Source organism: Festucalex cinctus, chromosome 11, assembly GCF_051991245.1.
Source record: "Festucalex cinctus isolate MCC-2025b chromosome 11, RoL_Fcin_1.0, whole genome shotgun sequence".
In the NCBI taxonomy this organism is placed as follows: Eukaryota; Metazoa; Chordata; class Actinopteri; order Syngnathiformes; family Syngnathidae; genus Festucalex; species Festucalex cinctus.
This window is the reverse complement of record NC_135421.1, coordinates 23,372,834-23,648,714: the sequence shown is the minus strand read 5'-3', so window position 1 is coordinate 23,648,714 and position 275,881 is coordinate 23,372,834. Positions and strand designations below refer to the sequence as shown.

Below are 275,881 nucleotides of genomic sequence, written 5' to 3'. Positions count from 1 at the left end.
TCGGCTCTTCGTCACTTTTGGGGCTCCGAATTAGAGTGATCATAACTCAGAAAAGTACATTTAAAGCTCGAAAAATTAAATGTACACAAAAAGTACATTTAAATCTCTGAAAATTAAACAAGAGTATAAAATTCATTGATTATACCTTTTATTATGTTTACATCTTTATATTAAGCACGGTTAGCTCATTTTTACACTTGTATGACAGGTAAGAATGTTTCTTACAAATTGCTTGCAAATGTTAAAGAGGGAAAAAAAGTTGAAGGTAAACATTAAAGATGGCAATTGTTCATTGAAGTTTTTCACTTTTATTGTTTTATAATTAAGGCACAGATGTGTTTTGTTTATACACATATTTACTGCGATTATGACATTATTTTTTGAGAATTTGGGTTTTCCGAGACTCCGTATATATTTTATAAGGTTTCCGCCAAGGAACAGAATTCAGAGTACCTCCTGTATTTTTTTTTTCTCCATTATTTGGAATCAGAAAATGTGACCCCACTATATCCTGGAACGTTCTCTTATAGCAGGTTGCGATAACTCCTACTGTTTTACAGAGCACAACGCAACAACACTTAGAACTGATCTTGACATCTTAAATGTGGATCCAAGAATTTGAGAGCCAGACAACAACACATAAAGCGCACAGCAACAGTCACAAAAGCTCCCATAAAAGGAGGTCATTAACAAGTTGACTCATCCAGGTCAGTTTGGGTCTCATATGTTGTGTTGAGCCCGGTTTTACTCCCCCTGCGTTGCGCTTTGATTTTCGACCTCGTCTGACCTGTTTTGATGTGAAGGCCAATGCGCGAGCGCATGTCAAAAGACGGAATTGTAAGAATATTGACAGAAGTGAGAGTTGATGATGAAAAACAAAGGAGTGCCATACAATGAAAGAACACACATACACGCACGGCGCACACACGGTTGTCATTTTGTCAAAATGAGATCTTTTGATCCTGTTTTCCACCTCACCGCTTTTCTGGCCCTCCATCAAATTCATGCAGTCGCTTTCCTGTCCCTCTGCTTCAGATTGAGGTTGATTTTAAAAAAGTATGACGATAATCTGCCCTTATATGTGTGCTATTTCACCATCTTTCACATGGATGACGCTCAAGCATCAACTTACAGTGGCACAATATGAAAAAAATAATAATAAAAATAAAATTGCAGCTAAATAAAGGTTACAAATTCCATGCAAATGTATTGAACTTTAACGTTAGATAAACTAAATGTATGAATCTCTTCCTGTATGGTCAGCTCGGATTGGCCAAGCTGACCTGCAGCCCCGATGAGGCCAAACGTAAATTAAACGACATGGTTAATTTAATGTAAGCAAATCTGCATTTGATTTTATTGACAATGCATTCTTCTTCTCAAACAGAACATTCCCACTTTTGTTTGTTTACAAAGCATCTGCCTCTCTTGTCACTCCAGATTCAGTTCAATTTGGTCTGCTTTATTGGCATGAATGTTAGCTGAACCGTGTCCCCGAAGATGTGGTACACAACGGAATACAAATCATGCAATAATAAATAATAATGGCGACATACCTGCGAGCATCTGTTGCGCTCCACTGACTTTATTTGTCCATTTGTGAGTGATTTCCTACCATTTTAATTACAGTTGTGTGTCTTGATGGTGCAGTGGCTCTAAGTAATTCTGTGCTCTCTCCCAAGGCTGCAGCGGGGCATTAGCCAAGCAGTGCACGTCGGCCTACCCTGAGTGCGCAGTGACGATCTTTGACCTCCCCAAGGTGGTGCAGACATCCAGGGAACATTTTGTCAAGGAGGCTGACCACAAGATAAGCTTCATTGAAGGTAACTTCATTATCACTCCGGCGAAGTACTTCTCGCTGAATGCACACGGCACTACTCGCAGGCACACGCGTCTCCATAACCTGTATTCATTTTGGATTTTTCGCTTCAACGCTCGATCCCTAATCATTTTCCAAACCGTGATATGAAATTGTCCCACCATCTCTTTGAAATGAAGCACATCTCATGCCTTGGGCTTCACTTCATTACCAGAAATATTATGGTAGCAACGTGGATCACAGGGAATATACATACCCCCCCCCCCCCCCCCCCCCCAGCTAATTTGCTTTATGTATAAATGTTAGGGGTGTCAAAATCAGCACGTTAGTTTGGAGTTCATTTTCAGTTCCTTTAACGCCACTAATTTTTTTAACGCGCGATTAATCGATTAATGAGCGCCCGTTACTTGCAAAGCCTGCATTGGGGGAATTCTATGCGCAAACAGCAGACACATCCACGTCCAAATTTGGCAGTAATAAATTTAATAATAATGCATATATTTGTTTAGACTGGGGTCTAAGTTGGATTTTACAATTTTAAAAATGTGCAGAATTTCACAAGTTACTTCATGTTAAAAGAAATGAAAAATGCAGAGTTGTCACCAATGTCTTATAAATGCAATTATGCCGTCTAGTGGCAGAAAAATGACCAACACAATATCACACATTTTTTTACAGTACATCTTTTCAATTTTAACTCAGTTTTATGAATTATGAAAGTACTGCATCATTAATGAAAAGATGCAGCCATATTTCTATTAGTTTAAAGTTTTTTCCTCTTTTATGTTAACAAGAGTATGAAAACTTCGCATTATGCATATAAATCTAGGTTTTGTTTTAGTTAAACGTGTATCCGTTTAGGGGACTTTTTCAAAGACCCCTTGCTAGAGGCGGACCTGTACATCCTCGCCAGAATCCTCCACGACTGGACGGACGAACGTTGTGTCGAACTGCTCAGTAAAGTGCACAGGGCCTGCAAACCAGGTTGGTAAATATCAGCCGATATGATGCCGGAGATTTGTTTGCTGCCTCGACATTAGATTGAAACCAAGCTTGAAACATTTGTCACCTGTGAAATCATTCAGGACCTGTCGGATCTTAGTTGCTAAAACTATTCAGGAGCACATATTTAATAGGATCCCTCGTTAGGAAACATTCCATCCATGGACAGAATGTAGGCCTAATCCACATACAGAAAAACGTTACATCTCATGACATCACAAACCTGCCATCCTTGATTGCTCCTGCAGGAGGCGCTGTATTGGTAGTGGAGGCCTTGCTCTACGAAGACGGCTCCGGCCCGCTCACGGCGCAGCTTTACTCCCTGAACATGCTGGTGCAGACGGAGGGTCGCGAAAGAACAGGGGCCCAGTACAGCGCCCTGCTGGCTGCCGCCGGGTTCACAGACATCCAGTTCCGTCTCACAGGCAAAATCTATGATGCGGTTATGGGCCTTAAAAAAGCATGAGGTAGGGGGTGTGGTGGGGGAAAAAAATACAGTGAAGATTCGATTAAAACATTCATTAAACAAAAACAGTTTTTGATCATGAATATGGAATGCTTTTCTGTTTAACAACTGGTTTCAGTCATTCAACATAATAAATCACAAACTGTCACTGTGTTCATGGATAATCATTCCAAAATTTGTGTTGCTGTTATATAATTTGTTTGTAGTTTGAGGCTAGAATCTGTATGCAGTACAGTACATCGTTCCACTTCATTTTATAAATGTATGGTTCAACCACCAGGAAATGCAAGCCTCCACACATCAGTGACTGATGCCCATCCAAAAATGTGTTGCACTAATCCTTTCCCACACGTTTGAATAATTATAACCACACACAAATCAACAGGAATAAACTGGAGTCAATTTTTTTTTTTCAATCATCTCATTTTTAATTGGACTCAGGAAGTGCAAACACACAATATTTGATGAGAAAGCAAATAATCAAACTCTCCTCTAGTACGCTTGAGAAGTGATGCTGGTCAGGAAGTAAAAGTTTGCACACGTGATGGCCCAACATGAACCATATCTATTTGTGTGTGTGATCAGAAAATGAAGCTTCATGAAGCCTCAAGAGGCATTTGAGGTATTTTTTTTTTTTAACTCTTCTAGATGATGCTCTTGGTTTAAAGATAAAAGCTAGTGCAATGGATATGGGAACCAAGAGTGCCATCTAGAGGAGTCAAAAAATATCGCAACTGCTTCACGAAGCTTCATTCGTCCACCACTGATGATGCGTTGCTTGTTCCATGTCAACCAATCATCTCCCTCCCTGGCCTTGCGTTCTACCCAGCTGTGTCTATTCTGTGTTATGAGAGTATTTAGTTCACCTCTTACTCACGCCCGAGGAACCTCTAATGTACTTGAGTGTTTTTCCCCCCCCTCCTTTTAATTAATGTCACTTGTTCTTGCATTTCCGTTGGGATTTTGAGGTGTAAAATAATTGCTACTACAGCGCCTGCATACCTGGTTTATTACGCTCTCTCTAATTTGGTTCCCCATATGTGACCACACACCAAGAATACAAATATAGTTAATACTGTCGCCAACGTTCTAGACCCTATCTAGGCCACGGTACACGCATTAGTTTAAGCAACTTTCAGAAGAGAGAAAGCTAAATCGTTGAATGATTGACTATTGAGTTACTGGTAACTATAAAATTCAATTGGCTCTTCTGCAGTCGTATACATTTTTCCCCCCACTAAGTTGATGAACTCGCTTGGATGTCAGGTTTTATCTCTCAATCCTAAAATCCTGTCTGAACCTCTTATACCAATCTCAGATTATAGATGAGGCAATTTCTGGAATCGTTTGGCTCATTTTTGGTTTCAGCCGCACAACAGAAAGGGAGGCTAATCAGCATATCGACAATGAAACTTGGACATTGTGACATGAAGTTGGATCATCCATAAGTGATGAGTTGTTTTAATGTGACAGTCTGCGGGGTGGTTGGCTTCGCTGTCTGGGTTTTCAATCGTCCAGATCCAGAGAAGAATTCCTAATAAGTTATAAATATTTCACAGTAACACTGAGTGCTACGGTTGTTCATGCAATTTAATCTTGCTAACACTTTCTTTGTATTCTTGAAGTACAATTCGTTAAAACTGATCAAAAGAGATTGCAATAACAGACTTTTTTTTTTTTCTTTTTTCGTTCCTGTCTTCCTTTGATCAAAAACTTTGTGTTGCGTGATTCACTCATTTTAGCTGATGTTCAGCTCAAGGTCAGGGTTCGAGTAACCTAACTTTTTTTTTTTTTTTTTTAGGTCTAATGATTGTTTGATTTTTATTTCAGTGGCACACCTACTCAGGGTTTCACAGTTGGGGAACCATGAGACACACCACAGTTGTCAAACATAATACGAGATGATGAAATTAGCATCCCGGCTTGAGGAAGTACAGACAGTACCTGCAAATAATATGCCATATTGATAGCGGCTGTTTCTGACTGACTGAATAATGATGGCTGCAATAATAATAATAATAAAAAAAAAATAGCGATTTGATTGACAGATTCCCATTTCCATAAAGTAGTAAGAGGAATAGAACAGGGGAAACGTGACAACACAGATTGCATTGCAGGTTTGAGAGAGAGAGAGAGAGAGAGAGAGAGAGAGAGAGAGAGAGAGAGATTGTGAGAAAGAGATTGTGAGAGAGACCTTGGCCCAACACATGTCAAATTTCACATGTATGTGTTTTTTATTTACATAGCAACATATCATGCGTTGCTAGAAAGTGGTGGCCCTTCTTTGGCCAGTACCTATTTTGTCACTTTACTAACATTTTGGGCCAAAATGAAGAAAATCCATTTGACTTTAACAACACACATAGCATGATCAGTTGTACAGCAGAATGTCATATATATTTACATTTGCTCAACATGTACTAGTACCAAAACCGTTTTTTTGTTTTTGTTTTTTTTTCTTAACCAAGAGAAACAGATCTGACAGAATGATTTCAACGTAGTGACACCCAGTCCCTCCACCAAAGTGAACAGAATTACCTCTGTGTCACAGGAGAAGCGTGACATTTTGTCATGTGCAGTAAAAACATCAACTATCCTGCAATACAATTAAATATCCTATTAATGTATTCAGGCATGAAAAGGGATATCAAATGTGAGAATGTTTGACTTAAATTGATTAGAATCAACCTTCAGAGTTCATTGTTGAGAAGGATCTTTGCTCTGTATTCAGTCGACTGCAAATTTTGCCTCTCATTCCCTTTCTCACGATAATTATGAATTAATCAGACCTCCAAGCGCCGCAAATGAGAATGATGTCAAATCCGCGAGGGCAGCTTTACAAAGAGTCAACGTAATGAGCGAGGATGAAGTTCTGAGGCTGGCGACTCTTTGACCTGTGTAGAGACTCACTGATAGAACAAATTGACACTAATGGCTGCATATGCATGTCTTACATTAAACTTGGATTTAATTTTATTCTATTTTTAGGGTCTTTGTGGAACCTTTCCCGAGATTTATAGAAGTTGTTTCAAATCTGATCTTGAAGTAATCCCCATCTGAATTTTTTAACTTAATACCTTATCATGTCTAAGTATTCATTCACATTGAAAGCAGATTAAAAAATGTAAGACTTTCACTCCAAAAAGTTGACATCCTCAAACTGACAGCTTCCTTGCTTTGGTTGTAAAAAGAATCGTTTTATGCAGTAAGTCAACATCCATTTTATATATAGTGCTTGTTATTAGGGTGATGAGCTGAAGCCAATCACACTAACTTAGGGCTCGGCGATATATCGTTGCATCGGTATCTAGATATGAACATTCAAGATGTCAAAAATTATATCTGTCAACTAGAAACTCAAGCACTTAATTCCTTAATTCATCTCAGTTTTAGCTTAGCAATTAGCATGGCTTCTCCTTCTATTTACGTCTCATCATGCGTTTGTGAAAACAATACTTATCAAAAGTGCATCATATTTGCTGCTAGGGAGGTGGAGATTACTGACTTAGGAGCATTCTCAGTAATGCATTAAACCACATTAGCTAGCCAGCTGAGCAGAACTTTGTTGCTAGCTAGCTAGCTAGCTAGCTAGTGTGGCGTTAGTAGCAATGAGCTTGCATACATAGTACCCAAACTGCGGAAAACAGTGAGGATGGGCGCACTGTTGTTTTTAACAGTACTATGTTGATTTCATTTGTATTTATTTATGAAATTGGCATCCAGCACAGTCTGCGGATCGGAAAAATATCAAATCTTTCATTCTCAGTATTGCTGTTCAATGTGTTTAAATGCAAAATGTGAATTTCGACTCACAAATTGCGTTGCGAGCCCTAGAAAGCCCGTCTTGCTATTATTTTCATTGCCGTGACTCGTGAGATGAGAGAGCAGCCCTTCAAGTACTGACCCACTGCTTTTGTGCCACTTTCGTCAATGATTTAGATCCAGGTCCATGTCTTCTCCTTCACTGGAGATGAGATGAAGACGCGTACATTCCCCCCCCCTCCGCCCTACATCGCTTCCATTTACGTCGTCATCTCATGAAGCTATTATTGCTGCAGCCTCAGGTTGAAACCGGGCAGGTTTCATGGTTGCTTGTGTAAAGCTAGCACTATATAAAAATAGGGAAGTGTGACAGAGAGAGGGGATGCATATACTGTAGGTGAGCTGAGGACGTCTAGACTCCTTCATTCTCCCTGAAGTGAACCCAGAGAAACATACAATCCCAAAATAACTGATGGCTCGGGGTCAGCTCAAGCGGGCGACCCCTGATGCATTTTTAAGCCATTTCGCCTGTTTTTTTTTTTTTCTGTCTGGATGCGACGCGGAGAGGAATTCGTAAATGTATTATTAAATGGAAAACCATCTTGTGTAATTGGTACGCCTCCACATGGTTATTTATCCTACATGCATGTATCCTCCAGGAAGAAGATGAAAAGTTGAGAACAACAAGTCTCATGAGTATTATGACACACTAACACATACGCTGACTTGAGGCCATGTGCGTAACAGTGTGTATTTTGTGTGAGTGAAAGTACTGAAAATGCAGTCACCTGTCTGCATTCACTTGAGTATGTGTGAGAGTACAACACTCTTTGGGGACACGCTAAATCTGTTCCGGAAGTCACGCACCCTCACACCCTCCAGCTTCAGGATGCCACTTTAAGATAACAACTTTGAGCCATTTCAGGGAACATTCTCTGTTTGTGGGAGTGTGTGTGCGCGTGTTGTCACACTTATTAAAGCTCTCAGGTCTTTGGAATGAAAATCTAGCAAATTTACATCACACAAAGTTTTCACTGAAAGTTAGTACCCGTTACTTGGGCCACAATCACTGCAGGCAACATCTTGACCAAAAGTTCAGTAAGCTTGGTGTACTGAAATTCTGGTCAAATTCTCAAATTTAGACATCTCTATCTAGTCATCTATTTAGATATATTATACAGATGCTGATGTGGTAATCAAATCCATTTTAAATAACACCATCACATCATAAAATAATGTACAAACATACTATAGCAAACACAGTTACCTTTAGCTTCTAATACATCGTCTCCGAACAACTACAACACTTTTCACTACAACGTAGCATTTCACAATCAATATTTATCAATATAAAAACATTAAATAAAATATGTTGAACTCACCAGAGATGCAGATGTAGACTTTGTTTGCGCATGCCTCTGTGTGTAAGCTAGCTGTAGCGCTCTGACATGCTACTTTGAAAGTGCCCTCCAAGAAACTTTCTAGGTTTGAAACAAGCCAGCCAGCAATGTTGTTGACCTAGCATCACAGCATCCAGTTTTTATTGAAAAGGATTTTTTTAATACGATACGCTTTGTCACTTTTTAATGTAATGCGATAAAAGCAACATCTCCTGGTGCTGTGTTAGCTAGTTGACACTTTGGTTTAATTAAAGGGATACTTGACTCATTGAGATATTTTCAGCAGTAAAAATTTAATTTAATTAATTTTAATTTTGTACAGAATTAATATGATAACTTCATTATTTTTCATGAACAATTAATACCTTTAAATGCTAATTTTCCCATTTGCTGTCAACTGAAGATGACACCAACTGTGCTGAGGAAATAGGTAACGACCAATCACGGCTCACCCGTTTTCTGTGTTTGGTCAACACACTGAGCCATGATTGCTCGTTAACCGTTTTTAAACATATTAATTGTTCATGAAATAATAAAGTTATCACATTGATTATAGACAAAATATTATCTTCTTACTGTTGAAAATGGCTCAATGAGTCAAGGAAAGACTGCTGTGTGGAGCCCAGCATCATGTGGAGGTTTTCTGGGCAAAATATCACACAACAGTTCCTCCGTCACGTTGACGGATAGCCCACAAGCCTTGCCAATATTGTTTAAAAGCTACTTGCGATCATTGAATATAAAACATCTTCATTAGAGCACAGGAGGACCCGCTGCGGTGTGACGGTGAGGTTGCTCTGTGTCTTTTTATTGAAACAGTGGCTGACATGACCTCACGCAAACACACACAAACACACCCCACAAAACTCAATAAAAGTGTCTCTTGGCTGTAAGCCGCGCTTTGTCACTTTCAGACACTTCCATAATTCATGGCCTTGTGACAGCAGTATTGAACGGAGGACAATGATGTCTGCCCTGTAGGCTGCACACACACACTGACGCGCACACGTATGTTCGTTGTTGGTGTGCACGAGCTGACACAATACAAAATGTATGTTGCTTGAAGACCTATGGCAATGTTTGGTCAGTTTATGTGTGCGTGGGTCTGTGTAAGAGTGAGTGCAGGATACACTTCACTACTTATTAACAACTTTTTGCCCTTCCTCCTCTCTGTCACTTGCAATCGATTCTGTTTTTGTATCTTTGTCCTGCCCCTTAGCATGGCTAAATACAGTGCCTCTCTCTTTATCACACGCACGCACATACAAAGACACGCGCGCGCACACCAGGGGGGTGTAGCTCTCCGGCAGACATATTTCAGCCAAAATGTTGTCAAGTCTCCACTCACATGCACACTCCCCCCCGAAAAAAAAGGGAGAAAACACGCCGGGTTTGACGTCATGCGCAACTGTTAGGCATGCCCTAGGGAACGAATCCAGCTTCGCTTTATTAAAGTGATTTTTCACAACGTTGATGCTGCTAACGAGTAGCTGTTGAAGGCTCGCACACACCAGCCACACTGAAGGTGACATCTAAATTGTGTTTACCAAAAAGCCCCCCAACATGGCCTTTGAACCAGCAGCGGGCAAATAAAAAGATTGTCTCTTGGCAGTTGTCAATGGAAATCATTCAAAAGATCTCCTTGACACAGTTACAAAATAAGCTAGCAGTAAACAAACATCGCGGTTAGCCTCGCGTAGCTTTAGCTTCGGCCATTTCGAGTCCCTCGAGGCGAATAATGTACTTAGCAAAATAAGCTAGCAGTAAAGGAATATCGCGGTTAGCCTCACGTTGCTATAGGTTCGGCTAGTTCGAGTCCCTCGAGGCGAATAAGGTACTTAGCAAAATAAGCTAGCAGTAAAGGAATATCGCGGTTAGCCTCGCGTTGCTTTAGCTTCGGCTATTTCGAGTCCCTCGAGGCGAATAATGTACTTAGCAAAATAAGCTAGCAGTAAACAAACATCACGGGTAGCCTCGCGTTGCTATAGGTTCGGCTAGTTCGAGTCCCTCGAGGCGAATAAGGTACTCAGCAGGACAGAGACTTTAAGCAGAGCAAAATGAAGCTTCATCTCTATCGCCAAATATTATGCCGAATAGTGAGCACTGAGCAGACAACTAATTTGTGCTATTAGTGGGAACTTTAGCCATCATTAACACAACGCAACATTTGACACAGTGTGACATATGGCAAACACATGGAAATTTTCAATGAGACTGATAACAGCGAACATGCTAATCAGTGCGCCACCATACCGCTCTATCGAATTTATACAGCACTAAAAATTATTCAACTGGACATTATTTACAGTTGCAATGTGAAGAAACTTGATAAATTACATTCCAAAAGTAATGACTGTTTGTAATATTTTCATGAATACTTACGCTGTTTTTGTTGGCGTATTGAAAACCACTGTACTATTTTAACCTTTCCATATGCAGTGGTCCCTCGCTACATCGCAGTTCGCTTATTACGGATTACATCTTTCAACAAAATATCGAATATTTTTTTAATTAAGAAACATGTACCTTGATAAGTTTAAAAAAAAAAAGTATTTCTTCTTTTCTTCTTAGATAATCAGTGTCAGTTAAAAGTGAGGGAACACTGCAATAAAATTTGCAAAATGTAACATCACAGAAGCGCAATGAGTGTATGCTTTGTAGTGAAAACAGCTAACAAAGCGCAATATTATTTTATTCATAATCGCAAGTATATTCCCCATTAAAATACATTTGACTTGTAAAATGTGTAATTTGCCATTTAGTGCATCTCATTTGCAGTGTATTTCTGTACACTGTGGTTACTGCATGACTAACCTTTCCCGCACATTCAGTATCAGCATGAATCCAGCAACCATGTTGGATACACTTGAATTGTTCCACTCATTTACGTAATAATTAGCTCAGGTTTAGTCTACAGTGGCCTGGGGTATATCACTTTTTGTTTCAGATTTGACAGAATTCTTAGCGAATGTTAATGTAGTTGTACCTGTGTGCTTATCATGCATAATCTGTACTCAGTTGCGCATAAACAGCTTTGCGTGAAGGGGTCAACTACAGCACCTTAATGGGGAAATGATTCATCTGCTGCAGGTTATTACTCACAGGAGCATCTGGCCTTTTTTAAAGATCACAGTTTATTTCAGAAAACCGCAGCGGGCGCATTAACATATTTCCCATGATTGTTTTCATTACTGCATAAATGCCAAGGTCACCCCACTGACTGTCCCGCAAGGAATTGTGCAAAGCCCACAAGCTGTTCGGGATGATCAGAAGACGGCCAGGGTTGGGTAATTTAGAAGATATCAGTATTTATTCACAGCAGACATGTTGTCATAGTAAAACAGAAAATTTAAATAGAGAAATTTAACAGGGAGTGGTTCCAGCAACTTTACATTCGGTTGCATTTGTCGTAATTCTAGCTTTGACTCAGTTAAAATATAATGATTATTTTTGTGCTGCATGTATAGCGTGAGTTGGCTGGTCTCCCTGGCAACAGCCTGACCTGTCTCCTTGACTCCACAGGACTGGCAAATGGAGAATTGCCCAACCTTTCGGTCGCACCTTTCATCCCGGCGAGACAGGACGGCTCAACGGTGCTCAAGTGCGAAACTCTTTCACTGAAGAAGTCTCTGAGGCGATGAAAAATAAGTTCACGTACCCGTGAACTCTCAAGAGAACCTGCCTTTCAGCGTTGACAGACACTTTTTTTTTTTCTCTCTCTCTGCATTCCACGGCCAAAGAAAATTTGCCCATTTGGGTGTTTATTTGTCATATGCATAGTAAAAACAAGAGTAGCAAGGAAATTTCTACTTTGCTCGTCTCCCTCCTTTTCAAATAATGATTAAATAATGATAAATTTAAAAAATGAAGAATTTTAAATAATGAAATACTGATAAAAAGGGGGGGCGTAGGCAAAAGAACAATAAAAAAAAAAAGAATGACAAAAAATATGCACATATGCAAAAGATGCAGGCATTCGAGCATTCAAATATTACAGGTTGCAGAGATACGAGTCCTTCCAGTTTCTTTTCTTGCCCTGTTGACGTATCGTCATCACTGTTATTCATTCGTCCTTTATTTCCATTTTCTTTCAGGACAGCTCACTGAAAGAGGATCTGAGGTAAAGACCACTTCCACCTTCACAACCCTTGAATGTTGATCGATTTTGTTACCCAGGCTCACATTGTTCATTCTCAGACCGCCTCATTTTGAGACAAACAGCAAATAGTGTCGGCATGTTTATTTTAAGGAGGCGTCTATTTCAGTTGAGGTTTGTATTTGTACAAACGCTTGCGTCAGCGTGAACAGAGCAGCCAAAGCAGACAGGTGCGGGCGCTCTGGTGATGTTATGAGACGAGATTATGTCTCTGAAGTGGTGAGCAATTCACATGACATGTTTCAGGCTATTTTATAAGGTACTGGTACAAGGCCCAATATACACAGAAAGGTAATTGGGATGATTCTGAGCCTGATTCCACACAACAAAAGTTTCTGAGGGATTATCTTGTATACTTATTTAATACGTGCAGCATATCCTATCCAGCCTTTTCCAGCTGACATGGGGTGAAAGGGGTTGCTTTGATGGCATCTTGGTACGAAAGGAACGATGTGGAAGGAGCTTTATTTAGATGAAAAAAAAAGTGTTTTGTTGCCATCTTATGGCATCTTTGTGCCAGGGAAATATGTTCAAGTGAGTTGAAGATCTTCCTTTAGACAAAATTTGTGCTTTGCTGCTATCTTAATGCCTAGGAACTATGTTGACGTGAGTGTAGGAGTTCCATTTAGACAGAAATAGTGCTTTGTTGACATCTTGTAGTAACCTAGTGCCAATGAACAATGTTGAAGTGAGTTGAGAAGCCTTGTTTTGACAAACGTGCTTTAAGGCCATCTTGGTGTCTACAGGACTGTCTCAGAAAAATGGAATATTGTGATAAAGTCCATTATTTTCTGTAATGCAATTAAATCAGCAAAAATGCAAAACATTGTGGATTCATTACAAATCAACTGAAATATTGCAAGCCTTTTATCGTTTTAATATTGCTGATTATGGCTTTTTTCTTTACTTGGTCTGAGGAAATATTCTAATATTTTGACATAGGATATTTGAGTTTTCTTAAGCTGTAAGCCATAATCAATCAAATAATGGACTTTATCACAATATTCTAATTTTCTGAGACAGTCCTGTATAGGAACTACGTTAACGTGAGTGTAGGAGGTTCATTAAGACAAAAATAGTGCTTTGATGCCATTTCATGGTATTAGTGCCACAGAATGTTTAAATGAGTTAAGGATCTTCATTTGGGAAAAAGCTGTGCTTTAACGCCATCTTGGTGCCGAGATACCATATTGACCTAAGTGTAGGAGCTTCATTTAGACAAAAATAGTGCTTTGTTGCCATTTTGTGGTATCTACGTGCCAAGGAACTACATTAATGTGAGTTGAGGATCTTCATTTTGACAAAAGAAATGGCTTGCCGAAATTTTGTGGCATCTATAAGCAATTATAAACGTTTTTAGGGGGTCAATTGGAATACCAAACTTATTATTGGCACCAATTGTATAAATCGGCTTGCATGAGAAAATGGCGTCCTCCTCAACGTGCTGACAGACGTTTCAGGGTCTGCTGTAACACTCCTTTTTTTTCCCCGTGTCTTTTCCCGTTCCTCGCTCTTATCACTCGCGTTATCCGGTCAAACAGTTACGCTAAACTGCATCGGCCCCTCCCCCACCCTCTAACACTGAAATGACCTTCACCACAGCACCAGAAGATGGAAAAATAGGGAATGGTGTGAAGGGAAAATTGGGTCAAGTTTAAAAAAAAATGTGTGTAAGGGAAAAGAGGTGAATAGGAAAAATACAAAAACAAGATGCCATCAATCTGTCTCACCTTCCCCTTCTGCTCAAGTCAAATTTCGTGATCAAATGGAAGACACGGCATATTCCACTTAGACAAATAATTGAGTGCGCCCTGCGGGGACATTGTCTCACACGGCCAGAATGACAGCAGAACGATTAAGTGAGTCCATCTTTGTTTGACCTTCTCTTTAACCTTGTTTAGCCCTCACTGCACCACAGAGCAAAGGGATGGGTTGGGGGTTTACATCCTCCCAACGCTGCAGGCTTCGCCATCTAAACTCCCTCTTTTCCTCGCTCTGAGTCATTGCAAAGTCATAAATACCAAAGCGGGTAAAGAGAGATTATTTGAAAACTATCTCATACGTTCAGTGGGAAAGCGTGACTGTCAGCTACGGCAAAAAAAAAAAAAAAAAAAGAGCAAGCGAGATACAGAGGAGCACTCGCTCGCTCGCTTTGCTTTTAGCGTCAAGCTCACTCTTCCTTGCTCGACCTCGCTCTTCACGCTGTATAATCTTCAGTTCATTAGCATTTAAAAAAATAATATCGTTTATGAGTCATGCACAGAGGGCGCTCTGGTGAGTTTGTCATTACTTGGTTATGAAAGCAGAGTCACTGCGTCTCCTTGCTGCAGAATCCTCTTCGGGGTTGCTGCCAAAACAAAAACAAAGAGGGAACGCACGGTTGAAAGTTGGGGAGAACCCGTCATTGTTTACACTAGACGTTTTTTTTTTTCCTCTCTCATATTTCGCCACTGTGGAGTAGCGCAAGCAGATTATTAAAACAAGATGGACACATTGCACAACTGACTTCCAAATTTCAAAAATGTATTTTAGGTTTCTTGAAAAGTGTATGGGATGAGAATCTGGAAACATTTTGTTCCTCATGCTTTGGGCCATAGAACTACAAACAGTTAGAAATAGGAGTCGGACTTGGCATAAAAACTTCAGTGCTACAATGAGAGAGGAGAATATGAACCAAAGAGGGCAAAAAACGATGAGGACAGCAGTTAAAAATGTAAATGACCATCATTTTTATTCTTTACTCTATTCTTTGTTTTTTACATTATGAGCAACTCTCATTTATTGTGCAATAATCTAATTGTAACATGTATTTGTTACATGTTTTGATGCATTTTTATGCTTTATAAAACATTTATGTCTGAATTTTGGGAGGCTTGGAACGGATTAGGGCATTTACATGGAAAATGCGTCTTTACTTACAAAATTTTCTACTTAAGAACTTTCTTCCAGAACCAATTAATTTCGTAAGTAGAGGTACTACTGTAATTAAAAAAAATAAACTAAAATTCATAAAAAAATAAAATTAATAAAAACTGGCAAACACGCACTTCAAACTAATTAAAACTACCTAAATTTAAAAACCAAAACAAAAGAAATAAAAACTAGCTATAATGAACATTCCAAAACTATTATAAACACACTTTATTTCAGTTGTTAATTTTTACTTCTTGTACACTATATAGGTCACATTAATAGAATCAAGGGTGGGTAGACTTTTTAGATCCACTATATCGGCTGAAATTGTACAACTTGGAATTCTGCCAACATTTGGGACTCACATAAAACCTGTCACCAACCTCCATCATCATGCATGATGCCACACAAGTTCTCATTGATCAGTCAATCAGAGATCGATCAGAACCCTGGAACGCATCTTTTTCCGACTACAGCATAGAACTACAGTGAACTGGGAATTGGTCTCATGTTATTATGCACAATCTTCCTCCCATCTGCTGCTTGAGCAACATCATCGAGCACATGGCGCACATGGTGCTGCTGTACCTGTGCTGTGCATGCAAATGAGTGATTGGAATTTATTCAGCGAATAAAAGCATGCAGACCTGATGACATGCAGCAGATAATAGAATATTTGCAAATGGCAGCTACAGATTAACACGGAAAACAAAATTGCTCCTCATGACCAGAAAACTCGTTCCTAACATATTGATCAAGTTGCTCGATTCAGATTTTAAACATGTTAAGCTGAGTATGCGTCCTACACTTGAAATGAATACGTTTTTAAATTCAATAGATAATGCTGTTGCAAGTAAAACAATATCCTGCAGAGGAATGGAAAAAAAGAAAAAAAAGAAAAAAGTAAACCTCGCCCTCATGTTGCATACACGTAATAGTTGTGAAATTATATTTCCTGTGAGGGGTCATTAAAAATAATGACATAGAAAGAAGCAAACATCCATCCATCCCATTTTAATGAGCATCGAGTTAATCAACCTTTTTTTTATCTGTTTTCTTTGCCTTTATAAAACCATCACGGTCCTGCTTGGACTGCAGCCGCCTGATTCGAGAAAGTATCATTATTTATTTTTATCTTAAATACTTGCTTTTTTCCAGAGCCTTTAAAATCAATTCACCTTGCTTAAGTTCAAATCACAGAGGATTAATTTCTATGCAAGCAGATAACAGTTATCGCTGGTTCCAATCTACAAGTTCCATTGTTGTCTTTTGTCTGCCAAAAATAGTCTGAGCACCATCCAATTGGCAACTTTTTTCATAAAAGACCAACTGAAAGCATGTGTGTGAATTACATAATTTTATTTTACACGTTTATTTGTATTAAAAAAAAATCAGTGCATAAATTAAAACTGTAAACATTCCAGGCTTCAAAAAAAAAAGAAGTAATTTTGCTATTTTTGGGGGTGAAACATTAACACCAAATGGGGAACAATCGTAAAGTGGAACAGAATTGATACGATATATTAAACATTTTTTTACAAATAAAAACGTGAAAGTAAGGCATGCGAAATTATTCACCCCCTTTTCTCTCAGTACAGCCAACTGACTCCAGTTCCCTGATCATTTCTGAATGATTCAATGTTGATGAGTCCACCAGTGTGTAATCTAGGTTCAATGTGGCAAAAGGTCAAAAAAGTTCAAGTGAGCTAGTACTTTTGCAAGTTACTGTAAATACATTTCACAAAATACGAAGCTGAACTACCATCATTCATCAAGGTCAACAAAACCCAAAATGGATTTGAACTTTACTGCCATCACGAAGAATTCCCCTCAAATGTGAAGGTGTCCATCATGTGCTGTCATACGAGGTGACAGACAAAACCATGAAGCCCCCAGCAGAAAAGCCGAGGCCATAGAACAGACATGAGATAAAATGACCTTGGAAATGCAACTTCCTTTTATGCACTTGCAGTGTGTTTGAGTTGGACAAAATCACAACAGCAGTCATTCCGGAGTAGTTTTCAGACTGTGCTGCTTATATACTCAACAACAAAATAAACAGTACTACAAGTAAACAGAAAATCTATATGCACCAAATCATTATCACGTCAAAGAAACACATTATGGTCAAATTGACTGTCCCGGTTTTTAATTTTGAAAATCTGGTCATCCTCAGTTAGCGGTTAGCTACACTGTTAAAGAGAAAAAAAGAAAGAAACAAAATATATATATATATATATATATTTAAATATATATATATATATATATATATCTTATATTAGTTATTCATTGTATTTTTCAGGCGCCCCAGCTGCCGGGAAATTACCGCTCTTTTTTTTTAAGATTTTTTTTTTTTTTACAGTGTATATCTCATTAGATGTCCTTTCAAAATAAATGTTAATACAATGAATGCTATCAGCTATAAGATGTTACAGAAATTGTAATTATTTTCACTTTTAATTCTCAATTCACAAAGAAATAATGGTAAAGTTACAATTTTTTACGGTTTATTTGTCAGTAAATATAAATGTTTTTTTTTCCTCTTTTATAGGGTTAACAGACAAATATTTGTGAAATTATGATACATTTGTGCATGTATTTTAACAATCAATACATGTATTTCTAATGGAGTTTTTTGTAGAAGAACAGAAATATTGTGTTTTTACAGTTAGTGATTTCATGTTATTTTAGATTTGAAAAATCACACTATTTTCGCAAATTACATTTTTTTTTTAAATACAGAAAAAAATTGTAAAATAAAAAGTAAAATTCAGTTATATTACAGTTTTGTTTTTGTTTTTTTGATTTGTTTTAACAGTGAAACCTCATATCTATGTGCCCCGTGATTGGATGGTGACCAGCCCAGGGTGTGCTCCAACCAAAGTCCAAAAGTCAGTTAGGACAAGCTGGAGGTCACCTACGATCCTAATGGGGACACATTGATGGACAGATTTTCTTTAGTGCATTCAGTGAAAAACAACAACAAAGTGCTGATTTAACCTCAGCTCCAGTACATCGCGCATGATATTCAAAACTAATCTGACTCTTGATTGAAAGAAGGCCAACATTATTGTTAGCAGTTACGCAGGAGGTTCGCTTCACTTGCTCCGGCGGATTCCATTTCAGACCTCTTTGTTCGGGGAAACAAAAGGTGAACACTTGGCTGGACTAGGGCGACTTTCACTCCACATTAATCACAGCGTCTGCAGGAGGGCCCTCGTCCCATTAACACTATGACAGCCTCCCCACAGAACTCGGCCCTCATGGATTTATCAGCCTGGCACCGATAGCTGAGTGGCAGCTGTGCTATCTGACATTGATTCCGCAGCTGGAAGGAGACTGCTAATGCAGTGGTGCAAGCCCCCACCTCCTGATTTTTTTCATCATGCGGCATGAAAATCGGTTATAGTGAACAACACAACCAGTTGCTCTTCTGTTGGGTCCGGCAGAACTTTTGCCCATTTCCGTTTCAACTCCAAATATGTTTCCACTCTGATTTCATCGCGTGTGTGTGAACTGAAGCGCACGTGCTAAAATTAAAAGCACTCAGTCAAAGGTGCGCGCACTCAACCGCCTCGAGAGAGCTCCTCACGCAGAGAGCCATCTCGGCACCGCAGGGTCTCGACAAACACTCAAATCAACACCAATTTTATTGTTTGCACTCTAACAGCCTGTCTGTTGAGGTTAAGCCGCCCCTGCGACGCTTTGCTAACTACCTTGACATTGGAGAGCCTCTGATGTTTTCATGACAAGGGTCAGACAGTTTGACGGGAATGGGCTCCCTGGGTGTCTCATCAAAAACCACCTGAGAATCAGCGGGAATTAATTTCAATAGCTTGAGTAGTTTTATGTCATCACTATAACTTTGTGGCCAGAAAAGACAGTTAATGAACTCATATTCAGCATTATAGGCTGTGGTTGCTAACTTGCTAACAGCCACATGCTAACGACTCTGTAAATACCAGAAATCTTTGTTCTTCTGTTGTTTGTTAGCATCTTAGCATTAATTAATTAATGTGCGATCATTGCCAAAAGGACAACACGATACAGGCAACACAGTGGTAGCAAGTCTGTCTCACAGTTCTGAGGTTCAGGGTTCAATACTACTATTTTTCAGGAAATTAAATACAAACAAAACAAAAAAACAGAATCCTGCTTGAGGTATTAAACACTTCATCGTTTAAGTTGGTGTTATACCTTATATTACCTCAACAAAACACCATTCAAAAATCATATCCAATCGACTAATACACTTGAAAATAGATAATTTATTATACTGTCATTGATTTAAATTGGAGGAAACGACGCCTCAGCTGGCTGTTCACTTCAAAGCCTGTACTCACGCCGACCAGACAAAAAGTCTTTCACACTTCACAAAAGCAAACTACGGTGGTTCCATCATCTTCTCAAAAACTTTTTCAAAGGTCTTAGAGCCATGAGTGATGCAATTGATAAAACGATGAGCTGACTAATGAATTTGTATACACTTTCCTTGGTGGCATTATCCATTTTTAATTCAAACAAAAAACAAAACAAAAACAAAATACAAAAAAAAACGTCTTACTCAAATGTATCTCATGTAAATTACTGGCAAATTTGCAAGTTTTTTTCTCGGAATACTGCCGCCCTCTACACCTAATACACCGTATTACAATTCACATGGAATTTCAGGTTGTTGTTGTTGTTGTTTTTAATGTTTAATTCCATGTAAAACAAGGTCACTGCGAGCAGTTGAATTCTGCAATTCCAGTGGCCGTAGGTCACCTGTGTTGCCCTCCCACGCAGATCGTCCATTTGACAGCTACTTCATGTTTTGAATCATGAGGGTGACAACGACTAAAATGAAGTACGGTCGACAGCCTTCCCCTCATTTTGGAGGCGTCGACGATGGATTGATTGCCGTTATCAAAGATATTCCTCTCGCGCGCATCTCCTCCTCATGCACTGCTTCCTCGCGCAGGTCATTACGGGATGATACTTGACGACTATGCTAATTCCGTGCAGATTTATTCTGATTTGTGATTAGGAGCTCAGAGTCATACGACTCACATCTTCTTTCCTCCTCAATGCCTCCGTTTAACATGACCTTCCCGAGGCTCTGTCATGACAATATGCCTCATTACTGCACTATAGGGGTGCTTACACAGAGCGCAAGAGGCAGGGAATATCAGAAACGCTCAAAAATTACTGACAGGCACACAAAGAGATGAAATGTGTGGAAAGGGGGGGAAAAAAGGAGCAAAGTTGCTTGCTTGTTCAAACACGCATGCACAAGCATACACAGAATATGAGCAGAGCATTGTTGACTGACAGGAAAACTCAAGAAAGGCAAAATAAGAGCAAAAAATAGGTCTAAGGAAGAAATGATGGAACACACACACCTGCTCCAGATGTCAGGAAAAACGAACAGAAATAAAGTTTGCATTTGTGTGCTGCCTTAGCTTGGGAGTGTCAACATAAAAAGTGTAAATTCTATTCCAAAGCACTGCAGAGAGTTAAGCAAATCTAAATCCGAGCGAGAATTTGACTTCTTTTAGAGATCGTGACGTTCCTTTCATCACACATGAGCTGCATCAAACGGGTTCTTCTTTGGCTCATGTCTCACCCCTCTGCAAAGTTTTGCGGGAATATGACTCTTATCCAGTATTTGCTTGCAAACAAGTGGCAAAATGTGAGGTGATCATTTCAGTCAAGTGATGTCTCAGGACTGAGATAAGTATGTGAAAGTAGATTTCAATATTGAGGACAGGGATGGACTGGGAACCAAATTCAGCCCGGGAAAATATTTGTAAACTGGGAGGAGGGTTCGCTGCATGCCAATTCATATTGATCCAAGTGGGTGTATTAAACACAAGTAAACGCAAAATAAATATGAAAATTTGTCACATAGTATTGTCTATACTCTATACAATTTATATATTTATAAATATGATTAAATATAAATATATTATATTTATATCATCGCTGCTATGTGAACATGTCCATTATCATTATTATTTATTTATTTATTTACATTTTTGGGATGTCTGCATTTCAGTTTCTTCTGAAAAACATAATGTAAAGGAAATAAAATAAAATAAAAAAGGACAAAAATTGACACTTTTTTTTACATGTAATCTTATATAATATACAAGTGCATGTTAGTCTCAATAAATTATGGTAATGAATTAAAAATGCAAAGAATAGAAAGTGAAGGAAAACATTTTTGTAACTTTTTTCTGAAGCTGAACTTATTATTTTAGTTATAAACTTTGCATGGCTGGAAAAGCTCTACATAAGAATACTATCCACATCCTATAGCATTGCAGGCTGTGTGCAATTTAATATGCCGCGGGCCGCTAAAAGTTGGACGGTGGGCCGCAAATGCCACCCGGGCCCTATTTTGAACACCCTGGTGTATAACTTATTGGCCCTAGATGCTGTATTATGTTCTCTAGTGCATACTTGCATATTTTTAGGCACAAAGACGATCAAATAAGTTTCTTCCCCTTCCAAAATAAGCATTAGCCTTAGAAGACACTCAATTTCCCTTCAAATAGAGCGTGTCAAGTGCGTGGCTGCACGTGTGTGTTTTGGATAATGTTTGAGGGGGCCAAAGATACCTGAATGTGCTTTCGACTTTAATTCGTCGCCTCCATTCTGAGGAGGAGCGAGCGATTAGACACAGAGAGATAGACGAGATTAAGAAGTGGAAGGAGGATCAAGAGGAGGGATGAGAGTGGGAGATATTGGGGGATCTCGAGCAACGTTCCTTTTCATGTCGTCTTGTGACCTCCTTGGTGGGCCTGTCGCCTACAAAGCCATTACATGGTACCAACACAAAAACAAAGCTTGAATGTGTGTGTGTGTGATACACACATCCATCCATCCATCCATTTTCTTGACCGCTTATTCCTCACAAGGGTCGCAGGGGCTGCTGGCGCCTATCTCAGCTGGCTCTGGGCAGTAGGCGGGGGACACCCTGGACTGGTTGCCAGCCAATCGCAGGGCACACAGAGACGAACAACCATCCACACTCACACGCACACCGAGGGACAATTCGGAGCGCCCAATTAACCTGCCATGCATGTCTTTGGAATGTGGGAGGAGACCGGAGTACCCGGAGAAGACCCACGCGGGCACGGGGAGAACATGCAAACTCCACCCAGGAAGGTCCGAGCCTGGACTCGAACCGGAGACCTCAGAACTGGGAAGCGGACGTGCTAACCACTCGACTACCGTGCCGCCCGTGATACACACAACGGTTTTATTTACAACTATTTTTTAGATATATAAGATTGATTTATTTCAGTAGTTCAATTCAAAAAGTGAAACTAAACCAACTAAAGTTGCCAAAAAAAAAAAAAAGAGAGATTATTATTACATTTTAGTCTTGGTAAAAGTCTCTCTGTGCATTCACTAGGGATGTAACAATATCCAAATATCACAATAAGATATGATCACGATATGAAGCTCACAATATGATAATTATCACGTTATTGTGGGGTGGTTGGCGATATTTAAAAAAGGGTACAATATTGTAAAAAAACCAAAAAAAAACAAACAAACTCACATAAAAAAAAAGCACACTATTGTGCTTTTGTACATAACATCAATGTTATTATTATTGTTTTATTCTTATTATTATGTTATCATTATTATGTTATGTTATTACTGCATGCACACATTGAGTTCCTCCACATGTTGACTTGCTTCACAGGCATGTTACGTTCCCCTTCATCTGACAATTAGTGAAGATTTTAAACATAGATACATTCAGACACCGTAGCACTGCAATTTGCCAGTGACAAATGCATGAATCCAAATAGCAACATTATGGCAAGTTTGTATTTATGAAAGTTCTTATGGTGTCAACAGCCTCCTTTATCCTCCTATTTTCATATCAAATCCGACCGGCTTCATTTCCAATTCCCCCGTCATTTGTTACGTTTCTTTCTCTGCCTCCAACAGCTCAAGCATTTTCGAGTCGTGAGCGCGCCCGACAGGTGGAACCGTACCATAATTTGATTGGTGGCTTGTCCAAGGTCTCTCGAGTTGTCTCATCACCACGGGCGTCAAATCGTACCACGAGAGAGAAGAAAAAACAGCAATCTGTCATATTAACAGCTTGCTTATTATTCAGCACGAGGTGTAAATCACTAAAGCCCTTTTGTGCCAGTCATTTTCTGTCAAGTGTCAGCCGCACGATGAGCGGAAGCTGCTAGAATCACTTTTGCAATCCACCCTGGTTTGCCTTGATAGGTGAATTGTTTCTGCGCGGATCGGTGATCGTCTTAAGCTCGGAAGCAAAAGGTCAGCACATTGTTAGGCGAGACGTGATTTGTATTTTGTTTATTAGCCTGCCATTGTTCCAATCTGGTTATACACACGACCGTCCAACAAATTTGTGTACGCCGAAATGGGACTTTTTAGTTGGATGTACGTGTGCGACAAATGAATAGAACGGCAATAAAACGAGCTGGAACAAATGTGATTTTCTTTAGAAGTCATTACAAGCGTTAAGGTCAGCCTAAATGATTCATCTTCTATACTGATTGATTGGGCTGGTGATTGATTGCACATCACAACTGATAGAATTGATGGAAAGGAGAAGGAACGAAAAACGACTGCGCTCAGTGGTGCAATAAAGGTGGAGGAGGGGCAGTGGAAGTACAAACACGTCATTACTGGACTACTTAAGTACATTTGTTAGGTATCTATACCTTATGTATGTATTTATTTTTATCACCGCTTTTAATCAAAAGCCGATACCGATATTTTTTTGTTTATTTACTTTGAGAAGTTTTGTTACTATTTTAGTTAGTAAATACTTTCCCCAACCATCCCAACTTTTATATATAAAAAAAATAATAATGCTAAAAACCTTGCCAAATATTATTTTGAGTATATTTTGCGGGCCACTAAAAAATGTAAGGCAGACAACAAATGGCCCCCGGGCCGTAGCTTTGACACCCCTCACCTACAAGAACCAATACAAAAATTACTGTTATTAGGATTTATCACATTATTTTTGAGGGCATTGAAAGTAAAACTATGATGATTTGTTGTCACGACTGGCTATGTGAATGATGCATGAATTAAAAACAGGATGACGAAAGACAGCTGTATTTTTATCTGAGAGGATGTTACTTAAGACCTTCCCTGTACAGTTAATAGAAAAAAAAAAAAAAACTATGGTGGCGATCCTATTGGTTCGGGCGTGACGTTTCTCTACTTTTCCATTGATAGGGCCACCAATGGCTAACAGCGATCGCCGTCTTCTTTGTGGCATTTCGGCTAAACGTATCTCGGCCCTAATAGAGAATGAACCGACATTGATTGCCTCAAAGGGTTGGTCTGACGTCAAACAACAACTGATTTTCCAAAATGTCACACCGGCGCTCTAACGACGCCTGCAAGACACAGCGGGGCGGTTTATAATGTTAATGCTCATTTGTTGCCTTTTGACTCACTGGTAGCTATTTAGAAATTGCACTTAGTTCCAGGAAAGCAGGCGGGGTGACTCAAGTGGTGGATCGCACAGGGAGCAGGAAAGCAGTGGCTTCAGTCAGAGGCGAATGCGCTTGGAAGTAGCAGCGCAACAAATGGGCCAAACCGGTAGGAGTACATTAAATTTCACTTTTCGAGCATGATATCAATTCATAAAACCATGAATCGTTTAAGATTTTTTTTCACCCCCAGAAATGAACAAGAAAATACAAATTTAAAGGCTGGATTTTTTTTTTTTTTGGTATCATACTCTTCTTGAAATTTGCTGTTTACATGAAAGTATTTTCTTACATTTATGAAAGACTTGTTTTTTTGCAATTTATGACAATTCAGAATCTTTTTTTAATTTTAATTTACATAGTTCCAGAATTAATATCAGATTGAACTGAAATGAATCGAATCGGAAAAAAATCGAATCAAACTGAGTTCTTGTGAATCGGAATCAAATCGATTGAGGAAATTTGAATCGATACTCAGCCCTACTGTTTTCTTAAAGGATCATTGTGCAGTTTGTCACTTTTTTACTCACGACTGCCACCTCTGGCCCAAAGTGTAACTGCAGCGTCTGTGTTACCCTCGTTCATTGTGCGCGTGCGAGTACGTGCACAATCTTAAAGTGACAGCTACAGTGGACTAATGAAGACATGACTTCAAACGAGGTAAGAAAAGCTCCGCCCCTCCCCTCACCAAAGAAACTGTCTATAAACTACTATAAAGGGAAGATAAAAGCTGATAGATGCAGTCAGAGTAATACAGTCAGGGCTCTTTGTACTCATCTGGGCATTGGTGGAGCATGTACAAAAAGCTTTAACATGACCTTTTTAAACGGTACAATGCACCTTTAAGATGGAACCCAATGAAAACAGTAGAGGCCCCAGAGTTGAACCCTGTGGAACACCATACGTTCCACCATTTTAAATTATTATTCCATGTGGTTGCTCACAATAAAATCATCAGGATCTCTACCAACTAAGTGTCCTTGGTTTAAATATAATAAAATTTACCACACATTAAGTACTACTGTATTTGATCATATACGGTGTGATTTAAATAAAAAAACAAAAACAAAAACATTATAGACCAAAAACATCAACCAATGCACCCATGCGCCACATTCCATGCTATGACACAGCACTATGTTGTTCCGAAGGCATCATTTGAAGCATCCGGTTTCATTTCCAATCATATCATTTGCATTTTTCCACACAATAATGCTGCGCGGTTTGAGCTGTAATTAAAGTCTGGACCCCGGTGGAAATTTAATGTTCCCCCTCCCATCCAATTTGTTTATATCATCGTCTTTATTTTGTGCAACGTGTGGAGAGGCAGGCTGCTTATGACATTTGGCAACTTTCAAATTAGAATTCATCATTAGAGGGGCTATAACCTGTTGATCGTTTATTTGTTTTCGATTTTTTTTTCCTAGTGAGGTTTCAAACGGTCTCAGAAGCAAGAAATCCCGATTAAGCTCGACTTCTTTTCAAATCTGACTGATGACTGCATTCAAGCCACGTTTTGATGTCTGTGTTATTGACTGGACATTTAGAAGAAGAAGAAGAAGAAGAAAAAAAAAAACAGTTTGAGAGAAGACGTGAAATCACCCGGGATTGTTAGCCTGCTGCGTAGGAGTTTCAAGGACACTGAAGGACACAAAGTGCTTTCCTCCCAGAAAAAAAAAAAAAAAAAAAGAAGTGGGGGTAAGTCTGCCACCTGAGAGCATCGAGGAGAGGAGATTGTCATTCAGCAAACGTTTGATGGCGTCAGGCACTTCTCCACTGCAGATGTGACGCAAACATTACACTCCTCTTTCTCGCCTCTCCGCTGTGTCATCCTCCTCCTCCTCTTTCCTCACTTCATTTTCCTTGAGCTTCTCTTCCTTGTCTCGCCTGCAGATGTGGGTCTCTACCCACTCGTCGTGGCGTTTTCTCTGTAGATGTCTGCCCTCCCACCTCTCTATTTTCCTTTCTCCCCATCTCTCCATTCTCTCAGCAGAGATGAGTGGGTGGAGTGGAGCATTGTGCCCTGGAGATTGTTGTGCCATCCGCTTTTCAGATGGGCCCGCGCGCGCGTTTGCGTGTGTGCGCGTGTGTTGACGAGCCCTCACACAACAAGAAAATCGAACTGTCCTTTTTAGGTGGGCTTAAATGAATTGTTTGATTTACTGGGTCGTTGCTGTCGTCGCACAAATACATAAATCCCGCTTACAGAATGGCGGCCAATTTTGTAGTCGCTCGCTTATTTGATTTTGTCTGGCGCCGTATGACTTTTTGTTCCCTCTGATGCGTCTTTTTTTTTTTTCTTGTCTACCCTCATTTCTCTTTTCTTCATAGGAAAGAGAGAAGTGCATAGCCCTCCTTTCTCACTCTCTTGCCTGTCTTTCTACATTTCCACAAATCTTCTCATCCCTTCCTCCGCCTCCTCCTCCTCATTGGACATTTTTAGACAGTAAATCCCATCCCTTCCTATACAGTACATAGCTGCGAGTGTATGGTAGACGTGTGTGCGAGAAAGATATCAAGGGAAGCGCACGGCGTCAACACACTTGCCTCACAGTCTCAACGAAAAGATTCCTTAAAGTGAAGAACAAATGCTATTTTTTAGAATGTGAGACCACATGAGGAAAAAACACATTCTTATTGGTCTCATCATGTCTATCGTATTTTACGCCACCAACGCTGCATACACGTAATATCTAGTTGGGTTTCTTGGGAAGTCTGTCATAGTACCAAGACTAACCTGTGAGAGGCAGCGTAGTATCACAGGGCATCCAGGTGGCCAGAAAATACAAAGAAGAAGACAGAGTGCTGTAAGAAGAGGAAATAAAATAATCAGCCCTTTCCCGACTTTAATCGATGCCTTCGTAGACCATAATAGTGATTGTCAAGCAAGTGATGACACCTCCGTGTGTTAGCTTGTGCTTTAGCTACTCACCAGAGCAACATACACATGCAGCTAGAGTATATGTAGCATTTTGGTGGAAATTTTCTTCTTCTTCTTCTTCTTCTACTCCTCCCATTTCTTCTAATTTTTTTTTTTTAGATTAGCATTATTGCCACCTTGTTTATAATGCTATAAGAAGGTGGCCACTAGCAGTAATGCATGACCCACTACTTAATATTTTGTGCCAGTGGAGAGAAGGTGGTGATGATGCACAGATAGGCAACATGATTTGGGAATGGGGATTTTGGGTTCCTGTCCAAGGTCTAATTTTAACATATACAAGTCGCACCTGAGTATAAATTGTAGGACGAATCCGGAAAATACAGTAGATGTCTATCATGAAAGCACACATGAAAAGGTGTCATGGGCCCATGCCTGAAACTGAACAGGAAGTCAGCCATTTTGGTTTGAAGGAAACATTTTAGGCAAATTCCAGAGTTTGTACTTTTTACACCTACTTCGAAATTGGCCCAAATGCTTCACTACCTCAAATTGTTCCTGCTTATTTATCTATCTGAAAGGAACATGCATACCTGGGATGTTCAGCAGCATGTAACAAATCTCCACCGCCTATATGCCAAACAGGATAATCTGTTGTTGTTATTGTCATGACTCTTGTTTTGAGCTTCTGCTACCCTCACCTGCTGACAATAATGCACCCCCTGCCCCCTAAGCAGCAGTTCCTCACCCTTCCAGCACCTGGGAACAGTAAGCTGCCTTCTACAGATTTGCAGGACAATATGGCAACACGGCTCTTTGCCCAGACGAACGGGAACAGACTGTACAGGGCCAATCTACCAGTTGCCAGGAGGCCTGCTGTGGTTGGCCTGCACCATCAGGCCTATTTGCATTGGTCATTCAAACCTGAACTTATTAAACGACTTTATATTCAGTCAGCAAGGTGAATAACCATGTTACAATTATTTAAAAAAATAAATAAATAAATAAAATAAAAAAATCAATAATTTGCTCTGACCAACAAATGAGAGGATGGAAAAACACCCAAAAAAAATCAGTCCCAATAGTTTACGTTAGATTGGCAAATAAATATAGAATAGATAAATAAATACAGGGAGTCATCGACCTACTAAGTCATTTCGACTTTATGGCGCCCGTGCCTCGTCCGTAGAACCTTCTTTTTCATTCATTTATCACTGTCGTTACACAATTGTAAAGTTATTTAATTTTAAAGTTGTGTTGTTGTTACCTCCAGCAACGGACATCCATCTAGCAAGTCCACTCGCCATCAGGTGCGTCACATTTCCGTGTTTAAACTTGAATTAGCTTAGCTCCGCTCTGCCGTCCGTCAACAATGAATGTCCGTGGGGAAACACGAAATATTCGTTATAGCCACTCCTGTTCATGTTTTTTTTTTTTTTTTTTTTTTTTTTTTAAATTACTGTACAAAGTATCTTGATGTAAATATTGACTTTAAGGGTGAAATCGAGGCCCCCTGTAAATTAATAAATAAATCATCCACATATGAGACCATACTGGAAGCAGTGCCAATGAATAGAATATAATGTTGGAACTCGTGAATTAATACAATTTCATGAAATTGTGATTGCAAATATAGGTCAGCAGAGAAGTGTGCAGAGGCAGTGGTACAATGGGATGCTGAAAAATGAAAAAGTAATACCTTTCCGTTGAGGCCATCTGATGGTGTTACTGGTAAGACTTCAATCATCCAATCCTCCAAGGAACACCATACAAGAGTCATTTGTTTGATACAGCTCATGAATTAGCCTATTAGTCTGTGCAGGTGTAGCTATCGTAGTATCCCCCGAGTGTGGTTTGCGGCGTTCATCGTGGGTGCATTTTGCAGGGAAAGAAAAAGCGGTGACATATTTTCGACCGCCAAATAATTGGTTTTACACAACAGCAATGATCGGTTATTCAGGTCATGATGTTATAAAGGCCCGTTAGGTTGAAGGTGAGTTGTTGTTTTTTTTTTGGTCATTTCATCAATCCCTCCATCAAGAATGGCGACAAGGTCCATGTATCATTTAGCCCTGAACTGTCAGGTCTTTCCCACAAACCACTGCTGCCTGGAAGATTAATGACTGCCTTAATCTGGCACTTAGAAAATGCCAATACGAGGGCCTGAGGGCACACCGAGCTGCATGGGACAAGAGGTCCTCATTTGTTTGCGATCAGCATTCACCTTTCTAGGTCGTTTTAATTGTTTGTAACCCACTAAAGCGCCAACATAATGTAATATGACATGAGACCTAAAAGTAGAGGATATTACCTTCATTCTTATTAGGAACCTTCAAAGTCAAACTTCTGATTTTAAAACCCATGCATCCATTTTCTATACCATATCTCCAACTCACGACTTAAACTTTTGCTATCATAACGCCTTTAACTGTTAACAGGCTACAATTTTTCCCTGTCATACAACAATTTGCCTTCGAAACTATTGAACCAATTAACATTCACCATCGTTGGCTGCTGACCGTTTTCTTCATAGATCAAAGAGGAAAAATCTCTTTCATATTATCTTATTGAGTCATCCAACTTTCAGGCCTTTGCAGACTTAGAAGAGAGGAAAAATGCTAAAATTAGGCCTGGTTATTGTATGCATGCACCCCGCTTAAGGGGGGGACGGGTTTTTCGGAGAAAGGTCAGTTTGTGCATGCACGCTCTGACTTTTTTAGAATACCTCTAGTCGTAAATGTGTTTTTTTTAGTCAGCCTATTTGGGGACAATATCAATCGTTTCAATATCCTTTTCTGTTTTGTCCTGAATTCTATCTTTAATGTCGTAAAGTGATGCTTATTAGCCACCTCCTCACTTATGACCAACAAGAGCCACCGTTTAACGCATGCACAAGGAGCCATTAAGTGTGTTTATAACGCCTTGTGAATTACACTCAATTGTTGTAAAAAGTGTCCCGAGTATGTGATCATCAATTACAGGGACATGAATCGAGACGATCATTTTGTCATTTCCAGTGGCTCCGTCTCGCTCCCCCTTCCATTTCCTGCTCGAGTGACCTCTGATGACAGTCAATTAAGAACACGCACGCACAAAGAGCTAATGGAAATGGCGCCTCATCCTAACGAGCAGGCTTAGAATGTGCCAGAATGTTAGCGGTCTGTCATTTGAGGGCGCCGTGTATATTTTTCTTTTCAGATGTCAAAAGCTACAAGGCTCGTTCAAGTCTGCTCTGCTGCCTAATCAGGTGTGTCGCAAGCGTTGTCCTTCAAGGAGAGATAGCAGTCACCCTTCTCATCTTCTCATTCCCGCCAAAGTGTAACGACCAATAATGGCGCAGTCATTTGATTTATTTGCTCAAGGTTTCGAATATTTCAAGGTTATTTTCCTTCTACTTAATGGTCAGAAGAGCAGAGAGTCTTGTCTGGAAAGTGTTGCAATTCATATAGTAATAGACATGTGCAGCCTCATTTTAAATATGTTTAAAATATGTAGGAGGGATGAAACAGTTTTAAAAGGTTTTTAATATGCTCTCTCCATGTGGTTCTGGACCATATCCCCAATGATAAATGGGGGTTCACTGTAGGCTACATGCAAACCCACGTTTAGAACCAGAAAGCGATCGTAGTACCAAGCCTGACCTGTGAGAGGCAGTATTACAGACTGCTGGTAAATAACAAGAAGAAGTCAAGCTAGGTGAAACGAGGCTAGCTTAGCTAGAATCTAGCTTGACTAACTAACTAACTAACTAACTAACTAACTAACTAACTAACATTTTGGTTGCACTACATTTACATTGTTACATTTACTTGAGTAATCATTGGGCTAAATTGTACTTGTCAGAGTAGTTTTAAAGCGGCATACTTTTTTACTTTTACTTGAGTATTTTTTTTTTGTGTTAAGAACCAGTACTTTTACTGTTACATCAAGCGACATTCCGCTAGCTTCTATATTATTGCTTGTGCGAACGTGTTTTGGTGTGTGAGGACTTCGTAAGATTGTCACATGACTCCATTTCACCAATCCAATGGAACTACTAGTCACGTTCGACTCCATTTGACCAACACAATGGTGCCACACAGTCACATGACATAGCTTACCTGTAAACAAAGGAAGTTAATTTAGGGCGATTTATTGAGGCAGAATTTGCCTTTATTTTTCCATACAGAACATTTTGTTTCACTTCAAGTGGCATTGTGGAACACACATTCCCATTTATTTTTTGTCTAGTTGATGTTCATGCTTTGATGAAAAAAAAAAGGAAAAGTTTATCATCACATTTTACTTATCATTAGTTAACATTTTTGTAACCTGTCATTTTTAAAAAAAAATAATTAATTAATTAAAAGTAAAGAAATGTTTAATGTGCATATAACTCTGCTCAGATCATCGACACGCGCTACTTAAAAGATGAGGAAGAGTTCACTCCAGTGCTCTTATAGCAAATGAGAGTCTGATGGTGTGTGATCTGGTGCTGAAGTTCAGACTGCGCCTCGGGCTCGGCAACGTCTCATGCCGCATGTCATCAAACTGACAAGTTTCTCTCTCACACACGTCAAGGACGGAGAGGGAGAGTGACACCATGATATGTTTATTGAGAGGCTTTGGATAATAGAAAAGGTGGTGGCTACTGCTGGAAAGTCACAACCATCGACAAAAAAAAAATAAAAAATCAAACAAAACAAAACATGGACTCCCTTTTCGAGACACGCACGCAAGTACGGACGCGTCCAACTGCCAATGTGGAGTAAACCTTTTTGAATGGCGAGTACGTTCGAACATACTCGCAAATATGTTCGGTTTTTAACGTAGTTTTATGTTACCATAATGCCACAGGTACTATTGCATTATGAGGGAAAAAATGCCAAACCTACCACCCCCCCCAAATATGCTATACTTGCTGCATTTAGCCTGCAAGCACGAATGTAACGAACTCGCCACGCAAAAATGTTAGCTGTACTGTACTCCACATTGGCAGTTCCACGCTCCCGTACGCACGCATACAAACACACTCACGCATCCTCCAAAGTTACAGCAATGCACAGGACAAGACAGTTTTCACAGTTTTAACAAGTTCATATCTACATGGAAAAGTCACAAGTTACACAATTAGGGGAGAGATTTACTTTTACAAGGCAACAGAAAGCAAGAAGCGCTCAACAACAAAATCATGTTAAAAAATAAGACATTTTTTTTTACACTTCATAAAATCAACAGGGGCCCAGATGGACTGAATGTTGACATTGGATTAGCGTGCAAACGTCATGTGCACCAAATTGGAGAGAACGCAAGGAGATGTAAGAAGGACACTAAAATGTTTGAGGAGGGATTCAGTTCATCTGGCTGCCCCTTGTATACAATTATATATGTTCTCTCTTCCTATACATATACACATTTATGATTTACACAACTTGAGCCAGGTACATTTAATATAAATGTAATTCCGGGTCAATCAGAAGAAGTCTCCGAAGAGCTTCTCTGGTCCGTAGCCTTCAGCAACGTTTTGAAACCACGACAGACGAGTAAATCACACAGGGACATTAACGCAGACCGTCTACGTGAGCGCTCGCTGCTCTTTTTCATTTGGTCTTTGAAATTCAACACTCGGCGTGTTTTGTTCTGTCCACGTTGAGTTCCAGCAAGGTTGTCTGGTACAACAACAACAGAGCCTCATAAACATCTTCAACTCGTCTTTGGGTAAAAATGGGCTCAGTTGGCAAAACAAAGCCGTGCCTTTAAAAAAAAAAAAAAAAACTAGCGGGGTACGAAAACATGATCATTTTTTAACCAGATTTGGTTTATGTTATGTAACAGCCTTGTATGCTGTTTAAATAATGCTCAGGAAGTAGCTCCATTTGAAATGTGAGAAGATGGAGGTTTATTTGCTCCAGTGGGACCTTGCATGGTTGTTGTGTTATTTAGGCAGCCACACAATCAAACAAGCAAGCCCTCAAGTTACAACCTTTGTTTCTTTCTGAGGCGAGACTGAGAAAATGAGATGGGAAAAAGCAAGTAGAAAAATGTAGTACTTGAAAAACGGAAAAGATGCTTGGCTGAAATCAGCATGTTCAAAATGAAGTATTATGTGCTTTGTAAAACAGTGGAAAGTCAACAGCAACCAAATTTTCAGTCAATGATATAAACCATCAAGGTAGGAAGATTAAATTGTAACATTACAAAAGAAAAGTCCCTTTTTTTTTTTAGTCACTAAAGATACTATAAGAGGATTGAACAAAGACCAATTCAACGCATGTACTTCTTTGCCGCAAACAAACACAAGCTGACTGTCAATCAAACTGACAATTGTGTTGATGCACCAAACCAGTGACTCTATAAGTTTGGGAAACTTCTATTCCAAAAAGTATTACTTGATAATCATCTCAACATAAGTACGGTGAACCCGTAAGGGACGGAGACCACAACTGCCACAAATAGCGAAAATGCAAGAGCAATTGACACCCCGAAAAAGGTTAATAATTGCCTACAATGCCTCAAAAATGCGGCAAAGCAATACTTTTATTTCATTTTTGCTTTGGGTTGAGCACAAAAATGTAAGAATGTATTTTATGTTCTTATATAATATTCTTCTGCGATTGGCTGGCAACCAGTTCAGAAAATGGATGGATGGATGGATGGATGGATGGATGGATGGATATAATATTCTGAATACAGTGAAATAAATGCATTTAACAAATAAATATAATCTGTTGTATTATTTTCATTGTTATACAATACTATTAATTGTTTACTCAGCTATGTATCTATTACTATGATAATGATTATGTTTAATTTTTATTTATTACATGACTTTGTTTCAGCTTTTTTTGAAATGCTAAGTGGAGCATGAGAACGTGAGTTTGCAACTGTGAGAGTTGCTAAGAGTGACTATACATTTATGCTTTTAATATTACCACTTTATTCTTGTAAAATTAAGATTTTTTTTTCTTGCAATTCTGACTAATATCCGACCCCAAACATTTACACTTGGATTTAGGTCTAGCTGGGCCAATTCCAAAACGTTAAAATTCTTCTGATGGTGTCATCCCTCTGTTGATTTGGAAACACAACATACTAAAAATTCCTCTTTATCATCTTTTGTGCTAAAAGTCACTGACATTTTCAACAATTCGCCTTGACTCAAGCCCCAGTTCCAGCTGAAGAAAATTCAAGCCCAAAGTATGACACCCCCCACCATCATGCGTCACTGCAGCGAGTGAGTGTGCAGTCACGTAAAAAAAAAAAAAAAGATGTGCCACAATTCACAAATGATGAGTGCAAAGCTGTGAAAACACCTGCAAAATAAAGAGGATGAAAAAAAAAATCAATATGGATACCCATATCAGCTAAGCTCTGTCATTCGAGGCTAATCAAAGCCTCGTTTAACGGTTGAGCTACTACATTGTCATCCGAACCCTCACACAAGCCAATGTCTTGCTTGAGCTGAATGACGATGTGTAAAAAGCTCTCAAAAAGCCAACTCTTTGTAGGACACGCAAGGTCATTTATTTTATTTTCGCTCAGCCTCGAAGACGCTGGTCTGAAAGCTGTCACGAGCATAAGTGGTGCCAGACAACATTATTGTAAATAATGAATATACGTTGTCCAACACCCAAACACACCATGGCCTAGATTCTGAAGAGGTCCGGCTCTCTTATAATGTGACACATTTTTGTGAAGATCATATTTTTTTTTAAATGCGTAGACAGAGAAGTTCAAGAGACGTTTTACACCCGCCCTTGTTCGTTTTTGGCGATTAGCTACACATTGATCATATTTATACACACATAACTGAGCATATTCATCAGCGGTTGTCATTACGCACACGTAGCGTGATGATCATTCGGGAGATAAAATGTTCCATTTTCACAGTGGAAATGTTAGATCACAGTGGCCAACAACAGTTGATTTTGTTTGCTGTGTGCTTCTTGAGATAACCGTGCCCGGATGTTCTTCCTCCAGTGTTTATGAATGACTGTGTGTGTATGAGCTTAGCTGATTGGAGATAGATTCTCACCACTGGGAAATCTCACTCCCACAATGCACTGGGAGCAAAGCCAAATGAAGATGTGGAAGCAGCAAGGAACCAATCACAGCTAAAATACTGAACACCACAAAGTGTTTTTTTTCCCCCCATTTCCTTGCTCTTCTTCGATCTGTAAGATCTCTCCATTTTGTGCAAACTTTCAATATAAACCAGAGCCAAAAACGCAAGTTCATTTTGGACTTGTGTATGAAGCACATTCACACAGATACTGACTCTGTAAAACGGATTAACGCAGGTCACAAAGCAAAACGGGGACAAACTGAAGCGGCTATTGTTTCACGTTCTTTTCTATTTTTGTCTCTGTGCAATCCTGGTTTTGGAAAAGGATTTTTTTTTTTCTATAACAAAACCAATACCTTATTACTTTTTCAGAAGAGGGAGGGTAGGGGGATTATTCCCAAAAATACCCTTTCTAAATTTAGTTGCAGTGCAGTGTTGTTTTTGCCATTTTGGTTTTAGTCTTTTGGACAAAAACTCTTTTAGTCAGTTACATTTTAGTCGTCTCTATAGTTTTAGGTCAGCTTTAGTCAACAAAATCTCAAAAAGGTTTTACTGCGTCTCTATCTGTACCTTATTAACCACATGGCTAGCACGCACCCATTACTCTCGAGCAATGGCCAAAAATATAAAATTATACTATTGAGTTTATTTTTGTGTGGGGAACAGCAACAGGTCTAAAATGCTACTAATTAAAGTGCTGCTAATGCTACTAATAAGCTTGACAACCATTACACTTGCTGCCTAGCCAGAAGTCCCCACAAGCTAATAAATTGACATTAGCATAACAAAGCTAACTTTCGTCTGAAGCTAGCTAACAGCCCATTCGCACATAGGCCTAATGCATTGACGTTAGCACAAATGAAGCTAAATTTAGCCTGAAGCTAGCTAACAGCCCACTCACACACATGCTAACATCAATTCATTAGCCAAACAAAGCTAACTTTAGCCAAAAGCTAGCTAACAGCCCATTTGTGCCAGGTGTTATGCAGAAAATTTGAAGCTTACTATGAAGTTTATCACAGGCGATTGTCAAGTAACATTACGTGTATAATATACGTTAAGAGAAGTTGAACCAGTTGGCTAGGATAACCTGCTTCTCACTGTACACAGCGAGACGGGGCTTTTTGAATATCTGACATACCACCCACCATTTTCTTCCAGTCATCTCATTAACTGAAACACACACGGCTCGTCATTTCGTCATCAAAGAGTCATTTCGTCATAAGAGAGTTTCGATGATCTCTGTTTCTTTGTCATAAAAAAAAGGCCATCAATGAAATAATTTCGTCATCATTGACAAAAACAACACTGTTGCAGTGCAAATGGCATCAGTCATGATGAAGGTCTTTTGTTGAATTTCTAAGCGTTGGCGGGTTTGCTTTTTTTAAAACAGCTAATCACATGACTAGAAGAGGACAACATGAAGACTCAGAAGTGGCCATTTCAAGATGAGAAATGCACTAAAAAGTAAAGTGCTCCCGGTCAAATGAGCCTCATCACGAGATGACCCAAGAATCACTGAGGTGTTAAAACTCAGCGATGACATCACTTGGCGCCTCCGTAGTGAGGACGTTTTGGAGAAATCCGCAGCGCGTGCCACCCTTTGACTGACATTTTTGAACGGTGCGCCAAAATCTACTTCCTAAAAGCTGGTTGGTTTTTGTTCAGAATCACATAGGTGAGATGCAAAAGTGTTGCCAAAAGTTCATCGACCTCTTCATTGACCAGGAGAGCGCTGTTAAGGCATGTGTCATTGCGTGCCGCTGTGGACCGATGGCGATGGCCTAGAATGTATGTTTGTTTGCTAGCGCACAATGGGAAAAAGTCTTCTGTTCACTGTAGCCCTTCTTTGGCGGGAGTGAAGCAAAAAAACAAACACAAAAAATGCGGGTCTCTCACCCCCCAAACAGCCAATCACAGTCTCCAGTCCAGGGGTGGATTGTGAGATTTGTCAACAGAAATGGCAACAATTAAAAATAAAGAAGCTGATTGGCACAATGAAATACAGTTAAGAGTTACTGTGAAACCAGAAACCTGTGGCTGGTTTCCCACAAGCGCTGTTGAATCTGAGGGTCAAATGTCAGCGGCGTTGTCACGTCCCTGCGCCCGTTGGCCCAGTAGCCTCCTCCGCACTCGCCCTCCAGTGTTGGTGACAGAGCAACGTACAAGATTGTGGCAGCACCCTCTGAAGGAGCCTGAGGGGGGGAAAAAACAAACATAACGTAACATAACTTTTATGTCACTTCTAGCCATTTATTAAACAGGACAAGCAGTCAATCATAAATACTAAAGCCCAGCCCATTATTTATTTTTTTTATGCTGAGTCCGATATTTGGTAGACTAAAATTCAGATAACTAATTAATCGGCCGATTTAAAAAGGCACATAATAATAAAATAAGTACTTTTTTTTAAGCTCAACACCACAGAAATAAAGATACGTTCCTGACACTTCAGATGTTGTTGTGACTTTCAGCTTGTCCACCGTAATTACACTTCATAAAACCCGTTTATTTCTTCATATTCCGTTTTTATAATGTTTTATTATGTTTTGAACGATACCCTGCTATTATTGTTAGACACAGAGAATTAAATTGTGGTGTTTTTGGAACGGATTAATGGCTTTTTAATCATTTTAGTGAGAAATATTGATTTGACATACAAGTAAATTGAGTTACAAGCATGGCCTGAGAACAAATTAAACTCATAACTCAATACAGTAATATTCTCACTAGTTGAATGATGTGGCATGTTGACACCACAGCTGGGATTTTTCTTCAGGTCAATTACTGTATTACAAATAAAACCCCAGCTTCTTTCAATGCGTCGTCATTATCATAAATCTTTCCGTTTGCGATGTAAGATGTTGTGACAGGCGAGAAAAACTGTTTGTGCGCTGCAACGTTGGCGGGTATGGTGTACGAGCGTGTGTGCGTGTTAACAACTGGCATGCATGAGTGTGTGTGATTAATGTGTTTGTGTATGTGGGGCAGAACCATCCCAAAGGTTGTGCTCACAGGCAAGTCCCTGTGACAATTGCAGTTGGAGGTCAAACACGCACACAAGTCTCCTTACATTAAATCCTGAGAACAGTAACAGCAGCCTGTGGCCTGAGCTGCAAGCTATGCAAGGATCGTTTTCAAATTTAACGCAAAGTGAGCGGCCTGCTTTGATTTTTAGCAGCACTTGATTCCCTGTGATGGACTCACTTTGTGTCTGTGGGTGCGCATAAATATGGGAGTTTTGTAAAAAAGAACCTGCTTAATAAAGTATTGTCGCCAGTCATCTTGGTTGTTTTAACTCCAGAGGGAATTTCAAATTTGCAACATGTTTAAGTTTAATTTTTTTTCCAACGTTAAATGAAGATTTTCTACGATGGCATCTTAGGGCCACATATGGATATATATTTTTTTTTTTAGAGGGTGGGAACAATATTCTGAGAAGAAACTTGCAAATTTGTGATTGTATAAAGTCTCAAATTTACTAGGTTTTTTTTTCTCACAAAATTTCCACTTTATTAGGTCGCAAAACTGCCATTATAAAATTCACATTTACGAGTTTTTTTTCTCGTAAATTTGCCACTTCATAAAGTCGCAAACTTGCGAATCAATAAAGTGTCAAATTAAAAAATTTTTCCCTCGCAAATCTGCCACTTTATAAACTCGCAAATTTACTATTTTTTTGTCACAAATATGCCACTTTATAGTTGCAAATGTGCGACTTTATAAAGTGTCAAATTTACATTTTTTCCCTTGCAAATCTGCCAATTTATAGTTGCAAATCTGCCACTCTAAAAAACTCGCAAATTTGCCTTTATAAACTCGCAAATTTACGATTTTTTTTCTCACAAATATGCCACTTTATAAAGTTGCAAATTTGCGACTTTATAAAGTATCAAATTTACATGTTTTTTCTCGCAAATCTGCCACTTTATAAACTCGCAAATTTGCCACTTTATAAACTTGCAAATTTGCTACTTTATAAAACCGCAAATTTACGATTTTTTTTTCTCATAAATATGCCACTTTATAAACACGCAAATTTGCCACTTTATAAAGTGTCAAATTTACAATTTGTTTTCTCGCAAATCTGCCACTATAAAATCGCAAATTTAGGAATTTTTTTCCCGAAAATTTGCCTCTCTATAAAGTCACAAATTTGCCACTTTAAAAAATGTCAAATTTACATTTTTTGTTCCCTCGCAAATCTTCCACTTTATAAAGCTGCAAATCTGACACTTTATAGTTGCAAATTTGCCACATTATTAACTCGCAAATTTACGTTTTTTTTTTCTCACAAATATGCCACTTTATAAAGTCACAAATTTGCCACTTTTTTTTTTTTTTTTAACTTGGACCATTGTCCCCACTCTTTAAAAAAAAAAATAATAATAAAAAAATTATATACAAGTATACGTGGCCCTAATATGCTGTCATAATGTTCACCTTTTAGGTCCGAAATGTATCACAAACAATGAATGGGAGTTCGAGAGACAGTAAACAATTGCGGTGCCTACCCTGAAAAGCAAGCGGGCCGCGACACCATGTGCCAGGCGCAGGGGTGTCCAGAGGTGGCGGTAGAGAGACGTATCCACCATGCCGGGGTCCACGGCGCACGAACTCACTGGAAAACCTCCCTGCTCCAGCTCCCGATGGAGGTGGGAGCTAAATAAGAGCTGCGCCAGCTTACTGTGACAATAAGCTGCGTGGGCTGAATAGCACTGTCTGCGGAGGAACAACATCGTCAGACATGATGTCTCTGCTTGTATGCTGGGGGGGATGAGAGGAGGTGGGGGTGCAAAACGTGTGAGAACCTACCTGCAATTCAAATCATTCAGTCGGATCTCGCCGATGCGGTGCGCGGAGGAGGAGACGTTGACCACCCGTGAGGAGTTGCAAGATTTGCCGCTGAGCTTCAATATGTCCAGGAGCAGCCAGGTTAACAGGAAGTGGCCCAGATAGTTCACACCAAAGTGTACTTCAAATCCATTTTCGGTACAACCCTCGGGAACTAGCATGACACCCGCTATACACACACACACACACACACACACACACCCACACACGCACACACACACACACACACACACACACACACACACACACACAAAACAGAAACAAGCGTGATGAACACTTGCAATGGTGAAATTCGCCTCAGGGGCTTGAAAAAAAGCAAAATTGTGATTGGATCCCTTGTTATATCCCTCGTGATTGGCTTGGAAGCAGAGCTGTCAAATTAATCGATCAATCAACACGTAATCGATTCTGAAATTAATCGCCAATTATTTTTATAATGAAAAATTATCCATATCCTCTGATTTTAGCATATCAACAGTAATTATTTGTTGATTTTTGTAGTCCTTCATGAAAGAAGACTGATTATCGTCTATATTTAATCAAAATATGACATTTGCAAACATCTGTTTTTACTTTGGAAAACAATAACCAAACCGGTATCATTTTAAAATAACTATATGAATACAAATGATGAAATAAACACCAATCACTGGGTAACAAACAGTAAGCAGGTGTAAAATGCTTTTGTAATATACTTTAATGCAAAATTAAAAATGATTACAATTAGTTGATTAATTGATTGAATAATTGATAGACTGGAAGCAGTCCGCAGTTTACCAGTTCCGGTAACAACACGGTCCACAAATGCTAATTAGTCCCGTGAAAAACATTGAAAACCGGACATTTTAATGAATTTATAAAACACCTCAAGAACATTCTGGTTGCTTTTAAAGGAAACATTCACGCTGAACTGCAGATGCACCTAATGAAGTGTGTACGTCATCACCGACACTCACCATTATTGACCAAAATATTGAGTGGTAAGTCACGCTCCTTGAACCTCTGGACGAACTGACGGATAGACCGCAGGGACGCTAGGTCCAGTTTTTCAAACTCCACTAGAGAGAACACACACAAAGAGACGCACATACATGAGAACCATCGCAAACGGATTATTTCTGTGAACCATTTGGCTGGTAAGACATCAAAGAATTTTAATCAGCAGCCTCGGTGGCATCTTACGTGGCAATACAGGCAGCTTACAGCACAGTTGATGCATGGCCACTTTACATAAAAACATAATACGTGTTCCTATCAGAGTGTGACACTATTATATGCGGTTTAAGGTGTGACACGGCATGGGTTCAATACGGAGTGACTTCTCATTTAATACAATTCAGAATCGATTTTAAATGTCGCAAAGTCGATTTAATTTGAATTATTTTATACCGTCTTGCCCCCTCGTTTGTGTGTGCCTTTAATTGGGAGCGCTGTTCATGTTGTACATGATTTGGCCACTTAGGGGCAGTGTGGTTCCACACGTTCTGATATACTGTTACGTTGTAGCCACATCAGAGAGTAGAAGGAAAAAGTCACGATCAAGTTATGCCAAAAAAAAAATAAAACATTTTTTTTAGCCGTTCTTTTGAGTGCTAAAAGTTCCGCGAGTAGCGCGCTAATTAGCATTAGTGAGTCAGACTGGAGTAGATCATGACGATTCTTTGTACGTCTATTAATTGAAGCAGAAATCATTGTCAATCAAATCATTCTGAATCGAAAATCGATTCTGAATCGAATCGCAGACCCAAAAATCGGAATCGAATCGTGAGGCAGTCAATGATTCCCATCCCTAATCGGCAGTGTGGAATCCAATCAAGCCGATGTACAAATACAAAGAATATACAGTAAATTACATTTCAGTTTTCTGAAGACTCAACTGGACTGTTCTGGTTGTCTTAGAAGATGTTTTGGCCAGGCAAGATCAACCATTACACTGACATGTTATGCCCCCATTTTTTTTTTTTTTTTTAACAATTTCAAACAATTCCCAGTTGTCTTAACTAGGCTAGAGCTGTCCGATGTAGTCCTGGTGCATGACAGGATGAAGCCTGCTCGGATAAGAATCAAAAACGCCTCCTAAGACAACCGTAACAGTCCAGCTGCGATCGATTCACCGCCCTGAGAATACAATGACTTGGATGAATGAGAAAATATGCAGCCATCTTTCAGGCGAATTTAATGTTATTCTTTTCAGAATTTTTTTGGAATATAAAGTAGGTAGCAGGGTGATTTGCTGGTTTGCACGGCTGGCTCACAGAGGGGTTGGTGTTGGATTTCCTCCTGATCGTTCAGTTTTCTCCCACAACCCAAAAATAACAGAAAACCTGGTTTCAAATCCCACTTGGACCACATTTGAGTACATTTGATGGTTTGACACCAACTGACTATTAGATCAGGAAATGGATTATAATTTCTCTGAAATGATTAAATGCCACTTTAGACAGATTGCAGTTCAACTTTTCTTTTTTTTTTTCATTTATGCTATATATGCACTTCATAAGCATTCCGCTTAGCATTCAGCTATCAGCATTCAGCTTTCAGCATTCCCACGCAATTTCTCCTGAAATTGCACTTTAGTCTAGTTATCTACAAAAATCTCTCTTTTTTTTTCTTTTTTTTTTTAAAGCCAGTCCTCAAAATACTGAGATGCTATGATCCTCCCAATTAGTGAGAGCGCGAGTGCAAACGTGCGTCTGTGGAGATGCAGTGTGCATGTGGGTGTGGGTGTCCCGTCTGTCAGTGCTCCCCTGTCCCCTCCATTGGCCTCCCCAAGGACCCCTGTCAAGACAAGCCAGTCATATCTTCGAGAGTCCACGGGGAGTAGAATGGCATCGATTCGACGGGCCTTACTGATGTTCGGCTGCTTTTAATATCCTTCGAGATCTTATGGACCCCTTCATGGCCTACGTCACGATGACGTCATGGTGTTTACCGGATGCAAAAACAACTTGCCGCTGCAGGCAACGGAAGTGATTGAATTCTTAATTTTCATTTTATTATTATTATTGTTATTATTAATTCAATCTCTGGTGTAATAACCTTATTTATTGATTGATTGAATTATTTTTTATTTTATTATCTGTTCTCATTGCTCTTGGACATGTAAATTTCCCAGAGGGAGCCATCGCAAAAGGATCAATAAAGTCAAGTCTAAGTCCAAGTCTAAGTTAAAAAAAAATAATAATAATTATTAAATCACAGTAATTCACCGTTAACTCATGGCGAGATGAAAACCACCCTCATTGCCATGTTCTCACTGAGTCAGCACCTCACTTAAAAAAAAAAAAAAAAACTTCCTTAGAATTACTCCAATGATTATCTTGAGGCTATTTGATGATTGTGCAGAACAGCTATCTATAACGACCGTGTCATTTTTGCCTCGGCAATTTTGATGCTCGTGTGGACAACTCAAGGGTAGCCATGAAAAATTGTGTGGAAGGAAAGAGGCAACTTTCAGCTGAGGACTCACTCCATCATTGTCTACTTTGCTCTTTTGAGATCAATGTCACCTCGACACTAGTGCGACATTTTAAAATGGTTCCAAAAATGATATCACGTTGGAGGAAAAAACAAAACAAAACATTGGATTAGTATGTCCTGTGAGTAAATTGGGGGGATGATACAACCAAATGACAAAATCACATCCCTGATATAATCAAATGGAAAAGTGAAAAAAAATCTTGACAATTACAAATTGGAATAGGCAAAGCAAGACAATCATGGATGTTGCAGCTGACTTGAGGAGATGTCAGCATCACGCTGATGTCTGCCCAAGATAAATTCATCAATCAGTGAGTCAGGCTCAAAAATAGTAAATGCAACAAAATCACATCAGTGAGATCGTTTTTTTTCCCCTCATTTTTCTAAGACTGAATGTATTCGCTGGCGTGCTTAGTGAACAAGGTAACTGAACTGAAAAATTGTACTGACACAGACTTCAGATAACATTTTGTTTCTTGGCCAGAAAACAATTAGAGCTGTCAAAATTAATCGATTCATCGACAAGTAAGCGATTATCAAATGAATCGACAACTATTTTAATAATCAAGTAACCGTTTGGCGCCATTTTTTTTTTTTATTTAAAAATGTCCAAATCCTCTGATTTCAGCATATCAACATGTAATTGATCAAAGATTTCTGTCGTCCTTCATGAAAGAAGACTGATTTTCTTCTGTGCTTAATAAAGTCGGACATTTGCAAACATCTGTTTTTACTTTTGAAAGCAATGGCCGAACTAGTAACATAATACAACATCAATCCCACCCCCCTTTTAAAAAAAAAAAAAAATCACAATATGAATACAAAGTATGAAATAAACACTAGTGATAGACCGATATGGTTTTTTCAAGCCCGATACGACAGATTATTTGTAGTCAAGGAGGCCGAAAGCCGATAATCAATTGTAGTAAAATAGAAAACAAAACAAAACACATTTGTTTAAAAAAATCTAACAAAAATTTCAGCGATTCCAAGGTCATTAGCATGTGTTAAGCTAAATTTAAAAAATAATAATTAAAAAGCAAGTAAATAGATCCTTAAGATTTCTAGTGACAGCACTAAAAAGAATGATATCCTGTGCTGTACAAGTAAGTTGAAACTTTGTAAGTAAATAATGCGGCTAAATAACTGTTACCCAAACATTTGCTGTGATTTAATAAAAAAAATGTCACTGTGATCTAAACACGGTAGCAATTTAAAGCTAAAGCCTTCAGTGATGGACAGCAAACTTTAATAAATATCTTGTTTTTACAAGCTCAGCTGTCCCACTTTTGACACAGCCTGCCAGGAATACCTGGACACATCCAGTGTAAACTACCCTGAACAGCCGCCAATTAATATGAAATTTGGCTTCCACCAATGCCTTATTAGAGTTCAATTTGTGGCTTTCATCTTGCTGCACCTGTCAAATGTCTTCAGCCCCACTTGCACAAGATGAAATCACTTTCACAGATCGACGGGAAAAGCATGATGGACGACGGTGTCAACTTCGCATAAATCCACCTGGCTTGGAAATGCATCTTGTGCCCTGGTTGTGGCTGCAGTCAAATATGATTAAGCTGGATTACATTTAAAGCTGATATTAAAATGGGCTGCAGGTGAACACATTATATTTGGCCTCCTGCCTTACACTAGAACAGTGCTTCTCAATTATTTTCTGTCATGCACCCCCCCGTAAGAAGAAAACATCTCGTGCCCCCCCACGCGACTATAAATAGTATCATTTGTCTGTAAAATTGTTATAAGCACACATATGCATAACACTGTATCCGTATTAACGTATAAGAGAATAAAAAAAAGGAAGAAATATAGACCAACTTACAACAAAGAATAGCTTTAGTAACTGTAACAGAAAAGATCTAAAGTGCATCTGAAATTCAAAAATAAAATAAAATCCTTAATTAAACTATAAACATTTTAGGACTGACCATGTCAAACCATATGATACGGAAAAATAAAATTACATAAAATCAATAAATAATAATGCATTCAAACTGATCACCAACATTAACTCAGGAGCACAATATTAAAAAAACCAAAAAAACAAACAAAACTTTAACCTGCAAAACAAAAATATATAAAAAAAATTGTGCTGATTTTTTTTTGCTGTATGCAAAGCACGCATGCTCAGTCCAAACAAAACCCCTATACCACCTAGCGAATTATCCCTGCGCACACTCTGCCAATAATGAGAGCGCCACTGCCCCCTAATGTAGTGGAGGTGCAATTGCACTTTATTCTAGGACAGTAAAAAAAATAAAATAAAAAATAAAAAAAATTAAAAAGCATGTTCCCCGAGGTCAAACGCGCCCTGGGCAAAGCTGGTAATGAATGAGCTTTGAGAAATTTGAGAGAAAAAAAAAAATCACATTTTATTTTTCAATAAAGACGGGTTCGGATTCGTACCTCCAGCATTCGTTACGAACCACTGCTCTAATTCAACAGTAGAAACAGGAGGAGGAACAATGAACTCGCCCCTCTGAGAGCACCTCTTTTAAGACTCAGACAAGGAAGTAAATAGTTCCCTTCGAGATGTCTGATAAACAACGCTGTGATAGTCAAGAATATTAGGTCTGGGAAGCATGCCAGCATTCACTCCTCCACTGGCTCTTATTATTCAGCTGATGTAGCAGACAGGAGGAGGCGGGCTGCGTGACGGTCAACGCCAGCTTGCCGTGTTAACGCAACGACAGGCTCCTAAATCAAGACTGGTCGCGTCGTTCCATTGCAATTATTTGCTTGCAAGTACAAACTTGTTTGATTTGGAATGCTCGTCATTCAACACATGGATTGCAGCCAAACCTAAAGTTGCACAGATGCTGGTGGAACTTCTTGTATTTTGGAATGAGAATATATATAATTACGGGTGTCAAAATTAGTGCTTTAATAGTTAATCTCAAATTCCTTTAACACCACTACTTTTTTAAAAAATTATTTTTTTTATGCATTATTAATGACCCTTACCTGGAAAACCTGTATTGGGGGAATTCCAGTCGCAACGCAGCAGACGTCAAAATTTAGCAGCAATAAATGTAATAATAATGCATATATTTGTGAAGCCTGGGGTCAAGTTGTATTTCACAATTTTAAAAATGTGCAGAATTTACCTCATGTTAAAGATTAGATGCACTGAGCTGTCAGTATTACAAATGCAATTCTGCCATCTAGTGGCAGAAAAATGACCTCAACACAAATCAATATCACATTCGGTTTTTTTACAGTACAGTACATCTTTTTAATTTTAACTCAATTTTATGAATTATTATGATATTACTCTATCAATCACTAAAAGATGCAACCATATTTCTATTTAACATTTTTTTTCACTTTTATGAAAACTTAAAAAAAGATTTTACTCATTTTATTGTACATTTAGAACAGCTATAAAATTTGCGATTAATCGTGAGTTAATTATTGAAGTAATGGGATTAATTACAATTAGAACTTTGAATCACCTGACACCCCTAATTTTAATACAATACAAATACAAACAACAAACTCAAGCAATTAAATTAGAGCAGTTTAAAATTTTCTAAATCTTCCAGTAGATGCTCATTCAACTGTGACGATGCAAAGAGACATATTTGTCACATGCACACACACACACACACACCCCCACACACACAAACTTACATATAGATGGACATGCGCTGGTTTCTTTGCTTCACATTTTTAATCCAAGCTTTTGGTTTAAGGCGGATTGTGCAACTTTCAAGTGCAGCGTGACTAAAGTTAGTGGACAGACAGAGCTGCCTGTGGCAAGCACGCATAAATACCTCCTATCTGTGTCTAGCCTGTATCCGGGTGTGTGTCTGAATAATCAAAACTAAAATCCTTTGGAGCTATTTTTTTTTTTTTCCTCGGGACAGACCCATGTGACCCAACGGTGACATGAGGTCATTCATTCAATTCATATTTATAAATATTTAATTGACAAGTAGGCCTAGCGCGAGCACAAATTCTATTATTTGGTCTTCATTTGGCCTTCATTTGTGTAGTGGTTTTCTACCTTGAAGGAACTCAACGACCTGGACCATGCAGCTAAGTGTTAATTTCGTTAACAAGCTCTAAACACATTTATTTTCGTCAACACACATTTTTCAGCGGATGAAAACGAGACTAGACTAGACTAAAATAAGTAGGGCTAAATCAGTATGCGTTTTCGTCGACTAAAAGACGAAAATGAACTTCACTTAATAAAAACTGGACTAAAATCTATGGACCTTTTAGTTCATGAACAAAAACGAGACGAAATGAAATGATTTTGTAAAATCTTGTCTCTGCTAATCTGTCACTGTCATGTGCTATACAGTGACTCAGCCCCTTTCAAATCTGCAGCTAGCAAGTGCAACATGCAAAAACACATGGGACAGAAAGGAGGTGGATTCACGGAGAAAGAAAAAAAAAAAATTATAGTTATAACGTAACACTAATCCAACGTTTATAACTTTCCAACAATAATGTTAATTCGACCGCTAACTAATGCTGGCTAATTCATTAGCTTGTAGCATGGAGCCATAGTAGCCACTTGTTGATATACTGTAATTGTGTGTCAAGTTTTTCAATATTTATGTGAAATAGTTTTACATCTGAAATGTTCAAGTGTGATTAATTTGAAACTGGGCTAAAACTGAGACTAAATTTTAAAATGGCTGTTAAATTAAAACTACACACAGCCCGCATATCAGAAGTGAGTATCAAACTGGTAGCCTTTCACATATTACCTGAGAAGAATCTAGATAGCTAGTTAGGCTAGCTAGCTAGCTACTAGATAGATAGATAGATAGATAGATAGATAGATAGATAGATAGATAGATAGATAGATAGATAGATAGATAGATAGATAGATAGATAGATAGATAGATAGATAGATAGATAGATACTCATCAAGGTCACACAACTGTGCCTTTACTGTTGTGAAATAATTCTCACAGCGGCTGGTACTATTTTTTTTATATGCAGGTCTATGAAGAAGAAAAAAACTACTACAACTGTAGAAGTAGCTTTTCCCCTTGAAGAGATGAAGAATCATACTTTTATCAGATTGATTTAATCCGAGCCAATATATTTGGTGCAAATAGCAGGAAGCGTGCCAAAGGGAGTTTGGACAGAGATGTTAAAGTGTGCCGCCACACATACTAATGAGAATCCATTACCGGCTCATTCAACCACAAACATACACACATTTTCATTCAGTGCACAAGCATCTGGCAGCAGTCACCCCCTTGTCCCTAATGCCTCAGTGCCTGCCAATTACAAAAGAAGTGATCAATCCCGCCGCAGCCTCGTTCAAGGAAATCGACTTCAATGACACTAGCTACATGGCTGCTGTCGCCGAGCTCGACAGCCACTGGCACGCAAGTAGGACCGCAGCCAACCGGTCTTCAGCTGCTCGTACGCCAGTAACAGCTAAGGCGGGTTGCTCCCCAGCTGGGTTGAGGGGGGGGGGGTCTACTTGCACTTTTGTGTAATACCTGCAGATGGCTCCACCAAGTAAAATCACCGTAGAATAATTTTATTTCTATTTTATTGCATTTTTTCAATAATTTATCGCTTTGAGAAAAACCTGTATGGATGGACATTAGCAAAATAACATTTTATTTACAGTAGAACATTTATGGAATACAGATTGCTAAAAAAAACTTTTGTCGAGTGTCAAGAGCTCGGACAGTGGTGTCCAAGCTTTGACCTTGGGGTCGCCATCCATTTGTAAGCGTGAGTGTAAATGCTTTTGAATTCAGGTTAAAAAATGTGCTTTGTTCCTATAACTTTGATTAAGGTCTTTTAAACATTTTTAGATCATGTTTTTTTTTTTTTTTTTCTAAAATGTATTTACTCAAAACGTTTATAAAGTTTGCCGTCTTATGTTTTTACATTGTCACATCTATGGGAAAAGTCTTAGGTGTTAAAGATTCCATTTGCAGACATGCACACACATTTACCTTCAGCCTCGTTGTACTCTTCCTGGATCCTTCTGATGGCTGCCAGACCCTCTTGTTCATCCCTACAACCTGAGAAAAGAAAAAGAACACAAGTTTTTGTATTTTTATGACCACAATGCAACACGTACATTTTGCTGTTTTCGCATGCAACACATCACAATGTCAATATGAACGTAAACCATTTTATCTAGGACTTGCTTTTCCAACACATTAGAAATTCAATTTTGCTTTTTAACACCCACAGATACCCTGGTCAAAGACACACTCCGTGACTGTCATTTAAAGAGACACTCTGCATATGAATGAAGCATGCATTTTTATAAGACAGACAGCAATATCATCGAGGCATAGGAAGCCTTTTCAAAAGAACCATCACTTGATATGATTTGTCCTTTGGTTTGTTTGTGACAGTACCCCACAGGTCATTTTCAGGCCATTCATACTCATTTATTTATACATTGTGTTCTAGTCAAAAACATCAGCTTGCATATTTTCACTGCACACTCATTTTATTTAGGGAATGAGGAAAAACTGATACCAACAATTTAAATAATTTTCATTTAGACTTAGAGAACAGACACAAGCACTCACAGACTCACTGATCTTGGATTATCACGCAGGCATTTTCAAGGGCACGGCATCATTTATTCTGATGCACTGTTGCATGGGAAGGACTGAAGAATGGCACTCCTCACTGTGGTGGCATTCAGCAAACTAACTATTTATTATTATTATTATTAGTTGATTTATTTAGTTTCATTATTCATTCTTTACCTATTATTATTATTTTTATTATTATTTATTATCCAAAATGTCTAATTGCCGCTAAGCATTTGGTGATTAGCTTTGAGGAAAACCAGTTCAGATACTACCTGCAGAGCTCTGAAAGATATGGGCAGAGATTTATTTTATAAATGTAAAGTGCATTACAAATAAAATCTATTATTATTATTATTATTATTATTATTATTATTATTATTATTATGAGACCTACTACCTCATTAACTTGTTTCCATATTGGGTAACAATGGGTTACAGATTTCTGTGAGCAATAACAGTAGAAGGTTTTTAAAAGAACTCTTTTTTTGGTTGAACGTGTCAAAACAATGTCAGACTTCTTTCGGATAGTTCCAGCGCTTTGACTAAAAAATCCTATAAATTTTCACATAATTATTGATCAAATTTTCAAAATATGAGTTCTAATCCCAGATCTAAAAACTGCAAGCGGAAAATTACACCCGAACTAACTCGCCGGGACTAAGCGTCGTGAAGATTATATTTGTCATAAAAGGAGGATTTACAGTACGGTTGTAGAATTAGACTGCACGGGCTTTGCCTAATAAATCCAAGAGTGAGAGGATGTTGCACATCCTGAGGTTGGTGCTTGCATGTACTTACTTTCCGGGCACGAAGAAGGTCATTTCTCATTGCTTGCAAGAAGTGTTTCATTAGCAAAAATAGATGCACATTTCCAAAGTAAATGCGCACGTTACTTGTTAAATGGGAAAACGGATCATTCACACCGCAGCTTGAATGTTCACAAATGCAATCAAGTCAGACGATTGATTTTTTTTTTTTTCCCGCGTGACTGTGATATGCAAAACCACACACACTGAATTGCACCTGTATTCTGAACTCATTTTCATCTTGGTGATGCAGCTAATCGCCGTGGGATTGTTTTGTGACTAAAACAGTTACAGATGTTAAAGTCCCTCAGGTATTGATTTTTATGTTTGTAATCATACGCTGTGCTCAAGTCTCATCGGTGTTTCCTGAAGTCTTCAAGGGTGCTCTGACACTGGCTTTGCAGTAAACGCGGGGTGAATGACTAAATCTAAACGTTATTTTGTTTTCAACCTTGTGATTAGAATAGAGAATGTTGAATTAACCTTGTAGGCAAGAAAGATGAAGCTCAACATTTTTTTTTTTGGTATCTTTTGTCTTGAAAATTGGCGTTGTAAATGTCCCACATGATTCATCTCAATATTCTGTACATGGTGCTGGGATGTCCACTTAATGCAGTCAAAAAGTAAACAAAGAATACCAATTCTCAAGTGATTTTGACTCCAGCTCATTATAGAATTTCTATATTGTTCTAAATGTATGCAGAAAAGACAGCATATGGGTCAAGGTGCCTTTTTTTCATGTTCTTTGAGGGTGAATGACAGCCTGTTGAAAGCAACCTGGGACTCACCGTCACTGGCAAACTATTAATTATGGATGAAACACTCCACTGACAGAGTTTAGCACTTCCTAATGCTAACAGTGGGGAATAGTGTCGAGGATCTGTCGTCAAATAAATTTGTGTTGCAGTTTGAGGATGACTTCACAAAATATATAGACAATACTACAGCCAGTCTTTTTGCAAGGGCATCTGCTTCATTATCAGCGTGCATTATTCAGTGTTGATTTTATTCACCTCATATCTTGATACAGAACACAAAAAATGTAACGTAACTGGAAAATAATCTAAGAAAAGAAAAAGGCACTTTAGACAAATTAAATCAGTTAAAAGTGGACTTATTAAAAAAAAAAAAAATCTTATAGTGTGATTCAAACACAATAATTAACTGAAACATGGATTCCATCACTTTGTAGAAACTAGCAATGAACAGAGCTAATTAGCTGGCAAAAGAAGGGCATACTATAACAAAGCCTATTGCAACTAGTTACATAGCAGCCTTTCAGTGATGGCGCTATTCTCTGTGGAGAATTACTCTGCTCGACACCACAACAAAATAGATGGGTAAGAGCTTTCTGCAATTGGAAGTCTCCAAACGGACAGAAAAGGAAGGGATGGATATTTGTGAACAAAGCCGGCACGGCAATATCCCGGCATCACTGCGGTAGTCTTTAAATAAAGATATATTTGTGGGAAAATACACTTTCTATAATAGCCAACTCTCAAAGAACATAAACCTGTTAGTGCCTCTCCTACTCCCAAGATCCTGACCAACTCGTCCATTTTCTACTCCCTGAAGACTATTTTCCTCTATTATTGCTTTGTCTATCGTGTTTTCAGAATCTAAAACGGAACACAACAGGCAGTTTAGTTAAACAGAGTTGAATGGCATGCCCTCCACAGATTGGACCCAGAAAAAAATGTTTCCAAAAACTCCCTAAGGTGCAAGAGCACAAGGAAAGATTATTGTGACTCATGTTTCTAAATAATGAAAGAAGGAAAGGGTATATGAGTCAGGAAAATGAGTGGACAAGGACACTGCCACCATCTACTTGTCACTTATACATACTATTTTATTATACAACTCTTTTTTTTTTTTTTTTTTTTTTCCCCCTTGGCACTTTGACTTATTACTGTGTTGGACTTATAATTGAATCATAACCACAGTTATGCTTCACTATTTATAAAACACTGATCATTGTTGAAAAGCACTTATTATTTAAGGATTTGCATCACAACAATCTGATTACAGCCACTTTGTCATTGGTAAATTACGCTGTTAAAGTTCAGCAAAAAGCTGGACACCAAAATCTAAAAGCGCGCCATCAAATGTGTGTTTATCCGGTTATCTGCTCTACTCATGATGTTTACAATGTGGAATATGATACTGTACCTATGATAACATGTGCCCCCAGTTTGGCCATGTGGCGGGCGACCTCATAGCCGATTCCCCTGCCTCCTCCCGTCACTATGGCAACCTTGCCATCTTGTCTGGGCATCACTGGCAGAGGTAGAAGAGGACACAGAGTTATCAGATAGAATGTCATGAGATAAGGAAGACATTTATATCATTTTTAGGTCTATTCAAAGCCATGTGAAGTGACTCGTTAAGAATTTGTGGTTGGTAAAATATTCATCCATGCATTTTTTAAAGCGCTTGTCTTCATTAGGGTCGTGGGTAAGCTGGAGCCTGTCCCAGCTGACTTCGGAAGGATTCGTACAGTACCCTGGACTGGTCAAAAATCAATGGCAATGCACTTTCACATTACATGCAAACGCCACACAGGAGAATTTTATTGTCACTCTAACATTTCCACAGGACATGGCACAAAATACAATCCATGAGGTTCCAGTTTAGCTCATGAACTCCCAAACTGGTGAAAATAAGATAAAATAAATGTGATAAAGAGGCAACTGTTATGTAAGTTCTGAAATCATTGAAAAATGATAATTGGGATTTTAATCTCATTTAAAATAAGCAGGATTTTTGCCCTACCAGCTTGCAGAAACAAATTAAAAAAAATAATAATAATGAATGAATGAATGAATGAATGAATGAATGAAAAAATAAAAAAATAAATAAAAAAATAAATAAATAAATAAACAAACAAAACAAAAAAAAGTAACCAATTCATTTTTGGACTGGTGAACTTTTCAATTATGAACTATGAACTGCACTAGTTCGCGTAGAAAATGAACGTTCCCATACAAAGTCTGCTTCATCCGTGTCGTATGAACGGAACGCAACCGTAAAGCGAGGAGCTCCGACCGTGAACTATGCTCTGTTGTGATTGGCTGATAAATAATCGACTCAACCAATGGACGTCTTGTGCCCCATTTCAAACCAACCTGCATTATGAAAACAGCCCATTTAAATTTCACCTTGAGTGGCAACAAACACAGACACGGCCACAGATCATACATTGAGAGCAAGAACAAATGTCACGCATTTTCCCTAAATTCGGCCTGAATACTATGCAGTAAAAAACAAATTAGACCATGTAACACGGTCCTTGATTCTGCTCCTGGACGCGGAAGCACGAGCTGTCAAAGACGAAAGAGCAACAAGACTGAACCAACCTGGCAACTTGAAACGTTTGCTGAACAACTGAACCACAAGAATCTTCATACCGAGTAGGTAAAGCTTGATAGCTGACACCAAACGAAACAATATAGGGGAGAACATACTTTGTTGGGTTTGTTTTGGTCTGGCCGGGTACAAGAGCTAGCTAGCTTGAAGAGGGAGGGAGGAGAGAAAAGCAGCTTCAAGCACGTGTGCAGGACACGTCCCAATATGAAGTTATTAACTCCGCGCGTCCATCCAGCGTCCTTGCTATCCATAACTAGCCTACTTGACAGGTTATTTGAAACTTCAACATTGAACTAACTTAAGCATGGCTATCCATCCATTTTCTTTGCAAACTGATCTCATAAGGTCACGGGTGAGCACAGCACAATCCTTTCCCAGCCAGCTCACTGCGGGTGAAAGGTGGGATACACCCTGGACTGGTCGCCAGTCAGGCAAATACTACACCATCAGTGACTATTTTGGATTTCATTATAATTAGATAATCAATTATTTGATAATTAAAAAAAATGTTACATGTAGTGTATCTTGAACTCTGTTTGCAAATGTTTGTTGTTTTTTGTTATAATTTACTATTTTATTAATTACAATAAATCCATCAAGATTTTTTTTCAATGCGATAATGAATACAAAAAAAAAACATGTTAATTCACATTTTTTGGGGAAAAAATACACCAAAATGAAGGCAAAAAAAAAAATCCAGTGGGCCGGATGAAAGAACACGGTGGCCGCATGTGGCTCGTAGACCATATTAATACAAATCCTTTTAAATATATGTGTCTCACTTGTTGTTTTCATCTCGTCATAAAAATGCCCTTTATCTTGTCATGTAAGAATATATTGGTTGCATAAAATGTGGAACTGGCTGACTTTATGTTCTCATTTGCCTTGCAGGCTCAGAGCTTTAAAATCGTAGATGTCACGTTGAGTCATTTTAAATGTACAATGACTATTCTGAGCGATCACTATGCATGATCACATAACGTACTTTGCGGGATTTAGTGTGCAGGATCTCTGCAAATGCTAAGTTATTCAAGTTCAAATTGAGGCCACTTCTGGTTTAAAGGAATAAAGGGAGTCCATTGATACGCAGGTGGAATCAGCGTATGATGGAAGACACTCATCATTGTGGCATGGCTGCACATAGTGTCGAATCAGCCTTCCCTTTACGTCCATCATATTGCTTCTGTCTTGTCAGTGACAGTCTTATTGCCTGCTGCCCAAGTGATCGCACGTGATGGAAGCAACAGAGCGACCCGTTTGAGCTGTCATTTCCCGAGATTGGCTGCAAGCGTGTCTCTGCAGCAGGAATGCGGTCATATGTGCCTTCTCGGAGATGAATGCAAGGTTCTCTTTTGGGCCTGTCACTTGTCTAGGCTCTTAATGTCTTGACTAGGGTCATGCAAGGGTTATGTTTACTGTCATGACTAGGGTCATGTAAGGGTTATGCTTACTGTCATGACTAGGGTCATGCAAGGGTTATGTTTACTGTCATGACTAGGGTCATGCAAGGGTTATGCTTACTGTCATGACTAGGGTCATGCAAGGGTTATGTTTACTGTCATGACTAGGGTCATGCAAGGGTTATGCTTACTGTCATGACTAGGGTCATGCAAGGGTTATGTTTACTGTCATGACTAGGGTCAGGCAAGGGTTATGCTTACTGTCATGACTATGGTCATGCAAGGGTTATGTTTACTGTCATGACCATGAGGTCAAGTGCCTGTTTTGAACTGAGATAAACAGCATGTAGTTTCAACTGGTAAGGCGCTATGTGATGCCAGGAGCTATGTGATGTCAAGAATCTTTAATCTCTTTATCTGGTCAACAGCCAATCAGATAATTCCATGTCAGTCCTGTTTCCCACGTCTAGCCACAGCCAATCAGATCGATTCTCTGTCTATATAAGCCTAATTGAGAATTGTGTGTTTTTGTTGGATTATTACCTCTGTTCCTCTGTGCACCTCCGCAGCCCAAGTTAACTTAGCGTCTCGTGATTATCGATACATTCTCGTTGTTTCTCATCTAGTCAAGTTTGTTCTACGCCTCTCGATGTTAGGCGAATAAAGAGTTAAAATCTTATTTGTGCGTTTTTGGGATCCATCTCCGGAACATAACACTTAATAGTACAATTGCAATGTTTTATAGAGTAAATTCATGGCATATAAGATGATGTAACACAGTGGTAAACATGACCCAGTCCCAGCTTTTTTGGAACGTGTTGCAGCCATACAATTCTAGTTCATGATTATTTGCTATCAGTTTGAACATTAAATATCTTGTCTTTTGAACATGATTTGCAAATCATTGTATTCTGTTTTTATTTATGTTTAACACAACGATTTGCTTTGTTAATATTGGGAATAATAGCAAGGGTTCACTGTATATTCCAAAAATGTCGACTCAACAGTTTAACCTTGGCGGCGGTCCGCCTTCATTTTCAAATCCTGCCATAACAATGTTCCCCAAGTTATCCACACACAATTAAAGCACACCACGCTGACACAATGCTTAAAAATCTCCGAGGACTTGAAATTGTTAGTGTGGAATCATGAATGTTAAATTTGGACGTTGACACTGTCGGACACACTGGAGGGCAGAGCGCTTGGCGCAAAAGGAGACAGAATAAGAGCATCATTACAGTCATCAGGAAGTATTTTAAGCAAATGAATGCAGCGCGGCATTAGCACAAATGTGAACAGACAACCTACTGCCGGGCTGGAATGTGATTGGCGTGCCGAACAGGAGCCACCTGAATTATCACGCCACTCAAAGTAGGCCAGCCAAAATTCCTCTTACCATTTCTCTAAGGCACAAATATGGGGTTATTCAGCATCCTTTCTTTTTTTTTCACATTATAAAGATAATTGATTTGTCCCAACCGCTATCAATTAGCTATGTCAACTATGTCGATGACACGGTTCTAATAATCATTCGACTTGAGCACCACCGCGGCGCTTGGACAAAATGCTCCTTTTTGCCTCCACACGTGTTGCTGTTAATGTGAGCTGAGTGGTTGTGTGTGTGTCTTTGTTCTCTCACAGCCTGAGAGGTTGAGGGTCAGCGAGGCGAGCCAGCCTGCTATTGTTTAAAGGAAATTGCATCTCACGCATGACTGTGGGATGATTATTTGGGATGATGGGACGTCAGGGAGACAGCTCTCCATACTCTCTCTCTCTCTCTCTCTCTCTCTCTCTCTCTCTCTCTATCTCACCCCCCCCCCCCCCCCCCCCCCACACACACACACACACACAAACTCGTAGGCATACGGGAAATAGGACATGACAGGAGGGTGTGTGATGTAAACAATATGTGAACCACATCAAAATAGCTCCAACAGTCACCTAGTTTTTATGACAACCACTGGCTTGTCTCATTTTGTAAATCGAGGCTAGCATTAGCGCCACTGGATATGATAATGAGTGTTTGTGTTTGTTAAAAAGTAGCTAGAAGATGATTCTCAACCAAAATGGCCTTGTGTTTTTTATGCTCATGGGTGGATTCGTTCATTAAGAATTTTGTTATGTTGACTTGATAGTTATTAATTAATGGCTTGCAATACTTGGCTGTAACCAGCAGAGGTGCTGTTTTCCCTTTGTGGTTGTTCTTCACAGGGACAAAGTCAGACTCTCCTGGGATGGAATCACAGCTCGGACACTAACGAGACAGCACATGAGCACGCAGAGACCTCTACAGGGATTGCGACAATTTACAGTCTGAAGAAGCACAAAGAGAGCAGAGCGTGACTGCGTCTTCTGTTGCAACAGGTGCTATGAATGTTTTTTTTTTGCTGGTGGGGATGAATTCCCTGCATCTTGTGTTTGTCGGGTGGAAAGTCATACCTAGCAGTGGTACTGGAGGAAAGAAAGTACTGGCTGTAAGCCCATGCTTTTGAGAGCCTGTCGTGAACTAGTTGTGAACTCGAATCAGTTACTTATTGTGGTTTTCCAGAATTTTTTTTTTAGCTCAACAAATGAAAAAAAATCTCACAAATTTACGAGAAAAAAACTTGTATATTTGAAACATTACAAAGTGGCAAATTTGCAAGAAAAAAAAAAACTCACATTTTTTACGAGAAAAAACTCAGATTCTGACATTATAAAGTGGTAAAAGTGGCATCGTTTATTGTGTTTGAGGATAGGTTTTATCATTCTAATTTACGGTATACCTAATGTTGTGACCAACAGTTCATACATATCTACTAGCAAGTATTCAGGAGAGGACATGAATTCAGATGAGTTTGAATGCGAAGTCATTAATGTAAATAATGTGCATGTTTCTGTTTGGAAGAAAGTCACATTGCATGTAGTAGCATCTTGAAACAAGCTGGCCTGTAGCTATTTTACATGTGTCAGTAGATGCATACATGAATGAATATGGTGTGCGTCTGCGTGCGTGCGTGCGTGCGCTTGTGTGAATTCATCAAATAAATCCCAGCACAGTTTTCCTCACTTTGTCTTCAGGGAGTGGAAGACTTTTCATTAGTAGATGTAAAATAAGGAGCAGTGGGAGGGATAGTTGCTGGCACCAATTAAGTCTGTCATTAACTTAGACACACATTCTGTCTTTCCGCGCACACGCTTGGGCACTACTGTTTCTTTTAAAAACCTGTTGTTAGTGCGAAACAAATGAGAGAAGTTTAGTCTTTTTCCCATCTCTGACTTCAGGGTTGCATGAACACACAAAGCCTTCAAGGTGCTGTGTGCACGCTCTGCTTCCTTGGCATCCGGCCCTTTCACCGCCCCCCCTCTGTTTAACCTGGTCATCCAGTCACACAAACACAACAGAACAGTATTTTGGGCTTTGGGTGTGTGACTCAAAAGGGGAAATAAAGCAAGAGAATGTGATTCCACTTCAGATGATTCGCGGCATAGGATGTGCATTGACAAAGAGGTAATGAATTGAATGATTTTTACGTATAATTAGTATTTCAATATTACTTTTAAGGTGCCACTATCTTTAGTTAAATATTTCTTTATCCACTTTAACTTTAAAAGTCGTTGTGGGTGTGTGCCAGGTTTGTATCGGACAGATTAAAACTGCCCAGGGGTGTGCGATTTTGGGGGACAATTCGGAGTGCCCAATTAACCTGCCATGCATGTCTTTGGAATGTGGGAGGAGACCCACGCAGGCACGGGGAGAACATGCAAACTCCACCCAGGAAGGCTGGAGCCTGGACTCGAACCCGAGTCCTCAGTACTGGGAGGCGGACGTGCTAACCAGTCATTCACCGTGCCGCCCCTTCACAAAGGTCGCGGGGGGTGCTGGAGCCTATCCCAGCTGGCTATGGGTAGTAGGCAGGGTACACCCTGAACTGGTTGCCAGCCAATCACAGGGCACAATTTTGATATATCGCACAAGATCACTAACATGTTTAGCTTTTTTTTTTTTTTTTTTTTTTTCCAACAGTAAAACCCTTTTCACACTTACCAAGTCCCATTGATTCATAATGTTTTGTTCTCTGCTGCTTGTGTCCTCATCCTTGGTCTTGAAATTAGCAATTTTATTTATTTTTATTTTATTTTTAAATTCTTTTTTTGTATTTCTTGACAGCCAAATCTCAGTTGTACTATGTGGTAGGCTGCTAAGTCAGCACTTCCAAATTTTCCGTCATTTTGCGATGCCACGCGACTCCTTCACACTGAGTGCAGTGTGAAAAGGGAGGGCTTAATACATTTGCGCTTGCCAATAACACTATTGCTAGCAGTTGGTGTGCAATGTGTGACACGTGGCATGAGAAAAAGCACAACTGAGCCTTCGGTGGCTATGCCAGGATGGTTGGTGAACCAGGGTTATTTTTCTTTTAAAATTTAGGGTTGGATGTTAACCAAGTTTCCACTCTAATGTAACACACACAAAAACGATCACACACATCTGCGTCGACATTCATATCAGAGTTAAAATGTCAAACTAGTGTGTCCTATCAGGCTAAATGTGAGTCTTCTCAAATCCCTGTGTGATTAATAAGTGTTCCCCAATTCGGGGTAGGAAAGCCTCAGAAATAATATTTAAATTAATTAAAAAAAAACTAAATAAGACAGGAAATACATTTGCATGGAAGATGATTACGATGTCTCATTATAAGACGGCTTAAAGTGTTCCCACAGGAAGTCAATGTCGATGATATAATGAGAGTATGCGTCATTGTCCGTTTAAAAGAAGCGATAGATTTGTGTGCGTAATGTTTCAAAACAAGTTCACACACACTCTGCCTGTAGATTAGAGTGCTGGGTGCATGTTTGCCAGTATGGATTGAACTGGCTACCTGGCCGGAGGGGGCGTCGGATGTGATTTATATGTGAAGTGGTGTTTCCCTCTCAGTGAGCTCTAAAATGCTAATAATGTAGCGGTTTAGCCTGGAGGGATTCTATCATGCTGAGTGTATCACATGTTAGTCCATTGGGAAGCGTGCGCTTGGGAATGTACACTGGAAAGTGAAACGTGAAGGAAGGAGGAAAGAAGCTCTCATGTGTCTTCTGTGTGTGTTGAAGCTCGGACACAGAAGACATGTGTCACCTCAGCTCCAGTGGCATCCAGCTAAACTGACATAAAGCTCCCGAAGTGGCCCTATCAGAGATGGACTTTACGTAACGGCTGAGTCACTGGCAATCTATTTTTATGACTTTGAGGTGTGCGTGCTTTAGGACAACTATCTTCCTGAGAGCCAATTTGAGTTGAGGGTGATGACATATTTGTGACGTCGGGACATCTGAGGGGGCCTCGCCGGCTGTTAAAGACAGAGTGATCAGTTTGTTTTTAACGCCACTAAGCATGAAAGTAGAAAGGCAAGAGCATTTTTTTTTATTTATTTTTTTTACTGTTTGATCAAATCACTAAACTGAATATATGACTGGATAGCCGATAGGCCAATACTCTTGAAGTTGCGAGGCCGCCATATTGCTCCTCCTAAGAAATGTTTCTCTGCATACGATTCTACACATTTACAGTATCGAAATTGGAGAACATTTGAGACTTAGTAGAAACAGCATGATTTGTGATGTTTTAAATTTGTTAAACATAAACAAAAGGACTTCAGACATTTTACAGCTTGCCTAAAATACATGTACAAATTATGTGCTTAATGAAGTTTACAGGAGGAAACTTGTATTTTGTATTTTATTATTATTATTATTATTATTATTATTAAAGAATTAAAACTGTATTTCAACAAAAGATGCCTCTGCCAAATCTAATATTGGGGTATAAGGAACTCAGCAATAAAAGAAAAAGGGCATCTTGAAAGCAGCACATACGTCCACTATTTTTTTATTTTTTTAACTTGTTAAAAAATGGTGACCACCCCGCCACATTGCAAGTTTTTCGTACAAAAAAAATAACAAATCTGCATTAGCGAGTTGTGCACGAACGCACGTTCGACTATTCCAAAACCTAGTGTTGGTTCTACTCAAGGTTTATTTTTATTTTTTTTCCAACTGCGAATTTGGTGTCTATTTTAGTACTACAAGAGAATTACACTGCTGACAGCTATTGATTCAGTATGACAACTACACATTGTATTATTAGGTTAATGCTGTTATTCAGTATACCATTCCTGACCAAGCAATCATTGTGGATTAACTACGATCAACTCTTTATGTCTCAAGTGAACCTACGCAACAAAATGAAAGATTTGTCATTTGTTTTGAACTAACTAACTAACTAACTACAAATATTACACTGATGAAAAATAAAATAAAACAAAACAACTGGAAAAAAATGATAAATCTATTTATGTTTTTGTTTGTTTGTTTGTTTACTTCCTGGTTCATAGAATATGATTCTGGGGTCAGTGTTCCATTGATGACTGACTGATTGACCATAGTCACTTTAATGGTGGGAAAAAAAAAACAAAAAAAACTTCTGTGTCTGCAGTCTGCACCATTATCCAGATCCACACAGAAAAAATAATGGATTCTTCCTTGGGCCATGTCTCTACAATGTAATGTGAGAATTAGTTTTCATCCTTTGTGAGTAATCCTGTATCAGTATTTGAGTCAGTATCGCCAGAAGGTGCATTTGAGACTTCCCCATTCCCATTGAGCTTCATATTCCTTGCATTAAGTCTATGATACACTGTTAAATGCATCGTGGTCAAGCTTCCCCACTTTGTTTAGATTTTATATAACGCATTTACGCAGTAAATGTACATGCACACAACAAAATATCTGAGCTTGTTGCAAAATATGTGAGTTTGGTGGCAGGGTTAACAATAACAGGGTGAACATTTGCGACTAGCGTTAGCTTTTGATGAGCACATGGTGGACCTTCAACTTAGCAACATGATTCAGTGGGCAAAATGGCTGATCAAAATGACTAATTAAAAACATAAAAATAAATCATATCGTTTAACCACTTGTTGCACACAGTACAGTAGTTGAGAGGTGTTTGGAACCTGGCAGAATCTTGTTCAACCCATAAAAAATAAAAAATAAAAAAATAAAAAATAAATAAATAATAATAACTAGACTAAGTCCAATTTCTGGAGAAACTGTGTGGGAATGCTGAAAGCTGAATGCCAATAGCTGAATGCTTCTGAAGTAAATTGAAAGATAAATTATGTGAAAATTACAGTTTTAAATGAAGTTGAAAGATAAATGAATAAAAAGAACAGCAGTATCACAGAGCTGGTAATGATGATCAGTTGTATGTATGGAAGTGGGCGTGGAAAGTGGGACTTAGAAAAAGTTCAATGTCAGTCCCATTGAAAATGAATGGGGAAAAGTTGATATTTAACGTCAAATTGTGCGAGTATTTTTAAGTAACGTGGAATCAGACGATATATGTACCCTGGAATGCGTGAATTTTTGAACGTTGTAAATCGGGAAGTCTTATGTGGGAGTTGTTTTTCGGCAAAAAAAGTGAGGAGAGTAAAAATCCGAATAACATGTGTGCGCTTTCCCACAATAATCGTATAAGATGCAGAAAATATAACGGACACCAAAAGTGGCCCAAGACTTTTGCAAGTATCTAAATGTCTTTGTGTCACACTTGTGACAAATGACATTTGTTGATAAGAAACAATCATGTCTACCCCTGTGAAGGCCATCTTAATATTGAACTGGCAGGACTAAATCAGTGGCCTTTATTTAAAAGACACGCATTTTTGCTGGCCAGAATAGCAACTTCCTGGATCTTTAATAATTCACCTTCAATCTTACATATTTCATGCCCTTCAATCCCGATTGAACTCGGCTCTATCAAGGTGTATGAATGTTGAAATTTTCTGACGGTTTTATCGGAATCAAAAAAATAGTTGGATATTGATAACCTCTAAAAATAAGGAAATCACATATGCACTTTCAGACACACACAACAAAAACACACAACAGTGCATTGTTATTTTAACACAATACACACACTTTCAGGCCTGTCTCCCAGCTTTCCTGCTACTTTTTTTTTTTTTTCATCTGTCATTCTGGAGCATGGCAGTGTTAAAGTCCCTCCTATGCTGACACACACACACACATGCACACACACACACACACACACTGTGTAGTTTATTTTCAACCCTAATGTTCGTTGCTCCGCAGCCTATAACAGCAACAAAGACAAAGCGGGTCAGTGCTCAAAACAGACAGACTGTTGTCACACACCTCCTTGTCCTTGCTGTCTCTTTATGTCATTATACACATGGACTGGCAGAATCTATAATATGAAAGAGAGTTGAAAGATACCACAGGTTAGTTGTGTCTCCACTCGTGACTGACAGCAGTCATTTTGTGGTCTGTTTGAAGAGGGCGAATCCCTCTCCCCTTTCACACTAAACAATTTAAGAAGGCTGCACTCGGGCTTGTCGTGGATTTTAAAATATCCCACTGGGGCGCCAAGGTTTCAAATATTCAACTCTCACTTTATTTGTGAGCTGCTCTGCTGTTTATTGCCTCCAGGCTGTTTAAAGGGGAGGGAATAGTGATGAGTCGACGCACAGACAGGTGTCAAAACTGCAGGCAGCTTCTATCACTTTGCCATCTTTTCATCCGCGTGTATGTCATATCTCGTGCAGGAGGCACAAAGCGACGACATGTGAAAATGAACTCGCAATTTGTAACCGCATGTGAAGCCTCCTGTTCGTGAAGCGGCATGTCCTTGACGTGTCCTTCGCGCCCTCCACTTTGGAATATATGCAAATGTGCAGACTATTCCGATTTGAGGGCTCTCTGGAGCGAGATGTGAGAATGACAATCATCTCCCCCCCCCCCCCCCCCCCTCCATATTTAATAGCTTTATGGGTCATGTGACAGCATGCGTGCTGGCACTGGGGTCCGATGTGGTTGTAACATGGAAACGTCCTCCATTAAACGTGGTGGACATTTGGATGTGAGAGAGAACATAATTGTGCAGCAGGTTGACTAGATGGAAACAAGCCTTCCTGATGTTAAAAGGACTTCATTGAATATTCATGATATGGAGTTGGAGATATATTGTAAGAAATAATCCAAACCAAAGAGAGATAATCCAATTAAATAGGACTAAATTGCCAATGTGGAAACCTCATCTGCAGACCAAGATGAACTGAGCATGAACTAATGCTGCAGCCAAAAAGGGGGAGGCGAGTAGGGGGGGCTGGTGGGCTGTACATTATTGTCAAAGCGAGGTAAACATCGCTGGTTCCTGACCTTAAGAGACTCGCGTGCTTCCTATACCGCAATGTCACTGGCGGTCATTGCACGACCTAAGCCCGCCTTGACGTGCATCTTGATGACACCTCTTCCACTATATTGACGAGAATCTGCACCCTGGCTAATTATTGATTAGGTGTTGCGCTTAAGTTGGGGGGGGGGGGTCATTTAGTATAGGATGGGGGGGGGGGGGTATGCACAGTGCGCACACACATTGACACGTAACTTAAAAACAAGAATTGAGAAAAAACAACAACACTTACAGCGTGACCCCGGGCTCCTCCATTTGCGAAATCCCCTCCTCCTTATTCTTCTCTTTTTGGAGGGGGGGGGGGGGGGGGGGGGGGGGCTTGAAATAAAGGAATCCTCAGATGCCGTGGTCGCAGTCCACGTCCCTGCAAATGTACCAGAGGATCACGTAGAGGATGAGGAGTATGGCGAAGATGAAGAGCGCGACTAGGATGGCCTTGGTCACCGGAGAGATGAGCGACTGCATGTCAGGAGCAGAAGCCGGGGCAGGAGCTGCGTGGCTCTCCGCGTCCCTTCCGTCCTCAGTCTGCTGTCTCTCCCACTCCTCCTCCTCCTCCTCCTCCTCTCCGGTGGCAACTGTTGAGGAGGACGGAGCCCCGGGCTACACGCGCGCGCACGCACGACGCAGGAGATCCACTCAGCGAGTCAAGCGTGGTTGGGGCTTCCCCTCACTAAAGGCGGCACAAGGAGGAGGAGGGGGAGGGGAGGGGGGTGTTGCTGGTGAGTGATGAGTGGGTGGGCTGTCTGTCCCCGCTTCCACTCGTCGGTGGGCAGACACGAGACGAGACGCGGAGCGCGGTGACAGGTCACAATCACAGCCCGGGAAGAGAGGCTGCCTGCGAGCACCAGATGGGGGGGCTTAGATCCGAGCGATAAGTTAGTTCTCCACACAAGGAGATGGAGAAGTGCTCGTGTGCGCGCCAAGCTTGCTGCAAGAGGCTGCAAACAGGTTGATTAGGATTCCAAGTGGCGCGTGTGTGCGCCAGAAGCACGTAAGCCGCAACATTAGGTACACCTGCATTGATTCAGAGATGTCAAAACAAAACAAAAACATGCATTCACTTAATAATGTTCACTTTTGCAGTGACAAGACGTGTCATGTTGTGGTTGTAGAAATTGTGTTGAACTGCATTGCACCAAACTGTTTTCCTAAAACATTTTGGTTACCTGTCAGAAGGGTCAAAATATTAGTGAAAAACGTACGGTGCAATGCAGGATTGTCATATCATTTATATTTTAATTTAATTAGCTAATTAGAATATTTGCATTGAAAAACTGAATTTGTATGAGGCTACAGTAGCCTACATACGTTGAATTTGTATTGATTAATTTGAACCATTACATTTGAAAAACTGATCCTGAATTGTACAATTTGAATGTATTAGTTTGGAACTCCAGTCCCATAAACTTGAAATTTTGAAATGTAATTCATTTTCTCTGAAGCTAGATTTGATCGTCATTAAAACTATATACAGTATATTTTCACTTTCAGTTCATTCAGATTCAAGTGATCTGTGACAGACATCCGGGTACTTTAAGGAACAGCAATCGATTTCAGGCAGGTCTCCTCCTCGTCCAATCAGCGCCTTCGTTTTGAGCATGTGACACAGCAATCTGTAAAAATATTACTGTACGTATCTCCTAAGCGGCTTTAACCTTTATAACACCTTTCTTTACCTTTCAGTTATACTGTATGCAACAGGTTGCAAATATAAAACCAGAAAAATTAAGTTATTCTCAAAGTGTGGTCTAAGGACCACTGGTGGTGTTCAGGCTCTCTCTAGTGGTACACATAAGAATCACTGAATTAAAAAAACAAACGAAAAAAAAACATGCAATACAATTAAACATAGTGGAATGAAAATTATAGCTATTCACACAGCATGTAAAGTTTTTTTTTTTTTTTACATCCACAGTATATTTGTTTACATTAAGTTCAATTGTATTTAACTTTTAAACACTGCAATATATTTGCATTGAATCTTGTTTTAAGTTGTTCAACATTTAAGTAACTATTGTATTTATGTGCAATACGTTTTAATTGAATCATTATTTACAGTACGTGCACATTAAGTGCAGATTTACTATTCATACTAGTGGCTTCCAAAAATAATTTTGGAATTAAAAGGTCTGCATCATTTCGATTAATGCTTTGGTCAGCTACAATTTGTTGTTGTTGTTAGTTATTATGATGGTAGACAGTTGTATAAATAAGTTTTTTGTTGTTGTTTTTTTTAAGTTGGTGCTTGGTGTAAAAAGTTTGAGAACCACTCATCATCTTCCAACACAAGTCAAATGGATATACTGTATTCATGTCTCATTAGCATGGATAATAAATGTCACAAAGTCTTTGCTATTGCATATAAACAGAGTATACCAATACCATATACAGTATCTTACTGCCCAAGCGAATCAGTGAGAAAGTAGAAGTGTTCAGCAGTAATTAGGATCGGATCATTTTGCTCAGCACACTAACACATTCTAACCACCCGGTGGCGACAAATCCATATTTTCAGGTGTTCCTGAAACGTGAGCTATTTGATTATTCCGCACACTGAGTACACTGTAGTCTTGCAAGGCAATCATGACAGCTAAGCGGGCTTAAAGCGCGAGTTGCAGGTAAGAAGAGAGTTTGAATATCATTTTCCGTGCCAACTGATATTTGCCTTACCGTGTGAGCTTCAGCGATCTAGCTAGTTATCGAGTTTTACCAATCGAATACTGTATATGGGGCCTATTGAGCGAAGTGCGCTGGGTAACGTAAGGTGCTGCTAGTGCTTCGGTGAAGCGCACCTCTTGACAGATGTTGCCAATATTGCGAGCGGATGTTGTTCATCGTGCGTTACAAATAAGCTAATTTCAGCGGTTGATCGTTGCACGTGAAGAGAAATGACGCCAATGAATTTAAGCACCGTTGACATTAAACCATCTGTAACGTGCTAGCAGCTAGCCAACTCCCCTGAAGCAGGCCTGGCTATTCGCGTCAACATCAGTGAGCGTTTTCCGGGCACACCCTTCAAAATAAATGTGTAGTCGCGATTTACTTTATAGGAACACCATCTTAGATTTTATATTTAAATATTTATGGATTTTTGCTGTTTATGTTAGCGCCACATAAGACTGAATCATTTAAAATAAACCAATTTTGTTCTTATTTTCAATCGTGACATCACTTTAATTTTTAAAGTTCACTCAGTGTTTCCGCAGCGCTGTTATAAATGTTGAAGTACGGTGTTGACAAGCATAGCTAACTAGCCATCTAAGCCAACCTGTTCATCCTAACCCACTTTACATGAACTACACAGAGACTGGAAGCACACATGCAAACAAGTAGCTGGTTGCCATTCTGTCACCCGGGTCAGCCTTTCCTCGCGGCAATATTGTCAAACGCTTAAGAAGAGTCCCAATGAGCTAACTTAGAACTTAGCAAACGCGAACTGTTTAAGATTGATGGCTCGCAAGTTAGCATTGCTTGTGTCTCGTTTTAGAAACGTCAAAACAAGCGGAATGTTGAAATTACTAAGTGTCTGACCAACTTGTGTTGTCAGCGCTTCTTGAAACTTGTAATTACCCACTTGCATGGAATACTCAATGTTTTATTTCAGTCATAAGCCCATGTTTGCATAACTTATGTAATGTGTCGTCGCATGATGAATAGCAAGAAAATAATACTATTTTAGTGATATGAAGTAGTTCTTGTTATGGTATTCTGGTGAGATTACACGCAAATCGTTGACATGTTACACAAGTTTATATTTGAGGGTCTACACGACACGGATGGATGGATGCGTGGTGTAACTCTCTTGTCGGAAAAAGTTTACTATAAAATAACGACAGTTGCCGAGGTCGGAACATCTGCCGCACAGTTTAGAATTTTCGAGTTTGAATCTGGGTTTTGCACATTTGCTTTCACCCAAACTTGGCTGGAATAGGAGACGGCTCACAAAGTGACCCGAATGAGGACAAGTGCTATAGAAAATGGCTGGATGCATTGACATTGTAATCTGAAGTGCAAATATTTGACTTTCATTGCTGCACGCTGTTACCTCATGTCTCTTGTTCCCACAGAGTCCATAGCTACTCTATGTAAGATGAACACTGAGGACAAGTTGGAGGGCATGCTGTTCAAGTGCAGCAGCGGCGGGATAGACGGCGGAGGGAGAGTCGGGCTGGTGATGACGCTCGGAGAGCGATCCCTAGCAGACCACCCCTTGTTGGCAGAGGATGACGACGACGAGGATGAAGATGAGAACTTGACCGTCAGCTCGCTGGTGACTCACGACCTGGTACCTCCCGAGCAGCTGATGATGCAGGAGATGTCCAAGAACAGTGGAGGAGGTGACGAAGAGGGAGGAGCTGAGGTGGGGGTGCACTTCCCCCTGAAGCTCACCCATAAATTGCCCTGCTTGCCTGTGAGTTCATGTCAGTTAATAGTGTCGGGAAATGTATCAATGATGTGCAGAAGTGTGCACAAAAAACATTGTGTGATTCACAGTATCTGAATGAGCCACTGTCGGTCTTATTTAAACCACCCTCATGAATTTAGTTGCTTGCGTAACGCTTGAAAATATTTGAAAGTTGTGCCGGCTACTAGTCTAGTGCGGATTTGTTATGACAGAAGTGTGAAAACTACATTTCATGAGCCACATTTTCACATTATGGTCAGGTATAAACTGCATGTGCACAAGGTTGTAGCACCCTTTCAAAAGAAACTTCTATCTAACAAACCATTTGGTTATTTCTGTTATGCTTGATTATTTGGACTTGAAACACTTTAAATTCGCATGCTGAGACTGCACCAAGTTCTCTGTAAATTTAAAATTTAGAACATTATCTAAATAAACACTTTTGAGGCTTGTGAGCCCACATGTCCTCCAGCTGCAATGCTTTCCTAACAGCCATTCCCAGTATCTAAAAATATTCATATTTATCCTCATGTGACTCCCATCTCCTAAATTACACGACAAAATCCGGGAGAATGCGTGTATACTGCGCATATGTTAACCAAAATATTAGCAATGTTAACCGCAGCTCCTGCAGGGGCTTGAATGAACCCATTTGCCATTGCTTCTCTGAATTGTTCATGAGCACTCGTTCGCTTGTCAGGCAACGTCATGATAGGAATGTCCTTGCTGTCTGTACTGCTTCTGTAACAGCTGAGCATTAAGCAAGAATTAAAACTGACTGAGCAGCCACTCCAGATGAAGAAGGACAAAAAAGGAGTCAAGGACCTGATAGTATGTCCCAAAAAGAAGAAAAGAAAACAGCGTTCACCAGCAAAGGTAGCAATGAGGCAGAAAAGTAACCACTATCTATTAGCCAAGTACGTTTATATGGCAAAGGCCATTGATGTATTGTCTGATTTATTTTGCGGTTACAGATTTTAAGCATTAATGAAGACGGTTCGTTTGGCATACAAAGCCCCAAGTGCCATGTTTGTATTCACTGCAATGCAGCATTCAGAACCAACTACCATCTCCAGAGGCATGTCTTCATTCACACAGGTATCTAAAAAAAATGTGAACATGTACAAAAAAAAAACAAACTGAATTATAGTGTGTCTAAAAGAAATATTTTAAATCAACTCTTTTATTGTTTTCCTCAAATGAAAGGTGAGAAACCATTTCAGTGCAGCCAGTGTGACATGCGCTTCATTCAGAAATACCTTCTCCAGAGGCATGAGAAAATCCACACCGGTGAGTGTTCCTATCCAAAGATCTTTCTTTGGCATTTTTTGACCCAAGCGGGTGATGGCGTATGTTTTGAGTCTATTTTTTTCCCTAATATTCAGGTGAGAAGCCTTTCCGCTGCGATGAGTGCGGTATGAAGTTCATCCAGAAGTATCACATGGAGAGACACAAACGGACACACAGTGGGGAGAAGCCCTACCAGTGCGACTACTGTCACCAGGTTACTTTTGTGGCTCCTTTCATTGTGGTGGTGTAACGTATGATGAGAATTTGGGACAAAAGGGGTTAAGAATCAGATTACTTTGAGAATAATAATATGTTATGTGACCACACTAGTCTAAACATGACATTCTGATTACGATTACATTTGTGGAATATGAGTTATGAAGCAAAATTGGGCTGACTTCCCCTAAGCTTTATTCGTTGTTTCCCAACCTTTAAGTTAAGTGTAAAACATATCATGGGACAGCAGCAAACAAAAATGTCATCAAGAAAACTTATTACATTTTCTTGTCTCAATATACTGTGTGATTTTCAACAGGTGAAAGCATAGATTAATTGCGCCTACATTTAATTGTTTATCCCGTTAACATCCCTGGCATACCTAGTTGAACAAAGATGTTAAAAAAATAAAAATAAATCAGACCAATTGTATGTAATTGGATAATTCCTCGCGGCACCCCACGAATAATGTCCCACGTCACCCGTCCCATGATGATGGGAGTTCAAAAGAAAAATATTGTAAAATTAATCACTCTCCCAGCCATTTTCACTGAAGCAGCCCCCTTCGCTCCGGGCTGTTTTAATGGATTTTGACTGATTTTGCAAGGCCCACAGAATATTGTGTTTTATTGCTATAAAAACATGGAACCTACCAAAATTAAGATTAGAGTCTCTTCCTTCATCAGGAAAAAAATATATATTTCTGTCTGTTTCCGTTTTGCAACAATTAACATAATATAGCTAAGTTTCATCATTATTCCCAAATATGTTGAAAACAGTGGGGAAAACAGCTTGTTGTAACATGGCCCTGGGTGATCTCTTATACTCTGCTGCCACCTGCTGGCTGTTTTTTGTAAAAACTACAATTGCTTCAACTATCCTCTTCAGGTATGAGGATGCAGCAAAGCTTTCTGTATGCTCTAGCATAAAATTACAAAACAAAAACAAAAAACACGGATAAATACATCTTTGGGAGCATGGTAATATTTAAAATATTAAATATTAAAATATTAAACATATTTATATGTTTGGTAGCAAATGAGTTAAGAAAAAAAAAAAGAGAAAAAAGAAAAAAAAGACCAATTGGAGTCAGTGCGTTTTTTTTTGTTTTTGTTTTTTTTAATTGTTACGCAGTATAATAATAATGACCTCCTTTGAATATTGTAAGCCACAATATAAACAATATAATAATTTTTTATTTTATTTCTTTTTTTTTTTTTGGGTCATCCACAGTATTTCTCCAGAACTGACCGTGTTTTAAAACACAGAAGAATGTGCCACGAAAACCGAGAGCGAAAGAGCAACAAGGCTGCCAGTAAAAGTGGAGCACTGCATGAAGCGGATGCCTTAAGCCCCTTTCTCACCAAAGAGTGCGCATTACCCAAGAAGAAGCGACAAAAGTGTGCGGACAAATCTGACAGCTCCTGCTCGTCCGCTACGGGCCAAGCCGAGGATCTCACTACCGCTGTGAAAGAAACTGAAGTGAAAGAGGAAGAGAATAAAAGTGACGGCCTGCCTCTCTTTGCCGTGCCCTCCAAAGTCAAACACGAGTATGTGATTGGGGAATACTCGATGGAGCTTCCAGAAGAAACCACCAGCCAACACCGAGATGAAGACTCGCCACCAGGGCAGGCAGCGACCCCGAAACTAGTCCTGAAGAAAGTGTCCAAGAGGAGATTGAAACAATCGGGCGAACACGCTCCTTGCCTGGCCACCCTGTCGTCGTTTGAGGACAACAACAAAGTCACACATTACACCTTTGAAATCGTGGACAAGCAAAGCCTTTTAGACGAAGTGAGCAACACGGAATCGGCGGAAACTCCGACCAAGCCCGCGGCCAGCAGCACAAACTACGACGACGCCATGCAGTTCCTCAAGAAGAAACGCTACCTTCAAGCGGCCAACAACAGTCGCGATTACGGCCTGAGTGCGGGCGGCGTCTCCTCTCAGCCGACCGTTACGCAAACGGCGGTCTCGGCGGTCGTCGACGAAACGTTCCCGGCCACCATCCTGGAACCTCCCGCCGAGATGAAGGCCATTCACGACAGGAACGTGTTGCCGGACGAGGTCCTTCAGACTCTGTTGGACCACTACTCCAACAAAGCTAACGGCCAGTCAGAGATCTCCTTCAGCGTGGCCGACGCGGAGGTCACCTCGAGCATCTCCATTAACTCCTCGGACGTTTCGGACAGCAGCCCCGCGGAGAGCCTCGGCGCCGCCAGCGCTCAGCCGTCGACGGAGAAGGCCAGCCTCCTGCAGGAATATTCCAAATTTCTCCAGCAAGCGTTGGAGAGGACCAGCCAGAACGACAGCTACCTGACGAGCCAGAGCCTCAGCTTGGTCACGGAAAACCCGACCTTGGCGGGGCAGCCGCTGTTCTCCACCGAGAAACAGTTTCCGTCCCCGAGTCGGTTCAAATCGGAGACCGGCTCCCCGTTGAGATCCCCCATCGAGAAACCTCACTTCGGACTACTGGTCGGGGACTCCCAGCACTCGTTTTCATTTTCGGGCGATGAGACCACGCCCCCTTCAACGGTGTCCCCCTCTGACGAGGACTTCCTGGAACAGGCGTCACCTCCCAAAAAGTCGGACTCCTCCCAAGCGATGATGCAGACGTTTCAGATTAGCACCTTCGATCCAAACTTCAAGTCTCACTTCCAGACCTCCAGATCGGGTTCGTCCTCTTCGCAGTTTACAGGCGCCAATGGACAAGTAAGTCTACGGGGGCACGGCGCAGACTTTTCAGAGTTCCCTTTAGTTCGAGTCACTGAGACCAGGACCCAATTGAACTCCTCCCCAGATGTTTCATCAAGTGAAACCTTTGGTTGAAGAGAAGTGCGGTGCGATTCCGACGTTAATAATTTCTGCAGCACTTTATCCCATTTCACCTGCTTTGCCAAAGCACATCTCATTGCAATTATGTATTTTGGTGAAAAAAACTTTTTTTTTTTTTTTTACATTTTAATGTAGTTGAGCTCTTTCTTACAGAGGTAAATTTTGAAAAAAAAAATTGGCAATTCCCCTTGAAAAATATTTGGATTTGCATTAAGAGATTAGGTGGTCAACATAATATAAGAATGAAAAATTATGCCATATTGGTATACATATTTATGTTTTTGTCACTTTTGCTTGCACACACTTAAAAGCAGTCTTGGTTTTTGCTGTTTGCTACCTCCCCTAGTTGATCATTGATGAAACAGTGAAGATAAAACTTTTTTTTTTTTTTTTAAATAAATCCAGCTGTACAACTGCTCACTAGTTGCCTCCTGAGATGACACCATTGCTATAATACTGTAAATGATTCTTTATGTCAACACTTTGCCTGAAATGCATGCGTCATGGTGTGCGACTGAATGGGAAAACATTTGACATTTGATTGAAGGATTTAGGCGTCCAATCTGGAATCTTGTTGCATTTTTCTATTGACAGGTTGAATTTTCACGTGAAAACATAAAATAGACCATCCATACGTTTCATTTTGTCATTGCCAATTACGTATCAAACTGAATACAGAAGTCCCTTACTACCACACAAATTCGATGTCATGTGGTTGCCCACACTTCGTAGAAGTAATGTGTAGTGAAATGACTTAAAAGGATTGTGCTTGACTTCTGCACAATTTGCACATTTTTCACTACAAAAAGAATGTAGTACTTTATATCATAGTGTCCAAAATCCTGTTGTTCAAATTATGTGTTTGTCAACCATCATGAAATATTTGAAAGTGAAACTATTATTCTGTGTGGGGAAACAACCATTTGATGGAAACCCCTTTTTTGTTGAAGTTATATATTAGGCAAAGTATATAAGTACAGAATCATCATACGGACGTCTAATGAAGACCAGACTTAGCTGAAACCGTACGATTTTAAATCAAATGGTTGAGTGACTTTTCCTCTGAATGGTTGTTGAGGGGTTGCAAAGTGATGCTTAAGGTGCTATTGTGTTAAACACTGACCTTTTTATGCCATCATGTTAAGTTCCATTGACAATCAGGGACAGGCGGCACCAATAATAATCATCAGATAATGTATTTTTCCTTTAACATTCCCTTTTATACGTGTATATCCTGTAAATACATTGTACTTTTTTTTTTTCTTTTTTTTGTTTGTTCTGAGTACCCTTATAGCTGTGTTGCTAGAGAGATGGCTTGTGTAAGACTATTTGTTTTTAGGGGCATACTTTTTTTTTTTTTCCCTCAACATTCATTAGATTTGACAAATCATTTTCCTTATGAGATTTTGTATATAAAGGATGATGTAATCATGATTTCAGAGGAATTCATTTCTGTAAATGTGACAATGACAGGATGAGGTGAATTTAGATTGTTCTTGTAATTTAATGCAGTGGATTGGACAACTTGATAGCTTTTACTGTATGCTCTCCCCACACCCATGGAAGAAATATGTCACTAAAATCTGCTTGAAATTTGGTGGTTGTAAATGGCCTTCGTAAGACACTTTTAAGCACAATGGAGATGAATAATTCTTATACTTGCTAAAAATGATAACAAATACACTTGAATTGTTTATAGACATTTAAATTCAAGCAAATTAAAAATGCAGTTTGAGTTTCATGAACTAAAAGAGCAGCACTATGTGTTCCCCCCCCCCTTTTTTGGCCATAAGTGTCCTTGTATAAGCTAGTGAAAACTACCAGTTCTGTATAAAAAAAAAATCACAAAAATCTGGATTATGTCTTTTTAAAAAAGAAATATATACTATTTTTGAACCATGAAATTTAAGGCACTGATATGTATGGTATATCATATGCACTCACACTCTCTGTAAAAGTGGTTTGTGTCATTTCAATGTGAATCTTTGAGTCTGACATGTTAATGTGGCATCTTATAACTTATAGCTTCACTGTGGGAAGTAGTGAATGAAAAATGATTACTTGCATGGTCACGAAGTTGTTGGATCAAGTGAACTCGTTTGAAGAATGGCGTGAAGCTTTAATAGTAGCGGATTTAATTTCAGTCAAGTAACCCCATACTGTTAGAATTTTGCAATATATGATGATTTGTAAACAATCTGATTAAGTTGTTCTCTTCTTGTGTCATGTCCATATGAATAAAACGTTTCCAAAAAAATAAATTGGAGTTTGTGGCGTTGATTTTCATGGTTTGTTTTGTTCTAGTGTCTGCTGAAATGTAGGCTACTCCCCTTACATTTTTCCATTGTCTTCCCCCCCCCTTCTTCTTTTAGGAAAAAGATAAGGCGACTGACACGTATGTACCTCTTTTCAGATGTGATCCTAGGCAAACCTTAGCTACTAGATTTATTGGTGCCAAAGCCAACATAGGATCATTGTGCAAAGCAACACCCTGCAAACAAAGTCAGCAACGTTCAGTCCAGCTGCACACCTGCTGCAGTCTGCTTGCTCGCCGCCCACCTCGTCACTCATTTTCTGTGGCCTTCAGTTAACACACAAGCTCGGACCATGGAAACGTTTGACTTTTTAAGTCGTTTTATCCGCAGCATGGACTAATTATATTTTATGACAGGTAGGTCATTTAAAATAGGGTAAAACGTTCTCTCTCATATTGCTAAACTACAAAAGTTTTGGTTTTCCAAACGAGCTAAACTTGTTGAATAAGTTAGTGATTATTGAATATAAAATTTACTATCACAGCTAACAACAAGAAAAACGATATCAAAAACGCCATGCCATCTTTATTCTAGTTAGCTTGTCACCAAGTTTGTTAGCTGTGTTAATTAGCTGTCCTGTGTTAGCTGTCGTGTGTCTTGTAATGTTGCAAGCTCCACTAGCTTCCCTCCAACAAGTGTTATTTAAAAAAAAAAAAAAAAGATTCAATTATGTACCTTTATGTGGCGCAATAGCAACGACAAGGTGTCATTAAAAAGCTGTTGCTGGCTGGTGGTGGGGCGAGTGACAGCTGATATTGATTCAACAACAAAATTTGAAAACCACGTTATTATGTTATTTAATATAATATCTTTGTTTATTCGTCATCCAATATTTATTTATTTATTGATTTATTTGAGCTCCATGGGCTTTCTCAGCCCATAACTGTCTCTACCTGTATACTCTAGTTTAGAATGGAGTCATTAGCAGTGGGCTGGACAGTGCACACCTGTGATCAGGAGAGAGATGGAGCAGTCCTCCTGAAGGGGGAGAATTCAAGCAACGCCAACCATCATGAGCAAGATCTGTTCCATGAAGATGCACAGGTAAGTTCAGACTGGGCCAGTTTTTTATTCTCTGAAAAAAAAACAAGTGAATATGCAGTTAATCACAAAGCACAAATAGTTTCACTAAAATTGGTTATAGTTGGCTCTATTTTAATAGTACTTTCAACAGTAATTATGCGGTGTACCACACACATTGATGCCGGATTTTTCAATTTCAATCTCACCTACTAACGTTACTCTTAAAAATGAATATCTTATAGATTATTGTATTTCAGAAGAAAAAAAAATACACAGGAATTGCGAGGAGACTATTGTGTGTTTATACACAGTCTCTCTGTAACTTGTACTGTAAAAAAAAGTGTGATATTGATTTGTGCTGAGATCATTTTTCTGCCTCTAGATGGCATAATTGCATTTGTAACATTGGTCAAAGCTCAGTGCATTTTTTGTTTCATATTAAGAGCTATCTAATCTTTAACATGAACGTAACTTGTGAAATTTTGCGCATTTTTAAAATTGTAACATTCAACTTGACCCCAGTCTCCATTTTTTATTATTACATTCATTTCTGATGCTGCTAAATTATGACATGGATGTGTCTGGTGCGTTGAGACTGGAATTCCCCCAGTACAGGCTTTCCAAGTAAAAATATGACCAAATGCTATGAAAAGTGGCATTTTTTTTCACAAATAGTTGAGGAGAAAAAAAATAGTAAAATAAAAATTATAAAATGAAATAAAAAAAATAAAAAATAACAAAATGTAAAAAATATATATATATCTGTTCCGTCATTATAAGGCCTGGTTTTGTAACTACATGACATTCATCTCATCATAGTTAAATCTAAAAAATAGTCAAGGCACAGTTTTATCACAGAGGATAGAGACGTTTGACTTGTAATTTGACATTTGCTTTGGTTTTTTTCATCAAAAGACATCGCCCTTTGCGCAAATACACTTGTCTTTGACGTGGCAGTAGCCAATGTTGGCATTTCATTATTCTTATGTTAACCACCTGCTTGAAGGCAAAATAAAAGATTTAAGAGGTTTAGACTTAAGTTACGTCAAGATAAAATCACCTGATAGACAAATTATACACATTTTAAAAATGTTGGCCTGCAGTTGCATGTTTTATTTATGGTGTTGTATGTTCATTTCTTTGTCTTTCCAGGGCTCTCAGCAGTCCAGTCAGCCGTGGTGGCGAATCAAACTGTTTGTGTGGGAGCCGGTCCTCTTTGGTACCTGGGATGGTGTCTTCACCACGTGTATGATTAACATCTTTGGCGTTGTCTTGTTCCTGCGTACCGGCTACTTAGTGGTGGGTACATTCTCTGTCTTCAAGGAGTTAATGTAAAAAACGTGTGTGTTGTTTTTCCTCAAAAAAAAAAGTGTCCTGTTCCAATGCCTCAAGTAAGTTAATGAAAGCCTCCAGATTTGATTCCAATACATTGATTATGTGTCCTATCTTCCAGGGCAACACAGGTGTCCTCCTCGGGATGCTCCTGGTCTCCATGGTGGTTGTGTTTGCTTTGGTGACAGTCATGTCTGGGATTGGAGTGTGCGAGTACTGTGGGGTGGGAAGCGGAGGCGTGTACTCCATGATCTCCACGGTCCTTGGAGGCAGGGTGGGGGGAACTATGGGCCTCCTCTATGTGTTTGGACAAGTGAGAATCAATTTGATTTTTTTTTTTGTTCTGGTCACATAAATCCACGATCCACATCTAAGCAAACGTGACCACCGTCTTCTGCCGCAGTGTGTCGCCGGCGCAATGTACATCACCGGCTTTTCCGAGTCGGTGGCACAGCTGCTGGCGCTTCAGAGCCAGTGGGCAGTGCGAGGCATGTCAGCTGCAGTACTGCTTGCCCTGCTCGGGATCAACCTGGCTGGTGTCAAGTGGATTGTGCGACTCCAACTGCTGTTGCTGGCAGTGCTGGCTGTCTCCACTTTGGATTTTGTCATTGGCACTTTCACGCACCTTGACCCAGGTAAGGCAACTGCCATGGATGTACACTTGTGGAGGAACAACTAGAAGGTATCGCAGGATTATATATATTATTTTTCAAGATGTGTTTTTAAGTTTTAATTCATCAGTTGCTTTCTTTTCAATATTTTACAGTTTTTTCCTGTTCTAACAAGTTATTGTAATTACTTTTGAGCAAGGTTATTTTAGTTAACTATAACTAATGAAATAATTAACTAAAATTAAAAAAACATTTTCGTTAATAATATAAAAACGATAATGCTTTAAAAAAAAATTTACATTTACAAAACTAACAAACTATAATTATAGGGAAAATTCGAATTTTCCTCTTTGGTAATTAATTTAATACATTTGCCTTCAGGGTTGATTTTTCGATGTGATTTAAATACATTTATTCCAGTGTGTCGCACGGAAATGACATCATCTAGCAGCAGCCAATAGAAAAGCAGCTTCAGATGACGTCTCTCCTAGCTGAGCTGACAGTTTTGCGTAAAACTTTTGGCTCAAATGGCTCGCCTTGCCTGCTTTTTCATTTAATTCAACCGAAACGCTAGGTAAGAAGTGTGATACTTTTTTTTTTTTTTTTTTTTTTTATCTTACCATGGTATTTATTAAATCTTGCACACAAGTAATACACATAACAAAAAAGAAAAGAAAGAAAACTAATACTAAAATAACTAAACTAAAACTATTTGAAATAACTAACACTAATAAAAACTAACAGAGCCACCCTAACTAATTAAAATTATCTAAATTTAAAAACAAAACTCAAATAAAAACTAACTATAACGAAAATTCAAAAACTATAACCCTGTGAGGTTTCAGAGCGTCTCACTGTTTATCATGTAATACCTCTGTTGACCAGCAGGTGTCGCTATACAACAACACAATGAAGGCAACTGTTCAACGATCAATTTTCTGAAAGACATTTGACCATAAATGTTCATTAAACAATTTTTCATCTTTCATATCCATATTGAGATATAAGGAATTTAAAAAATAAAATTAAGATTTTTGTTTTCGTTAGTTCTGTTGTGGAGCAGGCTTACAGGAAGTAGAATTTCCTGTTCTGATTATCCATGTCCTGTCCAGTAGGAAGAGAAAGTTATTATTTCTATCTATACTTAAAAAAAAAAAAAAATGTATAAGACGAGCATTTTGAAACACAGATTCCAGATTATGTATCCTTGTACTGAACTACTGCCTAAAATAATCGCATGTGCAGGTTTTTCCAGTTAAGGGCCGTGTGTTGTTGTGACCTCATATTTGGCGGGCGGCCAGCAGGTCCCTTAGCTGGCTGGAACTGCCCAGATTAGAATGCACTCACTGAACACTCAGCTACATCCTGAAGGAAGACAAACCTCCGCGCTGCGGTCACCATAACTGAGGCAGTAAATGATATCCATGTCAATAATATGCTTATGTTTATGCATATTTGTGACACGGTTGGTTTTAGTAAATTTTGCTTCCGAGAATGAGGTGAGGCAATTTGGCAGTGAAATTTTTGCCTCAATATTTAGTGACCCTTGATTACATTGACATGCGTCATACTGCTGAAATCCAAACAAGAGTTAAAAGTTCATTTACTTGCTTATATCAACTGTGGTTAAATGTTACTCATCTGTAGAAATGTTTGAATATAGTATCGGGACTTTGTCATACCCGATGGGAGGAAGATTTCTCGATTGTAATTCACGTTGACTGTTTGAGCGCACCCGTACTGCCAATTTATTGTGTGCGCAACCGCAACCACATCGAGTTTGACCACAACACTCTCATTGTGATGCAAGCGAAGCCGTTCCGTGTAGTTGAAGACTTTTCCCTGAAGGAAGCCATATTGTGGTTTTAGGGCCTCGACCTTAGGGTGTTAACCGGACTCACCCACATATTTGCAAAATGACAAAGAAAGAAAGCGGCGCACTGCGCTCCTCACTAATGTGCAGCTGCCAGTCATCTCGGTGGTGACCTGCCTCGCCTCGCCGCTGTAACCTCCTCACAGCCTGATGATGCAGGTCAGGCAGAGGGAGAGGCCTCAGACACATGTAATCTGCATTCCAGTGTGCATCAAGAGGAATGCTGAACATGTTCGGTTCTTATACAATCATCCTCCTCACTTTCCTGTCTTAATTGCACTTCAACATTTGGTGGACCGCAGAGCAAGAGTCTTGAACCACCATGATTCACGTCACATTATAAAAAATAGTTGATATGAACTTTGATTGATTTTTTTCCTATCAATGTCTTGATTTCAAACCAAACCAGAGGTCACCAACATGGTGCTCGTGGGCACCAGGTTGTCCCCAAGGATCATTATGACTAGGCCGCCTAGTTCTAAAAATAGCACAGAGTGTTAGTGGCTAGTAAAAATGGGACTTGTGCACCCCTGATCTATATTAATCCGGAATAACATCTAGTATCTAGAGTTGAAATTAGAGATAGACAATGTTTTTTTTTTTCTTTCTTTCTTTTCAGGGCCAATACCGGTGATACGATATGATATCATGATATGAAGGTCATGATATGATAATTATTACAATATTGTTGCGAGAAATATATAAATATATGTATTGAGGCACTTATTTGCTAATGCACGCACACATTGAGTTCCTCCACATATTGACTCGGTTCACAAGCATATTAGGTGACCATTAGCATAGATTTTAAACATAGAGGGGCCAAAACATGCCTTGTGAAAATTAAACTGCACTAAAAAAAAAAAAAAAAAAGCCACCAGAGGGTGCTAGAACTGCACAAATGAAAATCAACCTGACTTTTTTTTTAATATCGTGGCAGATGTTGTGCTTTTAATATTGTGACATGGCGACGACGATATTGTGGCAGTTTCAGTATCGCGATATTACCGTCATTGTCACATCCTTATTAGTACCGTAGTCAAGGAGGCTGGTAACCTATATTTGGAACTGATATTCATTTTCTGTAAAAAGGGGCAAAAACTATTGGCGTCAGTTTTTTATTTTTTATTTATTTATTTATTTATTTTTTTAATACAAATACCAATCTTGACTTTATTGTAATGTCTTAAAGCATGTTTTATTTAACATTTTTTCAGACTTTTCAAAATGTAGATTTTTTTTTTATCTTAGACAATAGACTTCATTTTCAGGGAGTGTCCAAGGCTTTCAAAAGGTCTTAAAAATTTAAAACAAGTACATTTTCAAAATTGTAAAAAAATACCTGAAATCTTCTACTTTCACATTTCTTTGTTTTAATGTCAAACAAAAACAAAAGGTTCAGAATGTTCCCAGGGTCACCAGCATCTCTTATAAAGTTAACTGAAAATTTTGAAACTGAAAATGAAACTTGAACTGAACTGAAAAGTTCCCTGAGTAAATGGTTTTAGATTAAATTTTTATCGGCTGTCAAATTTTTTTTTTTTTTAAGATGATACGATGTTCGTCAAAATGCCCAATATCTACGCCGGTAATTGGTCAGGCCGATTATCGGTCTAGCCCTTGTTGAATTGAGGAAAATCTCTATTGGGAGATTGATGCAATCTCTGCATGACCATGTTTAGTCATAGTATGGATATAGTATCTGTTTAGTTCACAGTTTATATGTAACAAAGGCAGAAGGGTGTTAACGTGTACTGCACACAGACTGTGTTAGATTTTGCAGATTCTGATTGTTTGCATAGAGGGTGGCTTCACATGGGGACGTTGTGGATGAGGCTGTGGTTTTGTACTCTGGTCCGTTTTCATCTTCTCCTGGGTTACTTGCACTTTCTAACCTCTATTTCCAGCTGTTTTGTGTTTGTGTTGTCCTTTTGCAACAAAAGAAAAAAAAAACATTCATGCCGTCTCTTTTTTTTTTTTTTTCAAACTTGGAAGCTGCACAGCTTCTGAAAAGGGCGGTTACTTCCTTTCGGATAAACATGTCATTAATCTGAGAGAACACATTCTTTCCCATCGTGAGATAATCAAGGGGGAAATGTTCGGTGTTGGCCAAGCACTTCAGAGTCAATAAAAGGCCTCCAGCAATGCAGAGCAATCTGTCCCTGTGTAATTTACAATATCACAAAATAGTTTAAAAGTAAAGACACATGTTTGAGTGGGCGGGGTTATTTATCGTGCTGTGAGGACAGATAGGACATTTTCACTGAAGCCTTCGCTGTTTTACTGGATTTTCACTGATTTTGCAAGGCCCACAGAATATTGTGTTCTATTGCTATAAAAACATGGAACCCATCAAAAGAAAGATTAGAGTCTCTTCTTTCGTCAGGAACAAAAAAGTACATTTGTATCTGTTTCTGTTTTGTAGCAATTCGCATTAGAATATAGCCAAGTTTCATCAATATTACATTCCTGGTGAAAACACTGCCAAAAAGAGCCAAAAAGGTCCTGGTTGATCTCTTATACTCTGCTGCCACCTGATGGCCGATTTTTTATTTTTAATAACTATGATTGCTTTAAGCCACCTCTTCATGTCAGAAGCTGCTTCAAAGCCTTCTATATTCATAGAAAAAAAAACATGAAAAACGTGTAAACACGTTTTTGGGAGTGAAGGACAAAGTATTAAAAACGTTTTTACATGTTTTTGGGATTTAATGAGTTAATTGCCGATTTTGAATGACACCTGTGCAAGTCAAATATCATTATTATCATTTTGACTGCACTGGACTGGCTGTATGCAAATGGTAATCATTATTACAAGTGTTTACAATTATCTGCTGTCACCCTTGTCATGGGGTCAAAGGTTAAAACTGTTGCCCTCGCATAGAAAAGCTGGTCCTCGGGGCGTGAGCTTCCATAATGATGGCCTTTCTGTTGCGCTACCTCCTCTTTTAGCGCACGGTTTCATTGGTTATTCTGTTGGACTGCTCAGCCGCAACACGCTGCCTGATTACAGCCCAGGAGAAAATTTCTTCACAGTCTTCGGGGTCTTCTTCCCTGCTGCTACAGGTGGGCGTGCCTGCTCAATGACTAAAGGACACCAGTCTTTTAATGTTGTTAACATTCCTGTGTGTGTGTTGTGTTATGTCTGCATGTGTGTAGGTGTTATGTCAGGCTTCAACATGAGCTCCGACCTGCAGCGAGCCGAACACAACATCCCGTTGGGAACACTGGCAGCAGTCTTCACCTCGTATGATAAACACACATTTGCCTGCACACGACAAGATTGGAAAATGGATACATGTTACAAAGAGACAGGACATGAAAATGTTTTTCAGGACACCCCCCGCCCCCATAATTGCTGACTGTCCAGACTGTCTATCATGAGGTGCCTTTTAGAGTTCCTTATTTCACCCCCCAAAATTGGAGATTTTCCCCTGAATTTCATTTACAGTACATTGTAAATGAACATTAGTTGAACTTTAAGGGGACATCAACATTAAACATTTCTTGACAATAATACGTTATATGTGACCTCACTAGTCTAAACATGACATTCTGATTAATATTACATTTGTGGAATATAAGTTACGAAGTAAAACCCAGCCGTTTTTATCCATCTCCGGGGGCGGACATTTTGCCACTTGCTGTCGACTGAAGATGACATCACAGTTGAGACAATGACCAATCATAGCTCACCTGTTTTCTTAAGCTGAGCTGTGATTGGTTGTTATCTGAGACCGGAGCAACTGTGATGTCATTTTCATTCGACAGCAAGTGGCAAAATGGCCGCCTTCTGATATTGATCAAAACTGCTGGATTTTGCTGCTAGTGGGGCCGCATAGAGCAAATTAGTATCAAGAATTTTTTATTTTTTATTTTTTTTGGGGGGGGGGTTGACTTCCCCTTTAAACATAAATAAATAAATACATAAATAAAAATTGACTGCAATCAGACAATGTACATGCAAACAAAATGTGAGCTTGCTGAAAGTGTGGAGAATGACAGGTCACAGGGTGGACACTTTTGGCTAATGTTAGCATTTTATGAGCACATGATGAAACTTCACTTTGCATCATGACTGTGTGCTGTCAAACAAATATTTAAAAAAAAAACAAATTCTCCTCACTTTTAGCAGCATGTGACTATTGCTGAAAGGAATTCTCATCCATATCACTTTTACAACTTTTACTCGTGATATGTTTTCAAACACATACTCCACTCACATGGGGACAAATGCTGTGTCATGAGGTAAGATCACAACGAGCGGTGATGTCTCAAAAAAAAAAAAAAAAAAAAAAAAGTACATCATCACTGGAGAACATTCCCAAATCACGATTTACACTTTTTTTGAAAACCAAGTGTCATTACACAGTTCTTACAATATCATGACAGAAAAATAATAATTATGGTGCAGTGTTGGTGACCCACAGGTGGTTCCTGTATCTGGTCTTTGTCTTCCTCCTCGGTGCCATATGTACCAGAGAAGCTCTGCGCTATGACTTCTTGATAGCAGAAAAGGTAAACGTCCCTACAAAGCGGAGACGTGAAAGTTTCCATTTAACCAGAAACCTCAATGTTATCATGAACCCGACCCGTTGGTTGACTTTGTATTTTAGACCTAAAACCATGTTAGAAAATACAAAATTAGACTACTTAGTCTGAAAACCACTGTAAAAACAAACTGACTCTGTCTGAAAGCCTCATTTTACGCCATCTGTCACTTGAGATTTTCCCCTGAGGTTTCATTTTGTGCGCTGGAACCTCGTTGTCTGGCACAATTTTCTAAACTTCTGTGACAGAATTTTGTTTAGATGGCTTACTTTATTTTTGCACTTAGAATATTTATGTATTTATTTATCCATCTATCCATCCATTTTCTTGACCGCTTTTTCCTCACAAGGGTCGCGGGGGGGTGGCTGGAGCCTATCTCACCTGCCTCTGGGCAGTAGGCGAGGTACACCCTGGACTGGTTGCCATCTAATCGCAGTATTTTATATATTTATTTTTACTGTCTGATGCATTTTTTTTTCTGTCTCATGCACGTTTTCATCTGTCCATACTTTTTTTTTTTTTTTTTAATCTAACATGTATGCAAAAAATTATATATATTTTTTTCAGTTACGTTTTTGTCCATCTTCATCAGGGACTGTTCTACAGATGCATTTGGGCATGTCTTCTACAAATGAGCCATGTGTATTTCCACCTTGTTGTTAGGAGATGTTGCAAAAGCATGCAATCAGTGTATTAATAACAACACATTGCGTGACATAACGCATGCCTCGGTAGTGACTCAAGTTAAATTCATCCCAAACTGACTCATTAACCTTGACTTTGTTCATCCGGGGTCAGCGCAGGCTATTTTTTTTTTTTAAATTTTAAGGTCTGACTACAGCGGAAGTGAACAGGGTGTAGCTTGCACCCCACCCCATCCTCTTCCAGCCTCTGTTTGTTTTCTCTCTTCCTTCAGGTCTCCTTGGTGGGTTTCCTGTTTCTGTTGGGCCTCTACGTCTCCTCCCTGGCTTCCTGCATGGGCGGCCTGTATGGAGCGCCCAGGATCCTGCAGTGCATCGCCCAAGAGAAGGTGATCCCTGCACTGGCCTTCCTGGGAAGAGGGGTAGGTTGGATGCTATACTGTCCGTGAATTATTTGAGGACCCCAGGAAGACTAGCGACCACTTTGTGGAAGCTCATGTGGATCCTAATAAAGAATAAATAGCTATTTCATTATGATATAGCATGTTTGGATTATGATTTAAACAACTGGGCTCCCTTTTGATTGCCACAGCAGTAAGAGTCAGAATTAAGGCATACTTAAGCATCGTAAAATCCTGTGAATAATAGCAAAGACCCACCCCGCGCCGCCCAAAAATCAACCTTAAAAATCTCTGTACTTGTGTATAATGCGGTTTCCCGATAAGCTGGTATCCTTTATCAGAGTGAAAAATATGAATGAGATTCAAAACATACCTTTTAAATGTGTTCCCTTGTTTTCCTCTGGGGTTAGGTTCCAAAAATTAAATGAAATCTGCAAAGTAATGAGCTATATGTTTTACATTTATAATAAATGTTTTAAGGCTCTAAAACACCTCACCACACAGTTTATACTTAAAATTTTCCTCACATTTCTCTCTTGCTTAAACATTCGCAATGTTCAAACCTTCATACATTTTATAAAATAGGTATAATACTTAAAAAAAAAAAATCTGCGAAACAGCGAGGCCATGAAAAGGGAACCACGTTATAATTAATTGATGTATGTGAAACATATTGAGTTACATTGTGTATGAAATGTGCTATAAATCAATGATTCTATTTGTATTGTTTTTTTCTTTTCTTTTTTTTTTTGCACAATTTCCGTTTGTATTAAGCCCCCTGTATCATACCATTCGTTTTTTTGTTTTTTTTTGTTTTTTTTAAAGATGTTCATTCACAGAATTTTCCAGTAAATTAACACTTGAGCTATGTATGCTGATACAAGCAATAACCCCGAATGTATAGAAAGGGCGATGGATACACTCCTCAGGAAAAAGTCACTAATTATAGCGCGTGACCTCCACTTCATCATACTGAGGGGACTGAGAACATTACAGCAAAGACTCACTTTCTCCATACACAGTCATACACAGAGCGCCGATGACATTCTGACCCCATCCACCCCCCACTTTTCCTCAGACTGGCAGCAGTGTCTGACCTCTCTCAGTGGGCCGGAATGAGGCCCGAGACATCTTGGCCCAAATCAAAGGTTCAGAACAAACGCAGGAAGGGCGACAGGCTGGACTCCGCTCCTGGCGGAGGTCCAGAGCACACAGCGGCACTCATGTAACCCAACGATAGGTCGGAGGAAGGCTTAGCAAGGCTAGTGCACACGTTGAGAGAACCAATTCACATCTATTGGCAATTTGGAATTTTCAATTAGCATGTTTTTGTAATGTGGGTAGAGTACCTGGCACTCCAAGGCTCTTTTATGCACTGCTGCAGTTCGGTCAAGCAGATAATGGCCATGTCACAGTAGTGTCTCGATCATTTGGAAGTGCTTCAAATACCGTGACGTACTCGTCAAGGCACGATGCGACTAACCAGTCTGTCAAACTGTCCAACAGAAGGGCCCCAACAAGACCCCCGTTGCGGCTATCTGCCTGACCAGCCTGCTGAGCACGGCCTTCATTTTCATCGGCCGGGTCAACGTGCTGGCACCCATCGTCACCATCAACTTCATGCTCACCTACAGCTTCATCGACTATTCCTACTTCTGCGTGGTCATGACCTTCCGGTCGAGGAACGATGACGAAAGCGGCCGACGGAGATTCACCAGAGAGACGTCCAAGCCGCTGATTGACAACAATGCGCCTGACTATGGCAGCGGAGGAGAAAGTCCACAGAGGAAGGGCACTTTGATGGAGTTCACCAAGGACATGGATCGGATCTTTCCCTCGGCCTCCGGCGGAGTTGCCGGACCTGAGAAATCCTCACAGGGGAGAAGCACGAGCAAGGAGGCCAAGCAGAAGCTGATGGACAGCTTTGGTTTGGACCTGCAGAATGATGCCGATGAGAAAGCGCCTGAATTTGGCAAAACGGAAACATCTGCTGGGCCCCATAGCACAGGTGCTCGAAATGTCATCCATTTCTGGTTAATATAGAAAATATAGAGGAGAGAACAAAATGACTTCTCTAATCAGTTCTCTCTCAATCTTTCAGCCACTGGAGGTAAAGCAGAGCAGCACAACTTAGAAATCAAAGCCCAGCCTGACTCAGTCTATGCAAAGTTCAGTAATCACTGGATGGCTCTAATTGGTGTAAGTGTTACACGAGCACAATTTGTTCCCCCATACCTGATTTGAATGAATAATATGCTCTCTTTCAGGCTTTGAGCTCCCTGTTGATCACGTTTGTTATTCAGTGGGCTTATGCACTAGCAAATATCGTCGTTGCCCTGCTGCTTTTCTTCTATATTGGCAAAACCAGCCCTGGATTACACAGAGGTGACTCCTACACTACACCCTTAGTTAAAGATACCGCCCGCTTATGTATGAACTATGATCCGTTCATTATTTAGTGAGCAAATGAGCAATTCTTGTCTAGCAGTGTCAAAGGAGAAGTCGATACAAAAAAACTCTTTAAAATGCAGCCCCACTAGTCTAAATACAGTATTCTTGTTAATATTGCATTAGTGGAATATGAGTAAAATCGAGCAGTTTTTATCAATATCAGAAGGCGGCCATTTTGTCAGTTCTCGACAGTGAATACGACATCACAGTTGCTCAGGTAACTAACAACCAATCACAGCTCAGCTTCAGAAAACTAGTGAGCTGTGATTGGTCATTGCCTGAGCCCTGGGCAACTGTGATGTCATCTTAAGTCGACAGCAAGTGGCAAAATGGCCGCCCCCTGAGATGGATAAATACGCATAACTCATATTCCACAAATGTAATATTAATCAGAATGTCATGTTTAGACTAGTCAGGTCACATATGACATATTGTCAACAAATGTTTAAAAAGTTCTGAATTTGCAAGTATTTAGACAAAGTAAAAAAAAAATGGACAAAATATAAAATAAATAAATACATAAAAACTAAAAATAAATTTTATAATAATAATAATAATAATAATAATAATAATAATAACAGACTGTGCAGCCGCATCAAATCACATGACCCGTCAATTAAAAGATTCCCGTTTTTTTTTTTTTTTTTTTTTAACTTCATCCCATCTCAGACCTCTTACTGTCTGGCACATTCCATTTTAGTGACCAACTACATTTCGTGCTGTAATATGAACTAATATTGTACGCAGACACTGTTTTTGTAGTTGGTTTCAGTCTGGCAGCTGCTGGGGCTCAATTTTCCACGAATGGAACTTGTAAGATCCTCTGAGCCTCACATCACATCCGATCATGTATAGACAGCGCACAACGTGTCTGCTACTTGGAAGTGTTTAGTGCTCGTGCAACAGGTGCTTAATATGATGATGTCACCAACCCATCCTGCAATTTACTCCATGAAGATGATTTTAGATTTTTTTTTTTTTTTTAAGTTGACATGTTGGACTAATTTCTTGCGACTGTTATTTTCAGGGGTTGCAGCTCGATTCAGTTTTTTCGTGTGGCTCAAATCAACATTAAACAGCATTTGCCGGTAACGTTTTTTTGTTTATTTACCTTACTTGCATGTATTTTAATGTTTCATTTTTTCAGTTTCAACCATAAATGAACATTCAATTTGAAGCCGAGTGACACGTTCTCGTCTCGATGCCAGGAGGGGGGCGTCTCCTAGAGATGAAATGGTGGTGACGCCATCTCTGTCGGGGGTCGGCCTTCAAACGAAGCAGCTGACGGAGGAAAATGCGGACTTTGCGTCTCGCAACCGCTACCACCAGTCCTCGTTCGTCAGGAGGGATGAGATGGCGCAGTCGCCACATGGGTGACTTTAAGCACTAGAAGGCAACGTACATGTGACTGCCTGCTTTTCCATCAGTTTTTGGAAAGTAACCTATTTGCATTGCACATAGTGTGTACTGTATGTATGTCTATCAGGGTGCGAGAGAGTAAAAATCTTTGAGGTTGAATCAAGCTAAATTGCAATTTTGACTCTGACTTTCTTTGCAGATTATATCATCACAAGTTGTTCACAGCAGTGTGTTTGAAACGATTAAAGTCATCTGGAAAGTTATACTCCATAAAGTACGTTCACAGTTATTCCTCATTTGCTGCTGAGATTAACGGAAAGGAACCACGGCATGTCACATTGATCGCTAGATGTCGTAAAAATATGGGTCATCTGGGCTGTAAGCATTACTTGATACCATCAATGTACGGTAGTCAGAACGGATGCTTAGCAAGAGCTATCACAAGTAAGTGTCTCTTGTGCTTCGACTATTCTAATACTGTAAAAATGTACAGGAATTTATGTATTTTGGATCTAATTGACATCTTTACATTGCAGCTAATAAAGCAAGGTTCACTTACTTTTTTTTTGTAGCTGCAGTACTTCTTGCCCTAATTTAAATATGAAACGCTACACACTTCTGAAATTGCAGATGTTCCTAAATTAGCTTCCCTTGCGTGTTAACTCATTTGCTCCCAAAAATGTATAAATACGTTCAATTTTAAATGTTTTGTGTCCCAAAGACGTATTTATATGTTTTTTGTATTTTTATGCTAGAGCATAACTACGGTAGGCTTTGATGCAACCTCTCTGCTGCAGTGAACGGGTGAAAAAAAAATGGTAGCAATGGCAAAAACGGCCAGTAGGGTGGCAGCAGAGTATAAGATATCAACCAGGGCCATGTTGAAAACAAGCTGTTTCCCCACAATTCTAAACAGATTTGTCAATAATGAGAAACTTAGCTATATTCTAATTATAATTACTGTAAAACGGAAACATAAGTATACTTTTTTTTCCTGATGAAAGAAGAGACTCTAGGTTGTGTGTTTTTTTGTTTTTTTGTTTTTTTTAATAGCAAAAGAACACAATATTCTGTAGGTCTTGCAAAAACAGTCAAAATCCAGTAAAACAGTGAAGTGAAAATGGCTGTGAGTGAATGAGTTAATAATTGATGATATTCTTATGTGAAGACAAGACACTGATCATGTTCATGATTTCTCATGATAATTTAACACTGTAGAATATCCAACAATGTTTCTGAAAATGTCTAAAAGTGTTTGCATTTCCAAATGACCCACTTCTAAAATATTGCTAGGAAATCACAATGGCCGATCACTGTTGAGATATTTTAAGAATTGGCCTCTGTGGACCTTAGTGGCTATATATTGCCCCCCCAACCAAAATATTTTAATAAGCGGTGCAGCCATAAGAGAATCGCTACAAAATTGAAGAGAAGAGATTCTTGGGAATCGATACAACTAGGCCACATGTAACAAATATTAGAATGTAAGTTAGTGTTTCTGATGTCGTTTAGGTCAGCAGTGAAGGCCTTGCTGTTCCTGATTTGTAAGTGATCATTATTGTAATGGCGAAGCAATCCATCATGCCTGTAAGTAGTTGTATTAAATTAAAAGTTGCTATTTATTTGCTTTTATGATTATATTTTTTAGTTTATTTTGTGTTCATTTTTGTTTTAGCTCTCTTGTTACTGCTTTTTTTTTTTTTTTTTAACTCTATTTATAGCAACTTTGCATGCAGCAATGGTTTGTTTTAAAGTGCTTTATAAATAAAGTTGTGTATGGTCTACTAAATGTAGAAGTAATTGATTAAACTTCAGTCTTAATCTTACTTTGATGTACAGTAGTTGATGCTGCGTTGTTTATAATAGTGCGCGCGCGCGCGCGTGTATCTGAGTGCGTGTGCGTGTGTGTGTGTGTGTGCTGAATAAAGTAGGAGGAGCCCTGGTCCTGCTCAGTGATAACAGGCTGCTGTTTGCCGCCTCGCCCCCGCTCGGTCATCTTCCTTTTCCCCCCACCGATAACAACCCGACATAAGGCCGATCTCTACCACGGGCTATGGAAGTTCCCTAAAAAGGTGAATCTTCCTCTCCCCCTCTCCCTCCATGCTGCCCCCGGGAGACCCGCCGGTCTGTCTTTCCTCCACTTCAGCGACCACCGCGCTGGCTTCTTTGAAACTATGAAAACGTGGTCGCGGGAGCCCGTCCTCGGCTTGTTCCTGTGGGGGCTGGCGTTCACTTTACCGCGGCCCCTCGGGGCAGGGACCCCCATTAACAGCAGCCCGGATGCGGGGACGACCGCCGTTTACTCTCCAAGCAGCGGCAGCAATGAAGCGAGCAACGCGGACTACGAGTTCACTTCTTCCGCTTCTCCCTCCAGTGAGAGTTCAGCACCCCCATCCCAGGAGGACCTGCTGCTCGCACGCTCTGCGGGTAAGATGCGTTCCTCTGCGGCCTACGTGACAAGTGCGGGTTCAAGCATTTCCTTTCAAACTGTGTAGTACGAATTGAACTGAAATGTTTTGGTTGGTTCTTGACTATCGCGGTGCATCTTCTTATTGCGGTTCTTCAACTTTTTATGCCAAGTACTACCACTATAAGTGTTCATTTAAAAAAGAAAAAAAAAAGTGGATTTATTTTTGACAGCCACTCTATATGCACAGTTCGACCATATATGAACATTTAAGAAAAAAAATATTCAATTACAAATGCAAAACAAATCAAAATAGTATAGTACTTTGATAATATTAAACCTAGGGTTGTGAATTGCCTAGCACCTGACTATTCGATTTGTATCATGATTCATAGGTGAAGATTCAATTCAATACCAATTAATCCCGATATAAATTTATAAGTCGATTGTTGCAACTTTTTTTTTTTTTTTTTTTTTTTTTATTACTCAAATTTAGAAATATATATAATAAATACTAGGGCTGGGTATTGTCAACAACCTCACAATACGTATCACGATACAGGGGACACGATACGTATTGCAGTATTTTTTGTGATTAATTAATTAACACGTGACTTTAACAACACTAGTGTGAATATAAAAACAGTTGTTTTTTGCATTACAGTTGCATGAATAAGGTTCATATTAGAGATAGACCGATAAGGTTTTTTCGGGCCCGATACCGATATCAATTATTAGTAGTGAAGGATGCCGATAACCGATATTTGGAGCCGATATTCATTTTCACTAAAAAGGGACATCAAAATTTGGAAAAAATACAAACTCCAGCTCTTATCTTTTTTTTTTTTTTTTTTTTTTTTTTTTTAAAGCATATGTTTATTGAGCAAGTTTTAGGGTTAGTAAAATATTTTTAAGGGTTTTTTTTTCTACATGAAATAAAAGTCTTCCAAAATTTAAAAATATCCAAAGTATTACATTTTTACTTATCTCAGTTTTAATTTCAACCAAAAACAGAAGGTGCAGAGAGTTCCCAGGGTCGACAAAAATGAAAATAAAAACTTTTTTAAAACATTTACATTTAAATTAGTTTCCTGAAGTTAACACTTAAAAAAAAAATGGATCTATTATCGGCCATATGATTCGTCAAAATGGCCGATGCCGATATTTCTCAAAATGCTAAATATCGGCGCCGATAATCGGCCCAGCCGATAATCGGTCTATCCCTAGTTCATATAACCTAAAATTCTGCATTACCTTCATAAAGCCGCCAAAAACGATATCATATGGTCTTTTCGTTCTCCGTTACATTCCTTTTATGAATGTCTTTCTTGTTTTCCAGGCGAGCGTGTAGTATTTCTTCGTGACGTTTGAAATCCTCAATGATTCAGTGCATTGGAAGGAATACAATAGAATCGATGTTGCAGTCAGCATGTGTCTAACATGTGGTCTCTCAAACTGACACAATCAGACTCTATGTACACGACTCGGACATCAACTTGAAGAGCATTTTTTTAAAATGTGTTTATTCCTAAATTCTAGGACTCACAAAAACTTTAGTTTACAGTGCCAACAGCAACATGATAATGGCTTTAATTGACTTTTTTTATGTACGGTATATGTTACATTACATACTGTTTTAACACATAGATCTCTAATGTTAAGAGAAAATGATTATATTGTATGTATAATACAGTACAGTTTTACAACCACAACAAAAATTGCATTGTGTGAATTCCTCTTTTGTAAAGTATAGCAATATTATTTTCATGGAAGATTTCAAGCAGGAGGAATTTCATTATGTCACAAAAACTCCTCCTTCCAGTCTGAGTTTTATGTCTTCGCTTGCATCCAAGGAGTGACGACATTGATGATGTCGTAATAGATTAGACGCATTCCATCATCATCATCTCGAGAGTGTTCCTGCGCCATGTGTGCATGAGGCCGGCCAAAACTTTGAGATCACACAGACCTGTTAGACCATCACATGCATGCAAGTTATTTGAAGCGCTCGCATTCAAGTATTTCGTGAGTGAACTTGAGTTTGCGCTCATCAAGGCAGCGGTTTGATGCTCTGTGAGCAGGAATATGTTGCATTTTTATTTTTTTTGCAATTTGACAAATATAAGTATATATCAACTAGTGCTTGTATTTTTCCCTCCATGAGATGTGATATTTAAAAGCACAGTGATGAAAAATGCAACAAGGTGGTACTAATGCCTTCAAAATGGTTAACTTTTTTATTTAAGTGCAAAATTTGGACTGAAGTTGATCAAGTTTTTTGCTATATTCCATCTGATTGTGTTTGTAAACAACACAGATTTTTCTTCAGTCATTTTTTGTATTTATTTATTTTTTTATAGTCAAAAAGGGACTCATTCCCATTTCCAGTGGTTAGTGGGTTTAAAAACAATTCTTTGAACTGCCAAATCCAAATCCACGAGTGTCACTCTCCTGCCTTGTGCTCACTCAGCTTTAGGAAGGAAGCGACTAATTCCGAGCAGAAACACTCGCCGCCATATTTAGGCCTTCAAGCCTTTGTTAGAGTAGATAAGCCCGCCTGCCATTTGTTCTCCACCCAGAATTGTTGCCTCTGCTAAGCGGCAACAGCTCCTCACAGCATCAGCCGTGTGGATGGATGCAGGTTCACTGACAGCCCCCTAGTGGCTGTTGGGAGAAGTGCAAGTTGATGGTGTGAAACGGTGTCTGTGTAAAATGTGATCGGGCAGTCTTGTCCGGAAATTGCCCGTTTACAATGTTCAAAATAACAAAATTCACGGACTAAAATTGTAAAAACGTAAATAAACCTAAAAATATAAAAGTATAATACTTTAAGGAGTGAAAAAAAAAAAAAAAAAAGATTGAAACGCCTTTGTGGTTGCCGGTGACGTCAGTACAGCAGCGCTCACGAAGTTAGCTTCGGTTTGATTTCTTTTTTTTTTTTTTTTAGCTGTTCACAAATCAATCACAATAACAAAAAACAGTCTTAATGATAATAGGAACACATTAACAATCTAAACTGACAATATTTGTCACATCTGAGACAATTATTTTGTGTATTTATCTTTTAGTTAATCTGTTATTTATTCAATATATTTAGCATTTACATTCTTAGGTTTATTTACGTTTTTACAATTTCAGTCCGTATATTTTGTGATTTCAATTACATCTTTAACATTTTCTTTCCAATGTTTGACGTCAACTGGATAATTTCCAGCCAATCCTGTAGCGGGACGTGTTCATTCGGTGATCTGGCAGCCTGATCACATCTGGTACCTACAACGGAAGTATGATGATGTGAAATGTTGATATCACAATTCTCATTTGTTTTTCCTCAGCCACAGAGCAAACCTCAAGAGAATCAAGCACCAGGTCACCAGAGACTGTTGGTGGCTCCACTGAGACGTTCACCTCCTCCATGGCCGGCACCTCCTCCGAGGCGAGCAGAGACTGGATCGCACCATCACAAACCCAAAACCTGCCTGACGTCTCCACTGGTGTATCCAACAAAGCGATGTCCACAGAGGATTCCGACATCCCGGTTTCCCATCTCCGTCTCGGTGACACCATGTCCTCCCCGTCGCAGACGCGCAGCATCTTCACCTCCACCACCATCAGCCGGGCTGGAGAGCGGACTTTGCTTTCTGTCACCTCCTCTTCCTCAAACAGCTCCTCCTCCTCAGCCTTTACAGAGCGCTCCAGCTCCCGTCACCCCCCCTCGACTTGGAGTATTCCATCAACAGGGGGAGCAGAGACGGAGGACTACACTCACAGTGCCCCGTCCACCAGGAGCGAAGAAACCGGAGGCAGCTCGCTCGCTCAATCGTCACTTCCGGAGACGTCAACGGGAGCCCGATATCTCGTCGGGCCCCCGAACGCCACCGAGCATCAACAGGTCCTAACGTCAGAGGCAACTTCGCACTCGACTCCACGGATGTCCACAACCGACCGATTAGACGAATCCTTCTCATCCACACCTCCCGTAATCCCGCCCGTAAGGAGCCCCACCCCCGTGTCCTACCAGGAACCCACAGCGGAACCCTCTGTTGAATCTTCTACCGAGACCGTCAGCTTCTTCAGCACACAGAGCATCAGCCAGCGCACAGAGGAGAGTTCATCCAAGAGTGAGGAGGAAAGCGCGGGCTTTATTTTCACCACAGCTCTGCCACTGATTAGTAGTACGACGACCAATCAATATGACTCCCGCAAGGAAACGACGGAGGTCTTCATCACCACCACCACGGCAGTCACTGTCACTGAGAGGTAACTGAAAGTGTAATTACACATCCACTGCAGCAGGTGGCAGTGGCGATGTCATTGTCAAAGTGTGCGCGGGAATAAAGTTATTCAGCAGTATATTTTGTTCTACCTGTATAATACTGTAAAAAGAGAATTGTTGAACCAATTTAAGATTACTAATTGAATTGTTGATGAACTTTAAAAAAAAAAAAAATCACTTCAATTGGTAACACATGATTGAATTAAGTTAGTCCAAAGCGAATATATTTAACTAATTATGAGTTCATTAAACTTAACATTTTGGATTGGATCCACTTTGGATTAACTTAATTCAGGTGAATACAACAAGTTTAATGAACTCGTTTTTTTTTGTTTTGTTTTTTTACTTAATTTATTGATGTTGGTCTAATTCAATTCAATCACGTGGAATGCTTTGCGCGATTTTTACATAAATTTATTTATTACAGCTAGAGCCTGTATTTTAATTTTAAATAAAAATGGGTCCAAACAATTACTTGGTTATTAAAATAGTTGTCGTTTAATTTGATAATCGATTACTTGCCGATTAACCGATTCATTTTGGCAGCTCTAATATGTTTGTTAGACTCCCATTGGCATTTCCTGTTCCATCATGCGGTGCTCTCCCAAAAATAGTGACACTCTCCTCTCATACATAAATTATTATGCTTATAGTTGTTGATATGCTTGCAGTTCCGGTTCGATTCCCGTACTGAGCGTCTCTTTCTTCCCTTTCTCTGTCTCCCGTTTCCTGTCCGTACTTCAACTGTCCAATCCATTAATGGCAAAAGCATTTTCTAAAAAAAATAATAAATAAATACTTTAAAAAAAAATAGTCGGACTCATTATGACTTTAGTCATACTATCTAATGAAGTGTCAATAAAGCGTTAATATATTTTAACATTTGCTCCCAACAGATCTGAAGTAACAGATACAAGTACATCGACTATGTCCACCAGCAGCCCTCTGCTATTCGCCACCTCATCCTTCGGGCTCACTAGCACATCCATTATGTCCACTCCACAGTCTCCAACTCAGCCCATCATCCCTTCCGCCACCCCCGCAACCAGTGCCCCAACCCTGCCTCAGCAGACCTCCGCAACCCCGATCGCTCGCCTCGCCACCACCAACCAAGCCCCCTCATCGCCAGTCGTGATGGCCGAGCCCACCGACGTCACCACCTCCAAGCAGGAAACGAGCGCGGGCACGCTGGGCGTGACCACGCCCACCCAAAGCCAACAAACCACTGCTCCTCACGCCCTCCGCGGCCCAACAAGGAGCACGGAGGCTGTGTACACCACTCGCAAACAAACGGACAGGCTGACCACGGAGGGAGTGACGGCAACAACACCCACTCGTGCGCTCCGCACTACGCCAGCTCCAACAAGTGAGTAATAAGGAAGTGGTATTTTACATTTGGAAACAAATTCATTCTTATTGTAAAGAAGAAACAAAATGTTGACACAAATTTACACTTTCTAGATCATTGAGTTTCAAAGTTCAAAAAATCACTGAGAAGAGCTCAGTTGTGTTTGACTTTGAAGTTCAATACATTTAACCTTGAATTCTTGCGGTATTTGTGAGTTCACAAACTCCGGAGAATACGGAGATTCTTGTACCGCTCCCGCTGATAACCGCCGTCCCTTCGGGCCAATCACAGAGCGACGTTGTGTTTGGGGGCGGGATATGCAACTGTGACGAAACCAGGAAGCCAGCGCTGACGCCGGAGCTAACAAACAAACCTAACATGGACGAATGGACGCTACAATTAATTCTGTTCTCGCAGAATTACTCAGCGTTTCCTTTTTGAATGTTGAACAGCGAGAGGTGCTTCAGGCATTTCTAGCTGGTTAGATGTTCGTGCTTTTCCCCCCTTCGACAAGAACTAACACGAAATGTTCACCCTTGGTCGTGATTGGTTAAAACAAACATGTAGAATGTCGCATCATCCAATCCGCTCGAATTATTGTACAGAATGTCACGCCGTTTCCCAACCAAATTACCGCGGAGAGGATATGTAATATCCATCTGGCTATTGCCAGGTTACAATACATTTGCATTTAATTTTTTTTTTTCAACTGTTTGTTTTTAAACATTTATGTTGCTGTAAAATTTAAAAGGGAAGTCATCCCGAAAATATTCTTTACAAGAATATGTTTAATGTTTACTTAAGCAGAAAAATCCACTTGTTTTTATCCATCTCAGGGGGCGGCCATTTTGTCACTTGCTGTCGACTGAAAATGACATCACTGTTGTTCAGGCCTCAGCTGCTTTCTGAGTTTGGTCACTGTGACATTCGCAAGCTGAGTTTGGTCATGTGACATTCACAAGCTGAGCCTTGATTGGTTGTTACCTCAGCCCTGAGCAACTGTGATGTCATTTTCACTCGACAACAAGTTGGAAAATGGCCGCCCCCTGAGATCGAAGAAAACAGGTGGATTTTGCATTATTATAAACAAAATTGGCAGTATATTTTAACCAAATAAAAATGAACTCGTGTCTCCTCCAGAAACAGCAGGAGACCCTTGCATGTCCAGCCCGTGTATGAACGGAGGGACATGCATAAGCTATGAACGTCGTCGGTTCACTTGCAGATGTCAGCAGGCCTGGACGGGCCCCACTTGCAACCAGGGTGAGCCTCCAAATCAGTGTTTGTTAGCACTTATATAAGTAAAACTATAAACTTCTATCATTCCAAACAAGAGGTTGCAGTTAATTTGTCAATAGTTCATTTGCAGGATTATGGAGAAACAATTACAAAACTACAGATTAGTTGAGTAATGATTACAGAAGCGTATTGCATTCACTTGAAAAAAAAAGAAGAAGAAAACTAAATCAACAATGTCAGATGAATAAATATTATTGTGTCTACAGATATGGACGAGTGTGAGAAGGACCCTTGCCCCGTTGGCTCCAGATGTGTCAACACCAGAGGTTCCTTCACTTGTGAGTGTCCGCTGGGCTTCGACCTGGAGGATGGACGTACGTGCACTAAAGGTAACATTTTCAAAACATAAAAACAGTTCAATCACACAAATCTCTTTGTTAAATGTTAATATGTTATCCCTGCGCAGCGAAAACCTTTTTGGGAACTGTGAGCGTAAACAGAGTGTCACATGACCCGAGTATCTTCAAAAGCGCCACCATGCACGAGATCCAGAGGGAGATTATTCAGCTGGTGAGAAACGGATTCACGTAAGAGTGTCTGGGGATGCATTGATATAGTGCAGTACCCAGTAAGTCTTACACATTTGATGAAAATATATTTTATTAACTTGACAACATGATAAATGAGAAGGACATATTGTGCATTATTGTGTGTTATGCACTGTTTTCACGTGGTTATTATCTGCTACTCACTGATGTGTCCTCTCTCCACCTCAGCTAAACGCCTCCTTGTCTCACCTGAGAGGTTACAGCCGCTCCACGCTCAGTAAGAAGTAAGAGCTCATGACTTTTAAAGGCACATAGCCGTACAATCTGTTCAGCTCATCATTGTGTGGCTTTTAGTGCGAGGGGGGAATGGCACTACACATATAGCATGACATTATAGAAGCAAGGCATTGTTCATATTTATGTGGCTGTTTATTACAAGAAACTTTGTGTTCTTCCCATTTTATTACTGTCATTGCACACGTATGGTCATTCTTTGTTGACAAATGAACACACTGCAATGACCACTAGGGGGCTCTAACGATTCACAGTTAACAGAGAGTACTAGCGTATTTTTATTTTTTTAGGATAAACAGTGCAAGTTAAATATTTGGATTAAGGTAGTTATTTTATTTAATTATTTTTTTATTAATTTGATTACATAATTTTAAGACCTCATTCAATTTAATATTTTATTTTTTTAATCATTATATCATCTTGTTTCAGAAACTTTAAGGTACATCTGTTGCATTGCATAATTTTTCATTTATTTGCTTGACATTTTATTATTTATTTGATTTAACTCTGTTTTGTAGATTTTAAGTTATTTTTATACAGTATTTCATTTGTTTTGCACCTTATTATTTTCGCACGCTGTTTTATTTCAAGTTACTAAAACTAACTTTTACATTATATGCATAAATGTAATGGTATAATTTCTCACTTAGTTCTTGGTTCATTTGGAGCATTGTGTAAATCAATCCTAGTCTGATTGTTTTTTTTAATATATCCTCCTGACTACCAGGAAAAAAAAATATTGTCCAATCATGTTTATTTTGATATTCCCCAATCTTTGTGAAGTAACGGGAATACTGCAAAAGAAATTTTTGAGTAAAAAAAAAAAAAAAAAAAAAGTTTTTATTTTTAAGCTATGATGTGTCCACTGCAGAGGACATTTTTTAAAACTTAAATGCTAGGCTCAAATACAGTTAAAGTAATTCAAACAATACTTTAATGTGATCTTAAGAGTCTTATAGAAAACATGCTGACAACATTTAAAGCCTAAATTTGTTTAATAAAAAGTATTACACACATACCGTACTTTTCCTCTTCCCTAAAAAGTGCTTGCACTGAGGAAAGCCATTTTCTTTTATGATGCAATCAAAGGTAGCAAAGCCCCGCCCCTACACATTTGGAAAGCTCTGATTGTCCTCTATAGAGCACAAAAGGAGTTAATTCAATCGTATGCACTGGGTGGGAGATATTCAGGCTTAAAAAGGTCCACTACAGAGGACAAATTTCAATTTCTGGTAGTCAGGAGGTTATGACATGATACTCAACAATTACCCTGTGAAAGGTGCCTCTGGTACCATACCACTGTATTTGAAAGTCAAACGTAGGCACATAGAACTGGACCATACAGTAAAAACTGAGATTTTTATTTCAAAGCATGGGGACAAACTGTTATTATTTGACCACCCAGATAACTTGCTGACAAAATGACTGTACACACTCACACAAAGATCTACTCCCCGCAGAGAACAAGACGGCGTTCATATATCGGCCGTCAACATGTTCTCCGCATCCTCCGATGTGACCAGTGGCGAGGTCTCCGACAGCATCCAGATGTTTCTGAAAAACTGCAGCTCTTCGCAGTCTCACTGCCGCGTGGCTCTGCACCACAAACTCTCTTATCACGGTATGGGGGGGGGGGGGGAACACACGACCTCTGTTTATCACAACTATTTTGGAGCTTTTATAACCAGTTGAACGTATTGCAAGCAGGAAGAGGATTGTATTATTCTATACTACCACTAGAGGGCGCATTTTAGCCATAAATTACTGTCCCAAAGTGATGAAGTCATATTGGCAACTATTAGCTAACTGCCCCTTTAGATATTATAATTGAATAATAATTAGGTGCTCACACTTTAGTGTTGTTGTTTTGTTTAGTGGAGAGTCTCTGTGTGGCCCAGAAGATTCAGTGCAACCCTGAGCGTTCCATCTGCACTGATGTCAGCGGCATTGCCCAATGCCAATGTCTAGCAGGTTATTACAAACACAACCTTGATGACCTGTCCTGCTTAGGTAAGCCCAATGTCTGTATTTTTCTATTTGTACTCTGTGACATAAATATAGTCAAAGGCCAGTGAAAAACAAAAATCTTATTCAATTCCCCAGAATGTGGGGATGGATACAAGCTGGAAAATGGCACCTGTGTCCCGTAAGTTAATATTTGTTGATGACCTACTTAAGGAAGGCCACATTCTAACTGCAGCCTCTTTGTCAATTTCCAGGTGCATGTTTGGATTTGGAGGATTCAACTGTGGAAATTGTAAGCGGCAATAATATTCGCTAGATAATTGTTCTCATTGAATTGAATCAAGCAAAAATGTGAATAGAATCTTTGCATATGTATAACGTGCTCCATTTTGTCCTGGCAGTTTACAAGCTGATTGCGGTTGTTGTATCGCCTGCGGGGGGCGCCCTGCTCCTTATCCTCATCATTGCTCTTATTGTCACTTGCTGCAAGTAAGTTTCTTGTTCTTTAGCCGCTCCATAATTGCACTTGAATGCAATGACTGGGAGTGTATCTTATTTTACTTTCAAAATAATACATTAGTGCATATGCAGTACATTCAAATTCAAACATATGATTTGTAATAGATTTAACGGTATCTGGCATAAATGAAACCAAAGCCGTCTGGTGCTTCACTAGTCATTGGTTTCACAGCTTCGAAATGTTGGCGTTAAACCAAATCTAATTGTATGCAACTTTGGCAACTTAAGATCCACGCTGCCACAAGATGGCGCTAAAACACCACTTTTCCATTAGATAGTGCGATTGCCCATCTGGCTCCTTCCCTCATTTTAACTTAGGGACCAAAATGCCACAAAATGGACACTAGTTTTCTATTAGATAGTGAGTTAGCCCATCTGGCTCCTCCCCACATCTCAACTTTGGCAACTCAAGATCCACGCTGCCACAAGATGGCGCTAAAACACCACTTTTCCATTAGATAGTGCGATTGCCCATCTGGCTCCTTCCCTCATTTTAACAGGCACCAAAATGCCACAAAATGGACACTAGTTTTCTATTAGATAGTGAGTTAGCCCATCTGGCTCCTCCCCTCATCTCAACTTCAGCACCAAGATGCCACAAAACATCAACTAAGCAAGTTTTGCCAAAAACAATGGAGGTTAAATTTCAACAAAAATCTGTGAACGGCTAATGTATATTTGAGAGTTGTGCATCTTGAACATAGACTACAGGCGAACACTGAAATAAGCAACTTATGTATCATTCATTTATCTATGTGGTAAAATATATACATATTATTAACATGACAAACACCTGGATGATGAATAATTCACTATATCTTTGTTCAACCAGCCTATACTTGGAGCCAATTCCCTCCATTAAAACTGAATGAGAAAGAAAACCTTTTTTGATTTGTAACTTGAATCTGTGTTTCTACCACCAGGAGAGACAAAAATGACCTCAACAAGATCATCTTCAAGAGTGGAGACCTCCAGATGTCGCCATACACCGACTTCCCCAAGAGCAACCGCATCTCCATGGAGTGGGGCCGGGAGACCATCGAGATGCAAGAGAACGGCAGCACCAAGAACTTACTGCAGATGACTGACATTTACTACTCCGTAAGATAACTTACTTTTTTTTTTTTTTGCTTAACATCTCGTCTAGTCTTAACCTGATCGAGAAAAGTAAAGAGCCGATGATGTGCTTTCTTGCAGCCTGCACTACGGAACGCTGACCTGGAGAGAAATGGCTTGTACCCATTCACAGGTTTACCGGGATCGCGCCACTCGTGTATCTACCCCGCCCAGTGGAACCCATCCTTCATAAGTGACGATTCACGTCGCAGAGATTACTTCTAAGCTTGAACACAAACACAAATTGACGCCTTCTTAAAATAATTGCCTAAGTCATTTTTTTCAGATTTTCCGGAAACACACAAAAAAATACACCATTTGCATCATGCGGAGATGATTTAGGCAAAAAAAACATTTTTTTTTTTGCAAAACATGACTTGGCCAATTATTTTAAGAGGGTGACGAAATGCCGTTTCATAAACAATTGTTACTGACAATAGGCGACATTCAGCAGCAGGCAGGCAAGAAGTGCACAATTTTGCAAGTAAAATGTGCCCTGAACAAAAACTTCTCGGCCCATTTCAGTGCGTTTGCATGGGTTCAACTCATTTCCTTCATGAGACGAGTAAATGCAAAAATATGTGGTGATGAATATATGTGCATGGTGCTGCTGCAATTTCATGAGTCCGCTGATAAAGTTTCAACGGATGACACAGATTTACAAAAAAAAAAAAAAAAAAAAAAATCCACTGAAGTTCAGGTAACTGAAAAGTGACTGTGATCTGATACCAGCCTTTATTTATTCAGATTGTCCAAGTTCAGGACATGTGGCATTGCGGAAATTTCAAATACACTGAAAGACAAAACCTGTGGCTTTAAGTGTGCACGTGTTTGCGTGAGTGTCTGTGTGTGAAGTATTTTAAGTGCCAAGTGAGTGTTAGAATGTCAAGATGTACCATAATTTGTTTTGAGTATTATCATGCAACTTATACCCTCTCCATTCTGGCGTTTTAGTCGGATGTGTTTATTTAAATAAAACTATTGCACAGATGTATGTCTCTGACTGATGATTGCTGACGGAAAGGAATCACACCCTTAACTAAAAATCAAACAAATGCTTATTTTGACGTGTAAATCATAGTCAAAGACACCTGGGAATTGTTTTAAATTAAAAATAAATAAATACATCCCTGTTTTCCCCAGAAACTGTTACTGCACATTTTCATAGTAATGATCAAGAGCCACGTGAAAATAATAATAATAATAATAATAATAATAAACAGAATGTCCAATGTTTAAAGGCGGGGTCTTCTGTTTTCACTCAGGAAAATGCACTATATAAATACAAGATGCATACCCATGAACTCTTTATCAATCTACACCTTTGGGCTTCTGTTAATGTGTGGTGGTGATTCCCGCTGTTGACAAAACAAACACAAAATGGCACAAATACAAGCTTGGTTTAGGAAAAAATCACCACCACACATTAACGGAAGCCCAGAGGTGTAGATTGAGAAGTTCATGGGTATACGTCCTCTATTTATGTAGTGCATTTTCCTGAGTGCAAATGGAAGATCCCGCCTTTAAAATCATTTTTTCCACACTTAAAAATAGATGAAGTGAAAAGTGTCTACTGCAAAACAGAACTGGCTTACACTGCCGCTCGATCGTCTACAGTTAAGTTTGCTAACTTAATATAGCACTAGTTAAAACGAATTATAATCGCTCCACAGGTGTCGTCGTTTTTTCAATTGCTATATTGAGCGCACAAAATAAAATAAACGCGTAATAACAAGCTGCTGACTAGCTAACAGACTAGCTAATGGTTAGCCACTTAGCGGTTCGCCCGCTGCTATTTTTTTCTGAGCCAACAACAGCCAGCTCAACACTCTCATTCGCTGGCTCTCATGTCACTCAACGGGCATTTTAAGGCCACGCCCATTCCGAGTCACAGATACTACAACGTATGATCAAACATTGCATAACAAACAGGAAGGCTGGAAACGTGTTTTCCATGTTAGTACGGTACATCAGCAGGTCTCTGTGCAGGAAACGCTCCATTAATATTCCTTCCGACAGGGCAGGATATTATGCAAATGCATATTAATTTAACGCCAGTCCACTGCTTTCCCTGTCAAGTCGCGTCTATCACAAGGCGTACGCAATACACATTGAGGAACTTCTACATTTGTTTGACATTTTTGACATTTTAAAGCCACCAATGAATGACCTGATTGAAATCAGTGGGCTGGGATTCTTTGTAATCAACGGCCCATTGGTCCTTTTCAACCTGGCCATGAACGTTTTCCTTCTGTTTTGCTTGGCCAACCCACAAGGCAACAGTAAAAGGCTCAAGCAGCCTTTGAAGATGCTCTTGGAATATATCATGTGGTGCTCCATTTTCTACGTAGCCTTTTTAATGCTGAGTTTCACCTTGGAGAATGACCTCGACTTGACGGCAACAATCGTGCTGTGGTTGATAATGCAGTACTTTGTGCACAACGGCGTGAGCGCCTACGTTTGGCTGAACTTCTACTTCTTCGTCCACATAGTCCCCGCGCGATGCGCTCTGCTCGTTTGGCTGAAGAGGAACATCAAGGTTGCCACTTTCATGGCAGGTCTTCTTGATCTGGTGATTATGTTCAACAACTGGGCTGTAAGAATTTGCTTTGTTCTGACTAAATGGCCTCCGCTGATCTCGTTCACCAACAGCACTGTGACATGGACCACAAATGACTTTAATTCCCCCATTTTGCTTATAAGTCAAATTACTTTCATCATTACCTGGATGTACATGGGCACCATTTTTTGCTTTAAGCTTGTGACCAGTTGCATCACCCTTCGATACCTGCAGGATAACATGAGAAGCGTGGCAAAGAATGGCATCGCCCTCTCCAGCGCACGACTCGGGACTCACTTGTGGATCACTTTGACCGGAATTTCTCAATGTGTCGTCTTCTGTTTCGGCGCCAGTTATTATTTTTTCGACGCTTTCACGATGCACTTTTGCAAACAGTTCTACATGGGTCCCCGTGTCAGCTACACGGTCAGCACCGTGTTCGTGTTCGGCACAACGGTCAACCTGTGCATCGGTCAATCCACGTTCAGGCAAAGGGTGGTGACTTTATGGAGGGCACGCAAATAAATGTGAAGCGTTGGCATGGAAACAAATTATATAATTGTGTCCTCCACTTGGACATAATAGCCAAGATTGTTACTGATGTTGTCCAAGAGGCCACTGAAGGGATTTCATATTTATGTTGTTGTTGTTTTTAAACATTCTTATGTTCTTAATAGTGACAATAGTATTTGCATCTTATTTGCAACTTCTTATGCATCTTGGTTTGAGTTTGTATTGTAATATCTCATCATCTACTTGAGTTTCTTTCCATTTCAATAAAATTGATTCACAATCAATCTAAATAAAGTAATCTATCGATTTGTGTCATATATATATATATATATATATATATATATTAGGGGTGTTAAAAAAATCGATTCGGCGATATATCGCGATACTACATCGCGCGATTCTCGAATCGATTCAATAAAAAAAAAAAATCGTTTTTTTTTTAAAGAAAAAAATTAAATAAACAACTCAAAATTAATCTTTTTTGACGATTATTCTGATTTTATAATAATTGAAATTGTAATGAAATTTCGATTAATTTCACAGCCCTACTGCATTGTCGTCTAATGCATTCGTTGCATATGAAATATGGTGCTGATACATCAAAATAAAACAAAACTGGTTGTTTGTTCTTTGTTATTATATTCCAAGAGATATAAAAAAAATTTCTTGACAAAGTTATAGTTATTTGATACAGTACAATATCAGTTACATGAACCAGAAGGATCCTTGAGAGCCCACACATCTGATGGCAACACTTCACTTTGATTGAAGTAGGTCTTACTTCGGTGTTCAGTATGTTGTTAGGTTATGTATCAGGTTTGCACACATTATTTAAGTGTAGCGTTAAATTGGTCAAACAATGTACATTTAATACACAAAATAAATTAATTCAGCATGTTGATATGGAGCTGACCAGTTTTGATTGTTCTGTCCTCTGCCCCTCAGCCACACTGGAAGAGAATGACTTTTCATTTCGACAAGAAGAATGAAGAAAAAGCCCTCCTCAATGACACCATGGAGACACTCTGCCCTCTAGTGGACACTGCGTGTGCATTACGACTAACAGCAGTTGAGCAAATGGTGCCTGACAAGCACATGCATGAAATGGACATGTGTAGCAACACTGCTGTGATACTTACATTATAATTTGGGGGCATTGAACATTAATATTTATATTCCATTGGCTAATCAGGGCACCGCTATAGGACAATTAAAAAAAAACAGCTGTATTGAAAGAATCAATAACACATTTTGATTGAAGCTGTTAGCAAGGTAAGATTTCAAGAACATGTTTATTTTTAGTGTGGATGTAGTTTGTCGTCACTGCTCAATACTGTGTGAAATATGTACAACTTACGTCAAGACACTGACGGCACTGACCCAAGCTAATTGTGGCAGGATAAACGAATGTCAGGTGATTTCAAGATGCAGATGATTAACAAACATGGAGGTCAGTGGAGTCAAGGTGCTGTGCTTCTCATGTAAAAATTTATAAAAACGTATGCAAGTCGACGTCAAGCAAATCATTTGATTTAGGAACTGTTTCATTTCATCTTATTTTTATTTACTGTAGTAGTTTGTTGTAATAACATCAAATTCAAGTTTATATGTCTTGCACTTTAAATATCGTGGTGGAACAAAATATTCAGAAATCAATGATATGAAATGTAATATTTTAAATATTAAACTGAAAACAATTGAAAATACAAAACATCTGTGTTAAGTAGTTAGTAAACGTGAATAATTTGCTATTTGAAAGGAATAAGTAGTTCACGAATATTTCTTATTTTTCATTTCAGGTTACCAATACAACAGCACAAACATTACAAATACTCTAAAACATCCTTAACACATATTCTTAATAAATAAATACATAAATAAAGTTCTACTGTTCTGCATCTACTTAGAAATGACACTTTTGAAACATTTTGAACGATACATTTGCACTAAGTGACGTAAACACCAACTGTAAAGTAACGAAATGTCTCCCTTTTACTTACAGTTATTTATTTACTGAATCACTTATTTTAAATTGATTATTTACTAGTTTTATTATTGTCAACACCTATACTGTGCCACTGTGCCAGACATACGAAAAATAATTACCTGCCTCTTGTTTAGGTGGGGCGGTACCTAATACCGTAAAGAGCCATCAAGAGCTTAAAATAAAATGTAGCTGCGTGAGTCATATAGTGATTACGGTACATGCAGCCTGCGGTGACTGTTGTCTGACAGAGCCGGTGTTGCATTGGGGGACGCTGCGCCGAACAGGTAATAAAAAAAAAACACTTATGTCCTTTTTTTTTCGTCAGAGTTTAAGACAAATATGTAAAGGAAAGTGTGCTTATAATCTTTGAGCAGACTAAACGAGCATGCTCGTCCACAGGAGAGCTGATTGTGATTCTTGCTAGTTGGGGCTGTCTGGTCTTCCCTTTTTTTCCCCCCACTGTACAGTAATTTTGTCTGATTTAAATGCGAGGTGAGTGAACACATCTCGTAGAAAGCTGATCTCTCATGGCTGACTTAATTACGCGTGTTGATTGTAATGAATGATTTGGAGGAAGAACATCTCTGCATCGGACCTCATTTAATAAACAAGAGAAACGTACTGCGGGAACTTGTATAATATCTCGAATCAATTTATCAATGAAATAAGCCCGCATGTATACGAATATTCAGTACACAGGTGGATCTGATGGGGCACCAGCTGCTTGTGCTGAGTCATTTTGTGGTTGGCCGCACCAAACACAAAAAAAATCTATATCTGTATCTATATCTGATATAGTGCACATGGTTTCATGTTATTTCAAATCAAATGTGGCAGCTCCATTAAAGAATGGCAGGATAATGGAATGCAGCATAGAGCTTTGATATAATTGATACAGCTTATATTCACGTCTCATTTCCATAAAGGGACTGAGTATTGATTTCTCTGTTTGTGTGCACTGGCCTGCAGTGAATGCAGACGCTGTTAATGTCCGATGCCTTCACAATGATGTTGGGATGTATTGAGTCATTTGACAGGCTGGTGGGCTCCGCCTTGCTGTTCGGGACCAGGCCTATATGTCTGGACGACAAGGCCCGCCACATGCATTCACTTTGAAAGATAAAATGTGACGAAGAGCCATTATAAGGTGTGACAGCATAGCATGTGACGCACAGGATTGCATACAAATTCTGTGTGGCCTGTTCCCTATTGTCCCTTTTACCCCTCATTACAGGCAACTTTCCAAAACGCACGTTCCCCAACAAGCTTTTCAGACAAGTGTTGCAAATCTAAATGTCAAGGTAATGCCTGGGTGGCTAAGACCTGTGCCGATGAATCACCGCCGGTGTCGTGGGCGTTCGCTGTTGTAGGAGGTGGACTGTCAGTCAGCCAGCAGAGACAATGAAGCACAGGTGCAACGTCGGTTATTATGCAGCCTCGCTTTTACTCATCTCACCCTGTGGCTAATGAAGCAGACGAGTTAATGGTGAGCCGTTAACCCTTGTTTATTCCAAGAGTTTCCAGACCTATCCATAATAGCTGGAAATCTGCGATATAGCAAAAGTAGGGATGTAACGATATACAAACATCACGATACGATATTATCACGATATTGTGGTGATACGAAAAAAGTTCACAATATTGTAAAAAGTAATGAGCTCATACTCAAAAATCACAATATTGTGCTTTTGTACATTTCAGCAATGCGCAAGAATATTATGTTCCCCTTCATCTGACCATTAGCATGGATTTTAAACATATAAAGGGCCAAAACATGCCTTGTGAAAATTAAACGGCACTAAAAAAAAACTAGCCACCAGAGGGCGCTAGAACTGCACAAATGGAAATCAACCCGACCTGCTTTTAATATCGTGACATGAGGACGACGATATATTGTGGCAGTTTTAATATCACGATATCACGATATTGCCGTTACATCCCTAATACCAATACCGTCTACATTTTTTAAATTTGTGTTACTCTTCGCGCATGTAAATTTGTTGAAACACACATTTCCAACATTTTGCAGGACGTGTTTCGCCCCAGAAAACTTTCCAAGACTGCTGGTGGACGAATTCGGGCCGGGAAAAATATTTGTCAACTGTGGGCGTGGCAGACGACAAATCACATGCATCGAAACCTATTCACTGATTTTGGGCGATAGTCTGGAACCTAAATACTTCATTGGCACCAAAGCGATACTGCTATTGTTTCCGGCAAGGCACAAACCTAACACTTTGATCCTAAACGGGGAAAAATGATCAAATTAGGCTCGATTATCGCTTAAGTGGATAGTGGGAATTGGGAAGATTAACAGACGAGAAAGTTTTGAAAGCAAATGTCACAAAATGACAAGTATTCACTGTGTGAACGTGCACTTCCGATGTGGGAATGTCCTGCTTCGTTGGGCTCTGTCTGAAGAGCTCAAGTGAATAAATGCGCTGTCATGCCTCAGATGTTTCAATTTTCCAGAAAGGCACTATGAAAGGGGCTATACTCCAACCTCTTTATGTTGATATCTCCTGTTATGTATTGTATACTCATGGTTTGTCTATCGTAGTCACACAAGCGCTTACAGGGGTCGAGTCAAAATGCAAAAGCTGTCTAAAAACATGTCTTCTTCTTCTTCATGTCATCTTTTATAAAACAAAACGGTCAAAGCAGGGAGGCTGGTACAGGCGGACGATCTTTTTGTCTGAGTTCTGACTTTATTTACAAACTTCTTTCTAAATGTTCTCTGTTGTAGTTAACCGCACATTTTGAAAAGCAAGGACCAGAGGACATTCATGCTTGATAGTTTGGGGCTGGGGGGTGAACCGTAACCCCCTAATCGGATAACTGTTGCCTGTCCTAATTGACTTTGTTACACGTGTGACTACATTGCTGTGATGCTAAGTAGATTAGCGACTGAGACGATTAATCAATTGATGGGGAAATCGTAACAAGCCGACTCTCTTTCGTGGTGTGAGTCGCAGAGTGGCTCTTGATACAATAAGATTATATAATGGAAAGTAGATGGAAAGGCTTTTTGGATGAACGTTGTAGCTTAGCAACATTGAAGCTCGATGTCAGTCTCTCTCCATTTAGCGTATTATCTCTGAGTTTCTGGTTTGAACTGTTGATAAAGATAGGAACAACAACAACAACAACAACAAAAAATATTCCACCGCTATGGTGGCACTGTGCTTCAGATGTAAAGGTTAATTACGTTAGTTTAGCTAATGCTAAATGCTATCTTGGTTGACAGTTCAACATTGCTGAACAAAATAATGCACTCCCAACTTTTTTTTTTGCTCAGTCTCGGCAGCTAATAAAAGCTGGCTGTGTAGTTTATCTCGCTTCGGTCCCGCATTGGAAACATGTCGCCAAAAAAAAGCTCAGCTTGCGTTGGCTCTGCTTGACCACCCGCGACCCGCAGCAGTAGGACTACATTTCGGGTACATTTCATGACTGAGAGTGCAAACTTAACTCTTTGACTGCCAATGACAATTAATCATGATTAGTAAAATTCCGATGAATGGAATGCGATCTTTCATTTAGTAGCCACATTGCATATGTAGTAAAGGCAAACATACTTTTTGCCTTGAAAGATGAGTTAAAATGCTCGAAAGCGTCTGGCACTGTGGATTTTTTTTGTTTTGTTTTTATAACGTGTGGCAGTCAAAGTTAAATATGGAAATATATAGGAAGGAATTTAACAGTTAAATTCCTTTTTAATGGGTTTATCGTATGAATCGCGAAGACAACTGTGGGATTGACATTCACATGGCAAAAATTGTGACGGGACCTGCCTAAGAGTTCGACAAAATTAACCCTTTTACTGCCACACGTTATGAAAAAAAAATTACAAATCCAACCCCTTCACAGTGCCATTTTGCTGATTACGAGCATTCATCAAATTCCGTCACATTTCATTGTAATTCCATACACCAGCAGCCCATTGAAAAGAGACACAATGCTGCCATCTGCTGGCCATAGTTAGGTGGTGTTTTTGATTCCACAACCCATTGATTGACCGGGCATTTAGACGTTGCTCCGTCCATTGACGAAAAAAACAAAAACCTAGATTACGTCATTTCATGTTTATGGCAGCATACATTGTGATTTTACTAATCGTTATTAAACGTTTTTGGCAGTCAAAGAGTTAAGAGATTGGCAAAATTTACCGGGATCCAAGGCTAAAAAACGAGACATGTTTTTATCTTATTCTTTACTTTCATGGCAACAAGTGGCCTTGCCATTGTGTGAATGAAGCAACATCATAAAAAGCTTTCTGACTACGTAGAAAGGTACTTTTGATGCAGCCCGTTTAGATACGCGTTACTCTTCAGAAGCGTGTACGTTGTGACATATCAATGATAAGAGCGCTTGTTTGTCAAGAACGGGCGGAAGATAAACTTGAGGCTTTAAGAACTGTCATGTTCGCTCCGGCTTACATTGGTTTTCTTTTCAAAATGTCGTTGCCGGAAAACAGAAGACGAAAATGAAACCGTCTTATCTGGTTTCGTGCTCTTGCGTCAACAGCTCCCTTGTATTTTCGTTTTTTCACGGGACTGTAGCTAACCGCATGGCAAAAAGAGTCAATCAATTGAAGAGCCAATGAAAGCAAATCTAGATTCTTCCTCAGTTTTAACCTCCTTTAATTGTTGCCAGTCAATCACAAGGCAAATTCACCAAGTGAAATGTTGCAAAATTGGACAGCACAAAATGGCTTCCTTGGCACAAAAGCTTCAACATGCAGGCTATCACAGCTATGTAAAAATTTAATTTTTCTATTTAAAAAAACATGTTTTTTTTGTATAATAAAAGCCAGTGTGAAGAAAAAAAAGATAATGTAGAGACTGCACCATGAAAACGGAGTCATTTTGCACCTCAACAATGTTGCCACTCCGTTCCTCCGTGGACGCTTTTGTGTGTGTATCAGTGGCTTCATTCTGTTCAAAGGCAAAAATCACATTCAGCATTTTTGTTTCCCAGATTAATTCTTTTATCATCTTAACTCATCTGCCTAAGAGACACCCTGTCAATCAAGTGACAGTTGCAATTTTTCCCCAAACTCATGATAAAACAAAACAAAAAAAACCCTTCAGATTTGAATAAAACTTTCCAGAATAGTTGCAGAAAATCAGTTCGGAGATGCTTGTGAATGACAGATACATAACGTGGTCTGCTTTTGGATCCTGAACTGTTTGCTTATTTCTCCATAAATTTCTTTCCATCATTCTACTTCAATTTGATCTCGGTTTCATTGGTCCAAATTGATGTTATGCTATCTCTCTTTATTCATACCAACTCAATACCTGAAATCAATTCCAGAATTTTAGCGTTTTCATTCCGTTCATCTGTTTGCACTTTTGATAATTGTGATTCAAGTACTTTTAAACCCCCGAAATCCGGGAATAAATTAGCTGCAGCTGTGCCTTGAAATACAAGTTTAATATGTTCCCTGATCTTGTTGCTCATATCTGGCAACATTCTTATCTCAAATCATCTTTTTGTTTATAAAAACCTACTGTAATGGCATAATTAAATAGAAATAAAAAATTGTTTGCCACGTTTTTTTTTTTGCTTCAGTGCAATGGAAATTGCGCTGCTCCTTCTGCTGTGCGTGCCTTGGCCACCTGGGGGCAGCGTATGGTACAGTTCACTATTGATCCAGTTGCTGCTTGTTGTGAAGTGGGTCAAGTTGAGTTCACTTCCACTTTTTAGTGTTCATATCAAACATTACGTTTCTGCTCACAAGTCAAAGAAGAAAACTGGCAAAATAGCGGCTCGCGTCTTGGAAAAACTCCTTAGTCATGTCACAAACGAGCTACTATATTCCCAACTAAACACGAAAACAGGCAATGTATTCAAGAGAAGGTAAAATTGCCCCGAAGATCTGCTGAAACGTCACTTTTTTTTTTTTTTTTCCCCCCCACATAGGGGATGGTAGTGAGGAATGGATGATAGATTACTCCAAAAATTAAAGATGCAGTCCCCTCCCACAGATTGCTGACTGTGTCACGAGATGCTTTGTAGAGTGTGAAGACGCCGCTCCGAACCTGTTGGTGGTCTGCGGGGAGTCGCGCTGTTTATCTTTCCTGAGCGAGTTCGAAGATGAATTATTCACACTTTGTTTTGAAGTCTTTGAAGCATTTTAGGAAGCGAGGCGTCCCTCTTTTCGTTACGTAATCAATGATGACACCTACATGTAACAGAGAAGAGAAGAGATAAATAACGACAATAACCCGTCTGACACTGAGCAATTATTTATATATTTTTTTAACATGGCAACACAGGTACTTGTTGTATAATATTTGTATTTTAGCTTTGTTCTCGTCGGTGTTTCTTAACAGGTCAATCCGTTTTACTTTTAGATCCCTTAGTAGTATTTTTAACCCTTTACCTCCCTTTTAGACATCTAGTATGTGTGCTTCTTTCATAAGCAGCTTTAATCTTGGATCATCTGCTCTAGCCAAATTCTAATTTGGTGATGCCACATGGCACCTCACGCTACTTACTAACACTGATGAACATTCGGATTCATTTCTCTGCAGAGTTCGCAAATAAGTTTTACGGAAATTCGCAGGCACACGTCCAGATAATGCGTCAAACCTCGAGAATAGTGTGGAAATCTGGTTTAAAATCACTGCACTGTAAATAAGCCCTGGAACCTGCAATACCGATGTGTTCCGGGTATAATGGGATTTGGTAGAGCACCAGTGATCCAACCCCATCTTTAATAGATTTAGTGGGCTACCAACCCAAACAGAGAAATCCTCATTTTTTTGTGACACTTGCACGATTTTGCGGCACGGAATTGGCACGACTCGAGTCGTGCCAGTGCGCGAACTAGTCATAAAGTGGCGTGACGTGTGCGTAAACCCCTCGTAACTGCGAGCCAATTTTTGTCACGACAAAATTTCGCAACCAGGTCGTGAACTATGCGCAAACTGTCCGTGAACCCGTCGTATCAGTTCGTGTCAATGTGGGCGCGAATTGTCACGCGTTCGTGAACTCGTCGTGAACTATGCGTCAACTAGTCGTGAACAGTGCGGGAACCTCCCAGTTTGTGCCCCAAAATGGCACGATTTGCCACGACAGAATCCTACAAAAATACTGAGTTTTTTATTTTTTTATTTTTTTCGGTACCAGCTTCAAAGAACCAATCATGGAATACGTGTGGATTGCTTGCAAAGCAACATAAATAAATGATAAACAAACCAACAAATAAGTGTTAAAATTGAGACAAGCTGTGCTTAATGATTAAGGTGTACCTTTGCAACAACACTCTATCTTAACTTTTATATTAATGATGTGAAGATTGAGTCTTTGAGCTTTGAAGCGAATGTGACCTTGTGGGCATTTGACTTCAAAGCATGACTGTATTTGCGTGACTGGAGTGGATCTAACATTCTGCTTGAGTTGTCTAAAATGTCAACGCAAACAACCGTGTTCTCTGCACTTCCAAAAATATTTCTCAGCAAAATTCCACCACCAAAAAAAAAAAAAAAAAAAGATAGTCTCTCTCTGAGCAGTCTTACCATGGTTAGGTTTAGATGTGAATTGGATCCTCCCAGCTGTTGGAAATTACAGGATGACAACAATATTCAGAAAATGGGATGAGATCACCGAATGGCTCGCGCACGTTGCAATGCTGACATACACCCGCATGCAGGATTGGTTAATTGCATGGATAAATGTGGTGTTTTCTTTTTGGGCAACATGAAGAGGATCGTTTGCTCGTTTTGAATTAGAATTCAAATATTTCACTGCTCAGGTGAAGTGAGGGGGGAAAAAAAGCAGTTGCTGATATACATTTAGGTGTTTATTGAACAGTACAAACAGACAAAAACAAAAAAAAATACACAATGAGAAGACTCCAAAGTAGTAAATGATTTTATTAAATGATTACAATTTTAGTTCATTGCAATGGAGAATATATTGACTCGTGAAAGAAGACTGATTATTGTCTGTGTTTAATCAAAATAAGACATTTGCAAACATCTGTTTTGACAATTTGGAAAATAATCACCGAACCGGAAATAAATAAATAAATATATAATATATATATATATATATATATATATATAAAACATCAAACCCTATTTTTTAATCACTACAATAAAGATACAAAGCACAAACCAATCACTAGTTGATAAACAGTAATCAGGTGAAAAATGCTTTTGTAAAAACTTTAATGCACTGGTCGCCACATAGGATTTAAAACTGACGACGTATCAAGTATAGCTGAAGTGTCTTACCTACCCTAACCCTAACAAAAACCTAAACCTCACTTAACCTTCTTATTTTAATCCAAAAGGTTTCATCAGGTCGCAGGTTTCCAATCCATTTGATTGGTCTGTTAAAAGTGCACATTTAGTGTGAAGTCAGTGTGTTAAGACTTACTTACTTGATTCCACTGGAAGCCATTTAGCCGTACCGCCCACTGTTCAAGGCAAGCTCTCCTGCGAGCAAACACGTGCGCAGCCATCAGTGCGGGCACCTCTTGTCAGCAGTCTCTCGCTCTCTTTGATTTGCTCATTGCGGTGCACTGCTGCGTTGCGCCACATTGTTTTATGTGCCTTCATCTTGTTTTCAGCAGCGACGGCTGAGACGAGTGAAGGAATCCAGTAGCAGGAGGCGTTTTCCTGGTAATAGTTTCTGCTTGTGTGACACTGGAAATGCAAAGCTAAGATGAGTATGGTTATTTTTTTGTGATTCCACCTTATTAAAAAGTAAAAATATGATCAGGATTGATCACTTTGGCAACAAATATGCAGGATGTGTTTCAGAGGTGAATCTCACCGAATGCATAAATGCATGACAGTGGTTTGATGTCTGAACGGGGTCCAGCATTAGCAGTAGCCCGATGGCCGTGGGCCAGTCTGGCACTGTGTCCAACCTTGCCAGCACAAATTTCATAAATAAAACCCATGAAATCAACACATTCTTGCTTTTATCTCAAATACAAGACATTTTTATGCACTGTGCGCATTTTAAAGATGCGAAATATGAAATACTCGTTGATACTTCATATCATATCATTAACTCATTTACTCCCAATAACGTGTAAATACGTTTTTTTTATGTTTTAAGTGTCCCAAAGACGTATTTATATGTTTTTTTATTTTTTTATTTTTTTTATGCCAGAGCATACAGAAAGCTTTGATGCAGCCTCTCAGCTGCAAACAACGGTTGCAGAAGTGGTAGCTATTACACAAACAGCCAGAAGGTGGCAGCAGAGCAAAGGAGATCAACCAGGGCCATCGAGGAAAAAAAAATCTCAATTACTTACAATTTTAAATAGATTTGTGAAAACTGATGAAACTTAGCTCTCTTCTAATGATAATTGCTGCAAAACGGAAACAGATAGAAGCATACTTTTTTTTTTCCTGATGAAAAAAGAGACTTTAATCTTTCTTTTGATAAGTTCCATGCTTTTATAGCAATTGAACACAATATTCTGTGGGCCTTGCAAAATCAGTCAAAATTCAGTAAAACAGCCGCGAGCGAACGGGATTGCGAAATGTGAAAATGGCTGAGAGTGAATGAGTTAACGTTGTATACAAGGCCAGCACCGGTTCTGACAGGTTCATTTTTTGTCGGTGTGGGTGCGTTTTTGACTACATGTCCTTTATCGACTATTGGGACAATCCCGTAACTGATCAATGAATCAAGAGAATCGCTATCGGAAGGTTCTGGAATATTGTTTCAGTGTCAGGGTCCTATTAAGCAAAAATAATGTTGTTTACGTTGCTGTTGCTTTCCAGTAGCTGACAGTATGTTGTTCTTCTTCAGGCCACAAAACTACTTGAGGTACTCAACATCGCCCCTGCAGGTTGAAACCGAGTAGTACACGCCATTTTGCGTCAGCTGTCATCAGAATCTGTTGAGGGTCCTCCATGTGAGTGAAGTCAGTGCCCTCCATTGATCTTTTGACTGTCTTGATTTTCGGGCTTGTATGATGACTGGTGTGTACTTGGGGAACAGCTGGAGAAATTGGGAGCAATGTTATCGCTAAAATTTCCCAAAGATGCTTTCATCCATCTTGGTATTGCCAACCATGGAGACCTATCATTCCTTTTGATATGAACATTTTCTGAATCAGCTAATGCCATTATTAGTTGCCATGGAGACTGACGGAGTTAGGGGTGTTGCTATGGAAACTGAAAGGCTGCTCATCACCACGCACAGCAGGCTTCACCACTCTCTCGAGCAAACCGGTATTACACAAATACACTAGACAGCTGCACACGATAAACATTAACAAATATGTTGGTAAAATGTATGTTTTCAATAGGATATTTGTGTGTTGTTGTTTTTTTTGTTTTTTTTACATCAACAATAAACAGAGTGATGGAATAGCCTTTAAAATGAGACCTACATTTCGAATGGGGGGTGTGATGATTCATCGGTCAACCTTAATGGATTTATGGTCCCTTATACCCTGAGGAACAGGAATTCATTTTTTTTTTCCCATTGTAATGAAAATAAGAACATAAAATGGAAAGAAACAAGCTGGGCTGTGACATTCACCGGAACTCATTGAAAGAGTTCAAACCGGAGGATGGAGGAGGATAATCAGTTGAAAATTTAAACTGAGTTGAAATTTCTAAATCACATGAGCCAATTTATTAAGGCTCCCGCTTTCTCCCAAAGGAGATAATTACCAATCTTTAAAGGTCAGATTACTAGCATGTAAAGCAGGATTCTGTTATGATCCGGTTTGATTTGTCTTACTAGCTCATTCACTGCCAGCCCAGTAAAAATGGATCTTTGATGTAGGGCTGCTCAAATAAATGGGAAAAATAATAATCATGATTATTTTTGACAATAGTTGAAATCACGATTATTCAAACGGTTTAACCGTTTAAAAATATTAGGACCAAATTTAAAAAAAAAAAATAGAAACACTATAATTAAGGTTTGGACCAAACAGATTTTATAATAATATATTTATTTATGTTGGCAAAAATGTGAAAGTTGGAGTGCAGCATATGCACTGTGCAGTAGGGCAATATTTTTTATTTTATTTTTTTTTGGTACAAAACAAGCAAATTTTTTAACGTAAAAACAAATAAAAAATATTAAGACAAATAAAATTATTTGAAACACTATATTTATGCAAGTTCCTTTTGGATGAAACAAAATGTATCAAATTATTTTAAAATTAAAAAAAAAAGGTGCAATGTATAAATTTAAACAACCCAATAATCTTTTTAGTTTGCGATTATGCTGATTTTGTAATTGTGGAGTGTAATTTAAATTATAATTGAATTTCGATTGACGTGTATAGCCGTCAATGGCACTGAATGAGTTAAGGATTGCATGACAGCTAGCGAAGGCTTTTCATAGAGTATATATGGTAAGCCTTCCATGTTTGTTCCGTATTAGCAGACATCATGAATGCGCCATTAGCATGTATTGTGCGACTGTTCACACTACAGTTATTGGTGGAAAAACGTTATCCAATGATTTATTTGTGTTTGTATAATACAACATAGAATACAATAGAAAAAAAAAACACTTAAAAAAAATAACATGAGAACTCTCACCTACCCGATTTAACTGAAACGGTAGCTCATCTGTTAAGGAGAAACATTGATTCATGGGAAAGGCTTCACCCCAAAACCTTCCTCCCTTGAACCCACAACAGGTCTATGACTTCATTAATTGCACTGACATTGTGATGGACAATTTTAATCAGTAAAACACGATTAATCATTCATGAAAATGACTTCTGGCTGAAACTCAATTTTCCCGAAGCCGTGTAATAGTAATTGGAGTAACAGGATCGGATTCAGTGCACCCTCAGGTAGTAGCTCGTGTAATATTGTGGTGTGCAAAAATACACACAAGAGGATGATGCTCTGCTGATGCATAATAATAAGCAGGAGCGCACATAACAATTTCGGTCTGGTTCACAAAGGAACACCAGAGGTTGTTGTTTGGTGCTCAGTTTTTGTTTTTTGTTTTTTTCTCTCGACCCATCGACCTCATGGATGAACTTTTAAGAGGTCACTTTTGTGCCAGGTCAAGTGTAGTTTAGCATGTTTGGGAATTTGACGCCCCAAATTTTTTAGACCTAAATAACCAAAATAAATGTTGTTAACATATTAGCCGTATACCGGTACTGTAACCCAACAATTTAGCTACTCTCAGAAATGTAACCCAGAAATGTGCCCAAACTCAAACATCCCAAGAATTGCGTTAATGACATAACCCATCTATTTTTAGCGATTTAGGATTGATTAGTAATATAAAAGCTGTTGTTTTGGTCCCCCGTTGTGGTTGTGTCTGGGATTCCAATATACACAAGCACTGAATTCATTTTGCAGCGAGTCCCATATGGCATCGCCCGCGTGTGCGCGTGTGCGCCACACAAGACATACACTTTGGATTACATTCAAGTGTTTGCTGATGGGTGGTTTCAGTACCGCAGTATACAGTATGTATTCATAGACCAGTGTAGTATAATAATATAGTACGGATGCTCTCAGGCAAGACATGACAAGGACAACAGCTACTCACTTCTCATTTCCGTTTATATGAGGTGACATTTCGATTAGCACAGCTTGTAATAAGATGGTTGCCTATTGCAAGAATATGTGTGTGGCATGTGGGATTTCATTTAAATAGTGTGCCACGTCACATACTGCTAAGAAAAGAAAAAAAAAAGGAAAAAAAAATCCCAATGAATATGAAAACAAAAAAATAAAAATAAATCAGGACCAACATCAGTTTGTGTCCGCTCTGACATTATCCACAGAGGCAGAGAATTAGCAGAGAATTAACTCATTCACTGCCAATCATTTTAGAAAATTTTTAAAATTGTCAATACTCACGTGATATTACATTCAATAATTATATATAAACCAAATCTACCAAATAACAGAATAGACTCCCTACTTTTTGCCCCGTCCCATTCTTTTATAATTGACAGTAGAAAAATGTAGGTTTGCCAAAATACAGCCATTTCTCCCATGGACTCTGACTCTGTGTTTATTTCGTATAAATTGGGGCAATGATGTCATCTACTGGTGGTTTGGCATCAGTAAAGTTGTTTCCAAGTTTGATATTTACAGTGGAGCATGCTCAGATTCTCCCCCATTTAGCCACGCTCTTAAAAAATACAATTGACAAGTATACTTGTCAAAGGCAGTGAATGAGTTTTAATTATTTATTTATTTATTTTTTATTTTTTGAGAAATAAGAACATTCCCTGTCGTAACATTTAGAATTGTTCCTAAATAAAATCAAAACATTACAACAGGAAAAGTTTTTGAAAAAAAAAAATAAAAAATCAGAACATGTTTACAGATTAATCAGTTTAAAAAAAATACATATAATAGTTTCAAATTACTCAAACTACATTAGCTTTAATTGCAATTGCATGATACCGTTATAACGGACAAAATCTGATTGTGATAAAACTGATCATACTGCTAACCAATGTCCACCCACTCAAGTAATGGTTACTCTCCATGTAGATCACACAATCTGTCGTGAAAATGTCTACTTACTGTATTTACCTTTTGTCAGGACACATACAGTTGTTCCTGTCAATGTGTGGTTTCTATCAATAATGTTTTCCAGTCTTACAGTAGTGGCAGAATTGCGACTCACCAGACAGCATGACTGCTTTTCTTATGCCCTTAACGAGGCATTTCAAAGTGTGCGTGTGTGCACGTATGTGCCAAGACAGCGCGGCAGGAAAGTGCATCCGTATTTGAGTTGTCACACTAAGGACCACGGACAGCGCACAGACAATCACGACCCCCCAATTTTGCAACTTCAGCTTGCTCACTTTCGAGCTAGACTGATTACTACTTTCTCCCCTCAGCTTCCACTTGATCCTCTCTCCATCTGTCGCCAAGATTTGCAGGTGCTCGGTTTGCGTGTGTTTGTGCGCGTGTATGTGTATTAAGAGACACCACCTGCCACCGCACTCCCAAAGGACTAAAGAGGCAGATCTGTCGCTCTGCCTTTCTACCCTCACCACTGCTCTTACCCTTTATCCCCTGTCACTTTTCCAGGACTCGGATGGAAGCTTTCCGCTGAGTCACGGACCGTATCGCAGTCAGCCAGGTGAGTCCCTCGCTCCGTTTCTTTTCAGTCATCCCAGCCCGATACTCATTGTTCTTCTGCATCAGTATGTGCTGCTGTAAAGTTGCTGCGTCACTGTGCTGCTAAAAGCCACTGTTAGCTTCACTATCTGACCAGTAGCTGCAGAAGCAGTTATCGTCCTTTAATGGCGGACAACAGAAGCTGTTGTCGCTGTATCAGCAATGTGTACGTTTTGTTGCCTTGTCCCGTGGTATCACATTTCACACGGAGTTTGAATGTTTGTTTGTCTAAATGTGTCCTGCGATTGGCTGGCTACAGTGAGCTGGGATAGGCTCCAGCTCACCCTAATATAAGTAAAGGATGGATGGATGTGAAATGACTTCCAGGGTCATTTTTGCACATTTAGAGCGCGGAAATGTCTGCATGTGACTGGATGAAAGAACAACAATACTAAAAGGTTTAAAAATGAATTAAAAAGTATTACAGCAACATTGTAATTTCCCTGGCAACCCAAGATCACCTATTTTAGGGCGCTTTAGTATTGACTCTACGTTAGACACGGTTGCTATCACATCAGATATGTGAATTCCAGTCACAACGAAGCAGACACGTCTACGTCGAAATTTAGCAGTAATTAATTTAATTATAATGCATATATTTGGGGAGCCTGGCGTCAAGATGTATTTCACAATTTTAAAAATGTGCAGAATTTCACAAGTTACTTGGCACCGCCCTCTCTGAATATTTGAATAACATTTCATGATGAAAGCCTCTGCAGCATGAAATAAATAAATAAAGGCGAGAGCAGAGACCTTTTAGTTATTGATTTATATTTAAATATTTATTTTTGTATTTATTTTCACTTTTATTTTTATTTTTTTATTTTCTGAGTCATTTTAATTTGTGCATTTATCATTACTTGTATTTATTTATTTACTTTTGTTGTTTTTATTTCCATTTATACTTATTTTTCGTATTTAAATTTTGAATTATATTATTTATTTATTTATTTATTTATTATTTTGGCATTTTTGTTTCTCGAAAGCCATCACAAAACAAGCTGAACTTAGTGGAATAATGTATTCAGCCAGTTACAGACACTGTAAAGTACAAACAAGAAATGGCAACGCATAACTATTCCAGAAAAACGTCACCAACAATGCACAATTACGTACGAGCGTCCTACAAAGTCGCAGACTTGGTGAACGGTTGTATAAAAAGCCACCATGTAATACAAGTGTCGATATAGGCTACATTCCATCTTAACAAATTGTGTTCAAATCGATGTCGAAATGTGTCGTCTCAAAATCCCCCGCTGTGTTTCTCTCTGCACTCTTTCATTGTGACTTCCCTGACGTCCGTGAGAGACGGGACAGAAATTTCCATAATACAGTACTTTCCGTAAGGAGCAAGGTCTTCGGTTTCAGACATCGTTGGAATTTTTCAGATAGGACAAACGGCGCCAGAATTACGGTAATCCAAAGTATGGAAATGTATCGCCGGCGGCACACTCTGTGACAAAGTGTTCCACAGTAGTACAGGGGACATTTTTAGACTACAGAATGAAGGAAATCAAATTAGCTTTTGGCATTTTTCTGGGACGAATTGTGACCCGGGAGAGATGAGGAGGAGAAAAAATGGGACGGGGGGCAACTCTGTATGTTTGCTACCCGTAAGTATTTCCGCATGTATGGGAATGTTTAGCCAGCAAATGAGCATTGAATTAAACTGTTAAGAAATCCGATTAACTCATTTAGTCCCAGCCATTTTCACATTTCGCAATCCCGTTCGCTCCCGGCTGTTTTACTGGATTTTGACTGATTTTGCAAGGCGCACAGAATATTGTGTTCAATTGCTATAAAAGCATGGAACCTATCAAAAGAAAGATGAAAGTCTCTTCTTTTATCAGGAAAAAAAGTATGTTTCTATCTGTTTCCGTTTTGCAGCAATTAGCATTAGAAGAGAGCTAAGTTTAATCAGTTTTCACAAATCTATTTAAAATTGTAAGTAATTGAGCTGTTTTTCTACATGGCCCTGGTTGATCTCCTTTGCTCTGCTGCCACCTGCTGGCCGTTTGTGTAATAACTACCATTTCTGCAACCGTTCTTTGCAGTTGAGAGGCTGCATCAAAGCCTTCTGTATAGCATAAAAAAGCAAAAAACGTATAAATACGTCTTTGGGACACTTAGAACATTAAAAAACGTATTTATACGTTATTGGGAGTAAATGAGTTTTATAGTGCAAATTTGGACGTTGGACCGAAGAGACCAACTTTCCCAGATTATTTTAGCGCTAGCTAGCTAACACATCTAAACACGGATGAATTCAAAACTTTACCAAAAGTAAAAGTAAAACAAACACCTTGGGTTCTGACGTTTTTAGGCTAAAATGCCGCAGAGTGATGATAAAGGGGCGCATTTAAAATGAAACCCCTCTAGTGAATGTTTATTCATTATGTTTGCCGTTCTCATAATGGCTCAGACCGACCACCTCACCCCAGCTAGCCTCTTTTATTCGTTCCCCGTCTTTCTTCTTGAGCATTTCCACCTACACATCCTTTCTTGTCTTTGCGCCTCGTCATATTCTCATCTCATCTCACTTCATATCTGCCCGTCAGGTTCATTCTCTCTCTCTCTCTCTTTGCTGCATGTTATTAACTTGCCTTAATACACACGACAAGGCCACACTTACAGTGCAAATATCGATGACTAAGTCAAAGGTTTATGGACCTTACAGTACTGCAAACAACACTATAGAGCAATGACGACAACCTATATACATTTTTTTTTTGTAAAGAGATTTTTGTTTTACTGTTGCTTGCCAAGTATCCATCCATCCATTTTCTTGACCGCTTATTCCTCACAAGGGGGGTGCTGGAGCCTATCTCAGGGGGCGGGGTACACCCTGGACCGGTTGCCAGCCAATCGCAGGGGCTTGCCAAGTATTTTGTAGAAATACAACTATTACTTAGTAGTATTTAGTAGTACCAAACTGTTTTGAAGGCTATCATTGTATATTGTATGGATATATTTCCTGCATAATGTTGCATTTAAAATTTGCAATTGCAATGGAATGTAGAGTTGATCACAGTTTTTTTTTTTAACTTGAATGACATGACTCCTTCTTGTGACTGGCTCCAATTCATTCAGCAGCTCAAGTCCTCTTTATGCCCAATTGGTAGATCAGCTTCCATATCTTTTTTTTTTTTTTTTTTTCAGCAATCAAGTTTTTACCCGTTTTTGCACGTTCATACCTTTTAGTAAATCAGGTCTTTATTGTCTCCCCTGTGTCAAGATTGAGAAAAATACATGTTTATTGTATTTTCTGTGTTTCTACAGTCGTGCCATATTATCGAATTTTCCTTTCTTGGGATTCGATTCTTTTCCAAGAACAAACGTAATGCGTATTTTATGGGCAATAGCGAATGAGTCATTATGTTTTAGTGTATGCTGAATAAGAGGCTTGGCACCTACAACTAGCTTGGTTCAGCTGTTTTCTTGAAGTTTCATTCTTACTTTTTCCATCAAACTTCATAAAGCTGAACTTGAAGTAGTCTGCAAGGCTACAAAGTGTGACTGATGAAGCATCCATTAAAGTGGTTTGGTGTTTACACAGAATTTCTAAAGCTCATTTTCACAGCTTGTCATGATAATGAACAATGTAATGCACAAGTGTTTCTCTCGAGGAGTGTGTGGATAGAACCGAAGGACACTGGAAGTTTTGTGAATCTGTTTTTTTTTAATGAGCAAAACTAGTTGCTTACACACATGAAAGCATACGTCATAGCTCACGACATGCCTTCTTTCTAGGGGAGAGCAGGTTAATGACGGTTAATTGAGTAAAATATTATCCATGGATATAGAGACATGACATTGTAAAAAGTTGTTTTTTTTCCCCCCCCCCAGCCAGTCTCAGTTTTTGAAAAGTTTTTTATTTTTTTTTTATTTTTATTTTTATTTTTTTTTTCATTTTTTTTTTCAATGATGGTGAAACAAACTCCATTCACAAAAAAGTTCAGACCACATTCACAATACAATTACTTGTCCTTCTGGGTCTTTGTCAAGACTGAATAAAATTTGTCAGCAATAATACCGGCTTAAAATTGGACTCATTCAAGTACTGAAAGTTCGCCTGTTTTCGAAAACATCCAACATTTGTGTTCTCAGGCTAAAAAATGTTGGCAGTGGACAAAACTTCAAATATAGGACAACTAGTTTTATATAAAACATTTGACTACATCAACTAGGTACAGTACATGTAAACACATCCAAGTCAACCACATTTTTTCTAGTATGATATTCGTCAGCTCATTAACTCATTCACTCCCAGCCATTTTCACAGAAGCAATCCCGTTCGCTCCCGGCTGTTTTACTGAATTTTGACTGATTTTGCAAGGCCCACAGAATGTTGTGTGCTATAAAAGCATGGAACCTATCAAAAGAAAGAGATCAAAATCTCTTCTTTCATCAGGAAAAAAAAAAGTATGTTTCTGTTTCCGTTTTGCCGCAATTAGTATTAGAAGAGAGCTAAGTTTCATCAGTTTTCACAAGTCTATTTAAAATTCTAAGTAATTAAGGCTGCATCAAAGCCTTCTGTATTCTTTAGCATAAAAAAACAAAACAAACAAAATAAACGTATAAATACGTCTTTGGGACACTTAAAACAAAAAAAAACGTATTTACACGTTATTGGGAGTAAATGAGTTAATCCCCCATTTCCTCTGAAAGGTTTAGTTTTCTATAACTATAGTTTTATGAAACATATTGCTTCATGAATCAGCCATGTACATGTCCTGTTAGTTCCCCTCTTGGAGCATAAACAAACAAACACATACACACAAACTGTCCACTCGCATTAAAAGTGGCAGGTGGCTGCTGGATGCGAAGTCCCATGAGATCAACAAAGTGCTTTGATTGTGTGTATTGTAGTGTGATTCTTATGTGTGTGTTTGCAAACCTTCACACATGAAAATGATGACAAAAAAGAAGCGCAACAATTTAAAAAAGAAGTACTCTGTTGCAGTATTATGAGAGACTTGAAAGTCATGAAACTTCGTGCCTTGTAGTATGGCAATATTTTGACATTTTGTTAAGTTGGCGTAAAAATCAGTATTCACAACTGAGCATATTCCAAATTGTAATTTGTTGATCATAGCATCAATTTTGTAGGATTGTTTGATGTAACAAATTTGTCTGCTAATATTCATAATAGACATACCAGGGCGGCGATGTAGTGCAAGATTAATTACTGCATGAAGTCATGCTGGCTTGTTTCAGAGTATAATTAATGACTCAAATATTGCATTCAAACATTTCGCACGGTGCAATATGGCTGAAAACAGTTCAGGTAAATACAAGCCTGCACTGTTTGAAATGACAAATGTTGTCAATTAAAATGACAAAACTTTTTCTTTAAGGAGAAAGCTCTGCTTTGCCAGTAAATGCCCGTTTGTATGTAGGCGGCTGAAGTATCCCGCAGTGTCCTTGGAAATGTCTGAATTGAAATTAATTATATTTAAAGCACTTCAAATAGATTTCGAGATGAATGCAGTGAAATGACTTGGCGGTGTTACTGTGAGATTACCGTTTCTCGTTGGCGTGGCCGCAGCGTCTTTTTTTTTTTTCTCGTCTCTCTCCTACATTCTCTTTTGTTTTAGACAAAAAGTCATACATTGTCATTCAGTTATAGGAAACATTTGCGGTGCTGCTGAGTCACAGTTTGGTTGGATTTGCAGTTTACATGCTGCATACGAATTTAACTTTAGTTTGGTAGGTTTTCCAGTCAGACATATGGACTCGAATGTGAAATTTCCCCTCTTGAGCAGTGTTGTCTCAGATTAATTCAAAAAGTAATCTGTTCTAAAAGCGCTTTATAAATAAAGTTGAGTTGAGTTGAGTTGAGTTTGGGCATATTTGAGAGCAAAGGGCGTATTTTGATTTCCAACAAAGAGGACACTCGGCCTGGCCCTGAGATACATAAATAATAATTAAAATTTACTCAAAAATGCCATACTTTATAACTCTTTGAAGGTATGCCTCTACTTGTATGGGTAGAAAATCTATGGATGCTCAAGGTATGTATTAATAAGTTAAACTTATTACATAACAAGTTGTACACACAAAACCCGCCTTTTTTTTTTTTTTTTTTTTTTGTTCTCCTACAACCCTCACGAGCCGTCCATGATCTACCAGTTGTGGTAACAACACGATGAACTCCGCCTCCCATTTACGAAAAGATATGGAAACTGGACATTTTCATAAAAAACAAAAAAAAAACAAAACAAAACCTGGATGCCAAGACAGATGTAGAAAAGTGGACATGTCCAGGCAACTACTAAAGCACCCCGATGCATCTGGCAATTGGGTGACAAAAAGTAGACTAGATTTTAGACTCGCAAAATCAGGTCTCAGCGGTGATGCAATTTTGGTGGATTTGATTGAGGTGCAGGCAGACAGGCATGTCATTGTATTTCATTCATAAATATGACAACAGCATGGGGCAGTCCCTCGCAATCAATTGAACGAATTATTATCATTCTGAGAATATTTTTTTGAATAGCGCCCCCTTGAGGTTTTTTTTTTTTCTCGACAGTCTCATGGTTCACTTTGAGCCTTTGCTTCGTGTCGCAAGAAAAACAAATTAATGACTTCCAAATCCTGCTGTTTATACTCCACACTTGCTTTGAATAGCTGCACGACCCACTTGCCAGTAAAGTGCTCTGCTTAGTAGTAGAACGGGGATGTGTCAAAAAAAAACTGAGAATTCTCTCAGCCTTTTTGAGCTCCTACATTACCCGAAGGAAGAAACCCAGTAGATGCTGCTTGAAAAATCGTTGTTTGAAAATCTTAAATATACTTGTACAGACTGACTGACAGAAGACGTATAAGAACGGCAGCCTCGAGCACTTTTCACACCTTCACAGTGAGCTGTAGAGGCGCTGTTAAGTGGATTTTGTGTTCCCGGCAGAGAGAGTGTTTCAAGTCTTAATGCTGAATTAACCGAGTCCTTTTCCTGACTTTCCGTGTGTATTTGTGGTACGGGCATGACAGTGGTATCAGTCCGCTTCTCACGACTTCACTGTTAAAATACATCCATCCATCCATCCATCTTGTGAACCGCTTAGTCCTCACAAGGGTCGCGGGGGGTGCTGGAGCCTATCCCAGCTGGCTATGGGCAGCAGGCGGGGTACACCCTGAACTGGTTGCCAGCCAATCGCAGTGTTAAAATACAGCATATGCATTTAATAATATACCAAAACATAAAAACAAAATAATTTAAAAAAATAAATAATTTTAGTAGATTTTTATCGAAGTAATAAACTAAAAAACAAAAAATTATTGAAAGGGTTCATTTGTTCAAAAATAAATTCTGAGCAAAATATTCAGAAAACAATATTGTATTTTGATTTAAAATACATTTTAACATCAACTTAACATTCATAGCTTGTGCAAAAATAACTATTCATAAGAGTGTCTAATTTATATGTACCTCGATTTCACATTTTAGCCAATTTTCAACGATTCCATTTTTAAAATGACGATTATTGCCCAACCTTAATACAAAAGTAGCCACTGAACAACAATGCACTCAAACAATCTGCATTATGTTCCATTTCAATTCAAAACTAGGATTGTTAATATTTTCTGGGACATCCTGGTTATACAATCAAGTTTTTTTCCCCCTCTGCATGTGGCTTATTATTTAGCACACCAGTAGGTTTGAGCAAAAACTTACAATTTGGATCAGGCAGTCAAATGAAGACGATTGCTTCATCAAAACTTTTGTTCCTGTTACATTTACTGTGAATGTTTTATGGTAAATTATTTGAGTAGTCCAATAATCAACAAATGAAAGCAAAGGTCTATCTTTTGTGTTTTTTTTTTGTTTTCATAATCTTTAGGTTCATCGAGGAAGTCCCACTTCTGGCTGCGACAATCTTCAAAAGAAAGAGGGAAACCCTTTTTTTTTTTTTTTTTTTAGGTGTGGCTTTGATTCATTTGCAAGTCTCATACAGGCGAATCAGGTAAATGTACTTCCTCTTTTTATGATTGAGTGTAATGCTAATGTCATGGCAATTGCACTTTATTCTAGGACAGTAAAAAAAAATCAAAATAGAAAAAATAATAAAAAAAAAAAAAGTTCCCCGAGGTCAAACGCGCCCCCCTTGATGGAGCCTCGCGCCCCCCTGGGGGGGCCTGCCCCACTATTTGAGAAGCACTGGTTTTCATTGGGTGAACAGCTCTGACTACTCCCTAAGTTACAATAATGACAGCATCTTCATCTTATCTTTCAATGGTTCACAGATGTGCTGTGTACCTGTCAAATAAGAAACACTTTCTATGCAATAAAAGAGGGAGAGCAAAAGAGAGAGAGATTGGATGTCTGTTACCTCGATAAAAGCTGCAGCCGTGTGGGTGGACGTACATGTGAGTGCAGGCTGCTCGGAGCTGAGTGGGAAGTGGGTATTGAGTGGGAAGAGAAGAGCTGCTTTAGTGAGACGATCAACACCAAGGTCCGCTGAAAGCCAGTCACGCTTTTATGGGCTCTCGTTGTTTCCTGCGCAAATTTCCAGGTAGCCAGATTGCTGATGGGGGTTGGATAAGAGCCTTTTTATTTTCGGGAGTCTATTGAATTTGTGTTAAAGCCAGTGGCCGAGTGTGTTGCTTTATTTTTGGTTTATTTTGAATCACAAACTACGACACAGCCAAGTCACAGAAACGGAATCTGTCCCAAGACTTGGTGAGCTCAAGTCTTGGGTTTGCCAAATTTTTATCCCAGAGAATAAGGGAAATAAAGGTTCCAACCTCACCATCATAAAACTGTACAGCTAAACGTTATAAAGGAATATTTTAAGATTATTATACAAGTGCTAAAATAAAAAAAATAAAAATTATTGTAACGAATACAGTGAATATTGAATAATATTGAGCAATTTATGTCCCCACTATGCTTATAGATGCCGTTAGATGGCGTCAAAGCACGACTTTTGTTGAAATGAAGCACCTAAGCTCACTTCATTGTAGTTCCTTGACTCCAAGATGCTGCAACATCATAGCAAAGCACTACTTTTGTCTAAACAGAGCTCCGTAACTCATTTCGATGTAGTTTTTTGGCACCAAGATACTACAAGATTACACCAAAGCACTACTTTTGTCTAAATGAAGCTTCTCAACTCACCACCAAAAATATCTGTGATTAATTCATTTACCAATCCATTTACCAATTTATTATTTCAATTATTTCATGGTGCACAGAGGGAACAAGAGTGCCAAAATGAAATATTGAATTATTTAAAATATAAATAATAATTTGAGACATATTTAAATCAATAAATCTATCTTGAAATAAATAAAAACTGAAATAATTCAATAAATAATGTGATAAAAACATATTGAAATAAATCAAGTAATATTTAAATTTAGACGCTATTGAAATAAATAAATATTGTAATTATTACATAAATGTAATTTATGTAAATATATTTTAATGTATTTAATTTGGTCACTGTTGGTCCTCCATAACATTCTAAGGGCATCAATGGTTTGAAAAAACTAAAAATAAAAATGGGAACCAACATTGCTGAAATCTATAAAGAAGTTTCTCTGTTAGTCTTGATGTGTTTTTAGGTTTTGGGAAAAAGCCGTAGTACCCAGAGAACCACAGTGACAATAATGTAAACCACAAATCGCTCAGTATCCAGGGTGAAGCTTTTCTAGGCCAGGACACCCACCGCTCACTTTAGCTGCTTTGACATCACTGCCTCTTTTTTTTTTTTGCAGTCAAAATGTATGCTAGCCGGTTTGTCACGCCTTTATGTAAACGGTCCATTTGTCATATTTGAGCAGATAATGCCAGGTAGAAATATTCTTCTTATTATCAGGAAAAAAAAAAGCGACAGCGCCTCCCTAAACTCCTTTTGCGGCTCGCCGGCTCCTGCAGTGAGGCGGCCCTGAGAGGAGAGCCCTGCAATGCAGCATCTGTGTGACGTACGCGCACGCACACACGCGCGCGCGCGTGTGAATGTGTTCACAACGTAGGAGGGAGATGGAAAAAAGGCCGAGAAAGCGGAGAGGAGGGGAAAAAAGATGAAGGCTGATGGAAGCTGGGGGAGGAGTGTGTAGGTGGAAGGACAATACTAGGAGGAAGGTAAAGAGGTAGGAAGAAATAACAGGTGGGAGGAAGACTCAGGGGTGGGAAAAAAAAAAAAAAAAAAAAAGCAAAGAAATTAGACTAATGACACATATCAGAGCCGCTAGGAAAAACATTGCTGGCATGATCATATATTCATGTTCACTAAATGTGGACCAGACCTGATTCAAGCACTTTGTCAAGATAGCAAAACGCGCACGTGCACGGGTTGAGCCGCAAGCCGGTACCGTCAGCACCGGCGTCACTCTATCGACCGGGCCGGTCATTCCTTTATGGATCGCGTCTTCCCGGGGAATGTGATCGAATGACTCCCTTCCAGCCCATGTCAATTATTGTTAAGGTGCCCTTCAACAAGGTGGCGAACCTTCTGCGCTGAATGTCTCCAGAAGGAGCGTTAACATTAAGCAGCATCTGTTCAGCCAATCAGCAATTTGCGGTTATTTACCGTAATTGCAAAGCCAAGTTTTAACCATACGGACTCGACTTCGACTTAAGTCTGCATTCATGTGAAAAATTCTGTTTGTCTATGTCAGTGATTATTGATTATTTTGCTGTTACAAGAGAAGAAAATATTTGACGGCCCAACGAAGTTTTTGTAAGTACACCTCTGCAGGGAGGCTAATACTCCTACTGCCACCTACTGTAGTGGATGTGCAGTTACACGTTGTTCAAGTATCGTTAAAAAAATAAAATAAAAATCATGTTCAATGGGTTCACATGCACCAAATGTAAGACACATCTATAAATTTTAAGATAATATGGTATGGTGGTTTGGGTGTGATTACTTAACACTTAATTTGCTCCCAAAAACGTATAAATACGTTTTATTTTAATTGTTTCAAGTGTACCAAAGACTTATTTTACTTTTTTTTTTAATGCTAGAGCATACAGAAATATTTGATGCAGCCTCTCAACTGCAAAGAACGATTGAAGAAATTGTAGTTATTACACAAATGGCCAGCAGGTGGCAGCAGAGTAGAGGAGATCAACCAGGGCCATGTTGAAAAAAAAAGCTCAATTACTCACAATTCTAAATAGATTTGTGAATAATGATGAAACTTGAAGCTCTCTTCTAATGCCAATTGCTGCAAAATTAAAACAGATAGAAACATACTTTTTTTTCATGATGAAAGAAGAGACTTTAATCTTTCTTTTGCTAGGTTGCATGTTTTCATAGCAATAGAACACAATATCCTGTGGGATTTGAAAAACCAGTCACAATCCAATAAAACAGCTGAGAGTTTCTGTAAAATGGCTGGGAGTAAATGAGATAATAATAATAATAATAATAATAATAATAAGTACCTGCCAATCTGGAAACTAAAATCTAAATTATGAATCAAAAATTGTGGCCAGGAGCCAAACATTCAGACACGTTTGATATGATGAAAAAATATTTAGAGTTGAAAAATAATAACATTGTAAAGCATTTTTTGATGCATGTTTTAACGTCATTACAGATAAATGGAAAATATTATCAAGTTAACATTTTTCTTTCCTCTGCCAGACATGTAGATTGTTCAATATTATGTTGACACGATTCCAGCTCTCAGATTGTATCTTTTTAAACAGAATTAATTTAGTGCACCTCTGGCAATGAGTCCAATCTGTGTTGTCACAGCTTACTCAACTCTGTCCACCCCCCTGAGACAGGCTCGAGAGAATCCCTGTGGCGAAGTGCCACAGGCCTTTTGCCAATTGCAGCAGACTCAATCTGACTGAATCTTTTGGTTGGGTGTACGATAAGACACTGCACTGACTGGCGATTTGCAGTTTCATCCGTATCAAAAATTGTACACAGGTGGTTGTCTTACCAGCCAGTCCACCAGTGAGTCGGACGCGGAGGTCGGCCACCGAAACACAAAGTGACCTCCATCGTCAGACAGACAGGAGCAAGACAGGCTGACAATCTCATTTTGATATTTTACGACTTTTAATAAATAGGAGTGCTGTTCGGACGAGGCCCCGAGCAGGGTCACGGCGGCGGAAGACGAGCCGTGACGGCGAAAGAGTCTTCAAACTTGACGCAGCGTTTTGACATTGTGAGTGGAGGAGTCAGTGCGGTGAGCTCAGCGAAGAGTCTCTATTGGGCTGTCATTCTCATAGCCGTTGAGCTGAGTCATGCAAATCCTGATGATTATTCATTTCGGCTTACAGCTTAAACTCTCGCCATTAAATATTCAGCACAAGCATTCCGTGGCAGGTAGACGGATCCATTGGTATTCTATTTGTCCGATTGTTGTGCTTTTGCAGGGAGATTTTGAGCCTTTCATTACATTCGCCACTATTTACTAGTCAATTTTCCATGTTTGAAAAGGATATTTTCACACAATTTTTTACTAGTTTTACTTAATTTAGTTCTTCAATTGAAGTCTTTAAGTGTATGGTAGTTGGAAATCCACTTTGTTTTCGTCTTTATTAATTAATATCATACACAAGTTGTGGTGTATTGGTCACGGGTCAATTTTCACTTTTTTTTTTTTTTTTTTTTTTTAAAGCCAATAAAAACATCCTGTTTAAGAAACCATGACATATAAGGAAAAAAATAATATAAAATAGGAAAATGGATGGATGGATGGATGTATTAATCATGAGACAAACATACAATATAGAAAAAAAGCTACACAATATTTAATGAACACTGAACAAAAAGGGTGAAAAAATTGTTTTAGGTCAAATCTTAAAACTATTTATATTCATTTGATATACTCTTTTTGTTTGTTTGTTTGTTTGTTTGTTTGTTTACTGAACATATAAGCAAGTAGCATAAAAATAAAAGATTTAAAAGAAGAAAAGCCTTATACAGTCATCATTAGTTATGATCGAAAACATATCTCGTCCTACCCCTTATTGTTTGTATGTTTTGAATTATTTCATTATTGATACAATTATAGGTTAGTACCGTATTTTCCGCACTATAAGGCGCACTGCATTTTAAGGCGCACCTTCAACGAATGACGTATTTTAAAACTTTTTTTTTCATATATAAGGCGCTACAGTAGAGGCTGGGGTTACGTTATGCATCCATTAGATGGTGCTGCGCTAAAGGGAATGTCAACGAAACAGACAGGTCAGTCAAACTTTATTAATAGATTACAAACCATCTTTCTGACAACTCCATTCACTCCCAAAATGAATAAACAGCTGTTTTATTATTTTCTAAGAGGTAAAGTATTAGTATTAGCTAGCGATCCAAGATGGCGGGATCTTCTGCGCATGCGCGTCACCGATCGTGCAGGGTCACCGATAGCGTCTTGACAGCGAGACCTGTTGCGGCTCAATATTGATCCATATATAAGGCGCACCGGATTATAAGGCGCATGGTCAGCTTTTGAAAAAAATTGAAGGCTTTTTGGTGCGCCTTATAGTGCGGAAAATACGGTATATTTCAGCGAAAGAAAAAATGTATAAACCTGCTAACTTTGACGTGTGTACATTTGCCAGCAGCAGATGGACATGAAATTCATAGGCATACACCATAATACATTTATCAATCATATCCTGTCTGCCTCTCCTCCCTCCTGACAGAAGAAAAGACATCCCCCAACCCCCCCTCCCCTGTCCTGAGCTCGTACCAGCATGGCAGATGACCGACAGCCAGAAGACGGTGCCGCTCAGTGGGACCCTTCAAGGGGCCAGGAGCCCACCGGCACCCACGGGGCCAACGGTTTCTCGTCGTCCTCGTACAGGACCTGCCAGACCGGTGGGACTCACGCGAGCTCCGCCCCCTTCTCTGCGAGGGAGAACGGGTTCAATGGGGAGTTAACCGGCGCTCACGCTATCACTGCAGGTATGTCGGCGCTCGGATTTCCACCTCAGAAGATGACAAATTGATGTTTGCGTGTGTGGAGCATGCACGTTATCCGTGGGGCGGTTGCGTGGGTTAGCGGCACGCCGAGTCCAACCCGAATCACATGCTGTTATTAAACGTGCTCTAATTACAACGTTAAATCGGTTTCTCTACCCCTCAGCTCCCCCAGCTCACCCTCGCCGACACCCTGGAGACACAAATTGTGATGCACCAGTGGTGTTACCATGACAACGGGTCCCCCACCAATTTATTTTACCAGAGCTTTTGTTCTTTTTTTTTTTTTTTTTTTTTTGCCTTCAGCTCGCATCGGAGCTGTTAAGCATTTGACTTCTACTTAACCACAAGATAAGAACCATTTCGGAAATCGTGATATTTTGTTATGGCAGTGTCAGCCATCATTACAATCCAAAATGGACTCTAACTACATTACGCATTTGACATCACAGTGTCAAATAGACACATTCCATTTCGTTTCTGTTGCTTCCAGACATAGCTGACTACATAACATTGTCTTGTTTTTTTTTATTAACGCCCGGTTGTGAAAATTCTACACAATCAACAAGATTCGCAAGAAACAATCAATTGGCGAATCGTTTTTTATTCCCATCCTTGCACATAGTGGGAGGCGACTCCAACATAGGATAACTGTGGAGAATCGCTGACACTTGATAATCCTCCAGCCTTGAACGTTTCTGAGAGTCAGACAGCTCTTCAGATGCAACAAGAACCTCTGAAGCACTAAATTGCCTCCTTGACATTAAGTTAAGCCTGGAGCTCACAATGTTGTTGTCGTTTTGTTCTTTTTTTTTTTTTTGCCTCAAAGAGGTCAAGAGCAACATGCTACAAACTACTTTCGCGCAAAACGAAACGTATGAGTACGGTATTAAGTAAATATATATAAATTAGGGGTGTCAGGCGATTACAAATTTTAATCTCAATTAATCGCATGACTTCAATAGTTAACTCACGATTAATCGCAAATTGTATTTCTGTTCTAAATGCACAATAAAATATTTGTATTCAAAGTTTTCATACTCTGTTAACATCCATCCATTTTCTTGACCGCTTATTCCTCACAAGGGTTGCGGGGGGTGCTGGAGCCTATCTCAGCTGGCTTTGGGCAGTAGCCGGGGGGGACACCCTGGACTGGTTGCCAGCCAATCGCAGGGCACACAGAGACAAACAACCAGCCACACCCACAAGCACACCTAGGGACAATTCCGAGCGCCCAATTAACCTGCCTGCATGTTTTTGGAATGTGAGAGGAGACCGGAGTACCCGGAGAAGACCCACGCAGGCATGGGGGAGAACATGCAAACTCCACCCCCCCAAAAAAATGCTATTGGAACAGTCTTTAGTCTACATATACTTTCAATTTGATGATTTTACATTTATTCAAGATTTTACTCCCTGTTACAAGCTATGAACAAAATAGTAGTAGAAAAATGTGATTAATCGCGATTAAGTACGGAATATTATGCGTTTAATTAGAAAAAAAATGTCAATTGCTTGACAGCAGTAAACATAACAGATTTTTTTTTTGCTTGTAAAATCATCATCATCATCATCATGTTTCTGGCATCTGGTAGCAAAGACACAGTGGCTCACCAGTCTGTTGTCAAGGAAACAACTTTATTTACACACTTTGAATGTTGACTGTTTTTGCATCCAATGGCATTCTCTGTGCCATCCCACCGTGTGTCTGCAAAAGCCTGCGTGCATGTGTTGCACGTCTGTGCGTTTGTGTTGACTCAGTGCTTCTTGTCATAGTCTCTGCCTTGAGATGAAACATTCTCAGCTTTGCCACATATATTCTTCTCGTCTATCTAAAGGACTCAAGTGTTAAATCTTCCTTCCAGAAATTATGTCACCTTTCTGTATCAATGTCCCGAGTATAAAGTAGGTCATTATTTTATCTGACATGTTTGTGTTGGATAAATGCTGACCGAGGCGGATCGAGCAAGTTTTCATCACTGCCAGTGTGCTTTGTGGAAGTGACAAGGTCATTTCATTCCTTCGCCCGACCATATCTTTGTGATGTGACTTTGTCTTGATATCTTTCTGTCACACCGAAGTCTGAGAATTTTGGAGCAAAAACAAAAGTATCAGTTACAAATGTGTAAAATGAGTGCTTGTGGTCTAACTCATTTGCTCCCAAAAAAATGTATAAATACGTTCTATTTTAAATATTACCAGTGTCCCAAAGACATATTTATACGTTTATCATGCTAGAGCATACAGAAGGCTTTGATGCAGCCTCTGAACTGAAGAGAAAGGTTGAAGCAGTGGTAGTAATTACAAAAACGGCCAGCAGGTGGCAACAGAGTGTAAGAGATCAACCAGGGCCATGTTGCAACAAGTTCTTTTTGCCAGTGTTTTCACCAGGAATGTGAATAATGATGAAACTTAGCTATATTCTAATGCAAATTGCTGCAAAACAGAAACAGATACAAATATACTTTTTTTTCCCGTTGAAAGAAGAGACTCTAATTTTTCTTTTAGTAGGTTCCATGTTTTTATAGCAATAGAACACAATATTCTGTGGGCCTTGCAAAATCTGTCAAAATCCAGTCAAACAGCCGGGAGCGAAGGTAAAAATGGCTGGGAGTGAATGAGTTAACCTGAGAGGAACTCCCCTTTTTTTTTTTGTAATGTTTTTGTTTTCAGAGCAAGTGTCTGCAAGGATCGTACAGGAAGTGACTGCTGAGGCAGTGGCGGTATTAAAGGGGGAACAGGAGAGTCAAAGGCTGCCATCAGGTTTGCCACACACACTCACAAAAATATCCACCGGCTTCCACATGACAGAAACATCTCATAAAAGTCTACATTTTATGAATTTAAAACTAATCACCCAATAATCGTGAACTTGTTTTTTAGAATAGCACAAAAATAACACGCTATTAGCATAACATCAAGCTACAACAGATTTCTGCACCATAAAATTCAAGGCAGACCACAAGGCTCTGATCATGGTTCTTCGTCTTCAATTGTAGTCGAAGACACCACCAATTTACCTCCGTCGCCGCCTCCTTCACCTGCTGCAGAACAATTTGGTCCTCTTGAGCAAGGTAGGCCAAAAAAAATAAAATGACAAGAATGCTCCGTTTATATGAGTGTGTCTTCTATGGATGTTTTTCTCCTCTTGCATCATCAGCAAATTGGAATTGCTGAGAGCTTTAGGGATTAGTCCGTCCCAACGGGCCATCCAGAGTTCATAACAAGCTAATTTTCGTTTATTTCAGTCGCAGATTTCCGCATCCTTATTTTGAAACGCACACAGGTTGTCTCGTGGACATTTTGCGTCGAAAAGAAAGAATGGCAAAGCCACCATGTTAGGACTAGATTTGTTTTGATCATTTTCCTTCCATTTCCCCTTCTAAGCTGCATACCTCACAGTCTCCCCACATACTAATACGACAGACTTGTCTCTTCATAGTTTTTTTTTTTTTTTTTTTTTTTGGCAGCTGTCAGTGTTTTTGTGTGTGACGTTGGGCTTTTATGCCTCACCACTGTAGACAGGACTCACGGTGGAAAGAGCATCTGTGTAGTATGTTTTGACTAGTTACAAAATAGGATAAGGATTGACTGAATGCGTTGACGCAAGATTCTCCAAATCATTGACAAAATAGTTTCCTAGATGTTAGGGAATTGCTTGGATAATGTAAATGGTGTGTTATGCTTTACCTTCTACCATTTGATATTGTTAAGAAAAACATTAGAAAGATTTGCATCCACAAAAAAAAAAAAATAATAAAAAATGGAAAGGATAATGGATTGGTTTATGGCAACAAAATTCCATTTGATAAGTTTGATCATCCAATTGAAATTGTACTTTGGTTAGGTTGTTGATTAAGTCATTTTTTTTTAGTATTGTTGGTGATTTATTACAGTTACTGTTATGGTATATATTTCATCTAGCCACCATTCCTTAACTAAGTAATAGAGGTTTAGTACTTTCTAAAAATGTACATATAGCTGTCCGGACAACCTTGGTCTCTAATCAGTTGCTTATTACAGTCACCCCATCAACGTCTGTGTGTCATGTCATTTTTGTAAACCCTTTCTGATTTCCTTGAATTTTTATTTACCAATGTTCGATGGGCTCTTTGCATGTAGCGCCGTGACATCATATAGTTCAAGTAAACAGACAATTACAAGCCTTTTTTAAGATTTTATTTTTTTTTTCATTCCAAAAGCCAACACAACAAGCAATAATGTGAACATTGTTGTGTTCCAGTGTACTTTAACGGTATTTTACGCAATCACAGATTGACCAGTGACTTTGAACTCACTCATGATATTGCTCTGTTCTCGAATATGCTTTCCTGAATACCGCAGTGCATAATTGCATTAGTCGACTCGTGAAAGAGAGAGAGCCCAGAGCTGAAAACTAATTGTATATTTGGATTACAAAGATTTGCTGTATCGCTTCAATTAAAGGAAAATAGGGATAAACCTAGCCATAATGTTAAATAATGTTTTTTTTTCCACACTTCTTCATGGACCCAAAGGGATTTATTTATTTGACTAATTCCAAGCACAGATTAAACACCTCAATACACAAATGACACAATTTTACATATTTTCTGCCTAAATGAGTGGAAATGTTCATACTAATATGCTACAGCACCACACGCATATTCTATCATTAACCGTGATTGCTATTAGCATATTGAAAACATATATCTAATGTGACTATAGCGTTAGGAGGAATATTGACTGGATGTAAGAAGAAGCATACCTCTTAAAGCCCTTCTCTAAATTGCTGCTCGGTGTTATGGAGGAAGCTTAGAATAGTAGAAAAAACGAGATTTTCAACACCGAAAAAGATCAAGCCTTATTTAGTCAGCGTGGTGTCATACGTGCAAGAGCCCATTTTCTTTTGCCAATGTTTCCCCTCAACTCTTGTACAGAAAATGTCCATTTTGAACCACCCTTTGTCTTAACTGGTACAGTTGACATTGCTAACGTAAAGCTCCTGACAAGAAAAAAACAACATTTAAATATTTAATCTAAAAAGCAAGCAAAAAAAACATTACATTGTAACAGGTAAGGTGTAAATTGGTTGAATTCCAAACGGTACAACCTCAAAGTGGTTGGACTTTGGAGGTAATTTATGAACTGACCAATTATTCAGTGTACAGAAAATATTTCAGAAAAAAAAAACATGAATGAAATCCTATATATCACCTATTGTATTTTGCTCTACAGTCTTTATAATCATTCTCATTTTTAAAATGGACATTTTTGTTCGAGATGTTCCATCTCCCCTCCCCCTTTACGTCCTCTTTTTATTTCTTCCTCATCGTGCGCGTCCAGATTTCCCTGCAGTTCTTCTCCTTGTGTCTGTCTTGTTTGTAGATGTAGGGGATGAGGAGGAGGCGGGCCCTCTCCGCCGCTTCCAAAATTCTCGCGAGAGGTGCAAGTTCCTCGCCCCCTCCATCTCAGTTTCTGTGCCTGAGGACGACCCCTACCACTCCGACGAGGAGTACTATGAGCACCCCTTGTTCAGCCCAGAGTGGACGCACTCGGGTGCCCGCCCCATGGGGCAGGCTGTGGCCTTTAGACAGATTGAAGGTGAACCACGCACGGTTCCTCTTTGCCGTCGCTCGACCCCCTCCACCCCTTATTTGTCCTTTTTCTCTTTTTGAACATCTCCCTCCATCCGCGTTTGTGCCTTCGTCCCGGCATCTCTCCACCCTTCCGTCTCTCCATTCGTCCGTCATCTGTGTGTGTTTGGGTGTCCTCGTCATGTCCATTTGCTGGAAATCTGAGAGATTTCAGATTGGTAAAACGTCACGTTCTTATCGTTTACTTCACCCATTATTGCTTCTTGTGTTTGCAATCATGCTTAGGGTCGACACACTGTAAAGGAGGACAGTTTTATTGATATTTCATCAATGGACTCAAGTTGACTCAAGGTGGTTTCAGGGGCTATAAAAGGATATATGTCAATTCATTAACAGTTGAGTTCCCCAAGACCCCACTTGACTCATAATTGTAAACAAATGATTTGACTTGCACAGGTGCATGCTCGCAATTTTGCTACTGTTCTCTCTCGTTTATTTTTTAGTAGTGCACTTGATTTGGAGGTTGTGTTTTATATTGATCTGGAGTATAGTTTGCTATATCGAATCCATTCTCTTGCTGTAAAGTAAACTGGATAAAGCAAGGTTGGCGAAAAACATTACCCTTCCAAGAGTGTTCTTCAGAGGGCCGTAAAGGCATGAATAATAAATACTCAATTAGTTGTAGCATATAAAGCCAATTTAAAAAGCATACTCACATGCAATGCACCGCGCCTATGTGTGATGTATCTGTGAACACTTTGGATCATCTCAAAGTGTCCCTTCATCGGTTATGTTTTGACACTGCCCAAGTCTGTGTTGCTTGTAGTCTTAATGTGTCCCCCTCTCATCCTGTTTTTGAGAAGAAGAGACCATGGAGGCTCTTACAGCTGAATACGAGGAGGAGGAGGATGATGATGAGGATGAGGAGGAGGAGGAGAGTGCAGAGGCAGCTCTTGATGAGCAGCAATGGAGCGGGGAAGAGCCCGACCTGGACGTCCCCGAAGCGGAAGTTTTAGAGCAGGCAGAGGCCGTAGACAAGGCCCCGGATCTAGACCTGGGGCCGGATGAGGCAGCTAGTGCGCCTGCAGGAAGCTCTATGGACAGAGAGGAGGAGGAGGAGGAGGAAGCAGAGGGTGAGGAGAGCCCTGAGACAGGTGTGTCCTCCCCTCTGCGCACCCTGCCTGCATGTTTCAGCTTGTCCACTGTATACGAATGGCAGATGTGTCAAGGGGCAGGCGAATTCCAACGTTATTCAGATGGAATGGCAAATCATTGGCCCCCCTCACTGCTGTGTCTGCAAGGCAACACAGGCTTGTTAGTAGGGAAAAAAAAAGTCACATTACCTTAACTTTAATGTAGTTACATTGTTATCCTTGTTCTGCCTGTGTTTTCTTATTGTTGCTCTTATTTGGGGCTGGCTCTTTTGTACTGGTTTGATGACGTGTTGCACCCGCAATCATGCTTTTGACCACCAGCTATAAGCTTCCAGGATTGATATTATGTTTACACCGATGGCTTGGTGCTGGTATATCAGTGCATTGCTTTTATGTAATCTTTAACCATTATTTGAGTGGTCACTCATTGGCAGGGGATTTGATGTTGGCTCTCATTTTTCACAAATGATTGTATACATCCGATTTAATTGATCAACACTTATCAAACGACCAAGTCATCTGGTTTAGTTTTTGTCAATCTTAGTTTGTTGCATATTATATTTATATCATTCACAACCAGGCTTCTTCAGTATTTCTGGACATTTTATTTGACATTTTTAATGACATATGACATCTTTAACACGCATGTTCATTTTGATCAAAACGATGTGAACATTCTTAGATTTGTACCTCTCAATTTGGACAAATAATTACTGGCATTTAAATGTTGCAATACACAGTGATGTAATGCATGGATATCCATTCCATGAATTATTGTTTGTTTTTCATCAGTCCGCCTGACAGTTGCCTCATGCTGGTATTACATACCATGCCATATTTCCATCCATCTCTGACTTGGTGGACCTCATTCTTTCGCCGTTCTTCTTCGGTGATGGCTGTATCATTGTGCTGTAAGTTTCTGAGGAGAGCTTTGCCTGTTTTCCGCCCAGTACCCGGCCAAATGAATATCAGCGCATGCCAGAGCAAAACTTTTCATATTGTCTTCATAACCACCAACTTACAGATGTCCTTTCAGCTGTGAAGACGGACTCGGAAAAACCAGTGAGTGAGAAAAGTGGTTCCATGAGCCCAGACGGCATCGGATCAGAGAAACGTCCAGAAGAGATTTTTGAGCATCAGACCCAGGGGTTCTTTGCTGGAGAGCGAGTCGTACCAGAGAGTCCCACCATGGATATGCCATCTTTTGTACCTCCAGATGTTCCAACTCAAGCCAAAGAGTCTGCAAAGTCAATCACACTTCAGCCCATTTATGGGGAACCCCTCACAGTGTCAGAGAAGCAGCCGTCTGTGGAGGTCGTAGAGTTCAGCAGCCTCGGTTCCCCGTCTGATTTCTCGTCATTGGGAGTCAAAGTTGAAAGAGGAAACCTGGCAAGTGATGCAATGTCAGCATATTTTGAAACATCAGCCACTGACACTTGTGTGTCCCCCCAGGGTAAGGGTGAGGGCTATTATGAATTGAGCAGAGTTGGCGAAGAGAAGAGTACTGTTGATTCCAAGTCTCAGAATATTGGTTTGCCAGTACAGGAGAGTCATGAAACACAAAACACAGACGTTCAAGATTTCTCAGTTCCAGATAGGGGTAATGAATGCAGGCTTTCCCCAGGTAAACTGGCCTTGGAGCAAAGGAGCTACTCCCTAAACATTACTATTGGAGCAATGGATCAAAATGGCCAAAACAGAACGAGGAACTTTTCTCCACTGGCCACTGATATCATGACATACACCAGTGGAAGTCTCGATGAGTCAGCAGATTACCTCCCAATCACTACTCCTGCCGGAGATAAGCCACCTCCCTTTCCTCCACTAATCCTGGAGACTGCAGCTTCAATCACTTCTGATTCCTCATCTCCACCAAGGATGGCTGAAGCCACTTCGAACCCCAGCCCTGAACCAGAGTCCCCCGAGTCCCCCGAGTCACCCCAGCCAAGCGAGAGCAGCCCTAAGAATAACACATTCATGGCTCAGGACTTGCCTGAGATGCTAGATCTTGCCGGCTCCCGCTCCAGGCTGTCATCTGAAACCGCTGAACCGGAAATGGTACGGAGAAAGTCCTTTCAAGCCTTCTCTGACGACCTGCTTTCTGGCTTTGTCTCAGGTGAACAAAGTCCTGGGATCAAAAAGAGTGACAGTCAACTGGAAGAGATGGGCTATTGTGTGTTCAGTGAATACTCTGGACCTATGCCATCCCCTGCAGATGTGGTTAGCCCCACTAACACTTCTGCACAGGTCTTCACCCCTGCTGTTCTTGAGGAGAAAGTTGCAGCACAAGCCAGGAAACTAGCAGTTCGAGACTCATCTGAAGACAACAACCAGACGTTAGACGTGACTGTCAGTGACGAAAAGGAGAAGAGTGAAAGCGAGAGAATAGATTCATCCGAAGAAGGTGAAAAGGATATAAATGACCAGCTGAATACATCAGTCAGTGAGCAGGTGAAATCGTCTGCCCTGCCAGGGGAGCCGTTTGTGACACCCACCGTCACGGTGACATTAGAAGAAGGTGGGAGGTCAGGAAGCGAGACAGAACGACAAGCTAGTGGCGAAGGCTCTGCTTCCGAAACTGAGATCGCTGACTATGAGAGGCAGATCCGCAAACTGGAGATGGAGGGCAGGCCTCTCAGTTTGGAGGAAGAACGAGAGTTGCAGGAGCTTCGGGAGAAGGTGAAGCTGGTGCACCAGGAGGCCTACGAGGAGGTGGACGCTGAAGATGTGTACCAGTTGACCGGGGTGGCCAAGGACCGCATTGCCAGGCCTGTCAAGACTTCACCCACTTCTTCAGTGGAAAGTAATATCGATGATGATAAATTACTCTCTCCAGTACTCTCACCATCCAAGCTGAAACAAAAAGAACTTTATGGTTCCCCTAAAAGAGCAGTGTCACCAGTGTTAACGGTAACCAAAGAGGCCAAGGAAGAAGCTGATAAAAAAGACAGAGAAGAACATGAAAAACAAGAGAAAATACAGATCGAAAAAGAGGAGACGGAGGAGAAAATTCCAGAAGATTCACAAAAGAAACTGGATGAAATAAAAGAAACAGAAGATAAAGAAAGACAAGAAAAAGATGTGGCAGATAGGATTCAAAGGGAAGAAAATGAGAAAGAGCAAATGAGAGTGAAAGAAATGCGAGAGAAAGAGGAAAAAGAGACTAAAGAAAAGGAAGAGAATGAGAGGATTGAGAGAGAAAAGAAAGACAAGGAGGAGAGAGAAAAGCAAGAGGCTGAGAGGTTGGAGAAAGAAAAGGTGGAGAGGGAAATGAGAGAAAAGGAAGAATCTGAGAGAATAGAGAAAGAAATGAAAGAAAAACAGGAAAAGGCATTGAAAGAAAAAGAAGAGTCGGAGAGAATGGAGAAAGAAAGAAAAGACAAAGAAGAAAGGGAAGAGGCAGAGAAAATTGAGAAAGAAAAACAGGAGATGGAAATGAGAGAAAGGGAAGAAGCAGAAAAAATTGAGAAAGAAAAACAGGAGAGGGAAATGAGAGAAAGGGAAGAGGCAGAGAGAGTTGAGGAAGAAAGAAAAGAAAAAGAGAGGAAGATGCGAGAAAAGGAAGAGGAGGAGAGGATTGAAAATGAGAGGAAAGAGAAAGAACAGAAGGAGAAAGAGGAAAGAGAGATGAATGAAAAGAAAGAGAGGGAGATTAAAGAAAGGGAAGAGCGAGAAAAGTTAGAGGAAGCGAGGAAAGCGGAAAAGGAAAGTGATGAAAACGAAATAAAGGAGAAGGAAAATATGCTTGAACAGAAGCTGCAACATGTCGAAGAGACAAAGATAATGGCTGAAATGGACAAAATCAAACCAAGTGAAAAAGACGAACAGGAAGAAGAGTTAGCTGCTGGAGCAGCTGCGGTCAAAGACATCACTGAGACTTGCGCTGCGATTGAATCGGTCGTGACGGTAGAAGACGACTTCATCACTGTGGTCCAGACCATCGACGAAGCAGACGAACCAGGACACAGTGTCCGTTTCTCTGCTCCACCTGAAGCCTTGTGTATACCGAGCGGGGGAGAGCAAGAGGAGGAGGACAACGAGGATGAGGATGAGGAGGACGAAGAGGAGTCTGTGGAGTTGGCCCAGGAGGCGGACATTGAGGCTGCCAGTTTCGAAGAGGTTTGCGACATTCCTGAGGCCCCTGCGTCTCCTGAGAGGGAAGCGCAACCCGAAGAAACGGAGGGTCCGACGGAAAGTTTTGACAGAGATGAAACCACCATGGACGACTCCATCCTGGACAGCTCTTGGGTGGATCCACAGGGTGAGGCCTTTTTCCGGGTCTTTGCTTTGCCTTGTTTCCAGCAAGCAGTATGGTTCGGTTCAGTTACTTGCACCAAATGGTTGTCTTATGAGCAATACCAGCAATGTGTTGCTCCACCACAGACCAGTCGATTTGTCGTTTTATCTACTCCAAAATACCGAGGTGCAAGTAGTTTGAAGTTTGAATATTCGAGACACATTTGGAGTCAAGCGGAAACATTTTAGTGTGCAGGAGGTATGATTAAATTGATTTTTGAGTAAATAGGTGAATATGACTTGGAAGCTATTGAGCTAAAATGCTAATTTCTATTTATAAAAAGTCATAGAAATATTGAGAGATTTGAAATTGAAAAAAATTAGGCATATCTTATGCGGCAGGCCCAGCATTACTATCCCACACTGATTTTGAATAAATAGGTCACATGACCAGGACGCTATTGAGCTAAAATGCTAATTTCTATTTATAAAAAGTCATAGAAATATTGAGAGATTTGAAATTGAAAAAAATTAGGCATATCTTATGCGGCAGGCCCAGCATTACTATCCCACACTGATTTTGAATAAATAGGTCACATGACCAGGACGCTATTGAGGTAAAATGCTACTTTTTATCTATAAAAAAAAAAATCCATAGAAAATATTGAGAGATGTGACATTGAAAAAAAAAAAGAGGTGTATCTCATGCAGTGGCCACTGTACTATGATCCCACACTAATTTTGAGTAAATAGGTCACATGGCCTGGAAGCTATTGAGCTAAAATGCAAATTTCTCTGTAATAAAAATTCATGGAAGATATTGAGAGATGTGAAACAATGTTGAGTGTGAAGCCAAAAACGTGAAATTCCCACCAAGTAGAACCTGCTTATGTGGTGGGACCAGAACAAGAAGAGACATCCTCGTTTATCAAACGTTACGTGGTTGTCCTTTGGTAAGCAGGGTCAGCCAGGTGCGTTTGTGTATTCCCTCCTCCTGTGATTTTTATTAAACTTGAGTACTTGCGCTATAAAATTTATCACTGACGTTATCAGTGACTTTGGTCATCTGAACCGAATCCTACTACTTGGGTAAAATACAGTTCTGAAATGTTTTCAGTCTCTAAAAATAATGTTGCTAATGATGTTTTTTGTTTGTTTGTTTGTTTGTTTTACTAGATGATGATAAGAGCATGGCTACAGAGCACATACAACCCTTGCCAAAGGTTCCTAGCCCCGTCAAGAGGTCGTCTGTTGACCAGCCTAAGCAAACGCAGCAGAAGAGAACCGAGAAGCATGAAAAGCCAAGCAAGCCCAAAACTAAGGGTGGGCGGGTTAAAGGCAGACTCTCCACTCCTGAACGCAGACCAGTACGCAAGGAACCAGTTTACGTCCCTCGAGAGAAGAAAAAAGGTTCTTTCCTTTTCAGTTGTGTAACTGTGAACTCTTGTCAGCTTTGACTCTTGACTGTCACTTCTTCAAACGTGAGAACTTAATTCATTAGTTTTTATTTTCTGTAGCAGGATATTTATATATTGCAGTTTAATAGTACCACTTATGAATGCTCAGCTAAATTTTTACTGAACGGGTTGAAACGATTGACTGTTTCTAATGCACATTCTGTTTGACGATTCGACATTTCACTTGTTGATGTCTCCCTGCGACCAATTAATATAGCTGTGATAAAGAAGACCGAGTTTACCAAAAAAGTGGAGGCACAGACTCCGTCCCCGTCCAAGAGGATTGGACCAAAACAAGCTGTCCGTCAGGCCCGTCCCACCCAGCATCATTCCTGTCCCAGAAGGAGACCCACAGGTGATACATCACTTCTACCTCAAAATCAATGCCTTGAAAGACTGACATTTCTTCTTACTCTCATTTTCTGTGTAGTTTTCTGTTTTTTTCCCCCCCATCATGTATGTTTGTTTTTCCCTTTTTGCCATAATAAAAATCCTTGTGATACCTTTTTTTATTTGACTTAATTTCTGTCCTAATATTTGTTCTTGCTTTTTAAAGGGCCTTTCTTTCCCCCCCATTCCCCTTTTCAACCACTGGATTTTCTGAAATATTTGTCATGCATAACATACTCTTTATGTTTCTCTCCAATACGCATATTAGTGTCAATACACATATTATTTAAGCAGTGGCCTATGGACCATATCATTGAGCTTACTTTGCAGATTTGGAGACTCATTGTGCTTATTCGAAATGTTGATCTCCCTCCTTGCATGAGCGTTTTAACAGATTTTGTTCGTGACGTATATTCTTTGTATTTTAGAGCCACTTTCTGACAGTCGTCAGCCTCTCACACTTGCCAGGCGGTCCTGCGACAGAGCGTTGGTGAGTAAATTAGCCCCAACAAGTTAGTGGCCTCTGGTACTAAGACCATTTTGAGACATTCAGATTGCATTTTCTGTGGATTCTTTATTTATTTTTTTAACAGTATAGAACGTACAATATGTGTATTTACTCTCAACTAATGTGTCAAAGCAAACATGTTGAGGGAATATTTTATATTATTTTCAAGAGCTGAAAGGTCTTATCCTTGCACAAATATCACATTGTTGCATGCCTATTTTGCTTCATACTTCAGATATTTCAAATATTTGCTTCATTATTTTATACAACGGCTGCGTTGACTCCAGAGTTAATGGGTTTGTTCGCCGGAGTGATTCATTTAAAGTCAAACAGTAGGTGTTAAATCATCCTGTGACATTTCCCCTGCGACGATTTCACTCCTCCGATATCATAATGACAGTTATTGTGTCTAAATAACAGCATTTATGCATTTCATAAATGCCACTGAAGAGCAATAATGAAGTGTCACTTTGAGCACAAATTGTTTTCAACTTTGTGTTTTGCTTTTATGTTTACAATCTTCTAGCTTGTTCTTATCCGCCGTGAATCCCAAAGCAGCAGATTTTGCAGGAGGTTGTTCAAATGTTATGTTTGAGTTATTTTTAATTATTAAAAAAAAATAAATCAATGAATCAAGTCTCGAAATACTTGATCATTCTTGTGGAAGCAGTGTTATTTTCACCCGTGTCATCCTGTGCCCTGTGTTTTGGTGTCGTGCCACTCACTCCACCCCCCGGGGCCTCATTTGTGTGCCATTTCAGTGCCATGCTCAGCATTTTGCCCTAACAAAGACACACACCTTCATGTCCACAATGGTTACCTCATTAGATGGACCTCGTCCATCATCATCATCATCATCATCAGTATTTGCAACCTTCATAGCCAAGGTAGGTGCTTGGCAATGTGGTAGTCTCGCTGCAAGGATCCAGAAAGACAAAATACAGTTACATATGAAATATTTTGAAAAAAGTCCATCTTAAATTAGCTACCGAAAGTGTCACTCGCAAAGAAAATATTTGATTTTAATTAGGGATATCAAAAATAGTGTGTTAATTTAATGTTCCGTTAACACCACTATTTTTTAATGCGCAATTAATGATCAAATGTGGAAGTAATACATTTAATAATAATGCATATATTTGTGGAGACTGGGGTCAAAGTTGTATTTTACGATTTAAAAAATATGCATAAGTTACTTCAAAGATTAGATAGCTCTTAATATGAAAAGAAAAATGCACTGAGCTGTCACTGTCTTACAAATGCAATTATGCCATCTAGTGGCAGAAAAATGGCCTCAAGACAAATCAATATCACGCTCATTTTTTACAGTACATGACATCTTTTTAATTTAAATAATTTTTATGAATGATTATGAAATTACTGTGTCAATGACTAAAAAATGCAGCCAAATTTCAAAGAGTATAAAACATTTTACTGTACATTTAAAACATATAAAATTTGTGATTAATCGTTAACTGTTGAAGTTATGCGATTAATCACGATGAAAAATTTTAATCACCTGACAGGCCTAATTTTATTTGCCGTTTGCTTTTCCACAGGATGGCCGATCGCAAAGTCCTGACAAGAGATCTTCTATGCCGCGGCAAGCCTCCTCTCTGAGTCGCCGTGCCTACCATGAGCATGAGGACAGTTCAACCTCCATCACTAGCTCTGGTTCAACAGCTCCCCGCAGACCCACAGGTAGGCTGCCGCCGATGCTGGCTTCCCTAAACCTATTGAACTCAAAAGCTAAATTACAAATCCAGTTGCTGCCCAGGTTGAAATTTGCATAAGGAGTAATTGATTTCCTCACTCTAAAAAGGTTTACACTGTAACTGCCTAGAAATGCGACAAAATGGTGGTTAAAGCACTATATGAAGCTCCTCAATTCACTTTGATATACTTTAGTTCCTTGGCACCAAAATACCACAAGGGTGGCTTCAAAGGAATATGCTACTCTTATATAAGACGGCACAAATAATGCAAATACTGTATTTTCCGCACTATAAGGCGCACCGCACTATAAGGCGCACCTTCAATGAATGACATATTTTACAAATTTTTCCATATATAAGGCGCTACAGTAGAGGCTGGTGTTACGTTATGCATCCATTAGATGGTGCTGTGCTAAAGGGAATGTCAACAAAACAGTCAGATAGGTCAGTCAAACTTTATTAATAGATTACAAACCAGCTTTCTGACAACTCCATTCACTCCCAAAATGAATAAACAGCTGTTATATTATTTTCTCTGAGGTAAAGTATTAGTATGAGCTAGCGATCCAAGATGGCGGGATCTTCTGCGCATGCGCGTCAACGATCGTGCAGGGTCACAGCGAGACCCGTTGTGGCTCAATATTAATCCATATATAAGGCGCACTGGATTATAAGGCGCATGGTCAGCTTTTGAAAAAATTGAAGGCTTTTAGGTGCGCCTTATAGTGCGGAAAATACGGTATGTGAATTCACAAATGACGATTTTAGTAGATTATTAAAAAAAAAAAATGTTGCTTACATTCTGTCAATAATTCTTTTTCCTGACTCTTTTGTCCTTTTCAGCTTGCCGCGCTATGATGAGGGCAGAGCAAAGGACAGGTCGAGCTCCCAGTATGACAGGTAGAGCGAAATCAACATTTGATATAAAAAGAGGAAGCATGAAACGGTTTCAGGCTTCATCCCTTCGATTTCTCCCCAACAGTCTCGGAGCCGCTCCGCTCCCGTTCGGCCCGCAGCGGCCACTCGACGCCGCGTACCCCCGGCTCTAGCGCCATGACGCCCGGGACCCCTCCCAGCTGCTCATCATCCTCAAGGACGCCGGGAACCCCTCGCTCGCTCAGCTTGATGTCCCAGGAGAGGAGGGTGGCCGTGGCCCGCACCCCGCCCAAATCCCCCGCCACCACTCCCAAGCAGCTGCGAGTCATTAACCAACCTCTACCGGACTTCAAGAGGGTCCGGTCCAAGGTCGGCTCCATAGATAATATCAAGTACCACCCCAAAGGTGGACAGGTAAGATAAGACCCAACTCACGTGTTGATTGCACTCTTCTTCTTCCTCTAGTACTTCTTTAGGACTGTGGGAGGTATTGGATACCTTTAGAATTGCATATATGGCTAAATTCAAACCTGCTGGTTCGGGGTGGGCCCAATTATCTGTATTAACTCATTTGATCCCAATAACGTGTAAATACGTTTTTTTATGTTTTAAGTGTCCCAAAGACGTATTTATACGTTTTTTTGTTTTTGTTTTTTTTTTATGCTAGAGCATACAGAAGGCTTTGATGCAGCCTCTCAACTGCAAAGAACGGTTGCAGAAATGGTAGTTATTACACAAACGGCCAGCAGGTGGCAGCAGAGCAAAGGAGATCAACCAGGGCCATGTAGAAAAAAAAGCTCAATTACTTACAATTTTAAATAGATTTGTGAAAACTGATGAAACTTAGCTCTCTTCTAATGCTAATTGCTGCAAAACAGAAACAGATAGAAACATACTTTTTTTTTCCTGATGAAAGAAGAGACTTTAATCTTTCCTTTAATAGCAATTGAACACAATATTCTGTGGGCCTTGCAAAATCAGTCAAAATCCAGTAAAACAGCAAACGGGATTGTTTCTGTGAAAATGGCTGGGAGTGAATGAGTTAATAGGAATTTTGTTTTTCTTTTTTGTTTTAATTGAAAAAGTCTGATTTGATTAAAAGAAGCACAACACAAGTAGAATACTAAATATAATATTTATATTTTGTAATCAAATATAACCAACATTTTTCATTTTATTTTTCACATGTGTGACACTTGGGAACTTGTGTCTTCATTCTCCTCAGTCTGTATGGACAAATTTCAACATTTCATGTCCCATTTTCCCAAACACAACGTTTGACAATTATATTGTCGCAGCGGTTGTTTGAAGGACAAAGTCAGTGCAGCATCAAAAAAAAGGTTGAATGAACAATTTGTCCGCAGTCATCAACTCTTACAAAATCTTCCTTGATGACCTGATTAAGAGCGCCGGCTTGTGTTGATGACTTTTCTTCGGCGTGTGCTACTTTGTGCAGCCAACCTCAAATAACGTCAGCTCACCCTTGAAGATGCTGGGATATCAAATGCGCCATTTTAAGGGTTGGATGTCGCTGGGAGACCTTGACATTTTTTTTTTTTTTACCTGTTTCACCTTTGGTCTACTTGGAAGATATTACAAAGTAAGATGATGACAACTTTCCTAAATCAAGAGCAAGATTTTGTGCAAAGCTCGTAAATAACTTGTTCCACCTCTAGATGGCAGTAGTCTCAATGGCGTTACTAACTGAACACAAAGTTTACCGGTACTTTTTAAGCAGGGAGACAGCAGGAGACCCAAAATACATCATACTTATTTATGTTAGCGGTTTGGGGAAGACCTTATTCTTTAAGAAATTATGAAATAGATTTTAAACTTTAAACTGACACCATCAGAACTATGTAAAAAGTTTGCCACCGTCGTCATCCCCTCCTTAACTCCGAGTAGTCCCTAAAGAGAGCTCCCCCTCCCCTTGATGGCCTCACCTGGCCACTGACCTGCCACCTGTCACTGTCACCATAGAAGCACAAGGAGCAAATAATGGCAGCCGAGGCCAAACACAAGGCCTCGTCTTGGATCTGGAACTCGGTGCTACGCGTCATCTCTGTTACGCTTTGTCTGTCGGCGGCTCACAGTACGACCTGGACCCAAGGCCTGCTGGTACACCACAGCTCCATACATTATAAAGATATAGTACGCAAGTGATACCGGGACATTTCAAATTGTTTCATATCAATGAATATGTAGATACATTTTAAGTGGCAGAGCCAAAGTCCTCTGTATTAATGTGATTGTAGTCGGCAGTGGTGTAGAACTGCACTGCTTCATACTGAGAGATGTTTAGGATTTTTTTTTTTTTTTTTTAACCTTTATTTAGTTATGTGACGTGGACAAAAACAGTTCCAAGCCACTGAAAATTCCAACCACAATAATAAATATTTTTTATTTTTATATTACTTTCTTCATATATACTAGTGTTGTTCCGATACCGATATTTGTAATGCATTAATGCAGTATCGGCACCTCTGCCGATACCAGTATCGGTATCGGAACAACACTAGTTTATACTGTCCGTTTTTTTTCCACTCAGCACTTGTTTTGTATCTCATTAGATTTTGTGGTTGCAACTGATGACATTTTCAGTGACGAGATGTTGTAATTATACTTGCTAAAACCTGATACCATCCATAAAATCAGGTCACCCGCCTAAACATAAAATGTGCAGTGATCAACCACAGTAATTAAGGAAGCTGTTGGAGACAACAACAAGGCGGCTTTTAATTAGCGGTTATATTTTCCTTGGCAGTCACAAAATGTTGAGTTAAAAATATGCACGACAAATCAAAAGGCTGCTATGTGTCCCGATGTGGTACAAAAGAACGAGGAGCCAGGATGATGCAGATCTTATATAAGGTGGAAAAAGCAGCAGCAAATTACAATTCTGAATTCTGTATATCGTCGCTGCAATGTGAAAAACACTTTTGTCATTTAAAAAAATAGTTTTATGTTTTGGGGATAAAACTGAATGCAGACATGGCAAAAATGGACATAAGTGTTTTTCACATAGCAGCGATGATACGTTTCGTCAAGTCCAGTTAGATACAATTTGTGCTGTTTAACACCACTTATAACCAAACCAAACTTTTATAAAATGCTCATTTTGATTTTAATGGCCTGTCATGTTCATATGTCATCAGGGAAAAAAGAAAGTTCATATAGTATTGTGTCATCAATGCCATCCTAGTCGAACGAAGCATTTTCATTCCCATGTCATCCTTTTTGTTTCTCTTTAGAATCATATTATAAACAAGAAGCTGGACTTCAAGTACATACAATCAAAATGCACCTCCAAGGATAATCTGAAGCAACCTCCCAGTGGAGGCAACGTATGTAGCTGTTAATGTTTAACCCTTTCATCCCGTCCTTGTCATCCTTCCCTGGAGCCGATGGTCGACCTATAGATTTGTATATTTTCCACTGGGCACAATTCCTGACTAGCTTAAAGGTGAAGTGTGTAGCCCTGATGTTTTAGCATCTTGCCCTATCATACCACTATTGTCTTCATTTATATGCTGAATGACTGTCATGGGTATTGTTATCAATGTAGAATATACGGTGGACATTTTAACACCACATCACGAACTGCGTTTTCCTCAGGGTGCACTGGAAATTATAATTGCAACAATTGGTCTCGCCGTTTCAGAATTTAGCCACTTTATTGCACATGGGAAAGCGTCATAAACCTGCAAATAAACTAGTGCTTAAGGAGACACGGCCATATGGGGAGAAAACCTGCTATGTTGGGAATTCTGTGAATGACCTCCCACTGTAGTGACAGACACAGAATACTGTGACCAGTCATTATTTGGTTTTAGACTTAGACTTAGACTTGACTTTATTGATCCCTTTGAGATGGCTCCCTCTGGGAAATTTATATTTCCAGCAGCAATAAGAACAGATAATAAAATAAAAAATAATTCAATCAATCAATAAATAAGATTATTACACCAGAGATTGAATTAATAATAATAATAATAATAATAATAATAATAAATTCCAAAATAAAATTCAATCAATCAATAAATACAGTTATTATGCCAGAGTTTGAATTAATAATAATAATAATAATAATAATAATAATAATAAAAATTCAATCAATCAATAAATAAGGTTATTACACCAAAGATTAAATTAGTAATAATAATAAAAATAAAATAAAAAACAAAAATTCAATCAATCAATAGATAAGGTTATTACACCGGAGATTGAATTAAATAAATTAAAATAAATACAGTACAGTAAAGTGGCATATTTGTAAAGTGGTTGTTTTGTTTTTTTTAAGATATTTGGTCTGTCCATTTCTTGTTAACATTTTTAAATATAATTTTCTTTCAAATCAAGACAACTCTTTCTCTTCCTCAGGTCCTTGTTAAGTGTGGTACAAATGTTGTTCAGTTCTATTTCATCTTAAATTACAACATGTATTTAAACTTTTAACATTATTTTAATATTGCTCTTGTATTGTTTCTTCCTATCAATGTGGCTGCATGGCTTTGCCCGTGCTGGCTGAAATGTATTTGTTGTTTACTTACGCAATGCATCCACTCTTCTGTCTGCATTTCACTCCTGCTTTTTCTCTTTTGCAGCTACAAGAGCCTTTAAACACGGCGGCGTACTCACATTTTATCATCATTGCAAAGCAATTGAATAGTCTCAGCCTGTGGCAGTTTTGTACGGGTTTGTGTGCGTGCGTCATTTTACATGTGCTGAGATTCTGTTCACTTATTATTAGACTAGGGGTGTCCAAACTTTTTCCTTCCGTCCATTTTGAAATTGTTGGAATTTAATTTATTGAACATGCTAAAACCAATCTATTATGCAATTACAGTTTTTATAATTTTTTTCAGTCATTCTTATATACTTTTTAAAAAAAATATTCATTTATTTAAATTAATTTTATTTAATTACAACAAAATGCAGTATCATGGTAGGCCCAATTGTTCAGTAAAGGTAAGCTACTATAACATTGAATAAGAAGAACTGTACTTAAAGGATACTTTACTTATTTAGCCATTTTTGGCAGGCAAAACATAATTATTTTGCCAATAATACATTTTCATGTACAATTAGTACCTTTAAAAACACATTTTGCAACTTGCTGTCGACTGAAAATGACATCACAAGGGCTCAGGTAACCAATCACCTGTTTTCTAGGTTTGGTCATGTGACATTCACAAGCTGAGCTGTGATTGGTTACCTGAGCCCTTGTGATGTTATTTTCAGTCGACAGCAAGTTGCAAAATGTGTTTTTAAAGGTACTAATTGTGAAAATTAATTAAAGTATAAAATTAATTAAAGACAAAATCTTAACTTTTTATTGCTATAATGGGATAATTAAGTGACGTATCTCTTTAAATAATGATTAATTATAAACACACTACACATAAGTTAAATAAAAGTTACGTGAACAAATATTTAAATGCAAATGTATTGAATTAAAAGTTAGGTATAACTGGACTGTAGTTGGGAAATGACTTTGCTGTATACCACTAGACGGGACACACAAGCCACTTTAGGAAGAATTACTTATTATTATTATTATTATTATTATTATTATAAATTGTGTCTTATTTTATTTAATTTTTAGTTTATTTGTTTATTTTTCCTTTTGGACATATTATTTAATATTTTGATAGATATTTATGTTTTCATTATAACCAGTATGCCATTATGAAGGGTAATTTTTTGACCATTTTAGTTGTAAATACCTAATTTCTTTGCATCTGCATATCTGGAAAAATGCTATATAAAACCAATGTGTTATTCTTATTATTATTAATATGATCATTATTAATTTCCTGAGAGAAAAATGGTAGTTTGGACACCTCTATACTAGACAGTATGTGAAGCAGAGGTTTAACTCATTCACTGCCAATGACGACTATAGACGTCAAAAATCCAAGCAAACAGCCAGTGCAAACTTTGACAAGAAATTTGAATTTAGTTTTAGTTATTCATTGTTTTCATTTATAGTTATTAATCCCCATTGTTATTAATAACAACAATGACAACAATTTCATTGCTAAGTGCTACCATCGTGCATCGCGATCGGTCTTGGTCTTACTGAGACCGCAAACTGGGTCTCAACCTCCAGAAGTTAATTTAGTCGACTTAAAATTGCTCCTTATTTTTGTCGACTAAAGGTTGGATTAAAACTCAAATACAATCAGGTGACTAAGTTATGACTAAGGCTTTAATTATATTTAGTCAGAAGACTATAACTAAAACTACATTGAAATTTCTTTTTTTTTTTTTTAATTAAAATTAAATGTAATTATATTTATTTATTTATTTTTCAAAATTAACACCGGCTGTTTGCTTGGATTTTTGACGTCTATAGTTGTCATTGGCAGTGAATGAGTTCAACACGGACATGCCATAATTTCTTGGGTGGGCTCAAAACGACTGACTCCTGTGTCGACACGTATGACGAAGAGTAACACGGCTTTTGAAGAATGTAAATTCCAGAAAGCCCAGTGAAGCCCATTCCCAGCTCATTCCTCACCTCCATCCTGCAGGTCCTCATCCCCAGCGTTAAGCTGGACTATAGCCATGTTCAGTCTAGGTGTGGGTCCTTGGACAGGAGGGGCTACTCAGCAGGAGGTGGCAATGTGAGTCTCGTGCAGCAAAAAAAGTCATCGTCTTCAGTGTTTGTGTCACTTTTGTGTCCTTGTGCTGTGTTTTGGCTGTGCCGCTCCCCTCCTAGCGGTGACGTCGGTGTGTTTGCTAAAACTAGAGCTGCTCTATGCTAATCAAAGCCTGACAATGATCATCGCTGAATCGCCTTTATGTAGTCATTTTTGCCCAGCTTCCCTTCAGTTGCTCATGGCAGCAGTAGGTTGCCACGGTAACAGCTGCCAAAGCTTTGTGTACTCTCAGCTAAATTAAGTATTGAGTGGGTTAAGAACACCTCTTTAGATCTTAGATCTAACCTCAACCTAAACACTTCACATAGGAGTAATATTTCAAAAGATGTCAATAACAAACACGTAATGTGCCAATATTTTTTTGCCTCCTTTTTAAAACTTCATCGTGATAACATAAGACCTCTGACCTGACAACCTGTTGTGATTTGCAGATACAGATACAGAACAAGAAGATTGACCTGAGTCACGTGACCTCGAAGTGCGGCTCGTTAGACAACATTCACCATCGCCCTGGTAACGCACCTTCTCGAACGCGACATAAAAACTCCTAGATTGAGTTTTAAAACTCAACAATTGTGACATGGGGGATGTGGCGAAGTTTTCATCCCTGAAAATAAAAAGGCTGGAACAATATGTGGCTCATTCATGAGTATTTTACTCATTAGTATTTATAGATGATCTGTGACATCATTGTAGGATAATAAAATGAAGGTCGAGGCAACTCATTTTTCTCTTTCAATGTCGATAGCTTCAGGTCCTGCAGCGCCATCTGCTGGTGTTATCATTCACAATTCTCTTGTGTATTTTTGATAGTTTGCTACCAAGTTCCTCCTGATGATTTGCAACGGTTTCGAAAGGGAATTTTCACCATTATAGTACATGTTTAAGTGTTATGGTATGTTAAACAAATAAACAAAAGTGCCTACATATTTTTTTGATTTTCAGGTGGTGGCAATGTTCGTATTGAGAGTGTGAAGTTGGACTTTAAAGACAAAGCCCAAGCCAAGGTGGGATCCTTGGATAATGCTCACCACACTCCAGGAGGAGGTCGTGTTACAGTAAGCATTATTTATATTTATATGTTAAAAAAAAAGTATCAATATTTGTGTCACGTTGTGCCTAAATAAAATCACCACCTAGCCTTTCAGAAATAAGCTGCTAGGTTTACCTGTATAGGTAAAAGTTGTACACTGAACTCACTGATATTTTTATGCGTATGTACTTTTATTTGGAACATGTTTCCAGGGCAACAATATCATTTTTAGTGTGAATACATATTCTCCAACTTCTTCAATCCCTCTCAAATTGATTTAAAAAGAAATTAGGTTGCAAATGTTATATGCTACATGAATTTTGAATAAAAAAAAAAAAAAGATTTATCTTCTAAATTTGTTTTAATATCACAAAACATACTATTTCGACAGATGTGTGTAGACGCCATTCTCACGGTTTGAAAATGCATTCAGCAAAGATGTCTTTCTAATATTTTACACTTCTTATTAAAAAATATATATTAAAAATAGCTCAATGTATGATGCAGTACAGTGAGTTCTACTCAGCTTCAAACGACAGCCACAGCAATGAACATTTTGTTAAATGAATACCTCTCTGACATTTAACATTATTTTCAATCTTTTCCACGAGATGCCATCATTTTTGTCTCGGCTTCTTTCATGAGTTTGTTTTTTAAAATAATTCTGTTGAGTTACAATTCAAAGCAATGTCTGATTTTCATTCAATTTTAATTTATGATTACATTTTTGTCCACGTGTATTTACAACTGTTTTATTATGTTGTTAGCTTGTGTGAATGAAATATATTTATTCAGCTATCCTCCATCAACACATTCATCTAATTAGATTTAATAAATGCTTCAGAAAAAACCTTTTCATTTTCATGTTTCAAGAAAATAAAAACACATAAATCTCTTGTATCTCACCACTTGCTAGATCGAGAGCCACCGGTTGACATTCCGCGACCACGCCAAGGCCCGAGTGGACCACGGGGCCGAGATCATCGTGCGCTCGCCGGGCCGGTCCCGCTCCATGTCGCCCCAGCGCCACCGGGACAGCCACCTTTCGTCGTCCGGCAGCCTCAACATGCTGGAGTCGCCGCAGTTAGCCACCTTAGCCGAGGACGTCACTGCCGCTCTTGCCAAGCAGGGTTTGTGAACGAACATGCGCCGTGGATGCTCCTCTTACAACTGAACCTGTCGGCTCTTCAACCGCCTTGGGGCCCATTCAGGGCGATCGCGACTTTTGCTTCACATCTCGAAAGACCCGCCAGGAGGGACTCCTAAACTTTGATCCTCTTTATATCTGTTTTCATCCCTGACATGTTCTCTTTCGTCGGCCGCTCCTTTTGAATGAAGTTGCATAGAATAGTTCACCTGTAATTAGTGATGGACCAATGAAGCTTCATGAAGCACTTGTGGTATTTTTTGACTCCTCTAGATGGCACTCTTGATTTAAAGATACAGAAATCAATTTCCATTGCTTCGTTAAATCAAGCACCATCTAGAGGAGTCAAAAAATGTTGCAAGCGCTTCATGAAGTGTCATGAAGCTTCATTTTCCCATCACTAGCTTTAGTGCTAAACGGTGTACATACAAATGGGGGTTGGGGGCAGCCACATATTGGCCTTATTGATCTTGGGTCTACATTTTCAAGACGCTCTAGCTTTTATTTACGTGTGGCCATTTTCTCTACGTGGAAGTAATGTGGCCAGCACGTCATGCTGCACGTGTTGTTCCTGCTAGCGTGCATGGACGTCAGACCCCTTAATAAGCCGAGTATCCTTACTGCTAGACAGTCATCCTTTTCCTATAGCCAAACAAATATCAATATATATATATATATATATATATATATACTGTATATGGAAACGAGTATAAGAATACAGGTTCTTAATCATCTACATCCTTTAAAACTGTGGTCCCCAACCACCGAAAAAACTTCCTATTCATTTATTATTTGAGGCTAAATAGGTTTTATTTTGAAAAGTGACTAGATTCTCTCTGTTAGAACTGACTCGTACGCGAGCGGCGTTTGCTTTAGTTATGGTGAGTTAGTCATGGACTTTATTTGTTCTGTGGTGCTTACTGCCTTTTTATGTTTGGGATTTCAGGAGGACGCTAATACATAGTAAATCTGACTCTATTTAGAATACATTTGGACTCATGGACTCATTTTTAGAGTAGTCTAATATTTACACATGGAAGTCAGTAAAATAAATAATTGGGGGGAAAAAAGTAAAAGTCACCCAAGGTTTGAGGAACGAACTCACAACCTTCAGCTTGGGAGACTGCCGCACTACCACGTGACCTATGACCCTCCTACTGTCTGCTTATCTCCAACAGGAGACCAAAATGATGTTTTTGGTCTCGCAGTTACGAAGATTCCAGCCGACACAAGCGGCAAGTGTCTCAGGGAGTAGATTGGATGAAGGTCGTGAGTTTGTTCCTCAACCCTTGAGTGACTTTTATTTTTTTTTCAATTCTTTATTTTACTCTCCTCCAAGTGTAAATATTACTGTAAAACTGAGTCTATTTAGTCCCACTCTAAAAAGAGTCAAATTTACTTTACAGAATTTACTGTGTGGTTACATAAAGATATGGCTTCACGCTTATTGTTATATCTACAAAATGGCCCAAACTAACCCTTTTTATTCCATTACATAAAAATATACACATTGGTTGCCAGTACCAGAAAGTTATGGACTGGGGACCACTGCTTTAAAACATTTCTAACAAAGTAACAACTTGACCATAAATAAAATATATCTGTATTATGCTAAAGCTCTGCATCACGTATGACGAGCATGAATCGATTCTCAAACTAAAAGAGGCTGTTTTGTAATTTGAAAAAAGGATTTTAGTAAGTCATTTCCTCATTCATTGGCTAAGAAATTAGTAAGTTCACGTTTTGTAGTTCTTAGTTATTTGCTGAGCAACGCAAGGACTGACGCGAATGTTGATGCAGGTGGCGACGTGACATTTATGGATTCCGTTTGTGTGTGCATTTGGTGCAGAACTCGAGATGTTTTACGACCGACGTATCTGACTGTTTTGTTGCAGTATGTGCAAAACTTGAAAAGATGAATCATTAGACAAAGCAAAATGCGATTCATCCGTTGGAACCAAACAAAAAAAAAAAAAAAAAAGATGTTGGAGTGATCTTGTTTGTTTTTCCGAGCAAGTGTGTTTTATCCTGACTCTTACCTGTTTGTTTGCTTCTGTGTTTTTCAGCATTGCCCATCTCTGTAAGCCCCCTCTCACCCCACCCTGCAGCAACTGTAATGTATTTAAACGGTCAAGTAGATGTATGCAGTTTATTTTTTTCCTGCTCTCGCTGATATGACTCCAATTAATTAAAATAAATGAGATAATAAAAAAAACATGAACTGAGATTGCAGCCATTATTTATGAGAAAGCAGAAAGTGTGGGAGATCAGGAAGTAAAATGGGAACTTGTGAAAAGTTTATTGTGAAGTTTGCAGAGGAGAGTACAATAAGTTAAGACTCAGGGAGAGTTTTTAGATGAGGAGGGGATCGACCTCGGCGGCCAGTCCTGTGCCGAAGCAGTCGCTCAGATTGCCGGCCAAATGAGTGACAAGAGGGGAGGGTCCTCATGCTCCCACCGCCCCCTCCTGCACTGAGAAAACTAGCGACACCCATATTCAGGCGGAGGGATTTGGGGAAATGCACATTTTTGGAACACGTCCGGAACCAAAGAAGCCTTAAGAGCACCAGTTGGAGACGAGGGAAAAAAACAAACAAAAAAAATGCTTGGAACAAAACAATAGAAGGATTTAGAAATGGCATCTCATAGTCCTTTCTTTGCCCTGCTTCCTCAGGTGGTGCAGGAAGCAGCGAGTGAATGTCTCGACACCATGGGGTCTGCACATACTCGATGCTCGCCACTGCCGCCGTGGGTGGGGGCGTCCTTACACTGACATGATGTGCTTGACAAAGGCTGCATGCGAAGATCAGGTCAGGACATAGGGAGGACACAGAAGAACAATGCAAATAGGTCAGTGTTAAATGCAGGCTTGCATTTGAAGCCATTTTCGGGAGCTCACACCAGATTATTATAGCCTATAGGATTTTTTTTTATTATTTTTTTGGGAAGTAGAAAAAGTGATGCTCTGCATGTGTAGGTATTAAATCCCTCACAATGTCATGACACAGTCAATATCCTCAACAGACCTTACATTTAAGAGCATTTACAGTAACAGCAATACATATAACAGAAATAATTAGAGATGGGGCAAGTATACCGATGCCCAGCCGTTTTACAATCAGCAGTTTTAAGGAAAAACGGCATTTTGGGATATAAAGGTCTACTATTTTATTTGATTTTTTAAATTTTTTTAATTTTGTTAATTTGATTAGTAAATGAAGTTTTAAAGTTGCTCAAACTGTATATTATAGATTAGGCATCAAACTCATTTTTGTCGCCGGCCATATCATAGTTATGGTTTCCTTCGGAGGGCCAAATAAATGTATGATTGCCTCATATTATATAACACATTCACTGCCAGCCCAGCAAAAATGCATCATTTGACGTCATTTTCCGTCAACGGCAGTGAATGAGATAAGCACAGCAAATTAATGAATAACTACTGCATTTTTTCAAATTTGTATTTGTATTTAAATTTGTAACCCGTATTTTTTTTTTTTTTTTAAGGGGGATTTGTAACGAAAAAAAATGCTTGCAATATCCCAATGTTTATAAAAGTGTAGACAATTTTCAATTTTGGTATTTTGGCAAGAAACATCAAGTCGTCGCACATAATTTGACTGTAAATTGTATTTTATTTCTATTTATTTGTATCAGGGACAGTATATACTGTATTAATAAACATTTCAGTAAATATGCCAGAATTAGCCCAAAAGGAATTTGTAATTTTGTAAGATGTAAGAGAGCCTACTAAATTATGAGGTAATGCTGCTACTACTACTGCTACTACATAATAATAATAATAATAATAAATCTGTTACTTCATGTAAAAAAAATCCTACTAAATTGCATGAAAAACAGGCTACAAAGCGGTAACCAAAGCCTAAATTTGCAATATTGCATTTTTAAGTGTATTAGGAAATATTCTATAATCAGTGGTTTTCAGACATTTTACACCGAATACCACCTAAAAAAGAAATCGTAGCTGCCAAGTACCACAATCATGAGTACATTCAAATACAGTGGCATAAATAAGCCTGTTGGTCAAAAACCAGAATGATATTAGTCTTTAAAAAGTGTATTGTAAGCCACTGTAACATTATGCGCAGTTTGGCAATTAACCAGAAAAAGTAGTTAAAAAAAATGAATCCATTAAAATATAATGCACTTAAAAGCTACATAAAACTTGTTACCTAAATAAAATAATCCATGAAGATGAAGATTAACTGCAACTGAACTTCCATTAGAGGACTTTCCGTACCACACTTTGGGAATAACTGCCCTCCATCATGCTCATGCGTCTCACCCTCGTAGTTGATGCATCCGTTCTCGTCCTCCTGACCCGCCATGAGAGCGTCAATCTCCTGCTCATTCAACCTCTCTCCTACAGGGGGGGGGGTCAACCGATATCAAGAAGGCCCGATAATGTAAAGCGTTTAGTTTGCAGCCGCGTCTCACTCACCCAGTGTTGACAGGACGATACGCAGCTCAGCGCCCATCACTGTGCCGTTACCCTCCTTGTCGAACACGCGCAGACCCTCAACGTAGTCCTCGAAGCCGGCCTTGTTCGGGCTGTTGACGATGGTCTGGAGCATGGGCAGGAAACCCTCAAACGTAACTCTCTTGTTGGCCATTTCTGCAGACAAGTCAGTGATGAGCGGTCATTGCGTGGGCTGAAATGCTATCTGGGTTTGCCAACTTTGCATCTTTGCTACTTTCGCAAGAGGAGCTGAGCAATTAATAGAATTAAAATCAGCATTGTAGTGTAGTAGAATGCATTTTTTCCAATTACAAAGGCTGCAATTTAGGGAAAAAGGTTCGTTGGTATGCTTTATTTTTTATATACTGCATATTTATTTATTTATTTAATTATTTATGTATTTATATAGTGTCGAGTGCAAGTGCAGGCCCCATGTTTACTTATCAAATTTCATGAAACATAAAAAGCTGAAGTGATAAAGCCACAGAATTGTTAGCAATATTACACTTGTAGTGAACTCTTAAAAGACTGCAAGTCAAATGTTTAGTATCCATTCATTCAATTCATATGAATTCATGGTTCGTTTAGCTTTATTTTAGAGTAAGCCTAAACATATAAAACCAAAACATTTATGTGCAATAATTAATAAATCTGATAGTTTATTCTCATACAGATTAATTTATTGCTCATGTTTTAAAAAAAAAAATATATGGAAAAAGGACCTAGAAAATATTATCACATATTCAATCACAATTACATTATTTTTCAAAATTCTTCAGCCTTAGTAGCAAAATTCAAGTGGCTATAATGATCAGCAGGTTGGCAACGACATATTTAAAGCAGCTCAGTTGCAATTCAGTTACGGGACTGTTTAAAATCACTGCAGGATTCATGGAATTTTTAGCTAATTTTTTTCTGACCGGACTCTAAAAGTGTCAATAAGAAGAGCTATTTAGTTTAGATTTGTTGACATGGTTTCAAATAACCCCAGAAAAATGGTCATACAGGCTTTTGATGATAATTTTGATGATATTTCGGCTGATCACCTAATAGTGAGTTTGTAAAATAAATAAATAAATAAATAAATAAATAAATAAATATTGATCACCGATTTGATCAGATTTTATTATTATTATTATTATTATTATTATTAAATCGATCTCTGGTGTAATTAACCTTATTTATTTATTGATTGAATTTTTATTTATTATTATTATTATTATTATTATTATTATTACTAATTCAATCTCTGGTGTAATAACCTTATTGATTGATTGAATTATTTTTTATTTTATTATCTGTTCTCATTTCTGCTGGACATGTAAATTTCCCAGAGGGAGCCATCCCAAAGGGATCAATAAAGTCAAGTCTAAGTCTAAGATGAAGCAATATATACCAATAATTATTGAATATGGTACATGTATATGATAATATATATAATATTGCATAACATGCAAAATATCCTGATCCGGCCGATCAGATTGATGTAAAGTCTACATCAAATACGCACAAAGCGGTTGCCTCGAAATGTTTCTATTTGTGCAACTATGCAAGCAAATATGAATCTTACCCTCAGCGGAGGGGCTTCCCAACAGTTTGGTCACATCCTTGTTGGTGGGGTTCTGTCCCAGAGCGCGCATGATGTCTGCGATCTGGTTGTAGGCCACCTTGTTGTCACCCACCCTGTCGAACAGACCGAAGGCCTCCTTGTAGTCTGTTGGGGGGGTCACACAGCACGCATTGATATTATACATTTAAATCCATTGTCAAATATTGATCAACCTTTGTATGATGTGTTTTTTTTTTTTTTTAAACATTACGGATTTGATTCAATGATACTTTTAGTTTTGATTTGTTATGTAATTATATCAAAATATTTTTAGTTTTTTTTGTTTTTTGTTTTGATTGCAGAAACATTAGCAGTTTACGCAACACTTGCATCTTGACTGGAGGCTGATTTAAAATGCATCTATTGAACTTTCTGTGAGGAAGCTCCTCAAGGGAAAAAACAAAACTCTATAGGTTGTGATATTATTGGCAGAACGGATACACTCCTGCCGAGCTCAGTCATCCTTCAGACTATTTCTATTTCAGCTGTCTCTCTCGCTCTAAGCAAGGCTATGGGCTCTTTTAAAAGACCACCTTGGAATTGATAGCCGAGTATATGAGCCCCCCCCCCCCCCCCTTTTAAAGGCAAGGCGTGAGCGTGCGTGTGTATGTGCTGACTCCCGCGTGACGTTGCGGGGCATCAAGAACGGTGTCTTGCTAGAGTTGAAATCAACTAGCAATGCACTTTTGGAATAAATTGTTGCAGAAAGGCAAATTTTAAATGAGCACTAATTGGCTGTTTTGTTTTGTTCTTTACATGTGCTAGTATCTCACTTTTTTTTTTTTTTTTTTTTTTACAGAATCCTATTTCACAAGGAGTCTGGAATGCCAAAACAAATGGCAGATGTGACCATCTGTCATTTAAGTCCCATGACTATTGTCTTTAAGGAAGTCAGTTAACTTAACGGCTCACTAAATTGTTATGTTTGCTTATTTCATTCTTTATATACAGTGTTCTCTGAAATGCTTATGAAAGACCGAATGAGTGTTTCTGGTTCATACCTTCCAATTGATCTGCACTGAATTGAATCTGGAGGTGAGTAAAAAACAACAACAACAAAACAACAACAATGTCAGTTGACATTCAGTACCAAAATAGACATCTCAAAAAGATTTACATCACAAGCCGAAAAACGACCTAACAAGGAGTTTCTTCTAATCCAGACTAATAAATCAAGTCTAAACTGGGATTAAATTTGCTTCTTGGCCAAATTTAGCACCACATTGCGGCACCCGATATGTAAGGGGGGGGAGGGGTCCATCTTTAGCCACATTAAGATGCCCTCATTTGGTGTCTCCCCGCAGTGCCATCACACCACTTGAGGGAAAGTGGGCGGGGCCAAGGACGTCGGCCATGAGCTAGCCATGGTTCTGAGAATTGGAATGGGAGCATCCATTACAAACTTGCATCAGTTTACAGGAAACCGTAAAAACACATCCATCCATCTATTCGTCCATTTTCTACTGCTCATCCTGTTCAGGGTCACAGGAAAGCTGGAGGCTGTCCTAGCTGGCCGTGGGCAAAAGGTGGAGTGGAGTGATTGCCAGTCAATCTCAGGTCACATATAGAGAGAGACAGACAAACATTTACGCTGACATTCCCACCTACAATCAATAAGAGGGACTATATATATATATATATATATATATATATATATATATATATATTAGGGTTGTCTCTTCCTCCACCAACCAACAATTTGATTTAAAATTTCTAGCATACCTTCTTCCCTTTCCTAAATAAATATATAAATATATAAATAAATACATAAGTAAATCATGTTTTGTTTCTACCTTGACGGAGGACAGGTCCACAGCAGGGGTTTTGGCAGCAGGTGCGGGTGCGGGTGCAGCCGCAGCCGCGGGCGCAGGCGCTGCTGCGGGTTCGGCCTTCTTGACGGGAGCCTTAGGGTCCTTCTTGGGTGCCATTTTAGCTTTAAGTCAAACTAGCGTGCTCCTTCAAAGACAAAACACTCCCGGGAAGGGGTGACAGCACAAGGCGTGCAAAACAAAGTGGAGGAGACTCAGAGCACGCACGCAGCCCTTTGGGTGTATATATATGAGGCTATTTTTCCTCCTGGAACCCCGCAAGGTTGACCCTGTGTGTGGATTGGATAGTGCTTTGGAGGGGTGTGGGTATGTGTGTGGCCCCTCTCTAAACAAGGCATATTGGGCTGAGGGCCAAAACGTGGTCATTTATGTCATATAGCTTGAGAAAAATAATGAAAACAATATCCTCACATTTGTATTTACTAGTATTATTACTTGCGTTATATGATCATAAGTGTTAATAGTATACAGATGCACTTAAAAAAAATTATACGTATGTATGCAAGTACTCTAGATGCATGTATGCATATACTGTTAACTCATTGATTAATCACAAGAAATTACAGCGGATGGTTACGTTAAAGGTAGCACCGGTTGTGTTTGAGCAATAAACATAACTACATCCATGAAAGTAAAGCATTTCATAAATGTTTGTGTATGCCATTCAGAATATATGTTCATGTCAAACTACTGGGTTCATTTTTTTTTCATTTTAAATTATGCAAGTAACTGATTAGAAAAAAACGAGAACGAGAGTGTGCCATGGATAAAAAAAAATGTCGAAAGAATTAACGTATGACAGGTGCTCTTCAAATTTGGCAGCCAAAAAAATGTTGATTAACTGTGATTAATCAAAATTCTAAGATATGATTAATCTGATTAAAAAATGTCATCGTTTGACAGCTCTAATATATATGTATATGTGTCACTGGTTATATGTTCCAAATAGGTGAATTTCTGCAAAATAGTGGTTGACTAAATTTGCATTATTTTTTTTGTCTTATTTTATTCGCCTCTATTAAGCCATCATAGCCCCCCCCCCCCATGTACACACTTGTTACACATAATAAATGTAATGTTTTAAAATACAAAATATAGAATAAATATAGATCTTCTGATTATTATTACTGTGATCATAAATTAATCGTCCACATGAGGACGACTATGACTAAACGTCGGCTTAATTATTACATTTCTTCTTCTTTTTTTTTTTTTAAATCTTAAAATGGCTTACTTTAACCAGAAACCGTGGTATAAATGCCAAAAATTGTCACAAATAAAAATCCGTGCGTGAGTCCGCAATAACCAAACTACGAGGGAACACTATGTATAATTTGGTTCCCTTACATTTATTATTAGATAGGAAAGTGTAACATGGTTAATTTGAATGTTTTTGTTTCGTATCCTCCTGACTACCACCAATTCAAATTTGTCCTCTGTAGTGGACCTTTTTAAACCTGAATATCTCCCACACAGTGCATACGATTGAATTAACTTTTGTGCTCTATAGAGGACATTCAGAGCTTTCCAATGATACCGAATGTGTAGGGGTGGGGCTGTGCTACCTTTTGATTGCATCATGAAATAACATGGCTTCCCTCAGTGCAAGCCCATTTTAGGGAAGAGGAAAAGTAAGTATAACACTTTTTATTGAACAAATTTAGGCTTTAAATATTGTTAGCATGTTTTCTATAAGACTCTTGAGAACACATTAAAGTATTGTTTGAATTATTTGAACTGTATTTGAGCCTAGCATTTAAGTTTTAAAAATGTCCTCTGTAGTGGACACATCATAGCTTAAAAATAAAAACTTCTTAAAAAAAAAAAAAAAAATCCTATGCAGTATTCCAGTTGCTTCGCAAAGATTGGGGAATATCAAAATAAACATTATCGGACAATATTTTTTTCCCCGGTAGTCAGGAGGATATTCGGCCAAAGTAGCAGATTCTAAATGACAAAATAGGGATGTGTGTTCCTATCTGTTCCAAAATGAGTTTAATGTGCATTTCTGGTCATTGAGAATGTATGTAAAGGCACACCTGTGTGTGCATTTCCTGGCCGTCTCCTCCCGGGAGGATGTGACGTACATGAGGTTGCGCTCAGCTGTCAACGCCAGTTACTCCGACAAGGCTAACTGCGCGATTTTTGGTCTCCTTAATTCTTGTCTATATCTGTCACAGTGCCAGCGGTGCAACCCTAGCCCCTCCCACTATCACACACACACACACACACACACACACTAGCTTTCACTGACCACATCTCCACTAGGGGCAAGCCAGAGAAAGCCTCCATCCCTCAGCTGTCATCTGGGCTCACTGGCTGGCACCCTCCTGCACCTTCTCAGATTCAACGTCCCTTCACCTCCTCCCCCTATAGAAACTACCCCCCCAGTCCTTGCACCTGTGATCCAGTCCATTCTGAGCTCCACTATAGAATCCCAATGGGATCACGAGCGGGTTTATTGGACATTCTTCTTCATTAACACATTCACTGCCATAGACGATTTTAGACGTCAAAGATTATTTTTTTCCTGGACTGGCAGTGAATGAGTTAATGTACAGTTAAAAAAATAAATAAAAAATGCTGTCAGAGCTGTATTAACCATAAATGTAGTGTAACTCAGCACAAGTCGGACCTCTGCCAAGGGTTAACTGTCGACAAATGTCCAGATTGTTGGTGGAGGGTTTTATTTGTCTTGTTTGGGCATCTGTTTGTCACCTAGCAGACCACTTCCTGGTTGGAAGTGGGGGGTGGGGGTAGTCAGACACAAATGTACACACACAAGTAGATCCTTGCCAAAATTGCATCAGTCCCTGCTTGTGTACTTGTACTGTATAATCTTGGTAAATATTTACAACCATCTGTTCTCAACTCTTTTTTTTTTTTTTTTTTTTTTTTTTTTTTTTGTCACGACAATCAAAATGATTTCTGTGAAAAATGTCACTGAAAGCATCAATCTAGATGTGTCTGTCATACTCTTGCATTATTTTTTATAAAGTTTAGCTCCGCCTCTCACCCAAAGTCAGCCGGGATAGGCTCCAGTTCACCCAGTTGACCCTTGATGAGGACAACTGCCATGAAAATGGATGGATGAGTATTTACAATTAGCAACATTCTCAAACCTCGAGCCAATTCCTGCTCACATCTACTTTCCACTGAGGAATCATCTCATACTGTAACCATGTCAAACGGTTGCTAAATTTGTTTTGGTTTCATGTTACCAAGTCATTCTGAAGAACCATTAGCTAAGGGTGTGCGATTTTCACCTCCGACTCGCCATGTAGCGCTTTACTTATTCGTAAACAGGGTGCAGCTCCTTGGGGGAGGCCATTTGAGACGTCAGATTGTCGAGTGTGGGTGTTGTGACACAGACAGTCTTCATCACTATACCCTTAACGGCCACATCATAAAAGGGAAAACACTTTTATGATTCTGTTTATTTTCCTTAATAGCATAATCATGTTGACTGCTATATTTTTAAACAGTACATTCATTATTAAAGTACCAAGACGGTTTAAAAATAATGTAGCACATTAGCTTAGATCCTGCTTACAATCCCTTTCGAGTGCCAGGAATGTAGCCATAGTTTAGCGGAATGTTAATAATTGTAAAAGGGGAAGTCAGCCTTAACTCTTTGATTGCCACACGTTCTAAAAACAAAACAAAAAAAAATCCACAGTTGCCAGCCGCTTTTGAGCATTTTAACTCATCTTTCAAGGCAAAAAGAATATTGTTCGCCTTTACTGCATATACAATGTGGCTACTAAATGAAAGATCGCATTCCATTCATCGGAATTTTACTAATCATTATTAAACGTCTTTGGCAGTCAAAGTTAAACATTTCTTGACAACAATATGTGATATGTGACCTCACTATTGTAAACATGACATTCACGTTAATATTACATTTGTGGAATATGAGCTATGAAGCAAAATCCAGCCGTTTTTATCTATCTCGAGGGGCGGCCATTTTGTCACTTGCTGTCGACTGAAGATGACATCACAGTTGCTCAGGCAACGCCCAATCACAGCTCACCTGTTTTCCGAAGCTGAGCTGTGATTGCCCCCCAAAAAAGTAGTTAGCCACAAACATATATATTATAATATATTGTGATATTAACTCATTCACTGCCATTGACGGAAATATACGGCAGATGATGCATTTTTGCTGGGCTGGCAGTGAATGTGTTAAAGACAGGTTTGACAGGCATTATATTTATCTCCGTTTAGGAAACAAACAACCGAGGCCTATTTGGCTCTGTAGTCAGTGATCCCTCAATCTCATTCCCCCAACATCTCTCAGCGGCATCCTGATGTGAACTCTTGGGGTAACTGTTTCAGTAGTAGCACTAAAACACAGCAAGCATGAAATGATGGTCTGGGCCTTTCCTGTGAAGGGCAAAGTGAAAAGGACACCGATTAGGAGACACAGTTCTTTGCCAAGCGTGACGTCCTGCTGCTTAATGAAATGTGAAGAACTTGAGCCGGTGGAAAATCCGTGCATGAGTGTGATGTGGTGTAAGACTTCAAAGATGGCAGATGCTTCGCCATCAGAGGTGAGGTGTTGACAAAGGGATTCAAATTTCACTTCTTTTGCAATTAAATATGCATCATACAGTCGATATAAAAAGTCTACACACACCTGTTCAAACTGTTTTGAGACAAAGTCCTTTTCCACCATTAATGTGAACGCAATAGAATTTAATGTTTAATGTTTTGAGAGCGGCAGTAAAAATAAATAATGTGGTTCCATTAGTGTGCACACCTTCTTTCTTACACAGTTCAAAATTAACCAATCACACTCATGCTCAAGTTAAATGGGAGTCTGCATACACCTGCCACCATTTCAAGTGCCTCTCAATTATACCCCAAGTAGATTTCAGGTGTTCTAGTAGGCTTCTGTCAGTTTTTGTGATAACACTGACCGCTATTTCAAACAATCCCCACATTTTCTTTATTTTCACTTCCCATCTTAAAAAAAGATTTTAAAACAATGAGTGGTTCAAGTTACAGGTCATTAATGGTGGACACTTTTAAAAATGATTTGTCTTTTTTTTTTTTTTTTTTTTTTCATTACACAAACCTGGCATTTGAACAGGGGTGTGTAGACTTTTTATGACCACTGTATGTCATTCTGTTGAACGTATGTGATGACTGGAATTGAAAAAAAAAAAATCTTTGGACCACTTCATCACTCATAACTGCTTTTCAAACACTGCCGACTCCCTTTCCCACCCTCCAACCATTGCACACCGGAACGAGTCTGTAACTGAGCCTGGGGGACAGATGGGCCCTATTTATAGGCCCTACAGGGAGGTGTGAAGTTTCTTGGGATTTCGAAGTGTGGGGGGGGGGGTGCATGACTCCTTAAGGGGGCTGATGCACTCAATATTGTTACCACATGCTCTCTTTAGCCACCTCGCTCTTTTGATATCCCTCTGCAGGCCGCGCAGGAATTAACCAGGGGGTCAAGCTAAACAAAGCTTCTCACTGGCCTTTTTATTGGGGACCTCATGATAGATAGAGGACGGGAATGTGATACAAGCCAAAGGGTGCAGTCCTCCTCCGCCGTTGAGATCTTCCTTGCGTGTTCTCATGACATGACGCTGCGTCTAAAACAGGGCTGGTGACGTTTCGAGATGCTTTTCTTGTGTGATGTCTCATTCTATAAATGAGAGATAATTCAGATCTCAGAAAGTTACAACTAGGGGTGTCATGAGGGCAACTGACAAGTATTATTTTTTTCACAGGGCCCCCAAATCCCTAACAGAGTTTTTCTATGCCCCACTATAACAATTCTTGATTAGTTAGAAACATTTGAAGAATCATATTACACAATATGACTAGTAGTATATACTCATTCCCTTCATTAATATCAAAATGTTGTTTGAATGGATCCTTGAAACAAAGTGTTATTTCTTTCATCTAGTGGCCAAGACTGGGCTTGGAAATCTGGCAGAGAGAGGCGAGGGAGCCTGCCGGTCTATTTCGGTCCTCTCTTAAGCTCGGTCCGCCATCTGAAAGCCACTCTTGAAACGACGGACAATATGGGGGGGGGGGGTCCCTTCACTGAGGACGGACACTTGAGCTCATTAGGCCAGCAGCCAGCCAATCAGTGAAGGAATTCAGAACACAAAGTCACAGTCCACACATGAATTCAGTGCCTTATCGCTTTGACGTCTCATCTTTCATCTACGAACAATTTTCTGCGACATATGATTGTCGCATTATTTATGGAGGTTGACGCTTTTACTATAAGTGCAAATATTGACGCATTTAACAAAAATCTGACCATCAGTCAGCAGTTTCAAATAGATGATTGTGACAAAAGTGGAAAAATAATAACACAGTTGCATTTGAACTGAGATTAAATGAGAATCAATATTTTAGTAGACACATTAAGTGTAAATTTGTCCGGTTGTTTGTAATCTGATATCTGAGTGACCACTTTACTTGGGGCCCATATTAATTCAGATGGAAATATTGTTTAACCCTGACCATCTGGAGTTACCACTCCTTACTTATTGTAAAATTACACATAATACTCTCAAAGTAAACATTTTTGAGAGTGATTATGGCTTCACGGCAGATTTAGAGTAAACAATAAATGTTACCACTGGATGTCAGTAGAGGACCAGTGTACAAAACACAACCGAAGGCTAAATTCAATGGAAACTTGAGCTTTGGTTAGCCAAGAGAACAAAAGTAGCTCATTGAAATTACTTTTTATTTTTATTTTTAATGTGCTATGAAAATGTTTAAATGCATTTACAATCAAGACATTTAAATACTTTTAAAAGCAAAGGAAATAAACCTGACTGTATAGTGAAATTTATTTAAAAAATGCTTTACAAAACTTTAAAGGTATAGGGGAAAAAAACATCGTTTTTAATATGGACTTAAAATCATTTATAGCTACTTGGGGCTGACTTCACTTCTGTTGGCAATGTGTTCTATTTGCGTGTAACAGAACAGCTAATTTAAAGCCGCTTCACCATGTGAAAAAGTGTAAAATGCACTTTCCCCACATGCGCGGTGCCACTTCCTGAGTCGACACAGTATTCATCTACACATGCACACACACTTTGTTCAGACTGCTGAACCCAGCAGTGTGGCAGTCAGGCAGCCTTCTCCGTTGAGGACCAGTCTTGCAGTGATCAGCAAATGCACAGACCCCTCTAATCCCACCACCATGAGCGTCCACATGGTCCCTTTTTGGGCTTCTTCTTTTTTTTTTTTTTTTTTTTTTTTTTTTTAGCCTCCCCCCGTAATCAAGCAACTAGCCCCAAAAGAGAGCTGATGCACTGCTTTGTATTTGTAAAAGCACAACACAACAGTTGATTAGCATATGTTTAATATGATGGAATGATATATTGCCATCCCAGGTCGGTCGGTCGGTCGGTCGGTCATGATGGATGGATGGATGGATGGATGGATAGATAGATAGATAGATAGATAGATAGATAGAACTAAAACAAAAGTAACCCGTAATAAGAGAATTTTTCAAAGCGGTGTTTACTTGAGAATTGTAATTAATCATTTATGTAATGTGAAAATCAGAACTTGACAGATATCAGAAATTGGAGGAAAACAGGGCATTATCTTTATTTTAACTGAATTATCTTTGTCATAAGGTATTATAAATAGAAATGTTGTCAGTGTTCTTGGTATAAATCATTTCTTTGCTAAAAGCGCTATAAAGTGTAATTACAGAAATACTGTATTTCTTTTTCTGATTCTGCTATAAAGTGGACGGCGGGCCGCAAATGGCCCTTGGGGCTGTCAAACGTACACTCGGAGGACCAATCAAATTACCGAGCGCATCAGTGACGTTTAACATTACTTGTTGCCGTCCAATCAGCGGTCACATCATGCGACCGCACTGAAGTGTCAGGGAACTTGGTACTGTCCTGCTTCAACTCATTCATTGAAATCACCACTTGAACTTGCTTGTCGTTAACTTTTTAAAAATCGTTTAAAAACTGTCGAAAGCTGTCGTACTGTCTCGGACACAACAGCGATAGCGTCATTGTTGGATAATATGACCAAAATCCTGCTAGCTTGCAGCGCTGTCAAAACTCTGAGATACTGGCGTGTAGTTGGAAACAAAGTTGGAAGAACGTCGGCATGCTTGAGACTTCAGACTGCGAAGCTTTTTAGTGTCAAGGTAAGGGAAGCGTGGGTGTCGTTTATTAGGTCCACTGTGACACATTAGCGAGGGAGTTGACTAAAAGCTGCAACGAACTACGTCTGCTAATTGGTCGAGTCTAACATGCACTTCCGCTTTAGAGGCATAAACATGTCTCGAAACGTAATATAAATAACCCGAATTAACTTAATAAAATGTACTTCTTAAATCGGCTTAGTTGTATGAACCTAAACTAACTTTTTACGTAAAGAAAAGTGAATTGAAGTTACCATAAAGACATGATTTATCGTTGGGTTGGTGCTATGTCCACCTACATTTTAAAGTCGTGAAGATTTGACCCTCCAATGCAGCGAACACATCTTTAAAGTGGCATTTAAATGTATAAATAAATAGTTTTTTTGTTTGTATTGTAATGTGGGCTTTTTCAAATGTGGATTTTTGGAGGACAGGACAGAATTTGGGCACAATACTCTAGAAAATGGATGGATGAGTGTATTTGAAGGATGTGGTGTTTTGAAAAGAGAATAATGACTATTTATTAATGGATGGAGGTCACATGGGTCATCAACCTTCATGTTCATGTACTTGTCTCTGTCTGCAACACCAACGCACACAGAATTAAAATGTCTGCTTGAGCATTCACAGCAAACTGTCCCACTCATCAGTTTACTTATTTCTTTACTTTTGATGTTATCATATTCATATGAAGTTCATCTATTCTACTCACCAGGCCCAGACAGCACATCTGGTCTTAGACAATGGCACCAAAATGAAAGGGTTTTCCTTTGGTTATGATGCCTCAGTAGCTGGAGAACTGGTCTTCAATACAGGCCTTGTAGGGTCGGTGAGACCATAATAATAATGTACACCTCACTCATCATTATTTAATCATCTCACTGTCACGTTCTCTGTTTTAAGATATCCCGAAGCCTTGACAGACCCCAGTTACAGGGGTCAGATCCTGACTTTGACATACCCGATTGTGGGCAACTATGGTGTACCTGACACCCAAGAGCTGGATAGCCTTGGCTTGAGAAAACATGTGGAGTCTGAGAGCATCCAGGTATGAAGCGCTGCATTCTTTTCCATATTTATTCATGGGTAAGTTGAAGTAGAAGCTCAAAGACAGTGCACCCCATTTTCTGAAGAGAAATGTTGCTTTTTAAATTGTAAGTAGTTTGCAGTCTGGCTTATTTGTAAAAGCTCAACAGTATATAAAACTAATTTATTAGTAGCAAAAGTCATTTTTTAGTAAATATCGCAGGCTGCTTAAAATTGGATGGCGGGCCACAAATAGCCCCCCGGCCACCTGCTAATCAACTACATGCATCAAATCAGCTGCTAGTTTGTATGTTTGACTGCATTATCCCTGTCGAATAAAGAAGCCAGGAAGTCAGTAAATTCTGTTTTTCTTTCTTGAGGTATCTGGTCTCCTGGTTCAAAACTACAGTCACGAGTACAGCCACTGGAACTCTGTTAAGTCTCTGAGTCAATGGCTACAAGAAGAGAAGGTAGGTCCTCTCATGACGCAACGTGTGAGGTCGATACGGTAGGCCTGTTGGTTCTCGATTTTCAATTGTCCGCTTTTATTTCACTTGTTGAAAGGTTCCTGCACTCTTTGGGATAGACACCAGAATGTTAACCAAGATCATCAGAGACAAGGTGCTGTTCTTGCCCTGCTGGGTTTCACAAGTTTAGCACAGTTAGCGATTATTAATTCGTGCAACCTGCTTAGCTACTGCAGCTGTTTTAGTCCATTTGTGATGTCAATGTAAACAGTTTGTGTACAGACACATTTTGGGGATTAGGAAGCTCATAAAGAATTAATTTAGAAAGAAGGTTGCCTAATTTCAAACTTGGGACACTCCAAAGACATGACTTCAATGAATTTTCCTATAATATGTCTCCTTTAAGTACCATTCCTGATTGTCTTTTCTCCTCCAGGGCACCGTTCTTGGAAAGATTGAGTTTGACGGGCAACCTGTTGAAATATCAGACCCCAACCAAAAAAATCTCATAGCAGAGGTCTCAACAAAAGTAAAAGCACCTTTTTTCTTCTTAGCGCTCACAAAGCTTATTGTACTCATTTGTTTTCTCTCGAATGCTAATTTCTTTCCTTATATGCCCTCTCACTCACCAGGAATCCAAAGTTTTTGGAAAAGGAAACCCCGTCAAAGTAGTAGCAGTTGATTGTGGTATTAAGCATAACATAATCCGCCTGCTGGTTAAGGTGAGACCATGCAATGTAGACATCTCGAAACATTTCACAGCATGAGTCAGGAAATTTGAAACGATAATATCCATTTTTAAAAGTCGCTACTAATGGTCATCCAGCTGGGGTGAAAATTAGCTTCTCATTGGTGTCGCTCCATGAATTCACTGCTACTCATAATCGAGAATTTATCTTGGGGGGCCTTGTGGAACGTTAGTATGTCTGTTCGTAGAGCATAATTATTTTTCCTGAATGTTTGGCAGACTTGTAGACCTCTGTGTGTAGTTGTAGATATTGTAGAGTATTTCTTGACTACTAGAAAAACAATAACAGCTACTTTAGCTTCACATATCGCCACTAACTAAATGTTTCCATGTGTTAGCGGGGTGCAGAAGTTCACTTGGTACCATGGGACCAGGACTTGCTGAGTCTAAGTTATGACGGGCTGTTCATCTCCAATGGACCAGGAGATCCGTCTCTCGCTGAGGCACTCATCCACAATGTCCGCAAGGTAGGACATGACCTGTTTTGTTTCAGTTAAAGGGGAAGTAAACCTTACAAAATTCTTGACAATATATGTGACCTAACTTGTCTAAACATGACATTCTGATTAATATTACTTTTGTGGAATGTGAGTTATGAAGCAAAATACAGCCATTTTTATTCTTCTCATGGGGCGGCCATTTTGACACTCACTGTCGGCTGAAGATGACATCACAGTTGCTCAGGGCTCAATGACCAAACACAGCTCAGCTGTTTTCTGAAGCTGAGCAGTGATTGGTTGTTGCCTGAGCTCTTAGCAACTGTGATGTCATTTTCACTTTACAGCAAGTGGCAAAATGGCCGCCTTCTGATAATGATAAAAACTGCTGGATTTTGCTGCGTCACTCATATTCCACTAATGCAATATTAACCAAAATATTGTATTTAGACTAGTGGGGCTGCATAGGCATATTGTCAATATTATTTCCCCCTTTAAGTAAGTGGTATTCTGATTTTACACCAGGTATAAACATACATTATCTACAATATCCCTAATCCAATTACAAACCACAGAAATATTTGTTTGTATCAATTAAAATCCTCAACATTTTTTAAAGGCCATACAAGGAGTAAAAGTTACTTTGCAGAGGCCACTCACTCATCTTTCATATCAACTGTCAAACAAGAGAAAACAAGAAAAAAAAACCTTCAAAGTGTTTTACATTTTGCGATACCACGAGATGAAATATCATAAATCAAGTCGCTTTTGTTTGTTTTTGTGAAGGTGTTGGAGAGTGATCGTCCCCAGCCTGTGTTTGGTATCTGTATGGGCAATCAGATCACAGCTCTTGCTGCTGGAGCAAAGTCCTATAAACTACCAATGGGCAACAGGTGAGTGCAAAAAGGACGGAATGTATTTGTAGTTTCCGCATTATCTATATAAGGCTTTAATACTGAATGTAAAGGATGATTGTGATTTGTGTAGTACCTGCTGTACAGTGATGGCCGCATCGCACAGATCTTGATTTTCAATCAGGTGGAAATAACATATAGATGCAAAGTGTATCATTTGTATGCGTTTTCCCCAGAGGTCAGAATCAGCCGGTACTGAATGTGATGACAGGCCAGGCCTTCATTACCGCACAGAACCATGGCTATGGCATAGATAGCGCGTCCTTACCCCCAGGGTGGAACCCGCTTTTCATCAATGCCAATGACGGCACAAATGAGGTTAGTCTCACTCACTGTAAATGACTTTCAGGAAAAACACGGCGTATGAATTTTTCTATTCCATGAATAAACATTGCTCTCGTCTCGACTCATGAAATATGTAGTGGAAGTGGAGAAATCTCCATGTGGGAGAGGATAATACTGTTGACTTGATTTTGCGCGCTCACATCAAATTTGGATGTTTCGCAGGGCATCCTGCACAACACTAAACCTGTTTTCACAGCTCAGTTCCACCCAGAGGCGAAAGGCGGCCCCACTGACACAGAGGTATTTAAAGACTTACCCTGCTGCAATACCATGCTGAATAAAGTTTAATGCCAAGTATCCCCACATTACAGTATTATGCTTTTATAATATTGTATTTTTTTGGAACAGTTCCTTTTTGACACCTTCATGGCCCTGATCAAAAAAGGAAAAGATGCCAACATAGTGTCAGTAATGCCGAAGAAACCTTCCATCCCCCCCAGAGTGCAAGTATGATTGTCAAAAATCGTAACATCAGGTTAATGTCTTAAATCAGGGATGGGCAGAAGGGGTCACAATTGTTCATCAATGCGCCTTGCTACACATACTGTGATTCTTTTTTTCTCCTCTCAAGTGCAAAGGGCTCTCTTGCATAAAAATTACAATTCAAGGATGGCACTAAACTGCTGAACAGCAAACCAATATTAAGTCCCAGCACTCATTTTGTGCATTTTTTTTTAAACAAAAATGAACTAAATCAAAATGTAATATTATTGATGTGCTAAGTTTGTTCTGTATGCCTTTCCAATCCGTTAAAAATATTGTTTTAGGTCTACTCACGCCGTACTATAGGGCATAAGTATAAGGTGGAAGTGCACCTAAGCCTTGTCTGCCGTCTAGTGGTGAAAGGTGATATTACAACTTAAAACCATTCACGGAGAAAAAGGACCGGTCCACCAATAACAAAAGTAATTGGACTTAGACTTAAGACTTGACTTTATTGATCCCTTTGGGATGGCTCCCTCTGGGAAATTAACATGTCCAGCAGCAATGAGAACATAATAAAATAAAAATTGTTCAATCAATCAATAAATAAGGTTATTACACCAGAGATTGAATTAATAATAATAGTAAGAAAAATAAAATAAAAAACAAAAATTCAATCAATAATTGAAATGCATTGATGAAAAAAAATATACTGTGCACTGTATATATTTTTCTTTTAAACCCCCCAAAATTCTACAAAAATGCTGATAAACCCAGTAAATATTTTCCACCCCCCCCCCCCCCCCCAACCTAAATTAAAAAATAAAAATAAAAAATAAAAAACAATTCAATAAATAGTGGCAAAATGGGGCAGAGCAACAAGTGTTTGGGGGTCCAGTGTAGTCGAAGAAACATGTTTATAATTCCACTCCAGGGGCCACTCAGACAGAATGGTCCACTAGTTGCCCACTCCTGTCTTAAATGCTTGTATTATGTTGAACTTGCTTTTTCCGCCTTCAACTTTATTTTCTGTATGATTGAAGGTTTCAAAGGTGCTGGTACTGGGTTCTGGAGGCCTCTCTATTGGTCAGGCTGGAGAGTTTGACTACTCTGGATCTCAGGCTGTCAAGGCAATGAAGGTGACAAAAAAAAAAAAAGTTTAGACAATTATTTTGTAACTGATGTATGAGACGAAAGCATGAATGTTAAAGTACTGTTTCTATTACTGTGCTAGTATCACATCATACTTCACGTCATCTTGAGCCAATCAATTATGGTAAAATATTGTTGTAGGAGGAGAATCTGAAGACAGTGCTCATGAACCCTAACATAGCCTCAGTCCAGACCAACGAAGTCGGCACCAAGCAGGCTGACTCGGTCTACTTTCTGCCTGTCACTTCGCAATTTGTTACTGATGTGATTAAGGCTGAGCGCCCTGATGGCATTCTGCTTTCCATGGGTGGACAGACTGCCCTCAACTGTGGTGAGACAAATGTATTCAGTAGACATAAGTTAAAATATTCCAGAAATCAAACTTCATTTAATATCCCCTTTGTATGTTGGTTTGTGGTGTCTCCAGGAGTAGAATTGTTTCAGCAGGGTGTCCTGGACCGTTTTGGAGTACAAGTCCTGGGAACACCAGTCGAGTCCATCATGGCCACAGAGGACAGGCAGATATTTGCTGAAAAACTCAAGGAGATCAATGAAAAGATTGCACCCAGTGTGGCTGTGGAGTCTGTAAGAATACGAGTGTGATAACAGGTTCTGCAGTAGCTTTATAGCAAAGTAGTTTGACGCCGGGGAAAACAATAAATAATACAATGTGCTTTTGTAACTTTCAGGTGTGTGATGCCTTGAAAGCTGCAGAACAGATAGGCTACCCAGTGATGCTGCGGTCAGCTTATGCCCTAGGAGGTCTGGGCTCAGGTCTGTGTGCCAACAAGGAAAAACTGGAGGAAATTGCCAACAGGGTAAAAATGTTCAAAGCTTGCCATGATGTAGACAGTTTTTGGCAGTTGAAACGTTCTAAATGGTTGAATCACTTTCACAGTCTTCTATGCAACGTGAGGAATAATATGTATGTTATTAAAGTAAGGCATTGGAAATGTAAATTTAAATTGTGAAGTCTTCCATGTTAGTGGGTCAATATAATTCCAGTGTTATGTTTTGTTTTTCTACGATATTTTCTAGGCTTTGGCGATGAGCAATCAAATCCTAGTGGAGAAATCGTTGCTTGGTTGGAAGGAAGTGGAATATGAGGTGGTGAGAGACGTGGCAGATAATTGTGTCACCGTCTGCAACATGGAAAACTTTGACCCATTGGGCATTCACACAGGTATTAAAACACCTTGCCACCATGTTTGTTTTGTTTATTATTATTTCAATACAATGTGATTTAGTTTGTTTCTTTCCCATTATTTCAATTCTCAAATATTTGCATCCAATTCACACAATCTAAGTGTGTCAAAGAATAAAGATGTTTTGGGAACCCTAACCATTTATTCATTTATTTATTTATTTATTTATTTATTTATTTATTTATTTATTTTTTTAATTGTTTTTCTTTTTTTTCTTTTAATTCACCTGAAACCTGTTAAAAATCCCCAAATCCCAGCCGTGAAGTTGTCAGGAGACCAGAGGAAGGATCAAAGGAAAATAAGATGCACCCACAGAGTTACAAAACCAGTATCTTTCGCCAACCCCAGAAACATCTAAATTCAAACAGATTAGGTAGACCTTGAGAGACCTGAGGAAAGACTAAAGTAAGGGAGGAAGGATAGATGAAGCAGAGTGAGATCCACAAACACCAGCCTCCACTGATTCAGCGACCAGTGGGAGAAGCAAATTCTGTTTGAATTTCAGTAAATGCTGGTGTGGTGTGAACCCTAACTTAACTGCACTATTGATTTGTCCTCCTCTTTGCCTCATTTTCAGGCGACTCAATTGTGGTGGCACCGAGCCAGACGTTGTCCAATGAGGAGTATCACATGCTCCGTGAAACTGCCATCAAAGTGGTTCGACATCTTGGTATTGTAGGTGAATGTAACATCCAGTACGCTCTCAACCCGTCGTCCCTGGAGTATTGCATCATTGAGGTGAATGCTCGACTCTCAAGAAGCTCCGCTCTTGCATCCAAAGCCACTGGGTAAGAGACGGCGACGTACTGTATATATATTACTGACCCGTCACAACATAAGGTAAATCTGCGTACACAGATGAGATCAAATACAGACCATGTATTACCAAAGAGGGATGAAACGATAGCGGCAATATCACAATATTAAAGTTGGCGTGAAATCGTCATTGTCATGTAATGATATTAATAAAGCAGCAAATCTCTTAAAGGGAAAGTCAACCCCCCAAAAATGTCTTGACAAAAATATGTTCTATGCAACCCTACTAATCTAAATACAATATTCTGTATTAATATGTGTTAAGCAACAAAATCCAGCAGTGTTTATCAACATCAGAAGGCGGCCATTTTGCCGCTTACTGTCGACTGTAAATGACATCACAGTTGCTCAGGTCTCTGGTAACAGCCAATCACAGCTCAACATCAGAAAACAGATGAGCTGTGATTGGTCGTTTCCTGAGTCCTCAGCAACTGTGATGTCATCTTAAGTTGACATTAAGTGGCAAAATGGCCGCCCCCAGCGATGGATAACAATGGCTTGATTTTGCTGCATAACAGAGTCGCGATGTCAGGAAACCAGAGGAAAGATCAAAGGAAAATAGGATGCACAATTCCACAAATATAATATTAATCACAATGTCATGTGTAGACTAGTGAGGTCACATATAACACATAATCTTCAAGTAATATTTAAGGTTGACTTACCCTTTAAAAAGGTTAGGTTGTATTCCATTTGTGCAGTTCTAGCACCCTCTGGTGGTTACTTTATTAGTGCAGTGTAATTTGAATTAGGAATGTTTTGGCCACTGCAGTGATTATCACTCCTATAAATCCGTTATACCAAAAAATAGTTTTCAAAAATTACTTTTCGCCCGCTTTAGCCTACCACAGCATTGTGAACTATATAGACCATAGAAAGCTGTGTGCCGAAGTTTCTTCATTATTTTCCATCTTAACCCTGACAACATCCAGAATTGCCAAGATGATTACACCTCAAACAATTCACCTCATAACTAATGTAGTTCACCGCGATATCTGTACACTATTATTTTCCCTCACTGCTAATAGGATTCAAATATGACCCCGATAAAATTACCAAGCAAAAATCATTAGTTAAAGTGTGGTTAAGTCACAACCTGATTGGCTAGTATTTGGGACGCTGTGAGGTGTCAAAGATCTTCTCAACTATAGAAGGTTGTCCAATAACTGCCAGACAACACCAGTATTTACAGTATTTGCAAACAAGGCTGTGACCCACTTTTTGAAGTCTCTGTCCACTTATCTAATGTGCACTAATGTGTAAATGTTTGTGTTAGCACAATATCACTTGTACACTCCTTTAAGTATTAAACTCCTCTGGCCATAAACACGTGTATTACTAACATCTTATTGATTATTTTGGTCTCCTTGCATGATCTCCCATGCGTCACAGATACCCCTTGGCATTTGTGGCTGCTAAGTTAGCTCTCGGGATCCCCTTGCCTGAGATCAAGAATTCTGTATCTGAAAAGACCACAGCCTGCTTTGAGCCCAGTTTAGACTACATCGTCACCAAGATCCCCCGCTGGGACCTGGACCGCTTTCAGGGGATGTCAAGCGAAATAGGCAGCGCGATGAAGAGTGTTGGAGAGGTGATGCCTATCAGTCACTCATTGGCTTACTGTATTTGGGATTACGGCACGTCACAAACTTTTGGCGTGCTTTATAAATACTGTATATATATCAATGGAATGGCTTTAGGTGATGGCAGTGGGTCGGACTTTTGAAGAGAGCGTGCAGAAGGCCCTGAGGATGTGCCATCCATCAGTGGATGGATTTGTGCCCCGATTGCCTCTGAAAAAAACCTGGACAAACACCCACAACTTGCAACAGGAGCTTGCTGTACCGTCCAGCACCAGAATTTTCTCCATTGCTAAGGTGCACTTGTCTTTCATATTTCTTTAGGAAGATATACTGCAGTTTACACATTAAGTAAAGTTGTTAAAGGCATTAAAATGCATATGTATTTTGGCTACTGGCATCCTTTGTTAAAAATATTATTAACATGTTTGTGCATTTGATGTTGTCAATAGTTAAAGTTGGATAAAACAGAGCAGTGCAATATAATAGTATGACTTTCTCCACCTGTCGTCATCTCGTCACATGAAGATACACTTGTCTTCAGAGAGCAACAAAATTATTATTATTTTTTTTTATTCTCCAGTTCCCCATTCATTATTTGGCGTATTACTTGAACAAGCAAGAAATTTTAAAAATTCTATTGAAGGAAATGTGTTGGATTTCTGCCCTTGCAACAAGGAGAATGAGCGATGAACTTGATTATGATGAATTATAAATGTTCTGCCGCATCTGTTTCATGTTTCTCCCCTTAAGGCCCTCCACAGTGGTATGACTGTAGATCAGATCCACCAGTTGACAGCCATTGACATGTGGTTCCTGCACAAACTCCAAAGGATCGCAAAACTGGAGCAGCACCTTGCAAACTATAAAAGGTAATATGAAATTGCTATACATTGCTTTACACACAAAATTAACAAATATTTAGTATTTACAGTATTTATTTATTTTTTTGGGGGGGGCTTTATAACATAACCATTCAGTTGAATTATTTCACCATATATTTAGATTTTCTTAGATTATTTTCTTCTATAACACGATAACAAAAATACATCCACCTCGCCTTTGCATGTAGTTTTCAATTAATTTTATGTGAATCCACATCAAATTCCATTTGAAATTTGAAGAATAGAAAATGGTTTAATTCTGTGTAATGTTAAGGAAAAATTCTATATCGGGATGTACATGTCTTTCTGTCATTTTTGGGGGTAATTTTACGTATCAGAATTACTAGTTCAGTATCAGTCTGCAATAAAATGGTATTAAACATCCCTATTATATATTATAGATTGATCTCTTTTAATCTATTTTTTAAGTATCCAGTCCATTTCCTATGACACTACCTTCCAGCTTTAACGTGGACAATTTTCATGAGAGTCACTATGAATTTGACGTGACTCCGTCTCCAACACAGGTTTCCTTCCTACTCTTACTCTTTAATAATGGATGGCTGGTTGCCGTATGGGCAGCCTTGCATGTGTCAGCCTCTGGGATCGAGGAGATTGAGACGGACGCATTATAGTAGGCTGCTGGCATGTGGACGCCCCACTGAGACAAGTTCAGGTGGCTCTTTGGGCCCCTTGGTCCACATGATTATATATGTGTATCACTTACAATAGGTGGTTCTTAGATTGGGATCGCTTGGATGTATAGAAAACAAACATTCTTTACATCAATTTTTGCTGCATTTTTTCTTTGTTTTGCTTCGATCAGATTGAAAGACTCCCAGCCTCAGATCAGCTAAAAAAACTGCCAGGAATGCATTGTTGAAGTTGAAGTTCCATTTCTTATAGTCTTTCAGTATCAAAGGACCTGCTTCTGAGGGCCAAACAGGAGGGCTTCTCAGACCGACAGCTTGGTCTCATTTTGGGGATCACTGAGGGAGCAGCAAGGCAGATGAGACTCACTCATGGTATCAGACCTTGGGTCAAACAGGTGGGCGTCACTCATTTCTTGTCTGGAGAGTTCTTGTATTGGTTGCTTGATCAGATAAAGTATGCTGACGAGTTTCATCATGAAAAGCAAAACCATCATTTTAAAATATGCCCTTGTTATTATTGTCTCACATTTCTAATGCTCTGTCCCATGAAGTATTATTAAATATAGTTTTTTTTCTGTAATGTTTCAATTTACTTCCCAGATTGATACATTGGCAGCAGAATATCCTGCCAAAACCAACTACCTGTATTGTACCTATCACGGCCAGGTGAGAGATTCAAGATTTTCTGTATTTATTTTTCATAGAGGAGAACAAATAATTCTATTGTTTATATGGAACATAATAGAAACATAAACATTTAAATGAATTATCCCCAAAATATTAACATTTATTCACAACAAACAGATTACTGATGATTTATGATCCAATTCAATAGGAGCACGACTTGGACTTTCAGGACCAGTCAGTTATGGTTCTTGGTTGTGGGCCCTTTCACATTGGTGAGTTATTACGTTTTAAATGTACTTGAGGCTTCCTTTAGGGTTAGGGTTTGGGTTAACCCTAGCCCTAACCCCAATTGGAGGACCAAAACAAAATAATCTTGATATTTATTTATTTATTTATTTCATTTATTTATTTATTTTTATTCATATTTTTTTATATCTGGTTTCACTTATTTGTTTATTTATTTATTTTTATTTTGGCAGTTTTGGTCCTCCGTACCTTTATGCATGATCTGAAATGATTTAATTTAATACTGTCATGCATTTTCTAGGTTTAATTACCAGTAATGACATGTTGTTGTTGTTGTTATTATTATTATTATTATTATTATTATTATTATTATTATTATTATTATTATTATTATTAATGTATTATCTTTAATTATTATTATTATTATTATTATTATTATTATTATTATTATTTAAACTACTCTGTCCACTAGGGAGCAGTGTTGAGTTCGACTGGTGTGCAGTGTCAAGCATCAGAGCCTTGAGGCAGATTGGCAGGAAGACAGTGGTGGTCAACCATAACCCTGAGACAGTGAGCACTGACTTTGATGAGTGCGACCGCCTGTACTTTGAGGAGCTGACCCTGGAGCGCATCTTGGACATCACCCAACAAGAGGTCAGTACGCAATGACCACTTTTATGTGGTAAATAAATACAAATCGTGCGGTTTCTACCTTGCTGAAAAAGCGGTGAGGAACCATCGAAGACAGTAATGGCACATATAGACAAACAATAAAAGCCTCAAAACTGTGAGGGGTACATGTCATCCTGAAGGATAATGTATAATGTAATTAAATGTATCATCATGCTTGGTTAATGTTCAAGTATGAGGCCAGTTTACATTGAATTCCCTAATCAATTCTACTGTAGACGTTTGCTGGTGTCAATTTTCTTTGGCATCCAGTTAAATGCTGTGATTGGACCAGAGTGTGATTAAAGGTCTGTGTGTTCAGAGAACCTGCATTAGCATAAATCCCACTCTCACAGCTACATAACCCCGTGGCTTTGTTTTAATATGTTTGTGTATGTGGGGGTGGGGGCCTGCGGGTGGTGGGGCTTTGGTATTGGAGCTTGAAGATAAACCCTGGTCAGGGGAGCAAGCCCATGAATAATGAAGAGAATTTCCAAGATCCACCTGGCATTGCCATGGAAACGACATCACGCTGGAAGCAGACTGAAAAGGGAGCCGCAAAGTGTTGACAAAAGGAGCAGGGACAATTTTTTTTCTTCTGACGCGCACACTTCCTCGGGTGATAAACTAAAGCACGGCGCAGCTGAGATGAACTGTTTTTGTTCGTCTCATCTTTTCTCTGTGTCATCAGTCTTCAAAATAATTAAAATTGGCCACAGTCTATAAATCTTGGTTGATAGGTGTTTGGCAGTAGGATAAAGTATATTGACAAAGTATATTCTTCCTTTGTCTTTGTTTTTCTGCACTTATTTTTCTGCTTCTCTGTTCTCTTTTCGAACTCACTCATTTGAATTTTTTTTCCTCCTTCTTCTCCGTCTGCTCGCCAGGGTTGCAGTGGCACTATTGTATCAGTGGGAGGTCAGATCCCCAACAACCTTGCAGCTCCTTTGCACCTGAATGGGGTGAACATTTTGGGAACGAGTCCCCTGCAGATTGACCGAGCGGAAGAGCGCTCCGTGTTCTCCAGGATCTTGGATGACCTCGGTGTGGCGCAAGCACCGTGGAAGGCCCTCAACTGTCTGGTAAGAGGAAATACAGTATTCAGAATGAATATAAGAGCTATCAGACAGTATTGTTTTCCTCATTTAGAACAGTGGTTCTCATTGGTGGAGGTACTGAACCCCACCATTTTCCTGGTCATCAGGGCAAGCATACAATGAAAACAGCAGAGGCCTCAGAATTGAGCCCTGTGGAACACCATGTTCCTTATACACGTGAATTCATGTTGCACAAATTCATCCGGCCACTTTTTTGCTCGACATGGTATGAACTTTATGAAGGGATTAACATAATAAAGAAATCCCACGACGAACCATCACAAGTCGACTACTGGGCGCATCAAACTTCCTGTAGCACAGATAGACCAAGCAATGTGGCGTCATCACCATCACGAATGATATGAGTCGGGTGTGTGTGTGTGTGCGCTGACCTCTGCCAAACGAACCCTTGAGACTAACTCACCGAACCCCTGGGGTTAAATTAAACTCAGGTTAAGAACCACTGATTTAGAATAATAATATGGATATGAAAATGTTTATTTCTTCTATCCATCCATCCATCCATCCATCCATTTTCTTGACCGCTTATTCCTCACAAGGGTCGCGGTGTTATTTCTTCTAATGGTATCAAAACAAAACAAAAACTACAAAAAACAATATATGAATTCTCAGGGATGCGAGTTGACTTCAGATTTTTCCCATTGGGAATAATTGAATTAATATAAATCAGTTCCAATATTAAAACAGTTATTTACTGTACAAATAAATGTTTTAGTACCATTTTAACATTAAGCTAAACAAACATAAAATATACTTTATGTTAATTGCTGTAATATTAGTATGTTGTTCTGATGGACATTTTCATTCACTGCCAGTCATTATAGAAAATTTTTACATTTCCAATACTCACGTGATATTACATTCAATAATTATATATAAACCGAATCTACCAAATAACAGAATAGACTCCCTACTTTTTGTCCCGTCCCGTTCTTTTATAATTGACAGCAGAAAAATGTAGGTTTGCCAAAATACAGCCATTTCTCCCATGGACTCTGAAACTGTGTTTATTTCCTATAAAATGGGGCAATGATGTCATCTACCGGTGGTTGGGCATCAGTAAAGTTGTTTCCAAGTTTGATATTTACAGTGGAGCATGCTCAGATTCGCCCCCATTTAGCACCGCTCTAAAAAATACAATTGACAAGTATACTTGTCAAAGGCAGTGAATGAGTTAAAGATCCTTTGCGAACTGTCATTCTGCTTTTGGGATAACACTGCAGCCTTTTTGTTTTGGATTATCAATCAAGCGTTACACATTTCTACTGTTTTGAACATTTGACTTACTTCCAGCCACATTCCTGGAGGAATAGGAAGGCATCTTTTCAACCAAGCATAAAGGACAATGAAAAGTACGGCGTGCTTCTAAAATAAGTCTCCATTTTTACTTTTCTCCCATGCTCGTTTCCATAAACATATTCGATTGTAAAAAGATAATGTTGAGTCTATCAATTTCCCCAAAGGTCTCGAAGAGTTTGTTTTTGTTTGGCGAGAATAATGCCATCTGAGCTGCGGGGTTCTTGCATCTGTCGAGACTGCCTTGTTGCATGCTTATGAGAGAATGTTGAGAAATGGCAAATGATGAATAGTAACTAATACAGTGGAAGGCCCTTGGAGATTGGCTGCTGCTCACAAGTCCTTAAATCCTCCTGAAACACCTCAAATCACACACACAGTGTCTGTTGGTCTATGTTAGATAAATGTAGTTGCAGTATACGTCCTGTACCTTCAAAATACAGTAGCTTGTATGTAATGTTGCAAATATTAGACTACAAGCAAACGCATTTCTGCACAACATGCACCATGCTGCTCTTGTTGCCTTAATCATTTGGAGGTTTGCGTCATGTTTCATCTTCTTTCCCTGATTCCATTTAGAGATCATTAAAATAATAATAATAATTTTTAAAAAATTATTTTAATTGTCACATATATTCACATTGATAGTTGTGTCTCCTTATATGCCATAGAAAATAATACTTGATTAAAACTATCATGAACTAGAAGACTGGTGCCATTCTTCATTTAAAGAGAATGGAGAGAAGAAAGATGATAGTATATATTTTTTTGCCATTGCCACTAGATGGCGACAACGTACTGTTTTGTGCTAGGTTTGGTTTAATCAATCACCAGGTTAACCACAACTATAAACCAGGTATCAAAATTTCTTGCAAGGCCTATTAATATGGACACATTGTCCTTTATTTTAAAGTTTGGGAAGTTCAAATCCATTAGATTTAATGTTATGAAATATTTCTACCAGGAAGCATGTGATGGTTGTGTTTCATTTTGAATTTGTTAGATGTTTTACAAATGTCTTTATGACCTTCCTTTAGAAATTGAAGTAAAAACCTTCACAACTGAAGTCTAGTGTCCTGTTTCAAATTTTATTCATGCACTTTGGTCATATTCTTTTTTTATATTTTTATTTTTTAGGCACTGTCATCCAACCAGAGAGCATTTTTTTTCAACATATGTTTACCAGTGTCATAATGTATTTCTGCATCAAATTAACTATAACCAGTATAATTTCTTCGTTAATTACATTTTTTTATTTTTTGTCTCCCACTCAGGAAGATGCCTTTGCTTTTGCTAACCAGGTGGGCTATCCCTGCCTACTGCGTCCGTCCTACGTTCTCAGGTAAACTTCACTTTTGAAAGGTGTGATGATGTGTTGAGCTTCCACCCTTCATACACATAAATAATAACAACTGTATCATTTGACGGTTGTTTGGAAAAATTCATGCGAGGAAAGTGTTTCATTGAATTTTCAGAACAAACAACTGTTTGTGAAATAGTCACAGTTTTTTCTTTTGAAAGAGCAGAACATTTTTAACTGTTTGTGAAATGCCATAAAAAAAAAGGGATATTTGTAACTATACTCTATGAACCACTTCACAATAATGTGTTGATAAGATTGTTCTGCTGTTGAACTGTTAATTCTTAAAGTACTCGCTCGCTGTGGTGACTGAAATGTGAGAATTCACTCACATTTTGAGCGACAAATGAATTTTATACAGTGTGTATTTGACACAGAGCTGAATATGTTGTTCTTAATTTTGTTAATTGCATAATTGATACCATAGAAAACATCACGGATATATACTTCATGTATCGCAATATGTTAGATTCAGATCTAATTTTACCTTCTTTAGATATCTATCAATAAATAGTAGAGCTGTCAAATGATTACAATTTTTAATCAGATTAATCACATTTTAGAATTTTGATTAATCACGATTAATCACTTAATTAAAAATGATTTTTTTAAATCATTTTTTTCGGCACCTGTTTTGTGTTATTTTTTTTACATTTAATGTTGTGAGGGCATCTTCAAAAAAATTTAGCCACTGCACATGCTCAATTTCCTCTCATTCTAATCAATTAATTACTTGCATAATTTAAAATGAAATAAAAACCCCAATTTTTTGACATGAAAAAAATATTTGGAATGTCATACACGACCATTTATTAAATGCTTTGCTTTAATGCATGTAGTTATGTTTATTGCTCAAACACAACCTGTGCTACCTTTAACGTAACCATCATCTGCGGTCAAAATTAATAGTGTGATTAATCTGCGTTAATTTTGTGATTAAATTATTAGTCAACACTTTAACTTTGACAGCATTAATAGATAGTAGTGATGTAGCGATAAGGGCAATATTATGATATCGTGATATTAAAACTGCCACAATATCATCGTCGTCATGTTCACGATATTTAAAAGGAACACATCTGTTAAAAAAATCAGGTTGAGTTCCATTTGTGCAGTTCTAGCACCCTCTAGTGGCTAGTTTATTAGTGCAATTTAATTTTCATTAGGGATGTTTTGGCCTTTTTATGTTTAAAATCTATGCTAATTGTCAGATGAAGGGGAACCTAATTTGCTTGTGAAGCGATCGATCAATGTTTGCTTGCATTAGCAAGTAAGTGCCTCAATATTGTTATTAGAGATTGTAGGTGGTTTATATGCATTGCTGTTATGTAAAAAAGCACAATATTGTGCATCTTTTTTTAAGTATGAGCTCTTTTTTTTTTTTTTACAATATTGTGATCTTTTTTAAATATCACCAGTCCCCCCCCCCCACAATATCGTGATAATTATCGTATCGTGGACCTTCAGAATCGTGATAATGTCGTATCGTGACGTTTGGATATCGTTACATCCCCAACAGATAGGGAGCATTCTTGAAAGTACTGTATACGTGTATGATTCCCACTTGCAGGTGCTTGGAAGCATGATCAGTTATCGTTTGGCTTTGTTTGTTCCTCAGAGCTGTCATCCAAGCCCAAGGCCTTCATTTATCCTACTCCCCCCTCCAGCCCATTCTTTCTAATCGCAAGAATAACCCTGCGAGCATTCGAACGTCACGTCGTCCCACAAAAAAACTTGTGAACTTGGTTTCAAGAGCCCGCGGTGCTTTTCATCTCAATTGCTACATTGCTCGCTCGCCATTTTCACTGTTTCCAGACCTTGTTCCCGATGGTGATGCAACAGACAGATAATGAGTGTTTGAAGCTTTTATGCTGCTCCTCTTTGCTTCTCCTCTTCTCATGTGGCCTTCTGCCTCAGTCCTTTTCTTTCCGCCTCTGTTGCTTCACCAGCGGCTCGGCAATGAACGTCGCGCACGGCGAGGAGGAGATGAGGCGCTTTTTGAAGGAGGCCGCCCAAGTGTCCCAGGTGAGAGCGGTGTCCAGTGACTGTGCGTGTGTGTTGAGAGTTTGCGAGACGGCGGCAGAGAGCGCGTGTGTGTGCGTGTGTCCTTGCTGCTACATGGGCTAATTTCCACACATACCGCACGCACACCCCCACACGACGTGTACACTTCATGCTGAGTTCTCCCTCTGCTTTCAATTATCTGCTGCTAGCAGCTGATGTAGCTGTTGGCTAGCCGAGTGTGCCCATTTTTTTTTTTTTCTTATTGCACCCCCAAGTGGTTCAGGGGCAGCTGTCCCTCTAAAAAAACAAAACACAATAGAGTACTTAGGGCTAGAATAATACACACATGCTGTATTTATGCACACACATTTCTACCTGAAGAGCACCAGAGCAATCTTGTTAGTTGGTTTGTCTCTCTTTGCTTTACTGAGGCCTTTTCGTACAAAATGGAATTAACTGCCAGTGTGAAGTAAACATCTTTGACTGGAAAATGCATTTACTTGTGAGCTAAATAAAAATAGAAAGACCTAAGTAAACACTGTTTGTGTTTAATTTTTATGATTGATTATATTTGCAGTGCGTGATTCCCATTCTGCATTTTTTTTTTTTTTTTTTACCCATAATGCCACAGAGTATGTGCACGCGCAAGTCAATACGTATGGCAAGTTTTTAGCATTTTAGCAAAACGTACTTTCAAACTTATTTGCAAATGCATTCGAACGCATTTGCAAGTAAGTCTGAAAGTAGCCTGTAATATACAAAAGCACTCGGAAATGTTTGCAAGTAAGTTCAAACGTACTTGTAAATACATTTGAACGCACTTGTCAATACGTTCAAACATGTTTAAATACATTCACTTGCAAATACGTTTAACCGTATTTTGCCAGTGAAAAAAGTTCCACGCTTCCGTAGCTACTAGTAGGGATGTCACAATAAGGGCAATATCATATCATGATATTAAAACTGTCACAATATCGTCGTCGTCATGTTCACAATATTTAAAAGGAACACATTTGTTAAAAAGAAAAGTCAGTTTGATATCCATTTGTGCAGTTCAAGCACCCTCTAGCACCCTTTTCATTAGGGATGTTTTGTCCTTCTATGTTTACAATTTATGCTAATTGTCAGATGAAGGGGAACTGTAGCGATCAATGTGTGCTTGCATCAGCAAGTAAGTGCCTCAATATTGTTATTAGAGATTGCAGGTGATTTATATGCATTGCTGTTATGTACAAAAGTACAATATTGTGCTTTTTTTTTTTTTTTTTTTTAAGTAGGAGCTCTCTTTTTTACAATATTGTAATCTTTTTTTAAATATCACCAACTCCCCCTCAATATCGTGATAATTATCGTATCGTGACCCTAATATCGTGATAATATCGTTTTGTGATGTTTGAATATTGTTACATCCCGAACTACTAGGGTGCCAAAATCAATATATAAATCAAATATTTATGTTCCCTAAAACTAGCTTGATCTGAGCAGATTTCCCTTCAGCGTGAAGATCCTCATCTTAAACTCAATACCGCTGTCGTATCTTAACGTTAAATCATACACCACACAGAAATAGCATTCAGTGATGCTTTTCTTATTAAAGAAATGAAAAATATATATCTTCTTTTATCCAGGAGCATCCAGTCGTTATTACCAAATTCATTCGTGGTGCCCGGGAGGTGGAAGTGGATGCTGTTGCCAAAAATGGAAAGGTATAGTTGGACATATTTATATATCTATATTTACCTTTATTAGGGCATCATTATATACTGTTAATGTTGGCTTTGGGAGTGTCACTGTGACAAATAATAATTAGCAGTATAGCATACTGTGTAATTGTTGTGTACCTCAAAACAAATTGAGTGTGAACTGTGCCAAATGACTTAATGAAAAAGACACGGCATTAGGCAGACACCTTGGTTATTAATGTGCGACCTAATCTTTGTGTCTAGGTGCTGGTCCATGCAATCACGGAGCATGTTGAGGATGCTGGGGTACATTCAGGAGACGCTACGTTAATGCTGCCAACACAGACCATTAGCCAAGGTTCCTTAGAAAAGGTCAGTTATGAATTAAAAACACACTCACATATCCTGCAATCAACAACATAGCAGGTGAATACTCACTAGACACTAATGAGCAATTATTATTCCCCAAGACCTTTTTACTTCCTTTTGATATAACAATGCAAGATAGTTTCAATATTATGTGTAGACATCGTTTTGCAGAAATGTGTTTAATAGAGTACAAAGGTGATATACGAGGCTTATTCTGCTGTGTGAGTGCCACAACCATTAAATCATTTGCTCCCAATGTGTAAATACGTTTTTTTTTTATGTTTTAAGTGTCCCAAAGACGTATTTATACTTTTTTGTTGTTGTGTTTTTTTATGCTAGAGCATACAGAAGGCTTTTTGATGCAGCCTTTCAACTGCAAAGAACGGTTGCAGAAATGGTGGTTATTACACAAACGGCCAGCGGGTGGCAGCAGAGCAAAGGAGATCAACCAGGGCCAGCTAGAAAAAAAATCTCAATTACTTTGAATTGCAATGAAACTTAGCTCTCTTCTAATGCTAATTGCTGCAAAACGGAAACAGATAGAAACATACTTTTTTTTTCCTGATGAATGAAGAGACTTAATCTTTCTTTTGATAGGTTCCATGCTTTTATAGCAATAGAACACAATATTCTGTGGGCCTTGCAAAATTAGTCAAAATCCAGTAAAACAGCCGGGAGCGAACGGGATTGCTTCTGTGAAAATGGCTGCGAGTGAATGAGTTAAAAATCTGGAAAATTAGTGGAAACGTTTTTTTTTTTTTATATGACGTGTGTTTTAAAAACTTCTCTTCATATAATGTAAACAGATCAGATGGAAGCTGTCATGAACTCACAATCACAACCGCTCCTATGTACAGTTTTCTTTCCAACTTCTCAGGTCAAGATGGTGACCCGAAAGATCGCGCAAGCGTTTGAAATATCTGGGCCATTCAACACTCAGTTTTTGGTAAAAGGCAACGATGTCATGGTAGGTTATCATTTGTGTGAAAATTGGCATAATATATTTGGTTATTAAATAGTTATTTGTGTTTTACATTGTATGCTTTTTTTTTTTTTTAGGTGATTGAGTGTAACCTGCGGGCATCTCGTTCGTTCCCCTTTGTATCAAAAACAATTGGCGTGGACTTTATCAGCGTGGCAACCAAAGTGATGGTTGGAGAGCCTGTGGATGAAGCCAGTCTGCCCTCGCTAGAGAGACCCATCATTCCTGTCGACTACGTTGGGATCAAGGTGAGGTGGAAAAGACTTATTTTTTTTTTAAGTTTGGAAGACTGCTCCAAAATCAGAAATGGGAAATTCAGTTTGCACAGACAATGAATGTTTAGTAAATTTAGTGGCGGTTCAGGTTAGATTTTTAAATGTCAATTGAGCCCCCCCCCCTTCCTGTTCCCCATTATATGATGCTGTTTAGAGAGAAAACATCGTCTTAATTGAGGTCAACCTAACACTCCAATGTTAGGCTTAAACATTGAAAATGGTCTCTGAAATGGAAAAATACGGTCTTTTATGCAACAGGAGTTTATGCAAGCTAATTGGGTCTTTTCGACCTGCAGCATTGGCCTTTTTGACCCTTTTGCTAATGTTCGCCAGTGTGGAAGTCAGCCAAAAACCAGTTGCAATGTGTAACAAGACACATTGTTACTTTGTGGCGTTAATTACGCTTCCCATTTACATACACATATGATGCAAACGTAAGTCTGAGAAGGAGTGAAAAACATTTCAGCAATTCTGATCTCGAATACCTTTTAGCTGACTTCGGCCTTGGATAACAGGAATTCTTCACAAGCGGTGATGCAGGAGCAAAGTGTGTCGAGCAGTGCAAAGAAAAGCAGGTGACGCTGTCAAGGCGCCCATGGCAAGTTTGAAATTATGATGAAAAATATATGAGCACATATACTTTTGCTAATAATCTTACTGCAGCACAGTTGTAAGCATAACATCTCGTCATTACTGACATTTTAACATTCATCTTCATGTTTTTCTAACAGTCATGCCATTTTAGTTATATATTCAGTTGTCTGAGTTGAAGAATCTCTTGGAATTCGAATTTCAGCACATACAAGTTATTGATGGCTATTTTTAACTAGAATTTGTCAGCCAATCAGAGAAGGGGCATTGGCCTAGGTGCATCGCTAACTATTATAGTTTTCCTCCTTTTTTTTTTTTTTTTTTTTTATGACTTGGGGCAGCTACTCCCTGGACCTTACCCTCTCAACTATGACCATTGTCTTATTACATGACTTTTATATGCAAAATGTTCTGAACTCATTTGCTCCCAATAACGTGTAAATACGTGTTTTTGTTTTGTTTTTTTAAGTGTCCCAAAGACGTATTTATACGTTGTTGTTGTTTTTTGTTTTTTTTAATGCTAGAGCATACAGAAGGCTTTGATGCAGCCTCTCAACTGTAAAGAACGGTTTCAGAAATGGTAGTTATTACACAAACGGCCAGCAGGTGGCAGCAGAGCAAAGGAGATCAACCTGGGCCATCGAGAAAAAAAGCTCAATTACTTACAATTTTAAATAGATTTGTGAAAACTGATGAAACTTAGCTCTCTTTTAATGCTAATTGCTGCAAACTGAAACAGATAGAAACATACTTTTTTTTTTCCATGTGAAAGAAGAGACTTTAATCTTTCTTTTGGTAGGTTCCATGTTTGTATAGCAATAGAACACAATGTTTTGTGGGCCTTGCAAAATCAGTCCAAATCCAGTAAAACAGCCGGGAGCGAACGGGATTGTGAAATGTGAAAATGGCGGCGAGTGAATGAGTTAATATGCTCATTAACATTACATGTTGCTTTTGTAGAAATACTCACAGTGCCTGACAGTTTATGGTATGTTCAGTCATTTCTATAAGGAGTCTGTGTATGACATGTTGACACACACTGCAGATGCTGCAAATTCAGCTTGCACGGGATCACATTCCAAAGCGAGCATTTGTTGCCTCCTCCAAATACCTGAGAATGATGTGGAATGGGGAGTCGTGGTAGGTGCTTTCTTATACCAGCCTGGAGACTTACTTCTTTGATTGGATTAGAGAGCGTTTATGTTTCGCCAGCTGTTCCAAAGCCATTTTTTCAAAGTCATTTCTCTCTCTAATTACGGCTGAGCTGTTGTAACAATGGTTGTCATTTGAAGCTAGTCAGGCAGGTATAATCCTCCACTTTCCCAGCCACCAAAAGTTTTCAATTTGTAGTCCGCATGCTGGTGGAGAATATTAATCAGCGCTCTAAATACGCAATTCGCCAGACTTTAAATACTTCCAGAGTTTACTTGGAGTCTATGAATGTAAACTTGGACCCCTGCAAGAGAAGCTAAAAACGATTTCAAGTGAAAATCAAACAAAACAACAAACTTCTTCCTCCTGATGGAGCACGTACTTGCCTTTCGCAACAATAACACACAATGATGTCAAAATTACACAGACTAAAAAGATGTAAGTGGGTACAAATTTAAATAAAGCCCCTTGACGTATCTCAACTCTCACTACATAATCACCGTAGAACAAATCATTCCCATTCACAAAGCTCGTCTTGCTTTATCATTATTTTCCCTCCTTCTGTTGTGCATTGTCCTTCTGACATCTTCTGTTTTTGACCATGTTTGTCACATAAGGAGCAGAATTTGGACCCAAAAGCAGATAAGACACAGAGGAGGAAAAGTAAAAGTGTTTATATACAAAAAATACAAAGTAACAACAGACCAAACAGAACAAACCTCAGCTAAGAGACCTAAATACACGTCATACAATTACTGTATGACAGAATAAAGGCCTCTACAGTGGTACCTCTACTTACTTGAAATTTTCAAGTTACAAAACTCTTCAACAGGAAAATATTGGCTCTTGTTACGAAAGACGTTTCAGGATACGAAAGGTAAAAATACAGTATGGGCTGCTACTCGCAGCTCCCAGAGTTTAATGAACGCAACATTACCTTAGCATACCGCTAAATAGATAGATAATAGATATGTGTCTATGTAGCGTCCTCATCATTCGCCCCTCGGGCCATGAGGTGTTCAGATAGTTTTACGTAAATGCATTGACTAACGGCCGACGCATTTGTGCAAAAATGTAACCATTTGGGGATTGGTAAAGGCTACGATGCACAGTAAATTTTTTATTACGACGAGACGGGCCTTTTTTGGAAAAAGATGCCTGAAGTTTCCATGAAGTTTCAGAATTTGTTGAAAAGAATCACCCAGAATAAGTGTTCACCAGTCGGGCGATCGCTCACTATGATGATGTTTGCCTTAGACATTTTTGAAGAATTGTTAAAAAAAAAAAAAAAAAAAAAAAAAAAAAAAAAAACATCCATGAGTCAGTTCTTTACAAAACACCAAGCAAAAAACACTTCTGAGAGAGAACATCAAAGAGGGCAAAAAACGATGAGGACAGCGGTTAAAAAAGGTAAATGACCATCATTTTTATTCTTTACTCTATTCTTTGTTTTTCACATTATGCACAGCTCTCATTTATTGTGCAATAATCTAATTGTAACATGTATTTGTTACGTTTTGATGCATTTTTATGCTGTATAAAACATTTATGTCTGTATTTTGGAAAGCTTGGAACGGATTAGAGCATTTACATGGAAAATGCGTCTCTACTTACAAAATTTTCTACTTAAGAACTTTCTTCCAGAACCAATTAATTTTGTTTGTACGACTGTATGATTAAATAAGAGTGGCTAAACAAACTAAGAGTGACTCATACAAGACAACTTCATAGCAACCGACATCATCATCAGAATAAACATAGTAACTGCATAAAATTAGACAAACTAAGAGTGGCTAATACATGGTCATCAAACATTATTGTCACAACTGATTTAGATACACAGTAGTGACGGGATATGAACATGAATGCAGAGATTCAGAGATCATATTAAAATGTCAAATTTGTCATTTAGTCTAACAGTGACAGTATTGATATCCGATGCATGTATTGCCACCAGAATGCAGTGTTGGGTCAGACCCGACTTCTTCATTTGTCACTTGCAGTCCAGCAAGGTTTTATTTTATTTCTCACAATACAGAGGGTGTTCTAAACCTGACCCGAATTTGATTACGGTTGTGTGTTCACACCGGCCAAAACATAACTGCTCCAACGGCGAAAACAAACTCGAGTTTGATTACGGACGAAGGGGTTGTTGTGTCAAAGCACCCTAAAATAAGTATTCATATATTCATGTGAAGAATCCCCTTCACCGTTTCTTTAAAGTTGTGCTGAGAATATCAAATATTCATCTTGCCCATCGCCTGTTATGTTTTTCAAAAGACGTTCCTTCCACCTCCGACAAGGTTCACTGTCAGAAACAATATGAAGTGGAAATGTTTGACTTTATTTTCCTCAGCTTGGCTGGCACCCTGAGATAAAATTGGCGAGGAGCGTTCACAATTTCTCTGCCTCGGAGGGCGTAGGTGGTTCGTGGGGATATGGAGATGGGGAAAGGGTCTGTTATTGTGCGTTTGGGCTTTGTGCTAACAGACGCCGTTGCAAAATTGCAACTCTACACGTTATAATTGAGACACACGAGTTTTCTTTTTCTCGGTGTCCTGTTCGTGAAGGTAGCATTTAAAATCTACTTGCGCTCAATTCTTTCCTCTCGGGTTACCGTCAGCTTCTATTAGGACCACCTGCTTCCTCGACTGAGATTTTATTTATTTTTTTTAACTTTCTAAAGTTTTCAAAAGCCATATTTGAATACTCATTAATGACCTGTGACAAGCAGTGACCTTTCTATCCAGTCAAAACCTTTTAGATGATTTTGACCAATGCTTGTACAGTATTTTCCGCACTATAAGGCGCACCGCATTATAAGGCACATCTTCAATGAATGACATATTTGTAAAACTTTTTTCATATATAAGGCGCTACAGTAGAGGCTGGGGTTATGCATCCATTAGATGGTGCTGCGCTAAAGGGAATGTCAACAGAACAGTCAGACAGGTCAGTCAAACTTTATTAATAGATGACAAACCAGCTTTCTGACAACTCCATTCACTCCCAAAATGAATAAACAGCTGTTTTATTATTTTATCTGAAGTAAAGTATTAGTATTAGCTAGCGATCCAAGATGGCGGGATCTTCTGCGCATGCGCGTCACCGATCGTGCAGGGTCACTGATAGCGTCTTGACAGCGAGACCTGTTGCGGCTCAATATTGATCCATATATACGGCGGACTGAATTATAAGGCGCATGGTCAGCTTTTGAAAAAATTGAAGGCTTTTAGGTGCGCCTTATAGTGCGGAAAATACGGTACTTTAAGGTAGACGACTTTGGCAGGATTTCCTGTCGTCTTATAATGAACTAGCTATAATTAACCAGTACATGCATTCACACAGGAACTCCAATCCAATCGCACACAGTGAAGTAATTTGCTCAGTGCAGCTTTGCGAGTGATGGAGTGAGTGGGTGTGCGCGAGGCAGGCAAGTGGCATGGAGGAATGGAAGCGAGTTTAAGTTTGATAAAAAAAAAATAAAAAAAATGTACATGTTAACTAAGAGATGCTCTGGTTCTTTCGGTTCAACAGTGAGTTTACAGTTGTAAATCTACGTAGCTTCTCTTCATTTTCATTACTTCAAGAACTCATATCTTATGTGTTCACGTCAAACATTTAAAATGATCCTATGTGAAATATTCTTGTCTCGTCTACAGAGTGACCCCAAATAATATGCGTGGGCCTCTTTCTTTCTGGCACTCTTTGAACGCTGAAATGATAAGCCTTACCACCTTCCCCACATTGTTCTCTTGGACATTGGTATGCTCACATTACATTCAGCTGATTAGATAACTCGTCTCAAGGATGAATCCCTCCAGTGGCTCCCGTCTCTGTGTGTGTTTTTTCTTTTTTTCTTTTTTAAGAACAGGATTTTTTTCCCCATTATACCAAATTTGATTCTTTGACTCAATTTTACATTAGATAGAATTACTTGCATTCTATATTTTTGTATTTCTCACGATTCATAATCTCATTTTCGTCCACAGAGCTATATAATTTATATTTCTCTCATTTGCATTTGTTATGGGCTCAACAAGTTTTCTCTGTAGGTGGCAGCAGTATCCTGGAAATAGATTTGTTTTCCTTTGCAAACACATTTGCCACATTATACATCCATCCATCCATCCATCCATTTTCTTGACCGCTTATTCCTCACAAGGGTCACGGGGGGGTGCTGTAGCCTATCTCAGCTGGCTTTGGGCAGTAGGCGGGGTACACCCTGGACTGATTGCCAACCAATTGCAGCACATTATACATGTTTAACTGAATAGTAAAGAGATTTATGCTAGCTGAAATTAGAACTTCTAGTTAAAACTCCTGCGATTGGTTGGCGACCAGTTCAGGCTGTACCCCGCCTACTGCCCAAAGCCGGCTGAGATAGGCTCCAGCACCCCCCGCGACCCTTGTGAGGAATAGGCGGTCAAGAAAATGGATGGATGGATGGATAGTTATAACTCACATGCTACCAAATATTTCAAAAAACGCATTCTCCCCCACCAGGCACCCATGTTCTCTTGGCCGCGTCTGAGGGATGCAGATCCTGTACTTCGTTGTGAGATGGCCTCTACTGGAGAAGTATGTTTTTTTATTTAGTGACATTCAACTATCTGTTCATCTCTTCAAAATATAGTTCTCTTGTTCGCTTAATGTGTTGTGTGACAGCCATGGTCAAAGACATGAAATGCTAATTGGAAATGTTAAAATAGCAAAATATTGTGTCATATCTATTCCATGATTTGATTTCAGGTTGCCTGTTTTGGACCAAACATTTATTCAGCCTTCCTGAAGGCGATGCTTTCCACAGGATTTAAGCTGCCACAGAAGGGGATCCTGATCGGGATTCAGGTACCACATTAATTATAGACAAAATATTAACGTTTTGCTGCTGAAAATGGCTCAATGAGTCAAGTATCCCTTTAAGGTTGACTTCAACTTGAAATGATTTATTTTGAAATATCAGCTTTTTCCTGAGCCACTTTAAACAACTCTAAAATCACAGTTAACTCATTTGCTCCCAATAACGTGTAAAGACGTTTTTTTTTTTAAATGTTTTAAGTGTCCCAAAGAAGTATTTATACGTTTTTTTTTGTTTTTGTTTTTTTTAAATGCTAGAGCATACAGAAGGCTTTGATGCAGCCTCTCAACTACAAAGAATGGTTGCAGAAATGGTCGATATTACACAAACGGCCAGCAGGTGGCAGCAGAGCAAAGGAGAGCAACCAGGGCCAGCTAGAAAAAAAGCTAAATTACTTACAATTTTAAATAGATTTGTGAAAACTGATGAAATTTAGCTCTCTTCTAATGCTAATTGCTGCAAAACGGAAACAGAAACATACTTTTTTTCCTGATGAAAGAAGAGACTTTAATCTTTCTTCTGATCGGTGCCATGCTTTTATAGCAAAAGAACACAATATTTTGTGGGCCTTGCAAAAACAGTCAAAATCCAGTTAAACAGCCGGGAGCGAACAGGATTGGAGTGAATGAGTTAATGGTTAACCATTTTGTGAAAAGGCCAGCCACCAAAATCTTGCCTTTGCACCGTCTCATGTCACCACATACATGAGTTTTGAGTAATTAAGTCCTGCTGTCACTATGGGCTGTCAAACTGTGAGTTTGACTAATCCAACTTTAACAAAGCATTCATTGCAAAGGCTGTGTAATTGGCACCCTTGGGGAAGTGGACCACTTCAAGGCAAATGCCTGGGGTCACAAATACACCCCAACATGGCTGACAGATCCAGAACACAGCTGGAGCACACTGTGAATTTATATCCAGGGTCTAGTGAAGGTTTTTTTGTTTGTTTGAAGGCTATCTGGTTAGATTTACAATATTTACATGTTAGCATGATGATGAATAAACATTTGTTTTAAGATGTTACGAAACAAATTCATGTTGAATTTTTAGCTAATTCTTTTTTTTTTTTTTTTTTAAATGCCAGCATTCATTCCGACCCCATTTCCTGGCTACAGCCCATCAACTGAAAGAGGAGTGCTTCAAGGTGGGTACAACAAGCATTTCATGTTCACCAAAACCGACTAGATTTATTGGATATATTTAAGACATTACTTCATTTTTTTTAAACTAAAGTTAAAAATGTCATTACTACAGTGCAACTTCCAAAGCATAGTAAACATGTAAACATTAATGTAATATCGAAACAGATATTTAACTGTAAGAAACCCCAAACAACAAAAAACACGGCAATTTGTGTTCAAGAAATGTGTGTTCTCATACGCTGCGGTCTATTCAAGATGACCAACTCTGCACACCACCCACTTAGCAATCTGTCCACCAACAATCAAAAGTCTTTTCCACCAAATGACAAGTCATGGGCGATCAGTGGCATGCAAAAAGCACTGTGGCTGCCCGGGGCAAGCATGGATACTGCCCCCAACCCCACCTTTGCACACCGATGTGCATGATTAAACATGACCTGGCGTACTACCTGAACTGACCTGTGACAAGCAGCGATGTGCCACAGGGCAGACGACTGCCAGAAAATACAAAGTTGACGAAAGAAGACTCGAACACCAACTCTTATTTCTATTGTGGTACACGAGGAGATGGGACACCACGTCTAACTGGGTGGAATAGTACGCTTCAGTTTGCTTCCTGCTTGGCTATTGTTCCAAATTATGTGATATTTTATTTAGTTTGACAATAGCTTTGAAAACAAAATAAACGATACACAAAAAAAATGAGTCTGGATTTTGCTACTTTCATAACAAGTGATGTCACATATGGGAACGTCCACCCCTCCCCCACAGTTTTATTTTCCCACTATCTAAGATTATTGTTGTTTTTCTGTTTGCCGTCCTGCAGCTCTATGCTACAGAATCCACCTCAGCTTGGCTTTGTGCCAACGATGTACCAGCAACTCCAGTAGCCTGGCCCACAAAAGGACAGACCAGTTTGCCCAGTATCAAGAGGTTAGGGGATCATTTATTATTTTGACCCTGATGTATTGTTTTTGACATATATATATATACGCAATAACAAAGTCTGCCTGTTAAAAGTAGACCCAAACATCCCTGGGGGAGATGCTAAAGTAATAAGTAAACCTTTTTTAAATTCCAAATTAGGATATCGGATCAGCATATGATGCTGAGATCTGAGGGCAAACCTCCTTCATTATCTCTGTTATATGCTGCCAAGATCAAAGAAAGAGCAGTAGACTCAGTCAGAAGTCCACTTCATTGCATTTGGGGATGAATATGTGGCGAGAAGAGTCTTCTACCGCTCCATCATGACAGCAATGTCAACACACAATATAGGAGGGGAAATTATTATTATTATTATCATCATCATCATCATCATCATTATTATTATTATTCATTATTATTGTTTTTATTATTTTTGGGGGTCTTTACAATAAAAAAGACTTATTAAAGGCACGGTCTTCCGTTTTCACTCAGGAAAATGCACTATATAAATACAGGATGTATACACAGGAACTCTTTCTCAATCAACACCTCTGGGCTTCTGTTAATGTGTGGTGGTGATTTTTTCCTAAACCCACACAGCCTGTGTTTTGCCATTTTGTGTTTGTTTTTCCAAGAGCGGGACGTTTCTGTGGACAGACAGTTGTTTACCCCTCCAGCCAGTCGCAGAGCAGGGGGTGGCGGGGGGCGTGTCACTTACTGTCGGCAGATGGGGCTGAGCGAATTTGTCGGCTGCATGACGTCAATCCCGTGGCAACTTGACAGCACGCACGTTTTTTTTTTTTTTTCACTCACACACACAAGCTATCATTTAAGCTTGTGTGAGTGAGTAAAGGAAAGTTTAGGAAAAAATCACCACCACACATTAACAGAAGCCCAGAGGTGTAGAATGAGTATACATCCTGTATTTATATAGTGCATTTTCCTGAGTGAAAACGGAAGACCCCGCCTTGAAGGTAAATACTGCACATTTGCAATTTGACTGATTGAATGCACATAGGAAACTATTAACAAGGTTGATAGCCACTACAGTAAGTACAACATACACGATAGACACAAGACGACGTGCTCAATTACTTCTTCAGTTCACCGCTGATGTTTTTGAACAGGTTTGTAGCCGTGCACAATAATCGATGCACCTTGAAGGTTACGTTGGTGCGAGGGCAATGCCGCCACAAAGATATTATGACTCCGCAACGGTGCCGCCACCTGTTTTGAAACGAGGTGTTGCGGGCATTACGCTCATACACAGTGACACACAAACAGCAAGTCTGGCAGGCATCAGCTGCGCGAGGTGGCGCACGGGCCAACACTTTATCGAGGAACACGACCTGTTTTCATCTGTCATCTGTCTTTCATATCTTCTTTTGGAATCTGTTGGTGATTGCACACTCTGTCAAACACCGCAGCATGAAGAGGCACGCCGTATACACTATGTGTGAAAGGGTGAGAGAGGTGTAGTTGGCAGAGTGAAAAAATTGAAAAATAAAAAAAATACGACTAGAATTTAGGGACGGGGCCATTACACGTAACGAAAGCCTCCAGCAATGACATCCAAACATCAAATGAAACAACAATGAGACCAAAAAACCAAACAGCTGTCGTTCACAATACGCCTCAACTGAAAGCTTCCAATCTAATAAATTAAAAAAAAAACTTTTATATTGCTTACATTGGCCATTTTTATACATCCATTTGAGATGCAACCCACTCTGCATAACATAAAAATAACCAATATTGTAAACACCTGTGAAGGAAATGAGCGCTTAATTGTTTACCACCAATACCTGCCAATATCTCATACAAAGTTAGCAAATTGTGTTTTTCTTCTACCTTCATATCAAACACTGTAAAATGAACCAACAACAAAACCTCAACAAGGTTTTTGGTGAGCTACTTTGAAATTAGGATATTAATCTCAAACTGGCTTGCTCACCTGGTTTTTAATTGTTTTTCGCTGGATCCGAATGCCAAAAAAGCAGAATGTATTTCCTTTATTAGGTAAATTGTTTGAGGGGGGAAAAAAACACCACTTGTATGCTTGAAATATAAAAACTAGAAATTCATGGTTGTAGACAACCAACAACAATTTTGTTTACATGCATGTAGTGTTAATTTGGTCAATGAAAACTAAACAAAAATAATGTTGTCAACACATTTAAAACTAAACTAAACTAGACTAAAACTCTCAATAATAAACAATAACTACGACTAAATCAGTATGCATTTTCATCGACTAATGAAGACGAGATGAAAATGTACTGCGCTTAATAAAAACTGGACTAAAATATACGGACATTTTAGTTCATGAACAAAAACAAGATGAAAATTACATGATTTTGCAAAACAAACAAACAAACAAACAAACAAAAATGTTATAACGTTGTAAACAATAATGTTAATCCGACCCCTAATTAATGCTTACTAACTTACTAGCTAGTAGCATGGAGCATAGTAGACACTTGTTGATATACTGTAATTGTGTGTCAAGTTGTTTTACATAAAAATGATGAGAGAAAATTGTATGTGAAATAATTTTAGATCTGAAATGTTCGACATTATCTGCTGACAAAAAAATAATAAAAATACACGGGTAAAATGATCGTCCTGACTAAAACTAGACTAAAACGTTGACTGTTTTTGTTGACTAAAACTAGTCGAATAAAATTATGTTTTTCTTGGACTAAAATAAAGACTTAAATGCTAGTTTTATAGTCGATTAAAAATAGACTAAATAAAAACGGGATGGGATGGACCAACTATGATAAAAATGAACAAGCGTGACTCAAACTGGACTAAAACTGCGACTAAATTTAAAAATGACGGATAAAATTAACAATACATGCATGAGCAAGTGGACAATATTTTACAATATTTTAATTGGTCTTGTCTAGTAGGGAAGTTGGTGTGTTACACATTTAACTTGAATGATGATTGATGGACATAAAATCAAAGTCTCAGATGAATCTCACAATTTTTTTTTTTTTTTTTTTTTTTTTTTACATTAGTTATTGCCACACGAGGATAAAATGAAGTCAGATACTGAAATTCTGTCTTAGCACTGACAGCTCAGGTTAGCAGTCGATCATCTGGTCCATGTGACTTTCTTATCTTATGCAGTTCCTTTGCGTTTTCGTAGCTTGATCAGCGAAGGCCATATTGACTTGGTAGTGAACTTGCCGACCAACAACACGCGGCACTTGAAGGATAACTTCCTCATTCGCAGAATGGCTGTCGATCACGGCGTACCGCTGATCACTAATTATCAGGTCAGCAATTTAAACTGACTCATTTAAACGGAGTATTCTTTGAGTTTTTGTTGCCGGTAATGTTTTTTCTTCTCCCCAACTGTGTTTCCAGGTTGCGAAGCTTTTTGCGGAGGCAATTTGCTACGCAGGTGAGCTCGACTCCACCAGCCTCTTCCACTACCGGCAAAGAGAACACCGACACAGATGATGTGCAAATCAAGGCTAGTGGTTCCTTTTCTGCACTTCATTTTTCTAATAGTCGAAGTAAAATTCTCTCTTGGATGAAGCCCCCCCCCCCCCCCCCCCCCCCCCAGTAGTTTCATCAAGGTCAAGAAGGCAGCTGCAAACTGTCAGGAAATATTTTGACCATAATTATGTTTTCTTGCTGCATCAAGAAACATTTGAAAAGGTCTTACTAATAGCACAAGTTGTCATGCCAAGTTGTCACACTCATTTCAGGATATGTAGGGCTGTTGCTAATCCCGTACGTGGTGATGATAATAATAGGAATAGAGTAGTACCTTGATTTGCAAGTTTAATTTATTCTGCCACTGTGCTCGTAACTCACCTCATCGTATTTCAAATTGTGAATTAGATGTGGAAAGCTGAGGGGATGTTCTGGTATTTGCAACCACCCTCTTGCTTGTATGTCAAATTTAGGGATGTAACGATATCCAAACGTCATGATACGATAAATATTACGATATGAACCGCACGGTATGATAAATATTAGGGATGTCATGATAAGGGCAATATCATGATATCGTGATATTAAAACTGCCACAATATTTAAAAGGAACACATTTGTTAAAAAAAGTCAGGTTGATTTCCATTTGTGCAGTTCTGGAACCCTCTAGTGGCTAGTTTATTAGTGCAATTTAATTTTCATTTGGGATGTTTTGGCCTTCTATGTTTAAAATCTATGCTAATTGTCAGATGAAGGGGAACCGAATTTGCTTGTGAAGCGATCAATGTGTGCTTGCATTAGCAAGTAAGTGCCTCACTGTTGTTATTAGAGATTGTAGGTGGTTTATATGCATTGCTGTTATGTACAAATATTGTGCTTTTTTTTTTTTTTTAGTATGAGCTCTTTTTTTTTTTTTACAATATTGTGATCTCTTTTAAATATCGCCAACGCCTCCAAAATATCGTGATAATCATCGTATCGTGACCTTCATATCGTGATAATATCGTATCGTGATGTTTGGATATCGTTACATCCCTAATAAATATCACAAAATTGTGGGGATGGTGACAATAAAGTTTTTTGACGGAGATGTTGAAAAATATTTGCTGGTATAAGTTACCGCCGCAGTGGCCAAAACATTCCTAGTTAATATTACACTGTACTATTAAACTAACCACCAGAGGCAGAAATGGAATATTTGTGTTCCAACAACAATTTATTGCTATCATTACATCCCTATCTATATTATAGATTATGTGTCAGATTTTTATGACTCCCATAAAAACACCTGGATGTCCGAAATCCAGGGTCAAGAGAACCACATACCAAACCAACCAAATGCAGGCAAAGTAACTAAACCACGTGCTGAAACTCAGTAAACAGTGATTTCACTCGTGTGTTTTAATATCTGTTTTTAATGTACATGATTATGTAACTGGGGTTTTGAAACACAATTCAAAAGTCCACGTCTGATTGATGAAAAACACCCAATGTGAGTGATCAGAGTGAGACTGATGTGAAATTACGAGACCTCCCCCCCCAAACGAATGCCTTCTTCTCTTTGCTTGAGGCTCGTAGCTCCAGGCTACGTTAGAGTGGAGGCTGAAACATCACCCAGACCCCTGAAGACCCTTTGACATGTCCTCCTACCGGGTCTGTTTTGTTTTTCTATGATGACGGTGGTACACTTCCTGACTAACACAATTGGCGTGCTGTTTTCATGCAGCGAAAAATTAATGACATTCAAATTTATGGTGGTGTGGAGCATGCGCGTCATATGAAGGACAATCACTATGTTTGCTCTTAGGCAGTGTTTCCCAACCTCTAGTGAGCTAATGCATCCATTTTACATTAGAAAAATCCCCATAAAAATACCTGTGATTGCAGTTGACGCTAAGGTTATAATAGATCAATGACATAATTACTGGGTTTGGTCATGTGACGTTCGCAAGCTGAGCCTTTAGGCACGGTGATGTAATTTTCAATACTATGCAAAATGGCCGCTTTAGATGGATAAAAACGGGTGGATTTTTCTGTTTAATTCAGATTCCACAAACACAAAATTCATCCGTATACAGTGTTGAGACTAATAGGTGAGGTCGACCATATTGTAAAGAAAATGTGTGACTTGACTTTTGCTTTAACCGTTCATTTTTACAATAAAGGGGATATTGATTGACTATGACTTGCCTCCGTTTCATTGGGTAAGCAATAAGCACACTGATGTTTGAATGTGAGTCTTCAACTTTGATTTACAGCCGTGACAAAAGAAACATTTCTGTTTTTATCTATCTATCTATCTATCTATCGTATATTGTCCGTCTTTTTATATCCGTCTATCGTATATTGTCCGTCTTTTTACATTTACAGGAGGTGCATTGCAAGCTGCTCATCAGGTGGCGTTAGCATTAGCATTTTCAGGTGGGCTTCGAAGTACTTGTGCATGTTATATTAGAGAATGTACTGCCGGTTATTTTAGTAAAATATTGCTTGAAGCACCGTGTAGTTTGCTGCCAACCACCTTTTGTCTCCAGCGAAGCATCCAAAACACGTCATTAGTGTTTACAATAATCGAGCTCAAGCTATCGGCGTCAATGAGGAGTGGCAAAATTGACATAGCGAATAGTCAATCCTTAATAATTGTAAACATGTAGTTAAACATACGAATTATGCATAACCAAAACAAAAATGGTGCATCGCAAGTCCATTAGCCAAACCTTTGTGGCAGTTGTGTTGAGCTCGATACTTTTCATGTCACTGAATGTGTTACCATCTGATACCGCATCCCCATGGTAACTTACACTGCAGACCTGAGCTGAAACCTGAGCTCTTGAGGAGGACTTGCCTGCGACTGAGATCAAAACAGAAAATGGAATCGCCACCGTTCAAGGTGCAGCGATTTGGACATACTATATGTTTCAGAGTGGAGTAGTTCAAAACACAGATACTTCCTTTCTTCCTTATATTTTCCTTTTTTTTTTTTTCATCTAAAACTTGGAGCACTTAACTCATTTGCTCCCAATAACGTGTAAATAAGTTTTTTTTTAAATGTTTTAAGTGTCCCAAAGACGTATTTATACGTTTTTTTGTTTCTTTTTTATGCTAGAGCATACAGAATGCTTTATTGCAGCCTCTCAACTGCAAAGAATGGTTGCAGAAATGGTAGTTATTACACAAACGGCCAGCAGGTGGCAGCAGAGCAAAGGAGATCAACCTGGGCCATCTAGAAAAAAAGCTCAATTACTTACAATTTTAAATAGATTTGTGAAAACTGATGAAACTAAGCTCTCTTCTAATGCTAACTGCTGCAAAACGGAAACAGATCGAAACATACTTTTTTTTTTTTTTCCTGATGAAAGAATCTTAACCTTTCTTTTGATAGGTACCCTGTTTTTATAGCAATTGAACACAATATTCTGTGGGCCTTGCAAAATCAGTCAAAATCCAGTAAAACAGCCGGGAGCGAACGGGATTGCGAAATGTGAAAATGGCTGGGAGTGAATGAGTTAATAGGCACCACCAAGCTTCCCGTTCTGTCTCCCTTTGTTATTTTTTAGGTGTTTCTCTGTGAAGACAAATTTCTTGTGTGTTTTTACATAGGATATCTGATTCTGATTAAAAAACAAAAACAAAAAAACAAATCATTGACCCATTCATTTTACCCAATTGTTGATCAAAGAAATTTGGTCCATACCTGGCCGGAACGGTACCGATTACATTCGAACATCATTTAAGGCAGGCTTGGTGCTTAATTGAAAGGACTTCCGAGTGAGAGGTCTCTGCTCACCCCATCGCGGTGCCTGTTAAATACCCTTGTGACAGCAAGACATCATTCCATTAGCAGTTGATGGCTTCTCGTTCCAGTCGTCATTGCGCAGCTTAATTGTTTCTCACGTCATCAAACAGTTTGAGTCGCCATCTGTGGGAAGAAATTGTGGCAATAATGTGTTACCATGCTGCTAAAATCGAGTCAACTATTGTTTGACAGGTTCTGTTCACCACATGGCTTTCAAAATGGTCTACGCTGTTGTTTTAGGTGTGGAAAAATATATTTTTTTTGACTGAACAAATGTGGAAGAACCGACGTAAGTAAATTCAAGTTTCAATGTTGGACGTTTTATGTTAAAAAGATGGAAAAGCCAAAATGAGGGTTTAGCATGCCAACGCATACCACAGCTGAACTAAACAGGAAATGTGACTTTATTTCCTAATGAGCTAATTGGCTGTTTATTCCCAAAGACGCATGTATTGTCTACAGTTCTTGAGACAAATATTTTCAGAAAAAAAGCAGTTTAAAAACCCAAAAGCCTCGAATGGAAATGGCAGACATTTGTCCTTTCAATTGGTTCAACAAAAGCTGTTTTATCTGCGCTTTCTTACCAACCCTGAGCGGAAAAGAACAGGACAGGCAAGTGCTTCAGAGCTGTTTTGTTTTGTTTTTTTTAAACGTTGGACTTAAAAGACAAGCTTTGTGAATAGAGCAACTAATTAGAGACATTCAGGGACAATAGCCAACCGCTGTTTGTCACCGAACGGCTTCCCGCAGCTTAGGTAACGACGTCGTTCCAACAAGTTATCAGCAAAACTATTTTAAACCGGCCGCAATCCTAATTTAAAGACGCCTCTTGCGTTCATTAAAACACAACACATTAAGATCCCGTTTGCTTGCGTAACCTGTTATCTTTGAGGCCATTTGATATGAATCTAGGCCAAGTAAATATTTCACCATAGGCCACTGCGTTGTCTGATCCCAATCCTCCCCTTCTTGTCTTTGAACCACACCGAAAATATCCCACCGACCTCTGTTGTTGTCTCCCCCCCTCGAAATAATCCTTTATCACAATGTGCATCTTTGTTTAAATGACTGCTAAAAATAGTTGGTCCGCTGCAGTTTCTTACAGCAACAGGACAAAACAACACCATCAATGCTGTCCTCCGCTATTTACTGCATCTTCTGTGAGCATACCAGATAAATAATCAGGGAGGTATTTTTAAATGAACACTGGCGGGCAAAAGGGAACAATAACATTTTTAATGAGTGGCATGTTGGAGCACGCCAGGTATGACTACAGCACTGTTGCCCACTGGGCTAATGGCTGCTCGAGTAAGGAGACAAAGACCATAATGAGGTAAGAGTTTTTCCACTGATTAGCCCACATTACAACACAGTTAATCCGTGCCTTTAATATTCATTGGAGGTGACATGCCTTCGCTACTTCTGTTTTCTTTCTCTTCGGACGACAGATGTGCCATTTGTGTGCATGCATCGATTTTCCCACTGCAGGAGATGAAGCGAGACACAGTGTAAAACCAGAGCCAAAAGAGAAATGCTGAAATTGTCTCAGTGAAAAGGAGCACAAACTTGTGTAGCTCTGTAACTGGTCCCCAGTCAATGAATGCATCTATTCCAGTTGTTGTTAACTCATTTGCTCCCAATAACGTGTAAATATGTTTTTTTTCTAATGTTCTAAGTGTCCCAAAGACGTATTTATACGTTTAAAAAAAAATAAAAATTTTTTTAATGCCAACTGCAAAGAAAGGTTGCAGAAATGGTAGTTATTACACCAACGGCCAGCAGGTGGCAGCAGAGCAAAGGAGATCAACCAGGGCCATGTAGAAAAAAAGCTCAATTACTTACAATTTTAAATAGATTTGTGAAAACTGATGAAACTTAGCTCTCTTCTAATGCTAATTGCTGCAAAACGGAAACAGACAGAAACATACTTTTTTTTCTTGATAAAAGAAGAGACTTTAATCTTTCTTTTGATAGGTTCCATGCTTTTATAGCACACAATATTCTGTGGGCCTTGCAAAATCAGTCAAAAATCCAGTAAAACAGCCAGGAGCGAACGGGACTACTTCTGTGAAAATGGCTGGGAGTGAATGAGTTAACATGGGATCAATCGAATCCCTGAGGTTCGTCGGAGGTCAAGACATGACTCATGTGGTTCATGATGATACACCCCGCTTGGCCATCATTGGCTACAGGTGATCACGCTACATTGCTTGGCCTATATGTGCTGCAGGGAATTTGGTGCGCTCTGTAGTCGACTTGTAGCAGTTGTGATGGTATGTCGTGTGGATTTTATTTTTTATTTAATTACTCGAATTTTAATTCCTTCATGCTAAATATATTAAGCAAAACAAGAAAGTGCTCGGACAAATATGTGCAATATGACGGAATGTATGGTGTTCCACAGGGGTCAATTCTGGGGCCTCTGCTGTTTTCATTGTAACAGCTGCCTTTGGTTTCCATCTTTAAAACGCTTTACGATATATACATGATCATTAAAAAAACAAAAACAAACAAAACAAAAAAAACATCTTACTATACATGGTCGTTAAAAAAAACAAAAAAAAACACGCCTAATTATACATGTTCTTTTAAAAGGCACATTATGATACATGGTCATCTTTTTAAAAACGCCTTTCTATACATAGTCATAAAAAAAAAAAAATCTTACGATACATGGTCGTTAAAAAACAAAAAACAAAACAAAAAAAAAACACCTAACTATACATGGTAATTTCAAGTAGCGCCTTATTAACGCCATTGTCATAAAATAAATAAATAAATCATCTTACTATACATGGGCGTTATAAAAAAACAAAACATTTAAAAAAAAAAAAGCCTTATACATGGCCATTAAAAAAATAAAATAAAATAAAAAAGCTGCATTACGATACATGGTCATCTTTTTGAAAACGCTTTCCTAATATATACATGGTCATTTTTGCTTTTTTTTTTTTTTTTTTTTTTTTTAAGACACATTATGGTACATGGTCATCTTTTTTAAAACACCTTAAAAAACACCTTACGATACATGGTCGTTAAAAAAAACAACAACAAAAAACACCTGACTATACATGGTCGTTCGAAAAAAAAAAAAAATGCTATACTATATACATGGTCATTAAAATAAAAAACAAACAAAAAATGTTGTTAAAAAATGCTGAACTATACATGGTTGTTGAAAAAAAAAAGCCTTAAAAAAAAAAAAACAAAAAAAAAAAACAAAACACCTGACTCAGTGAATTTGAGACGGTCAATTGTCATTGGTGCACTGCTCTCTGGGGGCCCCTGCTGGCTAAGGGGCCCCAAGCAATTGCCTGCCTTGCCTAATGGCAAACTACGCCTCCTCTGCCTCACAAGGTGAGTTTGTTCTGGGAATGATTGACCCACTTCCTGAGCGCTGACCATAAAACCAAAAGAGAACCTTGAGGAGTGAAGTAGCCACTTTTCAGGCCTCGCATTTTCTAAATAAACACGTCTCAAGGCTCACATCGAGAGTCAAATCATCTGTGGTACACTGAGTCGAAACCAAAGAGGTCAGCAATGAGCGATGGTTCCGTTTCAGGCATTAGAATTCAGCGCAGGCCTGAACCACTCCAAACTACAAACACATTTTGACACAGCTGTTGTATTGGGTGCCTGAAAGACTTTCAGACAAAAATGAAGACCTTGGAGTTATGTATACCTTTTTTTTTTGCAAACGAGGTTACATTGACGGCCGTTTGATACGGACTTGTCATTATCAGTTTGGGTTTTCATTTGGTGGGTGCAATAGTATGCAATAATGTGTGCAAGACACAAGGATACTAATAGGAAGAAATAACTTGCATCAGAGTGCTTGATTGACTCGTCATAATTACAACAGCCCAGACGAGTTGCATATTTCAGACTTGAGTGCAATTTGATGTGACACTAAACACCGAGTTTGCACTAACGGTGGAACCTTTAAAAGTGAACACAGTCTTGTTACGTGATGCTCATACTTTAATGTTTTGTTTTTTTCTTCAAATGTTGGAGGCGATTTTAGTTATAAATAGAAGATTACCAGCAAAGGTAAATTGAGCAAATGGAAAAAACAAAAACAAACAAACAAACAAACTCTTGCTTACTCTTATGATATTCACAGATCTGAATATTAGGGCAACTTTAGTGATGAAATGTTCCCCATAATTTGGAATAGTTAAAATTGTACAACCCTTGGTGATGTTTCAATTTAGAGGTTCCACTGAAATAAGAATAAAATGTATCATTGCATTATTAGTGTTGCCACAGTTACCCTAAAAAAAGTAACTTAGTTACTTCAGTGATTACTTGCTGTAAAATTTAAATGATTTTACTAATGACTTGATAAACATAAAAATGATACCCGGTTTTGCCACTTAATTGGAAGTGCATTTTTAACAGTGACATTTAAGAATAAAGATTGTTTTTATTGAAAATAAGAAAAAGCTTATCTTTTTGACTTAACATAATTATTATAAGAAAAAATAAAAATGGCACTTTTATGGATTTCACTTCACATGAATGGGCTACTTATTTTTAAGTAAAACGAATTAAATAATAATAATAATAATAATAATAATAATAATAATAACCCCCGTGACCCTAGTGAGGAGCAAGGAAAATGGATGGATGGATAATAATAATAATAATAATAAATTAATAGTGATAATAAATCATGAAAATAGTGTTTTGAGACTTCATTTCAACAAATTTACATTTTGAAATTAAATCTGAAACAAGGGCAGTCTTTTAGTTGATACATTTAACTATTACTATTGTAATGATAAAACTCAACATTTATAATGTACATCTTTTTTAAATATAACGATTAATTTTGGGGACCAGATACAGTCACACTATCTGATGTGATGAACGCATACTGCATGGCTATGTTTTTTTTTTTTTTTTTTTTGACAGTGTTATTGAAGCTACGTAGAAAACACACTGTTTAACAAACCTTAATTTGTGTTTTTAGATGACAAAGTCACACATGCACGCACACAAATGCGCATATACAAAAAACAAACAAAAAAATCATAATAATCGTTACTTGAAAATGCGCTAGCAGCATCACTGCTCATTATTTATTTGAAACAGACTGGCACAACCCCAGAGAGCTGACAGATGAGGGTCAAGGACTTTTTTTTTTTTTTTTTTTTTTTTTATATCAGCACCCACAAGTGTGACTGAAGCTTAACCCCGGACTGCCCATTTGAGCTCCGCCCCCACTGCATTGTATAATCTCTAACCCTTCACCCTTTGCTCCCTCTTTGTACAAGGTCCTCACTTCAAGCGAGGACTTCCCCCCCCCCCTCCGCTTAAGCTCTTTATTGGCCCCAAGACCCAAAGAGCTTCATTTCCTCGGCTAATTAGAACCTCTTTGATTCAATTTTATTGTGCCACATTGACACGTTAAGTGTAATTTTGTACGTAGAAGTACAAGCTTCGTCTCCTCACCACACACAATCAGCCTTGTGCGCGTCCATCAGTGCCCATTGTGGATCAGGCCCGCACCGCACACGCCATCAAACTATCATTTAAAAGGCTGAGTGCGCTCAGGCACAAGCTTGTTGTTTATCGTTTTGTATATCCCTCTAAAAGCTAGTCAGGCATATCTTTAAAGGTGGGACCGTGCTCCATATTTATGAAATTGGCTCTGTGTGAAATTGATTTTTGCCTAATGGATCCTTGCATGGGTGCTCCTCCTGATACCGCTGCTTCAGCTTATTGGCACGGGAGTCACACACAGGACGGAAGTGGAAGAGATAAATAAACACTAAAATAATGGCTTGAGAATGAAAAGGGAAATAGGACTCAAATGAGAGGAGAAAAGAGTCACAGGCACCATTTATATAAACACTAATGATGTGTTTGGTGTTTTGGGGGGGCATAAAAAAGACAATCTAGCAATGTATCGCAAGCTATTACAATACATCAAATAAGCTACATTAATTACTGCAGCATAATAAAAAATATTGCAGAATTAACAATTGTGGCATAACTGCTTTTATTCAGAGGCAAACTAATGTGCTTTCAGGATCCTTGCACCCATTGTAATAGAAGTGACTGTTTAAAAAAAAAAGAAAAAAAAGGAAAAAAGAAAAGGATTTAAGCTTCAGTGTAACCTTAAAAAACCTCTGAAGTTAATTCTCGGATAACCTCTTAACTCAAATGCCCCGAAAGTGGCACCGTTAGGAAGCCGCACAAACTTCTTATGTGACGGCAGAATATTTAAATTCGGAATACTATAGCAAATTGCATGGCATTTTAGCTTAGGCATGTTTTGCTTTTTCTTTGGCTTTTCTGTGTTTTTGTTTTTGTGGTAAAGAGGGAAAAAATGTTATGATGACTAAATAATTGAAAATCATGTCATGTTGCAATGTGGTGGGCACATATATTCGAGCTGCTTAGTTCAACATGAATACATCTATATCAATAACAATGAAAAACAAATGTACATCCAGGTCAGCTGTGTGTCTACTTAATGTGAAGAACATTAACCTCTTAACTATGTTCAAATGTGTTGCAAACAGTATACTATTTAGTAAATGTCTTGAATATGATAATAAACCAAACTCACAATAATAGTAATGTTCAAACCTTAAAAAGTTTATGATCCTTAAAAAAAGAGAAAACTTGGGTTACAGTATTATCACATTGCGGGTAATTGCCAACATAATGTTAGAAATATTGGATGATGAAATCATGAATGTAAAGTAAATGAGTGTTTATATGTGTGTTCTAAACATTTATTGACAAATTAATCCTCCAATTAAGGACCTGCTTAGTTTTACACCATCACTTTAATTTTTTTTTTTTTTTTTAATATGGCATCAGAAAAATGAGGACTAAAGGTGGAGCAACTGAACAGAGGGAAAGATGAAGGAAATGTGGGATGGATGGATGGATGGATGGATGGATGGAGTTATAAGCGCCATCCCTCTCCACACTGTCTTTGCTCATCCATCCTCACTGTGTTGACAGCAGTCTGCCAAGCGGAACAGCACCTGCCTACCAAGTAATTCGTATTCTCTTCCCGCATATCCCCCCCCCCCCCCCCCCCCCCCCAACACAAGGGGACACCCGTGCAGTAAGGGAACAAAGCATATTGTAAATAAGCAAGATGGAGGGTTGAATGATTGTTGATTATTAGTTCCGTGTACAGTTCAAATGAAATTGATGTTGTAAACAATAAGCTCTGCTAGTTTGTTATATAAGTTCAGGACCATTTCCTCATTTCTTCCTTTCACTGTCATTTAACTCTTTGACTGCCCAAAAAAAACAACAAAAAAACAACAGTGCCAGCTGACTTGGAGCATTTTCACTCATCTTTCAAAGCAAACAGAATATTGCACGGTATAATGACATAAATATGAAAGATTGGATTCCATTCTTTCATGAAAAAAAAAGTGTTTCTACCTTATTCCGTTCTTTAGTAATCATTTGAAATCAGGTCATTTGAGTGACATAAGCGAAAATACAAAAATATTAAGAGAGAAACAAGCTTTTTGTGAAAAGATACATTTTTTTTGCACAACAGTGACTTTGACACTAATATTTTTTGTTTAGTGACAAGGCAGCACTGCACAAGACGTTGCCCATTGAGAGAGAGAGAGAGAGAGAGAGAGAGAGAGAGAGAGAGAGAGAGAGAGAGAGAGAGAGAGAGAGAGAGAGAGAGAGAGAGAGAGAGAGAGAGAGAGAGAGAGAGAGAGAGAGAGAGAGAGAAACCTTAAAAACGTAACGTAAACGTTTTTGGCGGCATTCATTAGGATTTTAGAATACGTCATTAAACGTTTTTGGCAGTCAAAGAGTTAAGTGTAAAAAAAAAAAAAAAAAAAAAAAAGAAAACATACTAAAGCCCAATTCACACTGCCAGAATGGTGCAGCGATGCGGGAGGTTTCCGCAAGCGTTCGATTTCTTCCAGGCGCCGCATGTGGATTTTCATGAGGATGAAGAAATGACACGAGTCGGACAGGAAGTCTGGCGTCTCGCATCAAGGTAAATCTGGGATATTTCAAAATAAAACCGTTTGCGAACTCGTTTTTTTGGGGGGAAGGAAGCTAGCTAGCTAGCTACATAGCATGACATGAGTCAGACATTTAAGACAAAAAAGTGAGCTGAGAATAATTTAAACATGACAAAACAACACTATTTAAACACAAAACGTACTTACCCATGGTAGAAGTCCCAGAAATAATGTTCAAAAAGCACATCGATGTGACAACAGCCAAGCGCGGCTATTGTTTACAAATAGGACTCTATATACACGTTGTTATCGGGTGAACTCAACTCTCCAGTGCAATGCGTCATTTCTGCAGTATGTGTGAATTGGTCTTAAGTAAAATAATCCACTGTGAATGTTAGCTGTGCTGTATACGTAATTCAATCATTTCATTATTCTAATTTAACCATGTAATGTTATGAGGTGTGCCAGATAAGATCCAAAACTGCATTCTAAAACATATTTTCTTCGGAGGAATCCCCCTGGAGTCTAAGGAACTTTTCCATCCTTCTCTGCCACACCTTTATGCACTCCTGGAACAAATTCCGCCAGGATCCTCGTCAGTTCTGTCCTCACTGCAATCTTGATGTTGACTGCATTTTCAAAATGTTCCCGCTGATGATTTCCTTGAGATTGGGAAAGAGGAAGGAAATGACATGGAACCAGGTCTGGTCAGTAGGGAGATATGTTCCTATTGGGCAGGAACTGTCAGATGCTCTGGGCAGCGTGAGCCACAGATTTTCCCACTCGCCGCAGGATCTCTTTGTAGATGTTCTGGTTGATTGCCTGACTCAAGTTGAAGGAAAAAACGTGAAATATATCTTTTGTGACACCAGTCATGGGACATTTCCAACACATCTCTTACCACAAGTAACTCCCCATGAGCAACAACAAACCTCAAACCTGACTAAGGTGCTTTAAATAAAGCATGCTTGGAACAGAGTCATTGAGAAACCAGACACCTAAAAAGTTTCCTTACAACATTTTAATTAGCCTCTTTCCTCGTTCCCTCCTCCCCTTCCTGTCTCACCATTCGTCCATTGCAATGCAGCAGACGTCGCCAGCAATCTTAGCCACTGGATGAGGACAGATTGTGGGCTTCAGCAGCACAGCGTAACCAATAGGTGATTGGATTGAGAATAATTCCCTCTAATGACGAGGCCAGCTCAAGGCTGTTAGCGGTAATTAGAACACAGTACGTGCGAGGAACCAAACGCCGCCTTGCCTCCCAATGCACCACCAGAGGCAAGGAAGAAGTGCGCGTACGCCAAAGGAGAACCGCAGTCAAGGACGAGCACACGGTGCAAGTACAGTTGAGTCATTGCGAAACTTGAAGTCGATGATGTAAGACGCGAGGGTTTTAAACATTTTTGTGCAGAGACTTTTTTGTTTTTTTCCCCCAAGGACCATGTCCATGCATCAAGTCTCTCAACCATTTATCGTCACGAGGGTCGCCTACCCCAACTGTCTTTGGGCAAGAGGCAGGGGTACATCCTGAATTGGTCAGAGAAAGAGTTAGGCTACGTTCTCACCAAATCCGAAAAGGCGAACTGGAAGGCTTCATTCGAGTGTTTTTGGAACGGTTGCTTTCGTGCTCACCCGAGCGGAGGAGGCGTGTCCTTTGGTGAACAAGGAAGTGGAGCACTTTAGCGAGTCAACAAAAAGTGAGCACCGCCAACTACTTTCACTTCTTTCCTGGGACTAAACAGCCGTGGCACTATTTTCTCCTCTTTTGAGGTACGTGATAGCACTTTCGCTTTTTTTAGTGGCAATCGGGCGGCCGGCATTTGAGCTAAAAATAGCTTTGGCGTTAATAATAAGCACTAGTGCTAACTCGGTACAGTTCAAAAGCAAGTAAACAGACTTGATCATCATTCTGTCACGGCTGGCCGTGTTGTTGCGCTCGGGGTGACAATAGAGAGGACGCTGTGTGTGACGTGGCCCGTACTCGAAGCCGATTGGCTACCGCGAGGCGAAACGCGAAAAAAGTTCAATTTTTTTAACTTCGACGAATGTGCGGATTTTCGTCACAAACGTGCGGATTTTCGCTGTTGCGCACCGCTACGGGTCAGCAGTCTAGAGCACAGGTCTCAAACTCCAGTCCTCGAGGGCCTAAGTCCTGCATGTTTTAGAGGTTTCCCTCCTCAAACACACCTGATTCATCAGCAAGCTCTGCAGGAACCTGATAATGATCCTCATTACATGATACAGCTGTGTTTGAGGAGAGAAACCTCTAAAACATGCAGGACTGCGGCCTTCGAGGACTGGAGTTTGAGACCTGTGGTCTAGAGCAATGGTAAGTTTAGCAAGGAGGTGAAGAAAGTGGTGGAGAAGTGGCAGGTGTGTTATTCAGAGGTGTCAAATCCAGATCCAGAAAGTAAAAACTGCCACAGTTTGGCTTCAGGTCCAGGTGTGTACCTGCCGGTTGAGTCGAAGCACCTGTGGCTAAAGCCAGTCTGTGGCAGGGGTTTTACTTTCTGGACCTGGATTTGACACCAGGGGTGGCATGGCTCAGTGGTAGAGTGGTGATCTCCCATCTGTGAGGTTGCGGGTTTGATCCTCAACCCTTGCGACGATGTCGAAGTGTCCCTTTGCAAGACACTGAACCCCGATTTGCTCCCAGTGGACTGGCAGTGACCGACCACTGTTGCGTGACTGCAGGTGAAAGCGCTTTGGGCACTTAAATGAATGCACTAATTTTGACTCCTAAAACAACAACTTCTATGATTTTCAACACAACTTCAGATGTATTGAGTAGTAATATCTAGAGAGACTTGTGGAAAAGGTCATGGAAAAACTGGAAAAAGAAGGCTGCAATTGAAGGAGCCTTCAAATTGCAGTGGCCTTTTTGAGTGGAATTTTGTCCTCCACTTATGAATAAATGTCAAACTTTGAAGACTGTAAATCAGGGGTGTCCAAACTTTTTCATTTGAGGGCCAAATACAGAAAAATCAGAAGGACGCAGGGGCGACATCATGTTATGAAGAGAAATTGTGTTTTGTCCTAAATATTGTACAAATAATGTATTTGTGCGTTTGCATATTTCGAAAAATGCTACAGTATATAAGTTTTGTTTGTTTTTAATTTAGTTTTAATTAGTTTTCAGGGTGGTTCTGTTAGTTTTTGTATTAGTTTTAGTTCTTTAATAAATGCTTAGTTTTAGTTTAGTTAATTTCAGTATTTTAGTTTTTTTTTATGTGTATTACTTGTGCGCAATATTTAAAAAACACCATGGGCGTGACGTCATTATTCTGGTTTATATCAAAATAAATCTACTAAAAATCACATTTAAAATCCTTCCCAAAGGCTCATGCATTCAATTAATTACCAAAGACTAAAAATGAAGGCCATTTTTGCTATAATTATAGTTAGTTTTATTTCAGTTAGTTTTGTAAACATAAAATTTAGTTTCAGTTAGTTTTCTTTTTTTTAAAAGCATCTTCGTTTTTATTTTATTTTGTTAACGAAATTGTTTTTTTAATTTTACTTTTTGGTTAGTTTTAGTTAACTAAAATAACCTTTAATAGCACCTGTGTTTTTCGACACCTTCCCTTCTTACTTTGACCGTCTCCAAACATTTTTGTTTTTATTTTATTTGAACTGAGTCAAATGCCATTTTTACCATATGTCGCGGACCATTAAAAAAAATGGACGGCGGGCCGCAAATGGCCCCCGGGCCGTAGTTTGGACACCACTGCCCTAAATCCTCGCATCTGCAGTTTTACGATTTTATATCTTGCATCACACCTCTACCAACCATCAGTATACATTTCATTGCATCACATTTGATGAAAAATATCCTCACTTCTGAGTTTTTAATATGATGCAAACGCCAATATGTTTATTTGGCTCTTCTTCTGGATGAGCACAAATGTTGATTTGTTTTTTTTATTGTTTAAACAAATGGAGGCCAGTCCCACTACCTGCTAGTGGCTGTTTATTCTTCCCTGGAAGAGGCCCGAGGCATTGGCAGGAGCCGGGCATGGCTCGGCGCCGCTGTCTGGTGCTTTCTAACTGGCACGCGGGCTCACCGTCGGTGTGTCGCAAACCGCCGACCAGGCCGCACATGTTACACGCATGTTGCCAAAAAAGACATTTCCGCACCCCTGCCGCACATGCCGTCACGTGAACGCAGCAGTCATCTCGCGTTTCCAGCCCTCTCCCTCACACCGATAATTATTTATGCACAATTGTTTATGCTCACATATAAGGCAGGCAGTGTTGCCGGTAACGCGTTACTTACTCAAAAAAATTTGCTTTTCAAAGTAACGAGTAGTCTAACGCGTTACTTTATTCTACAAAGTAGTCTGATTAAAGTTACTGTCCAGAGATTCAATGCGTTACTCCACATTTTCATGAAGGCAAAATACCTCACTAAAAGTAACAAACAACTGCCGCTAACTACGAAGATGAGGCGGAAGTCATTGATCACCACACTGAATTCAGCCATGGTCTGATCGTGAATGGTTTGCACATTCAAAACAAAAAAGTGATGATACTTTTACTACTAGTTTGATTAACCAACAGGCACACAACGCAACAAAAAAAGTGTACATTATGTACCATAAAAGTGGTAAAAAAAAATTTATTTCCATCCTCAACTGGTCCGTGAAGCATTATGGGATGAGGTCGTCTCCGCCCTCTCGCCAGGGGGAGTGACGTCAGACAAGTCACGTTTTCAGCATGCGCGAGTCGACTCAAGTGTACACACTGGAATAGCGGAACAAACAAGAGAGGAATTCCGGGGATTGTCATTTTCAACCTGGATAGATTTTTATTTTTTGTTTTATAAAAAAGTATTTATGTTACAAGAAGTCAAGAGAGACTGCCTATTTTGTTTTTCATTAAAAAAAATAAAAAAATACTTCATTTCCATGTTAAAAATGCACTTTCAAAAAAGTATTTGGAACTCCGTTTCTCCCGCATTATTTTTATGTTGAGATGGTGTTATCGGCAGCTGCTGAAAGTAACTAAAAAAGTAACTTTTAATCTAACTTAGTTACTTCTAAAATCAAGTAATCAGTAACGCAATTTAGTTACTTTGAAAACCAAGTAATCAGTAAAGTAACTAAGTTACTTTTTCAAGGTAACTGTGGCAACACTGAAGGCAGGTGACTTATTCGAACATAAGCACAAACACATGCTGCACTACAAGGCCACCGAGAAAGAAATTAACAGCTGCTGGTACACGCGTATGTACACACTCAAGGTGGCATGAAAAAATGCAAATAAACACCCAGTCGCCCACACGCGCACGTAGACGCGTTGACAATCGCGCTCATAATAGCAGGCAGATTGTGTTTCGGAGTGTTGGGAGCATAACCGAATGATGCGTGGCTGCGGTTGTATAATCATAAAGCTCAAGCGCGCTCCCCTGCGTGGGAGTCGGAGCAGACTATGCGAAATAGTAGCACTTCAGATGCACTTTTTTAATGACGGATCGCCAGATGCTCAATGGAACGCTCAATGGAGCCGATCGTGATGGTGAAGGTCCTCGCGTACCCGCAATTTCGCACGTCCGCTGGCGAGGGGTTGAACCGCTCGCAGCAGTCAAGCGGGTCACTCCAGACTCGAGAGACAAGGGAAAGTTCTAGAACACTAACAAAACGTTATGCTGTGATTTCCTTGCACCTCCAAGGACTTAGGAGACACAGCACTAGTTTCTGGATAGGACTCTCGTGTCTTTTTCAAATTGTTATCTACTCAAATCTAAATTATTTATGACTTTCGTAATACATGCAGTTTGTTCACATCTTATACTGAGAGTTAGGTAGCGATATTACAGTTCTTAAAGTTAACTCATTCACTCCAGGAGAGGCGTAGAACAAATTTGACTAGACGAGAAACAATGAGAATCCACCGGGAATCACGAGACGCCAAGCCCCCTTAGGCTGTGGAGATGCACCGAGGAACAGAGGTAATAATCCGACACACACACTTCTCGGTTTGGCTGTGGCTAGACATGTGGAACTGACATGGAATTATCTGATTGGCTGTTGACCCGAAAAAGAGATGAAAGATTCTTGACATCACATAGCTCGTGGCATCACATAGCTTAAAACCAGTTGAAACTAGATGCCGATTACATCAGGTCAAAACTGACACTTGACCTCACGGTCATGACCCAAACGTAGTCATATATATATATATATATATATACACATATATAAATGAGTGATTACAAGAATGATGACGAGTCTCTCTCTTGTGCTTTGTGCCTTGATCCCGCTACGGGTGTTCACGGCGGATGATAAAATGAATCCATAATAATGAATAATCCTTGTGATGTGTCAACCTGCTGTGACAGTGATGAGCAGGGGATGAAGCTACTACCTGCGGTCATATTTAGTAAACACAATGAATGCTTAATGGGGGGGGCTCATGGCTGCGAGCAATCTTTGTTCTTTTTTGATGCATTAAAAACTATATGATTGTGTGAGTGCATTATAAATGATTATTTAGTCATTTAATTTTATTTAAATCAATATTCAAACCAAATAATTGATACATCTTTAGTTATGTATTATTATTAGTGGCAACTCATCCTCTTTCCGCCAAACAAGTCTATGTTTACTTTTTTTTTCTGCTTCAAAAAGAACTTGGCCATTCCTTATCCCCCCAAAGAGGCATTTTAATGACAACAAATGTTTTTACTGTCCTGCCATCCGTAATGGAATTTAATTTCACCGCTGGGTTTGAATTTCTACAGTCCAGTAAGACTCTTTACAAAGAAAAAGAATTACATTGAACATCCTCACTGTGCATACTTTGAAACAATTCAATAACCGGTGAGAAGCGTTTGACATCTGCACACAATAGAAAGCACTGAAAGCAAACAAAGGAGACGGGACGCACTTCAGAGAAAACAATTAATCAGAAAATACCCAATTTTACAGGATAACAATAGCCAGCGTGAAACTTGTCAATCAGGCTTCTCCATTCTGTGCCTGTTATTCTCTACGGAGCTGTCCAAACTTACAAGTGACAGCCGCCAAACTCTGCCCGAGTGCAGCGTGCGTATGATGTGCTCGTATTCGTGTGCACTGAGCCAGCGAGACATTCTGCCCTGCTAACTGGGTTGGTCATTAAAAAGAGCTGAAATGACACTGGGTACATGCTCGTCAAAGTAGCCTGTGCAGAGTGCGGTTGTCATTGTAAGCTTTTTACAACTAATACAGCCTAGTACGTCTTAAGAGCATGAGCTGGAATTATGTTGCGTTCCTCTCACAATCGGCAGAATTTTTGTCTCGAGAACAAAGGTCTCAGATGAAGAGGGCAGAAACGTTAACTGTTGTTTTAAGAAAAGCATCAGGCATCACTCTGTGAGGAACCTTGATCCGATTTTATGAAGCGTTCAAGAGCAGGTCGATGAGTCAGCAGCGTCGCAGTAAAGAGTTTGTAACCTGGCTCTTAAATTTCGCCCTGTCGCCCGCCTGCAGCCTTCCACATAACAGCCCATCAGGGTTTCTCTCTCTTGGACAATTACTCTCTTCAAACTGAAAACGACTACAACAATAGGACATAACTACTGTTTTGTTCTCTTGACATATGTGTAATTTTTAATGTTTTTATTTCTTTATTTTTATTGTTATCTTTGTCTTTATTTTTATGTGTTCAAAGTTCGTTCGGAACAGACCTGTTCATGGTTATTTACGCAAATCTGACTGTTTTTTTTTTTTGTTTTTTTAAAGTTTTGCATCGTGTATAGGCCCCTAATCATGGGTCCAAAGAAAGCAAGTGCATTTTTTTTTCATCATTTTAGATAGGATATCTTCTATTTCTACCCTTTTCTATTTATGGTAAACTGTATGGTGTTTAACAGTTTATGGTGTAAAATGGTGGTAAAAAAAAAAAAAAAAAAAACTTGGAAAAAGTTTTTTTTAGACTTGGAACGGATTAAAATTATTTACATTAATTATAATGGGGAAAATTGTTTCGGATTTCGAACAATTTGCTTTTGGAACAGCCTTCTGGAACGGATTATGTTCGAAAACCGAGGTTTGACTGTATAGTGTTTTATTGTTTTATGGTGTCTATGCTTTTTTTTTTTTTTTCTTAATTGCTAATTGCTAATTGTTTAAATTCAGGTAAAAGCATAAAATTTCATATGAATTATTGCATGTGCCAATATCGCAACATCGATAGATTTTTTATATATTGTGCATCCCTAGTGAGTAACAATAAAAAGTGAAATTGTCTTTTATGAATGGTAGAAAATACGAAGCGGACATGATGTCTGTTTGTGTCGTTAACCTGTCCGAGAGCCCATGCGTCGCGGTTTAGAGGGGAGGGTCGAACACATTACCATTTATGGAGTTAGCATCACTCAGACATGTAAACGGGTTATTCCGAATCTTTCAGAAAGAAACCTTAACCCAAATATTGCCGGCAAGTAAACAGTCACAGATGTATTTTTAAAAACATAATTATCTTAAACACCGATTTCATGCATAGTGATGTCGTTTAGGCATTTGAAAATGTTAGCGTCTATTTTTCTCGACTCTAGAGGTTCCATTTTTATAACTCAAGTAAATTACTTTTCATTCATTTACTTCAATTATATGACTAAAAAAAAATATTATGAAAAGCTTTTAGAGTGTCACTTAACCTGGGCGTTATCTTATTTTGAAATGACTTGGTCAGAACCATCAAAAAGCCCAAAACGGGTCACAATAATGCCTAACGGTTAAAGTGGCAAAGACATTTTGAGCAAATATGACAAGACTAGTTTTTAAAGAATAGATAAGCTAAATTAACCATTGCAAATAAAGTAAATATAATTCTTCTTTGGTCAATTAACTGATAGAACATATTTTAATTAGAATTACATTTGCTGTTTTTTTTTTGTTTTTTTTAACATCAATTGACCACTTTCTGCTGTGCTGGTTATCTTCTGATTGCTTTGTTAGAATTGCTTGTTTTTCCCTCGCCACTTGTCTTGCTGAAGAAATAGAAGTTTAATAAGGGTAATAAGAGTTTTCTTCTTTCTCAAAAATACTCACGGGCGCTGTCCCTTTCAAACAACTGTGGCACGTCGGCCTGTCTTCACACAGCCATCACCTTAAAATGAGATTAGCTAAATCTACGATTGTCCCTGCGTAACTCCCTTTGGATACCCCATATACGTACGCTTCCATAATCGCATAAAGAAGAAGGTGCATAACAGGAGAAAATATAAACGACCTCATTCTCTGTCTGAAATGAGCCCTTATTAAAATTTCAACATGTTGAATATGTGTGCGGCTCTAGCGAAGTCAAAACTTCTTTTGGCCATTTGTGAATGTAAACGAGGCTGTAGGGGAGCAATGGAGTAACGAGAATTAAAGCAGAGAGTGACAAAAATGATCTTTCTTTCATTCATACGTCTAATTTTGCTAATATGAAATGTTTAAAAATAATCAGTCGCCGCTGCTCTTTCTCCATTTAACCCTTCTCTATTAAGCCCATGACTTGATTCCACTCACTGTCTGCTTCAATATGTAAGAAGCAGACACATTTTCCAATTTATCTAAAGTGATGGAAGAGGAAAATGATATCAGTGTTGAAATATGGTGAAGGATACGTCTTGTTGGATGTGATCATCGTTCGTAATTCTACTCATTGTTCTCGTAATCATACATCATGAAGATAGCCACATTTTATATCTCCACACCCGTGCAATGCATTCAACACAATTTCACAAACATGCATTGGTGGATGTTAAGCACTTGTCTGATATCTCGCTGATGCAGATTTGCGAGCTCATTTGCAGGAACATTAAAGCTTAACATCCTCGAACGTCTCTGCCTTTTGACAGTCTTTTAAAATTTATTTTCTTTACTATTTTTTAATGCAGAAGAGCAAAACTTATCTTATAGGTGTTAACGCTTCGGTTGTAGCTGCGCCCGGTCCACATGCAAACGCAGACGAACTCGACTGGTGCAACACATCTGTCCTTTATTGGCACTGTGAAAGTAACAGTCAGATAAAATAGTAAACACACCAGAAAATAAACATGAAAATACAGTCAATAATACAGTTAAATCCAGCTTGCCACGGCATAAAACACAATCACGTTATTCATTTTATTTAAACACATAACTCGTACACAAGTTTATACAAAAATAAAATGCATATACATATTTCATTGGTAAAGACAAGCAGAAATTTCGCAAATGTTGTCGTGCACTTTCAGTAGAGTTTGCAACGTCTCTCAATGGATACTTCCATTCACGTTTTGCGTCGCGACAACAGATGTCAATGATACCTCGACAAAATACTTGAACTTGAGATAGTTTGTTCCACTAATCTTTATGCGAAATCCTATTGATGAGTGTGGGACTTGAAGCTGCACATTTGGGAAGTCAACAGCAAATGTCAGAATCATTTGCTGTCAATATTCTTTGAGTTTTTTTTTTTTGTCGAATGAAACTCACGGCGTTTAGTACCTCCATCAAGGTGAGGAATATGAACCACTGCTTTAGGGGTTCCAATTTAGCTTACATGATCTGCTGGAATTATTTAATCTTATGTAATTAAGTCTATATTCCGCAGAAGTACCCTTTTTAGTGAGGTGAAAATGAAGCTTCATGAAGCCTCGTGAAGCACTTGTATTTTATTTATTTTTTTAGTCCTAAAGATGGTGCTCTTGGTTTAAAGATAACAGCTAGTGCAATGGAAATTATTTAATGTCCAAGAATGATCTAGACAACAAATATCACACGTGTTCATGAGGCTTCATTCGTCCGTCACTGCATTACTACTGGTGGTGTTTTTTCTTGTATCCGCCACCAGGTCGAGTCCAGCTAATTACAAACCATGTGGGCTTTATTTGGATTGTTAATGTGTCCAAAGCATCCAGTTTACATGTGGGGCGACATGAAACCATTCCATTATGTCTGTTTACGTCTGCCAGCAGCCCTGTACAAAGATCCCCATTGGAAAAGAGGTGTACTCTCAGCTAATGGATCATTTTTTGTTTACTCTGTTTGGTTGCCAGGTCGTTCCTGGGTAATTGTCCCAGCTAATCATTTCTTGGCTGCTTTGCAAGTCACTACTTAGAAGTATATGAAAATATTGCTCTGCTGCTATAAGGTTGATGCTTGGACCAAAAATGTTTGCATTAATACATGTGCACAATTTTCTGCTTTGTTTTTCCAGATGTATAATGTACAATGAATTAGAGATAGATGAACAGATGCTTTACTTCGGAAAGTGGTGATTCCAGTCAACAGTCATATCAGTGCTTCTCAAATAGTGGGGCGCGCCCCCTTCGTCAAGGGGGGGCACGTTTGACCTTGGGGAACATGCTTTTTTTTTTTTTTTTTTTTTTTTTACTGTTTTAGAATAAAGTGCAATTGCACCTCCAATACATTAGGGGGCAGTGGCGCTCTCAATGGCAGAGTGTGCGCAGGGAGCATTCGCGCGGTGGTGTAGGGGTTTTGTTTACACTGAGCATGCTAATTTGCACACAGCACAGACTATGAGTACGCGCAAGATGTTTTCTTCTTCCTAGGGGGGGCATGACAGAAAATAATTGAGAAGCACTGGTTTATATGTTGTATTCTGAAATTCAAATGGAAAGGAAGCTACAGAGAATCTTGATTATGTTTTACTTCAGTCGACAGTTTTAACACTCATGGTGTTAGCTTTCAAAACATACTCTTACTCCATCCACATCCTTCACAACTTCATCTCCCACTTGAGGCATTGTGACTGCAGGGGCCAAGGAACACTGTGTACATGTCACCGTCATATCTTATTCATGTCAATTGAGTGGTTGGGTGGCTCTTCTCGAGAGTAGGACACAATCACTTCTGCGGGCAAACACAAACTTAATGGGTCCGTCTGGCTAAGCAGAGATGCTGCCGGAGAGGTTGGCATGTATAAGAAATGAACATCAAGGATGTGTGACACAGGCAGAAAGCAGCCAGACAGAAAATCTCGCCATGTAGCAAATGTCTCGTACTAAAAAAAAGAAATAAAAAGTATGAGACAATATGCTGGGTTGAGCTCTGCCGTAGGAAAGTGAAGTGATGCTCTCAAGTGTCAGGAAGGGCATCAGGCATAAAAACTGACAAGCAAATCATGTAAGTGAGTCTCTGTGGCGACCAATTGGGTCAAGCAGAAGTCACAAAAATACAGCAAACGAACTTGATTTCTTATATTCAATTACTGTATTTCTAATTTATATTTCTGTACAGCCTCATGTAAACAATTAACGTTCTTCCACAGCAATTGATTTTGATTATTCACACATTTCGACATGTCTGGTGTCGTATCAGTTTTTCAGGTTGCTTTCTTGTTAAATTTGTTGCAAACAGCTTTCCACTCTTCCGGAGCAAAAAAAAAAGATTCAAATCCTTCAAGAAGTTTTGTTTGTGGGATTTTTGGACCAGGCTTTCTCCCACATCCCACCCACAAGCTTATAGAATATGCATAATGCTCATGTGCATGCTCAAGCTGGTGTTCAAGTGGGAAGTGAACCCAAAAAAGTAGACTCAAGACAAAAAAAAAATATCTCAGAATCCACTTTGGTAGTTTTCTTTTCTGTTCATTAGTGCAAACCTAACGTGGGGTACAGTATGAAAATGTGAATATTGGCTAATTGGAAAAGACAGCTGCCTTGGAAAATGGGCTACATGGACAGCAAGACACACAAAAATTCAAAAGTTTTCATACATGCGGACATTTTCACACAATATGTTTATGCACTCACAACCGTAAATAACATAATCAATAGCTTAATGCTATTTCCTGTAAATAAGCATAGACCTTGGTGAAATTTATGCTCAATATTAACTGAGAGCTGCGATTGGCTGGCAATCACAAAATGTACCATTGCATTATTTCACCAACTGCAATGCACCAAATGCTTCAAACTGTGCTTGTTGATACATGATGATATTATTTACTTATACATGCTCGTTGGTGCTTTTGTAGGTACTGATTGTGCCTGCATTTAGACTTGGATCACATAATGCGTAATCTATTTCTACCAACGATTTGAAGCAATTGCGTTGGTGTGGGTGTGAACGAGTGGAGAACCAGCCAACTCTTCCTGTGAGATGTGCAAAAAAAAAAAACCTAACCGTGGTCTTTTAGATGCTTCCTTTCTGTTCCAGCAATGTCAGAATAATGGTGATGAATCATTATGCAATATGTTATTATTTATATTATATACATGTTCACTTTTATACCAAAGTTAAACTCCATTAGACATATAAATGTCTGTTAAACATATTATTCACAATGAACCAATATTAAAAGTAAAGTTGTCAAAATTGAATGTTAAATCAGGTTGTCTTTTAACTCATTCACTCCCAGCCATTTTCACAGAAGCAATCCCGTTCGCTCCCGGCTGTTTTACTGGATTTTGACTGATTTTGCAAGGCCCACAGAATATTGTGTTCTATTGTTATAAAAGCATGGAATCTATCAAAAGAAAGATTAAAATCTCTTCTTTCATCAGAAAAAAAAAAAAAGTATGTTTCTGTCTGTTTCCGTTTTGCAGCAATTAGCATTAGAAGAGAGCTAAGTTTTATCAGTTTTCGCAAATTTATTTAAAATTGTAAGTAATTGAGCTTTTTTTCTACATGGCCCTGGTTGATCTCCTTTGCTCTGCTGCCACCTGCTGGCCGTTTGTGTAATAACTACCATTTCTGCAACCGTTCTTTGCAGTTGAGAGGCTGCATCAAAGCCTTCTGTCTGCTCTAGCATAAAAAAAACACACAACAACAGCAACGTATAAATACGTCTTTGGGACACTTAAAACATTAAAAAAAACGTATTTATACGTTATTGGGAGTATATGAGTTAAAAAAAAATTAAAAATAAATCATAACCTGCGATCCTTACCTTGATGTAGTTTCAGGATGTTATGACAATTCACAACATGTGTTTTTGGAACTTTTAATTAGGTTTCAGTAAGTCATGATAATAAACATTAAAGTTTAAGGTGGGTTCTTGTAATGTAAAAGGCAAGCGGATCAGAAGGAAAAGGTTGAAAGTATGTGACTGATTTTTTTTTTTTTTATCCCTTATAGCCATTTTTTTTTTTTTTAACACGCTGCATGTCAAATCGTATATAGCTTCCCTTCTTAGCTCATTCATAACGTTTTATATTGGAGAGCAGTTGTGTGCTGATAATGTCACCAGTAGATTTATGCAATATTACCCCAGTACAGGCAGTAGTCTATTCTCCAAATGGAACTGACTGAAGTTTATCTGCTCTATATGCTAATGAATTCAAACAAGGGGTGGGGGATCAGGTTTACAGTTTGACTTTTACCGTTGCCAAACAATCCTACAAACAGCTCGGAGAAGTGAGACGACAAAGAGGGCAATCGTATTCAATTTTCAGCTGCCCTCACTCTGCTTTTAACAGGTCTGACAGACAAACTGCTCAGGTCGTGCGTGCGCTTAATAGCATGTATATAAATAAATGAGAGAAAAGGAGAGGGGGAGGGGAAATCAATGTTATTATTTTCTCTCCTTCATTCACATTCACACAGCGGGGCAATCGCTCTCCGGCGGGTGATCTGAAACTGATTTCTTGGCGCTCATACCCATCAGCGCATTTTCCCCGTCATGTATCAAAGCTGTCGCGTGTATGAATAAACCCCCAAACCAAGACGTCACAACCTGGCAGAGCCCCAGCGATATTGAGAAGTGGGGGCCACTGTGCTGGGGGGGGACCCTATGTGCTGCACGGGATCATTGCAGGAGACGACACCATACATCAGCTGGGACATTGGCTGTCAGAGCGTGAATAGGTTTTGTCATGAATGAATAACTACCAGAAATGTGCAACGAGGGGAAGAAGAGAGCTTTACTTGCCTAGGCCTTTTCATCTTCTGTGATCCATACTTGGGAGAGTGAGGGGGCGGGGGGGAGTGATGTGTTGAAATAAATGGATTCCTCAGTTGGAGAAAATGAGGAAAGACAGATGCATGTTCGCAGCGAAAAAGTGAAAATCTGGGTACTGTCGACGTAAGCATCGTTTTTCTGATGTGAACTGTCAGCTGGCTTCTGTCATCCTCACATTAGGGTTTTACAGCAAAGAGAATTCGTCACGAACCTTTGCTAACACAGTAGTAGAGTAAAAAATTACAGTAAATATTTGTATGGAGAATGAAATGCATTTTCTATTTTACATAATATGCTCTCCAAAGATTTACCAAGTCTCATACCATACAGTAGTATATCAACATGCTAACGGTCACCGCAACATCAACCTTGTGTTGAAGATAAATTACTTTTACCTCCAGGATCCCTTGTCACACACTGCCGCAGAGCAGAATCCACTGTATTCTTCCAACCATCCACCCACCCATCTTCTGAACCACTTATCCTTTTGAACCAATTTTAAATCTATTCATGCAGCCTTGCGGCTAGCTAGGGGTGCGCTAAGCTAACCTGGTAGCCAAACCCCCTTTGTGTGCTACTGTGATGGTGTTAGAGGCCAGCAATGAAACAAAGACAAAGGTGTTGATAAGCTAGGCTAACCAATGTCATATTAGACTAAAGGTTAAACAAAAAAAAAAAACAACAACAAAATAAGTACCTACTAAATAAGGAAATGACTGACATCCCGAGTAGACTTAGGCGCAGGTTACTTGCATTTTAACCTTACGGCAGGGTAAGCCAGTCCAGGCCAACTAAACGGTATGTAACGTTCAATAGTTATGCTGCATTCGAGGATGTGTGACGGGCCACTTCTGTATGTGGCAAATGCAGCCCCATGTCGCTGTTGCTTCAAGCACCACAGACACTCAGGTGGATAGTTGTCGTTGATGTTTCTTTTAATGTCAGATCACTGCAACACAGTGTGACAAAGCAAGGCAGTGGTAAATCGCTGGGTCTCGGGCAAGCGGAATCACGCCAAGACTCCTCGTAGCTCTCATTTTACATAAACAAAGTTACTCTATTATCAAATAAAACAACAGTTGCACATTTCTAACAAAGTGATTGTATAGTTTTAACATTTCTTCTTAATAAACAACAAAATTCACATAGAATTACAATCCAACAGAAAAAGAGCACATTCACTCTCATTTACGGAGTGTCCCTGAACGCATCACAAGCAACGTAAAGTGCGTCACGGCAAAATACAAAAATAATGGTGGCCACGCTGAGTTGTGAGCTCGAGCCATTAATACAATCAAGGAAAACAAAACAGCACCATGAACAATAAAACAGCAAAAAGAAAAACATTTACCTGCAACACAGTGTGACAAAGCAAGGCAGTGGTGAATCGCTGGGTCTCGGGCAAGCGGAATCTGTACAACAAACGACCGTTGGGACGTTACATCAACCGCCAAAAGTTTGGACGACAAAACGCTACTTTTAGAATCAACAGAAAAAGCTATGTGGGTTCACAACAATCAAAGACAACCAGGTGAGCACACCACACAGTATCATAAGTACAACAAATCAAAATTAATACAGTATAATTATTAATTAATCCGGACGACCACGAGATGCGACTCACCACGTCAAGACTCCTCGTAGCTCTGAGCAAACGCTACGGGGCCGCCCTCCAAGTCCCACTGCGTGCCGTTGCGTCACTTCCGCCATAATTTAATACTAAATATATCACTCCGTTAGTTACAGATGGTCGGAGGTCAGATTTATCCGAGTTGATTTTTCCCAGTTCCGACCTGAAAGCGTTCAAGGCGAAAGTAAACAATCAAAATGGTGGATAGTGATAAATTGTTTTTCATTTTGGTTCTCAAAACTCTATTTGGACCTCCAGCAAATTTGCTTTTTCACAATTTTGGTTCATTTACTGTTTTTATCTTATTTAATGAGCATTTCATACAGTTCAGTAATTCACCGTATCATTTCATAGAAGGAGATAGCGGCATACTGTCAGTTATTTCGAATATTTATGAATTATGAAAGCTATCTAGTCTTATACTCGAGTAAATTGTGTTTTACCATTCACGGTCTGCCAAAGGGGTTGCCATTGTAGAGTGACGTCACAATGTAGTCCGTAATTTTTTTTTTTTCCTTCTGACTTCGCAAGTCGGGTTTCTGAGTTCAAGGGGGCGTTCCCGTACACAGTTCCCGGTTTGACGTCGGAAAAGTCTGACTTCCGACCATCCTCGAATGCAGCATTAAATATAATGTTGTTCCTTTAAATGTTGTGGACTTGCTGCCAGCTAGCGTGAAGCTAACCTAGGTAGCGGTGAGTGGCCAAACTCGCTTCGTATGCCGCCGTGATGGCGTGGGAGGCCAGCAGTGAAGTAACAAAGACAAAGGTGAACCAGGTGGACTTCATCATAGACAAAAAGGGTACAGTTAAAAAAAAAAAAAAACTTAATAAATAAGGAAAATGACTGAATGTTCCAGTTTTTAGCTGTTTTTATTATTATTATTATTATTATTATTATACTTTAGAGTACATGTAAATAAACAATATGAAACTCTGGGGTCGTTTATGAGGTACAGCACATTCATATACTCAGGAAAAGTATTAAATGATGACAATTTCTCGCAAGTGACTGTGACAGTAAAAAGTTAGCAGGATAAAAGTGGCTCATCAAGACTTAGTCCTCCATCCCATAGGGCGAAACAGTCCATACTGTGAAGAGGTGGGTGAGAATGAGAAGGTGATGAAGCTGAGCTGAAGTGGGAGGGGACATCAAATCTTGCTTGTATGCTTGCGCCACTCCAAGCGTGCCACCTGCTGATTTCCCGTCTGCCTTGGCACTGCCTCTCCTGTCAGTTGGCATCCCTTCTAGGGAATGAACGCAACAATAGTTTGGAAGGCTGAGCCGCCAGCGGTGTCAAAGATTAGCTCCACCTCTCACTCCCGAGCTTCTGCTCTCCTGCAACCTTTTGACCTTTGAGTCACATTCAAGGATGTGATATGTTCATGCGTGAACACAGGAGACACACACAGTCTGTAAATGCATCTGCCCAACCGTTCTAAAGCTTATTGAGCCATAAAAAAAAAAAAAAAAAAAAAAAAAAAAAAAGAATCTTTATTTACATAGGCACTCAATCGCCAAGAAGACTTGAATGAAAACTGAAGATATAATGCTCAGTTTTAAGTAATGTTGTTCTGATATAGGTTTGAAAATCTGTTTTAGAAAGCCCACATGAAAACCATTTTTATTTTATCCTTACCATATTTAGTCGATCAGTGCTGACAAGCGATTACAATTATTTAACTAAATTAATCGCACCATTTTCCGTAATTAATCGCAATTAAAAAAACGATGAATCACATTTATCTACTTCTGACGTTGTGTACCTAGGAAGAGTGAGAATGAGGAATAAAGGCGTGGACCAGTGGCGGGCGGTCATAATAAGCTATTAATGCAGTGCATGCCCAAGCCCTTCACAATAAAGTCATTAAAATAATTATAGTTATACAGTACTTTAGTTCTACTGCTTTGGTCTTCAATTCCTGTGTAATTTGTCCTGCTTTCCTTGCGGAGTTTTTTTTTTTTTTTTTTTTGGAAAGCCGACAGCGGATAGTTGGCACGCACGAACCATCGCGATAAACGGGTGTCTCGTGAGAGGAACCCCGGCTTTGTAAACCAGAAGGCCGACAGCTCTCAGTCAGACAAGATAGGCTCCAGCATCCTGTGACCCTCAATTGGATAAGCGGAATAGAAATTGGATGGATGGATGGTTCAAAAATGCTTCCACACTTTTGCTTCGTTTGGGAAATGCACGTGTGCGTGCGTGTGCGTGTGTTTGCCCATCCTCAAAGGGCATGGTAGTTCCCCATGACTAGCTGTGTAATCGATGATATAAAAAAAAAAAAAAAGTGCTGAGATGCTCAGTCTGGACTAGACGCAGACAGGAATACATCAGGGACACTGACGGAGTTAATGTCTTTACGTTCACCATGATGAACACAACTGCACACACATCATTTGTTTTTGTCAAATACTTTTTGAGAGCATTTCATCTCAAGAAATAAGCAATTTTGTGAATTATATAATACGTGATGTTTTTAGGGCCTTCGAGGTTTGAGCCAAGTTGCCAAATCTTTTTCCACTTAGTGAACTGATTTTTCATTAAGTATGAACTGAGATGGGAACATCTTGGCACATAAGAGGAGCAAAATTAAATGGCAGTCAATAGTAGGATGTTGGCTTCTGCCAAGGTTTAACAATAACAAAAGGGCGGTGACGGGGTGTTAACATCTTTACAATTTTTTTTGCATGATTTTCTTCATTATTCACTCACTTTTCACAGAGTTGGAGAATTAACTCATTCACTCCCAGCCATTTTCACAGAAGCAATCCCGTTCGCTCCCGACTATTTTACTGAAATTTGACTGATTTTGCAAGGCCCACAGAATATTGTGTTCAATTGCTATAAAAGCATGGGACCTATCAAAAGAAAGATTAAAGTCTCTTCTTTCATCAGGAAAAAAATTAATAAATCTGTTTCTATCTGTTTCCATTCTGCAGCAATTAGCATTAGAAGAGAGCTAAGTTTCATCAGTTTTCACAAATCTATTTAAAATTGTAAGTAATTGAGCTTTTTTTCTACATGGCCCTGGTTGATCTCCTTTGCTCTGCTGCCACCTGCTGGCCGTTTGTGTAATAACTACCATTTCTGCAACCGTTCTTTGCAGTTGAGAGGCTGCATCAAAACCTTCTGTATGCTCTAGCATAAAAAAAAAAAAAAAAAAAACGTCTAAATATGTCTTTGGGACACTTAAAACATTAAAAAAAAGAACGTATTTACACGTTTTCAGTTTTCACAAATCTATTTAAAATTCAAAGTAATTTGGCTTTTTTTCTAGATGGCCCTGGTTGATCTCCTTTGCTCTGCTGCCACCTGCTGGCCGTTTGTGTAATAACTACCATTTCTGCAACCGTTCTTTGCAGTTGAGAGGCTGCATCAAAGCATTCTGTATGCTCTAGCATTAAAAAAATAAAAATAAAAATAAAAATCTAAATGTCCCAAAAACGTATAAATACGTCTTTGGGACATTTAGAACATTAAAAAAACGTATTTGTACGTTATTGGGAGCAAATGAGTTAAAGTAGACCAAAAAAAGAATTGAAGTCCATCTAGCGGGGCACACCTGTGCTTATCAGGTAAACCTCTAAAGTTGGACCCAGTTCAGCACATATCTCCAACAGCATGGCTGTAAGGAATCAAAATCGCCTTATTAGTCAGCCATCATCCTGGGCCAAGAAATTTTTGCGGCGCCTGAACGCTCGCCCCCCCTCCTAATTGTTGTAACTCTTCCATCTCCAGCCTCGTGTAGCGGTGCCAGGAATGCCATCTTGCAATATTACGCACAGATGTCACCATAGTATTTATATCCTTCTACGGCAATCACACTTGATTGGGTCACATCTTGGCATTATGATGACATCAATCAGATCCGTCTCCACCCATCAATCTTTATCTTCGAAGTGCAATTTAAAAGGCATGAGCAGTAGCATAATTAAAAAAAAAAAGGATGAACGGAACGTCAACATCATACGCAAAAATCTGTATGATTCATGTTTGATATGGATTGAAACAGGAAGTCATATTTTAATTCTCATTTAAGTTCCATCACAGCAATTTCAAAATAACACAAATTCAGTGGGAATGTGTATATTCTATTATATCAATGATCTACGTCATGATTTAAATCTTCACATCGATAGTCACACCTTTCTCTTAAAGGGGCATGATGCAACTTAAGACTCAAATTGGAGTGTTAAAATAACCATATTTTTCACCCACACATGTTAGTTTAGTATTAGTTTTTTTAATAGAGTATTTGTTGAGTGCAAGATAATAATAATAATAAAAAAAGGTCACGATGTATTGTGTAATAAACTACAGTTCTTAAATGACTGTGATCTTCCCTGTGCAGACGCACAGCAATACCAAAATAAATACATTTAAAATGCATCCTGAAAGCTCACTTATAATATTAATTTATAAAGTGGAAACCAAAGAATATTGATCTATAGTTTTAGTTAGTTAGTTAGTTAGTTCAGTCGGTGTTTGTGTTTTCAAAAGCATTTCTGATTTTATTTTATTTTGTTGACGAAAATGTTTCAAATTGTAATTCGTTAGTTTTTAATTAACCTTGATACACATGCAACACTGTTGTTAAGTGAGGCGTCTGTTTTAAGCTGCCCTCTAGAATTCAGGCTTAAAAATATATATTTTTTTTTTGGCACAAATTGTGAAAATTACAATTAATGTTGTATTTGGGTTTTTGAAAGGTTTTGTGTATAGAGGGCAACATTTCAAGAAAAAAAAAATGACTGAACTGAAAACATTGTGATATGCGTGCCAGGAAATACATTTTGCAACTGCATGTCCGCTTGAATCCGAAACCATCTTTTGAGCTTTCAATGGGTTTCGAGCTATGATTCATGTGAGCAAAGCATTTCCACTGTTCTTTTTTCACTTTGCTTACGTTCACCGTTGCCCTGTCAACAAGTAGCCCAAACCGCACAGTTTTTCAGCCAGAAAAAAACATGATGTCAGAATTGAAGCACAACACTCACAAATATGACAAAGAAGCTTTCAGCAACAATTTCAACTGATGACACACGTTCATTCGTGTGTGGCAATATATGAAAAAGACAAACCAAAACAAAAAAATCAACATGTGACGTCTTCTGTAATCTGTGCAGAATGTGGTCTGTAATTAGTAGGGGTGTTAAAAAAAAAAATCGATTCGGCGATATATCGCGATACTACATCGCGCGATTCTCGAATCGATTCAATAATCGGCAGAATCGATTTTTTTATTTTTTTTTTTATTTTTTATTTTTTTTTTTTTAGGATTCACACCTTGAGCATGGAAGAATGTTATATGAACGGCACATTAAGCCTTAATATTTTTATTTTAATGCTGTTCAAACATGAAACAGATTACAACCTCTATAAGACTGAAATTTCAGATAAATAAATAATACATTTTCATATAAATCTTACACTCTACAAGCTTACTGATTAGTATTTTCTAAATATGAATGAAAAAAAATCGCAACAATCGACTTATAAATTCGTATCGGGATTAATCGGTATCGAATCGTGAGCATTCGTATCGGGATTAATCGGTATCGAATCGAATCGTGACCTGTGAATCGTGATACGAATCGAATCGTCAGGTACTAGGCAATTCACACCCCTAGTAATTAGTGTTGTTCCGATACCGATACTGGTATCGGCAGAGGTGCCGACACTGCATAAAAACAGTGGTATCGGTATCGGTGACTACTCACAAGTAACATGCCGATACCATTAATTCCAAAGCTAATATAGGATTTTGGATGCAGCATCTTATGTCTTGTTCGTGCACGACATTCACTGATATGTGACATGTTCACTGCATGCCGATCTAAGATATCCTATTGGCCCTTGAATGCTCTGAACCAATGGCAGGACAGCTTTTTCATGTTGAGGATTTTTTTTTTTAAAGTATCAGTATTGTATCGCTATCGGCCGATACTGCAAAGCTGGGTATCGGTATCGGTACCGGGAGCCAAAAAACGGTATCGGAACAGCACTATCTGTAATACAGCAACTTTTCCCCGCTAGTGGCTCCTGGTTCGTCTTTTATCTCCCAGGGACTGTTTGCTTTCAGTAATTAGGCCATTCGTCACCTAAATGGGAACACCCCTTTGAAGCAACTTCATGCCGGTTACTATTCCATCTTGCTGGACAGAAGGGGGTATTCCTCTTGGGCACAGAGCCAGCATGGTACATTACAATATGTGGCCCAACCTTTAAAATAGGAAATACTCTGTAATCTATTCAAAATATAATCTCTGGAATTTTATGGTTGTACATGGAAAAAATAGACCATTTTCTCCATATGAAATATTGTCCCTTATCGGATTTGACAAGTGCGACGAAACACGGCGAACGCTAATGACACCAACCTGTCTGAAATGGCATGGAAATAAACGAAAAGACAAACACGTAGTCTGTAATATAAGCGCGTTCTCAACTCGGAAAAATACTTCAAGGGAGCCTTGAAGATTGCGCATTTCCCTGCATTCCAAATTAATTGTCAATCGCGCAAGCTGGGCCGGCAAGATTTCACCACAAAGCTAAGTGCGGTTGATGGAGCTGCGCTTTCATCTCGCTGACAGGCTCGTCATCAGTGAAAACAACCTCCATCTTGAGTAGAGGTCAGCAAAACTATGTGATTACTTATGAGGAGCTTCAAGGAAGCTCTAACTTTCTTTCTAACTCTGTGCACGAGAATGAACAATAGCTTTGAAAGTCCATGGACGACATGTCAAAGACATGGTTGCTAGATATACAAAGACAGAAGTATATTAATGAAATTCCAGCGGGAACTGAGTTAATAGGAGATTGTGGACTTGATAGCTCCTGCAGCTCTGCCTTTCCATTCATTACCATGTCCTCTGCTAAGTCCAAAGTTACGTCCTGCCCACTGGGGAACGAGCGGTTGAGCTGGACTCCTCATCTACCTCTGATCGTCATCCACCTCACTCGGGGCACCATTGTGTTCTGTCCCTCTTCATTAAGATAGGCCTTAATGGACTTTTTACAGTGCCTGCATAGAGCGATAGAACCGGGAAGATGTGAAAGGGCACAGGAGTGATTGGATGAACGTGTTCTTGCGCTTCTATCAATGTAGAACAGCTAAGAAGTGGGCAAAAAGGAAGTGAAAGAGAGAAATGACTCTCATTCAACAAAGTGTCCCATTCAGAGAGCAATGTCATCCTGCATTCGATTTTTATGCTTTGCAGGGAAAGTCAACAGCTGAGACATCCTCAAAAATATAAAGATAGAAAATTTTTTACGTGCATCCATCTTCATGTTTTCTATTTTATTCCATCTAAGAAATTTAGGGCCGCTAATTAGCGAACAGTCAGGCTTCCCATTTCTCTCCCTCTTCCTCATGTTTCCCAGACGGGTTGTGACTAGAGCTGTCAAACGATTACATTTTTTAATCAGATTAATCACATCTTAGAATTTTGATTAATCATGATTAATCACTGACTTAAAAAAGCTTTTTTTCCCCCCAACATATTTTGCCCGCTAAATTTGAAGCGCACCTGTTATGTGTTCATTTTTCAACATTTAATGTTATGAGGACGAAAAAATCAAAAATTTATATCCACTGCACACGCTCATCCTGCTTTTTCTCATCAATTAATTATTTGCATAATTTAAAATGGGGGAAAAAAAATGACCTACGGCATATGTAAATATTTATTAAATGTTTTACTTTAATGCATGTAGTTATGTTTATTGCTCAAACTCCAACAGCTACCTTTAATGTAACCATCCACTGTCGGCTAAAAAGAATCATCTGCGGTCCAAATGAATAGTGTGATTAAACTGTGGTAATACAATGTTTAATGCGATAATTTTTTGTGATTAATTAACTAGTTAACGCTTTAACTTTGACAGCACTAGTTGTGGCATACTTGGCCATCAAATCTGATTCGGATTCGTTTGCTAACATATTTAGCATAATGTGTGTCCCCATTACGGGGCAAGTAGGTGGGAGAGAGTGAGAGAACGGTGGATCCACTGGGTGACTAGAGCGTGTTCCCATTTATTTCTGCTGCCGAGATAAAACCGGGAATTAGCCCTTAAGTCCAGGTATCCCTCGCTTCCGCCCTAGCAGGCACAGCTACCCTGTGCGCCTGATTACAGCCTGGAGACTTGAGGATGAACTGCTAACAGCCCTGCTAAAGTGCCTGAGTTGACAAAAAAGCCTTTTAAAAGTCTGACCATAGCTAACTACAATTGATGAGTTACTACTATGCTTCTCAATTATCTTTTTGAAAGCCCTCCCAACCAGCCAGTAAGAAAAGATTTTGCGCCAAAAAACTCTCCGCCACAACTATAAATAGTATAATTTGTCTATGAAATTGTTCTAAGTTTGCCTTTGCACAGGAAGTAAAACTTTACGTGCACTCTTTGACAACTGCCACCTGCTGTAGGATGTGCAGTTACAATTTATTATTGTACGGCAAAATCAAACAAACAAAAAGTTCCCTACGGTCAATAGCAGTAGTTGTGGTTGCATTTGGTACTTCATCATTGATTGGACAAGCAATTACAGTATATACATCACCGCACAAAGTCATTGTTATGTTAATTATTTCAAGTGACCGGCTTCAGAAAAAGAGAACAAAACATGAAGCCGATAGTTCCTAGCATACTGCTCTGCCTTCACAAGACAGGCTTTGCATTAAACATAGGCTGACTCTCATTAGCCACCCTCTTGTATGACAGATAATGAATTAAATTAGGTAACTCATTAGCTAGCAACTACGTGACAGACAAGCTCATTTGAAGTGAATGTGTCTTTTCTGGCTTTAACGCTAATGACCAAAGTTGTTTTGCCGCTCGCCATTCGAGCTTTGCTGGAAAACTCAAAGAAACCAATTATCCGATGGAGATAAAAAATTAATATTAGCAAAGAGATATTCCGAAGGAAGTTGGCAGAATCACGTAAACATCACGATATTATGTCAATCGTTACTACTTGCGAACAAAGGAACAAATTAAATGTCAAATTCACCAATCCGCCATTTTGTATTAAAACACTCACCATCATCTTTTTCTTATCACCTGTACACGGCTACGATTTCACTGTCAACCAATTCCACAATTCAACATGAGTGTTATTCAAAGTACAGCTGAGGACCTTATAAAAAAAATAACGGAGAGAATAAATCCAAATTGTATCTCTGCCCCCTGCTTATAAACACACAACTACACGCAATCCCATCACAAGGACAATCACATCATAATCAGCCGAGAGGATCCATTATGTTATAAAAATGGGAAAAAAGATTGATGCGCATTTGCATTTAAGTTCAATCAAAGGACACAGCTCCTGGCTATGACTGCTATCCATCACTTAGGCCATGAATTACCCTTTTAGCGAAGACAAAAAGATACCAAAACGCTTCCTATCCCCATTTGGAGCTGTCCGTCTTTACGGGACTGTCTCACTGGGTCTGACAAGAAACAAAACATCCTTTTTTTGTGATCCATGAAATGGCTACAATTTTCACAAGAAAGATATGGAGAACCATTCTTATACATTGAAGAGTACCAAGAATCCCACTTGAGCAAGAAGTTCAACATCAAGAAGTCATTTTTTTTTTGTTTTTCTTCTCTCTCTCTCTCTCATCAAAGTTCACGATGGCAATCCAAAAAGTGGCAAATCAAAAGGACAATGTTCCCTGTTTTTGATGACCTGGATTGCGTGACCAAAAAAAAAATTAGCCATGTTGCCTAGCAACAAAACTTGCACTCCTTGGTGTTAGGAGCCAAACCTTGGAGGAAAGTGGCCATGTGAGTGTGCCAAGTAAGTGTGAGCGGTTGTGTTTTTATTTTGTGGCATTACCTCCAGAGGCACCAACTTCAACAACAGTATTTAATGCCATCTTGTTTTTTTTGTTTGTTTTTAACTCATTCACTCCCAGCCATTTTCACAGAAGCAGTCCCGTTCACTCCCGGCTGTTTTACTGGATTTTGACTGATTTTGCAAGGCCCACAGAATATTGTGTTCTATTGCCATAAAAACACGGAACCTACCAAAAGAAAGATTAAAGTCTCTTCTTTCATCAGGAGAAAAAAGTATGTTTCTATCGGTTTCCGTTTTGCAGCAATTAACATTAGAAGAGAGCTAAGTTTCATCAGTTTTCGCGAATCTATTTAAAATTGTAAGTAATTGAGCTTTTTATCTACATGGCCCTGGTTGATCTCCTTTGCTCTGCTGCCACCTGCTGGCCGTTTGTCTAATAACTACCATTTCTGCAACCGTTCTTTGCAGTTGAGAGGCTGCATAAAAAAAAAACAAAAAAAACGTATAAATACGTCTTTGGGACACTTAACATAACATAACATAAAAACATAAAACAAACGTATTTATACGTTATTGGGAGTAAATGAGTTAAGGGTTGTAAAATTTGACACTGGGCTTGTTGAGAACTACTAATTTGCATGTTGATAAAGACCCTAATAAAGTTGGAGTTGGTTTACTGTAAAACTAAACACATTGCATTAAGAATTACACACATATTGTATATTTAAATACAAGATGTGCTTCATTTTAAAAACATCGCCAGTGATAATGCTAAAGTTAATGTAAAATCCCATTGACATGCTAACAGGAAATTAGCATTGACTTCAGGGCGTGATATTCCTTCAAATAACAAACATTCACACGCAAATGGGGTAGGAAAACATACAGAGACGTAATATAATAATCCTCGCAGGCTCATATTCCCCTTAATCAGTGAAAAATTTGTTATATTAGTTAAGCTAGCAACTTTCTTTTTCAGCTCTTCTCATCTCATTGTAAGTGAGTACTTAATGGGTGCACAGCAACACACTGTCCCGAACAGGCCAATGTCATGCCAAAATAGCAGGAACATTATTTATTGTTTATTATTGCTCTTGTTTTATTATATACTTGTTCTACTTTGTTGCTAATTTAGATTTCGTTGTTTTTTCAATTTATTTAAGTTTTGAAGGATTTTTATTTTTTATTTTTATTGTAATCCCAACATATATTTCCACATGATATGGCATGAAATACGAAACCTGAGGTCCCAGGTTTGCTTAGTAAGTCTCAATATTTGTGAAAATAAAAATAGAGCAAAAGATTGTATGAAAAAAATATGATAAAGAGATAAGGGAGATGCTTATTCACAGCGAATTTGTGGAAGCAACTGAATGCAAGAGGCTTCAATTTCACATTTCATTTACAAAATAGCACACTCGGACCTCAAGACCCCCCCCAAAAATTGTCCAAGCATCAATTGTGGCTTGAAAAATTCTTAAATTTGGACACTTTGGTTGTTGTTCCTCCTTCAATCCGCTGAGATAAAGCTCCCCACACTGGTGAAAACCAATAAAGAAGCAAGCTTCCTTGACATTTTGCAGCTTTACCTGTGTCAATTCCAGCGTACATCGTTTCTGAAGTAGATAATCCGTGACATGGGGCTCTGATCAGGCACTTGTTTATGGCGCCGCATTCCAAGTTTAATCTGCACGGGAGCAATCAGCTCGTATCTTCTCGGGATGATGTTGAGGGGCTCGTTGAGTGTCTGATCGTGACTTTGTGTGAATAGTAAGGGATTAGCCAAGAGTGATAGAAAAGAAAAGGAGAGAAGAGACAGAACTGTATGATTGGAAAATGATCAATTTAACTTTAAATATATGCTCAAATTTGATGTGATGACCCAAATGATTTGTGTGAAAAACTCAATTTTTATAGCGATTGTCACTGCAATATATAGCAAGCAAGATTTTTTTTTTTTAGTTAACATAAACTAATGTTCCAAAAACAATTTTGTTAACGAAAGAAAATAAAAACGAAAATGCTTTTAAAAAAACAAAAACTAACTGAAACTAAATTTTATGTTTACAAAACTAACTAAAACTATAATTATAGCAAAACTGTCCTTTGTTTTAGTCTTTGCCATTTAATTTAATGCATGAGCCTTTGGGGATGATTTTAAATGTGATTTTAAGTAGATTTGTTTTGATATTAACCGGAATAAGGACGTTTGAAAGTGTGTCACACAGAAGTGACATCATCTCGTAGCAGTCAATAGAAAAGCACCTTCGGATGACCTCGCTCCCATGGTGTTTTTTTTTTTTTTTTTTTTTTTTTTTTAATATTGCGCGCAATACACTTAAAAAAACAAAAACTAATGCTAAAACTAACTAAAACTAAATTTAAACTAATAAAAACAGAACCACCCTGAAAAGTAATTAAAACTAACTAATTAAAAAAACAAAACTCAAAATAAAATAAAAACGAACTAAAATGAAAATTTTTAAAACTATAATAACCCTGATAGCAACCAATAGTTTCAATACATCGTTTCAAGCTAGGCTTAGGGTATCGAATTAGGGTTTCAAAGTAGAGTTTCAACCTGGCTTAATGTTTCAAAGTAAGGTACGGGTTCATGAAAAGTAATTATTGAAGTCAATCTATTTGGAAAAGCAGGTCAATTTAATTGCCTTTAGGACAACACAGTTGTGATGTTATTTCCAATGGTAACGCTCGTCTGCCAAACCACACAGATTCATCGTTTCATCCCATCATTTGCCTGAGCAGCTCCAACATTTGACTGATTGAATGACAATTTCTCAGTGGAATGTACAATGTAAACAAAATCCTATTCAAGTTATACCAACAGGTCAGGCATGTTTCTCCCACCCGGTCACAATGTTTAGATGGAAAAAAACGGAAGCTTTCCTCAAGACCGGACTTGGAAGACGAGCTGAGATGCCACAAAATGAAGGGAAAGACACAATAAGAAATGTTAATATGCACTGAAATTAATTAAAGGATGTCAAGTCTGATTTAATCTGACAGGAAGGTAATTTGTCTGTCTCTGTATGCCCGAGGATGCTGTTTGTGTTTGTGTGTGTGCGCGCATTGGAATTGTAATTGCTTTGCGCCAATGGGGCAACTTGCTTGAGTGGAATGTGACTGCAATGTGAGCATTTTTTTTTTTTTGAACGTGCTTACTTACAATTTTCAAAGACGATGCATCAGCGGAATCAGACAGGTAAAGGGACATATGGTGGAGTCACAGCCCACAAAGCATGAGGAGAAGCAGGCGTTCAACCTCCAAAAGTCAAACGCCATCCATCCTGGGTCGGTTGTCGGCATACGATCAATTTTTTTCAGGCTAATAAAAAAACATAACAAACTTGAATACATAATTTATACAGAATAATCAGATGATAACAATTCCATCATGTCACTGCCATAAATGTGATAATATTGAACAACACATTCAGTTGTATTCTACTTTTCAGGGAGAGGACAAAAATGAATTGCAAAAAGTCGGTCCTAAACAAATCTTGTTTTTTTTTTCCTAAGTTGTAAGAGTGAAAATTTGAGAGTCATAATGTTACACTGTAAAAACAGTTGGGTCAAAAATAACTCAAATTGGGTCAAGAATGGACTGACCCAAATTTTTGAATTATTTGACCCAAAAATTTGGATCAAGTTAAATTAATAACCCACAAAACAACCCATGTTTGTGGTTGTTTTGTGGGTTATTCATTTGACCTAATTTTTTAGGTTAATCGAATAACCAAATTGAACTGGGTCCAAAAAGAACTGACTGACTGCGTTATTAAACCCAAAAAGTTAAATAACTAAAATATTTATTTACTGTAACACCATAAATTCGGTCAGATTAAATAACCCAGTTTTGGGGGTTGATTTGTGGAGGTCTTCATTTGATCCAACCCTTTTGTTAACTCATTTGCTCCCAAAAACGTATAAATATGTTCTACTTTAAATATTACTAGTGTCCCAAGGACGTATTTATAAGTTTTTTTGTGTGTTTTTTTTTTGTTTCCATTCCATACTGAAGGCTTTGATGCAGCCTCTAAACTGAAGATAATGGCTGAAGCAATTGTAGTTATTACAAAAAAATGGCCAGCAGGTAGCAGCAGAGTATGAGAGATCAACCAGGGCCATTTTGCAACAAGCTGCTTCCCCCCAGTTTTAAACAGATTTGTGAATAATGATGAAACGTAGCTACATTCCAATGCTAATTGCTACAAAACAGAAACAGAGCTATATTATTTTTTTTCCCTTGTGAAAGAAGAGACTCCAATCTTTCTTTTGGGAGGGTCCATGTTTTTATAACAATAGAACACAATAATCTGTTGGCCTTCAAAATCAGTCAAAATCCAGTAAAACAGCCGGGATCGAAGGTGGTTGCTTCTGTGAAAATGGCGGCGAGTGATTGAGTTAATTGAATAACCCAATTGGACTGGGTCAAAAATGAACTCACCAAACTTTTTGAGTTATATTAATTGGACCAAAAAGTTTGGTCCAATTAAATTAAGAATCCACAAAGCAACCCATTTTTTTTTTTTTTTTTTTTGGGGGGTGGGGTATTCATTTGACCCGACTTTTTGGGTCAATTGAATAACCCCAAAATTTGGGTCAGTCCCTTTTTGACCCATTTTATCATCTGTTTTTAGATTGTAATGTGTATCAACTGTGTGCACTTGGTTTGACAGTGAGGTGCACAATACCTCCCCCGCCCCGCCAAAAAAAAAAAAAAAAAAAAAAAAAAAAGAAACACACACAAAAGCCTCTGAAGACATTGTAATGTCTTTATTAGCACTTTTCCTATTACGGCGTGTCAAACTGTCTTCACTGAAAAGGCGTACGCGCTCTGACAGGATAAAAACGGAACTTCTAACTTATTACAAGCCGAGTCCAAATAGAACATTATGATGTGCCTTTTTTTTCCCCCCACCATGTGAAAGGACACAATTATGCTTCTGCTGTAAACCAACAAAGAAGTGTCTTCAAGTCGTTATGTTTCACATGAATAGCGCCGCGTAATTGCAATGGAGAGTTGATGTGAACAATGACGCCTCCTCACTTAAGACTGCTGCTTAATTAAAATTCAACATTGCCCACAATTGGTATCATTTATCACTCTGCCCACAGTGGTACGTTCGAGAAGCGAAAGTCACTTCATTCCTTGCCATTAACTTCATAGACACCAGGAAATTATATTTTTAATGCTGTATCTTTGACTAATTGAAATGACAGTACTCATACAGCTCTTAATTGGAAATTATTCAATTTGTGTTGTGGTCACTGAATGTGGTCCACACTTTTCGAAGCATTTATATGCTTGACTGTGTGTGCCGCATTAATGTAATAGAGCTAATATGTTGTGCACTTACATGATGAAAATGTTTTTTCATAAATGGAGTGCTGCTCGTTTACAACAATTCAATGTTACACTGCATAATGCACTCTAAAAACAGTTGGGTCAAAAATGGACTGACCCAACGTTTTGGTTTATTTATTTCAATCTAATATTTATTTCAACCTCATAGTTGGTTTAAAAAACAAACAAACAAAAAAAAAACAACAACAACTATTTATTATTATTTTTACTGGCCCAACTTTGTGGGTTCTGTATGAGGGGGAAAAAAATAGGTAAACACCCCCCCCCCCCCCCCCCCCAAAAAAAAAAAAAGGCAAAAAGGGACCTACCCAACGTTTTGGTTTATTTAATCCAAAAAGTTGGGTCAAATGAATAAACCAAAAACAAATCCATTTTAGGGGGATCGACCCAATATTTCGGATTATTTATTTACTTTGTAAAACAAAAAGTTAGTCAAATGAGTAACCCACTAAACAACTTTTTTTTTTTTTTTTTTTTTTTTTCCAGAGACGAACCCTCGTTTTTGGGTTATGCATGTAATCCAAAAAGTTGGGACAAGAGAATAACCCCAAACCCATTTCTGGGGGGTTGCTTTGTGTGTTATTCATCTGACCAACTTTTTTAATTTGGGTTATTATTATGACGTAACTATTTTTAGAGTGCGTTCAACTGAGATGCCTCTGAAGTTGAGCAATTCTGAATTCAGCCAAACTATTCATTGACACTGAATAGTATCGCTCAGTTTGCTAACCAAACCCAGAAAACAGGTGAGTCGTGATTGGTCGTATACGCAAAACAGGTGATGTCATCTTCAGTCGACAGCAAGTGAAGGCAAAATTAGTTTTAAAAGGTATTAATTGTTCATGAAAAATAATGACATCACATTAATTATAGACAAAATATTACCTTCTTTCTGTTGAAAATGGCTCCATGAGTCAAGTATCCCTTTAAACTTAAATCCATTGTCGGATGTCATTCACAATGAATTGAAACTAGATAACGGAATTTGAGTTGTGAATTTTAAGTGAGGATCAAATATAGTTCCACAGAAACTGAATTCAACTTCACTATTCAGGTTCAATTTTTCAATGCGATGACTTGAATTAAACAATACAAAAGAATTCGGTAGCCCCATAAACACTTATTTGGCAAATTTTACAATGCATTGTGCATTCTCTGAGTGACTTTCAGCTCCACAGGCAGAAAGCCATGAAAAAGAATCCAATATAGTGTTTCATAATAAAAAGTCTCAAGGGGGGATAGTAGCACTGCTTAGCGGGCTTTGTGCCGTCCGTTCAATCACAGGCTGCCAACATGCTGGGATTTCGATGCAGGCTGCACCCGCACTTACCAGCAAGCTGAGAAAAAGTGATAAAGGCAACAGAGTGGGAACCAGAAAAAAAAACAAAAACCTGTTGAGCCTTTCTTTTTACACATCTACTTCAAAATTACAAGATTCCTTTGGTATACCTCAAAATTGTTCAATATAATTGTCTGCAACGATGTCAATTGGACGCATTGTGTGCTTTCCCGTCTGCAGCTACTGAGAGTTGGTCAGTTTTGTTGCTGCGGCAACATGAAGGACACAAAATGTCCAAAAAACACTTGCTATTAGAACTAGATTAACTCATTCACTGCCAATGACGACTATAGACGTCAAAAATAAAATTAAATAAAATTAAATAAAAATGTTAATTAAAAAAAGAAATTTGGTAACACTTTATAATAACTACCCGTTATAACTAGTTAATAGACCATTAGTAAACTGTTAATTAATGAGTTATTAATGACTTATTAAATGTTTGTTAACTGTTTGTTAAGGTTTTAAAATGATGTCTATAAATAGTAAAAAATTTATTTTTAAACTGTTAGTTATTGAGCTCTAAATGACTTGTTAACTGTATAGTAATTATTCATAACTATATTTTATAAATTAGTAATACATCGTTAACAAGCTATTAGAAAATTACTTACTAATGACTTGATAAGTATTACTTCATAGTTTGTATAGGTTATTGGGACGTTATTATAAAGTTGCCACTATTCCTCATTTATTACGTGTTAGTAAATGTGGAGTAGTTGCAACTTTAGAATAACGTCCCAATAACATAAATAGAGTAATAACTAATATTTAAGTTGTAGATTAACTCACTTCTTTACAGCAGTTGTTAATAGTTTGTTAACCATCTACTAATACTATACCAGTGAAACTTTGTAGAGGAGCACATGAGTGGAAAAAGTTCAATGGTACGGAAAATTGATATTTAGGCATGGTAAGGCATAGTAATTTTATATTTTAAATTTCACCTTCAAATTCTGTACTTTCAACTTGTTCCACCTGTTTGTTGTTTGACAAAGTTTCATAGTTATTAGTAGATGGTTAACATCTACTATGTAAAGAATTAGCTAATATATAAGTTAAATATTAGTAAGTAGTAGGGGTGTTTAAAAAAAAAAAAATCGATTCGGCGATATATCGCGATACTACATCGCGCGATTCTCGAATCGATTCAATAATCGGCAGAATCGATTTTTTTTTTTTTTTTTAGGATTCACACCTTGAGCATGGAAGAATGTTATATGAACGGAACATTAAGCCTTAATATTTTATTTTAATGCTGTTCAAACATGAAACAGATTACAACCTCTATAAGACTGAAATTTCAGATAAATAAATAATACATTTTCATATAAATCTTACACTCTACAAGCTTACTGATTAGTATTTTCTAAATTTGAATGAAAAAAAATCGCAACAATCGACTTATAAATTCGTATCGGGATTAATCGGTATCAAATCGAATCGTGACCTGTGAATCGTGATACGAATCGAATCGTCAGGTACTAGGCAATTCACACCCCTAGTAAGTAGCTAATTTATACTATTGGGATATTATCGTAAAGTTGCAACTGTTCCTCATTTAATAACAGTTAATAAATGAGGAATAGCTACCACTTTAGAATAACGTCCTAATAACAGATATAAACTATTAACTGATACTTAACAAGTCATTATTAAGTAATTTACTAATAGTTAGTTAACTTAGTCTTACTAATTTATAATATATAGTTACAAATGATTAATATACAGTTAACAAGTCATTTATAACTCAATAACTAACAGTTTAATAATGACATATTAACTGTTTATAGTCATAAGTATAAATCCTTAACAAACAGTTAACAAACATTTAATAAGTCATTAACAACTCATTAATTAACAATCAACTAATGATCTATGAACTACTTATAACGGATAGTTATTATAAAGTGTTACCAGAAATTTCAATTTAGTTTTAGTGATAGTCTTCTGACTAAATATAATTAAAGCCTTAGTCATAACTTAGTCACCTGATTGTATTTGAGTTTTAATCCAACTTTAGTCGAAAAAAATAAAGAGCAATTTTAGTCGACTAAATTGACTTCTGGAGGTCGAGACCCAGTTTGTGATCTCAGTAAGACCAAGACCAATCACTATGCACGATGGTAGCACTTAGTAATGAAATTGTTGTCATTGTTGTTATTAATAACAATTGGGATTAATAACTCTGAATGAAAACAATGTATAACTAAAACTAAATTCAAATTTCTTGTCAAAATTTGCACTGGCTGTTTGCTTGGATTTTTGACGTCTATAGTCGTCATTGGCAGTGAATGAGTTAAGTGCAATTTCAGGAGAAATTGCGTGGGAATGCTGAGAGCTGAATGCTAAGATTTGAATGCATGTGGAATGCTTATAAAGTAAATTGAGAGATAAATTATGACCTCCTGGTTACTGGACAATGAACTGTGCCACCGAGCAGTGTAATGATGATAAGTTATATGTATGGAAGTGGGCGTGGAAAGTGATACTTGTGTCTGATACAGTGTCTGTCCCATTGGAAATGAATGGGGAAAAGTTTATATTAAAATTGTAAGTAATGTGGAATCAGACGATATATACCCCGGGAGGCGTCAATTTTTGAAGCTAGCTGAAATTTGAACAGTGAAAATTGGAAGTATTATGTGGGAGTTGTTACGTGGCAAAAAAGTGTGGAGAATAAAAATCACAATAACATATGTGGGAATGGTTCAACAAGTGAGCTTGCCAGTAGGCTACAGTCGAACCTCCAAAAGGTGTTTACTAAAAGTTATAGAAATACAAATATGGCCATTATTTAATTTATTTAAGGGTTAGTTTCAACGTCTATCACGTCTTATGGAGACAATAGTTTTATAGTGTCAAAATTTGACCATAATAGTTCCATTGTACTTAAATGTCAATCTAAATCTGCCCCTATTGGAACGCTTGCCAATGAAATGTGTTGAAATTAAAACGAGTTTGTTGCACTGTAGAGTTGTTGCGGCAAAGAATGATGCACTGTCAAAGTTTGGGGTAGACGCGTCAGTCAATCGATTCGCCCAAAGACACTTGAGATCATTTGCATTCAACAATGCCGATCATTCTTCACAGCCGATAAAAATCTTAGCCCGCCGTGTCAAGAGGGGTTGATGTGTAGAAGTTGGAGAAATGGCAGGAGCGGCTTGTTTTGATCACACTCTTATTACCTTCTTTAGGGGAGACGTTTGACAGGGGCAAAAGCTGCTGTTATTGGATTTGCTGTGATAATTCCGTTACGACCTGTCATCATGCTTGTGCAGGGCTCACACCATAAAATATTGCTCTAGTGCTGAGTATAGATATTAAAATAAATAAATAAATAAATAAATAAATAAATAAATAAATAAATAAATAAATATATATATATATATATATATATATATATATATATATATATACACATATATAACATTGTTAGCTATTAACTCATTCACTGCCAATGACGACTATAGACGTCAAAAATCCAAGCAAACAGCCAGTGCAAATTTTGACAAGAAATTTGAATTTAGTTTTAGTTATACATTGTTTTCATTCAGAGTTATTAATCCCAATTGTTATTAATAACAACAATGACAACAATTTCATTACTAAGTGCTACCATCGTGCATAGTGATTGGTCTTGGTCTTACTGAGACCACAAACTGGGTCTCGACCTCCAGAAGTCAATTTAGTCGACTAAAATTGCTCTTTATTTTTTTCGACTAAAGTTGGATTAAAACTCAAATACAATCAGGTGAGTAAGTTATGACTAAGGTTTTAATTATATTTAGTCAGAAGACTATAAAACTAAATTGAAATTTCTTTTTTTTTAATTACAATTTTTATTTAATTTTATTTAATTTTATTTTCGACGTCTATAGTCGTCATTGGCAGTGAATGAGTTAAAATAAATAAATAAATATATATATATATATATATATATATATATATATATATATATATATATATATATATATATATATATATATATATATTATATTGTTAGCTATTAACAACCATGTGTCCAACAAGTTATATTTGAAGTATGAAAAAAATGGGTGATGTTTGTGACTACAGACGTCACGATTCCACAGTGGATATAAACAAAAGGCAGACTCTTCCCAGCAGTAGACGAGTGAATAGAATGAATGAGTATGTCAGCGTCCAGGTTTCATCTGGACAGGATGAATATATGTCATCCTGTGACCGCAGGCTACACCAACCAATGTGGCGAGTTGAACCACACAAAAACGGGACTGACATTTGACTTATGGTGGTGGCACTCAGAACAGCAAGAGTTGACAGAGACAGAATGAGCTATTGTGGTTTGTTTGAAAGAAACTTTTAATATAAGTTGGTGATATCTTAGATTTCTGACTTTCGCTCTTCCATTATGAAGGTTCTGTACCTTTATTCAAACAACGCTATGAAGAGACTGTCGGCTCTATTTTTGTAGATGGCACATGTGGAAATGATGGCCTGCCTTGATTTTCATACCAGCGGTTATTTATTTATTTATTTTCATTTATTTATTTATTTTTTATATCACCATACGCACGGTCTAACACGCCTCAGCACAGATTTGTGCCGGTCATGAAAATAGAGTGCTTTATTTCTCACAGCTTGGACTGGGAACTCCGAAGACCCTCTTGTTGGATCAGAAAGACATGAGTACAGTATGGACAAGGGCAATCTGGGTTTTCCAAGAGCCAAAACTTGATGGATGCTTGGATGAGCATTTCAAGGCAATTGGTCGAGCAAAGAAGAAGTGAAAATGTTTACTAAGCATTAAAAAAAAAAAGAAAAAAAAGTATGTGATTCATTATGGGAATGCAGGTTATTGTACTCATATATGCAAGTGAAATTGTACACAGCTTACAATGAGATCAGGCAGTTTTAAAATTTTCTTGCTGACCGATTAGGCAATCCAAGTACAATTTTGCAGCAAATCCATGCTGGCCCCATTATACAACCCTGAAGGTCAAAATCAACAATGGTGAGTCAGTTTTCTTCCCAATAAATGATATAATCACAGCCAGTCTTTAAATATTGACTGATCTTTATTTATATTGAATTAAAAATATAGTTTTGACAGATTCATGTAACAAAACAGAGGGATACATCTTTAAAATGTCATTTTGACGGAAATGTACCAATGAAGCAGTGGAAAGAAACAGTTTCTGCCCTAGAAAGTGGTTCCCATTCATTGTTGCCATTTTTTTTTTTTTTTAAACATGAAAAAAAATGATTGATAGTTCTCTTGATAGTTTGCAAGTGAATTTGGAAATTATGAATTTCATGAGCTGTAAATGGACATGTTATATATCTTACATTAGGCTGGGTTTGCTGACAAAATAACCTGTGCAAATATTCATACATTTACAAATAAAAGTCGTATCAACAGCAGTAGTAAGTACATTTAATTGAACTAAAGTAGATATTCCTCCCACCCTATATAACATTTCAACATAATCTCAGTAGTCATTAGCTTACAGTGTATTGTTTCTTCACACACAGCCTCTATTTACAACGCAAGTTGTGCTTCAGTCTGATTGGAAAATTGTGCATCCATGAAATGGTCTTGAAATTATAACCCTCCCGGTAGCCGGGACTGTAAATTTATAACTAATTATGCGACTCTCAAACGAATGATAAGCTCAGTAAACCTTGGTGCCCCAATTTGTAGCGCACCATTCATTCAGCTTCTTCTCACTTGTGACTAATGCGCAAAATGCCAAGCAAGGTCAGTTGAAGATGTCACGAAAAATCCTGATGTTTTTGTTTTTTTTTTGAGACAAACGAGTGAATACAAAATATTACTGCAATATTGGTAAAGCCCAAACAGTAGTTTTTACAAGATTATTTAAAAGACCAAATTCAATCAATATGACGTTTTCCCTTTTATGAAAGGCTGATTTCACCTCAGGGTTGTGACAATATTGCTACAGAAAGCCGCAACCTCTGAAAATAAACAACTTAAGTCAGTGCAAACTGATATTAACTCATTCACTCCCAGCCATTTTCACAGAAGCAGTCCCGTTCGCTCCCGGCTGTTTTACTGGATTTTGACTGATTTTGCAAGGCCCACAGAATATTGTGTTCGATTGCTATAAAAGCATGGAACCTACCAAAAGAAAGATTAAAGTCTCGATTGTTCATCAGGAAAAAAATTAAATAAATATATATTTCTATTTGTTTCCGTTTTGCAGCAATACACATTAGAGTATAGCTAATTTTAATCAATTTTCACAAATCTATTTAAAATTGTGAGTAATTGAGCTTTTTCAACATGTCCCTGGTTGATCTCTTATACTCTGCTGCCACCTGCTGGCCGTTTGTATAATAACTACAATTTCTGCAACCGTTCTTTGCAGTTGAGAGGCTGCATCAAAGCCTTCTGTATGCTCTAGCATAAAAACAAACAATTTTTTTTTTAATAAATACGTCTTTGGGACACTCATAACATTAAAAAAACGGATTTATACGTTATTGGGAGCAAATGAGTTAAATACCCAATGAAATAAATCTTCAAATACCAGATCATTAAGTGTAAATGCTGAGAAATGTGATACTGTATATTGAATATCTGTTAGTATTGCAAGGGCATCTTAAAACAGGACAAAATATCAGTAATATGAATATTATTGAGTGAGCTATGGAGGATATGTGAGTATACTACACACACACACACACACAATAATAATAATAATATAAAAACTGCAACAAAGTGAGCGAGAGCGGAGGTCACAGTTCACCAAGTTGTGCTGAAAGTACAATCCCACAATCACAGGGGGATGATGGGCCAACAACAGACCCTGCAAGCATTTAAAAAAAAGAAAAAAAAAAGAAAAAAAAAAAAGCTAAATTATGCTTACCGTAATATATATACTGTATATTTATACTGTATAGCTATTTACAGAAAAGAAATGAGTCACGCAAATGCAACATTACAAAGAGAAATCAATACAAATCTTGGAAACGGAACATTTTGTAGCCATATTTAGAGCTGCCACCTACGAAAATACTACTCATGTATTTTTTAAGTCAACAATACGTGATGATCGACACGTGATCGAAATGTGTGATTAGGTTATAACAAAAATATTGATGACTTTTACAGTAGGCGAGCACAATACAATTAATTACATTGTAAAACTGTGCTTGGTCAAATGTCCCCATTTGCGACGGCATTGTATTAATGCACACTTTAGAAATCTCGTGTGACAGGCACACGCACTTTGGATACAATATATTACACACTCACGCACACACAGAGTGTTCTAGAAAAAAAAAAAAGTCAGTGGTTCTTTTAAAGTCTTATAGTGAACTGAACTGACAGCAAGTCTTCCTAGCCGAGTGATTTGGAGTGACCTTCTCACACAAGCATGTGCATTTCCAGTTCTTCCATTTAGACAATTTCCATGTCTTTTGAGTTGATAAAAAAAAAAAAAAAAAAAAAAAAAAGAGAGACTGTCCTTGTGATATGAAAAAATCATAGCATAGAAATAAATATTAGACAGGATAAATCATCTAAAGTTCTCATTCACAGGCAGGGCGACTTAGAATCTGAGATAAATTTGTTCAATTTCAAAAGAAGATAAAGCATACAGATGATTAACAATATAATCAATTTGGCATTTGATCAGTTTTTAAATAAGAACATTAAAAAAAAAAATCCATCTTGTCAGGTGAGACATATGAAAAATGGCCGAGATGCTAACTCTCAGAGACGTAAGCAAAAAAACTGTAAACAATAAGAACAATAAAAACTTTGTTTGCACAATTCCTGAAGTGATACAATATATTCTTTTTAATGCTTACGGGAATGGAGGCCTCAAGCCTTGACACATCTGAAAAGCTAGTTAAATATGAATTATGAAAAAACGGTTTCTTCTACAGTTTACTAGTTTAATACAAATATAAAATGGAACCATTTATGATGATCATTTTTTTATTGCCCGCGCTATGCTATGAACTGGAAACAAAAAACATTCCGCTCCCCCCTTTCTGGACATCTATACATATTTTCCTTCCTCACAATGAAAGTACATATAATAAAAAAATGAATTAGGGGAGCTGAAAGTGGATTGTGCTGTAAAGCTGATGTGACTAAGCCAAACAGTCTTCATCATAAAACTGACGCCCACCCATTTTTTGGAACATACTGGAACATGTTGCTCGCTTTATTATTTGATGTACCCCCGGAAAAGTTTGATCGGCTTCCAAATTGTCCAACGTTTGGGTCGTTCAACAAAAAAATGTGTCTGCTTTGACTATTTTCTACACATCCTGTTGAAAGGTAACAGAACGAAGAATGACACTTGTGGTCACCAATCGGCGTTGTTGCACCATCTTGCTGTCGAGATTTCACAACATCGATGCATCGGTGAGGTAACGTTTGCAGAATGCTAATACGTTACAGTTTGAAGTGGAAGTTTTCTGAGTGGGCTTCGGGTGAGATGTTGGGGAACACAATTCCCCCCCTCGGAACAACAAGGGAAAGTGGATGAAGTAGCATTCGAAAAGCTAAAAGCCACTCCGGCTGCACGAGAGCCCCCATCCCCCACCCCGCACTGGTTTTCTCTTCCATAAGATTGGCTTTTCTTTCCATTCAGATCCATTATGGAGCTTTATGCTGACTCTCAACTACGGTCACTTATATACTTACGCACACGCACGAGTGCCAATAACACTGTGTGGCAAAAATGGACTTCTATAACTCACAAAAGGTAATGGACATCTCCATGTCACAAATTTACATGAAAACTTCAGAACGCTATATGGACATAATGATTGGGGCAACTTACAAAATATGGACTTGGTCTTTCTGTGGAAGTACAAAACAAAGAGACTAAGGCTGAAAAACGGGACTGTTGCGATGAACTAGAGATTTCTGGTCATCCTATATTTTGTCATTTAATTCATTGTAGAAGTTTTTCTTTTCTATTATTAGTCTTTTCGTGGCTGAATGGCAAGAAGGAAAACAAGCCCATAGGTAAGGTTGTTTGCGAAGAATTTCGAAATCCCTTGAGACTCGGGACACAAGGTTCAAAACGAGATTGGCGCGGTCAATCCGGGATTTCTTCTCATCCTATATTTTATCATTTAATTCACTATAGTAGTTTGTCTTTTCATGCCTGAATGGCAAGAAGGAAAACAAGACCATAGGACAAGGTTAGCTTAAAAAATGTATGACTTGTGCTCAAACGAGACTGTCCCGAATAAATCCCGAATTCTGGTCATCCTCTATTTCGTCATTGAATTGACTATAGAACTTTTTTCCTATTCTATCATCAGTCTTTCCATGCCGAAATGGCAAGAAGGAAAACAAGACCATAGATAAAGTTACCTTAAAAAAATAAAATAAAAATTGAAAATCGTCTTGGCTTAGGCTCAAAAGGGGACTGTCACATTTCAAATCCAGAATTCTGGTCATCCTCCATTTCGTGATTTAATTGACTATAGAACTTATTTTCTTTTCAAGAAGGAAAACAAGACCATTGATAAACTTACCTTAAAAAAATAAAATAAAATAGAAAATCGTTTTGTCTTAGGCTCAAAACGGGACTGTCACATTTCAAATCCCAAATTCTGGTCATCCTTTATTTCGTGATTTAATTCACTATAGAACTTCTTTCCTATTCTATCTATCAGTCTTTTCATGGCTGAATGGCAAGAAACAAAAACAAGACCGTAGATAAAGTTACCTTCTAAGCATTTACATTTGAGTCATGCTAGTAATCCGTTAAGCTAACTTCCTGTAAAATTGCGCTGACATTTATTTACCGTTGACCCTTTGTGCGCACAGCCATCACATAAGAACGCCGTGTATTCCATCTGAAGGTTAATGGCGCTTCTCTTGGAGAATACATTTCAGGTGGCAACGGGTTTATCTTGAAACGTGAATGCTTTTAGCTATGAATTCATATTTGGAGATTATATTGGCGTGTCAAGGCTGGTGGCACGTGTACAGAACAATACTGCATGTGATAAATCATTGAAATCCATTGCAACAACATGTAAAATGAAGTTGTGTGGGTTTGCGACATCTGGATTTTAGCACGACTGCGGATTTTTGCTGGCGAGTCACGACAACTCCGCGGGCTTGCATCACTTTCACAGGATACGCACAAGCGATGCCAATGCGCACGTGCTGCCACGAGCAAGTTCAACTCCGTGGGAAGTATTGGAGAAAAAAAAAGGCGGCGGGGATTATTAGGTTATGATTATGAAAGTATAATGAATCAGTCATGGCAATAATCCTCTCTTTGGGCTCTCCGTTATTTTTGTTTCCCCGTTTGTATTAAATCTATACTCTTATGGACTCCAGTAAAGGCTGGCTTTTGAAAAAAAACAACAACAAAAAAAAAAAAATCAGAACATAGGACTTGTGTGAAAGACTCATTTTGTAATACTGCTAATGTAGCACTGTCAGTGCATGCCGAGTCTTTGAGCCAGGATGAAATCACAAAGGCGTTCACGCCGGGTTCGAGAAGAACCCGCTTTGAAAATGTTTGTCAAGGCTCGTTCGTTTTTGCGTGCTACAGGCGGGCGACTACACCACAGTGTTCCTCTGTCGGTATGGAGGAGGCGGCAACACGTTGCCGGCCTTCATGGCCGCCTCAGACAAATATTCCTGGTTCTCGGCGACGGCGGGGCGGATGCGTCCGTTCTGCCTGTAGAAGAAGCGCGTGCTGCAGTCCTGCAGGTACTCCGGGTTGTGCAGGGAGGTTTTCGGAGGGAGGCTGTGCTGCCAGTATTCAGGATTGTCAAACGCGGCCTTCTTGCCTTTCTTATCCACCATGATGGTGCCGCCGGTAATGCCTGAGTGCAGAGCGTGTCCCGAATGTCCGGGGTGCAGGGTGTGCGATGGATACGCCGGGTGCGGGTGCGGGTGGGGGAGGTGACCCGGGGCCAGCGCGTATCCGGAGGAGGGGACCGAGTGGCTTGATGTTGATTTGTTGACTGTCTGCGAGACCGTTTGGGCAGCAGAGGTCCCCGGGACAGAGAAGGAGACGGCAGAAGCTAATCCGTTCTTGTCCCCGGTGTTAAGGAAGGTATTCAGGTAAAGCGGCTCGTTGACGTACTCGTCGCTCCTGTGGGCGGAGTGGCCGCTGGAGGCGGAGCCGGCGGCGGCAGAAGCGGCTCCGGCCATGTGCAGAGTGTGGCAGGCTCCTCCTCCTCCGTCGACCACTGCATGGGCTTCTCCGTTTCTGCGACGTGTAATGAACGGGTTCTCCTCAACGGGGTTTGTGTAGTCTGCACACAGGAAGAGGATTTACATTTGAGAACATTTATTGTGCAAACCTCAAAAGTTAAAAAAAGAGACTCTTGTGGAAACAAACAAATAATATACTGATACAAATATTTTATACTACTAGTTAGGGGTGTTCCAAAAAATATCGTCTGCGATATTACCGGTGTATTTTTCTAGGTGATAAAAATTTGACATATCAAGAAATTGACGTGGTGACGTAATGCGTAACATTATACGTCTTCAACTTGGACGTACACGCATCGTAACGCAAAAAAATAAAAAATAAATAAATAATAATAATTATTATTGTTAGAAACCGCCAGTGGATTCTTTTTATTTTATTTTATTTTATTTTTTATATTTACACGTTAGAACGAGAATCCGCCAGTGATTTTTTTTTTTTTTTTTTGTACATGTTAGAACGAGAATCTATGGAGCCCCTAAAGTGACATGGGAGAAACAAAAATTAAATATGTTTTTTATCCAGACGAGAAATTTTAAACTATAATTTCAGGAAATGAAATAAGAAAACCCTTATCACCCTTATTACTGTCATGACTGGGTCACGCCAGGGCTAAGTTTGGGTCATGACCATGAGGTCAAGTGTCTGTTTTGAACTGATGTAATCGGCATCTAGTTTCAACTGGTTTTAAGCTATGTGATGTCATGAGCTATGTGATGTCAAGAATCTTTCATCTCTTTTTTTGGGTCAGCAGCCAATCAAATAAGCAGCCAAACCGAGAAGTGGGTGTTTGTCGGATTATTACCTCTGTTCCTCTGTGCATTTTTTCTCCTATGTCACTATTTTAGGGGCTCTGTAGTTTCTGATGGTGAAAAAAAAAAAAAAACTGGCGGGAATGGGCTTCCATCAGTTACTGAAGGTAATATATATATATATATAAAAACAAAACAAAAACAAAAAAACAAAAAAAAATACTACTTTTCAATGTCACACACTGCAGTTGTAGTTCACATTTGAGTAAGTAGATGACACGAGACTGTAAAAAAAGCAGAGGTCTGTATTAAATGTAACATTACATAAATTATCTAGTAGTTCTCTGCTTGTCCAGACTGTTTTCACTCTCCCTCTAGGAAAAAATGTAGATGAAGTGTGCCGAGCTGTCGAAAAATGGAAATTGCTTCCCGTCAAATTTTAAATGTGTATTTTTTTTTCCTCTTAACCTGCTGCTCCTCTGGTGCCGTCCTCTGGCACACTACATAATTTGAAAACCGGTGTAATAAAGTGTCTGATGATTCCACACTCAATTTATTCAGCTCCACTAAGTGTGTTTACTCATTACTGTCAAAGTAACCTGAACTCTTCTTCTCTCTCATGGTAGTCGTGTAAGGATCCTGTTCTTTCTCCCCCTTGGCTGCTCGTTCTGCAAGGAGACCAGTTGGGTCTGCACTGTAACGCTGTCCACTGCAGTCCTCCCGCCCACCTATTGGGGGAAAAAAAAAAGCAACAAAAACATAATGGCCATCATCTTAATCAAAATGATGGAACTGTTAACACATTCACTGCCAGCCCAGCAAAAATGCATTATTTGACGTCTTTTTCCGTCAATGGCAGTCAATGAGTTCAGTTGAGATGTAACCAAAATTGACGGATTTTTAAGCAAAATTTGCCTTAAAAAAGAAAAAAGGAAAAAAGGATGCTGCAATATAATCACAAAATATATTGGCACATTGTGTTTAACACATTCACTGCCAGCCCAGAAAAAATGCATTATTTGACGTCTTTTTCCGTCAATGGCAGTCAATGAGTTAAAATGGAGATGTGAATTATGCAGACACAAATCTCTTCATAAAATATCACCATTCTCAGCAGTCTCTTCAAATTCTAAGTACCACTCCGTTTTACCTTGCCCGGCAGAAAGTGCTGATCCAGCCACAAGGACGCTTGATCTCGGGGAGGCCTGCTTCCTTAAAGTGCCGTTACATCGCGGATCTTCCTGTTTGCCACGGACAAACCCACCAGCAGCCTGCCCTCCCGAGGCCAGGTCCTGAGAGACCAGGCAGGCGCCGCTCACAGGCGGAACCGAGGCTATCCGTGGGAGGGTGGCCATCACGTTCTGCCTGTTGAAATTAGGATCCTGGTAGCAAAACTGGTTTGCGAGAGAAGAGGGGAAAGGAGGAAAAAGGTGAGGATTTCAATACAGATAATTTCCGTATTGATCTGGGAAGAGGTTAAATCTGTCTTTTGTTTTTGAAAATATAAGTACATTGAAAGGCATAGAAGACACACAAATGTGAATATCTTCCAAATCATCTTTATGACATCACAGTGGGCGATAAGGCAGGGCTGGACTGGCCATCTGGCATACAGGGCAGATGCCCGGTGGGCTGATGTGATGCTATTCAACTATTATTTGCCTCCATTTTACCCAGCCCACCATTTACAAGGAGCAGCCCATTCATCCATTCACAACCATCCATCCATCCATCTTCTACCACTTATCCGAGGTCGGGTTGCGGGGGCAGCAGCTTTAACCTAGAATTCCCTCTCCCCGTCCACTTCAACCAGCTCGTCTGGCGGGATCCTATAAGGTGCGCTTTATAATGCGGTGCGCCTTATAATATGGAAAAAGTTTTCAAATATGTCATTCGTTGAAGGTGCGCCTTATAATATGGTGCGCCTTATAGTGCGGAAAATACGGTAAGTTTAGGTAAGTTTAGGACAACTAATTTGTTCTAAATTTGCAAATTTCACAATGGCCCATAAAATGAAATCCAAATAGAAAAAAAAAGTATGTTTGTTTTAATAGAAAATGTACCCTAGCTTTTGAGACAAGTAATGGAAAATAGCACAACAAAACACAATCTTAAAAGTATTCAAAAGCCAGTGATCCATATTTCTGATTTCATTGGCGGTTCATTTTCAGTTGTTTTGCCCCATTGCTTCCCTGTCTATATTTGTTGTACTATTTCTATTCTGCTCCAATCCATTTTTCATCCTCCCCAGCCACCCATAACACTTCTGACTTCTGTACAACATGAGAAACATCTTCATGGACGGAAGCAAATCCACAATATCTTTTAAAATGAGACATGAGACGATAGTCAGTGTGCGATAATAACTGAACAGTTAAATGCTAAGGAGCATCATTTCCTTCTGTCTCATGGAAGGATCACGACTTGTGGTCCGCCTGCAGCTGTTAAATGAAAGTAGCGTGCTCGTGCTGCGCTGTAATCTGTTGCTATATTGTCAAAATCGCTCCGTTCTCAAGTTGTCATTTTCTTAAGAGAGAAAAAAAGAAAAGAAAAAGAGGAGACTCTTTTCAATCTCATTTTTTTTTTTTTTTATCAAAATCTCCACACCCGTGTATGTTAACTCATTCACTCCCAGGACATTTTCGCTGTTTTACTGGATTTTGACTGATTTTGCAAGGCCCATAGCATGTTGTGTCCTATTGCTATAAAAACATGGAACCTACCAAAAGAAAGATTAAAGTCTCTTCTTTCATCAGGAAAAAAAGGTGTATTTCTATCTGTTTCCATTTTGCATCAATTAGCATTAGAACATGGCTAAGTTTCATCATTATTCACAAATCTGTTTAAAATAGTGGGGAAAAGAGCTTTTTGATCTCTTATACTCTGCTGCCATCTGCTGGCCGTTTTTGTAATAACTACCATTGCTTCAAGCATTCTCTTCAGTTCAGAGGTTGCATCAAAGCCAAAACGTATAATTACATATTTGGGAGCATGGTAATATTTCAAATAGAACGTATTTATACCTTTTTTGGGAGTAAATGAGTTAATAATCCATCTTTTTGAAGGTGAATAGATAGTCAGGAAAGACAATACCTTGCTGGGATCCATGCGTGTTTGGGAGGTGTACGTCAGAGGTGGGATATTGAGGGTGTGCGGCACCACGTACTCCTCAGCGTCCATCAGCTCTTCGAGCTCCTCCTCATCCAGGAGACTCTTGAAGAACTTGCTGTCGTTGGGACTCGGCAACTTCATACGGTCGTCCCCCTGAGAACAATTGATGCGATAAGTCTGTCAAAAATGTCACGAGAGTTTAAACGCGTCTCAGATAAAAAGAGGCACGGCCTTGCGGAATTAACTACAGTATGTCAAACAACGATGACCTCCGACAGAATTTCCTCTCAGTGATCCGAAGGGAACTAAACGCAATTATAAGTGTGACAGGTAAGTTGACAAAAGGGAGTGAGCGGATACTGTTTGGCGAAGAAAATAAATACATATTAATGTCAACCTTTTTAAAATGACAGCAGTTTTATTGTAATCAAGTGTGTTGGCTTGGTGAAAAGGCATCAGTAATATTTTTACAGTTGTATATTTTTATTTTATTGAACATATAAACAAGCAAACAACAGAAAAAAAAACAGAAATCAAAAGAAAAGTAAAGAAAATAACAATAAAATAAACAATCATAACTTACATGTTCAAAAGGGAGTAGGACGAAGTTAGAAACTTATCTAGTCCTTTTACTTTATATAATTAAACTTATTTCATTGTTAATACAATACTAATTTACTATTTTTAAAATTAAATATATAAACCAGGTTATATATATACAAGTGCACTTAGACATATTCACATTTACCAAAAACATATATACATGAATTTCCTAAACATATACCATAATCCCTATTTAAATCATGTACACATGCTCACATATACAATTTTCATACTCTGCTCTGACATAAGTAATTTTTTTGAACTTTACTTTTAAACATTTTTTTTTTAAACTCCAGAAGTGAGTCACATTTTTTCCAGATCAATTCCCAAATGATTCCACAAATTAACACCTTTTACAGATACATATCTTTGCTTAATATTTGTTCTTGTTTTTTGTTGTTGTACACAATTATATCATAAGGACTGTGTCTAATTTCAAACAACTTCTGAGTACTGTGGCAGAGTAAATTGTTGTAAATTTTGTACATTATTTGTGCTATTTTAAACCCAACCAAGTCATAAAATGTAATTGCATTTAATTTAATAAATAGTGGATATGTTGGTTCTGTATATTTTGATCCAATAGGTCAAATATGGTAATAGTAGTGAACTGTACAATGTATATAATGATTTCATGTTTAAAACATCCTTAGTTTTACAGAGTATCCCTATGATTTTTGACATTTTCCTTTTAACAGTTTATATGTGTGGCCTCCAATATAATTTGTCATAATTTGTCATATAGTTATGTTACGGAGGTAAATGCAGTTTTCCTCAATAAATCATTATGTTGACCTTGTGAGAATGAATATTTGAAATCCATATCCATGTTTGAGTTGCATAATAGAGTTTAAAGGCAGCTGGACATCTTCAGTATCGAGTTTACTTTTGATTATATTCATACATATTCATGTGAGGTGCATGGGGATTACTTCAACCTTTGTAAATTGAGTTAACATGGGTGGAATATCATGTCTCCATTTTTAATGATGGAGTCTTTTACTATATTATATTAGATCCTACAATATACATATCACGAATTCTTTGGCTCGGAATGATGATCTGAACTAAAGGGGAGATCTGTTGGGACCTGGCTTGACAGTGCAGCTCTGGAAAACAGCTTCTCTCTTATTATCAACATATTTTGAGAGAAACAAGTAATGACGGGACATTTTTCTTGCTTGACGTTTCTGACACAAAGATGTCATGCTGGTTCTTCAGGTCTTGTCAGAAACTGCTTTATTAACTGGTATAATGCACATTGATTAAAAATGCACTGCAATAAATGTTCATGTCGCAAGGAGAAATGTTATGATGAAGCAATTTGTTGAGTAGTACTTAACTCATTTGCTCCCAATAATGTGTAAATACGTTTTTCTTTATCTTGTTAGTGTCCCAAAGACGTATTTATACGTTTGTTTGTTTTGTTTTTTTTTGAAACAAAATCCGCCACTATTTAACTCATTTACTCCCAATAACGTATAAATATGTTTTTTTCTTAAATGTTCTAAGTGTCCAAAGACGTTTATATATATATATATATATATATATATATATATATATATACTGTATATATATATATATATATTTTTTTTTTTTTTATGCTCGAGCATACAGAAGGCTTTGATGCAGCCTCTCAGCTGCAAAGAACGGTTGCAGAAATGGTAGTTATTACACAAACGGCCAGCAGGTGGCAGCAGAGCAAAGGAGATCAACGAGGGCCATCTAGGAAAAAAGCTCAATTACTTACAATTTTGAATGGATTTGTGAAAACTGATGAAACTTAGCTATCTTCTAATGCTAATTGCTGCAAAACGGAAACAGATAGAAACATACTTTTTCTTCCTGATGAAAGAAGAGACTTTAATCTTTTTAATCTGTTGGTAGGTTCCATGCTTTTATAGCAATTGAACACAATATTCTGTGGGCCTTGCAAAATCAATCAAAATCCAGTAAAACAGCTGGGAGCGAACGGAACTGCTTCTGTGAAAATGGCTGGGAGTGAATGAGTTAATATGCACGTATATACATCTACTTTTCTTGACATCTGTTTTTTTTATACCAGCATTAAAAAAAACCTTCCAATTTATTTATTTATCTTTATATTTATAAAGTTTTCATGTTTGCTCACCAAAACAAGCACATTTTATTTTCTCCATCCCATAGAAATGGAAACGGCCCCTCAAACTGAACATAATGACATAACGTACTGCCAGTGACCATAACGTTTTAGCACATCCCAAGGAACCCTTTTTTTTTTTTTTAAGGTTATGTTCTGAAAAATATGACTGACTCGGTGCATTCCAACAGTCTTGAATGACTCTTACTTGAATAACGAGGTATCGCTGCGGATCACGGGCCATCCTGGTGAACTCTGCTGCCAGCTCTCTGAACTTGGGTCGGCTGTCTGCATCAATCATCCAGCCTGGAAGAATTTCAAGATGATAATGTGGAGATTTGATACTCATAAGTGAAGTCAAGCATTTGGAAGTGAAATGTAAAAAACAAACACATTTTGATGAAGAAGTAACTGGTCCTTACTTATATACAATACGACAATGTTGATGTTAGTACTCGATTTTCGTGGCCGTAAATCGCGTCGTGTCGTGCGGAGACGGGTTAGGCCATATATTGGTAATATCGCAACCGAGTGCAGGAAGGCGGACCTGAGAGTGGGAGGACTACATAGCTGTGGGATTGGTCAGAGCTGATTTCAATCATTGCCTATCAAACGGCTCCTTATATTCCCTTTAAATGTGGCGTGCAAGCTGCACACGAGTAACCCAACTTGGAATTTGCTTCTCCCTCCCACTGCTCTGCTTCATCTAACCTTCCTTCCTTCCCCTCTTTAGTTTTTACTCTGGTCTCTTGAGATCAACCTAATCTGTTGGAATTTAGAGGTTTCTGGAGTTGGAGAAATATTCTGGTTGTGTAAGTGGTGTCTGGTTGATGCTGCATTTCACTTTGCTTCATCTTTCTTTCCTTTGATCTTTCCTCTGGTCTCCTGACCTTCTGAACTTCCCAACTCTGAAGTATCCGGTGAAGGGAATGGGATTTTTATTAGGTTTCAGATGAATAATGAGTACAAATTCACACACACGCACAAATGGACACACGCACACATACGCACATTAAAAAAAAAAGTGAGCAATGATGACGATATGTTGAATCGGCAATACTGCCGAGTGAACAATACTGAGCTCTCAAAAAAAGAATCCCGACTTGGAGGAAGCAAATTTGTGCCGTGAAGTGGGCCACTCGATCGTTCCTGTGTCACCCTCACCCCCATCTGTGCCAGCCAGTGGGATGATTTAAAAAAAAAAAAAAAAAAAAAAAAAAAAAACTATAACAATAAGTATGAATAATAATACATCTGAATAAAAATGGTAATTGATTTCTGCAATTATTCTGAAGGTTCGAG

General features: G+C 38.8%; 9 protein-coding genes and 1 long non-coding RNA gene across 22 annotated transcripts in view; 6 read left to right on the top strand and 4 right to left on the bottom strand.

Moving 5' to 3' along the window:
• Positions 1–3,288, top strand: part of asmt (acetylserotonin O-methyltransferase) — a 12,154-nt gene extending 8,866 nt beyond the window's left edge. The window contains exons 6-8 of the mRNA XM_077536579.1: positions 1,683–1,823; positions 2,681–2,803; positions 3,070–3,288. Of these exons, the coding sequence (XP_077392705.1) occupies positions 1,683–1,823; positions 2,681–2,803; positions 3,070–3,287 (482 nt within the window). The 3' untranslated portion in view covers position 3,288. The remainder of the gene's footprint in view (positions 1–1,682; positions 1,824–2,680; positions 2,804–3,069) is intronic.
• The window catches only part of LOC144030359 (uncharacterized), a 40,795-nt gene extending 11,552 nt beyond the window's left edge, over positions 1–29,243 (bottom strand). The window contains exons 1-3 of the long non-coding RNA XR_013287239.1: positions 29,155–29,243; positions 14,896–14,952; positions 3,045–3,272 (exon numbers count right to left, since the gene is read on the bottom strand). This is a non-coding gene — a long non-coding RNA (uncharacterized LOC144030359). The remainder of the gene's footprint in view (positions 1–3,044; positions 3,273–14,895; positions 14,953–29,154) is intronic.
• Positions 29,244–32,462: 3,219 nt separating this feature from the next.
• On the bottom strand, positions 32,463–55,155 carry LOC144030192 (polyprenol dehydrogenase-like). The gene is made up of 7 exons (XM_077536267.1): positions 54,988–55,155; positions 53,801–53,908; positions 50,226–50,294; positions 41,742–41,843; positions 40,747–40,954; positions 40,446–40,653; positions 32,463–38,126 (listed from the first exon to the last, which is right to left on the bottom strand). The coding sequence occupies exons 1-7, from the start codon at positions 55,091–55,093 to the stop codon at positions 37,947–37,949; spliced, it is 981 nt and encodes a 326-aa protein (XP_077392393.1). The 5' UTR covers positions 55,094–55,155; the 3' UTR covers positions 32,463–37,946.
• znf148 (zinc finger protein 148) lies at positions 54,789–76,641 on the top strand. Of its 4 annotated transcripts, XM_077536264.1 has the most exons (8): positions 54,789–55,041; positions 58,609–58,761; positions 69,712–70,055; positions 70,800–70,925; positions 71,024–71,147; positions 71,256–71,339; positions 71,435–71,553; positions 72,789–76,641. In XM_077536264.1, the coding sequence occupies exons 3-8, from the start codon at positions 69,735–69,737 to the stop codon at positions 74,382–74,384; spliced, it is 2,370 nt and encodes a 789-aa protein (XP_077392390.1). In that variant the 5' UTR covers positions 54,789–55,041; positions 58,609–58,761; positions 69,712–69,734; the 3' UTR covers positions 74,385–76,641. The 4 variants fall into 4 exon arrangements, with proteins under 4 accessions (XP_077392390.1, XP_077392392.1, XP_077392391.1 ...); XM_077536266.1 differs by lacking the exons at positions 54,789–55,041; positions 58,609–58,761 and adding an exon at positions 66,348–67,273; XM_077536265.1 differs by lacking the exons at positions 54,789–55,041; positions 58,609–58,761 and adding an exon at positions 68,167–68,262.
• A 188-nt stretch (positions 76,642–76,829) lies between these two features.
• On the top strand, positions 76,830–91,210 carry slc12a8 (solute carrier family 12 member 8). Of its 6 annotated transcripts, none has more exons than XM_077536674.1 (14): positions 76,830–77,061; positions 77,612–77,749; positions 78,881–79,027; positions 79,182–79,373; positions 79,464–79,695; positions 84,497–84,610; positions 84,704–84,791; positions 85,975–86,062; positions 87,012–87,125; positions 88,647–89,145; positions 89,239–89,336; positions 89,405–89,522; positions 90,616–90,676; positions 90,797–91,210. In XM_077536674.1, the coding sequence occupies exons 2-14, from the start codon at positions 77,618–77,620 to the stop codon at positions 90,963–90,965; spliced, it is 2,052 nt and encodes a 683-aa protein (XP_077392800.1). In that variant the 5' UTR covers positions 76,830–77,061; positions 77,612–77,617; the 3' UTR covers positions 90,966–91,210. The 6 variants fall into 6 exon arrangements, with proteins under 6 accessions (XP_077392800.1, XP_077392799.1, XP_077392798.1 ...); XM_077536673.1 differs by having other exon boundaries at positions 88,644–89,145; XM_077536672.1 differs by having other exon boundaries at positions 87,012–87,158.
• Positions 91,211–92,762: 1,552 nt separating this feature from the next.
• On the top strand, positions 92,763–105,649 carry heg1 (heart development protein with EGF-like domains 1). Its single transcript, XM_077537572.1, has 14 exons — positions 92,763–93,374; positions 96,690–97,614; positions 98,527–98,996; positions 100,119–100,241; positions 100,484–100,606; positions 100,684–100,787; positions 100,994–101,049; positions 102,520–102,680; positions 102,935–103,069; positions 103,163–103,205; positions 103,279–103,316; positions 103,426–103,513; positions 104,467–104,644; positions 104,741–105,649. Exons 1-14 carry the CDS (start codon positions 93,122–93,124, stop codon positions 104,882–104,884), a joined length of 2,841 nt encoding a protein of 946 aa, XP_077393698.1. The 5' UTR covers positions 92,763–93,121; the 3' UTR covers positions 104,885–105,649.
• Positions 105,650–109,892: 4,243 nt separating this feature from the next.
• map2 (microtubule-associated protein 2) lies at positions 109,893–164,703 on the top strand. 5 transcript variants are annotated; one of them, XM_077536093.1, is made up of 24 exons: positions 109,964–110,003; positions 118,307–118,355; positions 119,503–119,608; positions 123,741–123,792; positions 131,672–131,794; positions 137,449–137,710; positions 140,399–140,488; positions 140,725–140,799; positions 143,093–143,308; positions 144,165–144,455; positions 145,480–148,716; positions 149,868–150,101; positions 150,366–150,503; positions 150,967–151,028; positions 151,808–151,933; positions 152,606–152,747; positions 153,605–153,661; positions 153,744–154,051; positions 155,618–155,755; positions 156,889–156,981; positions 160,174–160,266; positions 160,734–160,815; positions 161,248–161,360; positions 162,252–164,703. In XM_077536093.1, the coding sequence occupies exons 6-24, from the start codon at positions 137,500–137,502 to the stop codon at positions 162,471–162,473; spliced, it is 5,928 nt and encodes a 1,975-aa protein (XP_077392219.1). In that variant the 5' UTR covers positions 109,964–110,003; positions 118,307–118,355; positions 119,503–119,608; positions 123,741–123,792; positions 131,672–131,794; positions 137,449–137,499; the 3' UTR covers positions 162,474–164,703. The 5 variants fall into 5 exon arrangements, with proteins under 5 accessions (XP_077392222.1, XP_077392221.1, XP_077392220.1 ...); XM_077536096.1 differs by lacking the exons at positions 118,307–118,355; positions 119,503–119,608; positions 144,165–144,455 and having other exon boundaries at positions 109,893–110,003; positions 145,492–148,716; XM_077536095.1 differs by lacking the exons at positions 118,307–118,355; positions 119,503–119,608; positions 151,808–151,933 and having other exon boundaries at positions 109,893–110,003; positions 145,492–148,716.
• Positions 164,704–164,757: 54 nt separating this feature from the next.
• On the bottom strand, positions 164,758–170,580 carry myl1 (myosin, light chain 1, alkali; skeletal, fast). Its single transcript, XM_077536234.1, has 6 exons — positions 170,364–170,580; positions 169,572–169,599; positions 168,532–168,675; positions 166,944–167,117; positions 166,788–166,865; positions 164,758–165,274 (listed from the first exon to the last, which is right to left on the bottom strand). The coding sequence occupies exons 1-6, from the start codon at positions 170,496–170,498 to the stop codon at positions 165,246–165,248; spliced, it is 588 nt and encodes a 195-aa protein (XP_077392360.1). The 5' UTR covers positions 170,499–170,580; the 3' UTR covers positions 164,758–165,245.
• A 7,756-nt stretch (positions 170,581–178,336) lies between these two features.
• cps1 (carbamoyl-phosphate synthase 1, mitochondrial) lies at positions 178,337–212,074 on the top strand. The gene is made up of 38 exons (XM_077537332.1): positions 178,337–178,566; positions 179,279–179,388; positions 179,467–179,611; positions 179,970–180,059; positions 180,154–180,210; positions 180,493–180,585; positions 180,689–180,778; positions 181,143–181,271; positions 182,028–182,134; positions 182,332–182,473; positions 182,663–182,740; positions 182,849–182,947; positions 183,967–184,062; positions 184,217–184,406; positions 184,503–184,660; positions 184,765–184,893; positions 185,114–185,258; positions 185,858–186,068; positions 187,489–187,687; positions 187,797–187,973; positions 188,430–188,548; positions 189,467–189,608; positions 189,814–189,879; positions 190,049–190,112; positions 190,559–190,740; positions 191,643–191,837; positions 194,444–194,511; positions 196,479–196,554; positions 198,162–198,239; positions 198,480–198,587; positions 199,462–199,551; positions 199,644–199,814; positions 206,091–206,165; positions 206,337–206,435; positions 207,530–207,589; positions 208,414–208,520; positions 211,672–211,801; positions 211,893–212,074. Exons 1-38 carry the CDS (start codon positions 178,441–178,443, stop codon positions 211,986–211,988), a joined length of 4,497 nt encoding a protein of 1,498 aa, XP_077393458.1. The 5' UTR covers positions 178,337–178,440; the 3' UTR covers positions 211,989–212,074.
• Positions 212,075–261,849: 49,775 nt separating this feature from the next.
• Positions 261,850–275,881, bottom strand: part of erbb4b (erb-b2 receptor tyrosine kinase 4b) — a 238,036-nt gene continuing 224,004 nt past the window's right edge. Inside the window, exons 24-28 of the mRNA XM_077536191.1 lie at positions 274,788–274,885; positions 271,840–272,010; positions 269,897–270,140; positions 269,346–269,474; positions 261,850–268,034 (exon numbers count right to left, since the gene is read on the bottom strand). Coding sequence (XP_077392317.1) covers positions 267,331–268,034; positions 269,346–269,474; positions 269,897–270,140; positions 271,840–272,010; positions 274,788–274,885 — 1,346 coding nt within the window. The 3' untranslated portion in view covers positions 261,850–267,330. The remainder of the gene's footprint in view (positions 268,035–269,345; positions 269,475–269,896; positions 270,141–271,839; positions 272,011–274,787; positions 274,886–275,881) is intronic.

What these genes read in the sequence shown, in the direction of transcription:
- LOC144030192 (XM_077536267.1), bottom strand. Translation starts at nt 55,093, where the DNA reads ATGTTCTCCCCTATATTGTTTCGTTTGGTGTCAGCTATCAAGCTTTAC. An exon ending in GGGGGCACATGTTATCATAG is followed by an intron (nt 50,295 to 53,800) that starts GTACAGTATCAT and finishes TTCTTTTCTCAG; the next exon opens with GTTGTAGGGATGAACAAGAG. An exon ending in AGAGTACAACGAGGCTGAAG is followed by an intron (nt 41,844 to 50,225) that starts GTAAATGTGTGT and finishes TGTTCTCTCTAG; the next exon opens with TGGAGTTTGAAAAACTGGAC.
- cps1 (XM_077537332.1), top strand. Translation starts at nt 178,441, where the DNA reads ATGACCAAAATCCTGCTAGCTTGCAGCGCTGTCAAAACTCTGAGATAC. An exon ending in CCAATGACGGCACAAATGAG is followed by an intron (nt 182,474 to 182,662) that starts GTTAGTCTCACT and finishes GATGTTTCGCAG; the next exon opens with GGCATCCTGCACAACACTAA. An exon ending in GCCAAGGTTCCTTAGAAAAG is followed by an intron (nt 198,588 to 199,461) that starts GTCAGTTATGAA and finishes CCAACTTCTCAG; the next exon opens with GTCAAGATGGTGACCCGAAA.
- znf148 (XM_077536262.1), top strand. Translation starts at nt 68,964, where the DNA reads ATGCAAACAAGTAGCTGGTTGCCATTCTGTCACCCGG. An exon ending in GTTGCCATTCTGTCACCCGG is followed by an intron (nt 69,001 to 69,711) that starts GTCAGCCTTTCC and finishes TTGTTCCCACAG; the next exon opens with AGTCCATAGCTACTCTATGT. An exon ending in ATAAATTGCCCTGCTTGCCT is followed by an intron (nt 70,056 to 70,799) that starts GTGAGTTCATGT and finishes CTTCTGTAACAG; the next exon opens with CTGAGCATTAAGCAAGAATT.
- map2 (XM_077536093.1), top strand. Translation starts at nt 137,500, where the DNA reads ATGGCAGATGACCGACAGCCAGAAGACGGTGCCGCTCAGTGGGACCCT. An exon ending in GGCCTTTAGACAGATTGAAG is followed by an intron (nt 143,309 to 144,164) that starts GTGAACCACGCA and finishes GTTTTTGAGAAG; the next exon opens with AAGAGACCATGGAGGCTCTT. An exon ending in ACTCAGCAGGAGGTGGCAAT is followed by an intron (nt 160,267 to 160,733) that starts GTGAGTCTCGTG and finishes TGTGATTTGCAG; the next exon opens with ATACAGATACAGAACAAGAA.
- heg1 (XM_077537572.1), top strand. Translation starts at nt 93,122, where the DNA reads ATGAAAACGTGGTCGCGGGAGCCCGTCCTCGGCTTGTTCCTGTGGGGG. An exon ending in TGATGACCTGTCCTGCTTAG is followed by an intron (nt 103,070 to 103,162) that starts GTAAGCCCAATG and finishes TCAATTCCCCAG; the next exon opens with AATGTGGGGATGGATACAAG. An exon ending in GAAAATGGCACCTGTGTCCC is followed by an intron (nt 103,206 to 103,278) that starts GTAAGTTAATAT and finishes GTCAATTTCCAG; the next exon opens with GTGCATGTTTGGATTTGGAG.
- slc12a8 (XM_077536671.1), top strand. Translation starts at nt 77,618, where the DNA reads ATGGAGTCATTAGCAGTGGGCTGGACAGTGCACACCTGTGATCAGGAG. An exon ending in TGGCCTTCCTGGGAAGAGGG is followed by an intron (nt 87,159 to 88,643) that starts GTAGGTTGGATG and finishes ACTGTCCAACAG; the next exon opens with AAGGGCCCCAACAAGACCCC. An exon ending in ACTGGATGGCTCTAATTGGT is followed by an intron (nt 89,337 to 89,404) that starts GTAAGTGTTACA and finishes GCTCTCTTTCAG; the next exon opens with GCTTTGAGCTCCCTGTTGAT.
- myl1 (XM_077536234.1), bottom strand. Translation starts at nt 170,498, where the DNA reads ATGGCACCCAAGAAGGACCCTAAGGCTCCCGTCAAGAAGGCCGAACCC. An exon ending in GGGAAGCCCCTCCGCTGAGG is followed by an intron (nt 167,118 to 168,531) that starts GTAAGATTCATA and finishes ACTTGTCTGCAG; the next exon opens with AAATGGCCAACAAGAGAGTT. An exon ending in TATCGTCCTGTCAACACTGG is followed by an intron (nt 166,866 to 166,943) that starts GTGAGTGAGACG and finishes CCCCCCCTGTAG; the next exon opens with GAGAGAGGTTGAATGAGCAG.